The 262,104-nt window shown below is 40.5% G+C and overlaps 4 protein-coding genes and 1 pseudogene across 5 annotated transcripts; 3 read left to right on the forward strand and 2 right to left on the reverse strand.

The window, feature by feature from the left end:
* Positions 1-6,934: 6,934 nt before the first annotated feature.
* Positions 6,935-42,098, reverse strand: Jhbp16 (Juvenile hormone binding protein 16). The gene is made up of 6 exons (XM_067158051.2): positions 41,906-42,098; positions 28,651-28,743; positions 27,810-27,957; positions 19,301-19,434; positions 15,240-15,398; positions 6,935-7,209 (listed from the first exon to the last, which is right to left on the reverse strand). The coding sequence occupies exons 1-6, from the start codon at positions 41,976-41,978 to the stop codon at positions 7,058-7,060; spliced, it is 759 nt and encodes a 252-aa protein (XP_067014152.2). The 5' UTR covers positions 41,979-42,098; the 3' UTR covers positions 6,935-7,057.
* Positions 42,099-75,039: 32,941 nt separating this feature from the next.
* On the forward strand, positions 75,040-120,107 carry LOC136885745 (protein takeout). The gene is made up of 6 exons (XM_067158480.2): positions 75,040-75,221; positions 79,932-80,024; positions 87,612-87,759; positions 94,648-94,781; positions 98,381-98,530; positions 117,904-120,107. Exons 1-6 carry the CDS (start codon positions 75,068-75,070, stop codon positions 118,053-118,055), a joined length of 831 nt encoding a protein of 276 aa, XP_067014581.2. The 5' UTR covers positions 75,040-75,067; the 3' UTR covers positions 118,056-120,107.
* A 10,805-nt stretch (positions 120,108-130,912) lies between these two features.
* Positions 130,913-180,089, forward strand: LOC136885296 (protein takeout). The gene is made up of 7 exons (XM_067157806.2): positions 130,913-131,035; positions 141,046-141,141; positions 155,658-155,750; positions 156,025-156,172; positions 166,040-166,173; positions 175,194-175,343; positions 178,333-180,089. Exons 2-7 carry the CDS (start codon positions 141,060-141,062, stop codon positions 178,488-178,490), a joined length of 765 nt encoding a protein of 254 aa, XP_067013907.1. The 5' UTR covers positions 130,913-131,035; positions 141,046-141,059; the 3' UTR covers positions 178,491-180,089.
* A 6,111-nt stretch (positions 180,090-186,200) lies between these two features.
* On the forward strand, positions 186,201-229,743 carry LOC137503009 (uncharacterized). 2 transcript variants are annotated; one of them, XM_068230359.1, is made up of 7 exons: positions 186,201-186,224; positions 198,722-198,819; positions 203,536-203,584; positions 209,218-209,345; positions 219,138-219,236; positions 222,978-223,059; positions 229,545-229,743. In XM_068230359.1, the coding sequence occupies exons 3-7, from the start codon at positions 203,539-203,541 to the stop codon at positions 229,604-229,606; spliced, it is 417 nt and encodes a 138-aa protein (XP_068086460.1). In that variant the 5' UTR covers positions 186,201-186,224; positions 198,722-198,819; positions 203,536-203,538; the 3' UTR covers positions 229,607-229,743. The 2 variants fall into 2 exon arrangements, with proteins under 2 accessions (XP_068086460.1, XP_068086461.1); XM_068230360.1 differs by lacking the exon at positions 186,201-186,224 and adding an exon at positions 189,875-189,973.
* Positions 229,744-252,598: 22,855 nt separating this feature from the next.
* On the reverse strand, positions 252,599-254,957 carry LOC136885311 (uncharacterized; annotated as a pseudogene).
* Positions 254,958-262,104: the final 7,147 nt, after the last annotated feature.

Consider the following 262,104-nt stretch of genomic DNA (forward strand, 5'->3'; position numbering starts at 1 on the left):
GCCCTCTTCATGCCTACTCCAGAAGCCATAGCGAGCTGTTTCATCTTTCAGAAAGTGAGGGTAGAGTGACTGAAAACCTTGGACTAGGACATGAATTTGTTCTTATAATCACCATAATTATGAAAATCACTGAAAATGCCCTTAAATTTATGGGAAAATACAATTAAAAAAATAAATAATGACTTTAAAATATTTGACCAAACTGAATTCTGGTGACTGTGTAAGAATGGTTTTACAAGTAACCGATCGCTGTTCTATTTAATGCATATTTGTTGTTTTTAGAGAGATAACTATCTCCTAGTTTACATGGAGATGTATATAAATATGGACAGAATAATTTTCTGGAATGTGTGAACACTTGCTGTTTGTTCTTCACACTCGTTACAGCTTTCACATGCGCTTGTCATTTAATGTCCTGCTGAACAACAAACTTCTTTTCCACAGTCACTGTATAATTTCAAAAATGAAGCATGCCCATCTGTCATAAACAGGTCTTTTCCAAATTCATTTACTAACTAAATTAAAAACACACTTTGTGATGGTTTCACTTTTGTCATTTTTCTTGCACATAACTACCTTACACACTTCGAAGGATAATTCTGTACTCAAGTGGAAAGTTATATAACTGTTGTTTTCAATCCCTTCTCCTTTCCATAAAATGTTCTTGGCCTTGAGGTACGCGGCTGTGAATGATTGGTTGTAGAGGTGGATGTTAAGGTGGGTGTATTGCATCTACTTGAGACACGTTAAGAAATACTTCCTCCTAATTATCTGTATTGTGTTCCTGCATATATCTTGGAAACGCACAGCTCAAAGGTATAAATCTTTTCCTCACCCTTTCTTAGTCACCATCAACTGCTGGTCAGTTTGCTTGGTCATGAAAGATATTTAGCAAATTTAACCATGTGTAAGAAAAATGTAGGCCTATAATATTCTATGTTGTCTAACAATAAACAATACATGCCTAAATTAAACATCATTTTAAAATGATCTAAAACCTTCTTGAAAGTTGAAATAATGACTGACGATCCCAAGTCGGCAAAAACTGCAAAAAAATGCACAATAAAAACATGCTATTATCTTTAGTTATATTACAGAATAAAATTCTGTACTACTGAGCAACAATCTGATGCAAAGGGAAATAGAAGACAACAATATCTGCCCCCTACACCATAATGTAGCCAGATCAATGATAGCTAACGCACTGAGAGGACAAGATTATAATATTTATGAAGAAGTCCACGGTCTCTCCAACAGAGGAAGCAACCAATGCATTGACATTATTGCTTTTAAGCCATCCTGTCCTGAACAATTAGATCCAACAATTAGATTTGAGGCCAATGAAAACCAGCCAGAAGCGGTAGGTGCAGGAAAAAAATAAGAATTTATTAAGAAACGGTGGACTTCTATAAGCAAAAGTATAAGCTCTCATCCATCTCTGCAATTGGCTTCATGCTAGGTGCTTGAGGAAACATACCTAAATTTTTTGTCAATTTCTGCAATACATTTGGGCTGAATAGAAATTTCAACTATAACATCGCCATTACCACACTCAAGAAGTCCATCATGATCTTGAAGAACCATGCCTGTGGACCTTAGATAAATGTTTGACGTACTTCATTCTTTTGCCTACACTTAACCTCATATGATCTCATTATCTACTGTATCTGTATCCATTATTGTTCTTCACGTACTCTTTGTCCTTGAGCAACCTGCAGCCATTTCAGGAAGATTGTATAATAACAATAATAGCTGATAGAACACTTCCAAGATATCTGAAGAGCCATAACCGTTTCAATTCCAAGCTTCCAGAGTCTCAGCTTGACTGGTTCACTCCTTTCACTCATCATCTACGTAAAAGACGTGGCAGAAAAAATTCAGAAGATATTAAGAATATGACATCAAGATCAAGAATAAGCCATACAGAAAGTTAGTTTGTTATCTGCAACTTGTGAAATGCACCATAGAATTACAGGCTCCAGGAGTCTATCACTCTAAATTTAGCTGAAAAATCTGCTATATCAGGTAAAACAATCCACTAATTTCCACCAGACATAAAAGAATATATCTGTCACACCAATACATGCAAATTTCAGCTGCTGCAGCCAGGCACATTCCGCCAAAACAAACCATGAAATTTTATTTGATAAAACTAAGATTTTATCAGTATCTTGTGAGAAAAATCCAAGGGGCTCTGAAAATACAGAAACACCCAAACAACACGATTTCAGAGGAAAGCTACAAAATTAGATATTCTTGGATGCTTATTACTGGTATACCCAAATTACTTACATGCAAGACAGAGCAAAATACAAAAATCCTGTCAAATTGCAGAAGAGTAACAAGAATTTTTCAATTTAATGTCGTGTGAGAGAGGCATTCTTGACAGGAATGCCAATGTGTACAATAATTTGTGTGACTACTGGACAGAAGGTCTCAGTCCAGAAAAATATCCTTCATAAACGTTGCTCAACAAAGTAGGACACAACTTATGAATCTCATTTTTGTCCCATGCTGGCATCAACTAAGGTTGGGTTGAAGGAAGAATCCCACCTCCAGTAGTTTTTTTTACTGCTAGTCTATGTAGTTATAAAATATATTCCAGCTTAAAATCTAATTACATTATTCAAAAAAATTACATGTTTCATTCCCTGAACAGTGACTTGTTGAGTCTTTTGGCTCAACATGAAAGAACATTTTATCTCATCATTATTATCATCATCATCATCATCATCATCATAAGTGTTTTTATTTCATTTATGCCGATTTTTGTACCGGTTTTAAGCCGAAGATGTTCCACAATAAGAATTAAACATGTACTTTTTTGAACGATGTAACTAGATTTTAAGCTGCATTATGTTTTATAATTACATAGACAAGCAGTAAAAAAAAACAAATAAGTACTAACCTTAGTCAAGTACGACGCACATCCACCAGTATTGCTTTGTCTTTCCCCTCTGTACTGTAGTTCAATTTGGCTCATACAAAGCAGATGGCTGTAGCTTTGAATGATATTGATGATGCTTGTTGTTTAAAGGGGCCTAACATCTAGGTCATCATCCACAAGCTTTGAATGAAACCTGCAGAGTAGTTAAAGGATTCCTGAAAGTAACCTCCACTGAGAAAATTTACTGCCTGACTGGTATTCAAAGTGAAGTGGTAGCAAGATGAGAGGACAAAAGTGGTGAACAACAGGAGTCACCACCTATTTGAACTTCAATCTCCTCCTAAAATACTAAAATCCAGAAAGAGTCCTCACCATCTCTACCACTTTAAAAAAATCGCTAGAAACAGCATGCAGAGACCTGTGGTGAAGTAGAATACAACACTTCCTGGACAGCAGCTCAGCTGGGCTACTGGAGGTCACTAAATCATTGAGAATTGGTACTGGAAGATCTAGGGACAACCTCAAGACAGAACTTTGAGATTGCGGGGAAATACAACCTATGCCACACATGTATGACTTGTTCAAGGGACCAAAGAAGGAATTGCTGTAACTGATTATTGAATGGGTTCAGTGTGACCACACAAAATATATCTGTACCTTAATGTGCCATGTATATTGTAATAATGTAACATTTATGTTATGTATATTTATATTTGTACCGTTCATAATCTATCAATGCTCTCACATGAAATAAAAATGAACAATAATAATAAAAATTTGTCTGTCTGCTCATCAATTTCGATCTTCCGTTTTACTCTAGGCCTACTAAACGACAGAGTAAATTGAATCTCTCTTGGGCATCTACGGCGGAATTTTAATGAATTTTTTCAGGTGAACACCAAATGTTTGCCAGGTCCGTGGTGCAGAGGTAGCATGCCTGCCTCTTACCCAGAGAACCCGGGTTTGATTCCTGGCCAGCTCAGAGATTTTTACCTGGATCTGAGGGCTGGTTCGAGGTCCACTCAGCCTATATGATTAGAATTGAGGAGCGATCTGATGGTGAGACAGTGGCCCCAGTCTAGAAAGCCAAGAATAACGGCCAAGAGGATCTGTCGTGCTGACCATACAACACCTCGTAATCTGCAAGCCATCAGACTGAGCAACAGTCGCTTGGTAGGCCAAGGCCCTTCAGGCCTGTAGCACCATGCAGTTAAGTTAGGAACACCAAATGTTTCACCAGAGATCTTTTAAATGCTGACAACGTACGACATAGACTGTTGAAAGGACTTCTCTGCCCCTGAAAAGTTACACTACTTCTGCTGGGTTTGAACCAGCTATCTTGGGATTTTGAGGCCAACACATTACCACTAATCTACAACAAGGACAGGGCATATTGTAATTTTGAGATTGGTTCAATGCATGATTTTATATTGTATGATACTGGAAAAAGGTACAATAATTTTAAAAAATTATTGATAATATCATGCGTGTGTTCAAAATGTGATTTTCTCTCAGTGGTATACTTGATAATTATGATGATTTAGATGATATGAATGGAAATAAATGGAAGTGTAATTCTCTTCTGTAGCAGTCCATGTCAGAGGTAACGGTTCCTCCAGGGGCTGGAGGTGCTAGTTGAAGAGTCTCATGAGCCACATGTTGGGGAGAATTCCTCCTCCCAAGCAGGGGCATTTTATGGGTGGAGGTATGGCAGACCAGCCTCCTCTACTTGTATTTCAGAAACATTCAGATTTTCCTGTGAAACAAATGAGAACTTAGTTTATTTCCTATCAGAAATTCACAGCCATATTGCATACCCTTTAGATTGGATTTCCAAAATAAATTCACACAGGTACCATTTGGGCCTAGCTTCTTCCATAGCTCTCCTGAGTGAATGCCAATGTTATGATACTTCGGCTTCATTAACACCTTTGCTCCTGTGGAGGAGGAAAGTCCTTTAGCGCACATTCAGTATAGCATACTCCAAAACGCTTGTATTTTCAGAGACCAGAAGAGTTCCACCCAAAAGTTTCTTTTTTTATTTTTCCAGTAGATGACGCGAGTGTCCTTTTTTCTCGACACTGTACAACCCTCCCTTTGTGTTCTTTTTCTCATTGTTTACAAGCCAATTTTGGCTCTTCTCAGATTGACTGAAATTGTAAGTGATGGTGGTTGTGTAGTAGACAAAGCTTCAAATGAGTAAATTTTGTAGTAATAAGATTGATTCCGGAAAAAGAAATATGTGATATTTTTCAGAATAATGATAGGTGCTGATCTGATAGCTTTGGATAGTGAACGCAAGTGTGATTACATGCGCAGCTAAAATGCTGGAAGGGTGAATAGTAATCTGGACAGGAACAATGACCAAGTTTCCTTTCTGTCATCCATCAGCCCCAATATTTGACATACATACGAGTAAGGACATAAAATGCAGACAAGCACAAGCATGGAAGAGCCTTCTCAAAGTAAAGAAATTTGCTCACTTCAAACATTGATATAGAAATTAGAAAGATGTTTCTGAAGACTTTCATCTGGAGTGTGGCATTGTATGGAAGTGAAACATGGACGAAAACTAGTTCAGAAAGAAAGAAAATAGAAGCTTTTGAAATGTGGTGTTACAGAATAATGCTGAAGGTGAGATGGATAGATCGAATCATGAATGAAGAGATACTGAATCAAATTCGTGAAAGGAGATCGATTTGGCTAAATTTGATGAGAAGAAGGGGTAGAATGATAGGACACATCTAAAGACACTCAGGACTTGTTCAGTTGGCTTTTGAAGGAAGTGTAGGCTGTAAGGATGGTAGGGGTTGACCAAGGTATGAATATGATAAGCAAATTAAAGCAGATGTAGGATGTAGAAACAAAAAGGTTATCACAGGATAGTGTGGCGTGGAAGGCTGCATCAAACCAGCCTATGGACTGATGACTCAAACAACAACAGATGTATATAAAAATAGTAAGAGAAACAATGTTACCGTATATTTTTTGTAAATATTTTTGTCAATAATTATTTCTGCAATATGAACTAATGTAGGTGGCATAAAAAACATGGCTGGGCCACAGTGGTGGCAAGGTGCTCAGACAGCCAGTAGCGAAAGTGTTAAAAGTGCTTTCTTCTAAAAATGTACAATAATATTGATAAAAATCCATAATTATTAAAACTTTATACAATACTTTTGCACTCTGAATTTGGCAATCATGATTCCATATTATAACAATGCCCTCGGTGCTTACGTTGAGATTACGCTAGGGCAAGGTATAGTGACCACCTTCATGGTTGATTTTAGCTGTCCCTGGCAACTGATTACATTGCATCATGTAGGAGTACATCACTTGCGTTGATAAAGGATACTGCAATGTATCTGAAACCTCAGCAAGAGATGTATAAAATAACAACATATTCAAAGTAGGAGAAAGAACTTAATAGCAATTCTGCAGACAGTGGAAGCCTTATACTCACCTGAATGCCCAAACCTAACAAAATCAGGATTGATCGAGAAGCTGGAAGTAATGGAGAGAAAGATTCTAATGTCGATATCAGGATCTCAAAGACTTCAAAATGGATCGTATGGGAAGAAATGCAATCAAGAATTGATGTCAAGATGGAAAAGATCTCTGACACCATCCAGAAAAGAAGAGCCCTGTTCTTTGGACACATCTTCAGAATGAACCCACAAAAACTAACCAGGCAAAGAGTGAGGTTGTTTGAGACCAAGAGAACTAGAATACACTGACATTGGGAGGTGAAAAAAAAGGATCCAGGAAAGTAGGAATACAAGGTATGGAAATTAAGTCTAGAATCATGAACAACGAGAGTTTCCTAGATGCTGGACTAAAAAATCCCTGAGGGCCGATGACCTCCGATGTTAGGCCCCTTTAAACAACAAGCATCATCAAAAAAACCTGAATGGAAGAAAGGAGAAGAATGCAGAATGATCAAGTGAGGAAGTGCTGGACATGGAACAAACACCTCAAGTAGCTGAAATCGAATTAAAATGGTCCACAGTTGGCCTAAATGACAAGAAGAATATCATAAAAACTTCATCCCTTATAATATTGTTGTACTCATTCATGTTCCATCACTTATTTACACTGATATTGACTGGTTCCCTTTGGTCAATGACGTATACATTTGCACTTTACATTCTTCTTTGCTGAATAGTTCTATCAGTCTGGAAATATTTGCTCAAATGGGAAGCGTTTGAAGTACTTGTTGAAGATCTCTGTGAAGGCAGTGCTGACAAGGTCATTGACAGCAGGGGTGAAGAGAGGTAACGTAGGTCTCCATGCTGAGTTGATCATTCTATCCAGCATGCCCTCTGAAACATACAGGAAGAAAACGTGTTTTTAAGAGTTTGATTTAAAAACTGCATTTATTTCTATATTTGCACAAACACACTATTTGATCAAAAGTATCCACAAACTAACTTCAAACTGAAGTCAGAGTTTGCTGGTAACATATTCTCTAGTATCTTAGAAGTGTAGCTTGCACGATGTGTAGAGTTATTATTTTTCTCCTTCTGGGTTGAGTCGTGTTGTTACCTTCTGTACATTCCATACAGTTTGCGGATGTTTCGAATACATTGCAGTATTCTTTGTCAAGGCAACTGGAATACCCCTACTATCAAAGGGTAAAGAAGGGTCCACCTACTCAATACTATTAGCTTGTATGATGTCTTATATAATTGGGACTAGTTTCGACCCCATATACACTGGGTCATCTTTAGCCACGTTCCAAGTGGAAAAACATATGCTCACATACAGCACATAATAAATTAGACAAACTGGTATGTTTCAATTTACAAGTCAAATACAGTATAAAAATACTGATGGAGTCCAAACAACACATCCAAAATTGAAATCAAATGATACTACTGCTGTTGGTGCCAAAGTGTTGGTGTCCATACCAAATGCACACATTTTATGAACAACATAGAGACACAAACCAAATAAACAATAGATCTGGATGTTTCCCTTCAACAAACCATTGTCCATATTACTACTGTGCAAAACACTATCTATAAACCAAATGGCTCGTCTATGCAGATGGGGAATGCCTACTCGCAGATCAATTCAAGAACTTTTGGTTGCTATAGCAGTGATGACATAGTTCCACACCAACAGCACCAGTGTCATTTAATTTCAATTTTGGATGTGTTGTTTGGACTTCACCAGTATTTTTAAATTTGGATTGTAAATTGAAACATTCCAGTTTGTCTAATTTATTATGTGTTGCATGTGAGCGTATGTTTTTCCAATTGGATCATGGCCGAAGATGACCCAGTGTATATGGGGTCAAAACTAGTCCCAGTTATATAAGACATTCATCATCATTTCCCTTTATCCAGCTGTAGCCGGGTAGGGGCAAATATGGTTCCTCTCCACTTTCTTCGGTCTTTCCACCACTCCTCCTCCAACACTGTGTCCCAGTCCAGGTTTCTTTCTATAATGCTGCGTTGGATGGTATCCTTCCATCTCAATCGTGGTCGTCCACGGCCTCTCCTTCCTTGGATTTGCATTTCCATCACCTTTTTTGGCATTCTTTCATCGCTCATTCGCTTTATGTGCCCAAACCATCTTAGTCGGCTCTTCTCTATTCTATCATTCATTTTTTCCAGTCCAATTTCTTCATGGATTTTCTCATTCTTTATTTTGTCTCTTCTACTCTTCTGTATCATACTCCTCAAGAACTTCATTTCAGCTGCCTGTATTCGACTCTCATCCTTCTTTGTCATTGTCCAAGTTTCTGCTCCGTAAGTTGTTATGGGTACGTAATACATCTAGTACATAGTATCCTTTGCTTCTGTTGGCACATCTTTGTCCCATAACATGTTTCTTACACTATGATAGAAACAACTTCCAGCTTGAATCCTTTTACTAATCTCAGCATCCAGTCGAGCATTCTCCATTAATTCACTCCCCAGGTATTTAAACGTTTCCACTACTTCCAAGGGCTTGTCTGCAAGTCTAATCTGACCTTTCCCTTCTTTCTCCCCTCTAGTCATAACAAGAGTTTTACTTTTTTCTACACTTATTTTCAATCCACATTCTTCGATCTTCCCATTCACCACATTCAACTGTTCTTGAACCTTCTTGTCATCTTCTCCCCAAATCACAATATCATCTGCAAATAACATCATACAATAAATAACATTATACAAGCTAATAGTATTGAATAGGTGGACCCTTCTCTACCCTTCGATAGTGATCAACTGTCAACAAGGAACATAACGAAATTCATAACCTATGATAAAATAACCCTACTCGATCTGAGGTAATCAGTCTCCCACACAGCAATCACACTACGAGAGTAGTTACTGACCTTGGCTCTATATATCCTACCCTGTCTGGCTGACATAAGCCCACTGACTGTCTTGTGAGAATTCTGGAATGTCATATGTCACAGTCAGGTGGGGGGGACTTGCCCATGCTGTTATATAATTTGACGTTCGACCTGCATGTTTATGTTGTTGTCTGCATTTCTTAATCTATGTACGATAGACATCTAAGAATTGAAGTGCTGAGATCAAAAATAGGACATGGCACTGAATAGAGATTTTGAGATATATCAATTTTTATATATAATTCTATGTAATAATATTCCTACACCTTATAGTTAATTGCATATGCTCATTAGAAATATTAAAGACATATACCAAAACATGTTATCATATAATAAAGACACATACTAGGAAATTGATAAAATAATAATAAAGACGTATGGCCTCCGTAGAGGCCTGGTGCAGGTCTTTTTCTCGTAGACGGTCTATTAGGCGACCTGCATGTCTGTGAAGATGAGGGCCCTACCTAGGATGTTTTCTAATGTTGAATACGCCACACACACCCAGCCCCCGAGACATTGGAATTAACCAATTGAGGTTAAAATCCCCGACCCAGCCGGGAATCAAACCCAACCGAAGGCCAGTACGTTGACCATTCAGCCAACAAGTCGGACAGAAAATTGATATTAGAAAATGATTGACAAGTCCTGTTTTTGATTTAAACAATGCTCAATTTACCAAAAATAAAGTTTTTCTCAAAAATGTGTACAATTTTATAGCAATAATGTGTTTTTAATCATTTTAAGCACATTAATACGCATTCCAGATAAGTGTATAAACATGCAACATATAACAAGACATTCATATTAAAATGGATGCTGTCATGGAAAGACAAGTTAATAACCTATCACTATCTTGGCTTGTAACAAGGAAGGAATAATAAAAGAGGATTTTCTTACTAAACAACCCAGCTTATTTAGTCACACTACTATGTTCATATTTGATTTGGACACCATAGTTCATTCCTGATCACTGCCACAAACTTCACTTTAGCACATCAGAAAATTTAAACACTGATTTAGACAGAGAAACAGTTACTGAACATGTCTCATTTTAGTATCAACAGGTGAAAAATCTTATAAATATAAGAACCACAGTAATAACTCATTATCATCATCATCATCATCATCATCATTTCCCATTATCCACCTGTAGCCAGGTAGGGACAATATGGTTCCTCTCCACTTTCTTCGATCATTCTAACACTCCTCCTCCCATACTGTGTCCCAGTCCAGGTTTCTTTACCTAATACTGTGTTGGATTATGTTCTTCCAACTCAATCGTGGTCGTCTATGGCCTCTCCTTCCTTACATTTGCATTTCCATCACCTTTCTTGGCATTCTTTCATCGTTCATTCACTTCTTGTGCCAAAACCATCTTAGTCGGCCATTCTCTATTCTACCATTCATTTTTTCCACTCCAGTTTCTTCATTCCTTATTTTATATCTTCTACTCGTCAAGAAAGTAATAACTCATATACCACCAAAATGATTACTAGTCCTGTTTTTTTTATCTCAGCACCTCAATTGCTGATTTTATGTCCTTCTTCTAAATTCATATTGTTCAGGTGTTTCTTGATTTCAATAGCCTCATGGATTTTTTTTTTTTTTTGAGATTCCAAGGATAGCTGCTACGATCTTGGTCTTGTCAAATGATACTTTGTGTCTTGGTTCTTGCTCTGCTCAATATGTTCTTTAAAGCAGGTTGAGATCAGATGTTTCGTCTCACCAAAGTAACACGTTCCGCAGCTGCATTCAATGTGGTAAACTCCAGGCTTGTCTCAAGTTATTTAACAGCGCGGGCAAGTCCCACCACCTGGCTGTAACACATAACGTTCCAGAATTCTCTCAAGACAGCCAGGGGGCTTACATCAGCCAGAGAGGGTAGGATATGTAAGGCAAAGGTCAGAAACTACTCTCCTAGTGTGATTATTGCCTGGGAGACTAATTACCTCGGATCGAGTAGGGGTATTTCATTTGCCTTGACAAAGAATACTGCAATGTATTTGAAATGTTGGCAAACTGTACGGAATGTAGAGAAAACAACAACATGTTTCAACCCACAAGGGGAACAAAACATTCTCTAGTAGTCGCTATTAACATGATGTTGGCCCACCTTTTGCTTTTATCACAGTCCTCACTCTGTTTGGAAGATTTTCCACCATGTGTCAGAATGTTTCCTTGGGAACGGCGTGCCATTCTTCCCGAAGATCCCCTAGCCAGAGAAAGTGTAGATGTTTGATGGTGGGGTCTGGAACAAAGTTGCTGTTCTAACTCATCCCACACGTGTTCTATTGGGTTTTGATCAGATCTATGGGTGGGCCATTCCACTTGCATAATATTATCATCTTTAAACCATTGGCTTAGAGCCTCCATGGCTCAAGCGGCAGTGCACCAGCCTCTGACCGCTGGGTTCCGTGGTTCAAATCCCAGTCACTCCATGTGAGATTTTTGCTGGACAAAGCAGAGGCGGGACAGGTTTTCCTCTGGGTACTCCAGTTTTACCTGTCATATTTCATTCCAGCAACACTCTCCAATATCATTTAATTTCATCTGTCATTCATTAATCATTGCCCCAGAGGAATACGACAGGCTTCGGCAGCTGGCACAATTCCTATCCTCGCTGCACCATTGGCTTACAGAGCCCACTTTATGACTTGGAGTGTTATCATGTTGGTATAAACAATTGTCTTCACTGAACTGATTTTCCATGCTAGGCATTACAAAAGCTCTGCGTTTACAGTGATACAGTCCTGCTGGAGGGCCGAGTACATGCCATGAGAAACATCCCTGCACCATAATGCCACCTCCTCCAAACTGCAATCTTGGTACTAAACATTCAGGTAGATAGCATTCTCCAGACATTCTTCATACGCAAACCATTCCATCAGATTGCCACAATCTATGACATGACTCAACACTCCAAATTATCTGCTTCCACTGTTCCAGTGTCCATTAGGATCACTTTTCACACCACGCCAGGCAGGGCTTTCTAGTAAGATGGGAAATATTTGGCTTATAAGCAGTTATTTGATCGTGGAACCCTGTTCTTCTTAATGCTTGATGCATAGCCATAGTTAAATCTATTAAAGAGACTATTTAAAGTAGGTTATGTTGGGTCCACCTTGTCAATGACTGAAAATGATTTAATCAATATGCATTCCCTTAATCAGTGAAGTCAAATCCTGAAACATGTAAGATAGAATAAATCATTTTCAGTCATTGAAAAAAGTGTATTGACAAGGTGGACCCAACATAAACTATTTTGTAGTTTCTTTAATAGATTTAGACAAGTCAATACAGTATCAAATCAAATAACTATTATGGTTAAGTTTATGAACAGCATAGTCATAGGTCTGGCTGGTACCTGATAACACCTTGGAATTCCCTAGTGATTCTTCAGGCAAGTGACGATTTACTCATACCGGTATCACCCTCTGTAATGCTCATTGGCCCCTCAGTGTCAGTAAATATAGCCGACCAGATTGAGGTTGTGCGGTGGTTATACGTTCATTTGAATGATAGCAGACTGCCTAAACAACTTCTCTACGGTGAGACTGGTCGTGGCAAAAGGCCTCAAGGTGCTGCTTTGAAACATTATAAAGACCAGCTTAAGAAGACTCTGAATAGCACCAACATAAATGCTAACACCTGGGCAACAACTGCACAGAACCGTGTTCTTTAGCGCAAAGCTACTGCAGAAGATGTCTCACTGTGTGGTCAGATCCAACTGTGTCCTCCACCCACCTTTGGATGTGATCACATGTTTCATGTGAAGAGTGGTTTGATCAATCATGAGCAACGTCTCCATACAGCCAACAGACTTTAAGAAGAATTGCAGAGGAAAGGACGTATTCTTGGAAACGAGTAGCAGCTGGCAAATTCTGTTAAGTACACGTCTTCTGCACCTTGCAGGTCTAGGAAGACGTATGTTCTTTTATTGAAGAAAGATGGTAATCCAATTCAACATTTTGTAATATATAATTATAATTTCTTTCTTGTTATTAATTCATGTCTTTTTTCTTCTCACTTGAGAGTAGCTTTATTTTCTGTTTCTTCTTTCCCATGTGCTGCTCGACAAGGCATCAAGATGGATATGATAGGAATGGGAATGTTGAAATGAATGTGTGATGTGGCAAGGGAGTCCAAAATCAGAAATTACTACAGCAGAGGTACAGGCAAGATAGGACTCATTAGAAGAAGATTCAGAATCCTAAGCTGAGATGGTTTGTCTACGCAGAGAGGAGGGAAAGATAGTAGGGGTGATAACTGTCACTGAAAACAGGAAGAGAGGAAGAACCAAGCTGAAGATCTGAGGGGGGAAGAATGAACAAATGAGACGATAGGAAGACATGGAAGAAAAGACTGATCTCATATCAATATAGGGATTGTAGTACAGTGAAGAGGAATGAATTTGTCATGATTATATTCAAGTGAAGGATGAGCACAAGCCATAGATAATGAGGCAACTCAGGAGCTATTGAAGACAATGATGGCTAACTGTAAGAAGAATTTAATGTCAGTGCAGAAACAATTGCCAACTGAGCAAACTGGTCATTCATTTAAGGACACATAATTGTGTGCTTGCATTAGGAAGATAGTGAGTTCGAATCCCACCTTCGGCAGCCCTGAAAATGGTTTCCAGTAGTTTCCCATTTTTGCACCAGGCAAATGATGTGGCTGTACATTAATTAAGGCCACTACCGATACCTTCCAAATCCCACACCTTTCCTATCCCATCATTGCTGAAAACCTTTGTTGTGTTAGTATGACATTAAAAAAGTTCTCAACGTGCTTTCAGAAGGGCAACACCATCTAGCCTTTCCAACTGAATTGCACAACTACTATCCCATAGATAATTCCACCGACTCCAATGTATAATAAATGTCAAGTTAACTTTTACTAAAAGAACACGACATCCATCTTCACAAGCAAATTTGAAGATTAGTCAATCTGACTTTAAGACAGACCTGCCAACACATAAAGCAACACACCTCAGCACTATATTTGACAAGCCCACACCTCACTGGAATAAGTATCACACAAGATACAAAGTACTCATCTAGCAACACACCAGGACTTTTAAGTGCATCTTAACTATGAAGAAGACAGAACTACAACAGGAGTAACGAGCACTGTAAGGGACCTATAGACAAATTTTAAATTTTACTGATTTTAACTTGTCATCAACACTGTTCATCACTGTTTTTAACTTGTTATTAATGCTTTTTAATCACATTCTTAAACTAAGTGATGTCCAATAATTTGTACAGGTTGTTTTATCTCATGTTCTTAAAGCAGCTGAGGATGATCAATACAGATTAAAACTGGTACTGCAAATAGTGCATTTTTAAGTATAAATACATTGTACTTTTAATAAGCAGTATTGATTAGGTGGAATTATCCCCATTTTACGATCGTGAACATCATCAATACGGACATGAAAGCAATAAAAAACCAAACCAAACCAAAGCCCATGGAACTACAGCCCTTGAAAGGCCTTGGCCTACCAAGCAACCGCTGCTCAGCCCAAAGGCCTGCAGATTACCAGGTGTCGTGTGGTCAGTACGACGAATCCTCTCGGCCGTTATTCTTGGCCTTCGAGACCGGAGCCGCTATCTCACCGTCAGATAGCTCCTCAATTCTAATCACGTAGGCTGAATGGACCTCAAACCAGCCCTCAGGTCCAGGTAAAAATCCCTGACCTGGTAGGAAATCGAACCTGGTGCTTCCGGGTAGGAGGCAGGCACACTCCCCTACACCACGGGGCCGGCTGAAAGCAATAAACTATAATAAAATTAAACAAGTAGGAAAAAAAAAGTTTTGAAAATGAACTAGGTTGAATGGAGAAAGTGCTCAGTTATGTGAAGACAGTAGTGAAAGTGTCTCTACTATGACTTGATTCATTCCTTGTTTGTTCTTTTCTAATATTTAAATTTGTCTGTAGATATCCAGCTTTTTCTTCTCTTTTTTACAAATTATCTCAAAGGAAACGTAGTTAAAACTCACCCACTACGGGTCGCCCTCTGAGCAGGTTTGTGATGTGAAGAGACATGTTTCCTATGTGTGTCACTTTGACATTGACCTTCAGAGGTCCACTGTAGTCCAGTTTACCGTCAGGAAGTACAATGGAACGTCGACTGATTGTAGTTGTCTGGTTGTAATCATCTGGAACAAAAATACTTTTTGAAATATGTAAGTGCAGGGCATTATATGGGAGTATCTTAATAAATTATCTAACACAACAGTACTGTAGGCAGAGGGTGTCACCGGGGGGAAGCCCCCTCCATTCTTGTAGAAACATTTTCAAATATTAACAAGATTTAATACATGAAGAAGCAAGCCATCTCTGATGTTTCGAGCATGATGTCTCTACTGACAGCGTCTATTTACAATCCCTATGAGTATGTTATCTTAATCTGAAACTGAACTTACTGAAATTAAATCCATCTCACAAGTGGAATTATAAAACGTACATTATTTTTCTCCTAGGCCTGGTTCACTGAATGTATTACTTTGCTGTCAAGTGTAAGATTCTTCTTCTTTTTCTCCTTCTTCATGTGCTCTCTCTCCTCACAGCAATCCTGTTGTTAGATCTTGCAGTGCTGAATAGTTTGCTGCAACTACAATAAAACCAGCTAAGAACTTCGTCTTCTACCACAGCTACATTTTCCATCAGTCTTGAATGATTACTTGCAGAAGATCCTCTGATTATATGGCCCAAGTACTGTAGCTTATGTATTTTAATGGTGTTAACTATCTCCTTACATTTATCAATCTTATGAGTATTGTTAATTATAGACACAGCCTCCCAAATCAAAGGAGTTCTCAGCCGCCTCTTAAAATAGTATGTCGTAGTTGGCACGAACTAGCCAATACATCTACCATTAATAATGCTTACCAAGAGCTCAGTCAGCTGCAGGTTTTACTATGAATTTGATAATCTGATTTTTTGCAAAAAAAGAAAGAAAGCCATCACAAATTATCGAACAGTATGGTGACAGGAATCTGAGCTAGTTGTTTCTCCCACTATTTGTGATGTGAATTCTCAGATACTACCAATCCAACCTTTTACAGTATGACACAGACAATTTGCCTGTAAGTTAGGGGTAACCATTCACCCTCTCAGCTCCTGGCTACATCACTGTAATATGACCATGCATTGCAGAAATTCAGACAACTTCTATGTACACATGTAAGTGGTATAACTAAAACTGTATGGGGTCTGCTGTCCATACATTAATTCCTTTTGCAATATTTTGGGGATATTCATCTTTTTTAGGTTAACTCAAGATCATAAGATGTTCTATAATATTCCTGAATTTCTTCAAGTCCAAATCTGCTACAGGGACAAAATATGGGCCCCCTACCTTATGTACAGTTGCTGCAAAATTTTAATATTGTTTCTAATTATTCATTTTCAATTTTATCATTGAGTAAGTATTCAGGTAGTTAAAATAATGGAAAGGATATTAGAAAGAAGAATGAGAAGAAAGATTGAAGGAGAGGAACTATATGGCTTCAGGTGTGGAAGATCTACAGTGGACCCAATCTTTAGCACGAGACAGCTGATGGAAAAGAACTGGGAATATGCAAAGGATCTGGTCATGACTTTCATATTTAGAAAAGGCATATGATAGTGTCCCCAGAGAGAAGGTTTGGGAAAACATGGTTAAAAAGAGACTCGGAAAAGAAATGTTAGAAATGGTGCAAACAATGTACAACAACTGTGTTAGCAGAGTACTGACCCCAGTTGGGAAGACAGAATGGTTTAGGAATAAGACTGGACTAAGACAGGGGAGTGTGCTGTCACCTCTCTTGTTTATTATGGTCATGGAGGAAATTGTAAAGGAAACAAAGGAAGCATATGGAGATGAAGAGATGATACTGCTATTTTTTATATTTTTTTATTTTTTTGCTAGGGGCTTTACGTCACACCGACACAGATAGGTCTTACGGCGACGATGGGACAGGAAAGGCCTAGGAGTTGGAAGGAAGCGGCCGTGGCCTTAATTAAGGTACAGCCCCAGCATTTGCCTGGTGTGAAAATGGGAAACCACGGAAAACCATTTTCAGGGCTGCCGATAGTGGGATTCGAACCTACTATCTCCCGGATGCAAGCTCACAGCCGCGCACCTCTATGCGCACGGCCAACTCGCCCGGTGATACTGCTATTTGCAGATGATGTTGTGATCTGGGGAAAGAACAACAAAGAAGTGCAAGATGAACTAGATGTACTGAATGAAAAAATTGAGAAGTATGGCATGAAAATCAGTACAGAGAAAAGTAAGGCTGTGATGATGTCGAGAGGGGAAAGGCAAGGAAAGGGCATTGTGAAAATTGGAATTCAGAGTCTGGAAATTGTGGACAGCTTTAAGTACCTAGGAAGTGAACTAATGCAAAATGCTAGGGTGGACATGGAGATTAGCGGGAGGGTACAGCAGGGTAATGCATTCTACCAAAGGGTAAGAAAACTTGTTTGGAGCAAAGAAGTGCCAAGGAAAAGTAAAGAGATAATGTACAAAATGTACTACCTATGTACCTATACTGACCTATGCAGCTGAGACTTGGACTTTGACGACCAGGCGAGAGAGTGGAATTCAGCCAGCGAGATGAAATTCCTAAGAAGTATGATAGGAAAGACAGAGTGAGAAATGAAGATGTTAGGAAGGAAGTTGGGATAGGAAAGCTAAATGAGAGAGTTGAAAAGAATAAACTAAGGTGGTCTGGACATGTAAAGAGGATGGAGGAGAATTGAATTCCAAGGCAGATGCTGGAGGCAAAGTGCGAAGGCAAGAGAGCAAGAGGAAGACCAAGCACAAGGTGGATTGAATCAGTGAAGAGCGGCATAAGAAGATGAAATTTAGACTCGGACAAGATCGTGGGAGAGGAATGGTGGAAGGAAAGAGCAAGATGAGGAAGACCAAGCACAAGGTGGATTGAATCAGTGAAGAGCGGCATAAGAAGATGAAATTTAGACTCGGACAAGATCGTGGGAGAGGAATGGTGGAAGGAAAGAGCAAGATGGAGAAGTGCCATACACACCCCAACCCAGCAGGAGCTGGATAAGGGGAAATGATGATGATGATGATGATGATGATGATGATGATGATGTGTTCAGGATCTACTAATCAATATCTATAAATTTCCACAGTTTCTAAAATGTTGAATGTTATCCCTTCTTGGACGTGAGTGTAAAAGAGTGAGAGTATTTTGTTTATTTCTTACACAGCTTCAAACCCCCAAGAAACAAAATATACTCATCAGCTTCTCAGCCATTAACACAGTGGGTCAAATTCAACCACACTCAGTCAACACACCAAATAAATTCAAACAGACTGATCTAGTTAAAATCATTTGTAAAATATGTGAATGTTTATACATTGGACAAGCTGGAAAAATGATTTGACATCAGATTTTAAGAGCACCAGGCACTTCAGCTACATAAGCACAAAAATCAGCAGTTGCTGCACATCTATATGACACAGGACATGAAGCATCAAATATCAACATTTTATCACTGCTTTACACACACACACACACACACACACACACACACATCACAAAAGGGATAAAATTGAACATTTTAGAAACTATGTAGATAAAGAAAACCAAAATAATGATTGTTAATAGAGCCAAGAAATTAGCCAGCACAGACATCTTCAAAGAACTGGAGAATGTCTCAGAAATGCAATACCTTGGGTTAGGTTGCTATGCTCCTGAAATTAAGAGATGAACAGCTATGGCCAAAAATATAATGATGAATTTGTCCCATTTATGGATGTATCACTCATCTATAATGATGATAATATATAATATTGTTTGAAAACAATTGTGTATCAACTAGATCAACAAGCTCTGAGACACATTGTGGAATAAAAAATATTACAGTTTGTGACCGGTAACAGTATTAATTACTTCATAACATTTTCAATTCTGTAATTATGCAACTTTTGAGTTCACACTGCTGGCAATAACACGCTGATTTACTGACTTGCATAGAAGTGTTCAATACTCAGCACTGCCTGTGCACGTAAAGAGAAGTTTCTGATTACGACCTAACAACTTACATAGAGAGAGATTCCAGAATCCTTTGTTATGTACAGGATACTGAAGTACAAGCCCGTCCATCTCGTATTCACCATTCAAGTATTTCTCAGGGAAGTACTGGGAGTATATAATGCGATGATTTCCAAAATCACTCCTGGAAAAGAGCGAGAAGAGTTACTTTACTAACGAGGAAACATAACATACTATTTGATGCATAGTATTACAAACATTTCTGACATTATAACACAACAGAAAAAAAGCAGAAAATTACAAATGAATGTCAAAATGATTAATCAATTGTATTTAAAGATGTGCCCATGATGAAGTGCCTCCCGTGTTTGACATACCCCTGTGGGTTTAGTTTAGTTTAGTTTAGTAATGTTTTATTTTACCTGGCAAGATTAAGGCCTTCAGGCCTTCTGTAACATCTAACCAGGAACTGAAATATACATACATTACATTCTATTACTTTACAATAATTAGATTTAATACAAATTAAATTAATAGTAATACGAGAATGGTGAGATTACATTTGGATTAAATAAATTAAGATTAAATTAAGATGAAATAAATCAGATATGATAAAAGGATAAATTCTTAAAACTAATATCCTACATGTAAAAAAACAGGTAGTGCATAAAATTTGATTTTAAAAACAAATCAGATAAGAATGTTAGACTCTCTACCAGTACATCCATAACAATAGAATGGTTGTAAGTAGCAGCATCAAGTTTACAGGTGATCCTTACTGGTGCATAAAATGTCTCCAAAGTGCTTCCTTGAAAGTGCGAATAGTGCTTAACCCCCTGATACTTTCGGGAAGGAGGTTCCACTCACGGCAGGCAATTACTGTAAATGATTTATCGTAGATGGAAGTTTTATGGGTAGGTAAAGCAAGGGTGGAATTATTAGCAGATCTGGTGTTAAGACTATGATAAGAGGATAGGTATTTGAAATACGAAATAAGGTAAAATGACTGTGAAGAATGAAGGATTTTATGGAGATGGCATAGGGTATGCACAGTGCGACGGATTTCTAGTCGGGGCCAAGATAGGTGGTTATATGAAGGAGTTACGTGGTCATAGTACAGTAGGTTACAGACGTATCTCACACGTGCATTTTGACCACGTTGTAATCTGCTCAATAACTTGCCCCAAGCGTCTCTATAAATCCCGTCCCAATAGTCAAAATGAGGGAAAACCAGAGCTTCTACCAGCATTTTTTTTTAGTTTTTCAGGAAATAAGTATTTATACCCACACAGCATGTGCAATGCAGAGAATGTTTCCTGGGTGATGTTTGTAACATGCGTTTTCCATGACATGTCATCATCGAAAGTAACGCCTAGGACTTTCACTGATGACATGAATGGTATGCTAGTATTACACAACATTATAGATGGAATCTCTGGTCGATTGACCTTCGCGAGTAGTTTCGGGTATCCAAGGATGATGGCTTGCGTTTTTGCTGGGTTTAACCTAAGACCATATCTCAAAGACCAAAAAGAAAATGATGTTAGATCCTGATTGATTTTGTCTATGGCCGAAAGTATTAGATTTGGAGATGTATGGAGGTACATTTGTACATCATCAGCATAAATATGGTATTTGCAGTGCGTTAGGTTTTGGGAAGCATCATTAATGTAAATAGAAAAAAGAAGGGGTCCTAACACTGACCCTTGGGGCACACCACACTGCACAGACCGCCAAGTTGATATGTTTATTCTATCTGTAACACACTGCCGACGGCCATACAGGTAGGAATGCAACCAAAGGAGGGCGCTGTCCGAGAAATGGAGGGAATCAATTTCGAGAGCAAAATGTCAGTGTCAATGGAGTCAAAAGCTTTGCTCAAATCTAGGAGTATTAAAACTGTCACTTCCTTGTTGTCCATAGCTTCTCGGTTGTCTTCTGTGACCTTCAGTAGTGCCGTTGTAGTATTGTGTGCTTGACGAAAACCAGATTGTAGTGGGTCAAATAAGTTGTAAGTCGTCATGTAGTCTGTTATTTGTCTATGAGCAATGAACTCTAGCGCTTTGGATAAAGCAGAAAGTATGCAGATGGCTCTGTAGTCAGATGGTTCAGAAGGGGAAACTACTTTTTTTTTAGAGGACGTATAATGCCCGCTTTCCATATTTCGGGAAATGTGCTGTCTACAAGGGAAGAGTTAAATATGTTAATTAGTGCGGGTAATATCACATCCAGAATAATTTTTATCATCTCTATTCCTATACTGTCATTTCCTTTTGCCGTTGATGTTATCCGATTTATAGCAAACCTGACTTGTGAGTGGGTTGCTGGACGGAAGTAGGTGTTTTTTCTATCTGTTCGCGTCTTTGCATAATTCACGTCTAGAACTTCCTGTTTCAGGGCTGCATTTAATGTGCAGTTACATGAAAAATAATCGTTCAGTTTTTCCAAGGGTATATTTATTTCGTCGTCGTCTCGTCCTCTGGTAATTCCAAAGCTTTGGGCCACGGTATCCGCTGCCTGTCATAAAAGGTGAATAAAACAGGCCTCAGGGCTCTTAACTTGGGAGTGTGGGTTAGCGACCATGGGGCCCTTCGCTGAGTCCTGGCGTTTCTTCCACTCACTTGTACCAGGCTCCTCACTTTCAGATATTTCTTATTCTTTTCCAACCCCGATGGTATTAGGTTTACGAGTCCTAGGGAGCCTTTCATTTTCATGCCCTTCGTGCCTCTTGTCTTTCTTCGACCGATACCTTCATATACAAAGTGTCGAACCTCTTCCACTCTTTCCGTCTCATTAGTGGTTGCCTATTTGTACTTCCTCTTAAAACAAAAACCACCGCCACATCCTGCTTGACAAGTATCATTAAACCTTACTTGCATTTGGCTACGAGGTGAAGTGAGAGGGATCTTCACTGCGAGTTCTTACGACCGGATGCCTTTCCTGACGTCAGCCTCATCAGAGAAACTGTGATATGAAATGAATGACGTGATATAATTATGATAGTAGGAAGGCAGAGGGTGAAACACAGTGCTGTCACATAGCTGACTTCTTTTCAAGGCTTAATGTCTCCATCCGACGGACGAATCACCATCAACAGCGTCATATGCCCTCGCTCTGGAGACTGTGGAGAGGTTTGGAATTGAATCCACACATTTGCACGCAATCTAGTGATTAGTGTTTATAATAATACTGTTATTGGTTCACGTCCCACGGTTTTCAGAGACGCCGATGTGCCGGAATTTTGTCCTGCGGGAGTTCTTTTACGTGCCGGTAAAGCTACCGGACATGGTGCTGGCGTATTTGAGCACCCTCAAATACGACCGGACTGAGCCAGGATCGAACTTGCCATCTTGGACTCAGAAAGCCAGCGCCTTAATCGTCTGAGCCACTCAGCCCGGCTAAAAATTGTACATCACCACCTCTCCTACCCTGACGGCCAGCATTGTGTTAGTAATCTTTAACGTAGACTTGTGCTCCTGGACAACAGGTAAATGGAAAGAAAAGTTTTAAGACGCTTTTAGTGTTTGGATAGAACGCATATATCACCGAGAGTATTTAATTTACGAACGTGTTTAATGTCTCAATTAACAGATAAAAGAGAAGGCTACCTATTACAAATATTTTACAAAAATTTAAAAATCTCAAACGCAGTTTTCATAAAACAGCGCTTCGAAGTAAGGCGAAATTTGTGCTAAATATGTGACGTCACACACATACTCTGTTATAAGATGGCGCTGTATTGACTCGCGCGTTCTGTTGGATGTTGATTTTCTCAAACTTTAACTTGAATCTTGTGCCAAGGAACTATCCCAGCACATTGGGCAATTCATTTATTGATCTCACTTTTACTGGTAACATTACTCCCAAACTCGTAAATTATTATTTCTCATATCACAGACCCATACTACACCGAGTTATTACCCACATTCCAAGTGCACCATGTTCTTTTGAATAAAATTTACTATCCACATAATATCTGTCTTTTATTTCTAATAAGTAAGTCTACAAAACCCCTCAAAACCCTGCGGCAGTTAGGATAGTGATCGCCTCCCGCCAATTTCTTTTCATCCAACGGGACTCGAACCAGCTAACCACAGTGTCTGACTCGATGCCTTACCAATCATGGCCACCAGGCTGGCTCATAATTGCATTAAAATGTGTATGCTATATTTCAACAAATACACCAGTTCTTGCGAAAATCATATTAGATAGGCCTATTTTCCATATATGTAATTCAGCATATTTACCTCATTAGAAAATACAGCACGAGACCTGTACTTCAATCAATCAATCAATCAATCAATCAATCAATCAATCAATCAATCAATCAATACTGATCTGCATTTAGGGCAGTCGCCCAGGTGGCAGATTCCCTATCTGTTGCTTTCCTAGCCTTTTCCTAAATGATTTCAAACAAATTGGAAATTTATTGAACATCTCCCTTGGTAAGTTATTCCAATCCCTAACTCCCCTTCCTATAAATGAATATTTGCCCCAGTTTGTCCTCTTGAATTCCAACTTTATCTTCATATTGTGATCTTTCCTACTTTTATAAACGCCACTCAAACTTATTCGTCTACTAATGTCATTCCACGCCATCTCTCCGCTGACAGCTCGGAACATACCACTTAGTCGAGCAGCTCTTCTTCTTTCTCTCAATTCTTCCCAACCCAAACTTAGCAACATTTTTGTAACGCTACTCTTTTGTCGGAAATCACCCAGAACAAATCGAGCTGCTTTTCTTTGGATTTTTTCCAGTTCTTGAATCAGGTAATCCTGGTGAGGGTCCCATACACTGGAACCATACTCTAGATGGGGTCTTACCAGAGACTTATATGCACTCTCCTTTACATCCTTACTACAACCCCTAAACACCCTCATAACCATGTGCAGAGATCTATACCCTTTATTTACAATCCCATTTATGTGATTACCCCAATGAAGATCTTTCCTTATATTAACACCTAGATACTTACAATGATCCCCAAAAGGAACTTTCACCCCATCAACGCAGTAATTAAAACTGAGAGGACTTTTCCTATTTGTGAAACTCACTACTCACTACTTATTAATGTGTCCTGCTTTTTTCTTGGTAAACTTATAATAGGTTCACCCTTGTACTAAAAAACACATTTAACTTTTCACTTCACGACGTTTAGGTTAAGTCATATTTACAAAATGAATCTCCGAATCTCATTCTTGAACTCCTAGAATGCCGCTTTCTCTAGCGCGCTCACTCAACTGTGACTTCTTATAATGAAAGATACAGCGGAAGTTGAATACAATAGACGGTAATAGAGGCCATGCCTTTTAAGAGAACGTCGACTTATTTCCAACCTTCGAAACAAAAAATCAACCGCCGTTTACAACATTAGTTATGTGAGGACTTCGAACTACGTGTGATTGAGGAAGACGCAGATTTCCCACAACTCATTGTTGATGAATTATAAAATCCAACTATGTTGCTCATCATAGGAGTAATTGACATGAGTTTTGTCTCTCATTAAAGGGCAATACAACAAGATATCACACGGTAAGAAATAATAATAATAATAATAATAATAATAATAATAATAATAATAATAATAATAATAATAATAATAATAATAATAATAATAATTTCGTGTGGCTATTTCTAGCCGGGTACAGCCCTTGAAAGGCAGACCCTCCTACAAGTGTGGGTGATAACTGCCAAGTGTAGGAAAGTGCGTGTTATTGCAGTGGAGGGTAGTGTGTGTGTGGTGAGTGAGTTGTAGGGGTGTTTGGGACGGTACAAATACCTAGTCCCCGATCCCGGGGAATTAACTATTCAAAGTTAAAATCCCTGATCCGGCCGGAAATCGAACCCGAGGCCCTCTGAACCGAAGACGACTACGCTGACCATTCACCCAAAGAGACGGATAATAATAATAATAATAATAATAATAATAATAATAATAATAATAATAATAATAATAATAATAATTTGGAAGTTGCTGACGTTACTTCTCTCCTCCCCAGCAGCGAAGACGAACTTCTTGACATACTAATAAGACTGAAGAATGTCAGCACAGTGTGGTTGTGGTGGTGGGTGATTATTGTATCAACAGACAGTTGTTTTAACACACTAAATGCAAATTGTACCGGGCGGTACACCTCTACGGGACGCAAGTTCATATCTTGCGCCAATTGAAACTTCTCTACTGGAGAAACCCGGAACTTTAACCACCGAACTAACTCTACTAGTTATCAGAAGATGTCACTGAGTGTTTTTGATTTGCTTTTGTTTTTCATTGATCAAGAAGTGTTGACATTCTCTAACAGATGTCTCTACCAAAAACTATGGTAATACACTCTGGCGCAATGGAATGAACTCTCTTGAAGAAATTTTGTATTCATAAGTTTTGTCTTTACTAAATTTTGTTCTGTGGTTTGTGGGTTGGTAATATTAACTCTTTCTTTCAGCCTGTTTTGAATTTAACCAATCGGTAATTTCTGTCATTAATTTTCCTCAAATCATAGCTTTCTTCTTCAAATTTCCATGTGTAATTCATAGTCTATCAATAAAAATTGAGGGGGTGTGTCTACTCATTCTTGAAAGGTCTCAAATTTTCCACGAGGGTATAAAAACTGCTGATTTTCTTGTCTCGGGACCACCAGTATAACATCTAACTCAGTGTGTTAATATGTAGCAGGGGGCGGGAAGCGCCTCGTTCTTCTGACAGCAGATCTTCAACAAGGTAATGGCCTTTTAACATTTTTATTTCTTGCTAGCTCAGCAGTCTAACTCTAGGGGAGGGTTCGAAACCTTTAATATGTAACCCATCTCTTTAAAATATAAATTCCTTTTCAGTCTATGTAAAAACTACAAATCTCTTTTACCGTAAAGCGGGGATAGAGAGTGATTCACCCTCTCGAGCTCCCCTTCATTTGAAATTGAGGTGACTACGTTTTCATAACCGTTTCTTCTCTTCCTTAATGTATTAAAGTTTTTCATACGAGTCACCTCCCTAGCTTGGGATTAGCCCCTGTGTATCGGCCTAGAGCCACTTAGGTTTTAATATTGTGTATTTAGGAGTGCAAGTTCACGCCTCCAGTCCTTTCTGTACTTTGGGCCATTAACTTACCCTGATGTTTTGTTTTCTTCATGCGAAGGCCCTGTAGGTTGGGTATTAAATACCCCTGTATCTTTGTGTGCCTTGAGGGCAGTTAGTGTAAAGTCAGTTTATGGCCTCTTAAATAGGCTTGAAAGATCGAGAGCGGGTCAGCTCTTTATGGTGTTGTGGTAAAAGTGCCTTAGAGAGGCTTGAAATGTAAAGTTGGGAGCTAATGCTCCATGTAATTAAGGGTTTTCTGCCCTTTGGTGTTTTGTGATTGTGAGCTGAGAGCTCAAGGATTGATGAATTTGGGCCCGTAGCCCGGAATTTGTAAAGACCACTTAACTGGTGTTTTCTTGTAAAGCGGCACTGTACCTGATTTTCTTGTTATTTCCCCCTAGTGGAAACTGTTTAAATTTTTCTCTTGGTTATGTACCTGATTTAACTTGTTGCTATTTGTTGTACGCTCAAAAGTCTATGTCACCATTGTTCAGTTTTGAAAATATAACCTTGTTGAAATTTTAATTCATCTTTCGAACTTGTAGTTAGACCCATTCCAGCCCGCACCTTCTTTCACCTCTGACTTCCACGGATAACTCCGTAACACAAATAAAAATAATTAAAAACATAAATTGTATCTTCAACGAATGAATTTTGGAAACGAAAGGAAAATAATTTTAGAAAGAGAAAGGAAGTTCCCAGTCGAACAGAACACTTGAAAAGCCCACTCTCACACGTAAAGCTTTGATAATTATACTGTACTTGAAGTACATCAGGAGAAAAGCAACTAAAATCGTTGGTTGATGCAGAGTGGGTCTCGGCTGGTCCGTGGTCCGCCAGCTCTGCACTCTGACCGGCCAACCGAGCAGAGGAGGGGTGGCCACGGCTCTACCGTGGCTCTACGCCTCTGCATTCGGGAGACGGGACAGGGCTGGGCCTCACGGCTGGCCCCAACCGTCGGCTGTCCTGAGAATGGTTTTTCCGTGGTTTTCCATTTTCCTGTACTAAAGCGAATGCCGGGACAGTTCCTAGTATAGGCCACGGCCGCCAACCACCTCACCTTCTCCGAGCATCTCCTTCACCGTAACAAATATCCCGGCCTGTGAGACGGCGTAACCGTCTAAGAGGCCCGCCTCCCCCTTCAGGGGAGGAATGAAAACATTCTAGTAGTAGTAGTAGTAGTAGTAGTAGTAGTAGTAGTAGTAGTAGTAGTAGTAGTAGTAGTAGTAACAACTAATGTGCCTACAAGGAAATCCGATCTGACCAAGCAGCGTAAACTGAAAATTGGTCCCATTCGAAGCCAGGGAAGGTTGCTAGTAATAAAAACCCCCACGGCACAATAGACCCGAAGGACCTTGCCCTGCCAAGCGACCGCTGCTCAGCCCGAAGGCCTGTCGTATGGTCGACACGACGAATCCTCTCAGCCGTCATCCTTGGTTTTCCTGACCGGGTAGTAATAAACAAATAAATTGTTTTCTATTACCTGAAGTTATCAACGTAAGACTGCGACCAGTTATACTCGTAAACGTTCTTCAACTTCAGCTTGTAATTCAGATTCGGTCCTCCTCTCTTCTGGACCACTTCGGGGGCGAAGAATGGGTCAAATGATCCCACGCCATATTCTGGTAGTCCTGTAAAATAAATGTGATATACTTTACTGAATATTTGCATTCGTTGTGGAATCTCTGTAGGCAAGAAATATCATAATGTCAAGATAAAGTTGGAATTCTAGAGGACAAATTGGGTCAAATATTCGCTTGTAGGGAGAGGAATTAAGGACTGGAATAATACATCAAGGGAGATGTTCAATAAATTCCTAATTCCTCTGAAATAATTTAGGAAAAGACTAGGTAAAAACTTTTAGGAAATCTGCCACCTAGGAAACAGCACTAAATGCAGAGCAGTAGTGACTGGTTGTTATCGAATACTGAAAGGCACAGTATTCTACAGCAGATGATTGTTTAAAAGTCAGCAGAGTAAACCGAGTGAGCGGCTGCATGTTTGAGTCACGTAGCTGTCAGCTTGCACTCGGAGATAGTCAGTTCGAACATCACTGTCGGGAGGCCTGAACATCATTCCATGCCGCTTAGTCAAGCAGCTCATCTCCTAACTCCCAAGTCTTTCTAGCCCAAAGTTTCCACCATTTTCGTAACGCTAATATTTTGTCGGAAATTATTTCGTTTTATCAATTTATAAAAATAAAATTTTAACATTTTAGATTCTTATGGTCTCTTGTAGTTTCAGGCAGATATAAAAAATAAGAATAATACTTACAAGGACTCAAAGTTCAATAAGTTTTAAAGAATCTATATAAGATGACTTACCTTTCTTAAAATAGTGGCGCAGTGAATTCAGAGCCTTCTCCATGCACTTGTCAAATGAGCTGCTACCCTTCTTGCAGGACTTGAAGTGGTCGGCTGTTCCATGTAACATAAAGATAATGTTATCTGTATAAACAAAATTATACACCACCATAACAACACACAGTAATCCACTTCCTATGACAAGTTATAATTTTCATATTGGGATCCGTATTGAACTACGTGTAAGCTCATGAAAGAATTATATCGTAGAAGTCCACATTTTCAATACAATTCGTGATTTATTAGAAATCAAAACCGATGTTACATAATGAAATAACGGGACATGTTTCGTCTAAATATATTAGGCATCTTCAGCCGTGTTGTCTTAATACTGAAATTAAAATAGTTAACTAGTCCTTAGGCTATGCTTAAAACACTATACAAAATGGCTTGTGACATTGTTTTTCATTTGTTCCTTCATTATGTTTTTAACACAGTTTTAGCTTGTATTATGTACATAACTTTAACCCCCCTTATTTCACTGAAGATGGCTCAAACGAGTCGAAACATGTGTGAATTTTATTACTCCATCTAATGATGGAATTATGTATTGAATAGGAGGATACATTAAATTTTCCTTAGTAAATTAAACTGAAAGAACTATCACAAAACTACACAACATTTACATAAAATCATATCTAGCCACAGAAAGAACCTGCTCTCGAAGCCCCCTCTTTTACTCTGTCCACATGAGGCTGCTCCGTCTTCACGATGCATGTAAATAATGCCCAGGTATTATGACTTCACAATTTCGTATTTTAAAGTGCTACAATTACAAACATGATCAACAGTAGCATTTTCTATTCCAGCGAAGTTACACGTTTGTGAAATATAATTACAAGTGTACCTGGGTGTTTGTAAATATTAAGTGTCAAAGACGATCAACAAAACCGTTATTTTATCCAAATGATATTTTAAGACGTCCGCCTCTGTGGTGTAGTGGTTAGCGTGATTAGCTGCCACCCCCGGAGGCCCGGGTTCGATTCCCGGCTCTGCCACGAAATTTGAAAAGTGGTATAAGGGCTGGAACGGGGTCCACTCAGCCTCGGGAGGTCAACTGAGTAGAGGTGGGTTCGATTCCCACCTCAGCCATCCTGGAAGTGGTTTTCGTGGTTTCCCACTTCTCCTCCAGGCGAATGCCGGGATGGTACCTAACTTCAGGCCACGGCCGCTTCCTTCCCTCTTCCTTGCCTATCCCTTCCAATCTTCCCCATCCCTCCACAAGGCCCCTGTTCAGCATAGCAGGTGAGGCCGCCTGGGCGAGGTACTGGTCATTCTACCCAGTTGTATCCCCGACCGAGAGTCTGAAGCTCCGGGACACTGCCCTTGAGGCGGTAGAGCTGGGATCCCTCGCTGTGTCCGAGGGAAAAGCCGACCCTGGAGGGTAAACAGATGATGATGATGATGATGATGATATTTTAAGACAATAACAAATGCCAAGTGCGCCTAAGTGTTCATTTTATGTAACTATTGTGTATTTTTGTGATAGTTTTGTCAATGTCACAAGCCATTTTGTATAGTGTTTTAAGCATAGCTTAAGGACTAGTTATCCATTTCAATTTTAGTATTAAGACAACACGACTGAAGATGCCTAGTATATTTAGGCGAAACATGTTCCATTATTCCATTACATAACATCGGTTTTGATTTCTAATAAATCACAAATTGTCTGAAAAGGTGGATTTCTACGAGATAATTCTTTCAATATCGAGGGTGTCCCTGCAACACACACCGAACGAGTTGGCCGAGCGGTTAGCCAACTTATTTGAAACGCCTGGCGTCGCGTGTTTTAAATCTTTGGGTGTGCTCACAGAGCAGATCGCCACCACTTTGCCCTTCGGCGTCCACAGTCTCTCCTTGGTTCTCCGAGGGCAGTATTATTTTAATGGCCCGGAACAGCCAAAGTGTTCAGTACAGTCCTGTTCTCTTTCAGAAAATATCTGGGTGTGACAAGATCAATTCCAGAACCAGGTTTTACTTCTTCTTGAGCTACCATGTGTAATAAACTAATTCGAGAAAGTGTAGTGATGTTGTCGAACAGGAAGTGGCCGAGCTGGTACATTACATAACGCTTCAATAGTTCAAAGCAAGTAATTTATAAGGGAAGTCATCTCGGATGCACAGACAGTAGCGGCGTTGATGACCAAAACATTAATGATTATACAGCAGCGTTTTTGCTACATCGCCTGAGGTCTGGCAAATGTTACAACATATCTTCTCTACTGTCCCTAGAAGGGAGAATTCTTTGGAACAGTATAGAAACCAGACGGGATCAATAGCCTACCTCCTTGTACTCTTTCAGGGAAGAGCAATGAGGCTCCTTGTCATATTTAATAATAATAATAATAATAATAATAATAATAATAATAATAATCGGGATTAGACAATTTGGCTAATACAGAAAGGTCCTCAAGACTTCAGAGGGCATTTAGACTGACATGGGAACACTACAATAAAAGAGTAATGTCACGTAATGCTAATTTTAAACATTACAAAAACAGTTATTCTACCGGAAGCTCTACATGCATCAGAAACATTCACTTTAGGAGGTCATTCTAAAATTTCAGATGTTGAAAACAAAAAGAAAGAAAAATTCTTGGAAAAATCTTCGGCCTCCTACAAGAAAAAGGAATTGAGAAGAAAAGGTGAACTCATTGCAGACCTCTGTAGTTACACAGATAGTTTCATCAAAACTGTACGGAGGAGACGTTAGACATTTCTTGGACATTTTTAGGATGGATAATAATAGACTCATAAAAAGGTTATTCTATATAATAAATTCCCAAAACACGAGAAGAAATTGGCTGGAGGAAACAAGAGGGGACCTGAATGAAATGAATATCAGGGAAGACGACATGAAAAATCGCCAAGTCTTCAGGAGCTCAGTAAATAAACACATTGTCGTGAAAACTAGCAGCAGGACTGGTACAAAGTTGTCAGAAGAGGCAACGCAGGGAGTTCATTAAGAGATTTTGGAACAATAAGAAGACGAAAGTCATCAAGCCAATGAACAAGTTTAAACGCGATCTATGAAATATGTATAAAGCCAGACTCACAAAACAAATTTTAATAATATTTACACGAGGAATAATGACAATAGTCCGCATCTGTGGTGTTGTGGTTAGTGTGATTAGCTGCCAGCCCCAAAGGCCCGGGTTCGATACCCGGCTATGTCACCATATTTGAACAGGGGTTCGAGGGCTGGAACGGGGTCCTCTCAGCCTCGGGAGATCAACCGAGTAAACCGGGTTCGATTCCCTCCTCAGCCATTCTCGAATTGGTTTTCCAAGGTTTCCCAATTTCCTCCATGCAAATGCCAAGATGGTACCTAACTTAAGGCTAACGTCGTTTTCTTCTCTCTTCCTTGTCTATCCCTTCCAATCTTCCCATCCTCACACAAGGCCCCTGTTCAGCATAGCAGGTAAGGCCACCTGGCCGGGGTACTGGTCCTCCTTACTAGTTGTATCCCCTGACGCAAAGTCTCACGCTCCAGGACACTGCCCTTGAGGCGTTTGAGGTGGGATCCCTCGATGATTCCGAGGGAAAAACCAACCCTGGAGGAAAAACGGATTAAGAAAGAAAGAAGGCCGGGCCCACGGTGTAGAGGCAGCGTGCGTGCATCTTACGTGGAGGTGCCGGGTTCGATTCCTCGCCAGGTCAGGGATTTTTACCTAAATCTGAGGGTTTGTTCCAGGTTCATTAAGCCCACGTGATTAGAATTAAGGAGCTCTCTGACGCTGAAATAGCATCCACGAATTACGGCCGAGGGAATCCATCGTGTTGACCAAATGACACCTTATAATCTGCAGGCCTTCGGGCGGAGCAAGGCAGTTCGGGGCTGTTGCGCCATGGGGGTTAGGGGAGAGTATAGAGAGAGAGAGAGATGGCAGAGATGGGAATAACTCCAGATATAATGCAGGACAGGAAATTGACACAAAATTTCAAGCGTTTCCAGGAGAAAGAAAAGAAGGAACGGAATAACATCTGGACAGAAGAGGGAACAAAAGCCACAGTGAAATAATGAAGAAATATTGGAAAGCAAGAAAGGAAGGAGGAAACTAACGGAAATGAATGCAGTGGATTATTTTACGGGATCCTAAGATAGCCACAATGGAGAAAAGAAGACAAAGGATGGGAAAGATGGAAATGGCTTTCAGATTATGCCATGGGAGTCCATAAGCTTCCAAGCAAAATTAAAATATTATTGTATGGTAATCAGAGCACAGTGTGCATATGCCGCGGAAACCATGACGAGAGTAACGGACCCAGTCATTGAAGAAAAGGGAAAGGGGATTCCTTTAGGGAACCTTAGGACCAAAGAAGTCATTAGATTCACAAGCGATTGGGAGCGAATAGCGAACTTTATGAAAAAGTTGAGAAGATAACAACTACAATAAGGAAAAGAAGGCATTCATTTTATGGACACATTAAGAGGACGAATCCAAAGAGACTGATACACAGGATACTTAGTCGACAAGAAAAGTGGAAGGCACAACATAAGTTTATTGATAAAGAACATTACAGGCTTTCAGCCCAAATACATGTTCCCGTTACAAAGAAGGAAAATGCAAAAGAAAAAAGAAAAAACGAAGTAAATCTACCATGTGAATGCTCACATGGGCGAAAAACTGGGCCACATGCAAGCGCCACCCCTACAACTACCTTGTTCTTTTGAGTGCCAATAATCGAATTATTAGGAAAAGGGGATGAGCAAAAAATCGTAGGGTGGATTATCAAAGAATGGAAGGGGAGACAGGAGGAGATTAAATGGGTATTTATGTGCGGTAAGGAGAGTTTGTGAAATAAAGTTAAAAGTTGAAAGTTCATAGAAAGAAAGTTCAAAGAGCTAAGGGTATAAAAGGAGAATTAATTTAAGGTCTGTGTATGAGTGATAAACAACAAGTTTTAGATGTAAGGATTTGTACGTTTAGAGTTGACTAATGCGGTTAAGTAGGAAAAGTATGGTTACAAATGTATGTGAAGAGTGAGTGAAAGATAGTTAAAGACAAAAAGTTACTAGGTTCTGTGATATCTGATTGTAAAACGTGGAGTTACATGGTGAATGTGAAAGTTGTGTGAAGTGTAAAGAAGAGTAGGTAAGTGGCAAGATATTGTAATTTGGGAGATGCAAGTGATAAAGATAGGTCATGTTTTTAATTATGGCAAGACATGGTCACACATAATTGTATATAGTAGTTGTAAGGAAGAGCCTCCGTGGCTCAGACGGCAGCGCGTCGGCCTCTCACCGCTGGATACCGTGGTTCAAATCCCGGTCACTCCATGTGAGATTTGTGCTGGACAAAGCGGAGGCGGGACAGGTTTTTCTCCGGGTACTCCGGTTTTCCCTGTCATCTTTCATTCCAGCAACATTCTCCATTTTCATTTCATAGCATCTACCATTCATTAATAAATCACTTTGGGAGTGGCGATCCCATCGTACTAACAGCCTATATCTGCTTCATTCATTCCATCCCTGACCCGTCAATGACTGGAAAACAGGTTGTAGGTTTTCAGTTGTAAGGAAGTTAGATAAGGAAAATCATGACTCAACTGTTGACTCACAACCTTTATGACAAACACATATTGGTTACAATATTATATATAAGCAATTGTTTAGCAAAACGACTATTATAAAAGGTTTATTGCTTTTAAATTTCAGTGAATACACATAAAAAATAATTAGTATTGTTTCAATTCTGCAGTGACTTAAAAGCTTCTGCCCATCTAGCCATTGTTGTCGGCAATTAGAATGAACGATCAAAAGAAAAGAGGAACTCAAAACGATGATCAGCTCGTAGCTTTACCCACAACTTATGAACTTGACTAAATTGCGCCTGTTCGCACGTGGTAAGTTGCAAGTACAGTGCTCACCCACTACTCCGATGGGTGCGCGCGCAGCTGGTGAGAAGTCTACTTGAAAGGAAAAATAGAGTGGATTCTATTCCACTTGACTAAATTGTTACTTGATCGTTTACTTACTACTTACCACTAAAGTCACAGTTCACACGCTGCAAGTCACTTAAAATTAAGTTAAAAATTTAGTTACCACTAAATTACTGTCCGCGTGTAAACAGGCCATTACGGAGGTTCACAAGGAGTTGGAAGAAGTAGATATCCAAGAGGGAGATGTATAGGAAAGAAAAACCTTTAGGAAGCAAATTATGGGAATGGGGGATGCACCGGAGAAACTTGTCAAGTCACGCAACATCTCACTTGAAGAGCGAAATAGAAGAAGAAGATTGCCTTCCACCATTCGAGTTGCTCACCCTGGCTGTCAAGGTTGGCTTTTACGAATTAATTTGTTATAAATTCAACTTGAAATTAAATTTAAAACGTTCGTGAGTCACAGTTTATTGTTACCCATTACGATAAACTGGCAGAATGAACTTACATTTATACCAATACTCATTCCACGTATAGACTGACTTTCTGTCTGCCGATTGACGTATTATTGAGTTTGTCTGCACGGACAATGCTCCATTCAAAGGGACTGTGCTATCTTCCCATCCTGCGAGGCATGACTGACAGCACAAGTGTGTCAGCTTCCTAATGAGAGTTATCTAAGAGAGAGGATGACTACAGGTGATTACCGTAACATCACGTTAGACAAATGCACCGGTCTCAACGTGAAGCCGCTTAGGAAATGGATACTGGACATGTTATTTCGTTTAAAGGTCAGTCATTAATGGTGAGAGATTTTGCGAAAGAATAACTTAAACCCTCGAGGTGGCAAGTGCCTGATGTAGGCTTTTGCACCATTCGCCCAGACATACTCTTTATTTCATCACAATAAATTTGAACTGAGTTTTGAAAATTAAGATGGGTCATGCTATCGAGATAAAGTTGGAATTCAAGAGGACAAACTGGGGGAAATATTCTATTATAGGAAGAGGAATTAGGGATTTGATCGATTTGCATACCAAAGTGGATGTTTGGCAGAATTCCAATTTCTTAGAAATATTTTGCGAAAGATTGGGTAAATAATTATCTGCCAGTTAGGCGAGAGCCCTAAATGCAGATCAGTATTGATTGATTGATTGATTGATTGATTGATTGATCAAATTATTTTTTATCGAATATTGTACTAATTGCGTATGCCCGCCTGGTGGCCATGATCGTTAAGGCGTTGAAGTCTAAACAGTCTGACACCGTGGTTAGCCGGTTCGAGTCCTGTTGATCGAAAAACTTTCACTATCAGAATATTGACCGGCGGGGTAGGGGAGGTGGTGGTATATAATTTTTAATCACTAGATTGCGTGCCAAAAGCCTGGATTAAATTCCAAACCTCTCCGCAGTGCTCATATAGAGTGAGGGCATATGACGCTGTTGATGGTGATTCGTCCGTCGGACGGGGACGTTAAGCTTTGAGCAGAACCCCTGGTGCTATTCAACAGGAGTAGGCTATATGCCGGCACAGGGTTTCACCCTCTCCATTCCTACTATCATATATCATGTCATTCATTTCATCTCATTAACTCCTCTCATTAACTCCCGGTCATAAAAACCCGCCAGGACGGTTCTTCTCACATCATACCCGACCTGGTAGAGAAACGGGACAACGGTTGGACAAACAAACAAACAAACAAACAAACAAACAAACAAACAAACATTGTACTAATTGCGTATCAATCGAAAGAGATATGTTCTTTCATTTTCAAGAAAGTAATGTTCTTTCGAGATCATGCACTACCCTTCTTTGTTTACTCTTCATTATATATATAATGTTCTGTATTGTGATGGTGATGATGATTGTTGTTTTAACTAAAGTTGGCGTCTGACAGGTAAGGTTGGAGGGAGGAGCACTGCACGTGTCATTTCACGATGTTGCCACATTCCAGCATTCCTTTCTACATGCTCTTACCCCTCGCTTCCGGCTCACTTGTTCTCTCCTTCATTCTAACCGCTGTGATCTGTTGTAGACTACCTGCCAGGCGTGGTCGTCCCATTTGCGATCACTATTATACAAACAATCAGGTTGTTATCAGTGACAGTGACAGGTTTGGCAACTCCCAGCAAGACGAGCTGCCCTGAAGTTTTATCTCCATGGCAACCGCAGTCGCCCCACCCTCGTTTCCATGGCAACCACACAGCCACTCCCTTTATCCCGCCACGGCAGGCAGTAAACGGACCTCCCTCTAAGAAAGGTCAGGCGCCAACTCTTATTATTAGCAGTATAGGTAGTTAGTCCCTAGTCATGTGTCGTGTATGTCTATATCACTATGTCTCTCCTCTTTTTACGTGGATTTAGATACAACTTACGAAATAATAATAATAATTGCGGCAGATCACTAACTAAACCTTTAGAGAGAAAAAAAAGAAAGGAAAATCCTCAGGAAAATATTTGGCTCAGTATGCGTAGAAGGAGTGTGAATGAAAAGGAGATCTGAGCATTCTGAGAAAATATCAAACAGTATTAGAAAAAGACGACTGAAATTTTATGGCCATATTCAAAGAATGGACGGTGAAGATATTTAATTACGCCTCCTCACTAAAATTCAAGAATAATTGGATGACCGAAATTGAAAAAGACCTTCAACAAATCAGCATAACAGGTGAAATGATATGGGACAGACCTAGCTTTAGAACGTTGGTGAACAAACATCATTTTGCTGAAAACCCGAGATGGGAATCGCCACTGCATGGACGGAAGAAAAAACACAGCGACAGGATGAAAAGATTCTGTGAAGAGAAGAAAGTAAATTCATCTGCTAAAGTTCAATCGTGGTCCATAGTTGGGCACAACCTTGTGATGATAATAATAATAATAATAATAATAATAATAATAATAATAATAATAATAATAATAATAATAATAATAATAATAATAATATCCCCGTCCGCCTTTGTGGTGCAGTGGTTAGTGTCTGCCACCCGCGGAGGTCCGCGTTCGATTCCCGGCTCTGCCACGAAATTTGAAAAGTGATACGAGAGCTGGACTGGGTCCACTCAGCCTCGGGAGGTGGGTTCGATCCCCACATCAGCCAACCTCGAAGTGGTTTTCCGTGGTTTCCCACTTCTCCTCCAGGCAAATGCCGCGATGGCCTCTAACTTAAGGCCACGGCCGCTTCCTTCCCTCTTCCTTGTATAATCCTTCCAATCTTCCCATCCCCCCGCAAGGCCCCTGTTCAGCATAGCAGGTGCGACCGCCTGGGCGAGGTACTGGTCATCCTCCACAGTTGTGTCCCCCGACCCAGAGTCTGAAGCTCCAGGGCACTGCCCTTGAGGCGGTAGGGGTGGGATCCCTCGCTGAGTCCGAGGGAAAAACCGACCCTGGAGGGTAAACAATAAAGAAGAAGAAGAAGAACCTCCCCTATGAACTATGCGACCTTGCTGCGGTGGGAAGGCTTGTGCGTCCCAATGAAGCAGATAGCCGAGCCGTAGGTGCAACCATATCGGATGGGTATCTGTAGAGAGACCAGACAACGAATGGTTCATCGAAAGGAGGGAATGCAGCCTTTCATAAGTTGCTAGGCCGGCAGTCTGGAGGATTCACTGATATGGCCTTGTAATAATATCTTACATGGGTTAGCTGGGTTGATACTGCTACACGCCTGAAAGCAACGGGAAACTACAGACGTAACTAACTCCCAAGGACATACACCTCTCTCAGTATTAATGAATGATGTAGTGATGATGGCTTTCTCTCGGGTAAAATGTATTAATTACTCGCGCAAATTCTAGTGATACCTGGGCTCCCTAGTGCTGAATCGGTAGACCTCGGTTATCTTCGAGATTCGTACTGACAACCTTTAAAACATAAGCCATACTATAGAATTCATGCTAGGAACAAGATTCGCATCAAGAAATGTTATATAATGTGTGTGTGTGTGTGTGTGTGTGTGACACAGTTGTTGGCTTAAGATAATAAAGGTTTAGAAAATTCATATAGATCGATCATATTATCGATTCAATTCAGATTTCATTTCCATTCAGTTGCCAGTATTACCGGAACCGGGAGAGCTCCCTCCTCACTCCTCACCCCCGTAACACCTGGCATCACTAAAAGTTGCGCGAGTAATACTTGAAGTAAAATAGTCCCCCATTCGGATCTCCGGGTGGGGACTTCACACGGGAGGGTGCAATCATCAGGAAGATGAATACTGACATTCTGCGAGTCGGAGCGTGGAATGTTACGTGTTTCAATCGTTGTGGTATGTTAGAAAATCTGGAAAAGGAAATTGATGCAGTTGGTATAAGAGAAGTACGTTGGCAGGAAGATCAGGAATTTTGATCAGTCGACTACAGAATTAAAACACAAAATCGAGCATAGGAAATGCAGGAGTTGGTTCAATAATTAATAAGAAAATACGGCAGCGGGTAAGATACAACGAACACCATAGTGAAAGGATTATTGTTGTCAAGATAAACACCAAGCCAATGCCCACCACAAGAGTGCAGATCTATATGCTTACTAGTTCAGCAGATGACGAAGACATCGAAAGAAAATATGAAGAGACAGAAGATTCCATACAATGGGTATGTAAAAGGAGACGAGAATCTAATTGTGTTAGGAAAATGAAATCCAGTGGTAGGCCAAGGAAGGGAAGGTGATGTCGTAGAAGAATTCGGACTGGGACAAAAGAATGAAAGAGGAAGTCGGCTGGTTGAATTCTGCACTGATCGTAATTTAATTCTTGCAAGTTCTTAGTTCAAACACCACAAACGACGGCGATATACGTGGACGAGACGTGGAGACACTGGATGGTATCAAATGCACTTCAGTATGATTAGGCAGAGATTCAGAAACGAGGTGTTGGTTTGCAAGAAATTCCAAGACGTGCAATCACACCACAACTTGGTGGTCATGAAATGTCACCTGAAGTTGAAGAACTAGAAGAAAGGAAGGAATACAAGATGGAATCTAGATAAGTTGAAAGAAAAGAGTGTGAAGGATTGCATCAAGGAATATGTTGCACAAGGACTAAATGAAAAGGCTGAAGGAAACATAATAGGTAAATAGTGAGATCAGTGGGGCTGCTCAAGAAAGGTTAGGAAGAACGGTACGATCAAGCAAGCATCAGTGGATAATTCGGGATATATTAGACATGACTGATGAACAACGAAGATACAAGAATGCAGAAAATGAGGACAGAAAAGAATAAAGGCTGATTAAAGAATGAAGTGGATAGAAATTGCACGACATTAAGAAAGAATGGCTGACAGAAAAGTACTAGGATATTGAAGGTTGTATGGTTGTAGTAAAGGTAGATGCTGTATACACGAAAATCAGAGAAACCATTGGAGAAAGGAAAATTATGTATATGAATATTAAGAACTCACTTCTAGGGAAAGAAGACAAGGCAGAAGGATGACTGGAACATATTATCTAACAGTTGTATCAAGGGAAAGAATGAGATGATATTGTTCTGGAACAAGGAGAGGTTGTTGATATTGATGAAATGGGGGAACAAATTTTGAGGTCAGAATTGGACCGAGCTTTAAGAGACATAAATAGGATCAAGGCATCTCAAATTAATGACATACCGTCGGAATTACTGACTCCCTTAAGAGAAACCAACATGGCGAGGTTATTCCATTTAGTGTGTAAGATTATGACACAGGAGAAGTCCATCCGATTTTTTTACAAGTTGCTTTTCGTCGCACTGATACAGATAGGTCTTACAACGACGATGGGATAGGAAAGGGCTAGGAGTAGGAAGAAGCGGCCGTGGCCTTAGTTAAGGTACAGTCCCACCATTTGCCTGGTGTGAAACCACGGAAAACCATCTTCAGGGCTGCCGACAGTGAGGTAACTTAAGCTTGCAAACTTTTAACATGTAGGCTATTATTTACAGAAGAATGGGAAGACAGGTTGAAAATGTGTTGGGAGAAGATCGGTTTGGCTTCAGAAATAAGTGTAGAAACACATGAGCAATCGTGGATTTAAGTCTGATCTTACAGGACCACGTACATGGCATTCGTAGATCTAGAAAAGGTATTGTATAATTTTGATTGGGCCAAGCTATTTGAGAATCCGCAGGTGGTCGGAATCGGATACCTAGAAAGAAGAATTAGCTACAATCTGTACAAAAAAACACATTCTGCAGTGATAAGAATCGAAGGCTATGGAAAAGAAGCAGCAACCCATAAAGGAGTAAGGCAAGGCGGTAAAGGAATGTGGAAAAGGAATCACATTCCTAGGAGGGGAAATCAAAATCCTGAGATTTGCCCGTGTTACTGTTATTTTCTCCGAGACTGCAGAAGATCTGGAGTAATTGCTGAATGGCATGGGCAGTCGTGGGTAAGGAGTACAAGATTAAAATAAATAAGTCCAAAACAAAAGTAATGGATTACAATCGAACAAAGTCAGGTGATGCAGGAAATATTAGATAAAACTGAAGTATTAAAGGAAGCAGATTAATATTCGATAATTATCGCAGAAGTAAGGAGGACATAAAATGCAGACTAGCACAAGCCATTCTTAAGAAAAGACATTTGCTCACTTTGAACATTGATATAGGAGTTAGAAATATGTTTCTGAAGAGTTTCGTCTGGAATGTGTCATTATATGAAAGTGAAACGTAGACAATAACTCGCTCAGAAAGAAAGAGAATTGAAGCTTTTGAAATGTGGTGTTAAAGAAGAATGCTGAAAATGAGATGGATAGATCGAATCACAAATGAAGAGATACTGAATCGAATTGGTCAGAGGAGAAAGATTTGGCTAACTTTGACGAGAAGAAGACAGAATGATAGCACACATCTTAAGACACCCAGGACTTGTGCAGTTGGTTTTTGAGGGAAGTGCAGGCGGTAAGAACGGTAGGGGTAGACCAAGGTGTGAATATGGCAATCAGATTAGAGCAGATGCAGGATGTAATATTTATGGAGAAATGGAAAGGTTAGCACATGATAGGGTGGTATGGAGAGTTGCATCAAACCAGTCTATGGACTGATGATCCATACAACAAAAAAACATTAATAATAATGTCATCGGTTTCACTTCCCATTAATAAATTGTATGGTTTGGGAGGATGCCGAAATTTTATCCCGCAGGAGTCGGTAGCGCTGAAGGTGGTTTTTTTGTAGTTTCCCCATTTTCACAACAGGCAAATGCTGGAGGTGTACCTTAACTAAGGCCATGGTCCGTTCCTTCCTACTCCTAGCCCTTTCCTATCCCATCGTCGCCGTAAGATCTATCTGTGTCGTTGCGACGTAAAGTATTGTAATTTTTTTTAAAAGCCACCTAAAAATGTGCATTACTCTTAATTACTTACCTAGATCTTTTTCTTGGCACAAGATGACACCTACTCCTATAGTCACTAATAAAATCACGCGCACGATTCCCATGTTGTTGCTCTGTCACTATAAATGCCCGCTGGGAGCAGTGTATAATCCAGTAGCGCTTGACCAGTGTGCATGGCCCACTGTGACTCTTTAGCAGTGAGATCCACAGCCATACAGATAACTTTCTCTTTCGCTACGTAACGGCTTGTGGGGAAGTAAAGAATCAAGTACCACCACTACGAGAAATATGGCCATAACATTAGTTTGTTGAACAAGCTTGTTACACAAGCGATGTCAACTTAACCTAATTCCTAGTAAGTACTGCGTAAGGTGAAGAGGTTTCTACCAGCATCAAGGTCTAAGAAGGTGCTTGATGGTGTAGTCAGTCTAACATGTCCTAGAAGAACTGGAAGTGTAAAAGGATCAAAAAATGGATTTTTCTGTTTTTATTGCATTAAATTGTCCAAAGTTTTCCGAACAAAAGGGTATGCACTTTATTATATTTTTTGCATATTTAGTCCTTAAAAATACATTTAAAAGGGCTGCATGTCTCTCTAAGTTGAGCTATGCCACGCCTCATACCTACAAGCAGTAGCGGCGCTAAGAAGTCGCCCCCCCCCCCCCCACACACACTTCCCGGAATAATTGAAAATGGGCCCTAAATGCGGAAAACTGTAAAATATTTTCCAAAGATATTACATTACCCAAGAAAATGTCGGGCGATCGCACATTGAACACTGCAGCTGAACGAGAATTTCTCGGGAGGTCACGTTATGGGCAAGCGCGAGCAGCCCGAGAATGTCTCGGACGTTCCACTGAAGAGATTTATGAGTGATTCCGATTTGAATGTCAGAAATTACATAGCATGAAATAGTTGTGCTTTCTACTGATTTTTTGTGGATTGTGTTCAATAAATGTTCCATTTTCAGGCATAATCGTATGATTCATACTTTTTTTTTACAGCAATCGATTACTATCGGTAGTAGAAATCATAATATCGAAAAATATCGATGGCGATTACTATCGATAATTTGCCGCCTCTAATGGGTTCCTCGTTTCCTGATAAGGAAACGCACAAGCAAGACCGACTACAATATATCAGACCGTAATATCAAAACCAAGATGGTGGACGTCGTGGGCGCAGTAGCTGCCGACTGATGAAGGTTAGGGTAGCACGCAATAACTTCATTTCGACGATAAACCAACTCACGATTTTCGGAGATGTCGGAATTTCGTCCCAAATAAGTTCTTTTACCTGCCAGTAAATTTACCGACACGAGGCTGACGTATTTGAGCACTTTCAAATACTACCGGACTGAGCCGGGATCAAACACGCTAAGTTGGGGTCAGAAGGCCAGAGCTTCAACCTCCTGAGCCACTCAGCCCGGCGTCACATTAAATTACTTGTGTTGATACCACTGAAAGAGCTACACAATATCTGGTTCAATCCGCCAGAAACTAAGAAAAGATCGCGTACATATTTTGCAAACGGTGGTAAGTAATTTAACATGATAAATGTAACATCATAAGGAAAATCACTGTTGCACCTATGAAAACACTTCGCGAACAAGTACTCATCACATATGATCAACTAGAATCACGCATATTCTGCTAGAATATTTATAACATCATTTTGAATGTTTAAAAAGAATTTAAGGTGCGAAATTCCTCGATTTATTCACTCTCATAAGAACTATGAAACATAACGTGTTGTTTTAGTTTCGCAGTGGTGGACAATTTCTAATGTTCAGTACTCGATGAAAATGAAGAAAATGAAAATGATGAAAATGATGTACATCCGAAATGATTGTGCCAGCCCAATGAACAGCTCCGGTGATGTTAAGCCTTCCTTACTGGAAACTCTTGAGAGTAGCACTTCCAACTATGGTGGTAAACTTGGCAATGAAGCGTTCAGACACGAAATATATAATAGGATTTTCCCCATTGAAGAACATGAGTAAAACAACTCTGGACGAGCTACAATTTTGTGTAGACTGCTTGATAACAGATATCCACAGCATGAATCGGAAGGTATTGGTACAATAAAACACCTGAGTTACAAACAAAGCTAATCCCTGCAAATACCCCCTGTGAGTGGGGGCGGTAGAATAACACCCACGATATCCCCTGCCTGTCGTAAGAGGTGACTAAAAGGGGCCCCAGGGGCTCTGAACTCTGGAGCGACCACGGGCCCCTCAGCTGAGTCCTGTCATTGCTTCCACTTACTTGTGCCAGGCTCCTCACTTTCGTCTATCATATCCGGCATCCCTTGGTCAACACTTGTTCTTTTCTGACCCCGATGGTATTACGTATGGCTGCCTAGGGAGTCTTTCATTTCCATGCCCTTCGTGACCCTTGTCTTCCTTCGGCCGATACCTTCATTTTTCGAAGTGTCGGACCCCTTCCATTCTTTCTCTGTGATTAATGTTATATAGAGTATGGTTGCCTAGTTGTATTTCCTCTTAAAACAATAATCACCACCACCACCATCCCTGCAAGTCACTATTTCTTCTGTGTAACAGTGTTCAGATTGCCCCATCTATCACACTATAAGTTTTGTCATACACCAAGATCTAGCCAAATGTTCCCGCAGGCAAGCCCTGTTTCTTTCAAAATACAATTGCATCTAAATCACACGACACTTTGAAGCACATAGACACTGAAGGAACATCACCATATCAATTATCATTATCTAAATGAATTGTTTTTTCGAGGAATACGAATAGGTCAACCATTTAGAATTAGAAAAAAATAGTCTTTCCTAATCTCAGACTTACTCTCAGATGACATATGCATACTACTGTTTTGTAGAAATATTCACGATGTATGTTCCTAATCCACTTCTCTCTTAATGTTTTATTCCTTAGAGAACTTATGAATAGATGTATGAGAGGCATTGCCATAGTTCGATTTAAATCCGGTTCACAACACGATCGAAACTAATATATTCTCACATGACTGCGTATAATTCCTGATCCTAGTGACCAGTGACCCATATAAATACACTCACACACTTATATTCTACATACAAACTAATACTTATCGTCAACTTACATGAAATTACTCCGATTGAATGAGAAAACTAAAACGAATAGGCTCACCGTTATCGGTTGGAAAGAGATCTTCCCTAACCACAAATTTTGGTTACACACATAGCCTAGTACGATAGTTTGGTCTTTGACTTCCAAATTTTCCCGGTGAATATTCCTTATCCATTTCTCCTGTAGAGATCTATCTTCAGGGAATTTAAAAGCTTCAGCAACGGTATAATTAGATCTACAACCACGAACGCAGCAGGAACGACCCATTTTGTGCTATGTTACAGGACGACAATATAAACACTATTATACATCAAAAATACCATCATATAAATTTCTAACAAAACACCATAGTGATAAACCGTTATAGATTACTATTTTACCAAACATATACTTTATACTTCAATAACTCGATCAAAATAACACTCTTTAACAGAATGTAAACACAGATATGAACCAACCACATGTCTCAAACGCTCGCCCACGAAGTCGCCATTTTCCTCCTAATCGATAGTAACATTAAGGTCTGATATTATTGTAGTCGGTCTTGGCACAAGTTTATTTCGTAGTACAAGGTTGTATATTATTACAAAGAACAGAAACGACGAAAATAATAATAAGAAGAAGAAGAAGAAGAAGAAGAAGAAGAAGAAGATGAAGAAGAAGTTACACAATTCAATTTCCAAATCCGAAGAAATTAAAATAATACACGTATATGGTACGAACAAACACGCACACACAAGAAATGCATATTCCAATTATAGTCACCAGCATCAGATGACGTCACAATATTAAGAAATAATCTCGCTGCTAGGACCAAATAATTTACAACTAAACCGTCCATCGCAGGCCTCCTTAGCTACACAGACTGCCGAGAGTTATAAACAGGCTCGAAACTTAAGTATTTAGAGTTTAGATAAGGAGGATGTCTTTGTTATCGCATCTTCGCTGACTGCTGGGTTCCCATAACTGGCTTATTACTTCAAAAGCCTTGTTGATTGTTGTGAGTGGCAGCAAGGGATGATTATTATTAGAACAGGCTGGGAAACCCACATTATTTTAGAAATAACTACAGTACTGCTATTGACGATAGGAGCTCTGCACTGCGACGGCCTACTCCTGTGTAATACAAATAATACTGTGTTGTGTGCTGTAGCTTTATCAATATGTTGTCCGGCTCCATGGATAAATGGTTAGCGTGCTGGCCTTTGGTCACAGGTTCGATTCCCGGCAGGGTCAGGAATTGTAACCATCATTGGTTAATTTCGCTGGCACGGGGGCTGGGTCTATGTGTCGTCTTCATCATCATTTCATCCTCATCACGAAGCGCAGGTCGCCTACGGATGTCAAATAAAAAGACCTGCGGAGGGATGGGAAGATTGGAAAGAAGAAGGAAGGAATCGGCCGTGGCCTTAATTTAGGTACCATACCGACATTTGCCTGGAGGAGAAGTGGGAAACCATGGAAAACCCCTCCGAGGATGGCTGATTTGGGAATCAAACCACCCTCTAGTCAGTTAAACTCCCGAGGCTGAGTGGACCCCGTTTCAGCCCTCGAACCACATTTCAAATTTCATGGCAGAGCCGGGAATCGAAATCGGTCCACCGGGGTGGCAGCTAATCACGCTAAGCACTACACCACAGAGGCGGACATTGAACTTACTTACCAAGGTCAATTAACAGTGATGGAAAAACGTAAAATTCTCAAGTCCATATTTCGAAACACGTTCCCAGAAATTGTACGGTACCTAAAATGTCAAAGATTTTTTTGTTTTTTCAGTAAGTTAATGATTTGTTTACGTACAATTCATTTAGAGAGCGTACTTCAATGTGTACAGCTAGCCTCAGTCTGGGGATTCCTCACGCATATAATCAGAGTTCCTATTTTATATTCAGTCTCTCTTACATAATTCTTACTGCAACATTCCCTTCACTTTTTACAACACTTAGCCTCGTTAAATGTATTCCAGTAAGACAAGGCAGTGTTCTATTACTTGAAAGCGAATTACATTACTGGTTGTGATATAGTTGTAGGTGAAAAAATATTAGGCATTGTGTCTGTTGAAGTGGCTGGCGGAACTTGGCAAGTGTATTCGAATTTAAAGGATTATTGAAATTAAAGACAAACTAACAAATATTTTTCATGTAAAATTTAACTGGACATTTATTTTCCGTGCATATATATATATATATATATATATATATATATATATATATATATGTATAACTCGTGAATGACATGAATACATTCACAGCTATTTGAGTAGGAAGATAATTAATAGAACCAAAATTTCAATTTTTGAGACACAAGAATCGGTAGAAGTGCTCATGTATACTCTTTTACTTCTATACAACTTGGTCCTGCTGTGTTTCTTATTAATATCTGTTGAAATATGTAACTTGGTTGAAAGAAACCTAGAAATCTGTACGGTACCCCTGTTATATTATAAATACATGAAATATTGAACTTAAACTACTTAAAGACAGTTGTAGTAAATTACCTTCGTCATTTCCTTTATTAAGAAAGTAGTTACCAGCACTGCGTTTCTAAAAGGTTATTTCAGCATGTTGACAAACATTGAATGCCTCTTGAGCGCATTAAATTAATTTTGCTAACTCTTGTTATCCATTCAACTGGTGAATTCGTTTGGTTCTGAGGCAAAAATACTCTTCACGTATACAACAAGAGTGATGTTCTTATCTACTCTAACTAATTAATGGATAACTCATGCAGCTAAATAGTACAAAGTGTTGCTGGTGGTGATTACTTTTTTTTGCTTTACGTCGCACCGACACAGATAGGTCTTATGGCGACGATGGGACAGGAAAGTTCTAGGAATGGGAAGGAAGCAGTCGTGGCCTTAAGTAAGGTACAGCCCCAGCATTTGCCTGGTGTGAAAATGGGAAACCACGGAAAGATTATTGTTTTAAGGGGAAGTACAACTGGGCAACCATCCTCTATATAACACTAATCAGAGTGAACATTGAAGGGATGTGACTTCGAAATATGAAGATATCAGCAAAAAAAAAAAGGACAAAGGCCATGAAGTTCATGAAAATGAAAGACTCCCTAGGCTTCGACTGATCTAATACCGTCGGGGTCGGAAACGAACAAGAGTTGACCACGGGAGGTCGGATAGAATGGAAAAGTGAGGAGACAGGCAAGTAATTCGAAGCAATGCCAGGACTCAGCTAAGGGCTCCGTGGTCGCAACACACGGTTCCAAGATGCGAGTCCCTGGGCACCCTTTTAGTTAAATATTACGACAGGCAGGGGATACCGTGGATATATTCTACCGCCTCCACAAAATGTTACGAAGCCGCCTGTATTATGTTTTCAACATCATTTGAAAACTGGTGATCATAATTTGTAGGGCTATAGTCTACAGTTGGATTTTGATTCAATGTAATACTGTACTCATCATCATCATCATCACCATCATCAAGCAGATCGGGCGAGTTGGCCGTGTGGTTAGGGGCGCGCGGCTGTGAGCTTGCATCCGGGAGATAGTGGGTTCGAACCCCACTGTCGGCAGCCCTGAAGATGATTTTCCGTGGTTTCCCATTTTCACACCAGGCAAATGCTGGGGCACGGCCACATCCTTCCCAATCCTAAGTCTTTCTATCCCTTCGCCACTATAAGACCTACATGTATGTGTGTCCGTGCGACGTAAAGCCAATTCCAGCTAAGCTAAGCTAAGGTACTCACCTCCGCTGGTGGGTGTGCCTGAAAAGATCTGCATCACCTCGGGACGAGCATACGAATTTAATTTCATCAGAGAACCGTTCTTTACCGTTAACATCGATTACCTTCAAATTATTGCAAGACCGACTCCAATCCTCAGATCGTAATACTAGAAAAACATGGCGGCCGAAGTAGCCGGATTGCTGGTATTGCCTAACATGAAAATATCACGTACATATTGTATAAACGGCAGTAATTTAACATGATAAATGTAACATCATTAGGAAAGTCACTTTCACGTAAGAAAACGCTTAGCCAACAAGTACGCACCACATATAATCAACTAGAATCACATATATTCTATTAGAAAAGAGAACAACAAGCCGATTATTTAGACATTTCAATTAGTCGAATAACGTTTTCTCTTATATTTCACATCACTGTGTAGATGTAAAATGTAAACTCGTGTCCTCATCCCGAGGTGGCGCAGCTCTTTTCAGGCACACCCCCATTGGAGGTGAGCTGCATGTACCATTTCAACCACATACCAGCCCTCCTGCCAGTCGTAAATTGCTGACAGTACCGGGAATCGAACCCGGGCCCCCGAGGACGGCAGCTAATAACACTAACCGTTACGCTACGGAGGCGGACACGGTGTAGATGAAAATACATGATAAAACTGTTTAAATGATACTTATAACATCATTTTGAATGTTTCAAAATAAATTAAAGTGCGAAATTCCTCAATTTATTCGCTCTCGTGAGAACTATGAAACATAATTTGTTGCCTTCGTTTTGAAGTGGAGGACAATTCCATATCTTCAGCGCGCAATGAAAGGAAAGTACACCCGAAATAATAATATTATTGGCCTTACGTCCCACTAACTATTTTCTTACGGTTTTCGGAGACGCCCGAAGTGCCGGAATTTTGTCCCGCACGAGTTCTTTTACGTGCCAGTAAATCTACCGACACGAGGCTGACGTATTTGAGCACCTTCAAATACCACTGGACGGAGCCAGGATCGAACCTGCCAAGTTGGGGTTGGAAGACCAGCGCCTTAACCGTCTGAGCCAATCAGCCCAAGTACACCCGAAATGATTATGTTAACCCACTGAACGGCCCTGGAAATGCTAACATAATATTGACATATGGCATAGCAGCACTTCACACAATGATGGTAACCTTAGTAACGAAACGTTCAGACACTAACGATATAGCAGGTTTTTACCCATTAAATATATATAAACTTTATTGCGCACAAGTTGTGCAGTATTAGGATAATTAATCAATACAGAGGTCTATGATTGATTTCACACGATTTTTACACGACAGTACGTGATATCGGTCACAATGTTTACCACAGAGTTCACATATGCACATCGAGTTCGGGTCGTGGTATGTCTTCGACCTACAGATTTTGTGATGGTAGCCATGGAATTTACAAAATGTCTCAGCTCCTGGTTTGTGCCGGTCCATGCTCTGTTCATCATGGCCTCTGAAGAGTAGAACTCTGGCCATATCTCCTTCTTTTTCTTCTCCCTCTCTAACAGCAGTTTCTTCCAGTTGTCTGTACAGGGCAGATTGAATTTCCATCTCAGGTCCTCTGTTAGAAATGTTTCTCTCGTGAGTTCGTACCGTCTTGACTTGGTGTACTTTGAAATTCCGAGGGCTGCTTTCAAGAATCTGGCTTTCACTTTTTCCATTCGTATTAGGTCTTTATAGCTTAACTTTTCCCATGTTATCTCTATTCCGTATGTTAGAATAGGAACGATTTTGGCTTCAAAGAGGGCTAAAGCTGTTTCCAGGGAAAGTTTGCTTAATGACATGATGTCGTAGATGGCTTTGGTTGCGGCAGCTGCTCGTTGTGTTGTGTGAATTCTGAATGAGTGTGCTGTTGTCTGGACCGTTACGCCCAGATATTTGAAGCTGTTCGTAGTTTGTAGAGGTTTATGTTTGAGGTAAATTTTGTCCCTTGCAGATAGGCGTCCTCCTTTCCTGAAGACCATGTGTACTGTCTTTTCTGCGTTTATTTGCAATCCGTTGTATTCAGCCCATGTTCCTAGAGCATATATTCCTTTCTGAGTTCGTTAGTATCGTGAGAACCCATCAGCATGTCGTCTGCGTATATATAAATCTTGAGGGACGGAGCGGAAGTTCTTATCGCTTGGACCACGTCATGTGTGGCTACGTTGAACAGAAGGGAACTAAGGGGGTCTCCTTGTAACACTCCGTTTGTCTGTATAATTTCTTGCGAGGTTGTTACGTTGTCTGAAATTATGATGGTGTTTTTACTCAGGATGTTGTGTATCATGACGCTTAGTTCCTTGTTTTGTTCCACCATCTGTTCTAGTTTGACGCATGTTAAGGTCCTGTTGAGATTGTCGAACGCTTTTGTAAAATCGACAAATACTGCGTGGAATTTTCCTTTTGGGAATCTTATATCCTCCTCGATGTCGTCTATGAGGTTTTTGACTGCATGTAGGGTGCTTCGGCTTTTCCTGAATCCAAATTGTTCCTCTGGGATCTTGTTGTCGATTTCCTCCGTTAGTCTTATCTTCACAAGATTCGTCAGAATTTTGAGAAAGTTGTTCTCTAGCGCGGTACCCATTAAAGAACATGAGTACAAAAACTCTATTGAATCTAAAAATTTATATTTAACCACATGGACGAACTTCAGCATGAATCAGAATGTGTTGGTAGTGTACACCCTGCGTTGCAAACGCGGCTAATCCCTCCAAGTCACTATTTCTTCTGTCTAACAGTTTACATATTGCTCCATCTGTCACACTTGTAAATTTTGTTATACTCCGAGATCCAGCCAAACATTTCCAAAGGGAAGCACAGAGTATTGTAAAATGCACTTGCATCTAAATTACTCAAAATTTTGAAGACATAGACACTGACGGAATATCACAGTATCAATTATATCTAAATATTTTTCGAGGAACACGAAGAGGTTCACCGTTTGGAATTAGAGAAAAGACTTCCCTAACCTCAGACTTATTCTCAAAATGATGTATGCAGACTACAATTTTGTCATCGACTTCAAAATAATCACGATGTATACTCCTTATCAATTTCTCTCTTAATATTTTATTCCGTACAGAACTTAAGAACAGTTGTATGAGAGGCATTGACATAGTTAAACCCTGTTCACAACACGATCAAAACAAACACATACTCACATTACTGCATATAATTACAGATCCCAAGTGTCCACTGACTCACATAAATACTCTCTACAAAGAAACTAGCATTTATCGTCAACTTTCATGAAATTACACCGACTACATACGATAACAACAAACCAAAACAGACCCACATTTCTGACATGTCGGGCTACTCGATTCGCCATCTTTGAACGATTGAGAGTAGCATTAAGATTAATTTAGTCTCTAAATCATAAGTATTAGTCATGATTTTCCGGATCTTTTCGGGACTGATTTAATTTTCTTTGGCTGATAGGGCAAATGCTAGGATAGGCATCAGTTTTAACTTCGGAAGTTTGCGCGGCACTCGAATTAGGTCACTACCTTATATGGGTATATAATATCTTCCCTAACAATACATTTGATTTCAAAAATAATTAATGCACACAACATTATTAGGCCTAACATTCGGTTCGAAGTTTTCCTTACGAATGCTCTTAACCCAATTTTGCCTTAATACAAGGTCTTTTGGAAACGGGAGCATTGAAGCTTGTGCCCTACTTCTTACTTACATCCAACCACACAGCACATTAAACTATAAACATATTGCATTGGTAAATAAAAATAAAGAAAATACGTTCAGAGAAGAACACGAGAATCAACATTAACCAAATCACCACCGATACCTTTGGAATAAATAAGCTCTTTGAGAACAAACAGCTTCTTACGGCAATGAAAGAGGATCTATAATGTACGATTAATAATATGCAAATTTCCGTAAATATTTGGTAACAACACGGCTTACACAAATCAAAACAAACGCATGCTAGCACTCCAGCTGCCGCCATTATGGACAGTTTCGATAGGTCGGTTAAGGTCTGAGGTATTGTAGTTGGTCTTGATGAAGGTCTGAGGACTGGAGTCGGTCTTGATTATTCCAAGAAAAGGAAAAAGTCGATAGAGAGAATCGATATATCCACTGAAGGAAACGGAAAAACAGTACAGAATCCATCTATAAAAGAGAGCGTGACATAGTTCACAATCCCTACGAGAGATAGCAGCATAATGCAGAGGCAACACTTCCCGCATTTTATGTACTGATGAGTCGAGCTAGCTCTTTTGAGGGAACAGTCAGCGCCTCCTAGAGAACAAGGCCTGGCAATACGATTCGTGACGTCACGCGACTGGGCTCAGCGCGAGTGGATAGTAGATGAAGCTAATTCCTTACGATAATTGAAACATACGCTGGTTAAACTACATTCTACGAATATTCTTTATCGTAGGCGCGCATATCGGAAGCGAAATTAGTAATATACCGTAATAATTAGGAAGAACAATAATTAAAAATGCAAGAAAGAATTAAGTTCTTTTAAGAGTCTTAATACTGAACAACTTTAATAATATGCCTAGAGAGAGAGATTTATTAAAGAAATAAATCATCCGTCCTCCAATGAGGGTGACCATTTGGATAAGGAATACAGTTTCAATTTCAATGGTTTAAAAATATCAAAAGATGAACATTTAATCGTTAATGCTGTTATCTTCTTTTTTCCAGGGTTAGTTGGGGAGGAATGTAACTCACGTTCTCAGGTATAGGTGGAAATGAATGATTTGCAGCGAGTCCCTCAGTATCTGTATTACTATTTTTTCTAGCTCGCAGAATGGAACTTTCAAATTTTGTAGGAAGTTCGATGTCTGACTAGGGAGGGTGCCTCTTGCTCCGAAAAGCAGGCCTGTGACAATCCACCGATCAATAGGTATTTTATACTTAGATGAAAGGTAAGGCAAGCATGTCAAAATAATAATAATAATAATAATAATAATAATAATAATAATAATAATAATGGCGTATATGGCCTCCGGAGAGGCCTGGTGGCAGGTCTTTCTATAGTAGACGGCCTATTAAGTGACCTGCATGTCTGTGAAGATGAGGGCCCTAACTAGGATGATTTCTAATGTTGAATACGCCGCACACACCCAGTCCCCGAGCCATTGAAAGTAACCAATTAAGGTTAAAATCCCCGACCCGGTCGGGAATCGAACCCGGGACCCTCTGAACCTTAGGCCAGTACGCTGACCATTCAGCCAACGAGTCGGACAGAGTCAAAAATGATCAGTTCCTTTTACAAAACTCGCCATAAGACCTCTCTGTGTCGGTGCGACGTAAAGCCACTAGCAAAAAAAGAAAACTTTTACAAAACTGAACTTGCTGATAAAAGATCAAAAACAACATGTAAGAACAGCAAAAGCTATTAAATAAAAATAATAACGTATAAACTACCTTACCTACAGGATATTAGTAGCAGTCCAGGTACATACAAGCTGTAACGCTCAGTGTTGTCGCTCATGAAAACAGGTAAACTTTTTTTTTACAATAGAAGCCTAACATAAATTAAGGGGGTGAAGAACTCACAAAATTTGGCTGTTATGCAAAGAGAATGATTACAGTACATGCCAGCAATAGTTTGTTCATCAAGTCATCAAAATTATATTCGCATTCCCTAGTGTATATAAATGTACTCTTATGATTTTGGACCCTGATTCAAATAACCAGAACAGGGGAAAAATTGAAGTTAAACTGGAAATAAAACAACTTATTAAAATGTATGAACTTAAATTTGAAAAGTAGCATGCCAATTCTGATAACATTTGAAGTGACCTTCACCCAGACATTTTCTGAAATTGTTCTCAATTTGACTTCACCAGGTTGCTTAAAATTGAAATGGACATGAGGTGAACATGATATAAGAAAATATAAAAGGAAATCTCTTTGAACATTACTTGTTAAAATCCTAAGAAACCATATTAAGAACTTGCATGCCTGCCATTAAATTCATAAAAATGTAGCAGAACACACACTGAACTAGTCATTTCATGCTTTATGAACCAGCTGCATTGTATAGATATGACACACATGAGATCAATTAAGTAATCAATCCCCAATTTTTCACAGATGCATGTTACATTCATTACATGCAATAACAAAAGCTGGAAGGAGTACTTTCTCCAAGACAAAATTCATAACCAAAGTGTGAATAGGCATAATGCTGGAAGAGGAAATTCATAATTGAATTCACAATTACTCAAACAGGAATGTTTACTACTGAAGGAGCTTACAGTGATTAACCCTGAATTCAGAGTTTACACATTCCCTTTCAGTGGAATTCATATAGGTTCATCAAATGAGTAATTAATAATAGTAATGTACTCAAAAAATGAGAAAGCCTCAGCTTACCACAGACAAAAGAAAAGGAGGGTTTATAATTTTGTAGGATATGTGCCACCAAGGTAATGAATCATATTTGTTAAATGGCAAAATACCTGTTTAACATAAAAGGTGCCCTTTCAAATGTAACATCACTCCCTGAAAATTTGATACCTCGCAATAAACATGATAAAATAAAAGTGATCTTGTGTTATTACTGTGTTCTCTTCTAAAGAAATTACTATGGAAAACACAGCTACTAAATTTGGCAATGTGTTAAGAAGTACATACTGTAGATACAGAGATCTTGTTGCCCAGATAATAAAAGAATAGCTCAATAAACTTCTAAATATTGTCACTTTATCAACATAATAAATAATATGGCATGTACAAAATTAAAATACAACCCCCTCAGCTTACATTCACCTAGATAAAAATGCTCTCGTCTATTAATTCATGGCACAACTTACTTCATAGGACCATGTCATGTCTTAGATATACAGTATCTGGTTGATTTTAATATAAAATGAATAGTTTAAGGAATGTGCTACCTGGGTGACTGCCCTAAATGCAGATCAGTAGTGATTGATTTGATACATACTCAAGTATCAGTCAGTCACTACTGATCTGCATTTAGGGCAGTCACCCAGGTGGCAGATTCCCTATCAGTTGTTTTCCTAGCCCTTTCTTAAATGATTGCAAAGAAATTGGAAATTTATTATTCCACAATCATACCACAAGTTCAATAATACCACACCCATACCAGGTAGGAATTTCTGGAACCAACAAACCCACCCCAGCATAAGCAATTCTTGTATTGGATGACAATTGTTGCAGAACAAGTAGCACAATTACCACAGTTTTGAGTGATGGAGCACTTGTGTTGCCACAGGTACTCAAACACTTCTTACCAATTCAAACAAAAATATTGCTATTCTTAAATCAACAAAGGCAACCAACCATTGCATTGAGAGATTTAGTAGACAGTATTACTTGTTTATCATAAGTAGTAAAAGTACCCTATGAAGTAGGGCCTATATGAGATGAAGTTATAATCAATTTTATGTTGTAATATGCATTTAATAATATTTCATATTAACACAAGAAGTGAAAAATCTTGTAGGACCTAAATTGCCTACCATGAGAGACAAAGCTAGCAAATAACAACACACCAATATAAATGCAAGTGTTTCTAGTTTAGAAAATACTGTATTCACTACTATCAGTGTGGGATAGATGTGGCTCATTCTTGATTAAAACAAAGTAAACACACTGTTCCTTTTCAATGCAGTTCCAGTCTTCTTTTAGAGATATTGAACTTTTTTTTTTAATTCCTGAAGTTCTTGAAAGAAACAGTACTGACATGAGCTTTATAGGTCTCTAAACTTTGAACAAGAGTCTTGGTCAAACTTTCATTGTCTACTCGACAACGCCTATCATCTGGAGCTTCTCGGTGGGCAGATGTGGTATCAGACAAGTACTCTGGGCAGTTTGGAAACTGAGAAGGAACAGCTCCTAAAATCTTAGATATATCTGGTTGATTTTAATATAAAACGAATAGCACACAAGGAGACATAGAAAATCATTGAGTGAATGTAATTTACAATAATTATACAGAACCTAACATAAATGAAATAAACACAATAACATTGCTGTCTAGCCTGAACTAAAGATATTAACCCACACTAAGGTATAGTCCCTCATGCGATATAATAAATATAACTGCCTCACTTGCAGTTAAGGGTTCAGCTAAGAAGGAATACTTGAAAGCCAATACCTTATATGCCTTCATAATTTAGCCCCGATAATTTTTCCCAGAATATCACTATACCCACAACAGTAGTCCTATAAAGTAAGGTGAATACTCAGCACATCCCAAACTAAATGTAATAACTGGTAAATTCAATACAGCAAATGCTTAAATCAGTAAGATATAAATCACCCCGGAAAAGTCTACTATTTCATTTATAAATAGCAAAGATATAAGAGACCTATCCACAAACCTTTCACAAGCCTTGGATGAGATAAAGGTGCAGTCAATAATTTCCCATTTCTCTCATCATACATGCTGGTCGTCCATTCAACCTCATGAGTTTTGAAATGGAGCTCGCACACCTACAACACAGGGCTCCATTTCAAGGACCATCCCACAACTTAAGTCATTGAATGATTGAAATCAGATACGATATACTAATAACTAAGACTTACCTTTGCATTTTTGGAAGGAACGAAATCATCACGGCGAATAGCACTTAACCTCTTAGCTCTCTTCGAGTCGTCAGTTGAAAATGAGAAAACATTCTCTTTAGGGCCAGTGCGATAATTGCCCTTACAATTTGGAACACTGCATTTCTGAGGCATCGTTATTCAAAATTTGAAAAATCGCAATTCACAACAACACACCATTAAAAATAAGCTCAATTCTAACCTCACACCAAGCGGCAACAAGCTAACTGAGTTACGGGCGTGGGCCCAGTTCCACGTACGTCATCAGCTTCTCTCATTCGTATTGCCAGGCCTTGTTCTCTAGGAGGCGCTGGAACAGTTCATTCACTCCGGCTTCCACTGCCTTCGTAATCATTACGAAGGCAGTGCCGCTTCTAACTGAAAGTCGTTCACGAGCTGGGAGTTGTAAGGTTGGACCTAGCCGGGGTAGTCAGGCCGTTCACGTTCACGTTTTCCGAGCTCATTGGTAACTAATTAAATGGTACAGTTTTATAAACAGAAACGAAGAAACGTATGCACAAATATACAATAGTAAGTTATGTCATCTACTTCGCCTAAGTTCCATTCTCTTCCCTCTTAAAATGATGTCCTTCAAGACTGAATGCACCGTACGACACGTATGTTTGAAACATTGGCATTCCTTACACGTTAATAAATTATTTCAAAAAACACTGCGATATAATTTAGTGGCATGAGTTATTTATTTTTAAGCCCAAAGTAGTGTTATATTCCTTCTTTTCGACCTAAATCTACATAATTTTCTGAAGCGTAATATCGAATGATGATGTCAGATGGCATTATAATATGTTCATTTATAAATATGACCGCATTTAAGAAATAAATGATGAATTGTCAAAGTATTTCTTAATTATTTCAGATAGAATAAAAATGCGCCGTTTTCAACTTATCGGTGGTCAATTAAGTGTTCTGGATAGTGACTGTTGTTCGTGTACAGTTGTAGAAAATTAACCTCAACTTGGAGTCGTTATTTGCCCTTAATCTACTGGATATGCAGTACATCATTCATAATGGCGTATGGCTTTTAGTGCCGGGAGTGTCCGAAGACAAGTTCGGCTCGCCAGATGCAGGTCTTTCGATTTCACTCCCGTAGGCAACCTGCGTGTCATGATGAGGATGAAATGATGAAGAAGACGACATATACACCCAGTCCCGTGCCAGCGAAATTAACCAATTATGGTTAAAATTCCCGACCCTGCCGGGAATAGAACCCGGGACCCCTGTGACCAAAGGCCAGTACGCTAACCATTTAGCCAAGGAGCCGGACAATCATAGATTATAAGAGCATACAGGAAGTGAACTGGCAATTAATGCTCAATAACATGTTACTTGATTTAATTTTATTGTTTCGTTAGGTAGCACGCCGTCAAGGTCATGGCACTATAAATATGCATGACATGCCAGACCATGACCACTCCACTGACTGACTGACTGCGAGTGAGTCGCACCGACACGGATAGATCTTACGGCGACGATGGGACAGGAAAGATCTAGAAGAATCAAGGAAGCATCCGTGGCCTTAATTAAGGTACAGCCATAGCATTTCCCTGGTGTCAAAATGGGAAACCACGGAAAATCATCTTCAGGGCTGCCGACAGTGGGGTTCGAACCTACTATCACCCGAATACTGGATACTGACCGCACTTAAGCGATTGCAGCTATCGAGCTCGGGGACTACTACCACTAAATGTTTTCATGCCACCCCTGAGGGGTGAGGCGGGCCTCTTAGATGGTGACGCCGTCTCCCGGGTCGGGAGATTTGTATTGTAGAAGGTGAGAGGATTGTACTAGGAACTGTCCCAGCATTCACCTTAGTGCAGAAGAATAGATAACCATGATAGAGCCGTCGCCACCCCTCCTCTGCTCGATTGGTCGGTCGGAGGAGACTATAAAGCTCTGGGAGCACGAACCAGGCGTGGTCACTTGTGGGCCGGGACCCCACTCTGCATCCGTCAACCAGCGAGAACAGGCTAGACTGGATAGGCTATAAAAAGCGGCATATCTATGTCACGTGATTATCCGAAGGCTGCTATTGGCTAAAAATGAACGAGAGTCGATGTTTAAGAGCTAGCTCTTCTTGGAGCCGCAATTCATGAGACAGATCGTTCGTTCATAAAAGAATCGAACCGTATTTGAACGACCAGCTCTAAAGGAGAGAACTAGTTCCTAGCTAGCTCTTTGGAATGAATCGTTTAAGAGAGTCAGTTCGTTCATGAAGGACCCGTCACACCAAGCCTATAATGGCAATAATTAAGACACGAGTATGTCCATACGAGTGTCTTAATTACCATTATAGGCGAGTTGCATACGACTGTTTATGTTCGACGATAATTATAACTCTATTTTTTAAATATTCATTAATTTCTGTCGAAATGTCGCTTGACAGTTGAGTTTACTGAACAAAGCGCAGAGCGCATGCGTTGGGTTTTTGATTTTCCGTGAGTGGATCAGAGACCTTGACAATGCCATATGTTTTCAAAGCTTTGATAGAAGGTTATCATAACCTAGCTTTATTTCAAAAACAAATTCTTTATTGTAGAGTTGGTGAAGTGAATTTGTGGGAATGTGCCGTGTGGTTGTGGAATATTGGAAGTAGAAGGTGCTTTGATGTTAATATGTGTGTCCGACATATTTGATTTTGGAAACAAGTGCGAAGCTAGTGCGTTGAGCGCAGGTGCGATGTTATCCTTACCTAATTGGTCGAACAGTTGTATCATAATGAAAATCTGAACTCTGATTGGCGGAGAACCTGTATTATAATGAAAGTTGAACTATACTGAGCCTCATTAAGATTCAGTTTTCTGGCATAAAATATTTATATTTTGGCATCGTCGACCGTAAAATAACTTATGAAATGAGGTAATATATTTAAACACAACTTCTTCTTTTTCTACCGCTTTCCCCACACCTGGGGGATCGCGAGTGCGAACTATGTCGCACATGTGGATTTGGCCCTGTTTTACGACCGGATGCCCTTCCTGACGCCAACCCTATATGAAGGGATGTAAGCACTATTGCGTGTTTCTGTGATGGTTGGTAGTGTAGTGTTTTGTCTGAGTATGAAGAGGAAAGTATTGGTACAAACACAAACACCCAGTTCCCGGAGTAGAAGAATCGATCAGAGGCGATTAAAATCCCCGACCCGGCCGGGAATCGAACCCGAAGGCCTCAACGCTCACCATTCACCAAATGAGTTGGACGCTACATATTTAAACACCCTGTTCAGTAAAAATATAACGTGTACAGTACAGCATTTTAAATTTAATAAATACAAGGTTATTTAGTATACAAGATATTTATAATGCAATACAGTGTTAGGCCCTACAAAATACAGAATTACTAGTGCAGTACAGAATTAGAACATGGCAACCAAGGCACACCTTCATCGACCATACTCGGTACGCTTACCGGCTTCTCCTCCAGGCAAATGCCGGGATGGTACCTAACTTAAGGCCACGGCCGCTTCCTTCCCTCATCCTTGTTTATCCCTTCCAATCTTCCCATCCCTCACAAGGCCCCTGTTCAACATAGCAGGTGAGGCCACATGGACGATGTACTGATCCTCCTCCCCAGTTGTATCCTCGGAGACACTACCCTTGAGATGGTAGAGGTGGAATTCCTCATTGAGTCCAGGGTAGGATCCGAAACGTGGACGGTAAAATAAATAAATAAATAAATAAATAAATAAATAAATAAATAAATAAATAAATAAATAAATAAATAAATAAATAAATAAATAAATAAATAAATAAATAAATATTATTATAATTATTATATTATATATATTATATTATATTATATTATATATTATTATTATTATTATTATTATTATTATTATTATTATTATTATTATTATTATTATTATTATTATTATTATTGTTGTTGTTACGGAGATATCCGTGGTAGTTATGAGTGAAAGAAGGTGCGGGCGTGAACGGGTCTCAAACTACGGAATCAAAGTTAATGTAAAATTTAACAAGGTTATATTTTCTTTTCAAAAACAAAGAAATAACAAGCATGGCAGGTACAAAGTAGCAAATCAAAAGGGTAGTTACAATATTTACAGAATTTGGGCTTCGCGCCCTGACTTTACACTGCTTGGGCAATCAGCTCAGTTTTACCCCAAACACAAGTTTCCACAGAGGGGCAGAAAACCCCATTCATGCCTAGGAGCCCTTGCTCCAAATTGCACTGAAAAGCCTCCACGAGGCGTACAACACTCAATTTTCAAAAGAGCCACTCGCTCTCAAATTTAAGCCTCTCCCAGGCCACACCAAACTCCACCTTCAAGTTGTCCTCAACGGACATAAACACAGGGGTAAAATACCCAATCTACTGAGGTCTATTAAATGAAAAGCAGGTTAATTAAATGACCTCTAAAATAACAATTTGAGAGGAGGCGAACTTGCACTCCTAATACACTTTGATTAAGACCTACTTGGCACTAGGCCGTTAATACAAGGGCTAATCCCATACTAAAGAGGTGACTTAAGAAGAGAACAATTTGTTTTACGTTATCGAAGAATAGGTTGAGAAAAATAAGTTCACCTCAAAACAATATGAGTGGGAGCTCGAGAGGGTTAGCACTCTCTATCCCAGTACGTAGCTTTAAAAGAGAATAAATGAAAAGAGTAGTTACATTTAGGAAACGGTTACATGGTGGAAAGCTTAGAACCCGCCCCGAGAGTTAAACTGCTGAGCTAGCAAAGAAAGAAGTTATTAATCGGCCATTACCTTGTTGTTGACCGCTGCCGAGGAAAGAGGCGCTTCCCGCCTCCTGCTATGTACTTAATACACTGAAAGATGGAACAGAAGTGGCCCGGAGACCCTAAAATCAGCAGTTTATATCCTCTCGCAGAAGTTTCTAGGCATTAGGGGAATGAAAACACCCTCCCGCACATTCTTTATTGGCTAGGGTACAGAAACATATCCAAGTAGGGGGAAGATACATCGGATTGGTCGAGAAAAAACTCAAAGAAATTCGGGATTGGATAAATCTAAAACAAGGGGAAAAAGAGGGGTATACAGCCAACTTAAACAATAACAGAAGGAAATTTAGCAAAGAACAAACATTTGAAATAAAAATTTCTCCAACAAAATAGATCTTTGACTGCGCACTAGGTTGCACTATTGTTGATCTTCAGTAGTGTCCTCTAGAAGAGAAAGTTCACACTTCTTACTTCAAGCGAAACAAAAACACATAAAAAATGACACAGTTCAAAAACTCAAAGTTTTCCATGTGGTGACATCTTCAGAGAAAGTAGAGAATTAATAGCGTAGATAAAGTTCAGACTTCCTCCAACAGAGGAGTTTCAACTGGCGCACATTTTGAATTAGCGGTGTGGAGGTGTACCGCCCGGTACAGACCTCCCCCCCCAAAAAAAAAGTTCCTCCCGGGGTGACACATGAAATGGTTTGAAAACAAGGTCCAAGTTTTGATGTAGATATGGAGATTAATTGCCAAAAAAAATGTATAAGATTTTCTTAGTTTGGTTTGATTTAGTTTCAAAATTTTATTGTTGCAGATGAAGTATAGTTTTTAAGTTTGTAGAAGTAGAATTCTGAAGATAACCTTTTAATACTAAAAGTGATGAAAAATTTTGCAATGTCCACCAAATATTGTTGTTGAATTCCCAAGTGTAGTCATTGCTTATCGTAACTGTCCATGTAGTTGATGTTGATGAAGTTGGATGGCCAGACCGGCCGTTGCAGCTTGCGTCCAAAGGAGGCCGCTCGGACCCCTCAAGTACCCTGAGATACCGCTCACCCGCACTATGAGGGGAGCAGTGGTGTGGAAACACGCCGCGCCCGCGGTGAAGGAATACAGGCTGCGGGCAAGTAGCAGGTCGTGCGCCGCACATCAGCCTTGGCCGGGAGGAGAGCTCCGGCTCGCCGTGCACATGTCGTCCTCGCTGGGGCCGAGGGGGCCCGTCCTCGAACCCAGTCGCGGCACAGCGCCGCGCGGCTGCGGGGGCACTGAAACATTAAAGCTAGGCGGCAGAATATTGTTGGACCATCATCATTTTTTTGAGGGCACAGTCTTGGTGAAAAGGTTGAGGGGTCAGCGGCGTGCAGTTGTCCATGGCATTCAATGCAATCAAGCCACAGTGTATATTGGAGCAGGAGACGGGAGCGTGGTAATGGCCGAGGCAAGGACAGAATGGCAGTTTAACAAATCGGGGGAGGTTTCACACAAATGCTTACATATAAAACAAAATATTATAGAAGGGGCAGAAAGCCTTAAAAGTGAAACTCAAAAAAAAAATATAACCTTCATATTCCTTTCAAAATAATATGAAGCAAGTTAACACAGAAATTACACCGGTTTCACCTGGGACAGGTGAACTCTAAATATCCTCTCGGTGGCTGGATTACTTAACAATAAGGTAACCGGCGTAAGGAAATCCAGAATAATGCATGGCCCATGGAATCTGGGGGCAAGCTTGCCCGCGGGAACAAAGTTCTTGACCATCACCTGGTCACCTACCTTCAAAGTGGTGGGTCTCCGTCCACGATCATACCTTTCCCTAACCTTTTCATGAGATACCTTAAGATTGGCTTTAGCCTTCTTCCAAAGATCTTTAATGTTATCCGGATCTATTGTCTCGGGTAGAATGTCACTAAGAGACCAGAGGTTAGAGAGCGGCGAGTTGGGAACAAATTTGAACATTAAAGAGGCTGGAGTGAATTTATGTGATTCATGAACCGCCGAATTCAAAGCAAAAGCTAACCAATGCAGGGACGTGTCCCACCTGGAATGATCTTCATGATGATAGGCAATAAGTGCGGACCTGAGATTACGATTAACCCGTTCAGCCAGAGATGGTTGAGGGTAATAAGCGGAAGTAGTTACATGAGAGATGGATAAATCAAAACAGAATTTACGAAAAAGATTTGATGTAAACGCCTTAGCGTTATCAGACACAATATATTGGCACGGACCAAAAGAAGCAAAAATAGAATTTAGGCAAGTAATGGTGGACTGAGCGGTAGCCAGCTTAGTCGGAAATAACCAAGAAAATCTGGTAAAACCATCTACGCATACAAAGATGAACTTGTTAGCATTACCCTTTGACTGGGGGAAGTGTCCTACATAATCAATGTACAGGCGTTCCATGGGGCGCGACGCTTGATGGGAAGACAAAAGGCCTACCTTGGTGGACATGGTTGGTTTACTAATCAAACAGGATTTACAAGCCTTTACTAGTTCACGGATTTCACCGTCCATACCTTTCCAGATGAACCTTTCACGAATCTTTTCACGAGTTTTAAAGTTTCCAAGATGCCCCCCTAATGGTGTCTCATGATAGTACTTGAAGATCATAGGCACAAGAACAGCTGGAACGACAACCTTCATCATCTTGTCATGCCTCGAAGGGCAACATAAAACACCATTCCGCAGAACATAAGGGACAACATGTTCCCCAGAAGAAAGGGTTTCCATTATCGGAGCCAGCGTCGGATCTTCACGTTGGTATTTCTCGATATCCCTAAAGAGCATGGGGGCATCCGTTAAGATGGTATTAACATCAAATAGTGTGGACTCGGGAGGTGATGAACGGTCGACCGGTTCATGGATCTCAACGTCGTTTGAAAACATACGACTGAGTCCATCAGCAACAATATTTTCGGTACCTCTGATATGCCTGACATCGAATTGGAAGGCAGAAATACGGATGGCCCAACGGGCTATACGACCAGTACGACGCGGCCTACCTAAGACCCAGCTTAAGGCTTGATTATCTGTCTCCAGGTCGAATTTAACATGTTCCAGATAGAGACGGAACTTCTCTAAGGCGAATAAGACTGCCAAACCTTCTAGCTCATATATGGAATACTTGGCTTCTTGAGCCGACAAGGTCCTAGATGCATAGGCGATGGGTCGCCTCCCTAGTTCAGTCTCTTGAAGAAGGACTGCCGCTACTGCTGACGACGACGCGTCGGTTTGGACGATGAATTTCTTCGAGAAATCAGGCATAGCAAGTACAGGGGCATTACAAAGAGCTAATTTAAGGTCTTCAAAAGCGGCTTGTTGAGAAGGTCCCCACTCGAATTTGATGCCTTTCCTACGAAGAAGGTTTAAGGGTGCCGCTCTATTAGCGAAGTTAAGAATAAACTTCCTGAAGAAATTCACCATACCAATGAACCTGGCGATGCCTTTAACGTCCTTGGGAGGTTTAAAATCACGGATGGCCTGTGTTCTAGAATGATCGACAGCTACACCATCAGGTGACACAATATGCCCTAGGAAAGACATAGAGGGCTTAGCGAAGGCAACCTTGGACAACTTAACAGTTAACCCAGCCTTACGAAGGCGATCGAGAACTTCTCGCAGATGATCTAGATGCTCTTCAAAAGTCTCTGAAAATACGACGACATCATCCAAGTAGTGATATAAGTACTCAAATTTGATGTCGGAGAAGACCCTATCTAGTAGCCTAGTGAGTACAGCTGCTCCCGTGGGGAGCCCGAAAGGCACGCGGTTGTATTCATATAAATTCCAGTCCGTGGCAAACGCTGTAAGGTGTTTAGACTCTTCGGCAAGGGGAATTTGATTGTAGGCCTGATTCAAGTCCAAGATAGTAAAGAACTTGGCCTTACGAAACCATGAAAAACAAGAATGAAGGTCAGGAAGGGGCACAGATTGCAACAAAACCTTCCGATTGAGAGCCCTATAATCAATGACAGGCCTGAAGCCTCCTTGGGGCTTCGGAACTAGAAAAATAGGCGAAGAATACGCCGACTTAGAGGGCCTAATAATACCATCCTTCAACATCTGATCGATAATTTCTTTCAGAGCCTTCATTTTAGGTGGAGATAGCCTATACGGTGGAAAACGGACAGGAATCGAATCCGTGACCTCAATTTTGTATTCGATCAGGTCAGTAACACCAAGAGTATCAGAGAACACCTCGGGAAACGACTGACACAATTTGCGAATACTATCAGCCTGCTCCTCAGGTAGATGTCTAAGGTCTAACAACATCTCATCCTGGGTAGGCGAAATAGAAGAACATAATGCAGAATTACACTTTAATAAAGGGATGTTACAATTAGAGGCAAATTTGAAAGTGCAAGACCTACTCTGAAGATCGAGCACAAGACCAGTGTGAGAAATAAAGTCCGCTCCCAATATAATGGGGCAAGACAAGAGCTTGGCCACAAACAATTTAACTTTCCATGTGAATTTAAAAATACGAATTTTGATATATAAGGAACCGAGAATTTCTAATGGGGATGAATTAGCCGAAACATATTGAACAGGAGATGAGACATAGTCAGGTAGTTTACAAACAGATTTCAATTTAGAATACCATTCAGCCGAAATAATCGAACAAACACTGCCTGAATCTAAGAGAGCTGTTATAGGCTCGTTATTTAACTCGATCTTAAGAAAAGAAACCGGTGCGGGGGAATCCGCCGCAATCCTAAGACACTCTTTGGGACCTTCAAAAGATAAATTTGAAAATTGCTCGTTCCCTGAATTTACAACCTGTTTACCAGGGGCTGAGTCTCGGGAAGATGGATTAGTCGACTCAGCCGAAGCCACTAGTCACTTTTTATTATTGGCATAGGTAGAATTTGCACCAGAAGTTGAGCAGGAGGGGGTGCTATTCGAGTTTGGGCAATTCTTGGCGATATGTGAGAAAGCCCCACATTTAAAACAGCCTTGTGCTGAACCAGCTCCATTATTTGCCCTACTAGTTTTGACCAATGGACATTTATTGCGAAGATGGTCAGGCGACCTGCAAGCATAACATTTACGTGGTGTGACTGGTCGGCGAGGTGGAGGCCGAGTATTACTAAACGAAGGAGGGGGTTCTTTTGCCACACGCAAAGAATCAGCGTACCTAACTCCTTCCGCTGAGACGGCCAACGCTTCAAGTTCAGAGAAAGTTTGCGGGCACGCCGCGAAACACAAATATGACCTATAAGATGGTGAAATGCCTTCTACAATAGCCTGTACAATCTGGTCCTCAGGGAAGTGCAGAGCAAACACCCTAGTATAAAACTTAATGTCCTGTATGAAATCAGCCAAGTTCTCATCCAAGCGCTGTACACGATAATAGTACTTCTGAATAAGGGAGGACCTGGCCCTAGCCGGGATGAAGTTAGCTAGCAAGTGGGCATGGAAATCCTCAATAGATGATTGCTCGGCAATGGCTCTTACGATTTTATCTGAGAGAATACCAATAGCATACGGATAGATAATTTGCAAAATTTGACATGGAGAAAGAGAAAACACAAGTGCATGATCCTGAAATTCAACCAGAAATCTTAAAAATGAAATTACTTCACTGGTGGTATTAACCGAAAACTTAGAGATACCTCTGAGCAACATTGCCAATGGATGAGGCAAGCTGCTAAACCCGGGTGACATAGTAGGTAAAGGTTTCAAAGGCAAGGAAGTTAATTCCGAACGGATGTTACTCAACGATGCACGGCGTTCAGATTCGTTGTCCAATGGGGCAGAGATAGTTTGAGCAGCAACGGTTATCCTATTAACTTCTCCCTTATGAGGCTCTTCCTCGCTACCTACATTCACTGTGGTGGGTAGATCGCTTTTGGGAGGAACCTCCCCTGTTAACAATTGAGTGACCTTGCTAGATAATTCAGACATATTTTCAAGCAGCGTACTAGCTTCCTTCTTCTGAACGTCATTCAACTTTAGAGACAATAGATCGTTAACTCTATTTGAAAAATGAAACAGCCTAGCTTGCACACGCTTAATTTGATTAGGAGAAGGATCATTTTCATCAAAAAAAAAATAACTACAGAAGCTAGCCCAGTAATATTCTCCGTGATCGTGGAAAGAGAGTCGTCAATTTCTTTCTCTCCCAAATTGGGGATGGAAATGGGCAAATCTAGGGACTCTCTAAGCTTGTTTGTGTCTACTGCAACCGTGCCTCCAGATTGTACATTTCTAATAGTCAATTCATAGATCAACTCCTCCTTGCGCAAATAGTTAAGATGGAGAACATCGCGAGGGCCGGGCATGGTGACAGAACAATTTTGAAAAACTCAAAAAAATTCCAGCAACTGGGAAAATAGTTAGAGTTCGGAACAAACAATGTTTAGCCGTCAAAAGGGGCTAAATTGAGACCCATTCAACCACGCTCTGCTACCACTTGTTACGGAGATATCCGTGGTAGTTATGCGTGAAAGAAGGTGCGGGCGTGAACGGGTCTCAAACTACGGAATCAAAGTTAATGTAAAATTTAACAAGGTTATATTTTCTTTTCAAAAACAAAGAAATAACAAGCATGGCAGGTACAAAGTAGCAAATCAAAAGGGTAGTTACAATATTTACAGAATTTGGGCTTCGCGCCCTGACTTTACACTGCTTGGGCAATCAGCTCAGTTTTACCCCAAACACAAGTTTCCACAGAGGGGCAGAAAACCCCATTCATGCCTAGGAGCCCTTGCTCCAAATTGCACTGAAAAGCCTCCACGAGGCGTACAACACTCAATTTTCAAAAGAGCCACTCGCTCTCAAATTTAAGCCTCTCCCAGGCCACACCAAACTCCACCTTCAAGTTGTCCTCAACGGACATAAACACAGGGGTAAAATACCCAATCTACTGAGGTCTATTAAATGAAAAGCAGGTTAATTAAATGACCTCTAAAATAACAATTTGAGAGGAGGCGAACTTGCACTCCTAATACACTTTGATTAAGACCTACTTGGCACTAGGCCGTTAATACAAGGACTAATCCCATACTAAAGAGGTGACTTAAGAAGAGAACAATTTGTTTTACGTTATCGAAGAATAGGTTGAGAAAAATAAGTTCACCTCAAAACAATATGAGTGGGAGCTCGAGAGGGTTAGCACTCTCTATCCCAGTATGTAGCTTTAAAAGAGAATAAATGAAAAGAGTAGTTACATTTAGGAAACGGTTACATGGTGGAAAGCTTAGAACCCGCCCCGAGAGTTAAACTGCTGAGCTAGCAAAGAAAGAAGTTATTAATCGGCCATTACCTTGTTGTTGACCGCTGCCGAGGAAAGAGGCGCTTCCCGCCTCCTGCTATGTACTTAATACACTGAAAGATGGAACAGAAGTGGCCCGGAGACCCTAAAATCAGCAGTTTATATCCTCTCGCAGAAGTTTCTAGGCATTAGGGGAATGAAAACACCCTCCCGCACATTCTTTATTGGCTAGGGTACAGAAACATATCCAAGTAGGGGGAAGATACATCGGATTGGTCGAGAAAAAACTCAAAGAAATTCGGGATTGGATAAATTTAAAACAAGGGGAAAAAGAGGGGTATACAGCCAACTTAAACAATAACAGAAGGAAATTTAGCAAAGAACAAACATTTGAAATAAAAATTTCTCCAACAAAATAGTTCTTTGACTGCGCACTAGGTTGCACTATTGTTGATCTTCAGTAGTGTCCTCTAGAAGAGAAAGTTCACACTTCTTACTTCAAGCGAAACAAAAACACATAAAAAATGACACAGTTCAAAAACTCAAAGTTTTCCATGTGGTGACATCTTCAGAGAAAGTAGAGAATTAATAGCGTAGATAAAGTTCAGACTTCCTCCAACAGAGGAGTTTCAACTGGCGCACATTTTGAATTAGCGGTGTGGAGGTGTACCGCCCGGTACAATTATTATTATTATTATTATTATTATTATTATTATTATTATTATTATTAGAGCTCGGAAGTTAGGCAATATCCATTTTTAATCTCGATGTATATATGAAAATGTCACAAAGAGAAAAACATGTTTCCGTACGTTTGGGAACAGGAGGACTAGTTTTTATTTTGCCTTTGGCGGGCTGAGTGGCGCAGACGGTTCAGGCGCTGCCCTTCTGATCCCAACTGGGCAGGTTCGATCCTGGCCCAGTCCGGTGGTATTTAAAGGTGCTCAAATACGTCAGCCTCGTGTCGGTAGATTTACTGACACGTAAAAGAATTCCTGCGGGACAAAATTCCGGCACCTCGACGTCTCCGAAAACCTTTAAAAATGTAGTTGGTGGGATGTAAAGCCAAGAACATTATTATTTTGTCTTTTCTTGCCTATTTTAGCTTCCGTATTCTATTTGATAGTTTGATGCATTTTTTGCCTTTTTTAAGTTGTTGTGGATATTTTCTGCTGTTATTTATGCATTAAAATTAATCAATGAAAAGAAAAAATATAATTCCAATGTAGGCCTACTTTATTAATAATAAATAAAAAGGTTCAGTATAAGTTAATAGATAAAACAATGATACTTACATGAAAGGTATTTTCATATTGCACAAATCTCTACTGAAAACTCTACAAGTCAAATGGTCGAGAGGGTTGCTATGCAAAATTAAGTGCTGCCTGGCCGAGGCGGTAAGGGCGTGCTCGGTTCGCCCGGAAGAACGTGGATTCGAATCTCCGTCAGGAAGTCATAGAATTTAAGAAACGAGATTTCCACTTCCGGAGGTGCATATGGCCCTGAGGTTCACTCAGCCTACACCAAAAATGAGTACCAGGTTAATTCCTGGCGGGCAAAGGCGGCCGGGCGTAAAGCTAACCACTCTACCCCATCACGTGTCGCGGTTAACAATGGTGGAAGCCTTTACCTTCCACTCCTCCAAGGGCCTTCATGGCCTGTACGGAGGTGACTTTATCTTTTTGTTTGACATGCTTATCACTGTTGAACAAAAACTATCCAGAAATTTCGCTCTCCACTCCACAGCTGCTAAAAGAGAACTGTAAACTAAAATTCGAAACGTGTCGAAAGCTTCATTCTGTGAATGATCACAAGAACAAAATGAAATGGCATATGGCTTTTAGTGCCGGGAGATCCCAGGACGGGTTCGGCTCGCCAGGTGCAGGTCTTTTGATTTGACGTCCGTAGACGACCTGCGCGTCATGATGAGGATGAAATGATGATGAAGACAACACATACAGCCAGCCCCCGTGCCAGGGAAATTAACCAGTGATGGTTAAAATTCCCGACCGTGCCGGGAATCGAACCCGGGACCCCTGTGACCAAAGGCCAGCACGCTAACCATTTAACCATGGAGTCGGACATCACAAGAACATGTTACATGAGGTTAGAAGAATATATACTCCACATGGCTTTACTTCTAAATTGAGGTTTCGCAAAACAATTGAGCACATCACCTTACCTTTGTTACCAGCGCTCTACTGCCGCGAGAAAAGCTGATGCAATACGACCGCGGTAAACAGCCCTCGTAAAATGTGATACCGTACTCAGAAAACCTAACGAATCGGGATGGAAATCAAATTCACTTACTAACAATATCCGACACTAATAAGAGAATGTAATATCAAGAATAGAAGAGAATGAGGAAGTAACATCACTCACCACTAATGGCTTGCACATGAAGGAGGTTATGGCCTACAGAGCGAACACTCCACTGACCTCTAAGGCACTTTCTTGCCACTTACCTTTCCCGAACTGCACTGAGACATTCTAAACACGCACGAACTAACTACATTAACACACTAATTACTGAAGAAAAATGCAAAATATCGCGAACCGTATCGAATATCATACACGCTGAGCGAGGTAGATTTACCACGTGGTGAATGTAATTATTAGAGTTGGCAACTGCGTTTCGAGATCGCACTTTGCCGATTTATTTATTTATTTATTTCGTGTCAGAGTGTTGAAAAACTTAAAATATATATAAGGTATTATATACAAAAAATCAATGTACATTTTATGTCACAAAACGTGTTTCACACAATGTCTGTCCAGAAATGGGCAACAGAAATTCCCTCTTCAGTTGCTTGAATCAAGTCTTGAAGTGTACAACGAACAGGGCAGGGATGACAGTCATACAGGTGTTGGGTAGTTTGTTGCTCCTCACAATCGCAGAAGTCTGACTGATCTCTCAGATAACCCCATTTTTTAAGGTTATCCTTGGATTTACCTACTCCACTTCTCAAACGATTCAGTGCCTTCCAGGTTGTCCATTCCAAATGATGACCAGGGGGTGGAGATTCAGAAGGCAACATCCAATCAGAAAGATGCTCCATTTTTGCTCGCCACATATCACAACGTGCTGTTCTTGCTGGTTTATCCAGAGCCTTGGAGACATTGGGGAAACTTTTCCTGGACTTCAGGATGGAGGTCGATGTCCAAATAACGGGTGATTGCTTGTGAGACCAATCTTCGATCTCTCTTGCCTTGCAAACACTTCTCGCCGTATGTCTGGAGGAGAAATACCAGCCAGGCAGTAGAGTTTGTCAGTGGGAGTAGGTTTCAGACACCCAGTTACTATTCTACATGTTTCATTAAGGGTTGTATCCACCCGCTGACTGGGCTGACCTGAACCGTACAGGACATGCATATTCAGCTGCAGAGAAACTCAGAGCAAGAGCTGAGGTTCTTAATAAAGTTGGATGGGCTCCCCATTTGCTTGAGCCAAGTTTACGAAGGATGTTATTTCGGGCTGAGACTTTCTGTCCAGAGTTAACACAATGTTTCTTGTATGTTAAGGTCCGGTCTAAAGTGACACCCAGGTACCTTGGTGTAAAACAATGCTTCAGTTCCTTACCCTCCCACGTCACGCACAGCCTCTCGATTTCGAAGATGAAATGCACACACTTGAGTCTTAGTCGGGTTTTGCAGTAGCCGGTTCTTCTGATAGTACACTGAAAGTTCCTTAAGTGCATTTGAGAGCTGCATTTCAGTGGTTTGAAAGTCGTCACACTGGACAGCTAAAGCCAGGTCATCGGCATAAATGAAGCTTCTTGTAGAGGAAGTCCTTGGCTGGTCATTCGTGTAGATGTTAAAGAGGATTGGCGAGAGGACACTGCCCTGAGGAAGTCCATTCCGTTGATCCCTCCACCTACTGCACTTTCCTTGAAACTCAACAAAGAACCGGCGATTCTGCAGGAGAGTTTCAAAATCTTCGTGAGACCATAGTCTCTGGTGAAGTTATAGAGCTTGGTGATCAAAGTTCTATGATGCACTGTGTCGTACACTGCTGTAAGGTCCACGAATACCACTCCTGTGTTGTTACTTCTTTCAAACCCATCCTCTATGTGCTGAGCACCTGTGAAGTGCAGTTCCTTCCGGATCTAAAGCCCGCCTGTTCTGGAATAAGATGTTCATCTACTTTAGATGTGAGACGCTCAAGTAGGATCCTCTCAAATATCTTATATAGGTGACAAAATAATGATATTTGCCTGTAGCTCTTAGGATCTAATGGATCCTTACCTGGTTTCAAAATAGCCATCACTCGAGACTTCCTCCACACCTTCGGTATCTGTTTACTCTGCAGGCAATAGTTTAGAAAATCAACAACCCACTTCCTTGCTCTGGAACCAAAATGTTTTATTTGTTCCACTCTCACATCATCCAGACCTGTAGCCTTCCAGAAGTGTTGAAAGACTCTGCCGATATAAGTCGGCAAAAGCTTCCTGTCAGTGACTAGGAGGCCAGCGCTCCAGCGGCATTATGGTGAAACTTTCCAATTACAGCTTTATGCTAGGCCAAAGCCTACTAGATCCCTATGTAACATTCTCCATACCTCTAAATCGGCCAAAACGTCAATTTAGAAGGAAAACCGTGCGGAGTATAACACCCGCCGCTACAGCTTCGTCTAGATTGTTCTTATTCTTTTTACTGCGGGCATGTCAAAGTTAGCCCCTAGCTTGACATAAATATATTGAAACTTTTACTCCCTCAAAGGTTCACTGACCTTCAAAACAGTTACCAAGTCACTGTGAGGACTGAGACAGAATTAACTCCTGTGTCAGGATAAACGTAGAAAGCATGTAATACAATCATACTTTCATTTTCTCATATCATTAATTACTGCACGACAGTGGAACTCATATCTTATTATTTCTTTTTTTGCTAGTTGCTTTACATCGCACCGACACAGATAGGTCTTATGGCGACGATGGGATTGGAAAGGCACAGGAGTTGGAAGGTACATCCCCAGCATTTGCCTGGTGTGAAAATGGGAAATCACGCAAACCATCTTCAAGGCTGCCGACAGTGGGATTCGAACCCACTATCTCCCGGATGCATACTCCAGCCGCGTGCCCCTGACCGCACGGCGAACTCGCCAGGTCAGATATTAATTCGGTCTCATTAAATTAATTATCTAAAATATAAATATTACCTATATATTTCTAAACTCTTATGTCCGAAAATCTGGTGGGGCTAAGCCCTTTAGTCCTTAATGACGTATCGTGCCTGATACTTAGCCTCTGTATGTCAATAGCCTTAGAATAAAGAAAAGAATACTTTCAAGGCAGATTGACAGGGTTTATAACATACCCCTTGATGTCAAGTGCTGCCTGCTGTCATTTATTGATGGATACAGTACTTTTGCATCCATCTCTTGGCACAGGTCAGAGTAAAGTGTAGCTTCCACCGAAGTCCCAGTCAACACCCATGGCTGTGACAATATGGAAGCTGCTGGGGTATGGGTAGTGCTGAGTATTGACATTCAAAGCATGACTATTGCTTCTGAGTGTTATGAAAGGTGTTGCTCATAGGGTCAGTCGTGCTGCAATAGTACTTTCTGACCCAGTGGGGAAGGCAATGGCAAACTACCTCACTCCTCATCTTGCCTAGTACGCCTCTACCATTGCTACCATTGGTTTTTGGGGTTTCCTTATAACCGCATAACTCATGGTGCTATTTGAGGATCCAACCAGCCTCTGGGCTGATGACCTAACAGACAGACAGACAGACAGACAGACAGACAGATGTCAAGTGTCAAGGAGCTAGGTCAGCATTCACACAAAAGAACGGAGCGAATACAGGGAAGTGTGTATTGTGGTTCAAGTGTCTGTCTTGCAGAAGGAAGTAGTTAACCTTGAGACCGGGAAAGGAAAGTAGGTTTAATTAGTCGTTGGGGATGTGGTCAGGTCTGGCAGGCAGTTGCTCCACAGAACACACGGACTTACAGACTCCAAGCAACATGTTGGGACACAGCTCGGCAGCTACTACAGTGCTCTTAATAGTAATACCTACACTTCTTCTGCTTCAAGACACTTCAGCTCTTAAAGCTGGTAAGTACCGGAAAAAATAATTAAATACGTTAAATTCTTAATCCAGCTGTTCAAGTTCTCAGCTGCTGGCTCATATAATAATAATAATAATAATAATAATAATAATAATAATAATAATAATAATAATAATAATAATAATAATAATAATAATAATAATAATAACCAGTCCATAGAGAGGTTTGATGCAGCTTTCCATGTCACCCTATCCTACGCTAAACTTTTCATTTCTACGTCATTGTTGTAACCTACATCTGCCCTAATCTGCTTGTCATATTCATACCATGGTCTGCCGCTACCGTTCTTACCACCTACACATCCCTAATTTACCAACTGAACAAGTCATGGGTGTTTTAATACGGTAGGCCTATGTGTCATATCATTCTATCTCTTCTTCTCTTCAAATTTAGCCAAATCAATTTTCTCTCACCAATTCGATTCAGTATCTCTTCATTCGTGATTCGATATACCCGTCTCACCTCAGCATTCTTCTGTAACACCACATTTCAAAAGCTTCTATTATCTTTCTTTCTGAGCGAGTTATCGTCCATGTGTCACTTCCATACAATGCCATGCTCCAAACGAAAGTCTTCAGTAATATTTTGCTTTGCTAGTGGCTTTACGTCGCACCGACACAAATAGGTCTTACGGCGACGATGGGATAGGAAAGGCATAGGAGTTGGAAGGCAGCGGCCGTGGCCTTAATTAAGGTACAGCCCCAAGCATTTGCCTGGTGTGAAAATGAGAAAGCACGGAAAACCATCTTTAGGGACGCCGACAGTGGGATTCGAACCCACTATCTCCCGGATGCAAGCTCACGGCCGGGTGCCCCTAATCGCACGGCCAACTCACCCCGTAAATATTTTTCTAATTCCTACAGCATTGTTCGAAGTGAGCAATTTACTTTTCTTAAAGAAAGCTCTTCCTTGCTTGTGCTAGGCTGCGTTTTATGTGCTTATTTCTGCCAGCATTAGTTATTGTGCTACTCAAGTAACACTATCCATCTACTTCCTTTAAGACTTCATTTTGTAATCTAATATTACCTGCGTCACCCGACTTCGCACGACTGCACTCCACTACCTTTGTTTTGGATTTATTTACTTATTTATTTTTCTCTTGTACTCCTTACCCAATATTCCGTCCATACCATTCAGCAATTTCTCCAGATCTTCTGCAATCTCAGCTAAAATAACAATCCCATCGGCAAATCTCAGGGTTTTGATTTCCTCTCCTTGGATTGTGATTCCCTTTCCAAATTCTTCTTTGATTTCCTTTACTGCCTGTTCTATATAAATATTGAAAAGGGTAGGGGTGGGGGACAAATTGCAGCCTTGCCTCACTCCTTCCTGGATTGTGGCTTCTCTTTTCAAAACTTTCGATTCTTATCATTGCAATCTGATTTTTTTTTATAGATTGTAGATAATTCTTCGTTCTCGGTACCTGATCCTGAATAATAATAATAATAATAATAATAATAATAATAATAATAATAATAATAATAATACCGGGCGAGTTGACCGTGCGTTTAGGAGCGCGCAGCTGTGAGCTTACATCCGTGAGATAGTGAGTTCGAACCCCACTGTCTGCAGCCCTGAAGATGGTTTTCTGTGGTTTCCCACTTTCACACCAGGCAAATGCGGGGGCTGGACCTTAATTAAGGCCACGGCCGCTTCCTTCCCACTCCTAGCCCTTTCCTATCCCATCGCCGCCATAAGACCTATATGTGTCCGTGCGACGTAAAGCAACTAGCAAAAGAAGAAGAAGAAGAATTTCGAGAGGGTTTTTTATAGCTTGGTGTAGCCCTTGTAAGGCGGACCCCCTCGACGACGGTGGGCGGCATCTCCCAAGTGTAAGAAACTGCGTGTTACTGTAGTGGAGGTTAGTGTTGTGTGTTGTGTATGAAATGCCACCATTTAAGGTTATAATCTGGAACCCGGGACACTCTGAACCGAAGAGGACTACGGTCACCATTTAGGCAATAAGGCGGACATTCTAGATCAGGGTTGGTCAACTTAATACCCATCGAGGGCCAAATTTAATTTAAGAAATCTGTCAGGTGACAGATTTCCTATCAACTGTTTACCATGCCATTTCTTAAATATTTTGGAAACTGATCGAACATTTCCTTTGATAATTTATTCCAATAAATGAACATTTGCCTCAGTTTGTCCTCTAGAATTCCAACTTTATCTTCACATTATGATCTTTCGTACTTTAAAAACACAACTCATGCGTATTCGTTTACTAACGTCATTCCACGCCATCGCTCCAGCGGCAGCTTGTAATCATACCACTTACAAGGGGAGGTCGCTGTGTGGTTTCCTGGAAAAGTGTTCAAACCTTGAGGGTTTCTCCTTCATAAAACAAATATGTTACGTCTGTTCGAGCGTTTTTGCCAATGGGCCTTATTTTGTTCAAATTTTCATCATCATCATCTGTTTACCCTCCAGGGTCGGCTTTTCCCTCGGACTCAGCGAGGGATCCCACCTACCAATGATGCAATCGCCGCGTAAATTCAGCCACGCCCGACTAGAGCGAAGCATCAAGTCGGCAGTGATTCAGCTGAATGTATTAAATCTATGGCGCTAGAGCGCGCACTAAGTCTTCAAAACGCTCGCTGCACCGCCAGCTACACGACAGGCCGAGTCGGCAAATCTGCCGCCTGTCGGCGAGCACCGCTCTGTCTGTTTCATCCCATCTGATACAATAGAAACATGCGCCGACTCGGCTGCCTACTCGGCGAAAACCGCTCCGTGTGTCATCAGCCTTAAGTTAGGTACCATCCCGGCATTTGCCTGGAGGGGAAATGGGAAACCACGGAAAACCACTTCCAGGATGGCTGAGGTGGGAATCGAACCCATCTCTACTCAGTTGTCCTCCCGAGGCCCCGTTCCAGCCCTCATACCACATTTCAAATTTCGTGGCAGAGCCGGGAATCGAACCTGGGCCTCCGGGGGTGGCAGCTAATCACACTAACCACTAGACCACAGAGGCGGACTTGTTCAAACTTTAACGTTTAAAATCTACCTTCCAACTTTTGTAGTCAAAATCCAGCAGATATATCCGACTTGTCTCAGTGGCGTAGTCGCTAGTGCGTTGGCATTGGCAATTGAAGTTTCCGACTTCGAATCCAACCTTGATCTTTTTTTTATTTTTATTTTCCTTCCTTTTTCTTTCTGTATTATGTTTTTGATCTTTCCTTTTTCTTTCTTTCTTTCTTTCTTTCTTTCTTTCTTTCTTTCTTTCTTTATCTGTTTACCCCCCAGGGTTTCTTTTTGCTTCGGACTCACCGAGGGATCTCACTTCTATCGCCTTAAGGGCAGTGTCCTGGAGCGTGAGACGTTGGGTCGGGGGATACAACTTGGGAGGAGGATCAGTATATCACCCAGGCGGCCTGACCTGCTACGATGAACAGGGACGTTGTGCAGGAATGGGAAGATTGGAAGGGAGAGACAAGGAAGAGGGAAGGAAACGGCCGTGGCCTTAAGTTAGGTACCATCCCGGCATTTGCCACGAGGAGAAATGTGAAACCACGGAAAACCACTTCCAGGATGGCTGAAGTGGGAATCGAACCCCCTTCTACTCAGATCACCTTACGAGACTGAGAGGACCCCGCTCCAGCCCTGGTACCAACATTTAGTGGCAGAGCCGGAAATCGAACCCGAGGCTTCGGGAGAGGCAGCTAATCATTCTAACCACTACACCACCGAGGTGGTCCTAGTCTTACTTCCGGTTTAATATCGAACGTATCTAACATTTCTCCCATGCATTTAACTTTGGACTTCGTGTCTATTGTATGGTTACAAATGTTTTCATGTCTAAACCTTGTTATTTCTATATCTGGAATAGTAATTCAGGATAACTGTGCCCTAGGCGTTTTTGAAATCAACAAATACGCAGACTAAATTTTTGCTACAAATTCTCTGATTCTAAGGATTAGCTTTAGGTTCAAAATTTGTTCTGAACACGGTCGGCGTGGTCTGAATCGTGCCTGATAGTCGGCGATTTTTAGTTTTAGTTGTTGTTGTTGTTGTTGTTGTTGTTGTGCTTTCCCCGTGGTGTAGGGGTAGCGTTCCTGCCTCTTACCGGAGGCCCCTGGTTCGATTCCCGTCAAGGTCAGGGATTATTACCTGGACCTAAGGCCTGGTTCGAGATCCACTCAGCCTACGTGATTAGAATTGAGGAGCTATCTGACGGTGAGATAGCGGCCCCGGTCTAGAAAGCCAAGAATAACGGGCGCGAGGATTCGTCGTGCTGACCACACGACACCTCCTAATCTGCAGGCCTTCGGACTGAGCAGCGGTCGCTTGGTAGGCCAAGGCCCTTCAAGGGCTGTAGTGCCATGGGGTTTGTTTGTTTGTTGTGCTTTATAAAGAAGAATTTCGTATGAAACTGATGCTATACTGTATAGTGAGATTCCTCCGTAGTTGTTTACATCTGTTCTGTCTCCCTTCTCGTGTAGCGAGTAAATTAATGCATATTTCCAGCCTTAGCGGATTTGTTCTGTTTGCCGATTGTCTTGCACGATTTTTGTGATTGAATTTGTAGTGTTTGGAACCACTATTTTGAGGACTTTCGCTATGATTCCATCTTCATCCAATGCTTTATTGTTTTTGTGGTTTGGTCTATCTTGCGCTTTCTTCTTCGTCTGATGGTAATGAATTTGTATCGTTTCTTTGCTCTGTTTTATATCACATTATTTTTCATTTCCAGGTGATTTCTTCAAAGTATGTCGTCGCAGTGATCCCAAGCTGAACGATTGCATTAAGGACACTATTAATGCCTTGAGACCTGCGTTAAAGAAAGGTAAGAATATATATATATATATATATAAATAGGGTCAGGTTCTCAAAAACGGCCACCAAAGTAAATTCGTATATTTTATTCGAAGGTGAAAAGGAGTACAAAGACAAATTAAAGTGGAAATGAAAGGTACATAACTACTAAATGTTCAGTGTGCAGGAATTCAAAACAACTGTATTATAAATGAATTTACTTGCACTTATTTAGGATCATTGCAAAACGGCCGTATTAGAAGACAGTCTTGTAAGACGGCCGTCTATGGAAAATTCTGTTTATGAACACTTTTCACACACAAAATCTTTTACACTATGTGTATTTGCACATTTCTCATGACACCACATAGTGCACTTCACACAACAAACCCAGATTTGCCCGTCGTGGTCTTCGCTGAAAAGTCCATCATAATATCCACACCTGCTATCATCAATGTTTCGTGCGGATCCATTTTTAGCTTTCGGGTTAATTTTCGCCATTTTCTTTGCTCTTCGTTCTCTTATGTGTTATGAGAAAGTCAAAATTGTGGCTTTTTGACTTCTGCCTGTATTGTTCTTCCTTGGTACAGAAGGCGTAGGGCATAGTTGCTGCAGCTGCCAGGTTGCCGGCCGTGTTACAAGACCATACACTTCCAAATAATTCACGACCTATCTCACATATGGCAGCACTAATCTACCGTAACGAACTACGCTTCTCTTCACTGAAGGCCATGCTTTAACAGGCAATGTTCACTTTTTATAATTTATAACTCATACTGCTACAGTGAATTATATTTCAAGAACACGAAAAATAAAAATGACTTCGTCAGACTTAACCTTTAGAATGTGGATGTTAAATATTCACTCGTAGAAAAGCACAAAACAGACATGACAATAGCAGACAACTGAACGGAAGCCGAACAAGTATGGCAATGATTTTAACACACTCTGTCGGGTTCCTCTTCAGATAGGAAGGCGGTAGATTTGAAAGAACGAAGTGTGGCCGTTTTACAAGACTTGACCCTAGATAATTATGAACTATAGATGTATTTAACTAAATCGTTTTCTCTAAAATTTGTGGTTCTAACTCTACCGTCGGCTATTCTGAGAATGGTTTTCCGTGGTTTCCCATTTTCGCTTCCAGTCAAATGCTGGGACAGTTCCTGTTCATAGGGCACAACCGATTCCATCCACCTCCTTACCTAACTTCATTCGACTTTCTTTTCCTTCTTCTACTGCTTTCCCCACACTTGCGGGGTCGCGGGTGCGAACTGTATCGCACATGTAGATTTGGTCCTCTTTTACAGCTGGATGCCCTTCCTGACGCCAATCCTGTATGGTGGGATGGAATCAATCTGCGATATGATGCTCTTTTTTTTCTAGTTGCTTTACGTCGCACCGAGATAGATACGTCTTATGGCGACGATGGGACAGGAAAGGGCTAGGAGTGGGAAGGAAGCGGCCGTGACCTTAATTAAGGTACAGCCCCAGCATTTGCCTAGTGTGAAAATGGGAAACCACGGAAAAACATTTTCAGGGCTGCCGACAGTGGGGTTCGAACCTACTATCTCCCGAATACTGGATACTGGCCGCACTTAAGCGACTGCAGCTTTCGAGCTTGGTGATATGATGCTCATATATCACCATATTATAAGGAGCTGTCGTGGTTCCAACTTCAACAGCGCAGTGAACTTCTACAGAAAAGACTTTCCACTAACGCGGTTCAAATCCCGCTCGCTCCATGTGAGATTTGTCCTGGTAAAAGCGGAGGCGGGGCACGTTTTTCTTCGGGTACTCTGGTTTTCCCTGTACAGGCTCCGGTCGTAGGTTATTTCAGTCAGTGTGCGATACAGAGTTTGGTAAACTGTTCACCACAGAATTAGTCGGCCAAAGCACAAGATGACCTGCAATTTCAAGGGAGTTTAATTACTAGAAGAAGATCATCGCGTGATGCCTGGGGAAGTCAGAACACCAGAACCCATCTCGCTTTTTATTCAGCTGGACAGTCGTAATATTTACATAACACCGTTTCTTGTTGCTAACAAGAATTTCTATCGATGCGATAACAGTGTTTCGTTTTCAGCGACCTGCTTTCTCCCATCTTTTTTTTCTTTTTTTCTGATTCATGCAGGAACGCCAGATAACCTGATTCCATTTCTTAGGTTAATTCTTGTATAATAACTAGATATACGTGTACAGTTATCGCGAGTGACAGATTCATGAAAAATTGTTATATTGTTCATAAAACAAACAAATTCTGTTTTAAGCCTTCCTAAATCGAAAATTAAAATAATTTGACTCTCGCGAAATACTGTGTTCTATACGAAATTCAATATTTTAATGCAAAATTCTGATTTCTTCTACGAAATATTATTTTTCTCCATGATTTTAGAGCTTGTTACGTAACATTTAATACTGAAATACTGAAATCATTGTCTTTTTTTTTCTTTTACAATTAGCTTTACGTTGCACAGTCACAGATAGATTTTATGGCGACGATAGGAGAGGGACGGGCTAGGAGTGGGAGGGAAGCGGCCATGGCCTTAATTGAGGTACAGCGTTTGCCTGGTGTGAACATGGAAGCGACTGTAACCGCACGGCCAACTCCTTCGATGAAATCATATATTTTATTGCTACGAGTTGAAGAAGCCGGTTCCGCGGTGTAGGGGTTACGTAGCCGCCCTGAGGCCCCGAATTCGATTCCCGGCCAGGTTAGGTATTTTTACCTGGATCTGAGAGCTGGTTCGAGGTCCACTCGCCATATGTGATTACAACCCCTGAGAAGCTATCTGAGGGTGAGATAGCGGTTCCGGTCTAGAAAGCAGAGAATAACGACCGAGAGGATTCGTCGTGCTGACCACATGGCACCTCGTAATCTGCAGCGGTCGCTTGGTAAGCCATGGTCCTTCGGAGATGCTGTGCCATGGGGTTTGGTTTGGTTTTATGAGCTTAAGGACAAACTGACTGGGTCAGCCGGGATTGGTGGTGGTGATTATTAAAGGAAGTACAACTCGGTCCGCCTCTGTGATGTAGTGGTTGGTGTGATTAGCTGCCACCCCCGGAGGCCCGGATTCTATTCCCGACCCTGGCACGAAATTTCAAAAGTGGTAGGACTGGAACGGGGTCAACGGATTAGAGATGGTTCCATTCCCACCTCAGCCATCATCGAATTAATTTTCGGCGATTTCCTGCTTCCCCTCCAGGCAAATGCTGGAATGGTACCTAACGTAAGGCCACAGCCGCTTTCTTCCCTCTTCCTTGCCTATCCCTTCCAATCTACCCATCCCCCCCACAAAGCCCCTGTTCAGCATAGCAGGTGAGGCCGCCACACTCCAGGACACTGCCCTTGAGGTGGTGGGGATAGGATCCCTCGCTCACTGAGTCCGAGGGAAGAAAACAACCCTGATGGATAAACAGATGATGAAATGAAATAAAGTACAACTGGGCAACCATTTCTCTATGAACACTAATCAGAGGGAAAAAACGGAACGGATCCGACACTTCGAAAAATGAACGTATCGGCTAAAGAAAGAAAAGGGCCACGTAGGATGTGAAAATATCAGACTCCCTACGCCTCGAATGTTCTAATACCGTCAGGGTTGGAAAAGAACAAGAGTTGACCAAGGGAGGTCGGATAGAATTCATGAAAGTGGTACCTCTTAGTAGCCTATACTCGAGCTCCAAGCAGGTGGTGAATGTGTCATCCAGAGGAAATACTCCACTAGGAATTAATACATAATGTTCTTCCATTCATGGAATGAGACCCAGCAATTAAGCTTCAAGAAAGAATATTCACGGTCTGAAGGAAATATACTATTCCGGAGTTAAATAATTATAGTATTTAGAAGGTCTGGGGAAAGTCTGAATGGTATGTTCAGGAAATAACGTGTTGTGGTATTGCTATGTCTTTATTAGTATCCCTTTCACCTGTATAGTACGGCTGACAGTTCAGTGCATCCTGTGTTCTACATTGTGCAATAGAACTCTGTTACAGTTGGCAAGTAGCCATAAAGTACGTTTAACATATCTAGATGGTATAAGACCCTCTTCTTCTTCTTCTTCTACTTCCTGGATTTTAATATAAATATATCTTACGGCTGAGGGTCATATGAAATTAACGAAACAAAATGTGTGATGCGGTGTTGCCTAACGACCGTGCAGGCTGTGATGTGAAGTATTGATGGATGGCCATGACTGGGAAACATATTATCGAAGAGAAGCGTTAGGTACAGATGGTACATGTGATCTTGCAGGCTGTGATGTGAAGTATTTATGATGGCCATGTCTGAGAGACATATTATCAAAGAGGCGCGTTAGTGTACAGATGGTTGATGTGATCTTGCAGGCTGTGATGTGAAGTATTTATGATGGCCATGTCTGAGAGACATATTATCAAAGAGGCGCGTTAGAGTACAGATGGTTGATGTGATCTTGCAGGCTGTGATGTGAAGTATTGATGGATGGCCATGACATAGACATATTATCAAAGAGGGGCGTTGGAGTACAGATGGTTGATGTGATCTTGCAGGCTGTGATGTGAAGTATTTATGATGGCCATGTCTGAGAGACATATCAAAGAGGGGCGTTAGGTACAGATGGTCGATGTGATCTTGCAGGCTGTGATGCAAAGTATTTATAATGGCCATGCCTGAGAGACATATTATCAAAGAGGGGCGTTAGAGTGCAGATGGTCGATGTGATCTTGCAGGCTGTGCTGTGGAGTATTGATGGATGGCCATGACTGACAGACATACCGTATTTACGCGAATAATACCCGCACATTTTTTACAAAAATTTGAGGCACGAAATTGGGGTGCGGGTTTTATTTGCGTCAATGTTGGCTATTCTTTTTCAAAATCAGCCTTCCTAAAGTTAGGGTGCGGGTATTATTCGCGTAAATACGGTTACGCGAATAATACCCGCACTTTAAAACAAAAATTTAAGGCATGAAATTGGGGTGCGGGTTTTTTGCGTCAATGTTGGCATTTTTTTTTTCTTTTCCAAAATCAGCCTTCCTAAAGTTAGGGTGCGGGGATTATTCGGTGACGGGGATTATTCGCGTAAATATGGTATTATCAAATTGGGGCGTTAGAGTACAGATGGTCGATGAGATCTTGCAGGCTGTGATGTGAAGTATTGATGGACGGCCATGACTGAGTCAGACATAGGAGACTCCTTTTATCAAAGAGGCCTCAATTCATCACACTCTAGGGTGATGCTTATTTCATTCGAGATAGTTTCACAGGTCCTGAGTTAGTCTCCCTCTTTCAATGCACTGAATACTACACTTGTCGACTCCAAAATCCATACAGATAACTCCCTGTGGGTGGAGGCAGTAGAATAACACCCACGGAATCCCCTGTCTGTCGTAAGAGGCGACTAAAAGGGCTTCAGGGTTTCTTCACTTGAGACCGTGGGTTGGTGACTATGGGGACCTTAGCTGAGTCCTGGCATTGCATCCACCTACGTGTGGTAGGCTCCTCACTTTCATCTATACTGTCCGCCCTCCCTTGGTCAACTCTTGCTCTCTTCCGACCCCGAAGTTATTAGGTGACGAGGCGCAGAGAGTCTTTCATTTTTACGTCCTTTGTTGTCCTTGTCTTTCTTTCGGTACTTTCATTTTTTGAAGTGTCGGAGTCCTTCAAATGGATGGTTTCCTAGTTGTACTTGCTCTTGAAACAATAATCGCAACCATTTTTATGACAGTGATGGCATACCATGGATGTGTTCTGCCATGAGGTTGATGATGGTGATTAGTTCGTCGGGCGGAGACTTTAAGCTTCGAGCAGACCTCTTCATATTCTTCGACAGGAGTAGGCTAAGTACCGACACGGTATTGCAGCCCCTCCATGCCCCGTTATCATCTCACAACCAGACTCGCAGGTCGTCCATGGGCGTCAAATGGAGAGATCTTCACTAGGCGAGCCGAAAATGTCTACGGACACTCCCGACACCAAAAAGAAACCCATACGCTATATAAATATACTAGCAAGTTTACCCGTGTTTCGCTTCTACATTGTATAAGGATTTCTACCTAAATTACTACACACGTTGAAAGATTTTATTAAATTGAATGCCTCTTAGCGTTACTCGAGAAACACCGCGGTGAGGTCTCCATAGGGTGTTTCTCATGTATATTTTGGGTTGGGCAATTTTGATCATAATGGCAGGCCCACTTGTGTACTGCCAGTAACAATTGAGTTGGAGAATTTGCATTATAATAGCAGGCCCCCTTTCGTACTTCCAGTCACATTCCAGTTGTGGATTATTTATTATATTGGCAGGTCCCTTATCTACTTCCAGTGAAAATCGAGTTGTGGTATTTTCATTATAATGGCAGGCTTCCTTGCCTAATCCCAGACACCATCGACTTGGGCAGTTTTGATTATATTTGAAGGCCTCCCTTTGTCTGTAGCCAGTCACAGTGGAGTAGGAAAGTTTTCATTATAATGGCAAATCCCTTGCCTACTGCCATTCATAAAAGTGTTGAGAGTTTTGATATTAATGGCAGGCACCGTTGTCCACCGACTGTTACAATCGACTTGGGGATTTTTCATTATAATGGAAAGACCCCTTTCCTACCGCCAATCGCAATTGAAAAGGGGTGTCTTCATTATAACAGCAGGACCCCTTTCCTACTCTCACTCACAGTCGCCTTGAGGAATTCTCATTATAATGGCACGGCCCCTTTCCTACTGCCAGTCACAGTCGATTTGGGGAGTTCTCATTATATTGGCAGACCCCCTCTCCTACTGCCAGTCACGGTCGATTTAGGGAGTTCTCATTATAATGGCAGGGTCCCTTTCCTACTTTTTTGCTATTGGTTTTACGTCGCACCGACACAGATAGGTCTGGATAGGAAAGGGCTACGAGTGGAAAGGAAGAGACCGTGGACTTAATTAAGGTAGAGCCCTAGCATTTGCCTGGTGTGAAAATGGGAAACCAGGGAAAACCATCTTCAGGGCTGCCTACAGTGGGGCTCAAACCCACTATATCCCGGATGCAAGCTCGCAGCTGCACGCCCCTAACTGCACGGCCAACTCGCCTGGTCCCCTTTCCTGCTGTCAGTCACTGTCGACTTGGGGAGTTCTCATTATAATGACAGAGCATCTTTCCTAAAATGTTAAACATTTGATTGTTTTGGAATTTATTCCTTGGGTACAGTGTAAAAGCTATAACTTTGCCAAATGTCAATTTTCTACCTCGTCTGTCAGACTGTGTCCGCCATCTTGAACCCAAGGTTTGAAACTCCCTAGCCTGACCCTCTCGGAGAATTTTGGTAAATTTATATTTTTCTAGAGATCCTGAGATCATCAGCTTCTCTGGTAGAGAGTTTAAGTGTTTAACGTGCCGCAAGGTGCCTCATACATCATGTTTATTTTCATGTTTATACCTTTATAGATTGCTCCAAACCGACTTCCAGATATATAAATAATTATTGAACTTTTTTCTTAAAATTTATCATGATTGGTATGTGGAGTGTTACCGTGCCACTACTTCTGAATAACACTTCCACCCCGTTTCAAATTATCTTCCTGTTTCGTTATTCTATCAGTTATTGATGTGAAATATATTTAATTCATTTCTCGCTATTATCTCTGTTTTGTTTTCCTCACAGGTATCTCCGAACTGAAGATCTCCTCAGCAGAGCCCATGAAAGTACCTAAAGTGCAGGTCTTCCAGGGTACGGGTCCAGTCTCCATAGACTCTGTGTTTACTGACCTCACCATCCAAGGCATCACGCAGTACGAAGTGAAGTCTGCCAGGTATTGTAAGGTACAATGTACAAGTAGGCCTACGGCACTGCTCAGTGTGAAGGTGGGCGAAATATTACTGAGTGGCTAAATAGATGGTTGATTAACTCTTATCCCCATTCAAATGAAGCAAGAAAGCCTTTTACGTGATTGTGGATTTGTGGGCAGGGCCGAATCCTCACCTTCTTGGGTGTGAAGAGAAATGTCTGGTGGTATTTGGCATTCGCCGATCATTGGGGGTAAATGCTGTTTAAAACTGGAGCCAGAACACTTCTTTGGGGCACGTCGGAAACTGTTGAGTGTCTACCACGGTAACTAGAAATAGGTGTCACGAGACGAACACGCAGTAGACTGGCGTAATCGTGACGTCACTGGACTCTCCCTCCCATTACACTACGCATTGTTTTGCTCGTTTATGTCAGTCTATATACTCTTTGGCATCAGTGTTTTCATTCAAAGCAGTAAAGTTCCGTGCATTGCTGTTCGTTTGCGATCTGCACATTGTTTCTTTAATTATTTCATTACTTTCGAAGTCTGCGAATGTTTTAAAACTCGTGAATTCGTGTGTGGAGTTCGTAAGTGAATTCCAGTGCATATGTCGTGTTTGTGCTGTTAAAATGCCGTACTGTGCTGTACAAACCATCCTAATAACGCAAAGAAACGGTAAGTTGTCATTTTACAGTTCCCAAAAGACCCAACTCTGCACAAACAGTGGGCAGATTTTTGTAAAATAAAATATGTTTTCAAACTCTAAAGTCGCTTTCTTCCCCCTGATTTGGAAATGATTTATTTATTTTATGCCTTTGTACGTGGCGAATTTTGGGCTCACAGCGCTCTCTTACACTTAACTACAACATAAAGTGCATAGTCAAATAACTTGAAAAAATAACATTAACGGTCTCTAGGAACTACCTAAATTTATGGAGTAATATTAAAACAGATTATAATTGTTATTTTTAATGATTAATATTATCTGGCCTATCTACATCCCCTAACAATAGCTCTAAATCATACTTGCACTCATACAAACTAACATTCATACAAGCTGATCACGTATTTAAGAGGAAATCTCGACAAGACCGTGTAAATGAGACTGTTGAAGTGCTATTACGTATACTGACAGGGAGTGTGTTCCAAAGCCTTGCCCCAGGCACTAGGAAAGAGTGGCTGTATACAGATGAGTGATTAAATAAATGGAAATGTGTGAAGGGTAGAAGTCGACCTGGTATTATGTTCATGGATAGATGAGAGGAAGTTAAAATGTGATGATAGGTATTCAGTTGTAGATTCGTTCAGAAGTCGAAAAATTAGTATCGTAGTATGTAAATTTCTAACTTGATCGATTTTCAGCCACGATAGCTTCTCATAATAAGGGGAAATAAGTGTCCTAAAGTTCAAAGAAAATATAAATTGTATGCAAGAGTTCATAGTTTCATAGTTTGTTCTGCAGTTGCATCGGTTAATACGACATCACAGTAATGAATTATTGGAAAAATGAGAGTGTGGAAGAATGGATTGTTTCATTTTTAGGGAGGTGAAGAGATGCTTATACCTTTCTGCAGTTACTTGTTATATGGTCATTCCAGTTTAATGTGTCATTCATGACAACGCCTAGATTCTTTTTACAGACTTCTGAAAAGGTATAGCTTCACCACAGAGCATGAGATTAGGCTGTTGTGTGATAAAGTGTTACGCAAGTGCTGAAAAAAGGGACAGTTCCTTCCCGAAAGATTCCCACACTTTCTGTGTCAAAGGAAAATTCAGAGAGAAATACACGAGCATAGGGCACTAATATTAAATTCTTTCAAGTAACTGGGAGCTGTAAATATTAAAATATCCGGTATACTGGAACACTTGAATGGGTATTTAAACATATTAGCAAAAGGTTTCAGTAATCTGGCTTTCAAATTAGATCTGCAATACTTACAAAAACACACAAACAAAATAATAAATCCAATAGTTTTATGCAATATGTCAGTGGTTTTCATGTGACAACGTAAATGTCTTTGTGATAAGGAAGATAAACGGGAGTAAGCTACAGCGCCAGGCAGACTGGAGTCCACTGACGTCACATGCTCCAGGCCGGCTGCACGTGACACCTACCGTCTCTCGAGTTACCGTGGTGTCTACAGATAAGCCGAAAAATGTGTTCGCTTATTTCGACCGCTCCTTAACTGAGCGTAGTTTCTGGAAAATTGGGTTGTTACACTCGGCGGGTTCCCCTTGTAACCCACGTGCAGATTTAGAAACACTGTCTCGCAAAGCCCATTCGAATTCACCCGGGAAGCGATCTGATTGGCCCACTTCAGATGCTGATAAAATGTCAATGACGCGAGATTTTGAATTTTTTTTTTTTTCATATTTATTATCAGAATAACCAACTCTCTAGCTCTCTCCCGGTTTACGTTGAGCTGAACACCCTGTATTTACCTGAAACCTTCTTGAAAGTTGAAATAATGACTGATCATACCAAATCGGCAAAAAATACAAAATAATACAAAATAAAAAGGTTGTATTATTGTTTGTTACATCATGGAATGAATTTGTATACTAGTGAGCAACATCCTAATGCAAAGGGAGAAAAAGATGACTTTTCAACAACATACGCCCCGAAGTTATCAATATTTGAGTGTCATTTATTGAAAGTCATAGGCCTATTCATGGTCATCAGCTTTTGGCAAAAGTGTGTTTTTTGTTTGTTTGTTCTTTTTTGGCCACTAGTTCTTACACAGTATAGAAAAATTTGAATGGGACACCTTGAGGTGGCGTTACCATAGTTACGGCTGGCCATTAGCGTCCAAATGCGGGGACTTTGCTTTTTTTTTTTTTTGAAAATATCTCGGGAACGGTTAAAATTTTGTTTTCGTACTACAACTTGAGTATTTTCACTTTTTGCCTTATTAAAACATGGAGTTAAAATTTGAATTTGATAATATAACTACCTCTGCGATCCGTCCGATTGCTTCATGCGCCTTGATGTAAATGTTGGTACTGATCAGTGGAGGCGTGTAGATTTGTTTAACGAACAAACTTCATTTTGCTTTCATAGACCACGGTATAATAGGTTTAACAATTAACAGCTGTGAATATCACCGTTATTTTTTTCCGCAACTTCGTGCCCAACTAAGGAGCGTGATTAAACTTATTTACCTCATGAATTTGTCTCCTTTTCTTCCCAGAACTTCTTCATATCTCCAATGTTCTTATTATTCATAAGGTAAGAGTATTGAATACAACTTCTACAATTAAACATTTTCAGTAATGACGGTTACATTTGATGTTTTCTGTTTTGATTCCGTTTATATTGTCATATCACTGTATTCGAATCAAATAATACACAGTGGATTCTGTTTGTCTAGCCGTTTTCCTGTGAGGTTAAAATAAAAAATGAACTGATTTATTTTTAACTTTTGTGTACCTAATTCCAAATACATACGATGTTTGATGCCAAAATTTGAAGTCACGGACAAAATTCTAGTTATATAGGGTGTTTCAAAAGTAGGGGGCATAATTTCAGGTATGTATTGGTTACATGTAGACAATCAAAATAGTGCATAACAACATGTGTCCGGAAATGCTTCATTTCCGAGTTATGGAGTTCACAAAACTGAACTTTACCGGAACGTTTCTCTTCCACAAGTCATTGTCATTACAGAAGAAGTTCAAAATGTCCACCTCCTGCTTGAATAGAGACCTCACATCGATGTCTCATTGACCTGCGAACACGATTCCAAACTCCAGGAGTATTGCGTATGTCCTCACACGATGCCACAATTCGATTCCGATGGGTTTCCACATCAGGATCCACATCCATCGATCAGGAAATATTCGATCTATGTCAATGAGGCATCGATGTGAGGTCTGTATTCAATCAGGAGGTGGACATTTTGAACATCTGTAATGACAATGACCTGCGGAAGAAAAATGTTCCGGTAAAGTTCAGTGTTGTGAAGGCCATAACTCGGAAATGAAGCATTTTCGGACACATGTTGTAATGAACTATTTTGATTGTCTACACATAACAAATACATACCTGAAATTATGCTCCCCCCCCCCTTATTTTTGAAATACCCTGTATAAAGTACTCATCATATTTAGGGCCAGCCTTCCATTTCTTTCAATTTAACCAGTCAGTTTTCATGCTCTGGCTTATCTGCTGTGTATTGTTCGGCAGATGACTTCCTTTACATCTTCCTTCCTTGAGAGCTTACTCTACCAAACACCCATTTCTGCATGTGATTCCGCCGTGTATTGCCAGATTGCTCTAGTTCTTCTCTGTTCTGTGAATGTATCTGGTGTATCCAATGGTTCGGACAAAGTTTTTCGTATTTTATCAATATAATTGGTCAGACTCGTTGAATGTATCTGTCCGTAGAAAAGGGGAATTTCGAAAAGAAGTCACAATACAAGGAGAGGAAATCAAAACACTGAGACTTACCGATGTTAATTTTATTTTATCTGTGTCTGCACAAGATCTGGAGAAATTGCTAAATGGTTATGGACACAGTCTTGGGGAAGGAGAACAAGATGAAAATAAACAAATAAAAATATAACGGAATGCATTCGAATGAAGTCAGATGATGTACGGCGTATTGGATTTGCAGTCGCTTAAGTGCGGCCAGTATCCAGTATTTGCGAGATAATGGGTTTGAACCCCACTGTCGGTAATCCTGAAGATGGTTTTCCGTCATTTCCCATTTTCACACCAAGCAAATGATGAGACTATACCTTAATTAAGGCCACTTCCGCTTCTTTCCCACTACTAGCCTTTTCCTATCCCATCGTCGCCATAACATCTATCTGAGTCGGTGCGACGTAAAGTAACTAGTGAAAAAAAGAAAAGAAAAATCGTTTCCTAATCTAACACAGATAGGTATTATGGCGACGATGGGATAGAAGAGGATAGGAGTGGGACGGAAGCGGCCGTGGCCTTAATTAAGGTACAGCCTGGTGTTAAAATGGGAAACCACGGAAAACCATCTTCAGGGCTGCCGGCAGTGGGGTTCGAACCCACTAGAGCGCGAATACTGGATACTGGCCGCACTTAAGCGACTGCAGCTATCGAGTTCGGTATTAGGAAATGAGATCTTAAAAAGAGCTAAATGAATATTGTTACTAACTAACGATGGTAGAAGTAAGGAGGACATAAAATGCAGACTAACACAAGCAAGGACGAGCTTTCTTAAAAAAAGAAATTTGCTCACTTCGAACATTGATATAGGGATTAGAAAGATGTTTTTGAAGACTTTTGTCTGGAGCGTGGCATTGTATGGAAGTGAAACATGGACAATAACTAGCTCATAAAGAAAGAGAGTAGAAGCTTTTGAAATGTGGTGTTACAGAGAATTCTGAAGGTGAGATGGGTAGATCGAAATGCGAGTGAAAAGGTATCGAATGGAATTGGCGAAATTTCACGGAAAGGAGAGATAGAATAGTAGGACACATCTTAAGACACCCAGAACTTGTTCATTTTATTTTTGAACGAAGTGTAGGAGCTAACAATGGTAGGGGTAGACCAAGGTAGGAATATGACAAGCAGATTAGAGCAGATGTAAGATGCAGTAGTTATGTAGAAATGAAAAGGTTACCACAAGATAGGGTGAAATGGAGATGACCCTAAAAAATAATAAACAGCAGATGTTTTACCAGAGATCTTTTACATGCCAAAAGTATCTTTATCTCATCCCTTCAAAATTCCAATTATCTCTGCGGTGTTTGAACACGCTATCTTGGAATCCGGAGGCCGACACTCTATCACTGATCCACAGAGGGAACTTTATGATACCTCAATGAATCAGAAAGAGAAAATACACTAGAGTATCGTTAATCCGAAAGTCCGGTTAATCCGAACTAAAATATTTATTTTTTTAAAAAAAATTCCATATTGAAATGAAGAAACTTATTATAGAATGAAGATTTACTTGCATTTTATTAGTCATATTTTATTAGAATAACTTAATGTTATGTAAGGAGACAAGTTGTAACCTAGTTTTAGTCGTTTTCTCCTCTATGGGTTCTTAACTACCGTACTGTAATTTTGTACAGTGTTTTATTAACGTAACTGCTAAAGAATGGACATTTAAAATTGCAGTATGTACTATATTGTAGAAACTATTTTCCTCACATGGTTGAGACGCTGGCTTTCTGACCCCAACTTGGCAGGTTCGATCCTGGCTCAGTCCGATGGTATTTGAAGGTGCTCAAATACGTCAGTCTCGTGCAATAGATTTACTGTCACGTAAAAGAAATCTTGCGGGAGAAAATCCCGGCACTTAGGCGTCTCCGGAAACCATGAAAGTAGTTAGGGGGACGTAAAAACAATAACATTATTATTAGAAGATATTCTCCGGTTAATCCGAAAAAATTAGTAATCCGAACACACTCCGGTCCCAATTAGTTCGGATTAACGAGACTCTACTGTATTATCTTCCTACAATACTTTAGCTCAGGGCCTCTCAAACGCCGAAAATCTCACGCGTGCAGATAGAGGCGCAAGAGCTCCGTGCACTGTGCATCGCTGCCGCTCGGCATGCCTCGGATCAACGCTTCGTCTCTGGGCTACTCGGCTAAGCTCGGCTCAACTCGCCTATGCTCGGCTCAAGTCAGCTTGGATTTGGAGCGCTACGGCGCAAGTGGGGCAGAGGGAGACAGGCGGAGCGAGCGAGACAGGCGCGAGGAAAGAGAGAGACAGCGCTATTGCTCCAAATCGAGGAGTGGGGGGGGTCTGCACTCTGGTCAACCAAGCCAAGTCGTCTCTTGCACCGTGCACAGTGCATGCACCACGCGCATGCACCCTGAGGGGCCCTGCTTTAGCTCAAAGAAACACATTAACACTGTAATGGTAATGAAATGGTTTCTAAATATTTCCTAATGTAGCCTACATGTTTTATCATGTTTCAGTGCTGATGTTGATAAGTACCGCGTGGACTTCGAAGTGGCGTTACCTTGGATGTACATTACTGGTAACTACAATATCAGCGGCCAGATCCTTGTACTACCCATCAGGGGAGACGGCGACAGCTGGAGCAACTACAGTGAGTACAGAATTAACTTGATAAGCCGTTCTCCGGTATTGGAGACTTAATAAACAGTTGAATATATTTCAGTCATCAACCCCTCATTTAAAAGCAATCAGTTATGAGGGTATTTAAGGGTTGTAGAAAAGATGTCAAGGAGAGGGCATATAAGTCTCTGGTAAGACCACAATTACAGTATGGTTCCAGTGTATGGGATCCTTACCAGAACTACTTGATACGAGAACTGGAAAATATCCAACGGAAAGCAGCACAATTTGTTCTGGGGGATTCCCGACAAGTTTTACAAATTTTCGGCTGGGAAGACTTGGCAGTAAGGAGACGAGATGCTCGACTATGTGGTATGTTCCGAGATAGCAGTGGAGAGATGGCATGGAATGTCATTAATAGACGAATAATCTTGAGCGGAGCTTTTAAATGAAGGAAAAATCATAATATGAAGATAAAGTTATTATTCAAGAGGATAAATAGGGGCAAATATTCATTTATAGGACGAGGTGTGTGGGATTGGAATTAATTATTAATTTTCCAGTCAGTGACGGGGTTAGGGATGGAATGAATGAAGCCCCATCTAGTGGCGAGGATAGGAATTGTGCCGGCTGCCGAAGCCTGTCGCACTCCTCTGGGGCAATGAATTAATGAGTGACAGATGAAATGAAATTATATTGGAGAGTGTTGCTGGAATGAAATACGACAGGAAAAACCGGAGTACCCGAAAAAAAAAACTGTCCCTCCTCCGCTTAGTCCAGCACAAATCTCACATGGAGTGACCGGGATTTGAACTAGGGAACCCAGCGGTGAGAGGCCGACGCGCTGCCGCCTGAGCCACGGAGGCTTAATTATCAAGGGGAAAATGATCGATAAATCGAAAAATTTTCAAGTTATTTGAAAACTTTTAAGAAAAAGCTAGGTAAACAATTGATAGGGGATCTGCCACCTGGCTGACAGGCATAAATGATGATGAACATCTCCATCCGACGGACGAATCACCATCAACCGCGTCATTTTCCCTTCACACTATACGGACACTGCGGGGAGGTCTGGAATTTAATTCAGGCTTTTAGGACGCAATCCTGCGTTTAGAAATTGTATAGCACCTCGTCTACCAATATTCTCCAAGAACGGGACTCGAACCGGGTAACCACGGTGTCAGACAATATATCAAGATCCCGGAGAAAAAACAGACAAGTCAATTTTTTTATTTTTTTTATTTTTACATAAACCTACTAAGGTCAATGCTCTCTATCCTTTGACACTTTTCGTCGTAAAATTGAAGAAATAGCCTCATTTTACTTCCAGATTATTCAAGAATACTAAACAGTCCACGGTAAGAACCAGATAAGTTGAGTTATCTTGTTAATATTCTGAATATTTTTTAATAAAATCAGCTGCAAACAGATCAGTCAGCTTGTCGTAAGTGTAATATATTTTGTCTGGTTACTGTGGACGTGGCTCAGGTGGCAGCACGCCGGCCTCTCAGCGCTGAGTTCCCTAGTTCAAATCCCGGTCACTCCATGTGAGATTTATGCTGGACAAAGCGGAGGCGGGACAAGTTATTCTCCGGGTACTCCAGTTTTCTCTGTTGTATTTCATTCCAGTAACACTCCCCAATATCATTTCATTTCATCTGTCATTGCCCCACAGGAGTGCGACAGGCTTCGGCAGTCGGCACAATTCATATCCTCGCCGCTAGATGGGGCTTCATTCATTCCATTCCTGACCCGGTCTAATGACTGAAAAGAGACTGTCGATTTTCACTGTGGACGTAGACATTGTCTTGTAAATGAATTATTGGCAGTGAATTTACACAGCTATTTCCCTAAAGAAGGCGGTACAGGCATGCTCGGTTCGCCCGGAAGGACGTGGGTTCGAATCCCCATCAGGAAGTCGTAAAATTTAAGAAACGAGATTTCCACTTCCGGAGGTGCATATGGCCTTGAGGTTCACTCAGCCTACACCAACAATGAGTACCAGGTTAATTCCTGGGGCCAAAGGCGGCCGGGCGTGGAGCTAACTCTACCCCATCACGTGCACCGGTTAATAATGGTGGAAGGCTTTACCTTCCTCTCCTTCAAGGGCCTTCATGGCCTGTACGGAGGTGTCTTTGTCTTTTTTTTATTTCCCTAAAGAGAACTATTTAATATTACTAGTTAACAGTACACAGATGTGACTTACATGTTTTCATTTTTAAAGTCAACATACAGTGGCGGCGGTAAGGACGCCGCAGACCCTGCAGGGCGGTGAGCCTCTTGGTTTGTGAACGGCCCATGGCTGTCTCTTACTTCACTAGCTGAAGAGTGATTTTACATGTCGATAAAGCTACAGCACACAACACAGTATTATTTGTATTGCAGAGGGTTATTACAAACTTCCGTCGTAGTGCAGAGCTTCTTTCATGAATAGCAGTACGGTAGTTATTTCTGAAAGAATGTGGGTTTCCCGTCCTGTTCCAATAATAACCATCCCTTGCTGCCACTCACAACAATCAACAAGTAATTAGCCAGTTCTGAGACCCCAGCTGTCAGCGAAGATGCGGTAACAAAAACATCCTCCTTAACTAAACTCTAAATACTGAAGATTCGAGCCTGTTTATAACTCTCGGCAGTCAGCGTAGCTAAGTAGGCCTACGATGGTCGGCTGAGTTGTAAATTATGTGGTCCTAGCAGCGAGATTATTTCTTAATAATGTGAGGGTCAGCGTGTTTTGGTTACTGTAATTGCAATATGCATTTCTTGTGTGTGCATTCGTAACATATAAGTGTTTTGTTTTAATTCCTTCGGATTCAAAAACTAAACTGTGTAACTCATTATTATTATTATTATTATTATTATTATTATTATTATGTTATTTGCTTTACGTCCCACTGATTACTTTTACGATTTTCGGAGACGTCGAGGTGCCGGAATTTAGTCCCACAGGAGTTCTTTTACGTGCAAGTAAATCTACCGACACGAGGCTGACGTATTTGAGCACCTTCAAAGACGACCGGACTGAGCCAGGATCGAACCTGCCAAGTTGGGGTCAGTAGGCCAGCGCCTCAGCCGTCTAAGCCACTCAGCCCGGCGTTATTATTATTATTATTATTCTTATTATTAGAATCGTCGTTCCTTATCAGAAAATGATGGCTTCCTAGCGCCGCTACTGTTCTCATAAGGAAATAATGCCTCATTAATGTAGGACAAATCACTTTCATTCAAGTTGCAAAGCAAGTACCTATTTCATTCAGGTTTTGAATTAAACAAAATCAAACAACAACCATTATTTAAAAAGCAGCTTCAGGTAATACAGAATGGTTTGACAACATTAAGTGAATCTGTGATTTTGTATTGTTTAAGAACAGAAAAATGCTTCCCGTGAGAACTTTAGTATTTTGACTTATCTAATTATTCTCTGGGATGAGGGATATAAACCTGACGCTTGAACGATCATGACTACCAGACGGGCTTTGTTTCAAATGTGTAACTGTCATTAATCTGTCATGTTCAATGCATGAGAGTACCGCTATATATTTTTATTCCAAAACTTAACTGAGGACTATTTGCGTTATGGGCTTGTATGAGATGCCTGACTTAAAGAAACTGCATGCTGTCGTGTTTCAGCTGGAGTGACTGGTAAGGCTTCTCTCAACGGTCATCCAGAAACGAGAAATGGAAAGGTCTACATGGAGCTGGATGAGTTCAAGTTTGAAATCAAGGTGGACCATGCTACAATAATGATGAACAACCTGTTCAACGGCAACAAGGAACTAGGTATGTACTGTGTCCTGTTATTTATAGTGCCTCACCGGGCATGTGCATTCTTCTGATCTCCCAACAGTACTTGTCACGTAGGGCTGTACACTAAAAGGCAAATATCGCCGCCCTATTCCATGGTTCATCATTAGGGCCTGGATGTTATGAGCTAAACACATACCTGCCAAGTATTCCGATTTTTCCTTAAAATGTGCGGATTTTGAATATCCGCGTTTGGTTTCGCTTACTGCGCTCAAATCGGATTTGTTTGACTTTCGATAGTAGCTGGTAATACGAGATGCAGTGTTTGAAATTCGACCGGTAAATGTATCGATAATCACATTATCACCGTGCTTTTGTCACCTGTTCGACCTCAACTGCTACTTCATTCACTGAGATATTCCCAGACAAGTAGCAGGCTGTGATTTTCAAGAAAAGAAATCCGTGAAAAGTAGCAGGTTGTGAATTTAACAACTTTAGTAACTTTAGTAACAACTTTAGTAGAAAAGGCATGCGATAATGTCGATTGGACCAAGCTATTTATGATTCTGAAGATGATAGGGATCAGACACCGAGAACGAAGAATTATCTACAACCTGTATAAAAATCAGTCTGCAATTATAAGAATCGAGGGCTTTGAAAAAGAAGCAGCAATCCAGAAAGGAGTGAGGCAAGGCTGCAGTTTGTCCCCTCACCTTTTCAATGTTTACATAGAACAGGCAGTAAAGGAAATCAAAGAAAAATTTGGAAAGGGAATCACAGTCCACGGAGAGGAAATCAAAACCTTGAGATTTGCCGAAGATATTGTTATTTTATCTGAGACTGCAGAAGATCTCGAGAAGCTGCTGAATGGTATGGATGAAGTCTTGGGTAAGGAGCACAAGATGAAAATAAATAAGTCCAAAACAAAAGTAATGGAGTGCAGTCGAACGAAGGCAGGTGATGTAGGAAATATTAGATTAGGAAATGAAGTCTTAAAGGAAGTAGATGAATATTGTTACTTGGGTAGTAAAATAACTAACGATGGCAGAAATAAGGAGGACTTAAAATGCAGACTACCACAAGCAAGGAGGAGCTTACTTAAGAAAATAAATTTGCTCACTTCAAACGTTGATATCGGAATTAGAAAGATGTTTTTGAAGACTTTCGTGTGGAGCGTGGCATTGTATGGAAGTGAAACATGGACGATAACTCGCTCAGAAAAAAAGAGGATAGAAGCTTTTTAAATGTGGTGTTACAGAAGAATGCTGAAGGTGAGATGGATAGATCGAATCACGAATGAAGAGATACTGAATCGAATTAGTGAGAGGAGATCGATTTGGCTAAATTTGACGAGAAGAAGAGATAGAATGATAGGACACATGTTGAGACACCCAGGACTTGTTCAGTTGGTTTTTGAATGAAGTGTAAGTGGTAAGAACGGTAGGGGTAGACCAAGGTGTGAATATGACAAGCAGATTAGAGCAGATGTAATGCAGTAGTTACGTAGAAACGAAAAGGTTAGCACAGGATAGGGTGGCATGGAGGGCTGCATCAAACCAGTCTATGGACTGATGACTCAAACAAGAACAGTAACTGCGTCGTGCTTCGTAGCAGCTGTGAAAGGCTCTGTTTGTGTGTGGTGGATGTGAGTTACATTGGCGGTAGTTCTGAAACTGGTGGATTGTGTGACGAATTTGTAAGCGATTTAGTATTTTTAGTGGTTTTCGTAACGAGTTCAAATAAGAAACGATATTATCAGTCTTTTAAGGAGGCATATTCTGCTAAATTTCCTTGCTTTATACGATCAGTTTCCCAGTGTTAAGTGGAAACAGATGAGCGCTCATCAACATGTAACTTTGCGTAAGTATTTAATTTCAGGGGTGATCCTAACATGTATTTGACTTGTATTCATATTGTTTATAATCTCCCTCCTTGCCGTCATTTGTCATCATGTCCCAAGACTTTGCGACGCATGCGCGTGTTGTTAAAAAATTCCGCTTTAGGATCTTCCGGATTTCTATTTTTGAAAGTTGGCAGGTATGTAAAAACATTTCAGAAATATGCAAGCATTTATAACCTAAAAAGTATTAAAATATGACTTAAAATATTTTGTTATATTTTCTAAATCTTCAAAATCTTGCCGCTGTTTAAATTCACATTATATTGAAAATACATTTTCAAAATCTAGCACATTCAATAATAACAAATACGCAATAATATTAATTTTAATTATTACATTTTTAATTTATTTAATTGCTCGATCCAGAGGTAACTCTCGTCCCTACAAAGAAAGAATTAAACCTCACGTTTTGATGGGCGATAAAAAAGAATTACAATAGAAAATTACATACATTTTAAAGTTTTCAAAATAGGAACGATCTTCTATTTTCACGCAACATTGACTTGCAACAAATACAGTAGAGACAATACGCGACACTTACGGATTTAGCCTTGATAAAATGGGAGACAATTCAACAGTGGCGCTCCTAGTGACTTGACCTGAAAAGTCGCGCTAAATTCAAATATCAATGGAAGTGCATATACGAAAATGGATAAATAAATTACGTCTAGAAAGAAAGTGTTATTGAGATATTAACTTCGAAGTTGCTAAAGCAATTCCGGATAAATGAAGGAAAAATTATTTAAAAGCTTATTATTTAAAGACTGAAATTAGACATATAAACAAGATGTGAAATGGACTGCTGTGAAATAGGTTGATCTTTCATTAATGCATTACTTTTTTTTTTTTGCTTTAGCATTCCTGCCTGAACTTTTACGGTTAGATTTGTCTTTTTTCTAATTTAAGAAACATTGTATCATCACATTAAGACACTTGTCAATAAAAATATCGGCACATTACTTACACACATGATGCAATGAATTAACGTTTAAAAGCTGGACAATTTTCCTCTTAACATGAAGCCTACTAACAGAAAGAAAATCTTTTTTTTTTTGCTAGGGGCTTTACGTCGCACCGACACAGATAGGCCTTATGGCGACGATGGGATAGGAAAGGCCTAGGAGTTGGAAGGAATCGGCCGTGGCCTTAATTAAGGTACAGCCCCAGCATTTGCCTGGTGTGAAAATGGGAAACCACGGAAAACCATCTTCAGGGCTGGTGATAGTGGGATTCGAACCTACTATCTCCCGGATGCAAGCTCACAGCCGCGCGCCTCTACGCGCACGGCCAACTCGCCCGGTGAAAGAAAATCTATAAAATCCCGACTTTAATCTGAGAAGAGGGATAAAAGAAAGAAAAGTATGAAAATGTTGTCGATAGTGATGCTTTGCGGAATATTTACGTACAATTAGAGTAAAAATGTTAACATACCCTTGGCTGTATAGTCCAGGATTTTTAAAGCCGCTGGCCTGAAATGATCTGAACAGATGTTATAATATTTTTATAAAAGCGTAACGTCCCTTCTTTCTCGTACACCTTATCCAAATCACTTCTGTGACATTTCAAAATCCACAGATCACACCTACAACAACACATTGGTATTGGAGGTTAACTGCTGCACTATACAATAAAATATGTGTATTATATATTAAGCCAGTTAAAATATGGGTCGAGCAGGTCAGAAGATTATGAAGTACTATAAAAATCTCTTTGTTACTGGAAGAATATATATGCAAACACAATATTACTTACATTTTCTTGTCACGAGGGTAGCGAAAGAAAGACCGCGCATTCTTCTCTACTTCATAGTTACTGCAGCCAAACACAGCACATACCTTTCCCCTTATGTTGAGAGGAGATATCAAGGAATGGCACACGCTACTATTTAATTATATCAACTCACTGAAAACGCATAAATAACACCAAAAACTTCACACAAAAATACACGTGCTCTTTTGACAGAATCAGTAGTTCTCAGGTCTACTCGCTAGAGAGAGCTCTAATAGCTGTCCCTCGATATCTCGCTCAGTGTCGCGTATTTTCTCTATTGTATTTGCTTGTAACGAGGAAAAAGACCGCTCAACATCGCAGGATGTTACTGGCTCATATTTGAAATAGGCCCTCCGCCAAATCATTAGAGTTCAATTACTGGGGGTCACCTTTCTGTCTCTTTCTGTACAAAATCAGGTAATGGAGATTCGTGTTGGAATTAATCAATATAGGAGAGGTGACATTATATATTTCTAAGAAAGATTATTGTAAGATAATTTTATGAGATGTGCAAAATCCGTCTTTGGGACAACTGCAAGCTGATATGCAAAAAATGGAGTAAAAAAATATAAAACATGACATAAGTACGAAAACTGAAGTGAAAATATGACCATGATATGAAAAATCGCCGAAATATGACAAAAACGTTTAAAAAAGCCAAAATATGACTTTGTATGGCCCGTGAAAATTGTATAATTTTAGTCACCGTGGATATAATCATGTTTAACTTGTTTTTTCCATGGAAATGATATAAAGAAAAAATATGACGTCATAAACATTCGGCCCTACTCATCACTGCTTCCAACTTGACTACTATCTGCGCACTTTTTAGCGATAGATTTGTGTACGGGTTTGAGGAGTAAGGAGGGAGAACTTCCGGTTCCGTTAGTACTGCCAACTGAATGGAAATGAAATCGGCATTGAATCGATAATATGATCGATCGATATGAATTTTTAAAACCTTTGTTATTTTAAGCCAACAACTGTTGTCACATACACATTATATAACATTTCTCGATGCGAATCTTATTCCTAGAGTGAATTCTATACTTAGGCTTTACTGTGTAAATAACAACAGTACTAGTACGTAAAGTGTACGCCAGACGTCGCACAGCGATGCATAAGTTAAGCGATTCATAGTTTGTGTATCAAAGATTGCCAGTACGAATCTCGAAGATTGCCGAGGTCGACCGCTTCAGCACTAGGGTGTAAATCTATCGCTAAAAAGTGCGCAGATAGTAGTTACATATAGAAATCACGAGACATAACCATTACCAAAGTAAACTAAATGTATCAATAATGAAGGTTCCCTTACCCGAGTAAATTATAATAAGTTAAATGTTCAAGTGAAATGTCCATAATTAAGTCGGCTCAAAGTTTAATGAGTAATCAAGGAAATACACACTCACTCCCACCCTCATTCATTGAATATTATATATGTCTGCCTTTATTCTGATATACGCATTACTGTAACTGTGTTATTCACTGTTTGCGTGGTGTGAATAATTCAATTCCTTCTTGAAATTTGTTATTTTTTGTCGGACTGAAGAGAAACCACGCTGTAATAATACACAAAACCAAATATATTACATGTACAAATGCCGTAAGTCAATAAGAATACACAAAAGCTAAGTCTGCAAACCTTACCGAAGTCGTAAACAATCAATCAATCAATCAATCAATCAATCAATCAATCAATCAATCAATCAATCAATCAATCAATCAATCAATCAATCAATCAATCAATCAATCACTACTGATCTGCATTTAGGGCAGTCGCCCAGGTGGCAGATTCCCTATCTGTTGTTTTCCTAGCCTTTTGCTAAACGATTTCAAAGAAATTGGAAATTTATTGAACATCTCCCTTGGTAAGTTATTCCAATCCCTAACTCCTCTTCCTATAAATGAATATTTGCCCCAATTTGTCCTCTTGAATTCCAACTTTATCTTCATATTGTGATCTTTCCTACTTTTAAAGACACCTTCCAAACTTATTCCTCTACTGATGTCCTCCCACGCCATCTCTCCACCGACAGCTCGGAACATAGCACTTAGTCGAGCAGCTCGTCTCCTTTCTCCCAAGTCTTCCCAGCCCAAACTTTGCAACATTTTTGTAACGCTACTCTTTTGTCGGAAATCGCCCAGAACAAATCGAGCTTTTTTTTTTTTTTTTTTTTTTTTTTTTCAGTTCCTGAATCAAGTAATCCTGGTAAGGGTCCCATACACTGGAACCATACTCAAGTTGAGGTCTCACCAGAGACTTATATGCACTCTCCTTTACATCCTTACTACAACCCCTAAATACTCTCATAACCATGTGCAGAGATCTGTACCCTTTATTTACAATCATATTTATGTGATTACCCCAATGAAGATCTTTCCTTATATTTATACCTAGGTATTTACAATGATCCCCAAAGGGAACTTTCACCCCATCAACGCAGGAATTAAAACTGAGAGGACTTTTCCTATTTGTGAAACTCACAACCTGACTTTTATCCCCGTTTATCATCATACCATTGCCTACTGTCCATCTCACAACATTATCGGGGTCATTTTGCACTTGCTCACAATCATGTAACTTATTTATTACTCTGTACAGAATAACATCATCTACAAACAGCCTTATCTCTGCTTCCACTTCTTTACACATATCATTGATATATATAAGAAAATATAAAGGTCCAATAATACTGCCTTAGGAATTTCCCTCTTAATTTTTACATGGACAGATAAAGCTTTGCCTACTCTAATTCTCTGAGTTCTGTTTTCTAGCAATATAGCCACCCATTCAGTCACTCTTTTGTCAAGTCCAATTGCACTCATTTTTGCCAGTAGTCTCCCATTTTAACTGATCTAATCTTTATAGAGGAGGTAATGTTGTTTTCATTCACGGAGGAGTTCTTGCAGACTTTTCTTGCTTCTTAGACATCCTAACCGAATTCTCTAAGCAAGTAATGGACGAAATAAGACCGTAATTAATAAAATGGCGCGTTGGTCATTTAACACCAACTACGTTATTCAATGCATTATTCAAACATGAAACAATTCTGCTTATTAATACATGGTCTTATCCAAACAGATTTACAACCCCACAGAAAAAGGAAATTCGCTTTAATTATACCCGCAAATGTTACACTAGTGATTTTAACACACTGCCTGCTCGATCTGCATCCAATGGCTGCTTATACTGCGTGTTCAACACAACATTTTAACATGGCACTAAATTAAACCGTGTGTTTACAAATACCGACGGTAGGCGGCAGCACCATTCTGTCGGAATGAAATAGCGGAAAATAGGTTAGTACTGCGCTTCTTTTCAATGTAAATGGTGAATTATATAGCAGTGTATGTGTTGGCGGATTGCTTCTCCGAAATATTATGAGTATGGGCAGAGATGAAAATTAATATAGTAACTTTCACGTAGTACATTAGATAAGTATCCGGTAGCGATGAAGTTTGGAGCAGGCTGCCTGGCCGAGGGGTAAAAGCGTACTCGGTTCTCCCGGAAGGACGTGGGTTCGACTCCCCGTCAGAAAGTCGTCAAATTTAAGAAACGAGATTTCCACTTCCGGAGGTGCATATAGCCCTGAGGTTCACTCAGCCTACACCAAAAATGAGTACCAGGTTAATTCCTGGGGGCAAAAGCGGCCGGGCGTAGAGCTAACCACTCTACCCCATCATGTGCCGCGGTTAACAATGGTGGAAGCCTTTACCCTCCACTCCTCCAAGGGCCTTCATGACCTGTATGGAGGTGATCTGAAGAATGTTTGCTCTCTTATTTGCGATGAAATGACAATTAAAGAGCCAGCTGCTCTGTAATGAGGAAGAGGACAGATTCTATGGAATTGTCGAACCAGAGGGAGTCTATAAAAAAAAAAATTGGAATAAACTACCACCTAATTGCTGTGATTTGTAATTCATGGATTGACGAAAATTTACGATTCCGCCTGCCTACTTTATGGTGAAGGCATTACAAGGAAATGAATTTTCCTCCTGGTTCAGTAGGTTTTGAAGGCTGGATTCTATATTATTCGTCTTGTGACGGACAAGCATAGAACAAATACTCCCATGTTTCAAAAATTTGGTGACGGAGAATTAAGTCATGTGTGATTCATCCATGCAACTCCGTGTGACGCTTTCTGCCAAAATGTTGAAGAGATACAAGAAGCTCCAAAGACCCCAATAAAAAAAGACTTGCCAAAGAAATACATTAAGCTTTCCGACTCCTTGGCTGAATGGTCGGCGTTGAGGTCTTTGGTTCAGAAGATCCCGGGTCGATTGCCGACGGGGTCGGAGATTTTAATCGCGTCTGATTAATTCTCCTGGCTCAGGGAATGGGTGTTTGTGTCTGTCCCAACACTCTGCTCTTCAAATACAGACAAAACAACCATGACATAAACACGCAATAGTAATTAAGTCTCTCCACATAAGATTGGCGTCAGGAATGGCACCCGGCCGTAAAACAGGAGACAATCCGCATATGAGTGATACAGTTCGTACCCGCAAACCCATAGGTGTGGGAAAAGTGGCAGAAGAAGATTATCTACTTCCTCTTTCACTGTTCATCTTCTACAGAATGAATTTTTTGTGTGCTGAAACAGACCTTTCAGGAGATCCATTTGAAGCCATGTTGGAGGAGGGAGTAGTAACATGACTGCCTCACGGGCTGCTCAGGATTCCATAAAAGAGAATTCTGTAATCAGCTATTTTAAAGTCCATCGATGCACAAGCAAATTTCACAATTTTCTGCCTCAATATCTTCTTCCAGATTTGACTAGACAGACTCAGTGGTATTTGACTTACTGGAAGATGTTCGTGAGCCCTCTGCCACTTAGATAACAGCTTCGCAGGCACTAATGTGTGTGGTTATTTGGTGCGTGTAATCCAAGAAGAAATGCATGCAGTTCGAGCTTGAATAATGTTTACACGTCAGTTGATGATCTTGATCAGTCACTCGGATACGCCTGCGGTATCTCCAGCCGCGATTTATGGGGCTATATGAATTTGTTGAGGGTGCTCTACCGTACTGCAAGAACTCTTCGAGTCATTTAAAGTGTGTTAGTAACAATAATCACCAGGAATTTGCGTCTCAAACTGTGATGGCCAAAATTGCGAAACCTTCGCTCAGCAATGTAAGAAAGTATAATACAGACGATTTTCCAGGTTTTTTTTTTTTTTGTCCGTCGGAACCTCCTTCTCGAGAAGACCTGAAGCTATAAATCTCTATAAATCTATTTATAACTAAAACTATTTCCTTCTCCTACCTTATTTTCAGAGTTTGAACTTCGCTTGATGATGCTTGTTGTTTTAAGGGGCGTAACATCTAGGTAATCGGCCCCTGATGGTACGAAATGAGACGAAATGCAATGAAAAAATAAAATCCAAAATCTTCCACTGACCAGAATTCAAAGCGTGAGGACGGAAAATGAACAGATGGATATGAATTTAAAACAATCAGTGGAGCCGACCTGCAATGCCTCAGTCTCAGAAACTGACGGAAAACAATAGTAATACTGACCAAGGGACTGCTTCTGTAGCTCAGTACTGAATCGGTGATGCTTGCAAGCTAAAGGGGTCCAAAATATAGGTTATCGGCCTCTCATAATGGTACTTATCGCTTGGAAAATAGAACCATGGTATTTGTCATGGTGCGGTACTAATCCAAAGTAGCGTAGACTCACGGTATTCCACACATTATGGTACTACTCACAGGTAATGAAATTCGCACATGTAATACAGACCTATGGTGTTCCGTACATAGCGGCGCCATTTACAGGCAACGCAAACCTGTGGTTTTCATCACATAAGTGTACTAACCACAAGGACTCGTACTATCCCGTGGTGTTCCTTATATAGTGGGTACTAATCATAAGAAAGCCAGAACCCTGATGTCGCTCATATAGTCCTACTAATCACAAGTAGCGTAAAAACCTGACCGCGCCATGCTCCTGCGTGCTACTAATCACAAACCTATTTGGTACCTAACATAGTGGTACTACGCGCAAGTAATAGCGACCCATGGTGTTCCCCGCGTGGTAGTACTAATCACAAGTAGTTTCATGGTTCTAATCCAATCATCCCTTGGCCGCCCCATTTAGTCGCCTCTTACGACAGGCTGAGGATACCGTGGGTGTATTCTTCGTCTGCGCCCCCCACCCACAGGGGGTTGTGTGTTTGGTCCGCGAGAGGTATTTTATTTCCCTCAAGTCCGCCGGCAAGCCGGTTAGGAACCCCCTATTCGCCACCTGGGACGCGCCACGTGGGAGTATCACCTCTTCCCCTGCTACGCCAGCGTAGTAGGTTCGTGGGAACTTCGCTTATGTGCTTGTCTACTTGTATTCCCCCGATAACTAGGGCCGTTTGGTGCTGCCATCTAGCGGCGGATTCTTCGCAAGTCGTGTTAAACGTTTGAGTATGGAATGAACAGGCAGTATAGGCAGCCACCGGCTACATATCGAGCAGGCAGTGTTTTAACAACACGGCAGTGGCAATACCTAATTCTCGCAATTCACGAAATAAACCATGACTGTATCGGCTAATACGGTCCCTAAAGTGTATGGTTAGCGACACTCAGTCGAACATAACAGTCAGAAAATAACTACCTTTAGTATTAATAGAGGAGAAAGAGCAAGCTTTTACCCTTAATGTACAGTATACGCTTACATGCCAGGGAGTGTACCATTGGTCTATACACGGCCGACTTGATGTGTCATGGTGGTGGTGGTGGTGGTGATTTTTGTTTTAACAAGAAGTACAACGAGGTAATCATCCTCACTTGATGCGTCACTCTGGAGCGCAGCGAGGGATCCAGTCGGCCGTGGTCCATAGTAAGTGGTACTCCTGTTCATCACCAGATGGCTCACTTCAGAGTGGGTGGTGACGACACCATCTTAGCTCCAATTAAGATGTTCTTTGTCCCATCGTATGTTCGAAAACAGCTAGATCATCAGACGAATGAGAGACGAAAGTGGTAGAAGAAATGAACAAAAAATAAAATACTTGGTTAACGCGCAACCGTACTCGCTGCCAGTAACTGCCTCCGGTAACCAGTATTGAGTCGTTAACGCGGTCGGCGGATGCACAGTAGGTCTCGACCCACAAGTTGCCACGGCTGTTCGTGGTCCAACAGGTCTGCACTCCTACGGATCAGAGGAGGCTCTACCGTGGCTCTACGCCTCTGTATTCGAGAGACGGAGAGGGGCTGGTCTCCACTGCCGGCTGTCCTGAGAATGGTTTTCCGTGGTTTTCCATTCTCCTGCAATAAGGCGAATGCCGGAACAGTTCTTGTTTAAGCCACGGCAACCAACTCTCTCACGTTCTCCGCACATCTCCTTTTGTGATACAAATCTCCCGGCCTGAGAGACGGCGTCACCGTCTAGGAGGCCCGCCTTCCCCCTTCAGGGGAGGAATGAAAACATTTAGTAGTAATAGTAGCAGCAGTAGTAATACTAATCGATCACTCGTGACGAACTTCATTTTGTGCTTATTTCCGCTAAGAATGTTGGTAATATTGAAATAAATTAAATTAAGGAATTAGCTGACAAATTGCTTTTAAAAAATTATTCCTATAATTTACAGTTTCAGGTGACTAGGGTGGATTAAAAATGTAATGTTTTCTCTACAAAGTATGTGACGGTGGTGGTAGGGGGACGACTGACCCCCCTTCGTCCCTCTAATAGCTACTACTAGGAAAGTAGGGGAGCTTATCTGATTAGGATTATTATTACGGATGCCAGTTGTTCGATACAGTATTTGTGGCCCTGGGAATGGATATGTGTTAGGATGGGCGAAAAGGTATAGAGGGGTTGAAAATTGGCTGACGGGAAACCGGAAGAAGTTGTTCTGAAGGATTTAGAAAGTGCATTCGCAATTAGTATAAACGTATCGAAGATAGAAATAAACAATCTATCTAAAATTTTCTACAACAGTGAAATGGGATTCCGTCTACTTGATTCCATCGCTATCATAATATGTACTCACTTATCGTCCAACGAACCTTCTGTGTGAGTCCAACTCTATTATCGGAATAAACAAACTTTTACATTCAACATTATAGACTATAATATCAGGGCCTCTCGAACGCCCAAAATCTCACGCGTGCAAATTGCGGCGCAGAGATCCTCTGCACAGTGCATCGGTTCCACTCGGCTCCGCTCAGACCAACGCTTCGTCTTTGGGCTACTCGGCTAGGCTCGGCTCAACTCAGCTCGGATTTGGAGCGCTACGGAGCAAGTGAGGAAGAGGGAGACAGGCGTGGGGAAAGAGAGAGAGAGAGAGAGAGAGAGAGAGAGAGAGAGAGAGAGAGAGAGAGAGCTATTGCTCCAAATCGAGGAGTGGGGGTCTGCACTCTAGTCAACAAAGCGAAGTCGTCTATTGCACCGTGCACAGTGCATACACCAGGCGCATGCACCCTGAGAGGCCCTGGACTACATTATGAAGATAGCAAAAAGAAAGAGATCCATAAGAATGCCAACTATCACCTGCTGGGTGCGAAATCGCGGGGGGAGGGAACGAAGGCATTTCCCCCCACTAAAATTGCCCGGTGGTGATTCTTTCATTATAAAATAATGAGGAACATGTAGAGCACATATAATTTGTTACTGAAATTAATGCTTTTTATTGTGCATATTTTCATAAAACCATCAGAAATGATTCAAGTTACTGGCAGACCTTGAGCAATAAAACAACGCAGTAATTACTCCGTACCTGCAGTCTATGTTCATGTTTCACTCTGACAAGTCCATCTGGAACCCGGGCGAAAATATTATTTATTTATTTATTTGTTATTTATTTATTTATTGCTATTTTGTTTTACATCGCACCGACACAGATATGTCTTATGGCGACGATGGGAGAGGAAAGGCCTAGGAAGTGGAAGGAAGCGGCCGTGGCCTTAAATAAGGTACAGCCCCGACTATAAATTATTTGAGGCTCTCCTCCCTTGTCATCGCTCTAAGTAGCTCGAGCGTACATCATTCCTCTACTTCTTGGAGACAGTGTGTTTCCGATACGTAGCCAATAGGACACTATTCACTTAAGGAGTGTACAAACTGACAAGTTTGTTCAGTCAAAACTTAGCCCTGGTAGAGGAAGTTTCCACTCATAAGGCAATAAACCAGGACGAATCGCGTCTCGTCTGGCCTTTCTAAAGAAAGGGACAGTCTCTCATAAACTTCTTGGCTGTTTGTAATAACTTTCTAATGTTGTTATAACAATAAAATTCAAGCAAAAAGATCTAAAATTTATATTTTTCTGGGAGTGAGGGTAATTTATTTACAGGGGAATTTTATACCCCCACTCCCGCCGGGTACTGCCTGAAATAAATACTAGTACCCTAGTACTTAAGCACTATGTTCCTTCCCCCGCCCATTTCGTTCTGATTTCGCACCCAGATTCACCTGTACCATATTTATATAAGAATAATATAATATATATTTACGTTCCAAGAAGATCTGAAATAAATACCAACAATAAGCAATTCAATGATCGTCTAATATGGCACTCTTCAAAGCGTCTCTACACTTTATTGCAAAGTGCTGCCATCTAACATGTATTTTTGTATACAACATGTTTGATGCGGTAGACGCTAGATGTCACCCAAGTTTATTGCTTGGGAAGGTATATCTCTTAACTTCTCAGCTGTTGTAGTCGACCAGCATAGCTGTTTCGTCTGTAACAATTCAGAGCGGGTAGATTTGAATAGTCAGCCATCACAGGATATTTAAATGTCTAGTATCGTATCCCACCTCTATGGTGTAGTGGTTAGTGTGATTAGCTGCCACTCCCGGAGGCCCGGGTTTGATTCCCGGCTCTGCCACGAAATTTGAATAGTGGTACGAGGGCTGGAACGGGGTCCGCGCAGCCTCGGGAGGTCAACTGAGTAGATGGGGTTTCGATTCCCACGTCATCCATCCTCTAAGTAATTTTCCGTGGTTTCCCCTCTTCTCCTCCAGGCAAATGTCGGGATGGTACCTAATTTAAGGCCACGGCCGTTCCCTTTCCTCTTCCTTGTCTATCCCTTCCAATTTTCCGATCCCTTCACAAGGCCCCTGTTCAGCGTAGTAGGTGAGACTGTCTGGGCGAGGTACTGGTCCTCCTCTCCATTTGTAACCCACCGACCCAAAAAGTCTCATGACCCAAGACACTGCCCTTGAGGTGGTAGAGGTGGGATCTCTCACTGAGTCCAAGGGAAAAACCAACCCAGGAGAGTGAACGGATAAAAAAGAAAGAAGAAAGACATAGATCGCAAATATGTTGAAAGAAAGCACATTAACAATCTTTTCCCCGTGTGAATTATGCTTTATTGCTTATTTCGTTTTAACAATAAATCCCACTCCTAGTCCAAGAAACAAAACTCCTGCTTGCCTCTATCAAACCTTGGCAGATCTCTTCGAATTTTGTCAGACTTTCAACAATGCTGAATAATTTTTGACACGATTTGATAGAAGTAATGGAGTGGAAGAAAAAAATTGATGTTGTAGAGCAGGCATAAGCAGACACTGATCCAGCAGCTGATCAGTAACTAGAGCAATATTCGCTGCTCCCGACTCATCTTACGAATTACGCAAGCTGTTGCACATCAGCCAGTATTCCAATTCGCCACAAGTGATAATACCGCGGAGACACTTAGTTCACTACGCTTCCTCCTTGTTCCTTACATCATAGGTCACTCAGCCGCTCACGTAACACAGGGTGTCACAACATTTACAGTCCTTAAGAAGATAACGTAAGCTACTTAACTGTACTTACTGTGTATCACGGTAGTAGATAGGCTGTGGGCTACGTGTAGCCTCATTACCGCCAGCAAGTCCCGTAACAATCAAAGGAGTCCAACCAATAGTTCCTGAATTTCACTTTCTGTCCCCTGCTTCAACCACTTGTGCGCAGAAATCCCGGATGTTTAAGGTTCATTATTAGCATTGTTTTACGTCAATTGTAAAATCGAAAGACCTTACAACTCGTCAATATATAACAGGCCCCGGGCTTTAGGCAACCCGTTCTTCCATAATGTAGCAAAAGTAAAGTAGGATTTCTAATAGAGCGTACCCCTAATGTTTATGCAAATCTCACAGCATAACCGTTGTACAGAGTAGACTATACTTGTTATGCGCTTCCATAAGTCAGCATTCTACTATTATTGCCTAAAATTCCGTAACGTAGGTAAGCACGTGATCAAATAGACTGGTCACGCGTGTTAAAGCGCTATGGCTATGAAGCCAAGCTCTCCATTTGTTAGACGAGTGGGTTCGAACCCTACTTTCAGCTATCTTGAGAATGGTTTTCTGAGGTTTCCCCTTTTCACTTCCAGGCAAATGCTGGGATAGGACACTTTTGCCTCCTTACCCAATTTCATTCACCTTTTCATCTTCGTTAGCTTTTCAACTGAAGCTGGTGACAAGGAAGGGCATCCGTTCGTAAAAACATTGCGTGTAATAGTACTATGGTGTAGACCCATAAATGAACATTAATAATAATTACGGACATATTCTCAGAACGAGTAATCAGATATTGACCAAAATAATTCTGAAACTGAAAGTGAAAATGAAAGTGAAAAAACAGTTTGCTCCTCGAAGTTGAGAAAGGTCTTCAAGAAATAGGCATCACAGATAGCATTGTATTATACAGATCTAAGTTCAGAAATTAAGTTGAGAATCGCCGCTTTACAGGCTATCCAAGCAGGTGTACTACCACCAACAAAACCTGGTCAGAAGATCGCAGGAGAAGCCACAGTGAGAAGATAAGAGAATATGGAGAAGAAAAAAGCAACGATACCAGCTAAATAATTTCAATCATGCTCGCTAGTCGGGCATAACGAAGAAATAATAATAATAATAATAATAATAATAATAATAATAATAATAATAATAATAATAATAATAATAATAATAATGATAATAGACAAGGCTGTAATCTTTCACCTTTGCTGTTCGTAGTTTACATGGATCATCTGCTGAAAGGTATAAAATGGCAGGGAGGGATTCAGTTAGGTGGAAATGTAGTAAGCAGTCTGGCCTATGCTGACGACTTGGTCTTAATGGCAGATATCTTGGAACTTGAGTATGGTATGAAAATTAGCCTTTCGAAGACTAAACTGATGTCAGTAGGTAAGAAATTCAACACAACTGAATGTCAGATTGGTGATACAAAGCTGGGACAGGTAGATAATTTTAAATATTTAGGTTGTGGTGTTCTCCCAGGATGATAATATAGTAAGTGAGATAGAATCAAAGTGCAGTAAAGCTAATGCAATGAGCTCGCAGTTGCGATCAACAGAATTCTGCAAGAAGGAAGTCAGCTCCCGAACGAAACTATCTTTACATCGGTCTGTTTTCAGACCAACTCTGCTTTACGGGAGCGAAAGCTGGGTGGACTCAGGATATCTTATTCATAACTAGCGAGAATGATTGCTGATACAAACACGTGGAAACAATGACAGGAGAGTACTCGGAATGAGAAGATAAAGGCTAAGTTAGAAATGAACTCGATGGATGAATCTGTACGCATTAACCGGATTTGGTGATGGGGTCATGTAAGGGGGATGGAGGAGGAGGATAGGTTACCTAGGAGAATAATGGACTATTTCATGGAGGGTAAGAGAAGTAGAGGGATACCAAGGCGACGATGGTTATACTCAGTTTCAAACGATTTAAAGATAAGGGGTATAGAATTAAATGAGGCTACAGCACTAGTTGCAAATGGAGAATTGTGGCGACGTTTAGTAAATTCACAGAGGCTTGAAGATTGAACGCTTAAAGGTATAACGATATATAATAATAAAACTAATAATAATAATAATAATAATTTTTCTAAGAAGCCGAATAAGATTTTGAACCACTCAACATTTAAAAAAATCATATAGGGAATAATTTAAGAAAGCAATATTTGACGGTAAATTTCCAGAGAAAACGAAAAAGAAATCAGGCAGTAAGTGGCCGGAAGGACGAAAACAAGAAAAGCAAAAAAAGGAAGAAGTTTTGGGAAGTCAAGAAGAGCAAAACTGTTACTTGTGGTTTCTAAGATGGCCTCATCAAATGAATGAACAATGGAAGCATGTATCTTGAGTATTCAGCCCGAAGATTCGTTTGACCCTCAAGAGGTCGATCATCAGCTGTCATAGATGGTCAAGGCATCACTGAAGAAGTATGCTACGGAAATGAGGAGTGAAATAGTTTCCCTTTGCTTTCCTTACCGAGCCAGAAGTTGCTATTGCATGTCAGTCTGCTAATCCCACTGAAATGCATGCACCAACAGACATTTTCATATCATTCATAACAGAGATATGCTGCGTAAAGAATGGCGTTACTCGCATCGCTCATACCTCAGTTACTTTCATATTGTCAAAGCCAAGGATAAGACTGAGACAGGTCAATGTCCTGGGCCATAACAGGAAATATAGTTCACTGTAAATACTAGATCTCCCCCAAAAAAGACATACGGTATTAAAATAATGGTAATAATAGTACCTCCGTAGATTTGTGACTGATAAAACACAGTGTACCTGGCGAGTTGGCCATGTAATAAGGGCGCGCAGCTGTGGGCTTGCATCCGGAAAATAGTGGGTTCGAACCCCACTGTCGGCAGCACTGAAGATTTTTTTTTTTTTCGTGGTTCACATTTTCATACCAGGCAAATGTTGGGGCTGTACCATTAATGAAGGCCACGGCCACTTCCTTCCTACTGCTACGGCTTTCCTATCCATAAGACATATCTGTGTCAGTGCGACGCAAAGCAAATTGTAAATAAAAAAACAACGTCCGGCGCATCTTTCGGATGTGTTACTTTCGCTACAGTTCTGCTATGAGATTTGTATAAACATGAATAGTATAGCCTATTAGAACCCCTGCAAAGTATGTTACTTTCGCTACAGTTCTGCCATGAGATTTGTATAAACATTAGGAGTATGGCCTATTAGAACTCCTAGTAATCATGTTACTCTCGCTACAGTTCTGCTGTGAGATTTGTATAAACATGAGGAGTATAGCCTATTAGAACTCCTAGTAATTATGTTACTCTCGCTACAGTTCTGCTATGAGATTTGTATAAACATGAGGAGTATAGCCTATTAGAACTCCTAGTAATTATGTTACTTTCGCTACAGGTCTGCTATGAGATTTGTATAAACATGAGGAGTATAGCCTATTAGAACCCCTACAAAGTATGTTACCTTCGCTACAGTTCTGCCATGAGATTTGTATAAACGTTACGAGTATGGCCTATTAGAACTCCTAGTAATTATGTTATTCTCGCTACAGTTCTGCTGTGAGATTTGCATAAATATTAGGGGTATAGCCTATTAGCACCCCTACAAAGTATGCTACATTCGCTGCAGTTCTGCTATGAGATTTGTATACACATCAGGAGTATACAATCCAGCATTGTCAAAATTAAGAGAAAACTCAATCTTCGCGTTGCCTGTTGTTAGAATACACGTGGCACCGATTTGAATCTCGTAAATATACCCTGTTGAGTTTTACCTCTTCATTATATTTAATTGTTAAGACGTTGTTCTGTTTACGAGCGACTGCAATACAGTAGATGTTTGTACAACCCAGTACGGTCCGTTGATTCCGAAAAGAAAGGGCTGTGAATACCTTACGGAATTCCTAATTTAGTTGGTGACATTCCAAGAGCAGTAAGACGACGTACAAGTCCCTTTTTGCACTTTCATGAACGCCAGTTTGACCTTGCTTTGGGGGTAAACTGAATGTACTGTACTCTACGTTGTTAGTGTTGGATTTGTGATCCCTTTGTTTAGTTGAACATTTGAGGAATTGTTTGTTTGTTTGTTTGTTTGTTTGTTTGTTTGTTTGTTTGTTTGTTTGTTTGTTTGTTTGTGTTGCAGTGAGTGGATTTTACTCGGGGTAAAATGCATGTACTGTAAGTTTACACTGCATTCAGTACCTTGGTTGAATTTGTGATCCTTAAATTAATAAACCCTGAGAGGAATATATATTTTGTTTGGGTTGCAGAACTCTGAAAGAAAGCAATTTAATAAAAACATATACAGTATATAACATTTTAGTGTTATTTTGCCTCTACATTACACGTACAATGTTTTTGTAGTGGCTTACGAATCACCCCGTAACCTACATTCTGTACCATAAGAAAACAGTGGTTAGAGCCTAGATGTTTATTCATTAACAGGTTAGACTGCAAACTTGCTGCAACACTTTTTCTATGAGATTTGCATAAACATTAAAGGTATAGCCTATTAAAATCCCTACAAATTATGTTACTCTCACTACAGTTTTGTTGTGAAATTTGCATAAATATTACGGATATAGCCAATTAGAACCCTTACAATGTATGTTACTTTCGCTACAGTTCTGCTATGAGATTTGTATAAACATTAGGGGTTAGCCTATTAGAACCCCTATAAAGTATGTCACTTTCAATACAGTTCTGCTAGGAGATTTGTATAAACAATAGGAGTATAGTCTATTAGAACCCCTAGAAATTATGTTACTTTCGCTACAGTTCTGCTATGAGATCTGTATAAACATTAGGAGTGTAGGCTATTAGAAGTCCTAGAAATTATGTTACTCTCGCTACAGTTCTGCTGTGAGATTGCGGAAAAATGAGGGGTATAGTCTATTAAAACCCCTAGAAATTATGTTACTCTTGCTACATTACGGAAGTGGGGACTAGTTGACACTTTCTACTAAACAAATTAGTTTGCATTTTAACTATTGCTGTATAAACATTCTGGCTCTAATGATGATTTTTCTTGTTGCAGGAGATGCCATGAACAAGTTTATGAGCGACAACTGGGAGGCCGTGTTCGCTGAACTGAAACCTGTCGTAGATCAGGCTATCAGCGCAATACTCAAGGATGTCGCGCAGAAAGTCTTCAAGAAATTCCCCTACGAGGAGTTATTTCCGAAATAAGATGATCTGCAAGTTTTATAATGACATGCTGAAGTCTTGTGGGTTAATGCTGACATCTCGCTTTCTGTGGGAAATTTGCCTCTGAACTTAACTAATTTCCTTATACCTGCACAACGTTTGATGATGCTATTTAAACCCCCAAACTGAATACTTAATACATAAATATAATTCAACTTTTATAATAGTCATACAAGCTTTACAGCGGAATTTTGCTCAAACGTAACAGGTTATGGAGAGGATGCTTCCAGAACTCTACTAAGGATCTAAATCACACTGTTATCTTGTCAGAATACCTAAATAGGTCCCAATATGACTTCATAATACCATGTTCCAAATCCTCTTGTAAGCACATCAAAACTTTTACCAGGTGTAACAAAATACAGTGCTCAAACGTCTGGAAATTATAGAAGACATCAAAACAAATAAGTTTTATTAAACAACTGTTGGTCCGAAATGGATAACTGAGGTACATTTTGATGTGATTGAGAGTGAACCTTTTACATTTCAATTTAATATTAATCCTTTGTAAAAACTAGTCTGCAGTACAACATCTACAATGGTGCCATTGCCTGTCATACACGTTTAATCAATCATTCACTACTAATCTCTATTTAAGGTGGTCGCTCAAGTGGAAACATTTTTCGTAACACTTCTCGTTTGTCGAAAATCACCCAGAACAAATCGAGCTGCTTTTCTTTGGATATTCTCCAGTTTTTGCATCAAGTAGTCCTAGTATAGAAACCATACTCTAGTTGGGGTCTTACCAGAGACTTATATGCCCTCTCCCTTACATCCTTACTACAACCCCTAAATACCCTCATAATCATATGCAGAGAACTGTACACTTTATTTACAATCATATGTGATTACCCCAATGAAGGTCTTTCCTTATATTAACATCTAGGTGCCGTACGTACATTCATCTCCACTAGGTACAAGCATTCCATCAACACCGTAATTGAAACTGACAGGAATTATCCTTTTGTTGAAACTTACAACGTGATATGTCATACCATTTGTCGTCATACCATTGTGCGCTGTACGTCTCACGTTCGTGTGCTGTGGGGAGAAACAGCCGCAAGTACCCAAGTGGCGAGCCCTTCCTCTGAAGTCACATACAGCAGGCTCTTGAAATGCCCTACATTCACGTGGCTATCAGCTTGTACTCGGGAGCAAGTTGGTTCGAACCCCACTGGGGGCAGCCTGAAGATGGTTTCACATTTTTACACAAGGCAAATGATGGGATTGTACCTTAATTAAAGCTATGGTCGCTTCCTTCCCTTTATCATCATCGCCATAAGAACTATCTTTATGGATGCAACGTAAAAGGAAATTCTAAAAATATTTATAAAGCCTCTGCACAAGGAAGTCTAGTAGGGTGAGGTCCGGAGAATGAGTAGGCCATGTAATAGATCTACCGTATTTTTGTACAGTTTTAATGATCGCTTAATATTAAATCGAAACGGAATACAGTAGCTTCATTCTCAGTCACTTAACAATTATTTCGATTATCAATTTCTGACCTATGCATATATAAGGAAACATATTCTTTTTGTGGACTTCTATTATCCTCCGAAGGTTGAGGTTTTTTTTTTCAGTATAAGGTTCCGATCTTTGTTAGAACTTATTTACTTCCCAGTCATACCATTCTTGAGGTTCCCAGTGACAGCTTGAGACCTTTAATTTACCATTTTCGTACACTGGCAAAAAAAAACCACGACTTCATAATGTGTGTAGTATACTGCGTCTTGTGTGTGTCATAATTAGAGATGGATTTATAGGCAAGGATATGTTAGAATGCAAACGTATCAGAACAAAGCGCTCTACACGTATTCGGGCGAGTTGCATACAGTTTAGGGGTTCTGATAGTTCACATCGCTAATGTTTATGCAATTCTTACTGCAGAACTGGTGTGCGGGTAGAAAACACTTGCGCCTTGGTTAAATACGTTTGCATTCTAACCTCTTCGAGCCTATAATTCCCACCTCTAGTCACAATGAAGTGCTGTATATATTATTATGTTTCATAATAATAAAGATAAATTAATAACGACCTGTACTTATAACTAGCAGTACCCACTCCTGAATTAGAAACTAGACTTGAACTTTGTTGGTAGCAATAGAATCGCTTATTTCTAAAAATAGGGTAAGACCCAGTTTACGCAATTTTCAGAAAAGGGAACAACAAAAACTGTTTGTGTTAAGGAAGGTGGTGGGGGTGGGGGTGGTGGTGGTGGTGGGGGGGATAATGACAGAAATCAGTAAGTTGTAAAATTCACAACTTAAGAAAACCAAATTTGAAATACAAGCACAAACGAATAAGACATAGCTCCACACAAACTTTGGAGTTGATAAGTTAACTGGTTGCAAAGATATTGACAAATAATTGCTATTTCTACATTATGTTGAATGGAAACTGCTCCGTGAGGCACAGTTTTAATTTTTTTAGGCTGTAATTTGGCAGACGTGTCAAGAATACTCATGTATTTTACGATAACTCCTGGTTTGTCAGTCAGGTATAAACTATTAGAGAGATATTTTTTTAACTTTTTCATTATGCATTCAATAGACAAAAATCTACGTTTCGTGCTAGTTCAGGAGTAAAAATATGAAGGTCAAATTTAACTGATAATAAACTTCAGAACTACACTTTCAATTCCTGAAGATATTCAAATATTCTCTGAAATTTTCAGGTGAATCCGATGAGAACGTTGTCGCAAAGAGCGTTTTATGCATGGAAACAGCAGAAAAATATTTGAGGGTAGAAAAACGCAATGGGAAGTTTTAATAAACATACTTGCTTTAAAACTGCCCAGGACTGTGAATTATTCCCTCAGACTTCTTTCTCCTCTTACGCACAGCGTAGCCTTACTACAGGGTAGAAGTATTCTAGTGGGATTATTCAAATGGTGGTCGGAAATAACTTTGAAGCTAATTTTGTCTGACAACGTGAGAAAAAGGGGCGCCAAACCACTACCCTTTAAATGGGCATTAAAAATGCCGTTAGGAAAATATGATAATGGGATTTGAAAAAGGAAGAATTGGGAGATATTTTAATGTTGAAACTGAAAATTCGATTTTTTTGTGTAAAATATCGCAATCCTTCAATCTTAACTTGATGTGTGTGGATGTGTGCGAAAACATTAAGTGGCTGCTCAAACGAAAACAGCTCTTATGCAGAACAGAAATTTACTATGTACCAGTAAAATTATTCTTCCTCTCCCAAATAGAATGTTGCGTGGCAGTTGTACTTTAAACCTGTAAAACGTGGAAATTAAATAAAAATGAAAAGAACTGTCTTGCAGCCTTTGAGCTGTGGTGATACCGTAAGATGAGATGCCAAACATCAGAGTTCTAGAGATTTCATGGTAAATCACACATTGCGCCATTCCATTTTAAAGATAACTGAGGCAGAAGTCCTCATTGAAGGAAAACACACACAGGGAAGACCGAGAAATACCTTCCTTAAAGAGATTCGAGTTGACATCCAGGCACAGAATTATGTTTCATGAAGGAGACGGCAAATGAGAGCGAAATGGAAATCCACAGCCTGCGTTCAGTCATTCTATCAGGTCAGGAATGGAATTAGTGCAGCTCCCATCTACCGGCTACAATAGGAATTGTTCCGGCTGCCGAAGCCTGTCGCACTCCTCTGGGGTAATGAATTAAATAATATTGGAGAGTGTTGCTGGAATGAAATATAACAGGGAAGTCCGGAGTTCTCGGAAAAAACCTTCTCCCGCCTCCGCTTTGTCCAGCACAAATCTCACATATAGTGACCGGGATTTGAACCACGGAACCCAGCGTTAAGTGGCCGGCAAATGACAGCACATTCTTGAAATTCTTTATGGCAACTGATCAGTCCTAGAGCTATAAACTATGCTGTTGTGTTCTTTCCTTGTACTCTCGCAGTGAAGATGAACAGTAAAACAATATGTCGCTTCCACCGCCATGAGTCGGGCTCTATGGCTAAATGTTTAACGTGCTGGCCATTCGTCCAGAGGGTCCCGGGTTAGATTCCTGGCCGCGTCGTCATTTTTACATTCATTGGTTAATTCCAATGACTCGGGGGCTGGGTGTGTATGCCGTATTCAGCGTTAGAATTCATCATAGGTAGGACCCCATCCTCAAAGACGCGCAGGTCGCCCATATGGAGTCAACTCGAAAGACCTGCATCAGGTTTCTTCGGAGGCCACACGCCATTATTATTATCACAAAGTGATCACGGAGCAGTTTGGCCATGCGGCTGTCCGCAACCCTCAATATGGTTTTCCGTGGTTACCCATTTTCACACCAGGCAAATGCTGAGGCTGTGCCTTAATTAACGCCACCACCACTTGTTTCTAACTCTTAGCCCTTTCCTATCCCATCGTCGTGGTAAGAACTATCTCTGTCGTTGCGACGCAAAGCAACAAGCAACTTGCAAAATATTCCAGAGTTCTAGCCCTTCGGGCAAACAACTCAAAATGTTGAAAATATCCTAGGGATATGAGCTACGAATTTTAGGTAAATAAAATATAAAAAAGTATGAGAACATATTCTTTATGTATTCCTAAAAATTACAATCCTTTTCTTAATTATCGTCATGTCTGTCTGTCTGTCTGTCTGTTAGGTCGTCAGCCCAGAGGCTGGTTGGATCCTCAAATAGCACCACCAAAGGCTATGCAGTTATAGGGAAACTGCAAAACCAATGGCAGAGCCCAAATGAGGCGTACTAGGCAAGATGAGGAGTGAGGTAGTTTGCCATTGTTTTCCTCACTGCAGCACGACTGATCCTATGAGCAACACCTTTCATAACACTCGACACTAGTTGTGTTCCAAATGTCATTACTCAGCACCACCCATACCCCAGCAGCTTTCATACTGCCACAGCCATGAATGAGACTGGGACTTCGGTGGAAGCTACACCTTGCTCTGGCCTGTGCCAAGAGACGGATACAAAAATACTGCATCCATCAAGAAATGGCAACAGGCGGTAATTATCGTCATAGGGTCGCTTAAATTAACAGTATGCTTTTTCTACAACTACGAGCGCTAATGTGAGTCAATGCAGAGTTTCACTTAAGCACCATTGCGAGCGCTAATGTGCGTCTACACAGAGTTTCACTTAAGCACCACTACGAGCGCTAATGTGAGTCAATGCAGAGTTCCACTTAAGCACCACTACGAGCGCTAATGTGAGTCAATGCAGAGTTCCACTTAAGCACCACTACGAGCGCTAATGTGAGTCAATGCAGAGTTCCACTTAAGCACCACTACGAGCGGTAATGTGAGTCAATGCAGAGGTTCACTTAAGCACCACTACGAGCGCTAATGTGAGTCAATGCAGAGTTACACTTAAGCCATTATAAATATATTCGGTGTGGACATTTTTCAAAAAATCAAAGTCTCCTAAGGGTAGTGAACCAAGGAACACATTGCAGAAAGAATTATATAAATAAGTTAATTTAATTAGGATTTTAACCAAAAAATAAACGAGTAAAGAAAAAATCGGTTTTAGCCTGATTTTCCGGAACTGCATTCAGGCCGTGACTGATTTTCGGAATTTGTTTTTGTTAGTTTGATAGAAGTATCCAAGACTCACAGTTTGAAACCTTTCCGGGCTCTTTAGCCCTTCAACTTTCAGCAATTTCGCCTATGGCGACCCCTACTTTGTCTGTTAAGAAGTGTGTTCAACATTTAAACGCGATCAAGAAGTAACTCATGTCTGTGAAAAGTTTCACCAGTGTTTTAAAAACTAATTTCACTGCATACTGCAAAATTTAAAATGAGAAAAATCGCCATCCCCTTCCACTTCCCTACGATGACTAGACTTAAACTCGATCCTAAAGCTGGAACTATTTTTAGCTGTTAGTTAATTATCGTGGAGCTAGCCTCAGATCGCATTCTTCCACTCACAGCTTAATATACTCATCATCGCTCGAAAAAGAAGGACTTCCCAAGTGGCTGTCAAGTAGAGAGCTGCACTCACGACTAATACTCCTCATCCGGCTTGACCCTGATCGTGCGTCCTCGGTTGAACAAGAAGACATGACTTAAGGTAAATATAAAGCCACGTGGGCAGGCTCTGCAGAAGCAATAAAACACTGTAAAACCACAAATCTTTAGTGAAGTTGTCTGTTATTTTAAGGATGCAGGTAGGAATCGAACGTCGCAGATGCAACGCACTGCATTTCTTATGCCGTTAATATTTTAATAATTCATTCATATTGAATATGACGCGAAACAACTCAATGTTAATAATAATAATAATGCTATTTGTTTTACGTCCCACTAACTACTTTTTACGGTTTTCGGAGACGCCGAGGTGCCGGAATTTAGTCCCGCAGGAGTTCTTTTACGTGCCATTAAATCCATCGACACGAGGCTGACGTATTTGAGCACCTTCAAATACCACCGGACTGAGCCAGGATCGAACCTGCCACGTTGGGGTCAGAAGGCCAGCGCCTTCACGTCTGAGCCACTCAGCCCGGCCCAACCCAATGTTGTCAGTCAAGAAGCAGCAAAGGTAGGGCTATACATTTCACTTGAGGAAACACAATACATCACAAACATCAGTGAATCTCCTTGTACACTGCATCTGGAGCAGGGGACGATCAAGGAAACCAGCACTTTAAAGTACCTGGAAGAATGGCTGGAACCTAATCTCTCCGAAGGAGTATCGTTATCCACTCGAGTTAACAAGCTAGAACTGGCATACCAACACCTACAATAAAAATTGTCTGTCCGGAAACACTACATTGAAGGTCTACCAGACAGTCATCCGCCCGGAAGCCTTATATACCTCAGAATGTCTAATATTCAACAGGAAGGGATTGACGGACAAGCTCGAAATCCAGGAGAGAAAAATATTGAGGAAGATATTAGGAGCAGTTAAGGAAGGGAATGACTACAAAACGCGACCCAACCAAGGACTCTACAAATACTGTGAAAAATTCACGGACGTGAACTGGAACAGGCGTCTAGCATTTTACGGACACGTTAACAGGATGCATCATGCCATATTGACCAACCAGCTTCTCGAAAGAGGAAGACCAAGCCAGCATGGTTGATGGAAGTAAACAAAGATCTGCAGCAACTGGGAGGAACAGAAAGAGACTTAAAAAGCAGAACATCTTTCAGGAGGATGCTTAAACAAAAGTGGTTCCATGACAAACCACCCAGAAGGAAGACAGGTCCTCTCTGAGCAAAGGAGATGAAAGAAAAACACAGTCAGAGGATGCAGATGTACTGGGCAAACATTAAAACCACACCCCAAACGTAATAGTTCAATAACGTGGTCCTTAGTCGGCCTGCGGCTCGGCTATCTGCTTCATTGGGCTACGCAAGCCTCCCCACCACGGCAAGGTCACATGGTTCGCAGGGCAAGAGTTTGCCCCCTCCCCCTCCCCCAACCACCGCCACCACCACCACCACCACCACCACCACCACCACCTTTTCAATGTTTACACTGAACTGGCGGTAAAGGAAATCAAATAGGAGCTTGGGAAGGGGATCACAATCCAAAGATACGATATTGTTATTTTATCTGAGACTACAAGAAGATCTGTATAAATTTCTGAAAGCTATGGACAGAGTCTTGGGTAAGGAGTACAAAATTAAAATAAATAAGTCCAGAACAAAAGTAATGGAGTGCAGTCGAACAAAGTCGTGTGATGTAGAAGATATTAGATTAGGAAATGAAGTCTTAAAGGAAGTAGATGAATATTGTTACTTGGGTAGTAAAATAACTAGCGATGGTAGAAGTAAGGAGGACATAAGATGAATACTAGCACAAGCAAGGAAGAGATAGATTTTGAGCTTGTCCGTGACTCCCTTTCTGTTGAATATTAGACATTCTGAAGTAAATAAGGCTTCCGGGCGGATGACTATCTGCTAGTGCTTCATTTCAGTGTTACTGGAGACACTTTTTACTGTAGATGTTTGTATGCCAGTTCTAGTTTATTAACTCGAGTGGATAATGCTACTCCTTCGGAGAGGAAAGAAATTTGCTCGCTTCGAACATTGATATAGGAATTAGAAATAAGTTTTTGAAGACTTTCGTCTGGAGCTTGGCACTGAATGCAAGTGAAACATGGATGATAACTAGCTCAGAAAGAAGGAGGATATAAGCTTTTGAAACGTGGTGTTACAGAAGAAAGCTGAAGGTGAGATGGATAGATCGAATGACGAATGAAGAGATATTGAATCGAATTGGTGAGAAGAGAAGGATTTGGCTAATTTTAACGATAAGAAGAGATAGAATGACAGGACACAACTCAAGACAGCCAGGACTTGTTCAGTTAGTTTTTGAGTTAAGTGTAGGTGGTGCGAACGATAGGGGTAGGCCATGGTATGAATATGCCAAGTAGATCAGAGCAGACGTAGGATGCAGCAGTTATGTATAAATGAAAAGGTTAGCACAGGGCAGGGTGACGTGGAGAGCTGCATCAAACCAGTCTATGGACTGATGACTCAAACAACAACATAGTTGGCCTATACGAACCAAGAATAAGATGGCGTGAAAGCTGCCCTGAAGATGGTTTTCCATTTTCACAGCATACAAATGCTGGGGCTGCACCTTAACTAAGGCCACAGCCACTTCCTTCCCTTTCCTAGCCCTTCCCTATCCCATCATAAACATAATACCTATCTGTGTTGGTGCGACGTAAGGAACCTTGTAGAAAAATATTGGCGGTAGGGTCCCATAGACTTACTTATTAAAAATAAAAGACAAATATTATGTGGATAATAAATCGTACTCAACAGAACGTGGTACACTTGGAGTGTGGGTAATAACTCCGTGTAGTATGGGGCTGCTATATGAGATATAACAGACATAATTTAAGAGTAGGGAAGTAATATTACGAGTAAAGGTAACTCTGACCACGATGTATTCATAACGACAGTTAACCTCCAGCCGAGCACGTGAGTCAACACAGCGCCATCTTGTAACAGAGTATACGTGTGACGTCACATATTTAGCAACATGAAAAGTACGTTTCAGAAATTTTCTTTTTCTTTTTTGAAACAGGTAGCCGCTTCTTTTATTTGTCAATTGAGACATTAAGCATAATCGTAAATTAAATACTTTCGGCGATATATGCATTCTACCCGAACACTAACTTAAATTATTCTCGCCATGTAGCCGTTGTTAAAAAAAAAATCTTTTATACTTTGTATAATTGAAGGTTTTATTTCCAAGGTGACGCATCTCCAGGAATTGTTCTCAGCGAATGCCAATTTTTAATTAATGGATTGCTATGTAGCCACATCAGTGGTAGAGAGTCGGCATCTAGATCCCAAGGTAGTAGGTTCAAACCCGGCATTGGTAGTCGGACTGTAGAAGGGCGGAAGAAAGTCCATTCCAAACACCATGTCGTACGATGTCGGCAAATAAAAGATCTCTGGTGACACATTTGCTGTTTGCCCGACAAAATTCATTAAATCTCAGCCACAGACGCCCAAGAGAGTTTCGGTTTACTCGGTCTGCCATCTAGTGGGCCTAGAGTAAAACGGAACGGCGAAATTGACGACTAGACAGCCAGATGGCATCAAATCGAAATGTCTGCACAGAACTCGGATTATTATTATTATTATTATTATTATTATTATTATTATTATTATTATTATTATTATTATTATTATTATTCCTTTGTTTCGGCCAGCGATGGAGCACGCTATTTCAACCATTTTCTGTCTTGAACTTTAACACTCGCCCAGTACTCCCGTATTCTTCTTCGGTGAGCTTCCTCCCGTTCTTCAACCCACGTCTTGCTTGTCCTAATTTTAGGTTTTGTTCGAGAACTCTGTAGAACTTCAAGTTTCTTCTTTAAGGGGTCTTGTTGCAAGATGTCATCGCGTAAGATCCCCAATTCCTGAAAATCCTTTTCCACCTCGGTGAGCCAGAACCCTTTAGTTTTCTTATTCAGAAAGTTGGTAAAGATTCGAGTGGACCATATTTTAGGTCTCATCCGTGTTAAGTGACCACAGAATAATACGTACATACATCATCATTATAGACTGTTATGCCTTTCAGCGTTCAGTCTGCAAGCCTCTGAGAATTTACTAAACGTCGCCACAATCCTCGATTTGCAACTAGTGTTGTGGCCTCATTTAGTTCTATACCTCTTATCTTTAAATCGTTAGAAACCGAGTCTAACCATCGTCGTCTTGGTCTCCCTCTACTTCTCTTACCCTCCATAACAGAGTCCATTATTCTCCTAGGTAACCTATCCTCCTCCATTCGCCTCACATGACCCCACCACCGAAGCCGGTTTATGCGTACAGCTTAATCCATCGAGTTCATTCCTAAATTAGCCTTTATCTCCTCATTCCGAGTTCCCTCCTGCCATTGTTCCCACCTGTTTGTACCAGCAATCATTCTTGCTACTTTCATGTCTGTTACTTCTAACTTATGAATAAGATATCCTGAGTCCACACAGCTTTCGCTCCCGTAAAGCAAAGTTGGTCTGAAAACAGTTGATGTAAAGATAGTTTCGTCTGGGAGCTGACTTCCTTCTTACAGAATACTGCTGATCGCAACTGCGAGCTCACTGCATTAGCTTTACTACACCTTGATTCAATCTCACATACTATATTACCATCCTGGGAGAACACACAACCTAAATACTTGAAATTTTCGACCTGTTCTAGCTTTGTATCACCTAACTGACATTCAATTCTGTTGAATTTCTTACCTACTGACATCAATTTAGTCTTTGAGAGGCTAATTTTCATACCATACTCACTGCACCTATTTTCAAGTTCCAAGATATTAGCCTGCAAGGTTTTCGGCACAGTCTGCCATTAAGACCAAGTCGTCAGCATAGGCCAAACTGCTTACTACATTTCCACCTAACTGAATAATAATTATTAGTAGTAGTATTTATTATTATTCGAAGTAGAGGTACTACTACGGTAATACTGGTTGATGAATCAACTGGCTGATTGGCATTGGGCCACATCCCGTTCAGCTGAAAGTTGTTACTGAGGCAGAGAAGAAAGCCTAAGAAACTGATCCATGTAACCTGTTCTTCGATCACCAACCTGTTGGAAGGATGTGTATGGCATGTTTAGCGGAAACTTCATAGTTTCCACCGTCCGAATAAATTGAGTAAAGCCAAAAAAATATATATTTTACTAGTAACACTCTAAAAAAAACGTCAAGTTCCCAATCAATTCGAACGCAATATGACGCTGCTCTCTCAACAGGCTCTGCTAAGTCTGCCAATGCACTAGAGAGTGAGAGAGATTCAGTATTTGTATGTGGAATAATAATAATAATAATAATAATAATAATAATAATAATAATAATAATAATAATAATAATAATAATAATAATAATAATCGATTGCTTGGCTGAATGGTCAGCGTTGAGGTCTACGGTTCAGAGAGTCCCGGGTTCTATTCCCCGCAGGTTCGGCGATTTTAATCGCAACTTATTAATTCTCCTGGCTTACTCGGGGACCGGTTTTTTGTTATTTTCCCAACACTGTGCTCTTCATATTCGGACAACACACCACACTACCAATCACCCCTTAAATAGTGATTAAATCCCTCCACATAGGGTTGGCGGCAGGAAGGGTATTCGACCGTAAAACATACCGAAATCCGCATGCGCTACATAATTCGCCCCTGCGACCCCACAGGTGTGGGAAAAGCAGCAGAAGAAGACGGAGATTATTATTATTATTATTATTATTATTATTATTATTATTATTATTATTGAATTATTCGAATCTTGGAATTCCTTAAGCAAATAACTCAATTAATTCTTCTGTGAGTTCTTCTTGTTGTTACATCATTATTTCCGAAAAGGTTTGTTTGCGTTCTTCCGACCACTTTGCTCCGTACTGCTTTTGTTATGGTTGCTCTGATGTAGCTTCCCAACTGTTTACTTCATGTCTAAAGATGTCACTTTCTAGAATGTCCGTTGAACTTGTGCTTGCGTTTCCGAGGTCCCTTCAAAATTCGTTAAGCCAGGGTGTTGATTTGTTAAGTGAGGTTACATAATCTCTTATCCGTTTCGTCAATCGATTTTTTGGTAATCTAGTGAGATGTCCGAAGAATTTCATTGGTATTTTCCTAATGCCAATTTCGATGTATGAGAACTTTACTGTTGTTTTGGTTGATTGTAACCTATAACTGTTTTTTCCTAATGATCTTCTTTTTTCTGATTTCTTCAAGTTATTGTTTTCTCTTGAGTAAAGGTCTGTTGGTTTTATGACTGTGTTCTAATGCCGAATTTTTATATATCTTGGCATGGACTTTTTGTTGTAGATGTTTTGGTCTGACCCTAGTGCTCTTTTAACCTGTAATTTTCATGTCCATTTTTTAATTTGAATATATTGTTCCCATCCCTAAGGAAGTGGGAAAGAGCCAGAAAGAATGAGATGCGAAGACCAACACTGTACAACAGGGAGCTTTGAAGGGGGGGGGGGGGGGGCAGTTTCGATGTCATTCAGCTAACACGTCCCCTATGTCCACGTTATGAAATTTTTGAGTAATCTTATCTCAGTTTTTCAAACATATCAATGCATTAATTCCGTTACTAAAATCATCAATTTCAGTGCATAATTTCAATTTCGACGTAACGAATGATTTGAAGTCTAGGCTGAATTGAGTAGACTCTCTCTTTTATTTCACTTGCATCTTTAAAAAAAGGAAGGTGAGAGAGAGAGAGGAGAATAGAAAATATTCCACAATGGGGCAGCCTTTTACCGTGACCCCTTCTCATATAAAACACTAGCGGCTAACGAAATCTCTCTTGAGCCCTTTGCTGTGGCCTGATTGGTCGGTCTTCACTCTCACTCTTTCAAGACTTTCCCTCTCGTCTCGTCCAACCTCACGGGGCGATCTGGCTTCATTCAGTCGTGAGCACCATCCTGCACCATACACACACATACAGAGGTCGTACTCCCTCTACGAGACTGTAACTGTCCGACCGAATCTCCAAGGAAACACATTGCGTGCTTCAATACTAGATCTCATCCTTCACACGTGAGTATTGCTTCAAGTTCTCTTATCATGGCCCCCTGCATTCAATTACCTGTCGTTTTAACGCTTGTCTCGGTATTGCCTAGCAACTCGTTAAGATCTTCAGATTAATGAAATTAAAAAATAAACTTAATTCGATAGAATAATAATAATAATAATAATAATAATAATAATAATAATAATAATAATAATAATAATTTATTCATGTCAGAAGCATTTACAATGATTGAAATTAATATGACAATAATGCACAATATGTACGTGATACATGTACAATATAACATGGAATTGACAGTTCGTTTACACTGTTGTCGCCGGTAAGTTAGCAATATTGATTGCATTTGGTGTAGCACAAATCAGGTCTTCCAGAGTACATGCTGTTGGACACTGACTACATTGGAGGAGGTGGGACGACGTGTGCACTTCGCCACATTCACATAGCGGCGACTCCGTACGAAAACCCCATTTCATTAAATGATTCTTCTATTTAGTAACACATGAACGTAATCAATTGAGCGATCTCCATGCGGTCCATTTCTCTGTGTATCCCGCGGGAAGTTTCTCACAGGGCTTAAGCCATTCCCCAGGGCATTAATAATAATAATAATAATAATAATAATAATAATAATAATAATAATAATAATGTACTTTCTTTTATTTATAACTTATCTACAATATATTTGCACATGTTTAGTAAGATAATATACATTATACTTGCAATTATTTACGCCTGCAAAGCACTTAATGTACTTGACAATACACAACCTATTATTATTATTATTATTATTATTATTATTATTATTATTATTATTATTATTATTAATGTCATAGATTTTCCGTCCCACTACCTACCTTTGTGGTTTTATCAACGTCGAGGTTCCGGAATTTTAATCCGCAAGAGTTCTTTTATGAGCCACTAAATTTACCGACACGAGGCTGACGTATTTGAACAGGTTCAAATACCACCCGACTGAGCCACGTTGCGCTCCGAAGGCTAGCGCTTTACCGTCGGAACTATTCAGCCCGACATTATCATTATTATTATTATTATTATTATTATTATTATTGTCTGTCTGTTAGGTCATCAGCCCAGAGGCTGGTTGGATCCTCAAATAGCACTACCAAAGGTTATGCGGTTATAAGGAAACCCCAAAAACCAATGGCAGCACCAAAATGAGGCGTACTAGGCAAGATGAGGAGTGAGGTAGTTTGCCATTGCTTTCCTCACTGGGTCAGAAAGTACTATTGCAGCACGACTGACCCTATGAGCAGCACCTTTCATAACACTCAGATGCACTAGTCATGCTCATGTCATTACTCAGCACTACCCATACCCCAGCAACTTCCATAATGTCACAGCCATGGATGTTGACTGGGACTTCGGTGGAAGCTACACTTTACTCTGGCCTGTGCCAAGAGATGGATGCAAAAGTACTGCATCCATCAAGAAATGACAGCAGGCAGATTATTATTATTATTATTATTATTATTATTATTATTATTATTATTATTATTATTATTATTATTATTTCATTCGTTAAGGTAATTTATAGACCACGTTTACACAATCCATCAGATTTTCTCTCTCTCTCTCTCTCTCTCTCCCAAACTAAGTCCCTTTCCTTTTCACTCCTGTTCTTACGTCTTCGACTCAACCGAGATGTTGCGTCACTTGACGAGTTTCCCCGGTGCATCCCTCATTCTCCCCGTTTTCTTCCTAAAGGTTGTTCTTTTCTGTATATCTCCCTCCTCGATCTCTACATCTTCCAAGTCTCTGTGAAGCTTCTTCAGCCATAAAGGTCGTGCCTTTCTATTTTCTTGTAGACTAAGTATCCTGAATAATAATAATAATAATAATAATAATAATAATAATAATAATAATAATAATAATAATAATAGTAATAACAGCTTACTCCCGCTTATAATCTCGGGAGTGTCCGAGGACATGTTCGGTTCGCCTGGCGGTGGTCTTCCTTTTTGACTCCCATGGGTGACCTACGCGTCTGGTTGTAGAATGACGATGGCGAAGTACGGAAAGGGTGAAAACCTACTCCTGTCGAATAACACCAAGGTGTCCGCTCAAGGATTAACGTCCCCATCCGACGGACGAATCACCATCAACAGCGTCGTATGCCCTCACTCCATATAAGAGGTTTGGAACTGAATCCAGACTTTTGGCACGCAAACTCGTGATTATAAATTGTATACCACCACCTCTCCTAAGCTGCCGGCCAACATTCTGATGGTGTAGTTTTTTTAAACCAACGGGATTCGAACCGGCTAACCCATTATCATCATTTCCAGAAATGAAGTGATAAGAAAGCCAATTAATTGTATTGTAGGAACTAGCTGGTGTGCCCGCGCTTCAATACGGATCTCTACATTGTGTAGGCTACAGAATTCTAGACGAAGTCGTGTACACATTATGAATAAGGTGTTATTAAATTGCATAATAACCTAGGCATTTAAAAATTAAATTTTAAACGCCTTCCCCTAAACCACAATTTCCTCCAGCGTGACTAAATTTATTAATAGCTCAGACTGTAGTGTTTTATTCCCCGACTTTACATACTGATTTTCATTAAATTTTCTTCTTCCATGCTTTCGCGATTCGCATACATAATTAATTTCATACATACATAGATGACGGAAATTTTAGAAAAATACATTTCCTTGTTACTGTGGACACGACCGGTACAGGAATACCATTCATTTTTATTTCAGAGAAATATACAGACACAACTCTGGAACAAGTGGACTATTTTAAGCCCTTAGAATGGGTATTCTCGTAGTTGATACAAGAGTGAATTAGGAAAGAAGTGTAGCAACGCTAATACAGCCAGTTTACAGTTGTGATGAACGGTACTTTTATAATAAGAAAGTTCGCTCGCGGACGAAAGTACTGTATCCATCCACTGCTCGATTTCTAGTCCTGACTTAGCACGATAGCACACGACGTCGCTCTTACCAACGCGGCAACGGTTCAAATACGAGCCAATGCTGTAATAATTACAAAATTAAAAGTAATTTCTCCAGTGGTTCGAAAAACTTCTAAAAGTATACAGCCTGGATGTTTAGACTGTAATTGGTTAGAATGTAGTTATACTAAAGAAAATAACAAGTATACTCTATCTGAACAATAGTTCTACTTTGAAGTTTGCATAAATATTAGGGTTCCGGCCTAGTAGAACTCCTGCAACTTACGTTACTCTCGCTACATTACGGAAGAGCGTGTAGACTAAAGTTCTTACCAGGTAAATTGCTTTGCATTCTGGCCAATTACCGCCTAAACATCCAAGATCACCATAGTAACAGCCGCGTAAAACTGCAAGCAAATTAACTTTTTGTTTGTTGTTTTGAGATAAACTTAGGAGTACGAGGCTATAAGTGGGGTGCGTTAATGTGTTATTGGCATATGAGACTATAATAATAAATAATAAACCCAACTGCAATTATGCTTTGAGATTTGCATAAACATCAGAGTCCTGCTCTATCAGAAGCCATAGAAGTTATATTACTCCCTCTAAACTACGGAAGATCGAACTAGATGACACTTCCTACTTTATTAATGCCTAGGCTTTTATTGGTTACAATACCTTTGGGAGAAAAATCAACAATAACCTGGAATCAAGAGGTGAAGAAAGATTTGGAACTAAATCACATAAGAGGAGAAGAAGAAATCAATGATAGAAGTGTGGTTTAGAAATAAATGGTTCAGGGGACAAGTGCACGAAATCCTTCAAAACTACGACTTTTTGCTGAAATTGCTAGCTTATTATGCAGGGAATCTACTCCCAACCGGATTTAGTTGAATTCAATATATAAGTGCACTAAATACCTGTCATATGCACGTCAGGTGACACGCCCCCTTTTTCACCTTCGCTGACCTCTTTAGGTCTGTTTTATCCGGCAATCAACAGTGTCAAAATTTGTTTTGATTTGAGAGATACAGTGTGAGGTTGCATGTTGTGAAATTCAATCGTCGTTTGTTAGACTTCCTTTTCTCATGACAAAGGTACATTTTTCTCTTGAATTACTGAAGATATCAATCTGAAACTCGATAGACAAGCGGGCTTAACCCTTTCACACACTTTCCTGCAAGGAAATTACAAAATACAATATTTTATGGACGTTAGAGTACTGAAAATTTCATTTATTTTTAAAAAACCGAATTAAGCATGAAATTAAAAACACCTGCAGGCATTAAATCATCAAGTTCCTAGAAACCGCTAAAACAAATTACAAGATCCAGGACCTTGTCGTTGTTGAGATAAAGGTACATCAATACGACGAAAATCCAAATTTGAAAAAATCTATACAATTCTTAGATCTAAATTAACGATAAATATTTATGAATTTTCGTGCTCATCTCCCTTTAAATATGGGAGGATTTCAAGGCAAAGGGAAAAAGAAAACTGGTACAAAGGAGAGAAAGAAGAAACACAGCGAACGGATGAAAGAGTAATGGAAAGAGAGGAAAATGTAATATTAAAGTTTGAGGAACTGAAATTGGCACGTGGTACTTAACAAGGCATAACGGGAAAAGAAGAGGACAAAATTAAAATTAGACCTGAATATTCTAGAATATTATACCCGAACAGATAGGGAGGTATATTAGTAAATTTTAACTTTTTATTAGAGATTTGCATAAACATTAACGATCTGAACCTCAGAACCACTAAAATGTATGCATCACAACATACATAATTGTAGAGCGGCTACATGACACTTGTGCCTTGTCCAAATGCGTTTGCATCCTAATCTAATAATGCCTATAATTCCCATCTCTACTTATTATGTGTGATAGGATATTTGAAACCCCTTTAAGACTATCTTCAGTCAATAGTACACGCGTGTGTCTTACGACAGGCGGTCGGCGGGCCACAAGGTCCTTTTAACTCTCTCCAGCCTTGGACGTGATGGGTCCTAGTACCCTCAATTGTCTCTCGTAAGCACCAATACAAAGCACTCTTCAGCATGCATAATGCATACGTGACAGAGTTAAGATGACTTAACACAGTGAAGAGGTAAGCCCATTGAGACGACGCTTTGTTGATGGACAAACAAAGCTTCAGCTACAAGTCCGATCCAAGGGCTGGCCAACATTAATGTCCTTAGATCAGCGTTTATTTTATAAGGTAGTCGTGTCGTCTTCGAGTTGTTCAATATTGAAACAAAGACTGGTGCATACGAATTTACATATTAGACAACATACACTGTATCAACGTTTAGGATTTTATAGGTTAAAATAAAAACTTACTGAAGCGAATAACAAGTTTAATAATCTCGGACAGAAGTTCTCCTTTGAGATTTGTATAAATATAATAACCCCTAGAAGTTATTCTACTCTTGTTACACTATGGAAGTTCGGGCTGAATGACATTTCCTACAACCCAAATTAGTTTACATTCTATCACCATCATCATCATAAAAAGTTTTCATTCCACACCCTGAGGGATTGGCACGGGCCACCTAGAGGGTTACGCCCTCTCTCTGGACAATTAAATTCTAACATATTACTGCCTAAATACCCGGACTCTACTACTGACTGTTTGAGAGAGCCTACATATGAAACCCCCACTTGCCATCGTTCAGGCACTTGTTCCAATACTCAATAAGTTTCTATGTATCCCCTACAATTAAGTACGCCGGTTACTGCTTGACCCACTCTTCCATAGCATCAGAAAAAAACTTGGTCGATGGAGAAACGCTTACTCTGGTTCGAGATTGACTCACTCTGCGTGAAAACAATTGAGGAGATTGGCAGTGAGATAGTGGACCCGGACAAGGAAACTGAGACTTACGACCGAGACTATGCATCACCTTGTTTTGAGAGGAAGTACAACTAGGCAAACAATACTCTATATAACACTAATCAGAGAGTAAAAATGAAAGGGATCCGACGATTCGAAAAATGAAGGTATCGGCTAAAGAAAGACTAGGACCACGAATGGCATGAAAATGAAAGACACCGTCCGGGTCGGAAAAGAACACGAGTTGACCAAGGGAGGTCGGATAGGATAGACGGTAGTGAGGAGTCTGACATAAGTAAGTGGAAGCAATGCCAGGACTCAGCTAAGGGCCCCGTGGTTGTCAACCTACGTTACAATATTCAGAGCCCCTGGGGTTCCTTTTAGTACGACAGGCAGGGGATACCGTGGGTGTTATTCTACTGCCCCCACCCATAGGGGGACAGTGTCAGAGAGGTTTTATTAAAACTTTAATCCCGAAGTTTCTATGTTCGATTCCTGGTTCTGTCAGAGGATATACTCAGCTTCATGAGAACTATTAGACAGAAGTGAGTTGAATCTCAATCCTCAGCTATTCTCCAGTCAGTATTCTGTGGTTACACTTGCAACAAAATAAATTTGATCACTTAGAAAGATACTCTTGAATACTTTCGTCTGGAGCGTGCCATTGCGTGGAAAATAACTAGCTCTCAAAGAAAGAGACTAGAAACGTTTGAAATGTGGTGTTACGGAAGAATGCTGAAGGTGGGATGGATAGATCGAATCACGAATGAAGAGATACTGAACCGACTTGATGAGAGACGAACGATTTGGCGAAATCTGACCAGAAGAAGAGATAGAATGAAAGGACGTATTTTAAGAGAGCCAGGACTTTTCAGTTTTTGAGGAAAGTGTATCCGGTAAGGGAAGACCAAGACCATGAATATAACATACTGATTAAAGTAGTTATGTAGAAATAAAAAGTGAGTTATACAGGTTAGGGTGGCATGGACTGCTGCATCAAACCAGACTGTAGAATGATGACTCAATCATCAGCCCTGCCAAATGTCGAGATCGTTCTGCTTGACTGATCCCAAATCCTCGACTGCAGTTTATCAATTATTATTTCTCGTCAAGAGCCTCCGTGCCTCAGGCGGCAACTAGCCGGTCTCTCACCGCTGGATTCCGTGGTTCCAATCCCGATCGCATGTGAGATTTGTGCTGAAAAAAGCGGAGGCGGGACAGGTTTTCCTCCGGTTACTCCGGTTTTCCCTGTCACCTTTCATTCCAGCAAAACTCTCCAATATAATTCAATATGGCATTAATTAATCATTGCCCCAGAGGAGTGCGACAGGCTTCGGCAGCCGGCACAATTCCTATCCTCGCCGCTAGATGGGGGATGGATTTATTTCATTCCCGACCCGGTCAAATAACTGGAAACAGGCCGTGGATTTTTATTTCACGTCTCGTAAAACTGAAACTCGCCATACTGATGTGTGGAAACGTTTGCATAACTAGAATGGGTTCGACCTTCGAGAGTGTCTGAAGCAACTGAAAGTTATTCAGTCCATTGCCTGAAGATGTTTTCATGGACAGTCATTTCAAAGTTCAAAGAACGGAATGTGATTTTCTCGGATGTCATTCGTCTCAGCGGAAAACAGTTAACACATCCGTTTAGGTCCAAAGGATTGTCATATTTTAAGGGGAGGTTGTACACCTATCTTCACAATGTTAAATTTTCCAGGTTTCCAGGTTGTTTAAGTTTAGGGATAAATTGAAACAAAGGTGAAGAATATCTCGGTGCATTTTTGGCCCATGTTCTGGACCATCTGGATCGATTTCTGCAACTTCACATGATCTCTTTACCTTCTTCTGTTATTGATGAAAATCTCAGCTTGCAGGTCTGATTTTCTGATTCTCAACGTATCAACTTCATTACAAATTTCTAGCATGTTTTGACCTGGTTCAATGGCTAATGCCCTCAGCACCCTCATGCGGTCTCTACACCTCTCATGGTACATCATTATCAACACTATTTGCACTTTCACTATCGGCCTGCTGATCACTAACACTAACAAATACTTTAGTAGTACGAGGCAGTCTGAATGAATGTCTGATCCACTATCAAAACAAACGCCATCAAACACACGTGCTTTTGATAAACAACACCAAACAAACAAGTGAAGAGCCGAAACTGTTGCTGCGTTGTGCAGCGACAGCAATTTGCCAACAGACCACACTGCTAGACCATGAAGTTTGAAATCAGAAGTGAGAACTGTGTCTCGGACAAACTTATGGCCGCTGAGGGCACTAAAATCACTGATTAGGTAGGTTATTCAGTGGACCTCTTTCACTCACCGCCGTCTACAATTGAATCACTCATTTCAGAAAGGACACATGTCCGAATTGTCGATTTTTTAAATTATTGCAGATTAACATTCTTCTCGTCTTGGTCCACAATTTCATAAAAGAAACGGCATTTATACAGCCAGTAACATGCTGATATTTAAAGCCCGGATTTTCATGCGGTAATAGGTTAGATTGCAAACTAATTCGGTTAGTAGGAATTGTCGGTCACCCGCTCTTCCATGATGTAGAAAGAGTAACATAAATTATAGGGGTTCTGATGGGCCGCACCCCTAATGCTGCAAACCCCATAGCATAGTCTTTGTGAAGGTAGACTATACTTGCTTTTCGCTTCAGTAAGTGTGCATTCTAACCTATTAATGCATAAAATTCCGGGCTCTACTGATATTTAAGTTGTGGTTTGCAAGTCATTTAACATAGGGCACAGGTCACCATTCACCATTACTTTCCTATGCAAGGGCACTCATTCAATGCCTGTGATAGAGATGTCCCCCCTTTCATTGAAATGAAATGGCGTATGGTTTTTAGTGCCGGGAGTGTCCGAGGATTTGTTCGGATCGCCGGGTGCAGGTCTTTTGATTTTATGCCCGTAGGCGTCCTGCACGTCATGATGAGGATTAAGACGACGCATATCACCCAGCTCCCGTGCCAGCGAAATTAACCAATGATGGTTAAAATTCCCGACCCTGCCGGGAATCGAACCCGGGACCCCTGTAGGCAATGGCCAGCACGCTAACCATTTAGCCACGGAGCCGGACGTCCGTTTCATTAAAATACCTGATAGAATTTATTACGTAAAGCAATCATCGTAAAGGCACCTAAACGTCACGACAAGTTCACTATCATTCTGGTAGGGACTAATGGCATTCTGAACCTTACTGCATGGTATGAGAATTGAGGACTCTCAGATGAATCTCGAGTAAGGGGAGTGGCCAGTTCCTATTCACGGGAACAAGAAGAATGACCTAAAGTGTCTAGAAGTGACATTCCAGGGAACTACAAAGACCTTTTTCAGTGGAAACTGACAGACGATGATTTCGATTGCCTGTCACCATTCAAATGATTTTATTATTGTAGAACGACACAGTGTGTCCAATTTATCTGAGTAAACAATGTGCTACAAAACACTGATTTTAATTCAGCCATCATTATAGAAAGCGTACATGTCCATTTTTCATCTGCTAAATCCTGCATCTGTACTCCAAAGTAACCTAGACACAACTAAAGCCTCCGTTGCTCAGGCGGCAGCGCGTTGGCCTCTCACCGCTGTGTTCCGTGATTCAAATCCCGGTCACTCAACGTGAGATTTGTACTGGCCAAAGCGGAGGCGGGACAGGTTTTTCTCCGGGTACTCCGGTTTTCCCTGTCATCTATGATTCCAGCAACACTCTCCAATATCATTTCATTTCATCTGTCATTCATTAATCATTGCTCCAGTGGAGTACGACAGGCCTCGGCAGCCGGCACAATTCCTATCCTCGCCGCTAGGTGGGACATCATTCATTCCATTCCATTCCGGACCCGGTAAAATGACTGTAAACAGTCTGTGAATTTTCATTACTTCTTATTTGAATGACATGGTCATTTTTCATTGTGACTGATTACCATGATATTTAAAATTAGTGCACCAAAATTCTAAAATAGTATATGTGGTTAAGTGTACGAGAGAGCTAAGACCCTAACTTCTCCCCCTTATAAATAAATAATAAATAAATAAATAAATAAATAAATAAATAAATAAATAAATAAATAAATAAATAAATAAATAAATAAATAAATAAATAAATACATGTATGGACTCCTCCACAACATGATTCTTGCTCTGCATCTCAATATATCCATGGGTGATGACATAAAGTATTCAATAAATTTTTATGTGAAGTACTTAAATGCATTTCTTATTCTTCTTCTCCTCAGCTTAACTCCTAGAAATGGCGCACCATCTTTTAAGGATATCATCGCTCCTGTTCGTAGGATGCCTGCACACAGTCCTAGCGAAAGATACACAGATACGTAAGTATATGTCAAGGAATTATAACTTTAAAACGTTTTCATTTTGAGTGTGTAATGTTGACTGAATTTTGAGGAAAGAATTAACACTTTGCTATACGGTTACATCGATTTTGAAAGTACTAGAGAAAGTGATAATCAATTTATTTACGAATACTGTTATTAATAAAAACTGATTTTTAGGCAGTAATACCTTAGAATACTAATTAATTTGGTTAGTAGCAAGTGTCGTCCAGCCCACTCCTTCCATGAAGTAATGGGAGTAACATATACTCCAGGGATGCTGATGGGCCTTACCCCTACTATTTATGCAAAACTCATAACATCATATTTGTGCTGGCAAGCCCGCTCTTTCATAATGAAACGATAGTAGCATACATTCTCGGGGTTTTGATGGGTCGTACCCCTACTGTTTATGCAAAGCTCATAACATAATCGTTGTGCAAGCAAGCCCGCTCTTTCATAATGTACCGATAGTAGTATACATTCTCGGGATTATGATGGGTCGTACCCCTACTGTTTATGCAAAGCTCATAACATAATCGTTCTGCTGGCAAGCCCACTCTTTCATAATGTACCGATAGTAGCATACATTCTCGGGGTTATGATGGGCCGTACCCCTACTATTTATGCAAAGCTCATAACGTAATCGTTGTGCAAGCAAGCCCGCTCTTTCATAATGTACCGATAGTAGCATACATTCACGGGGTTTTGATGGGCCGTACCCCTACTGTTTATGCAAAGCTCATAACATAATCGTTGTGCTGGCAAGCCCACTCTTTCATAATGTACCGATAGTAGCATACATTCTCGGGGTTATGATGGGCCGTACCCCTACTGTTTATGCAAAGCTCATAACGTAATCGTTGTGCAAGCAAGCCCGCTCTTTCATAATGTACCGATAGTAGCATACATTTACGGGGTTTTGATGGGCCGTATCCCTACTGTTTATGCACACTTGAGTATACTTGTTACTCGCTACAGTAAATTTGAATTCTAACCTCTTACTGCCTAAAAACCCGCACTCAAATCATCAAGCACGATGTGCATACTTGAATACATAAAATATATGGTATAAGTTATAATAGAAATGCTTTCGCCAGCCTTCAGCAAATTTTCTAAGTGGTTGCGTTCTGTTGACATAATTAGATGGTATCGTGAGCAATGTGGAGTGTGAAATCCGCTGGTTAGGCCAAACTTCTCGTGGAACCCCTGCATGCCAAAGAGAGTGTATGGGATCCACACCAGAACTACTTGATTCAAGAACTGGAAAAAATCCAAAGGAAAACAGCTCGATTTGTTCTGGGTGATTTCCGGCAAGGGGGTAGTGTTACAATGTTGCAAACTTTGGGCTAGGAAGACGTGTGAGTAAGGAGACGAGCTGCTCGACTAAGTGGTATGTTTCGAGCTGTCAGTGGAGAGATGGCGTGGAATGACATAAGTAGACGAATACGCTTGAGTGGAGTTTTTAAAAGTAGGAAAGATAAAGTTGAAAATCAACAAATAAGAAACTGGAATAATGTATCAAGTGAAATGTTCGATAAATTTCCAAGTTAATGAAAACTTTTAAGGAAAGGCTACGTAAACAACGGATAGTGAATCTGAAACCTGGGTGACAGCCCTAAATGCATATCATTGATTGGTTCATATGTGACGTAATTTGTTCAGTAGTTAATCCCTCTCCAGAAATCGATCTTCACTGCTTCCGTGTTGAAGAACTCTTCTAGAATTTGCTGAGGTTTCTAGTAAATAAATAAATGAATCTTCATTGTAACTTGTTTTGCCTTTCACCATTCAGTCTGCAAGCCTCTGTGAATTCACTAAACATATCTATAATCCTCCATTTGTAACGAGCGTTTAGTTCTATACCTTTTATCTTTAAATAATTAGAAAATGTGTCTAACAATCGTCGTCTTCGTCTCCCTCTACTTCTCTTACCCTCGATTACAGAGTCCATTATCCTCCTCCGTTCACCTCACATGACCCCACCACCGAAGCCAGTTTATGCGTACAGCTTCATCCATCGAGTTCATTCCTAACTTAGCCTTTATCTCCTCATTCCGAGTACCACCCTGCCATTGTTCCCACCTGTTTCTACCACTCATCATTCTCGCTACTTTCATTTCTGTTATTTCTAAGTTATGAAGAAGATATCCAAAGTCCATCCAGTTTTCGCTTCACTACAGCAAATCTAGTCTGATGTAAAGATATTTTCGTCCGGGAGCTGACTTCTTTCTTCCGTTGACTTGCAACTGCGGGCTCACATCATTAGCTTTGCTGCACCAACCTGGGAGTCCGGCTCAGTGGCTAAATGGTTAGTGTGTTGACCTTTGGTCTCACAGGGGTTCGATTCACGGCAGGGTCAGATATTTTAACTATCATTGGTTAATTTCGCAGGCACGGGCGCTGGGTGTATGTGTTTTCTTCATCATCATTCCATCCTACGACGCGCCTATGGGACTCTCCCATCACTAAAAGCCATACACCATTTCATTTCACCAACCTGGGAGAACACACATGCTAAATACTTGAAATGATCTCCCTGTTCCAGCTCTGTGTTCCCAACCTGACATTCAATTCTCGAAGGTTTCATCCCTACTAATATCACAATAGTCTTGGACATGCTAATTTTCATATCATAATCGGTGGACCCACCTTCAAGTTCTAAGATATCAGACTGCAGACTTTCATTCAGCACAGACTACTAGAGAACCGGGAAGTGTGAGATGATAGCAAAATGTAACTCCACATGTTTAGTTACATATCTCAGAAACTGAAAGAGGTATTTCCTTGAATGTTCTTTTGCTATATTGAGAATACATTAATCGTTATTTGGGTAGAATATGAATATGTTTCATATATTGTAAGAATGAACCTTACTTTAAAAATTATTGTTAAATATTCCGTCAACTGATGTACCCTTTTCTGAGAAAGTACTCAAACCAGATCGAAAAAACTTTGCATGCATAATATTTAAACCTTGTTTGAGCGGATGAAGTAAAATTATTATCTTATTGTGAGAAATTGTTTTTTATTTTAATATTCTGGTTGAAAACGGAATTTTTCTGTAAAATTTTCGGTGTTCTTCAAACAGGCCTCCATGAACTAATCAAGATATCTGATTAAATTTACTTCCACAAGCAGATCTGTATAGTATATAAGAGACTACAAAGTTTCAAATACATTGATCTGATAATTTCTGAGAAAAAGTTCCATAACATTTCAAAAACTATCACTTACAAAAAAATTCCAAAAACAATGTTTGACTGGTAGCTGGCATCTAATGACATTCAGCGTGCAGAATTATGTTTAAAGTCCGCCTCTGTGGTGTAGTGGTTAGTGTGATTAGCTGCCACCCCCGGAGGCCCGGGTTCGATTTCCGGCTCTGCCACGAAATTTGAAAAGTGGTACAAGGACTGGAACGGGGTCCATTCAGCCTCGGGAGATCAGTTGAGTAGAGGTGGGTTCGATTCCCACCTCAGCCATCCTGGAAGTGGTTTTCCGTGGTTTCCCACTTCTCCTCCAGGCAAATGCCGGGATGGTATCTAACTTACGGCACGGCCGCTCCCTTCCCTCTTCCTTGTCTATCCCTTCCAATCTTCCCATCCCCCGAAAGGCCCCTGTTCAACATAGCAGGTGAGGCCGCCTGGGCGAGGCACTGGTCATCCTCCCCAGTTGTATTCCCCGGCCCAAAGTCTGAAGCTCCAGGACACTGCCGTTGAGGCGGTAGAGGTCGGATCCCTCACTGAGTCCGAGGGAAAAGCCAACCCTGGAGGGTAAACAGATTAAGAAAGAAAGAAAGAAAGAAAGAAAGAAAGAAAGAAAGAAAGAAAGAAAGAAAGAAAGAATTATGTTTAAATCTAATTTTATTGCCTCAAATATAACTGCAGCACAATAATTGACACACCAATTTCTTCAGGAAAAATTGGAGATTTTTTAAAGCTCAAAAATGAAAATTGATATTTTTGAGCTTATCACACTACCACGTTCCCTTAAGTTCAAACTGCTTACTACATTTACACCTAATGGAACCCCTCCCTGCCACTTTATATCTTTCAGTAGATGATAAACTATGAGAAACAAGGCTGAAATATTACAGCGTTTTCTATTCCCTGTAACCACTTTGAACCAATAACTAGTTCTACTATCAATTCTGAAACAGGCCCAATTGTCGCCTGCATGCAAGCGGACTAACTAAACTAATGAACAAATTGATTCATTAATGAGCGAGTAAATTAATTATATGAAGGTGTAATTTTAATGCTACACGCTTGCCAATGATGACACAAGTACAATTTCACGCAGAATGAGTGTCGCAAAACTAAGCGTGTTCGCTTTTTGCACTGAGCCTTTCACCGCTGACTGATCTATTGCGAGTTTCACCGGGTTCAGTGAACCCACTACAACACACAGAAAACAAGAAAAAATGCTCGTACTTTCTCGCAAGATTGTAGTGAAAGTGTGTGTGAGTTCTAATACTGCACTTTAGGCAGGTATTCTTAGGAAACACTTCATCACGGCACACATGAGTGCAAAGGTCAATAGTACTGTATTAGCAGATAATTCTGCATTGCAGGTTACACAATCCTGGCGGGTAAACACTTTGGAAGTGTGCCATGTTGACACTGGTATTGCATGCTAATACTCGGTTCGATTCCAATAAGGTCAGTTTTGCATTGCATTTTAATGCCTCTTTTCGTCTGCTTTTTAGCAAACTCGTTAAACTGATTGTGGCCAACAAGAAGTTCGTAAGATCTGTTCTTAAAGCCTGTGCAGCTCTCCTCTCTGTCATCATCATCATCATCATCATCATCTGTTTACCCTCCCGGTTCGGTTTTTCCCTCGGACTCAGCGAGGGATCCCACCTCTACCGCCTCAAGGGCAGTGTCCTGGAGCTTCAGACTCTTGGTCGGGGGATACAACTGGGGAGAGTGACCAGTACCTCGCCCAGGCGGCCTCACCTGCTATGCTGAACAGGGGCCTTGTGGAGGGATGGGAAGATTGGAAGGGATAGGCAAGGAAGAGGGAAGGAAGCGGCCGTGGCTTTAAGTTAGGTACAATCCCGGCATTCGCCTGGAGGAGAAGTGGGAAACCACGGAAAACCACTTCCAGGATGGCTGAGGTGGGAATCGAACCCACCTCTACTCAGTTGACCTCCCGAGGCTGAGTGGACCCCGTTCCAGCCCTCGTACCACTTTTCAAATTTCGTGGCAAAGAATCGAACCCGGACTTCCAGGGGTGGCAGCTAATCACGCTAACCACTACACCACAGAGGCGGACTCTCCCCTCTGTACCGAATAAATTCTTAGTTTTCTTCAATCGTTCTTCTGCTATTTGCTGTTATTTCTGGCTGTTGTTTGAGCCATATAATGACTCAGTTTTGTGTTTTGACCAGAGATTTAAGACGGCGTTCCATCTTAATTTCTCTGATTAAAGCTCAACCTTTGAATAAACTGGGATTCGAATATCGGCCCACTTAATCGAATACAAGCATCTAAAGTAATCGTCTGCATCAATAATAATAATAATAATAATAATAATAATAATAATAATAATAATAATAATAATAATAATAATAATAATAATAATAATCATAATAATAATAATAATATCTGCGTCTCTGTGGAGTAGTGGTTAGCTTGATTAGCTGCCACCCCCGGAGGCCCGGGTTCGATTCCCGGCTCTGCCACGAAATTTAAAAAGTGGTACGAGGGCTGGAACGGGGTCCACTCAGCCTCGGGAGGTCAACTGAGTAGATAAGGTTCGATTCCGACCTCAGCCACCCTCGAAATGGTTTTCCATAATTTCCCACTTCTTCTCCTGGCAAATGTTGGGATGGTCTCACTTAAGGCAACGGCTGCTTCCTTCCCTCTTCCTTCCGATATTCCCATGCGCCACAAGGTCGCTGTTCCGCATAGCAGGTGAGGCCGCCTGGGCGAGGCACTGGTCATTCTCCCCAGTTGTATTCCCCGACCAAGAGTCTGAAGCTCCAGGACACTGCCCTTGAGGCGGTAGCGGTGGGATCGCTCACTGAGTCCGGGGGGAAAACCTATCCTGGACGGTAAACGCATTACGATTGCAGGAAATAATAATAATAATAATAATAATAATAATAATAATAATAATAATAATAATAATAATAATAATAATAATAATAATAATAATAATAATACAATGAATAAAAAGGTTGAACTTTAAGATCTCGAAAAATAGGAGAGGAGAATCTTAAGGAAAATTTTAGGACCACAGAAAAATGCTGATGGGGAGTGGAGGAATAGAAAAAAATGATGACCTCTATAAATACACCGGAAAAATCACTGTCACCATGCGAAAGCGAAGGCTAAAATTCTATGGGCATCTATAAAGAATGGATGAGAAATGGCTAACTAAGAAAATATTCAGGTTCATCACTGGACTAAGAGCTTCGACAAAGTGGGTGGAAGAGGTAAAAAGAGATGCAATAGAAAGTGGACTTACAGTGGATATGGTTCACAACAGAAAAGAATTTAGAAGTCGAGTGGACAGCATCAAAACATTCCAGGAGAAACCACCAAAATGTAGACCCAAACTGGTCATATCTGAGAAAGAAAGGAAGATCAGAAGTGAAAGAATGAAGAGGTTCTGGGAGAAGAAGAAGAAGAAGAAGAAGAAGAAGAAGAGAAAGCCTTAAGTTCAATGCGGTCCATAGGCGGCCAAATTCGGAAACAAGAATAATAATAATAATAATAATAATTTGAAGAAGATTATATCAATCAATCAATCAATCAATCTGCATTTAGGGCAATTGCCCAGGTGTCAGATTCCCTCGTAAATTTATTATTATTATTATTATTATTATTATTATTATTATTATTATTATTATTATTATCCACCCTATGGCGTTGAGGTAGCAGGTCTGTGTCTTATTCCAAGGCCCTGGGTTCGTTTTCTGGCCAGTTCAAGGAAGATTTTAATTCTGGACTGATGTAGAAGGGGGTTCACTTGATAATTCTCAGAAAGAAAGCGCACAGTGGTTACCATGGTTACAGCGGTTTCAGGAAACTGATGTGCTTAATTCCAGAAAGACCCACACAGCCCGGCTCGGTAATCCTAGACGGCGGGATTGACCAATAATTATTTAACGTATGGGCAGTATACAAGGCGAAGAGTTGTTCTGGTAGTGACGTACACTATTCCAGAGCTGCGGTTAGAACTCTTGTTTCTCAATATCTAGAGCTAGTGTGTACACCACGCACTGTTGCTCAATTATATTAGCGATTGCCTAATGAATCAGACCTACGGCAAGAAGAACGTCGTGTACACAATCAGGTGAATGACCTACAGGTGAAAGGACTCGAAGATGAAAGGGAGTAATTAGTTCGATAAAAGTGTAGCCTATTGCGAGTAAATTCCTTTCATGCCTACTTATCTTTTTCTTGGAATAGGTGCTCTTCTTGCTTCATATAAATGCGTGGTACTTTCTGCACTTCTGTTTGCTTTCATGCACACATGAGTGAAACGCGAACCGTATTTGTAATAATAATAATAATAATAATAATAATAATAATAATAATAATAATAATAATAATAATAATAATAACAATAATAATAATAATAATAATAATAATAATAATAATAATAATAATAATAATAATAATGGAGAGATATTACAGAACCAGTCATAACAAGATTCAGTCCTTAACCCTTTTACTCTGAGGTATTTTCGGGGTGGTATGCTTGAACACAGTAAGCCATTTTCTTATGAATTTCTTTCCTCCTTTCTTTCTTTCTTTCTTTCTTTCTTTCTTTTATTTCTTAATCTGTTTACCGTCTAGGGTTGGTTTTTCCCTCGGACTCAGCGAGGAATTTCACCTCTACCGCCTCAAGAGCAGTCTCCCGGAGTATGAGACTTTGGGGCTGGCATACAAAAGGGGAGGAGGACCAGTACCTCGCCCAAGTGGGAGGGGAATTGAAGATCCGAATAGATAGACAACGAACAGGAATAGAAGTGACCGTGGCCTTAAGTTAGGTACCATTCCGGCATTTCCTTGAAGGAGTGGAAACCCACGGAAAATCACTTCGAGGACCGTCGAGGTGGCAATCGAACAACCTCTACTCAGTTGACATTCCGAGGCTGAGTGGACCCCGTTCCGTTTCGTGGCAGAGCCGGGAATCGAACCAGGTCCTCCCGGGGTGGCAGCTAATCACACTACTACACTTACACTATTACACTATTTTTCAAAATTAGTAACATCTACACATTCACAGATCAGAACGTGAAAAATCACAGAAATATTTCTGCTAAACACAGGCTCACTGAGATGGCCATCCATCAATACTTCACATCACAGCCAGCAAGATCACATCGACCTTCTGTACTCTAACGCCCCTCTTTGATAATATGTCTCTCACAAGGAAGCACTACAGACGTGTCATCTGGGATTCAGTTAATTTTTGGTAGAGTCATAGAGCATGGTAGAAAGAGTTACCAAACCAGACCAAAATTAACTCCAGGGCGCAACAGTCCCGAAGGCCCTTGGCCAACCAATCCACCGCTGCTCATCCCGAAGTCCTGCAGATTACGAGGTGTCGTGTGGTCAGCATCTTACCGCCATCTCATCGTCAGATGGCTCCTCAATTTTAATCACATAGGCTGAATGGACCTCGAACCAACCCCCATGTCTAGGGAAGAAAACCTAAGCTGATCAGGAACAGAGCCAGGGGGCCTCCCGCTAAGAGTCAGACACGCTACCCCTACACCGCGAAGCCGCGTTAAAATAGTTACGAGTCAAAATATTAAGACGCACACCCCCGCCATTTTCGAGAAATATCGATGTAATAATTTGGCTTTAGTTTATATGCACTAAAACACGCATAATACTGTTTGTGTTAGAATATGGACGGTTGTTAGTAATTTATTCGGTTCGCCCGGAAGGACGTGGGTTCGAATCCCCGTCAGGAAGTCGAAAAATTTAAGAAACGAGATTTCCACTCCCGGACGTGCATATGGCCCTGAGGTTTACTCAGCCTAGACCAAAAATGAGTACCAGATTACTTCCTGGGGGCAAAGGCGGTCGGGCGTAGAGCTAACCACTCTACCCCATCAAGTGCCGGGGTTACGAATGGTGGAGGCCTTTACCTTTCACCCCTCCAAGGGCCTTCATGACCTGTACGGAGATGATTTTGCTTTGCTTTTTAATTTATTGCATGAACGCCATGTTAAAAACAAACTCAATGACATTCGTACGTGCGTTAACATGAAAATTGCAAATAACTTACTGCTACATGAAAAGAATAAAGTACAAAATACAAATGTCACGGAGAAAGAAAGGAAGTCAATGATGGAACTTGAACCCAGGTCGCTGGAATGGGAGACAGAAGCACTCGTACAAGCACTAAGCATTCTCTAACACATATGTGTAACTTTCAGTCTATTTCAATGAGAGTGAAATATTTAAATCGATATTTCTCAAAAATGGCGTGGGGGAGCGGTTTGTGTTTAGTATTTTGACCTGTAACTCTTCTGACTATGCTTTACCTTCTTTTTCTACCGCTTTTCATACGCCTGTGGGGTCGCGGGTGCGAACGGTGTAACATATTGATTTGGCCTTGTTTTACGGCCAAATGGCCTTCCTGACGCCAACCCTATATGGAAGGATGTAATCACTATTGCGTGCTCTGTGGTGGTTGCTAGTGTAGTGTGTTTTGTGAATATGAAGAGGAAAGTATTGGGATAAACACAAACAACCAGTCTCCAAGCCAGAAGAATTGATCCCGGCCGGGAATCGAACCCGGGACCCTCTGAACCAAATGCCTCAACGCTGACCATTCAGCCAATCAGTCGGACTCTGACTATGTTTTACAACCCCATCAAAACAGAACCGAATAGTAAGAGGCACGTGCATACTGTTTCCTTGTCGGTCATGGCCATCCATCAGTACTTCACACCACAGCCTGCACGGTTGCTAAGTACCATGGCGTCACGATTTTTATATAGTTAATGTCCTTGCGGAAATTTTTTAGTGACCAGCAGCCATAAGACATGAACATGAACATCCACAGCCTGTTTCTAAATTAAATCGGGTCAGGAATGGAATGAATGAAGCCACCATCTAGCGGCGAGGGATAGGAACTGTGCCGGCTGCCGAAACCTGTGGCACTCCTCTGGAGAAAGTAATTATTAACTGACAAATGAAATTAAATAATAGACAGTACCCGGAAGAAACCTGTCCCGCCTCCGCGTTGTCAAGCACAAATCTGAGTGACCGGGATTTGAACCACGGAACTCAGACGTGAGAGGCCGGCGTGCTGCCGCCAGAGCCATGGAGGCTCTCTATAAGAAATAAGTATGTGAAAGAAGACTTTGATTAACTGGATTCCAATCTCGGGTCCTGTTTGTCTCAGGAGACAGGGGCACCCTGTATTGGCAAGCCGGTCAATCAACTCTGCTCACACAACAGTGGATTGTGTATTCAGGTCGTCTGACCGGCTGGTTACATCATTCTCCATTCACGTGACCTGCCGCTTTCGTTGCAACCGAGCTCTATGAAAAACTTCTTTACGATCAACATTACGAACTTTCGGTTAAGGGAAGCACGTAGGCTCAAATATGTCAATTTTTGTTTTTGAGTTCAAAACAAGCCGCCTCTGTGGTGTAGTGGTTAGCGTGATTAGCTGCCACCCCCGGAGGTCCGGGTTCGATTCCCGGCTCTGCCACGAAATTTGAAAAGTGGTACGAGGGCTGGAACGGGGTCCACTCAGCCTCGGGAGGTCAACTGAGTAGAGGCGAGTTCGATTCCCACCTCAGCCATCCTCGAACTGGTTTTCCGTGGTTTCCCACTTCACCTCTAGGCAAATACCGGGATGGTACCTATCTTAAGACCACGGCCACTTCCTTCCCTCATCCTTGCCTCTCCCTTCCAATCTTCCCATCCCCCTACCAGGCCCCTGTTCATTATAGCACCACCTGGGCGAGGTACTGGTCATACTCCCCAGTTGTATCCCCCGACCAAGAGTCTGAAGCTCCAGGACACTGCCCTTGAGGCGGTAGAGGTGGGATCCCTCGCTCAGTCCGAGGGAAAAGCCGAACCTGGAGGGTAAACAGATGATGATGATGATGATGAGTTCAAAACAATCTCCAGTCTTTCCTGAAGAATTTCGTGTATCCATTATTGCATTAAAGTTATATTTCAGGCAATAAAGGTAGGTTTAAACATAACTCTGCACTATTTATATCATTAAATGCCGGCTCCCAATCAAACATTTTTTCTGTGAAATATATTTGAAAATTTGTGACCCGTTTTCTCAGAAACTATCACATCAATGTGTTCAAAACTTCCTAGTCCCTTATACACTATATAGATCTGCTTGTATAAGGAAATTTAATCAGATATCTTGATTAGTTCAAGGAGGCCAGCTTGAAGAGCACTGAAAATTTTACAGGAAATTTCAGTTTTCAACTACGATAAAAAATTATTTCTCAACTCCTGTAAACAATAGGACAATATTTTTACTTCACCAACTCAAAAAAGGTTTAAATATTATGCATGCAAAGATTCTTGGGTCTCGTTTGAGAATTTTCTCAGGAAAAGGTACATCAGTTGAGGGAATTTTTAATAATATTTTCAACAATATTATTTTTATAATGTTCTTTCCGACAGGGGCTGCCTGGCCGAGGCGGTAAAGGCGTGCTCGGTTCGCCTGGAAGGACGTGGGTTCGAATCCCCGTCAGGAAGTCGTAAAATTTAAGAAACAAGGTTTCCACTTTCGGAGGTTCACTCAGCCTACACCCAAAATGAGAACCAGGTTAATTCCTGGGGGCAAAGGCGGCCCGGAGTAGAGCTAACCACTCTACACCATCACGCGCCGCGGTTAACAATAGTGGAAGCCTTTACCTTCCACTCCTCCAAGGACCTTCATGGCCTGTACGGAGGTGACTTTGTCTTTGTCTTTCCGACACAAAATATTAAACATAGAAGCTTCATACTCTACCCAAATAATGAAGAATGTATTGTGAATATATTTTAAGGAAATAACACGTTTAGTTTCTGAGACACGTAACTAAACATCGGAAGTTACATTTTTCGATCGTTTTACAACTCCCAAAAACCGGCCCCGTGGTATAGGGGTAGCGTGCCTGCCTCTTACCCGGAGGCCCCGGGTTCGATTCCCGGCCAGGTCAGGGATTTTTACCTGGACCTGAGGGCTGGTTCGAGGTCCACTCAGCCTACGTGATTAGAATTGAGGAGCTGTCTGACGGTGAGATGGCGGCCCTGGTCTAGAAAGCCAAGAATAACGGGAGAGAGGATTCGTCGTGCTGACCACACGACACCTCGTAACCTGCAGGCCTTCGGGCTGAGCAGCGGTCGCTTGGTAGGCCAAGGCTCTTCAAGGGCTGTAGTGCCATGGGGTTTGGGGTTTGGTTTGGTTTTACAACTCCCGGTTCCCTTAAGAGATGCAAGAGTCTGTTATAGTCAGTGTTGCAAAGTTGTTCACCATTCACTATAAAATACAGTGTCAGAAACGTGGCATTCCTAAACAAAATTAGCTATATTATTAGGATCTTATAAATGACCATTAATATTTCGTAAATACTTCTGTAGAACTACCCTCTTAACTGAACGTACACTGAGCTCGGTGGTACAGTCAGTTAATCTTAGTTCTCGAGTTTGTCAAGGAAGCGCATTCGATTCTGGCTGAGGTCGGTTACATTTGAGAGTGTTTGAATGGTTCAGTGCCTTCCAGTACATTGAAAAGCTCCTGCGAAATGAAAGTTTAGACCACCTCTGTGGTGTAGTGGTCAGTGTGATTAGCTGTCACCGCCCCCCCCCCCCCCCTGGAGGCCCACGTTCGATTGCCGGCTCTGCCACGAAATTTGAAAAGTGGTATGAGGGCTGGAACGGGGCCACTCAGCCTCGCGAAGTCAACTGAGTAGAATCCTCGATATGGTTTTCCGTGGTTTCCTACTTCTCCTTCAGGCAAATGCTGGGATGGTGCCTAACTTCAGGCCACGGTCGCTTCCTTCCCTCTTCCTTGTCTATCCCTTCCAATCTTTCCACCCGCTCACAGGCTCCTGTTAAACCTAGCAGGTGAGCCCACTTGGGTGAGGTACTGGTCTTTCTTCCCAGTTGTGTCCCCGACCCAATGTCCCACGCTCGAGGACACTGCCTTTGAGGTGAAAAAATAGGGTCCCTCGCTCAATCCGAGGGTAAAACCAACCCTGTAGGGTAAGCGGATTAGGGAAGAAAGTTTAACAAGTGATATTGTTGTTATTAATATTTATTTAAGACTGCACAAAGTGTTCAGAGGCGTGTGATTGCCTTTTTGTGACCATATTTTCCCATGCTTTATCTGTGGACTTCTTTTCCCTCTTTGGAAAAGTTGTTGTGGTCGTTTACTTAGAATTTTCCTCTTAGTCAAAATGACACTTGAGAACTTTGAACCTAATGATTTCCCTGTTTTTGATGTCTTAGTGTGTGTGATTCGTACAATTTAGGGACCATTTCTATTTCTATTCCCAAATGTGTGTTTTTGTAATAATATTGTTTTCGTAGCATACAGGTATTTATTTATAAAGTGTGTTATTGCTTTGATGTGTTCGTAACATTTTTAATTCGCGTTTTCTAATGTCATTTTCAATGTCAGTATATTGTTTGTTTCTTAGTTTGTGTTCTTCGCCTGTGAATTTTGAGTCTACAATTTTTCTTACAAGTTCGCGTTTTATTTTCTCTCTCAATGTTCCCTATTCTAATTTAGTATTCCCCAAGCCATAGTGATATTCTGGTTTGATTACTGTATTGTAATGTTTTAAATTTATTTGTTTAGCGTTTTTGTGGGAGGTTAGGTATTTTGCTTCAATCGAGTATGCTATTTCCACTTTTTGTCATCTAATTTTGCTTTCCTTTCTTTTGTTCTCCTTTTTTCTGAATTGTTTCATCGAGGTATTTAAATTGTATTAATTTTTATTTTCATGTTTTGATTCCAAGAGTGCTGTATCCATCCCTTGGCACAGGCCAAGTAAAGTGTAGCTTTCACCGAAGTCCCTGTCTCATCCATGGCTGTGACAATATGGAAGCTGCTAGGGTATGGGTGGTCCTGACTAATGACATTCAGAACACGACTAGTGCATCTGAGTGTTATGAAAGGTGTTGCTCATAGGGTCAGTCGTGCTGCAATACCACTTTCTGACCCAGTGAGGAAAGCAATGGCAAACTACCTCACTCCTCGTCTTGCCTAGTACGCCTAATTTTAGTGCTGCCATTGGTTTTTGCGGTTTCCTTATAACCACATAACCTTTGGTGGTGCTATTTGAGGATCCAACCAGCCTCTGGGCTGATGACCTAACAGATAGACAAATTTTCCTCTGCCTAATATGATTCATTGCTTAATTTTTGAGGATTAATATTACTTTGTGCCATTCTTATATTACTTTTCGAGAACACAGTTGATGAATAATGAAGAGAGGGTCAGGCTCCTATTATTATATTATTATTATTATTATTATTATTATTATTATTATTATTATTATTATTATGTTTCAGCCCCGTACGTTAAGCAATGCAGAATGGGAGATCCCAAGGTCATAGACTGTTTTATTGGAGCGCTACACCATGTAAGGCCGTACCTGGCTAAAGGTATGTATTAGCGCAGTGATTTTGAACCTTTTTGAGTTCATGGCTTGCCTGACCAATATTCTCTCCGTGGACTGATGGGCCGTACCCCTAATGCTTATGCAATTCTCATAGCTTAACCGTAGTGCAGGATAGAGTATACTTGCTTCTAGCCTCAGTAACATTGCATTATAACCTACTATTACCAATATATCATAATATTCGATAATAATCTTTACATGATACACATTAAACAATGTTTTCAGAAATGTGCTTATTTACTGCTGATTTGTTTCAGGTATCCCTGAGATTGAAATGCCCTCCGTAGAACCATTCCGTATGGATGAGCTGTCACTGTCCCTAACAACTGGACCTAACGGCTATAAGGTCACTCTTAGGGACCTTGACATATATGGTGCCAGTAACTTCACCGTCACAAAACTCAAGTAAGCTTAAAGTCCTGTATGTAATTAAAACTTGACAAAGTGGTGTGTTGTATCCATGTGTTTCTATACCGGGAAAATGATCGAGCAAATTTTAAATTTCACTGTTAGAATCATCTAGTCTGACACAATCTGATCGATGAAAATTGGGAAGAAAAGGGAAATCTGGACAGAGGGAAGAAGGAGGAAACGTAGTTAAAAAATTGTGGGCTGATGTTCAGGCTAATTATCTATATCTATATAATAGTGAATGTTGGTATATTTTAGAGCAATAGACTCAAAAACTATTGGACCGATTTCGCTGAAAATTTCACAATTTATTCTTATTACTTCTGATAGTGTTTAGGAAGTGGTTTGAACGAAATCGGATAAGTAGTTTTATTATGATGAGTATTTTTATGTAGGCCTAATTAATTTAATTACAAAGCTGGACCAAGATTGGATGGAACTTGATGGAAGGATTGTCGCTGGGCGACAACGAGTTACTCTGTTTCATAATAGTACGGTAAGAATTGCTGTATATAAGGCGATGGGAAGAGTTCGCCATGTTTTATGAGCAAAATTTGGCACAAATATGACTTGCTACGTTGAATAAATAGTGTGGGGGCAACACACCCCTACCATCCCTAGGGTAGGGAGTGAAAACCTAATTAATTAATTAATTAATTAATTAATTAATGTTATTTGCTTTACGTCCCACTAACTACTTGTACGGTCTTCGGAGACGCCGAGGTGCCGGAATTTAGTCCCGCAGGAGTTCTTTTACGTACCAGTGAATCTAGCGACACGAGGCAGTCGTATTTGAGCACCTTCAAATACCACCGGACTGAGCCACGATCGAAGCTGCCAAGTTGGGGTTAGAAGGCCAGCGCCTTAACCGTCTGAGCCACTCAGCCCAGCAAGGTGAAATCTAAAATTAATCGAAAACGACTTACATCAGTGTCGAATCCACAGTTTTCGGGGTCACTGAGATGAACTATTACACTGAACATGACGTTTAAGTTCATCCCGAATAGCATTCCTAGGTGTGGGGGTTGAAAGGGGGTGAAATATAAAAAAATATATAAAGTGACCAATATTAATGTAGAATCCATAGTTTTCGGGGTCGCTGAGATGAATAAGTGCACTCTAGATGTCGTTTTAAGTCCAAGTTCAGCGCCACTGGCATGGGGGTGAGAGATGGTGGTGGTGATGGTGATTATTGTAAATGTATATAGTTGATCAGAAAAATGGTATCTGATCAGTATAAGCTATCTTTCATTTTTCCACATTTTTCTTCAAAGAATTCTAGATTACATATAGATTAACCGTTTTTATATACGGAGAGGTAAATGAATAAACACAGTCTAGTGTATTGTTGATGTTTCCGTTACATAGATACGCTTCTGGGCTTAGGAAATAAGAAAGGAGTTCATATCCACAATTGTACTGCACGGGTGCGAATCGCGAGAGTCTCTAATATAATATAAACTTCAATATAACTAAATAATGGCAGGGAAGACAAGATATGAGGCCTGAGTCAACTCTGCCACAAATTGATTCGTCGCTGCCACTTGGAAATGAGCTTCCTCGTAAAACCTGCTGTACTCTTAACAGGATATGATTGGGCCATGGTAACTGCGCAGATTTCCACTAAAAATGGAAAATAATTTCTGAACGTAACTGCGATTGTGGTGTCTCTAAGCAGACCATCACAGACAGTACAGTGGTGACAACAGTGATTTTGCTTGTGTGTTTCCACAGACAATAAACAACCTGGGTGTAAAGACAAGAGTTTGCTTTCCAAAATCTGTATGTATGTATTGAACCCGTAAAATGAAATAAAAATAAGAGTACGCGAGTGTATACTAGACTTAACTAAAGTTGGCGTCTGACAGGTAAGGTTGGAGGGAGGAGCACTGCACGTGTCATTTCACCATGTTGCCACATTCCAGCATTCCTTTCTACAAGCTCTTACCCCTCGCTGCCGGCTCACTTGTTCCCTCCTTCATTCTGACCGCTGTGATCTGTTGCAGACTACCTGGCCAGGCGGTGTCGTCCCATTTGCGATCACTCTTATACAAACAATCAGGTTCTTATCAGTGGCAGTGACAGGTTTGGCAACTCCCAGCAAGACGAGCTGCCCTGAAGTGTTATCTCCATGGCAACCGCAGTCGCCCCACCCTCGTTTCCATGGCAACCACACAGCCACTCCCTTTATCCCGCCTCGGCAGGCAGTAAACGGACCTCCCTCTAAGAAATGCCAGACGCAACTCTTATTATTAGCAGTATAGAGGTTTAATTATGTGGCTGTGGTTTTCTTGTCACGCAACTATCAGCTTACATCGGGGAGACAGTGGGTTCGAACCTCACAGTCGGCAGCCCTGAAGATAATGGTTTCCCCATTTTCACACCAGACAAATGCTGGAGTTTTACCTTAATCAAGACTACGGTCGCTGTCTTCCCACTCAGCTCTTCCCTACCCCGTCGTCGCCATAAACTATAAGTTATCTATGTCAGTGCGACGTAAAACAAATTTGAGAAAAACACATTTCGCGATGAAATAAAATACAATACTGACAGATTCATGCACAGATATTTATGGCTGAGAACGAAAGTGTTACCATTCAAAATGCATTTTTCAGATACCATCAATTTACAACTTATTTCGACCTCCACAACTTCCACGAGCGTTACAACACCAAATCAATATATTCATGCCAAGAAGCACTTCTAACAGTTTTCAATGTTCTGTCAGTGGTTTTTCTGGGTGGGTCAGATGGTTGAGGCGCTGGCCTCCTGACCCCAACTTGGCAGATTCATTCCTTCTTTCTTTCTTACTCCGTTTACCAACCTGGGTCGGCCTTCCCACGGACTCAGCGAGGGATCCCACCTCTACCGTCTCAAGGGCATTGTCCTGGAGAGTGAGACTTCGGGTCGGTGAATACAGCTGGAAACGAGGACCAGTACCTCGCCCAGGCGGCCTCACCTGTTATACTGACCATGGGGGATAGGATGACAGGAATAGATAGACAAGGAAGAGGGAAGGAAGCGATCGTGGCCTTAAGTTACTGTAGGTACAAATCCCAGCATTGGCATGGAGAAGTGGAATTCTAAAAATCTTTCTGTTCATAATTTCTTCTTTTTTATAGTATTTCTTTCTAAATCTTTCTTTACTTCTTCAACCCAGCTAGCTGTTTCCTTTTCGTCCCAAAGGTACTTGAAAATCCTTTTTGTTTATCTGGAATCATCCATTCTGTAAATATGTCCAAAAAATTGCAATCTCCTTTTTCTTATTGTTTCTGTTATGTTTTCTATGTTCCTGTACATTTCACCATTAGATCTTAATTTCCATACTTGTGTTGTTTTCACAGGGCCTAAGATTTTTCTCATGATTCTCCTTTCTAGTACCTCAAGTTGATCTAATCTATAGTTTAGTACCAGGCATTCACTTGCATATAGGCATTCCGGTTTCACCACTGTAGTGTAGTGCCTTATTCTAAGATTTTTGGATAGACACTTTTTGTTATAAAAATTATCTGTGACACAATATTTTCTTTCCATCTTGTGTACACTTTCTTCTACTGCAGATTTGTCTAAACCATTTTCTTGAATTATATCTCCCAGATATTTGAATTTCGTTACTCTTTCCACTGGCCCATTATCTGTTGCCAAAAATTTTGGAATGTTCTTGATGTTTGTAATAAATTCTGTTTTTTTCTGCGGAGATTCTCAAACATGTCTTTTTGGCTATTTCTTCCAAGAGGTACATAGCTGGGATCTTTGTAATTCGACGTTATGCTGTTGCTGATCCTGAATAAACAAATAAAAAAATTAAAAAGATTGATTTGTTTTGTTGCACTCGTTAGGTTTTCTGATAATATAGCAAAATCGTCTGCAAATGCTAGGCAATTTATTTCATTGCCTTTGTTTTTTCTCCCCAAAGTTACCGGCAAAATGTTATGTTCTTTAAGCTTTACATTCCAAATTCCTACAGTTTTTTCTAGAACACAGTTGAATAGAAGGGGTGATAAACCGTCACCTTGCAGTACCTCTGTATTGATCTTAATAGGTTTTGATATCGCACCCATAAATTTTACCTTTGAAATCGAGTCAGTAAGTGTTTCACGTGTTAGGTTTGCGAATTTAGTTTTCACTCCCAATTCACGAATGGTTTCATCTATAGTTTCTCTATCAACCGAGTCAAAGGCCTTTTTAAAATCTACAAAAGTCACAACAATATCCTTTTCGAATTCAATATCCTATGGAGAATTATGGTCGCTAACATTTATTAATGGATATGCTAAGAATAAGAATTCACGAACCTGTAATGTCGGAAGGAATATTGCCTCAGAGTATTATGGAGCTGATAATGCTATGCGCGTATGTTTACATTATGAATCATCAAAGTCTACTTCTGATCCGTTATGTGCTATTAGGAACTTTCCACATAGGAGCCAACATTACAAGAACAGGAGAAAGGAGAAGTTCTTGATTCTTTTTACACTTTCACCTCCGAGTGAAAATGTGGTCGAATAGAGAACTACTCTTGGACTGCCAAGAAATAAATATCGAGTAATGACGGGCATTCGGTGTCGTATAATAGATCACTACCAACTTGTAACATATTGATGATAATAATAAATAAAAATATATAAATAAAATTACTCAAAAAAATAAAATTAATAAGCATGATTAACCGAAATGTCCGTAGTATGGGCGCCAGAGTTCACCAGAATGGATCCCTCGAATTTAGATAAGAGCATGATAAACTTTATATCCCATGGCGTGTACATAATGCTGCGTACTGGTACATCTGCTGCAGGCCTTACCTAACCTCCTGAAAACGACTAATTAGGTAGGAACTGCACCTAGGTTCATCAATAACACTGATTCTAAAATAGCTAACTATATTCTGAACAAATTCCGTGCATGAGCACCTCATCAACATACAACATTATACATATAATACACACATAAAATATTGCTGGAAGATTCCATATTTACAACAACAACAATAATGAAAACCGTGGGAAAACGAAAGTGAGAACTAAGCTACCATTTGTAGATGGTCCGATGAACAATGTACATGTATGAAGATAAACACCCTTCACTGTCTCTATATCAGTTCGACTTACCGATTCTCATAATCGGCAGTTATCACATCACACAGATACTGTACCTTGTACTACTGTGTTCACATATTTTAACACTTGTTGAAAAGATATATACACACGTCTGTCGATCCTCAACATATAAATTTATGAAAAGTCTGAGATAGCTTTCACCAACATATAATGCTAGGCCGCCACAAGTGCTACAATACTTAATGCGCAAGCACTCTCCACAATCAGCCATTTTCCACAAACATAACAAGACTACCCTTCATGAACGTTTGAAGTCCAGTCCATTGCAGCCGTGTCACTCCAGTATCGTGTATCAGCACCACTTCCTTCCCGTACAGTGCGTCAGTTGTAGTTGTAATTGTAGCGACAAGCAGACACCGGAGTGGTATTACCATGGTTGCCAACCTGTAAACGTATAATTATGTTCCTGGGTAACACATAAGAGAGAGCGGTGATCTTCTAAGTTACAGCGTCCAATCCCAACGCTGTGCGGTGGTATTTCAAGGTGTTCGAGTCGGCAAATTTCGTACCAAATAAAGGAATTCGTGCTGGGAAATATTCCGGCACTTCATAGTTTCGTTTCCTCAAACGGGACCAAGGGTGCCTATAATAATAATAAGAAGAAGAATGTCTGCCTCTGTGGTGTAGTGGTTAGTGTGATTAGCTGTCACCTCCGGAGGCACGAGTTAGATTTCCGGCTCTGCCACGAAATTTGAAAAATGGTACGAGTGCAGGGAGGGGTACTACTCATCCTCGAAGTACGTAGCTTTCCGTGGTTTCCCATTTTCGCACCAGGCAAATGCTGGGGCTGTACCTTAATTAAGGCCACGGCCGCTTCCTTCCCACTTCCTTGACTATCCCTTCCAATCTTCCCATACGTCCACAAGGCCCCTGTTCAGCATAGAATGTAACGCCGCCTGGGCGAGGTAATGGTCCTCCTCCCCAGTTGTATCCTCCGACGCAAAGTATCATGCACCAGGACAATGCCCTTGAGGCGGTAGAGGTGGAATCTCGCTCTGTCCGAGGGAAAAGCCAATATTGGTAGGTAAATGGATTAAGAAAGAAAGAATGAATGAAAGAAAGAAAGAAAGAAAGAAAGAAAGAATACTGTAATAATAATAATAATAATAATAATAATAATAATAATAATAATAATAATAATAATCATCATAATAGTAACAGTGTCCGTACTGTACGCCTCTGAGTGCCTTTTTTTTTTTTGCTAGGGGCTTTACGTCGCACCGACACAGATAGGTCTTATGGCGACGATGGGATAGGAAAGGCCTAGGAGTTGGAAGGAAGCGGCCGTGGCCTTAATTAAGGTACAGCCCCAGCATTTGCCTGGTGCGAAAATGGGAAACCACGGAAAACCATTTTCAGGGCTGCCGATAGTGGGATTCGAACCTACTATCTCCCGGATGCAAGCTCACAGCCGCGCGCCTCTACGCGCACGGCCAACTCGCCCGGTTGAGTGCCTTCTGATGAACAGAAAAAATCCACTGAGGAAGCTAGAGCTCAAGGAACGAAAAATACTAAGGAGGATTTTAGGACCAATAAGAGAAGGGGATGGTACTTACAGGATAAGGCAAAATAATGCGATCTATGACCATCAAGAAGACATAGTTACATCCATGAGGAAGAGGCGATTGACTTTCTATGGACATTTGACTCGTATGAGTACTTACAGACTTACTAGCAAGATCTTTACCACTACAGGCAGAGGGAAAGCGTCCAAAAATAAATGGATCACCACAGTGAAGTCCGACTTAGAACAGCTGGGGATTCCAGAACAAACCATACAGGATCGCGTATTATTCCGGCAGTTGACCTTTCAAGGTGTCTTTCCAGAGTCTCTCACCAGCAGACAGAGTACAGGCACCACCCGACCGCAGGGGACGGAGGAAAGGAAACAAGCACACAGCCAGAAGATGAAAGCTTTCTGGGCGAAAAAAAAAAACAACAGAATTTCCATACAAGGAGTCGAAACGAGCCCCGTGGTCCTCAGTGGGCCCAAACGACAAGAAGAAGAATGATGATGATAATGCCAGGAGGGTATTCGTAATGCAGATACAACGGCTACCTTAAGAATGAATTCGAATGATGAAGCTGTAAGCGTAAACAGGCTTCGGTTGTGGGGTCATGTGAGGTGAATGGAGGAAGTCATGGTGGCGGTGGTGATAATTGTTTTGAGAGGAAGTACAACTGAGCGATCGTCCTTTAGTAACACTAATCAGACAGAAAATATGGAAGGGATCCAGCACTTCGAAAAATGAAAATATCCGCCAAAGAAAGAGAAGGACCGCGAAGGGCATGAAAAGGAACGACTCCCTAGCCTTCGGAAGCTAATACAGTCGGAGTCGGAAAAGGACAAGAGTCGACCAAAGAAGGTCGGTTAAGATAGATGAAAGTGAGTAGCCTGGAACAAGTTAGTGGAAGCAGTGCCAGGATTCAGCTAAGGGCCCCATGGTCACCAACCCACTCTCCCAAGTTAAGAGACATTGGGGCCCCTTTTAGTGGCCTCTTATGAGAGCCAGGGAATACCGTTTGTGTTATTTTACCGTCCTCCACCCGCAGGGGAAGATAAGTTACCTATGAGGATAATTGACTCAGTTATTGAGGGGAAGGCACTTTGGGAGTGCGACCCCATCGTACTAACAGCCTATACATGATTCATTCATTAGGCTACATCCCTGACCCGGTCAATGACTGGAAAACAGGTTCTAGGTTTTCATTTTCATTGAGGGTAAGAAAGGTAGAGGGAGTTTCTAACGATTTGAAGATAGGTGGTGTAAAACTAAATAAGGCCGCAACACTAGTTGCAAAGAGAGGATTGTGGTGGCGTTTAGTAAATTCACAGAGGCTTGCAGACTGAATCCTGAAAGGCATAACGGTCTATAATAATGATGGATGTATATTATTATTATTATTATTATTATTATTATTATTATTATTATTATTATTATTATTATTACTATATCACGGACAAAGTGCGCAAACGCAGAGCTCGCTTCTACGGTCACATACGAAGAATGACGACTCTCGATGGACTGACTGCATTTTGAACAATTTTGTACCAAAACAAACAAAAATTTCCTGGTAAATTAGTGTCAAGGAAGACCTCGAAGAAATGGCCCTACGGTCAGATGACGCGCACTAATGAGACCTTTTCCAAATAAACATCTTCACTTTTGGGACTTTCCGAGATGAGAAATGGACAGGTGGTGCAACCTAGATCTAGGAAAAGTTTTCATTCCACTCCCGGAAGGGGAGGGGCGGGCCAACTAGCAGATGACGCCTTCTGTCTGGCCAGGAGATTCGGCGTGTTTGGTGATTTGCAGAGGTAAGGAGATGGGTTAGTGCGGTTTGACATGGTGAATGAGATGGAGGTAGGTGTAAGTGCTTTATTGATATTCAAATTTTACAGTAGTGGGGTGCAAAGTGGTCGGATGAACGCCATGCTCATTACAGCGAGCTAATGAATAGCTTTTTTTTGCTAGGGGCTTTACGTCGCTCCGACACAGATAGGTCTTATGGCGACGACGGGACAGGAAAGGCCTAGGAGTTGGAAGGAAGCAGCCGAAGCCTTAATTAAGATACAGCCCCAGCATTTGCCTGATATGAAAATGGGAAACCACGGAAAACCATCTTCAGGGCTGCCGATAGTGGGATTCCAACCTACTATCTCCCGGATGCAAGCTCACAGCCGCGCGCCTCAACGCGCACGGCCAACTCGCCCGGTAATGAATAGCTACTGGGACAAAGAAATATTGAATAAATGCCAGAAAGTGTAAAGAAACTTATCGTCGCCCGTTGGTGGCCAATTAGCGAATACATAACGATGATAATGATGATAATAATAATAATAATAATAATCATCATCATCATCATCTGTTTACCCTCCAGGTTCAGTTTTTCCCTCGGACTTAGCGAGGGATCCCACCTCTACCGCTTCAAGGGCAGTGTCCTGGAGCTTCAGACTCTTGCTCGGGGATACAACTGGGGAGTATGACCAGTACCTCGCCCAGGCGGCCTCACCTGCTATGCTGAACAGGGGCCTTGTGGAGGGATGGGAAGATTGGAAGGGATAGGCAAGGAAGAGGGAAGGAAGCGGCCGTGGCCTTAAGTTAGGTACCATCCCGGCATTCGCCTGAAGGAGAAGTGGGAAACCACGGAAACCACTTCCAGGATGGCTGAGGTGGGAATCGAACCCACCTCTACTCAGTTGACCTCCCGAGGCTGAGTGGACCTTGTTCCAGCCCTCGTACCACATTTCAAATTTCGTTGCAGAGCCGGGAATCGAACCCGGACCTCCGGGGGGTGGCAGCTAATCACGCTAACCACTATACCACAGAGGCGGACAATAATAATGATAATAATTTAACTACTCACGTGCCCAGTACCCGCAAGGGATTGTTTTATGAAATGAGGTACCATCTACCGAGACTTATCGGAACTAACAGCTGCTGCGAGCTTCAGAACTCGCGAGTGAAGCTACAGGCAGCACCAAATTCCTTCAGAAGACGAGCTGCAAAATGCCTTGGGAAAAGAGTACCATTCAGCGTCAAGTTCTTTTCTCCTTCGCACAGACTGAACGGAAATTTACCATGTTAATTTATCCACACCTGATTGACGTACTTGTGAGTAAAGAAAGTCAGTAATTTCTTGATTTAACTTGTGCTATACAGAAGTGACATTATAGCTCCTTCGTCATTATTTTTATTTCTGCTTCTTCTTATTTTTAAAAGAAATAATTCCCTTTCCACAGGTTATCTGAGAATGGAGCCCCATTCGAAGGACGAATTAGGATCCCCGAGCTGAAGATTAACGCCCGTTATACGAGCAGCGGTGTTCTCATTATTCTGCCAGCCAGTGGTAACGGCACCTTCCACGCGACACTGGGTCAGTATTGTATTCATATCCTAATATATATTATTATACATATATAAAGCTCTGTACCTATCGAACAGAACATTCACGCACATGAATTTGTATATGAAATGTGTCCACAATAACTTAAAAATGGGTCGATACAAGTTTCTATAAATACTCGTTTCCAATATATATTTTTTTGTCTCGATACTCCGGTGAATGAAATAGTAAGATACAAATCTCAATTTTCCAACTCGTGGGACTCACGTCCATTTACATACAGCAGGAATATTCAGCCTGCGAAGGCTACAACCCACTCCACAGCATTGTAACACAGGTGTCCTTGCACTGGAATGGCTAGGAGTTAAGCCGGCAACCTCTTCGTCCACAGCCGCTTGCAGGCGTTCTGAATAGCAATATGAACGGCTCTTTTCCCTGTCATATATATAAAATTTCAATTTTACACAGAACAGACGGTAAAGGAAATCAAAGAGGAATCTGGAAAGGGAATCAAAGTCTAAACAGAGGAAATCAAAACTTTGAGATTTGCCGATGATATTTTATCTGACTCTGCAAAAGATCTGGAGAAATTGCTGAATGGTACAGATAGAATCTTGGAGAAGAAATACAAGATGAAAATAAATAACTAATGATGGTAGAATTAAGAAGGAAATAAAATGCAGACCAGCACATGGAAGGAAGGTCTTTCTTTTAAAAAAAACTGCTTGCTTCGAACTTTGGTATAGGAATTAGAAAAATATTTTTGAACAGTTACGTCTGGAGCGTAGCATTGTATGGAAGTGAAACATGGACGATAACCGGTTCAAAAAGAAAGAGAGTAGAATCTTCTGAAATGTGGTGTTACAGAATAATGCTGAAGGGGAGATGGTAGATAGAATGACGTATGAAGAGGTACTGAATCGAAATGGTGCTAAATTTGACCAAAAGAAGAGATAGAATGATAGGACACATTTTAAGACACCCAGCTGGTTTTTCAGGGAAGTGTAGATGGTAAGAACGGTAGGTTTAGACAAAGTTACGAATATGACAAGCACATTAGAGCGGATGTAACATGTAGTAGGTACGTATTAATGAAAAGGTTAACACAGGATAGGCTGTTATGGCGGGCTGTATCAAACCAGTCTCTGGACTGATGACTCAATCAACAACAATAAATATAATATTATTTATTAAATAGACAATTTTACTTTAACACTTCAGTACTTGCATTATTGTATATCCAATTATCAAAAAATAAGTTCCCACAAGGAAACCATAATTTAATTTCATCGATTGCGAAAGTCAAAATAATTCAAATTCTTTAGATTTTTCAATCGTGAGATTATTGGCGTTCCGCCCCAGTGTGGCAGTGGGCTCATCAGTTGGATTGCGACACATTTCCAAGACGCTGGCGGTTAGCGCGCAGTTGAAACACCACTACCAGCCTCCTATGTAGGACAATGCAGTGACGGTGCACTAGGGGAAGCACGTGCCTCCACTTGTATAAATGCCTGCCAGCGTCTTGGAAAGGTGTGGCAATGCAACTGACGAGCCCACTGCCACGGTACGGCGAAACGTTGGTAATTTCACGATTGAAAAATCCCAAAGGACTTGAAAGTTCTTTAAGGTTTGCAATCAAAGTTAAATCACGATTACCTTATAAGAACGTGTTTTGTTTATATAAAACCCAGAAGCAGCCATCAATATGTTTTCGTTGCGATGTACCAAGGAAGTAAGATTTACTGGAAGGGTGAGATTGACAGATACGAATACAACAGTTCCTTTCTTCTATTGAAATCTTTCTAGGATATGAAGACCTGAAATCCATCCTGTAAAGTTCATCACTAATCAGGCGGTGTTGGGGTAGATACAGATGTTTCCGTGCACCTCTGAGAATCTTTGTGTATTTTGAGGAATGTTTGAAACTTCCTAATAAGTTTCTACATAACGCATTGAGTTCTCAATATTCTATGAACTGCTACGACGAATTTGCTTACATCAACAGCAATCGAGGCTAACCTAAATATCACCGGTCAGTTTGTCGACCAGAACTACAAACTTTAGCAGGTAATACAATTTGATTGAAGTGAGATACAGAAAATATTGCGAATTTCTTGAAGAAGACATTAGAAACTAAAAATACCTAATTTCAGAATAAGTTACACACGACGAATGAGAAAATTTTCTCAAAGTCACGGCATTTACTACAGTACGGCCGTTTTTATGAATCCCAAACACAATATTAACATTTTAGTATTGTATTGGCATAGTATCGAAGAATTATGTAACTCATTTATAGTAGTATTAGTATCGTTCGATATCGATAACGCTTCAGTATCGAGGGCATAGAGGTATTGAAATTATCGAGAAACCATCTCTAGCCATAGAACTGGCAATGTTAAATCTTGTGGTGGCATGTATATTTGGCAGCTTTTACTTTGTCTAAATAAAATACATAATATTCGCAACTTATGAAATAAATCTACGAAGTTCTATATATCTGCGTAAAGATAATACACTGAGAAATGTTGTGGCGACACGAAATTGCAGACATGTTTTAACTAGAAACATGCACAGTCTGTTAAAAAAGTGTAGTTCCTAAATTCAAAAAAATAATAATATTAATAACATTTTCTATCATATGAATACAGAACGCGAACATGTGCCGGAGGTACGCAGATTGTCAACAATGTACCTGTCTTCTTGCTTCCGAATTTGGCCAACTGTGGACCGCGTGAAACTTAATGCTTTCTGGCCAGCCTTCTTCTTTTCTCTCCCCAGAACTTCTTCATTCGTTCACTCGTTATTTTTCTCTGCTCCTCAGATATTACAAATTTGCGCCTGTTCTTCCGCTACTCTTCATGGAATTTGTGGTCATCTACTCGAGTTCTGAACTTCTTTCTGTTGAGGATCAATTCTGATGTTATTTTAATTTCTTCTGCGTCCTTCTTAACCTCCTCCACCCATTTCGTTGTCCTCCTCAATCAAATTATATATTTAAATATCCTTTTAGTCAGGCGGTTGTCATTCATTCTGACGAGATGTCCGTAAAATTTCAGTCTTCGTTTTCACATTGTGTCCGTGATCTTTTCGGAATACTTGTAGAGATCCTCATTTCTCATTTTCCTCCACGTACCATCCGTCGTTTTCTGAGGTCCAAGAATTTTCCTCAGAATTTTTCTTTCCTTCTTCTCAATTTCTTTATGTTCCCCTTTTTAATTTAATATAAGGCGTTCTGAACCGTACAGCCCCTCTGGTTTTACAACAACGTTGTAGTGTTTAATTTTGGCTTTGTAGGATATTGCCCGTTTATTGTACCTGTTCTGTGTCAGTCTGTAGGCCAGTTCTAATTTTCTAGCTCTTTCCTTGTTTGCCTCCTTATCTAGTCCACTGGGTTGGATCAGTTCTCCCAAATACTTAAACTTTTCTACTCTTCTAACAATGTACCTGTAATGCACTAGAAAAATCTTTATCACTCTGAGAGGTATATTCTTGAAAATATTGGGGAAAATGTATTACCATGCAATGATTGGGAGGCGTTACCTAAGACCACGTTATCATAGGTTACATTTTGAGAGGTTCGTAATTCCTTTCACTTTCCGATATTTTATGTGAAGAAATGGCTGAAATATGGCTCTGAATCTGTCGGTTCATTCTCAATAACCTCAAAGTCAGATCCGCCACTTTCATCTCCCAACAAATTTCGCACTACTTCATTATTAATTTTCCGTGAAGATGCAATATTTAGACACACGCTATACCAAAAATGTATTCAATCAAATTACAAGATATATACATAAGTAAAAAAATTCGCATCGAATACAGTGAAATAGACTAGCAAAGCAGAGCCAGTTTTACAACACTACAGAAATGGCGTTCAAACAGATCGTCGGAGAACTGTACTCATTTATTTCGGTGAAATCGTACCCAATGAGGTTGTAAATATGAATGAAACTTAAGTCACGGCTGCTGTGGACATCGAGAACAAAGTATACTGTCATGACATCTGTTGAAAAAATGAAGATATTACGAGAAGAAATACGAACATGTCGAATATTAGACAGTGCTACCACAGTAGGGACTTAAGTATCGAATATTTGCCAGTTGCCAGTTCTAAGGCTAGTCAAAATATCTGGTGGGACAAAAGTCCGTTCGTGACGCCTGGAAGGTATGCATAGCCACTTAACATTGTAGACGGACAAGTTGCCGTCTTAACTCCTAGTCATTCCAGTGCAGGGACACCTGTTTTGTACAGCGGGTTGTGTCTAGCCTAGCCTAGAGTAGGTTATGTTCAATTCCCTCCCCTGATGGGGGGGGGGGCGGGCCATCAGCTCAACAAAGGGGCTCTTCAGCCATCGAAGTAAAAGAAGTCAAGAGAACAAAAAGGTAGAAAGGCATGTCTTGTACATGCCCGAAAAGAGAGACAATGATTGAAAGTGGCGCAAAGGTACCTACACAACAAGTCGGGCCCCGGGGGGAGACCCGCAAAGCCGCCCGCACAGACCAACCCGCGGGTTGTGTCCTCCTCAGGCTGAATATGTTTGGAATACAATGCGAACGGACTTAATGTCCACACAAGATATAAGGTGAATAATTAAGAATAAGGGGTGAATTGAAATTGTATGTTGTAATTATTTTTAATCTTTTGACATTTGAAGACTGGACATCAATAACGGGCTAAGTGCCAAAAAATTGAAAAATTGTTTAGACCCAAAAAAGCGAGCTCTGTGCCAATGCCAAAAACCTATAAAGAGGGCTAACTGCCATGACCATGATTGTAGTGCATACAAGTCCTGAAAGATGGCATAAGAGGTATGTGCCGGGCCGCTAGTGAAGCTATTACGGGCTATGTGCCACCGAGATTTTACTGTTGCGAGAGCAAGAGAAGTAATGAAACAAGATACTATATCATCTCAGCTTCCTACGAGTGACGAATGTACGTGTTCGATGGATCTTCAACAAGTTCTATCACTGCCTTCTCTAACCCATGGTCAGATGTTTTATTCCCGTCAGCTTTCATGCTACAACCTGTGTGTCCATGTTGGTGACAACAACAAGGGGTTCATGTATTTCTGGCACGAGGGTATGAGTGGCCGAGGTGGTAATGAAGTTGCTTCATGTCTGTTTAAAGCACTCAGTAGTCCTGAATTCGTGAGAAAACGAAAACTTAATGTCTGGTCGGATAACTGTATTGGCCAGAACAAGAACAAAATGATGATGTTTCCTTGGATTTACTTGACGATTACTGGCAAGTATGATGAGATAAACCATAACTGTTTGGTCTCTGGTCATTCATTTTTATCTTGCGACAGAGATTTTGCAAAGATCGAGAAACGTAAAAGGGTTGAAAAGTGTTAAGTTCCTAAGGACCTGGTCAAACTTATGGTGAATGCAACACCGAACAATCCTTTTACGGTTACTATGCTTTAACCTGATGACTTCTTTGATTTCAAAAAAGCAGCTGATTCATACATCAATACGACAAAACTAAATATTTCGAAATGCAGTTGGATTAGAGTTCAGAAAGTCGCACCCGGAGTCGTCAAGACGAGAAAAATGTTTAATGAATTTGAAGCATGGAGCACTTGCAAGGTTCTCAAGAAAGGGATTACCACTAATACAATCAAGAACTTGGTTTTACCACTACAGCCGTGTCAAAACAACTTGTCAGCTGAGAAGAAGAGAGATTTGCAACAGATGCTGCCGTATTTGAAGGAAGAGAATCGAGCATTCTTCGAAGAATTAATCAATTAAAATTGTTTTGTATTCTTAGAAAAACTATACTAGGACGTTCTAACAAGACGTAAAGTAAAAAAAAAAAAGAAGGTATACTGTAATTAAATGCATGTACTAGGACTGAAATAAACAGTTAAAATTAATAAAAACTTGAGATTTTTCATTGGCACATAACTCGTTTTTGCTGAATAAAATGTTATTTTCCATTCATAAGAGAAAGGAAATGAAGAAAAATACGCAATAGGAATATGGATCTTACCCTACATAATAAATTAAAAAATTGGTTAAGGTTTTTTATCAAAAGATCTTTGACAAAAACAAAAAAATTGAATAACTCAAAATCAACTTTTTGGCACTTAGCCCTTTATTGATGTCCAGTCTTCATTTGTTCAAAATCGTACTAACCCAAATAGGATTTCAGCGACGAAAAGGTAGTAAAGGACAGTCGGTCGGTATCTGCCTAGTGGAAAAACAGGAAAACTCGGAAGACTATCTTCAAGACTGCCGATAGCAGAGATCTGTCCCGCCATCTCCCGAATGCAATCTTCAAGCTATATGTACTGTGCAGGCGACTACCTGGGTGTGTTTCAAACATTTCCCCAACTTTTATACCCTTGGTTAGGCAATAACTGAAAAGTCGATGTATTTCCAAGTCAGAAGTTATCCCCTGAAGGGACTGGAAATTTATATTTTAATTTTAAAATTTCCAACTGCAATTTTCACTCCCAGGGTGGTTCACGTTTTAGTTATAATTATTTTTTTCCTATATTTTGAATAAATTACATCCCTGAAACAATACTGGACATCCTTCATCGTCATCATCATCTGTTTACCCTCCAGGTTCGGTTTTTCCCTCGGACTTAGCGAGGGATCCCACCTCTACCGCCTCAAGGGCAGTGTCCTGGAGCTTCAGACTCTTGGTCGGGGATACAACTGGGGAGTATGACCAGTACCTCGCCCAGGCGGCCTCACCTGCTGTGCTGAACAGGGACCTTATGGAGGGATGGGAAGATTGGAAGGGATAGGCAAGGAAGACGGAAGGAAGCGGCCGTGGCCTTAAGTTAGGTACCATCCCGGCATTCGCCTGGAGGAGAAGTGGGAAACCACGAAAAACCACTTCCAGGATGGCTGAGATGGGAATCGAACCCACCTCTACTCAGTTGACCTCCCGAGGCTGAGTGGACCCCGTTCCAGCCCTCGTACCACTTTTCAAATTTCGTAGCAGAGCCGGGAATCGAACCCGGGCCTCCGGGGGTGGCGGCTAATCTCGCTAACCACTACACCACAGAGGCGGACCTGGACATCCCTTATATATTTAATTGAAGAATAAAGTCCGCTTCTCTTCATTCACACACAGACGACCATCATTTCTTTCAGTCTCTACCAAAAACACAAGAGCCGTCCGACTCGTTGGCTGAACGGTCAGCGTACTGGCCTTCGGTTCAGAGGGTCCCAGGTTCGATTCCCGGCCGGGTCGGGGATTTTAACCTTAATTGGTTAATTCCAATGGCACGGGGGCTGGGTGTATGTGTTGTCTTCATCATCATTCCATCCTCATCACGACGCGCAGGTCGCCTACGGGAGTCAAATAGAAAGACCTGCACCTGGCGAGCCGAACCCGTCCTGGGATATCCCGGCACTAAAAGCCATACGACATTTCATTTCAATTTACAGAACAGTAGCGACATTTTCTTCCTGTGCATGTATCCCTCTATACATATGGTGAATACACGAGCTCGTGCCTCACAAGACGAAATGCTAACCGCACGGGGGCTACATAGCTAATGAATGACATCCAGAACATATCCTTCCAGCTCTGCTATATTACGTGTCCTATGCCTGACTGCCCCTTCTCACTACAGAGTCTAAATCACATCATGCAATCAAGATTTATGCATATCTGACCTGTTGTAGTTTGGGTCATCTGTCCATCTGATGCAGCTCTCCATGCCAACATCTCTTCAAATCTAGAATAACTATTACATCCTACATTGCTCTGGCATCCTAGAGATAGTGGGTTCGAACCCTACTGTCGGCAGCCCTGAAGATCTTTTTCCTTGGTTTCCCATTTTCACACCAGACAAATTCTGGGGCTGTACCTGAATTAAGGCGACGGCCGCTTCTTTCCCACTCCTATCCCTTTCCTATCTAATCGTTGCCATAAAACCTATATGGGTCGGTGCGACGTAAAGCAAATAGTAAAAAAAAAAGAAAACATCATCTGCTCTAATTTGTTTGTCATATTCATAACTTAGTCCACCTCTGCCGTTCTTACCATCTACACCTCCTTCCAAAACTAACTGGACAAGTCCTTGAGATGTGTCCTATCATGTTATCTCTTCTTCTCGTCAAATTTAGCAAAATCGATCTCCTCTCACCAAATCGATTCAGTATCTCTTAATTCGTAATTTGATCTATCCATCTAACCTTCAGCATTCCTCTGTAACACTACATTTTCAAAGCTTCTATTCTCTTTCTTTCTGAGCTAGTTATCGTCCATGTTTCACTTCCATACAATGCCACACTCCAGACAAATTCTTAAAAAATTCTCTCTATTTTCTATATCAATGTTCGAAGGGAGAATATTTTAAAAATACTCGTAAATGCCTACCTTGCTTGTGCTAGTCTGCAGTTTTGTTCTCCTAACTTCTGCCATTGTTAGTTATTTTACATTCACTTAGTTACTCGAAGAGTTCGTGTTCTAATCTAATATTTCCTGCATCAACTAACTGCACTCCATTGCTATTGTTTTGGACTTATTTATGTTTATCTTGTACTCCTTCTCCAAGACTGTATCCATACTATTTAGCAGATCTTCTGCAGACTCTGATAAAATAACAACATTATCCGCAAATCTCAGAGTTTTCATTTCTTCTCCTTAGATTGTGATTCGTTTTCCAAATTACTCTTTGGATTCCTTTATCACCTGTTCCATGTAAACATTGAAAAACAAAGGGGACAAATTGCGGCCTTTCCTCGCTCATTTCTGGATTGCTGCTTCTTTTTCTTATGACTAGACTGATTTTTGTACACATTGTAGATTAAAAAAATTATCTGTACTTGATCTCACGTAAGATAACATATTTGAGAAATGAAGTTTGTGAAAATTCTCCTACCGTCTGTCATGTAGGTCATTATCCATGCTTTTCATTCTAATGAAAATCAGGATGGTAACCTAATGTGCAGCTGACTACTTCCTCAACTGTCTTCTCTATAAAATATGTGTTATTGTTTCGTTGCCATTCAAACGTGTCGTGTATGACAATAAGGAAGTGATGTACCACACTTGATGTCTTCCTCTGTGTGTGTTACAGGCGATATCTTGGCCATCGTAACGGGTAAAGTGAGCAATCCAGTGAGAGAGGGAAAGCAGTATCTACATATAGACACACTTAACATGGAGTTGGCTATCAAGTCCGTCCGCATGCACGTCAAGAAGATATTCAACAACAACAGGATACTCAGTAAGTATCACGAACCACAGCGAAACTGGAAAAATAAGATACAACTTTTATCGTAGAACTTCAGGAATTGACCCAGTAAGAGAAACACATTCATTATCTTATGTTTTATTATTTTAGATCGTATTACAATAATTGTAAGCTGGCACGTCATAATAGTAATAAACTAATCAATGGCGATTGTCACATTAAAAAATAATCACCCCTGACCTGCATTTAAGACAGCCGCCTAGGTGGCAGATTCCGTATCAGTAGTTTAAATGATTATCTTAAAATGATTTTGAAGGAGATTTACGAATCTTCTCCCTTGGCAAATTATTCCCTAACTCCTCTTTTTATAAACAAATGTTTGCCCAAATTTATTCTATTTAATTAAAACGTGTTACTATATCTTACCTACTTTTAAAAATTCCACTTTGAGAAAACAAGCTATGGTATTAAAATGGAAGAAAATAAAGGTCAAGAAAGATCCAGATTATGGTGGATAGACTTGATTATGTTCAGCATAAGACAACATAGTAAAAATACTGAATGATAAATACGTTGAAGACAACAATGGAAGATAAACATGAACTATTTAGTTTATTGCAGTTTTCTAATATTTCATGAATGATTTTATGTGTAAAACCTTTCCCCATAGAAATGGCAGATGATGTATCAAAATTGATGTGATGGTCTTTCCGTGTGGGATGCTCTCCCAAAGCAGACTTCTCTGGCGATAGAAAATGTTGGTAATAATAATAATAATAATAATAATAATAATAATAATAATAATAATAATAATAATAATAATAATCGTATGGCCTCAGCTACCGTGTGCAGACATTTCAATTTGACGCCATCTGGCTGTCTGCTCGTCAATTTCGACGTTCCGTTTTACTCTAGGCCCCCACTAGATGGCAGACCGAGTAAACCGAAACTCTCTTGGGCGTCTATGGCTGAGATTTAATTAATTTTGTCGGGTAAACACCAAATGTGTCACCAGAGATCTTTTACATGCCGACATTGTACGACATGGAGTGTCGAATGGACTTTTTTCCGCCCTTCAAAAATCCGACTACCTCTGCCGGGTTTGAACCCATCTTGGGATCCGGAGGCCGACACCCTACCGCTGATCCACAGAGGCAGCTAATGTTGGTGAACACTCCCAATATTTTGAACACAAGGGAATGGCTATATACTGAGTAGATCATGCAGCCCTCTATAGTTCAACATCTTTCCCCTCGACTCTGGAGGACCTGGAATGAACAAAATTTCTAATAGGGTATCTCTGCCTCGAACCTAGTTATCTGATTGAGACGTTAGTCTGTTCACATCGTAATCTATACAGCAAGAATATTAAGCCTGAAGAGGCTACAACCCCTTCTACAGCAGCGATAACACAGAATGATATCCTTGCACTGGAATGACTAGGACTTAAGCTGGCAACTTGTCCGTCCACGCCGTTGAGTGGGTATATATACCTTCCAGGCGTTTTAAATGGCGACATGAACAGACTGTTGTCCCCAACAGATACTATGGAGTGGCAATTGCCATTGACTGGTTTAATTTTTATTGCTCTGAAGACGATCTTATTAGCAAGATTGAAACGTGTCAGCCAACGATAATTGTAACACAACCTAATATCCCAAAAATACTACAATTTCATTTAGTGGTCGTGAAAGTCTACGTTTTAAGAGATAAATTCAACGTACCGATCATTAGTCGTTGTACCCTTAGGGGGAGTCGGAAAGTCCTATCTTGATAATGTTAATTTGACAGGTTATCTCTGGAAGTATTACGTTTAGAGCTTTGATATTTTTACTACTTATATTTTCACTCTTTCCATAAGTACTGGACCAGGATGGAATGATTGGAGCAAACGATTGTAAAGTTATGAATTTGTTTAATAACTCCCAAATCTTTTACAAAAAATTTCATTAAAATATATGTAAATCAGAAACTATACATATGAAATGCTTTTATCTGGTTCAGTAGCTGTATCATGGCACAGGACGACTCTCTGCAAACAATGAACTTGCCTATCCAGTGTAGTTTCCTAGATAATTGGTCAAACATGTGACAAAAAGTCATTTTTCAGAATATGATTTCAAAGTAAAACGGAATGCACACTCACAGATTTACTCACAACAGTGCCTAAAATGCAAATCTATTTAATCGAAACTATTGAAATGTTTGTTATGGCAGTGCCGGAAACCTCTGCGCATAACATTCAGGAATAGAACAGTGAAAACCACAGCCTTCTAGATTAAAGGATTCCAGATATTTATATTTTCAAAAAGAAACATGTCTAAGTTGCCCAGTTTGACACTTATTCATTGATTTTTTTAAAACATTTTTTTAAAATGCTTCCATGTGTCGTATTAAAATAAATTATACACCATTTTAATCAACAGAGTCCAAATTATTGAATGAAGCAACATTTGGAAAAAGTCATTTTTTAAATTTGTTTGGTTTCCAACTCCCCTAAAATACGATTAATAGCGGGATCATTGTGGTCTGTGCCCCTATTGCTATGCAATTCTCCGTACAGAACAGCAGAGTGGGTTATATAACCCTAGGAAATTTGGAACCTGAGACACCTTGCTCTTAATTAATGCAATTTTTCTTTCTGCAAGGGGATTAACGTCGCACAAACACACAGAAAATTTTCGGCATCGAAAGGATGGGAAGGTAGTGGCCATACCCTTAATTAAGGTATAAAAATGTTTAACCACGGAAAGTTACTAAAGGCTGCCGACGACAGGATTCTACTCAGCATCTCCTATATATAGCCTCATATCCTAGAGGCCTGTACCTCTTATCCAGCTCTCTCCTGAAGGACCATTTGATGACTTGCCAATCTCTCAGAACTCCTTGTAGAGGCTGTAATCTAATTGAAGTGTTGAATACAATAAATTTTCAAATATTCCATCCTATTCTTATCTTAGCGTCTATTGAAAATAATCCATAATCAATATGTTACTTATATAACTGATACGTCTTGTTTCAGCTGAAGCCACCAATTTGTTCCTGAGAGAGAATGGTCACGAAGTGGTGAAGGCGATGATGCCCCAGCTGAAGGGGAAGTTATCAGGAGTATTCATGAAGATCGCCAACCAGCTCCTCACACACATACCGACTGAGATGTTCCTGCTACCTGAAGCATAGTGACTGCTATTCTTACAGAAGAAGATCAAAGACTAGAATTGTAAACGCCAATAATTGTGACTGAATTTCGTGACAAAATATTCAGACCGCAAAAGTGTATGATACATTCAAACAGGGGATGAAAAGAGTTCGTCGAAGGTATTTTTATTCGTTAGAGAAACACTTTTTCCTCGATATTGAGTCATTCTATGTTCTGAGGGGTTTTCGTGAATTCGAGTGCTGCAATGTGTAAGACTACACAGAAGGCCATGAATTTTGATATCAGTATAGCTGAATGTAATTACACTTAGAAGGCCATGGATCTAGAGCGAGGTATCCTTGTATCTTTACTGAACAACTACTGCAGTCAATAAGTTCGTGTAATGGCGCCTACAGTGTAGGCAACACGGCGTACACTCACGTACTACAGACAATAACTTCTGCGACTGGCGCCTATAGTGTAGGCAACATAGTGTACACCTACGTACGCACTACAGTCAATATGTTCGTGGACTGGCGCTAACAGTTCAAGGATCACATAGTCTTTTCGCGTCTTTTTCCCGTCGTGGTGTTCCGAGTGAATTCGACTAGACAATCTTAAACGTTTCGCTAGCGGATTTGCCTAATTTTTGGCAGAATTGAAATTTTCCTGTTGCTCAAACTAAGACATTCTGAAGTTCCGCCGCTGATATTCAACCGCCCTTCACAACAGAGATCGTAGTTTTGCTCATTCTGTCTGCACGCAACTGTTTCTAGTTGAGACTAGCGAAAAACTGTCATGGCAACAGCCTGACGTGCAAACTCTCCACTGTAGTGCACCACAGCGACACTAGATGGCCACTTGACGAACATAAAGACCCTAAAACGTATTTTAATGTCCGCTTGGTGAATTGTTGGAAATTCTCTACTCATGTTTCGAACTATGACAGAAGAAACAGAGTGGAGCAAACGTTTAAATTACCTGTCAGTGCAAAACGAGGTTTGGTGGGTTTACCTTTACTTCTAAAGCCGGGAAGGGTCGCTCTGTCTAACGTCGCGCGATCATTTACTAGTGCAGATTTCAAACGGATTTTTCTAACAATGAATTAAGGCAATTTTCGTTTTTATTTATAATTTATGCCTTCTTCAAAATATCTTCCTTACAAACAAATATATACACACTTGACAAAGGAACATTAAACTGAACATATCCTATTAATGAACTCCTCAAAGTAGCTCCTTGTCCAACTGGTCAGCGGATGTTCAAGAATTGTTTATGAATAATGTCACCACAATGGAGTTCACAATGACTAACAGCTGTGCAACTTACCTTCGAAAACGACCAGCTGTTCGGTCCCAAGTGAACAAGCTTCCACCGGTCTGGCTGTTCGTTGTTTGTTGAGTTATTTGTTCTTCGCAGGCGATATATCGCAAACTATTCATTCTTAATATTTGCCATGGAAAACTTCATCGTAATTAAATTTACTCGTGTTACGGATACGTTTATATTTCATGAAGCATCTCAGAATTTTGCAATAACCATGCAAACATTTTACTGTTCCATAGAGGGTTAAGATGGAATTCATAAATATGAAGATGTGTTATCAGTATGTGTAGATAAAATTGTGATCATTAAATAATTAACTTTATTATCTCTCTGCAATTTCTCGTCAATGCCAGAACTATTAAGAAACAAGGTGAACCGTTTCTTGCCGACCTGCTCTGCATTTCTATACTGCATCGCCTCAATTCAGTTATATGCATAATATATAGCCTGGTATTTAAGTTATGAATTCTCCTAAGCATTCAGCAAATATCATTGAAATATCTCCAGCCATTTCCGAGTTATAGCGCAACAAACACACAGAAAAATATCGTTCCTGATTTCATTTTCAATAATGTATAAATTGGTGGTCATTTAACTTGAAGAAATGATGCATTATACCACAAAATTTACTGCAATTCACTAACCGTTTCTTCCACCATACAAACTGACTTTCACAGAATGGCATTCATTACGGAGAAAACGTGCGTAAAGCGAGACATGTAATTATTTCCGAAGCCTTCTAGGAACTCTAAACAGCGTGTCAGACAGGTAGTTACAGCCGACTAAGTTTCTCGTTAACAACCTGTTACACTAGAGAGAGAGAGAGAGAGAAAGAATTGGTTTTAAACGTTCCACAGTAGCAGACGATTATTTAATGTCAGAATTTTAAAAAAAAATCAGAACGGCAGCAAGAATTTCTTCTCATCGTACAGGGAAGTGTTAAAAATGAAATGAATAGAAGGGACTGATTGTCAATATTTATAACTTTATTACTATTATTGTTATTATTATTATCTTGCATTTAACCCGTCCTTAGCAAGTAAGTATTTTAGTTATACACTGTTGTTTGTGATAAATAAAAATTCTTGTAATTGTAAAATTGTTCGAAATACAGTATATACGAGATATGTGTCGAAATTTTCTCCTCCTTGGCTAGCTAAAGGTGGAACCTACTAAATCATTGATCCCATCATTGACTATCATCTATATATATATTAAGAGTTTACTAAAAACAGCTGATTCTTAATGAGGCTCCAGTTTTACTGGGTCGATATGCTTCACTTTTGTTTTATTCTCTCCGGAGTTACCTGCCGGTGAATCTTGAGACATTGATATGTCTCTAAGTTCAGTCGATTTTGAGTATTATAAAATAAAATAATTAAATGATCACTCCAGTCATTTCAGGCGTAGGCTTAGCCTAATCCGCAATACATTCTGTACTTAGCAAGTTGCTAAGCAACTAACACCTTCATTAATATTGTAATATACGATTTTCATTTTTAATAATGTCATTGCATGCGGGCATGTTTGATTACTATCTGTCAAGCCAGAGAGTAAACAATTCATCTGATCACAGAACAATACTATTCCCTGCTAAATACTCTTTGATTCTCTAACCTTTTCAAGTTTCCAAATATATTCAACAGATGGCAGGGCGTTTCTAATTACTACGGCCCGGATGTTTATGCAGTAATAGGTTAGAATGCAAACTTACTGAAACAAGTAATATGTAGAGTCCATCCGCACGACGGTAGTGCTATGAAGTTTGCATAAACATTAGGGGTTCGGCATATTGAAACCCCTAGAATTTATGTTATTCCTACTACATTACGTTAGAGCGGGCTAGTCCACATTTCCTACTAAGTAATTTAGTAACTAAATATTTTTTTAAGTAGGAAATGTCGACTAGCCCGTTCTAACGTAATGTAGTGTGAGTAACATAAATTCTAGGGTTTCTAATGGGCCGAACCCCTAATGTATATCCAAACCACATAGAATTACCGTCGTGCGAATAGACTCTACTTATTACTCGCTTCAGTAAGTTTGCATTCTACCCTATTACTGCATAAACATCCGGGCTCTATTAATAACTTACATGCTGTTCAGAGAAAAAAGTCTACGTACAAACAGACCCCATCATGACATACACCTTAGACATTATCTGCGAACACCTATCGAAGGATAACTTAGCTACACTAAAAGGAGTGAAGGCTATGTTTTCTTTAAAACATTCTCTGCCTGGCAAAAAGAATGCTCCTTCGAGACAAACCTATGAGCTCACAAGAAAAGCGTTCTATATACAATAACTCCCATTAAAAATACCATTGCCTTCTACAACAGAATGCCAAGCTTTACATCAAGAACTGCACGATAAAAGAGCGAATATATGGATAGATTTTTCCCAAACATAGGCCTGATGAATGGATGAATTCTGAATACGAACTGCAGGCATACCATCACGCACTTCTTATCAAATACCATTAAAACAACATGACTACAGCAGGTATGTCAAAATAAATGATCTGACCTGTTTATAAGAAATGCTGCAGAGCTGTATGGGTCCTCTAGTTATTAATATTATTAAATTTGTAATGTTGTTACCATTTTTTTATACGCTAGTTCTTAAAATTATTTCCTAGTAACTTGGGTAGCTGTTAACATTAGTTTATAGTAAAGGAAGGCTTTATAGCCTTCACTACACCAAGCAAAATAATAAATAATAAGTAATTATCAAATATTAATTTACCAGAAGGAAACCATGATTTAACTTCATCGAACTGCTAAATGTTAAAATCATTTGAGCTCATTAGGCTTTTCAATCGTGAAATTACCAGCGTTTTGCCCCAGAGTAGCAGTGGGATCATCAACTGAATTGCTACAAAGGCCTAAACAGCTTAAATGCTTTTATGCTCGACGATGCCGAAATATAAATATTATATGCCAGAAAACTGAATCTTAATGAGGCTTATTATAGTTCAAGTTTTACAATGATACAGGTTCTCCACCAATCAGAGTTGAGATTTTCATTATGATACAACTGTTTGACCAATTACGTAAGGGCAGCATCACACCTGCGCTTAACGCACTAGCTTCACACTTGTTTCCAAAACCAAACATGTCGGACACACATAATCAATCAATCACTACTGATCTGCATTTAGGACAGTCGCCCAGGTAGCAGATTCCCATCATTAACATCAACGCAGCTTCTACTTCCAATATTCCACAAGCACACGACACATTCCCGCAAATTCACTTCATCAACTGTACGATAAACAATTTGTATTTGAGGTTATGTAGATCAAAGGTATCGACGAAATGTCACTGTAATATTTGTCCCAAATGGAACATAATAATTGCTTTTACACCAATAAAGTGAAAAATCTGCGGTAAATTAAGAAATACCGTCTTTACTAGAGAAATATGTATACGCACTTACGGACCGTAGACAGGACTCCTTTATGTTGTATTCCGCTGCTCGTGCCATCTTTTGTTTCTTTCTTGAGGTCCAGGGCTTGCACCGACGAATGGGAATGCTATGTGTGTGAATTGTCATTATCTTTGTCCATATGACTAGCGCGGTCAGTTCAAACAGCAAATAAATATATATCATTTAAAGAATGAGTTAGGGCACAAAACGAATGAGCAACATGAAGAAAACGATACCTAATTAATTCAAACAACTTCAGTGAGCAAAGACACCACACACGAAAGTGTCAGACAAACAAAACACATACTCCAGAGTCGGTTTTTCCTTCGAACTCAGACTCTGGGTCGGGGATACAACTGGGGAGGATGCTCAGTATCTCAGCATGCGACCACACCTGCTATGCTGAACAGGAGCCTTGCGGGGGGATGGGAAGATTGGAAGGGATAGACAAAGAAGAGGGAAGGAAGCGGCCGTGGCCTTAAGTTAGGTAACATCCGGGCATTTGCCTGGAGGAGAATTGGGAAACCACGGAAAAACACGTCCAGGATGGCTGAGTGGGGGTGGGGAATCGAACCCACCTCTACTCAGTTAACCTCCCGAGGCTGAGTGGACCACGTTCCAGCCCTCGTACCACTTTTCAAATTTCGTGGCAGAGCCAGGAATCGAACCCAGGCCTCCGGGGGTGGAAGCTAATCACACTAACCACTACACTACAGAGGCGGACGGAAACTGAATTTCAACCGATCAAAATCTGTTATTCATAGTGTAACAAATAATGAGGCAGCATTTGAATGACAAACGTAGAAAACTCATGCACCTGTGGACTTAGTACTGAAACCTACATTGTAATTCCACCCAAGATCATCGTTACTACATTGCCCACATTAAAGCATTTGAATTTTCCGCCAGTGAATTCAATCGGAGGATTACCGGAGGTCTCCAGAGGAAGAGCGAAAACAATTACTCTGCTCCGCTTCTACCGTTCTCAACTCTAGCCAGTCTGTTTTCGTCTTAGCTATGTCATGTTCCACAGTTTCATCTGAGATTACATCGGTTCGTCATTGGACGTAGAGCTGGGAAACGGAGCAGTTGCTCCTATGATTGCAATCGGTAGTGCGAGTGCCGCGCTCCCTCCGGTATTCTCTGGTAGTAAACTGTTGCTTGGAAACCAATCGAGCGGAGGACGGAGCAACAGTACTGAATGTGTGCTAGCTTGCAGTTCCAGTAGTGGAGTGGAACGGATGTGGTAGCGACGTAGTAAATACTGCTTTGTTAGTGTGAAGAAGTCGAATATATGAAATATATACATTCTCATTTATCGTTAGTGTTTCATTTGTCGATTACTTTTGTAACAATTTGCTTTACGTCATGCCGTCTTATGGCGACGATGTGATGAGAACGGCTAAGGAGAGCAATTTCTAGGCGTGAAAATGGAAAATGACGTAAAACCATCTTCAGGGCTGCCGACAGTGGGGTTCGAACCCATTTTCATCCGGGAGATAGTGCTTTCGAATCCCACTGTCGGCAGCACTGAACCTGGTTTTCCGTGGTTTCCCATTTTCACACCAGGTAAATGCTGGGGCTGTACCTTAATTAAGGCCACGGCCGCTTCCTTCCCACTCCCAGGCCTTCCCTATCCCATCGTCGCCATAAGACCTATCTGTGCTGGTGCGACGTAAAACAAAACAAAAAACGTATCCCCGACCCAATGTCTCCCAAAAGTCATACACTCTCCTTGAGGCGGTATAAGTGGGATCCCTCTCTGCGTCCGAGGGAACACCCAACCCTTGAGGGTAAATTGATAAAAAGATTATTGTTATTATTATTATTATTATTATTATTATTATTATTATCATTATCATTATTGTACTCCTATAACCACTTCTGTGGTTTTGTGTGACGCTAAGATGCCGGCATTTTGTCCCACTGGAGTTCTTTCATGTGCCGGTACACCTGCCGACATGAGATTCTCGTATGTGACCACCTTCAAGTACCGCCGAGCAAAGTGGGAATTGAAACGGCAAGCTGAGTTCAGAAGGCTCTACCGTCGGAACTACTCAGCCCGGTACAGGATATAACCAGTTCCAAACAGTTCGTACTCTTCAGTAAAAATTGAAATGGCGTATGCCTTTTAGTGCCGGGAGTGTCCGAGGACAAGTTCGGCTCACCAGATGCAGGTCTTTTGATTTGATTCCCGTAGGCGACCTGCGCGTTGTTATGAGGATGAAATGGTGAAGACGACACATACACCCAGCTCCAGTGCCAGTGAAATTAACCAATTAAGGTTAAAATTCACGACCCTGCCGGGAATCGAACCCGGAACCCCTGTGACCAAAGGCCAGCACGCTAACCATGTAGTCATGGAGCCGGACGTACTCTTCCGTAATAAATGAGCTACGAGTATAATCAAAGTAAGAGCATCGTATATAATACATGTTTACATGCAATGGAATATAATTATTACTTAAACTTCTTTACTATTAATAATATTGTAAATGCATTTGCAACGGTATAACATATGCCAATATTCAATCTACAGTATTCTATCCACCTGTACCTATTGCGAACTGAATGTCAGCTTTCATTCATAGCGAAATAAATAATGCGGCGATCTTGAAACGACTACAGCATTTGAATGACAAACGTAGGGGAAGACATGCATCTGTGCAATTAGTAATGAAATCTAAATTGTAATTCCTCCTAAGATCACCGTTACAACATTGCCCACATTAAAGCATTTGAATTTTCCGCCAGTGAATTCAATCGGAGGACTACCGGAGGTCTCCGGAGGACGAGCGAAAACAACTGCTCCGCTCCGCTCCTACCGTTCCCAGCTCTAGTTCCCAGCTCTACTTGTTGTAAAGTCTACGTCGTCAACTAATCAGACTGTCAAACGAAATATGACGTTATACCAATCAGATTGTCGAACACAATGTGACGTTTGCGTTACAGACTTACGACTTTGCCTGCGAGCTAGCGTAGCAGTAGTTGACGCCTGGCTGTTAATCAGTCCAATACTGTAAGTAACAGTTTTACTCAATAATACATATTATAATCTGCAGTTTCTATCTAGTATCAGTATTGGACTATCAGTTAAACGGGAGGAAGCGTCTACGGCAATCGACATTGGTATTTTTTCTAATGTGGTTTTCAAATATCGCTAATATAAACGTATAATGTCTGTGAAATTAAGTCACATTTTTAATAAGCACACAACTTGTTTCGTAGCATACCTGTATTCCGTTACATTGTAAATAGGTATAGTATTTTTTTTCGAAATGAACCGTGGGTAGTTACTTGTTTTCAAATAACCATGCAACTCGAAGTTGCATTAAAGAATATTTCACCACAACAATTGGTTTATATTCTGGGTTATTCAACTAAGATGTCTACCTCAAATAACTCTTGAACTGTTCAAGATATCGACATTGTGTTTGCACTTTCAGAAATGGTATGAAGCGGCTCATAATCGGACTTACAGTACTTTTACATTGCGTCAATATCCTCTGAGTTAATGTTACTAACTTTTTGGTAAATGGAACTACACTGTTTTCTACACATACCTACAAACATTACAAATTCAGTACCTTGAATATTTCGAAAAATAAGTAGGGCTACATCTCGAGGAATGTAATGTATTCAAACGTGCTTCATTTGCTAGCTGGGAACTGCCCTGTTCGATTCACGCTACGAATGAATCGTGGCCTAGCTGTTGACGTACAGAGTTGCTTCACCCTCTCCTGATAACGTATTCTGTGCTCGTAAATACACTATGATAAAATGATTTATACTATCGTCAATATCACCGTAGGTAACGGGTAAATGGAAAACTGTATGCGACGGATTCTATTAAGACAGGATCCTGACATGACATTCAGCTGACGAGTGAAATAACAATCGGAGAGCTGCAAAGAGTGGTTTTGTTGGAACAGATGAAAGTGTTAGATTTACAAGCGAAAAAGATTGAAAAGCGACAGTGTGTTCTCGAAAAAACAGAACTCATTTCAGTGCAAAAACAGGTTTTGCAACTGCAAATGGAAAATCTTTTACATGAAAGGGAGAAAAGAGCAGAGCAAACAAGTACAACTCGCACCCCAGCTTGGGAACGACTGATTTAAGGTTTCTTTTCTTGTAAGTTTCCTTCAAGATATTGTGTAAGAAGTTACATTGTATTTATCATCATATTTAGGATCCACATTCAAATGCTTAATTTTCTGCGGTCATTGAAAGTCACTCAAACACTTTTTAAATACGCTTCGTACTTAATTCCTTTCTTGATGGATGCAGTATTTTTGTATCCGTCTCTCGGCACAGGCCAGAGTAAAGTGTAGCTTCCACCTAAGTCCCAGTCTCGTCCATGGCTGTGACAATATGGAAGCTGCTGGGGTATGGGTGGTGCTGAGTAATGACATTTGGGGCACAACTAGTGTCTGAGTGTTATGAAAGGTGTTGCTCATAGGGTCAGTCGTGCTGCAGTAGCACCTTCTGGTCCAGTGAGGAAAGCAATGGCAAACTACCTCACTCCTCATCTTGCCTAGTACGCCTCATTTGGGCTCTGCCATTGGTTTTTGCAGTTTCCCTATAACTGCATAGCCTTTGGTGGTGCTATTTGAGGATCCAACCAGCCTCTGGGCTGATGACCTAACAGACAGACACTTCATTATTCAAGAATATGAAGAGTTTATTGATCATGCCTGTGCATAGCTAGGGGTGTTTCTGCATATAATGCACTTTTTCTACAATTTGTTTTACGTCGCACCGACACAGATAGGTCTTACGGCGACGAAGGGATAGGTTTAGGAGTGGGATAGAAGCGATCGTGGCATTTGCCTGGTGTGAAAACGATATTCAGGGTTGCCGACAGTGGAGCTTGAACCCACTACCTCCCGGATGTAAGGTCACAGCCGCGCGCTCCTAACCGCACGGCCAACTCACCCGGTATGTAATATACAACCAATACCTATAAACTGTTGCATAAACTGTCTAAATTTCAAACTTTGAAAACATAGAAATAATACAAAATTCTATCCATATTCATAAACGAATATAACTAACGAGGAAGTTGTTTGATTTGGACCGGACAAATTGCAATGGAACTTAGTAACATGAGCTAAGACATCCGGAACTCAATGGTGGAATAATATTCTCGTACCTGTATTTATTGACAGTAAATTTTTGCTCCGGTTTTAAACGGAACGTGGTGTGTAGATGGCAGCGATTTCAATTAAACATGGTAGGATGATCAATTGAGACATCAGAACATCGCTGCATGATTGACGTTGTTATATAGGTTACCCGCAGTGTGACAAAATGAATGACTCTCAACAAGAATCCGAAAGTTTAAGGCTATTTATATACAAATGACGAGGATTTTACATTACATATTTTAGCTTCAATTGTAAACGACAAAGAAGTATTAAAACCCTAATATTTTGAAATATTCATATACAGTGCATGTTAGTAACATGGGTTTGACGAGCAAGACATTCTGTTCATGTTGTCAAAATCTAATTTTCACGCTAAATAGCACTGTTTAATGTAACTTTAAAATAGAACTATCAGTGCATTTCTACAGTGCATACGCGAGGTCAATACAGCTGCAAACCATCCAGCTGTTCTTTAGCAATTAATTATAACAATGTCGTTGATTTTATGACAAAGTGAATATCGGCAATAAATTTGATACAGGTGGATGGACAATTCATCGAAGTTTCATCGAAATCTGTCTGATCCAAACCAAATGCTTCCCTTGTAGTATTGGGCGCGAGAAAGAGCAGCCCTCATAGAAGCAGCAAATCATTGGCCGAATAATGTCATTATGCGAATCTGTTAAATGTTGTGAAACCAGTTACAGCATATTTTTCTCAAGGGCACGAGCCGCCGGTCGAAACTTTTAAATAAACTTAGGAACAGTGCAATCGAAAAAGGCATGGGCAGGGAATTTTACGGCACTTAAAGTAAACATAAATGGGATAGCTTACACCAGGACCAAAGATACTCACACATTCGTTCAATACCATTTGGCCAACATGTGATAGAGAGCGATAATCTTCAGACTTGAAAAAATATCCTTCCAGCCTGGTACAGCCCTTGTAAGGCAGTAACTCAGACGAGAATGAGTGTCATCTGCCGTATTATTGTAGTGGAGGATAGTGTTGTGTGTGAGATGCAGGAATGTTGAGGATTTAAGGTTAAAATCTCTGACCCGACCGCGAATCGAACCAGAGGGGGGGGGTGCCCTAAACCGAAGAGTACTACGCTGACCATTCAGCTAAGGAGCAGGACAAAGTGAATAATGAAAGCCTTGAATAATTGTAAGTCATATCTTAAACATAGCTATGTTTTGTTTCGGCCTTTTCCGTGATTGTGAATTAATTTTATTTATAAAATGTTAGTCGTATTTTGTAAATAGAAAAAATGTCAACGTACAGAAAAAAAATCACAAATATGGAATAGATTAAGAATAATTAAATTAATTTAATAATTTTCAGAATTGTATGTTGCACGGTTTTGCATATTTCTGGTTTGGTTTTGAACATTTTAAGACTTTATGATGCATATAAATCCTATCGCTAATGGCTATCATCATCATCTTTATCATTATTCACGTTTTCAGCCTGATTCTATCGGCTTGAGTCACCTTCTGGGCTGCCTCAAGAAATTCTGAGATCAGTCTCCATTCAGATAGACTAAGCTCCAGTTTATTCATATACATTTGGAGATGTCTCCGGGAGAATCCGGTAACGAGCTGTGTCTCAAGGAGCAAAGGTCAGTGCTGAGACATCGCTTTTTTATTCATATACATTTGAGACATGTCTTAATATTTGAGACAAGAGATACGTCTCCGGTTTATTCATATAACCATTAAACCACACGGGACCGAATGAGCTAACTGCGCGTGTGGGGGAGCTTAGCTGTTATCTTGCGTTCGGAAGATAGTAGGTTCGAACCACACCAACAGCCGTCCTGAAGATGGTTTTCCGTTGTTTGCTATTTTCATTTTTCCATGTTCACTTTAATTAAGGTCATGATTGCTGCCTTCCAACTCCTAGCTGTTACCTATCCCATCGTCGCCGAAAACCCACCTGAGTTAATGCTAACTCAAAAAAAACTTTTAAAAAATATACATGATTGACTGCAAGATACATAGGCGTAATTCGGGGGTGGCAATGGGTGACAGTTGGCATCCAAATATAAAATGATTCTAATATTACAGACTTGGTCCACCTCTGTGGTGCAGTGGTTAGTATGTTTTACTGCCAACCCCTGAGGTCCGTGTTCGATTCCCGGCTCTGACACGAAAAGAACGGAGTCCCCTGAGTCTCGGGAGGTCAACTGAGTAGAAGGGGTTTCGATTCCTTCTTCAGCCATCCTCTAAGTGGTTTTCTGTGGTTTCCCACTTATCCTCCAGGCAAATGCCAGGATTTTACCTAACTAATGGTCACAGCCGTTTCATTCCCTCTTCATTGTCTATCCCTTAAAGTCTTTCCATTTCCCCACAAGGCCCCTGTTCAGCATAGCAGGCGAGACCACCTGGGTGAAGTACTGGTCCTCCTTCCCAGTTGTATCCCATCAGTCAGTCTCATGCTCCAGGACAATGGCCTTGAGGCGGTAGAGGTGGGATCACTCGCTGAGTCCGAGGGGGAAGACTAACCCTCGAGAGTAAACGGATTAAGAAAGAAACAGACTTGAAAATACATACTTCGTTACTCGGACTAACAAGTCTTAATTATATAAAGTTCACCACCACTGGAGCACCATTTACAGAATGGGAACAGGTGACTGTTGACTTGAACTTGTCATTTGGATCTTATGTGCAGATTACAACTCTGATAGCACCAGCGATTCCACCAAGAGGTGATTCATGCGGCATAGAAAGACTATACTGCTAATAATGAGAGTTGGTGTCTGACAGGTAAAGTTGGAGGGAGGAGCACTGCACGTGCCATTTCACGATGTTGCCACATTCCAGCATTCCTTTCTACATGCTCTTACCCCTCGCTTCCGGCTCACTTGTTCCCCCCTCCATTCTGACCGCTGTGATCTGTTGCAGACTACCTGGCCAGGCGGTGTCGTCCCATTTGCAATCACTCTTATACAAACAATCAGATTCTTATCAGTGACAGTGACAGGTTTGGCAACTCCCAGCAAGACGAGCTGCCCTGAAGTGTTATCTCCATGGCAACCGCAGTCGCCCCACCCTCGTTTCCATGGCAACCACACAGCCACTCCCTTTATCCCACCACGGCAGGCAGTAAACGGACCTCCCTCTAAGCAATGTCAGACACCAATTCTTATTATTAGCAGTTATAGTGTGCCGGTGTCAGAAGTTAAGCACTGCCTTCGTGATGCAGAGGCCATACTGTAGCTCCGGTGAAGTCACGCGAAGTTCCTTCCGATCCAAGCAATGCAAGCACATGATACACATACATCTGCGTCTTATAATTACGTAATGTTCCCAAATGTTGTTTTAATACTTAACAGGTGAGATCAGTACATGTAATTGTTTGATATCTCGTAAATTAGCTCTATATAATTTTAGAACTAGACTTGAAATGTGAGCAAAGTCGTCAAATCATAACGAATGTTTTATTTTACCGGGAGACTTCATTTTAGGTTTAGACAGACTAAGCCAAGGAAGTATTAGCGTAGGGTAGTTTTCTTAAAATTGCTTCCCAGAAATCGTTAACGCTCGGCTATTTTTGTTTTAATTACAGTTCGATATAATACCAGCTTTTACCCGCAGCTAAATCACGGTCTGTCATATTTTGCGAATCCAAACGACTGGCCAAGGCGATATAAAAACTTTCATTGTAAAGATACGTAGGACTATTAGTACGTGTTCTCCAAATTTTACGTAGGCTACAACTTTTTGTATTGCACTTTTAACAGTTTAGACAGTGTTAGATCGAGCCTCAGGAGTGCTCTTCTTGTATCTAGCGCTATATTATAGTGAACGACCTATTCGTAGAACATTAATTTTTTTATGCTCAACAATTCGTATACATACCGGTGAATTTTGTGCGATCAGTCGTTGAGAGAAAGTTGGATGAAAACCAGTGTGGTTTCAGACCACAGAGAGGCTGTCAGGATCAGATTTTCAGTATGCGCCTGGTAATTGAAAAATGCTACGAGAGGAATAGGCAGTTGTTTATGTTTCGTGATCTAGAGAAAGCATATGACAGGGTACCGAGGGAAAAGATGTTCGCCATAATGGGGGAATATGGAATTAAAGGTAGATTATTAAAAGCAATCAAAGGCATTCATGTTGACAATTGGGCTTCAGTGAGAATTGATGGTAGAATGAGTTCTTGGTTCAGGGTACTTATAGGGGTTAGACAAGGCTGTAATCTTTAACCTTTGCTGTTCGTAGTTTACATCTGCTGAGTTAGGTGGAAATGTAGTAAGCAGTCTGGCCTATGCTGACGACTTGGTCTTAATGGCGGATTGTGCCGAAAGCCTGCAGTCTAATATCTTGGAACTTGAAAATAGGTGCAATGAATACGGTATGAAAATTAGCCTCTCGAAGACTAAATTGACGTCAGTAGGTAAGAAATTCAACAGAATTGAATGTCAGATTGGTGATACAAAGCTAGAACAGGTGGATAATTTCAAGTATTTAGGTTGTGTGTTCTCCCAGGATGGTAATATAGTAAGTGAGATTGAATCAAGGTGTCGTAAACCTAATGCAGTGAGCTCGCAGTTGCGATCAACAGTATTCTGTAAGAAGGAAGTGAGCTCCCAGACGAAACTATCTTTACATCGGTCTGTTTTCAGACCAACTTTGCTTTACGGGAGCGAAAGCTGGGTGGACTCAGGATATCTTATTCATAAGTTAGAAGTAACAGACATGAAAGTAGCAAGAATGATTGCTGGTACAAACAGGTGGGAACAATGGCAGGAGGGTACTCGAAATGAGGAGATAAAGGCTAATTTAGGAATGAACTCGATGGATGAAGCTGTACGCATAAACCGGCTTCGATGGTGGGGTCATGTGAGGCGAATGCAGGAGGATAGGTTACCTAGAACAATAATGGACTCTGCTATGGAGGGTAAGAGAAGTAGAGGAAGACCAAGACGGTGGTTAGTCTCGGTTTCTAACGATTTAAAGATAAGAGGTATAGAACTGAGGCCACAACACTAGGTGCAAATCGAGGATTGTGGCGACGTTTAGTAAACTCTGAGGTTTGCAGACAGAACGCTGAAAGGCATAACAGTCTATAATGATAATGTAATGTATGTAATTGTAATGTTTGTATGTACTGATTTAGGTAGCATAAGCCGAGAAACTGTTAGATCTTTAATGGTTTACGCAGGATAAGCTGAAAAGTCAGTTTTCTCGAGGCGGTTTTCCAGAAATTCTTACAGCTTGGCTTTCAGTTATCACAGTCCAGTATTTAATACATGGAAATTTTACACGTTAGATCCTCTGGACCAATCAAAACTTTGCACTCGTTCCTTTTTTCTCCTAGGTTAGGTAAGGGTATATTCTACCGGAATGCAGGTCCGAACCTCCGCTCAGGTGTGCTTGAGCCGGAGTTTACGTACGGTAGGATGGCCAGTTATTTTCCGCTTCTCCATGCCCTTACCCCCCCCTCCCCCAAAAAACGGGGCGTCGCAACCCATCCAAATCTTGACCACGCCCAATGTTGCTCAACTTCGGAGATCACCTACACAAAGCATAAAATCATGGATATGATTCTTTGGTTGTTCCCGCCTTAGCAGCCTCTTACGTCATGCAGGGGGTACCGGTAATGAATCCTTTGACTCCACCCACAGGGGTGATAAAGATTTCTAATAAATCAAAAGAAAAATACGTGTTTCTTCAGATGAATGGTTAGGCTCATGAATAATTGAGAAAGAAACATTCTAAACCTCATGTTGTTAGTCATCAGTCCATAGACGGATTTGATGCCACCCTATCCTGTGCTAACCTTTTCATTTCTACGTAACTATTGCATCCTACATCTGCTCTAATCTGCTTGTCATATTCATATCTTGGTCCACCCCTACCGTTCTTACCACCTACACTTCCTTCAAAAACCAACTGGACAAGTCCTGGGTGTCTTAAGATGTGTCCTATCATTCTATCTTTTCTCGTCAAATTTAGCCAGATCGATCTCCTCTCACCAATTCGATTCAGTATCTCTTCATTCGTGATTCGATCTATCCATCTCACCTTCAGCATTCTTCTGTAACTTCACATTTCAAAAGCTTCTATTCTTTCTTTCTGAGCTAGTTATCATCCATGTTTCACATCCATATAATGCCACGCTCCACACGAAAGTCTTCAAAAACATCTTTGTAATTCCTATATCAGTGTTTGAAGTGAGCAAATTTTTCTTAAGAAAGCTCTTCCTTGCTTGTGCTAGTCTGCATCTTATGTCCTTACTTCTGTCATCGTTAGTTATTTTACTACCCAAGTAACAATATTCAACCACTTCCTTTAAGACTTCATTTCCTAATCTAATATTTCCTGCATCACCTGCCTTCGTTCGACTGCACTCTATTACTTTTGTTTTGACTTATTTATTTTCATCTTGTGCTCCTTACCCAAGACTTCGTCCATACCATTCAGCAGCTTCTCGAGATCCTCTGCAGTCTCAGATAAAATAACAATATCATCGGCAAATATCAAGGTTTTGATTTCCTCTCCTTGGATTATGATTCTTTCCAAATTCCTCTCGGATTTCCTTTACTGCCTGTTCTATGTAAACATTGAAAAGAAGGGGGACAAACTTCAGCCTTGCCTCACTCCTTTCTGGATTGCTGCTTCTTTTTCAACTCCCTCGATTCTTATCACTGCAGACTGATTTCTATAAAGATTGTAGATAATTCTTCGTTCTCGATATCTGATCCCAATCACCTTCAGAATCTTAAATAGCTTGGTCCAATCAACATTATCGAATGCCTTTTCTACTGTAGATCTACGAATGCCATGTACGTGGGCTTGTCCTTGATTCGATCCTCTAAGATCAGACGTAAACTCAGGATTGCTTCACGTGTTCCTACATTTCTTCTGAAGCCAAATGGATCTACTTCCAACTCAGCTTCAACTTGTTTTTCCATTCTTCTGTAAATAATACGTGTTAAAATTTTTCAGGCATGAGATACTAAACTAACGGTGCGGTAGTTTTCACACCTGTCAGCACCGGCTTTCTTGGGAATAGGTATAACAACCAAACCAAACCCCATGGCACTACAGCCTTTGAAGGGCCTTGGCCTACCAAGCGACCGCTGCTCAGCCCGAAGACCTGCAGATTACGAGGTGCCGTGTGGTCAGCACGACGAACCCTCTCGGCCGTTATTCTTGGCTTTCTAGACCTGGGCCGCCATCTCGTCAGATAGCTCCTCAATTCTAATCACGTAGGCTGAGTGGACCTCGAACCAGCCCTCAGGTCCAGGTAAAAATCCCTGTCCTGCCCGGGAATCGTACTCGGGGCCTCCGGGTAAGAGGCAAGCACGCTACCCCTACACCACGGGGCCGGCAGGTATAACAACATTCTGCCAAAAATCGGATGGGACTTCTCCTGTCTCGTACATCTTACACACTAAATGGAATAACCTTGTCATGCTGGTTTCTCCTAAGGCAGGCAGTAATTCAGTGGAAATGTCTTTAAATTCCAGGTGCCTTGTTCCTATTTACGTCGCTCACAGCTCTGTCAAACTCTGATCTCAAAATTGGGTCTCCCATTTCAACAGCATCAACAGACTCTTCTTGTTCCAGAACCAAATTATCTACATCTTTACCTTGATACAACTGTTGGATATGTTCCTGCCATCTTTCTGCTTTGTCTTCTTTCCCTAGAAGTGGCTTTCCATCTGAGCTCTTAATATTCATACACCTAGATTTCCTTTCTCCAAAGGTTTCCTTGATTTTCCTGTATGCAGCATCTACCTTTCCCAGAACCATACAACCTTAGACATCCTTGCACTTCTCCTTCAGCCATTCTTCCTTAGCTACCTTGCACTTTCTATCCACTTGATTCTTTAATAACCGAGCTCGATAGCTGCAGTCGCTTAAGTGCGGCCAGTATCCAGTAATCAGGAGATAGTGGGTTCGAGCCCCACTGTCGGGAGCCCTGAAGATGGTTTTCCGTGGTTTCCCATTTTCACACCAGGCAAATGCCAGTTCCTAGGCCTTTCCTATCCCATCGTCGCCATAAGACATATCTGCGTCGGTGCGACTAAAGCAAATAGCAAAAAAAAAAAAAAAGATTCTTTAATCGCCTGTATTCTTTTCTGCCCTCTTCATTTCTAGCATTCTTGTATTTTCGTCGTTCATCAATCGGGTCTAGTATCTCCTGAGTTATCCACTGATTCTTTGTTGATCTTTTCTTCCTTCCTAACATTTCTTCAGCAGCGCTGCTGACTTCATTCTTCATGACTATCCACTCTTCCTCTTTTGTGTTTCCTTCAGCCTTTTCATTTAGTCCTTTTGCAACATATTCCTTGAAACAATCCCTCACACTCTTTTCTTTCAACTTGTCTAGATCCCATCTTTTTGCATTCTTTTCTTTCTTCAATTTCTTCAGCTTCAGGTGGCATTTCATGACCAACAAGTTATGGTCAGAGTCCACGTCTGCTCCTGGGAAAGTTTTTCACTCCCAGCACCTGGTTTCTGAATCTCTGCCTAATCAAAATGAAATCTATTTGATACCTTCCAGTGTCTCCAGGTCTCGTCCACGTATAAAGCCGTCGTTTGTGGTGTCTGAACCAAGTATTGGCAAGGACTGAACTATGATCAGTGCAGAATTCAACCAGCCAACTTCCTCTTTTGTTCCTTTGACCAATCCGAATTATCTTACTGTTACCTTCTCTTCCTTGGCCTACCACTGCATTCCAGTCTCCCATCACAATTAGATTCTCGTCACCTTGTACATATTGTATTAAATCTTCTATCTCTTCATATGTTCTTTCGATTTCCTCATCATCCGCTGAGCTAGTAGGCATATAGACCTACACTAGGCATTGCTTTGGTGTCTATCTTGACGACTATAATTCTTTCACTATGCTGGTCGTAGTAGCTCTTGACACCAACATCAAGCTCTGAGCGATCAACTGATGCAGGGCAAAACAAGGCGATATTCCATAAGAAGAGCACTGCTGAACGTTTTTAAATCCCGATTTAAGCGTGCTGCTTATGATTAATTGATTTAAACTATTGAAGATGGCGATAAATGCAATTCCCTACGAATATTTCCGTTCCTTTTTGTATGAAAAGTGTTAAAGTATAATTTTATATGTGTGATATTCTGATGTGTTTATGTATAAGTTAAGCGATATGATGACATGAATAGGTCTCACGTTGTTAACCTATTTTAGTTACTTGTCTCCTAATTTCACAAGTTAAATTTTTCTCCGTAATATTCATCTGAAGTAGTTATTTTTAAATATTTTCAGTGCTGCAATAATAAACTCAACAAAACATACCCAGTAACCTGCATTTCTAATAATTCCGATTTTATGCTGGTTAAGCCTTATAATTCAAGAAACGTGACCGATGATAACGCAGTCGTCCCCACTGCACCTATAAAGTTATCGCCAAAGAAACTTTCAAATTACCAATACTTAACGCAGGTGATAGCCTCAAGGTTCTGTCGTTACAAAGAAATACAGCAAACACCATCATCACACTTATTCACAGACCTTCACATTTAGTTTACGGATGTACATTTAGGCATGATAATTATTGTTTTACAGGGCCTAACATCTAGGTTATCAGTCACTATCATGCATGAACGCACATAGAACCATAGAATCAGCTACTATCAGATATGAATAATCGAACACACACACGGCCATTGTTATTCCCCTTCCCCAAACATTTATATCTTACATTAAATAAATGATGTTGTTACTTCATTTAACAGTAGTGGTAGCAAACCATAACTCAAAAGATACTGGGTCTTCGTGACCAATGTTTATAAGACCTTGGTATGTTGCGTGCCTCCTACTCTTTCAATACTGGAACTTTTTTTCAAGGACACATTGTATAAATGAAACAAGACACTTTAAAAAAATCCATGAGCTTTTGGTGTTAATATATTTTTGTATTTTTTTACATTAGGCTCAACACCAATGTCCTTCAGTTGTTGTATAATGTAAATGTTCATTAATGAAGATAATGTTTAGTTAAGTTTAATGGCGTCGTTTTGTTAAAGTTGTAACTGTAGAAGTCAGTCATGTTCTTGATTGCACTGTGACTTAAGAGTGTATGTATTTAACAAAGTTGAAAGTTGGCCAGAACTGGCCCAGTAGATGTTTGTAAGCAGTTGTCAATATGGATCAATTATTGTATGTTGTCCAAAAACGATGTCTGGAGAAAGAAAGAGGAAAAAAAGAGAATCAAACTGTTTGGTTGAAGAAAAGCAAAATGAAAAGATGTGTGTTGTAAGAGACTAACCCTCTCACAAACAGCTGCACGTTCCCCATTCTATTTTTGTTACTTCAGAACCTTCTTTATCTTTATTTTTTACTTTAAAATACTGGCATATAAATTTTTATGTTTTGTAGGACATCAACGAAGGGGCCAAAATCATCTCTTATAATCTCCGCAGGCGGAAGAACGAAAAAAATTATATCCATCTTTGGGTGCAAGCTGGTTGCAGGACGTAAGTTGATCTGATTGTCTCATTAAAACTCTTCTTTATGCTGATTGTTTCTTTAAGACAGATTTCAATATTCAAGGGTTTACTTGAAAAAGAAAACGAACCTGGCATTTTAAAAATAGTTTATTTAAATTAGTCATATCTTTCTTTCCTTTGAAAATGTCTTATGTTTACTAAAATGGATTATACTGGTATTTAACACATACACATCAGCCAATACATGGAAAACGAGTCATATCCTCAGTACTTAATATATGGGATTTTAAAATAGTCTTCTAGTGATGCAGTCCTTGTGCTACATTCAGTATAACATAACATATAGAGTTTAATATGTTATACATTTCTAGAATAGCAACTCAACTGAAGAGAAGTAATCTGAGTTGGGTGAAACAGTGTAGCCTACCATACAGTACAAGGTAGATGCTGATTATAGGAAGAATGTGCAACATTGTGGATGTTAAAATTAATCTGTCAGACTTTTGTAGCTCCTGGGTAGCATCCATAATTTAAGAACGATAAATTTCCACATAGACAAATGCAGATATTTTCTTATGATCAAGTCTGACATAAAGGGGCACGAGTCATGCAACTGTTGCACTTGCCTCCTATGTAAAAAAAAAACCAACAAAACAAACAAACGAACAAATACTGCAGTGCCAACAGGTTTCCGTTCATTTTACACCGGAGTATGGCCAAAAATGATGGTTATCTTTACAACCACCGGATGTTCAAAAATATTAAGTTTGACTTCACTCCTGTAAAATGTAGTTCTCTTGATTTATGGAAGGTCAGGTTGGTTCAAAACTAATAGTGGAATCCAGCAAGGAAGTTGTTGTTCACCACTCCTCTATAAAGGATGAAATTTTAAAAGCATTTAAATGAAAGGGTCCATCAACTAATGCCTTGGGTTTTACTGATGATGTAATGGCATGGGATGAGAGAGAAGCAGAAGTACTGGTACAAGCTAGACTTCATCTTTGGCATGAAGTTTCTATGACCTTAAGTCTTCATCAGCAAAACCAAGACAGTTGGCTTAGTGATTAATTACAATTCTCAGACTGTTTAAGAATTGAAGATGAGGAGATGGATACTGTAGACAACTTCCAGGACTAGGGTAATGTTCTGTCCTCAGACAATACCATACATCAAGAGATTAGCAACAGAATACAGAAAGCTTCCACTATCCAAGTGCTTGGGAAACTGAACCTCAAGACTCTTTCTGCTCGGAGGAAAGTAGCCGACCTAAAGCTGCTATACAAAGCAGTTAATGGTCTGTTTAGGTCTCCAGATTTAGCTTCCTTATTTCCCCTCCACGTCCCATCCCGTAATACCAGAATGAAGACCCTATTCCATACTCCTTACTCCCGGCTTTCTCTCACACAAAGGTCACTTTCTGTACGTATTCCAGCAATGTTTAATACATTATCTATCAACAACAACCTAGATCTCTTCGTAACGTTTCCTTCCTTCTGTCATGATATTTATCATATAACTTAATTTTCCTTCTTGTTCTTTCCCGTTCTGCTCCTGTATTTACTGTAAATGAATTTTTCTTTGTTAATAACGTTGTTTATGTAAATATGTATTATATATGATTGTACAGTTTTTATTGTGTATATTCGTGTCCTTTGTAAGTATTTATATATCTTTCATTTTAGATTCATATCTATTGTACATAGCTCAGATCGTTGTAATTCGGCGTTATGCTGTTGCTGATCCTGAATAAATAAATAAATAAATAAATAAATAAATAAATAAACATTCTGTCACACTGGATGACAAATAGTGCAGGATAAAATATTTCTGTTAATTTCCAAGATCAGCTTATACAAAATATATCTGGTACCTATATTGACGTATGGTCTGGAAGCAGCATCTCTTACTGTATCAACAGAGAGTAGTCTTCAGACAACAGAAATGAAGTTTCTCTGTTCTTGTCTATAAAAAACTAAAATGGATAAAGTAAGGAATGTGGATATCTGACAACAGCTTCTATGGGAAAGAAACTTGCTGGAGAGCCTCGAAGTGAAGAGACTGAAATGGTATGGTCACATGAAAAGAAAGGAATCCCATAGGACTCGTCGAGCATACTTTGACTGCAGTGTTCCTGGAAAGAGACCAAGAGAAAGGCCTCATAATGTTTATGAGAAGCTGATTTTCAAGGACCTTGAAATCGGAGAAGGAAACTGGACAGGACGAACTAGAGGAGACTCGCACACAACCGCACCCGGCTTGCTGGAGCGAAGAAATGATGACTTATGCCCTTTTCTTGACTGTTCCCTTGAGTTGCATATTACACTGACAACACTTTCATGTGCAGAAAGTCCGATTTAGCTGTATGACTTGTAGGTTTTCTTGCTCTATAAATTGGTGCGACACCCATTCTGACAGATTGTCATTTTAGATGTGCTCTGATCAAGCAGTATCCAAACCCCATCGAAGAATCAGTCTCTACGATGTGGAGTTTTTCTGTACCCTGTTCACAGCCGGTCAACATTCTGATCCATACAGCATGAACTACTACTGCATTTGTAAGGCAGATCCTCCGATGAGGTTCAGAATCATCTGCCGAACATGAAAAACTGCATTTTAGTGTGGTGGAGGGTAGTTGCAGGAATGTTGGGACAGTCAACATTAAAAACTTCATATCTAGTCCGTATCGAAAGGAGATAACATACAATAGAGGGAAATTTTGATTGATCCACCTTTTTCAATACATAATATAATCGCAATCCTTGCCACTCTTCACGCGTACATCAGGCCGTTTGAGGTTCCGAATTGGATCGAGAACTTTCTGGCCATATATCTACTTTCTCTCCGCCTGCAATATGATCCACTTCTTTGAGTACCTCATAAACAATGGCTTCTTTTTCTTTTGAGTTGATGTTACAAAGCCACCATCAAACTTATGTTACTTTATTATCAATACTCTGTAGAAGGACTGCCTCCTACGTCAGTTTTTGGATGTCCATGTTTTATTTTCACACAGTGTTTAGCAGTGCTACACTTCCAAGACTTTTTAACCATTCCAAAGTGATCAAGTCTTTAAAATTTTGTTAATATCTTCACTTTCATTTTATACTTTGGCCAACAAACACATAAGTTGTTTATATTATTTTAAGCATTGTATTTTTACTTCATCCTATTGTCACTTATTATTAATGGTATATATGTACTACATACTTGTATATCTTTGTTCTTACGACCTATTTCAGCTGATGATAGTGTTCATAGACACCGAAACTGGTATTGAATAAAAAAATATATGTTGTGATTATATTAACAACATATTATGTATTGAAAAAGGTGGACCAATCAAAATTTCCCTATGTTGGGACAGCACAATGACATAGTCCCCGAGCCAAGAGAATTATGTTCTTATGATTGTGAGATGAAGTTCCTCAGCTCCATAGTTCAAAAAAACAGAACTAGAAGTTAAAGAATGACATGGTTAAAAAGGAAGCTGGAACTTGAGACTTCATTGTTACATTGGGTCAGGTGGTTCAGGCATATAATGGGGATGGAGCCAACAAGGACAGCTTATGTTAACTTAGGCATGTGACAGGAAAATGGACAGTGGCAAGGCAAAGAACCCACAGGATGGACATTACAGATGGATGGACACTGGAGGATGTCATTAATAACAGAACATATCTCAATAAGACAGAATGGAAGCACTTCCACAGTACCCGAGAAACAGGAACTGTAAAATCATTAAATTCCGATGACCCTGCTGGGAATGGCTCGGGACCCAGTCATCCGAAGGCATAAATTTTCTCTACTCAGCAATAAAGCTGCATGTACCTCAGTGTCAAATGTTTAAGATTGATTGGCATGTGGTGGTCATTCTTCTTTCTTCATTATGCCCAGTTAAAGAGTGCATTTGAACTTCTAAGCTTGGGCAGTACTCTTCTCCCTAGGATAAATTCTTATATGCTTGTGTAATTTACGCAAATTCATTTTCAAGCGTATTTATTTGATGCTTTATTTGGCAAGAGTATAGCCCATCCACCTTCGTGTATCGTGATTCCCTCTCACTATAGCAGTGGGTTTGCCTTGCAGCTGGAATTTCAGGACGGCAATCGTCCTACAAGTGAGAGAGGCCACAGACTCTGTTACTTAATCAGGGCAAAAGAATGAGTTTGTTATTTTGTGGTTTACACTGTTTAACATCGTTCTGTGCGTAGTTTCGTTGGAGGTGTAGGCCATGAGTTTTTTTCTTGCGGTTCTGTGCTTTTCCCCACTGTCAGTCATAACATATACTGATCTGCTTTGTATGTGATAGTTTCGCGTATTTCAGTGCATTAATGATATGTTATTGGCTTGAATGTATTTCAGGGAGTTGTGTCAGTGACATTTTCTGGTATTTTCTCTTCACGTTATGGCCACAAAACGTGAACATTCAATTTCCGTTCATTTCACATTCTAATAAAGGAAACTATTATGCATTTTATTCTGCATGTCGGTGTGATATAAATATTGAGGCCTATTATTCGTACGTGTCATATATGAGAATGGTCTGTACAATTTGTTGTAACCATTTCTATGTTTCCTTAGTTTAAGATTTTAAATTTAATGGTCAAGTCGTATTGTAACTGTAAATATGTATGCCTTTTATCTTGCCTGTTTTTCATCGAGACTTCCTATTTTTGGTTTCTAAAAGTTGGCAGGTATGACAGTGAGAGCGGCCACTTCTAAGATGTCTTTCTTTGTTTCTAGGACATGAATAGGAAAAACACTGATTGGCATGATACAACATTCGTCATAGGTGAGTACAACTATCAGTGAATTATCCTACTGCAACAATCTATTTTCAATTCCCCTGACAATTGATGTTTGTTGTTCAAAGCGGTGTACCAGCTAGGTCATTGGCCTCTATTGCTGAAAATTAAGTTGATCATTAGTCTGATCTGAAAATAATTTCTGTTGCTCAGACACAATTACTTTTAAAATAAGAATTTTCTCTAACACAGTACAGTCCATAGGTCTATACATTCTACTTTTCTGTAGTTCTCTATCTTCTGAATCTACTTCACTTGGGGAAGATGTAAAATCCTGTCTCACCGATATGTGCTTCTGTGTCTGCATGTACAATATAAATGTTCAGTCTTCTCACCCCCTGTGGGTGGGGGATGCAGACGAATACACCCATGGTATCCCCTGCATATCGTACAAGGCAACTAAAAGGGGTGACCAAGAGATGATGGATCTTGACCTGAGATTACCTGTGATTAGTACAATTTCACAAGGAACATCATGGGTTTGCATTGCCTGGGATCAGTACCACTATGTGAGAACACTATGAGCCTACGTTATTTGAGATTAGTACTGCTACATGGGGAACACCATGGTTCTACTTAATACCATTATGAAGTGCTCTTGACCTGTTTAGACAACCCAGCATCATTGATTTAGGATTTTGCTTTGGAAGCAGTCCCTTGTTCAGTTTGTACCATTGTTTTTTAAGTTATTTCATGGGAAGGAGGGGAACAGTGGGTCAGATCCACGGATTGTTGTAAGTTCATAATCATTGTTCATCGCAGTCTTTTTGAGTTGTCAGTGGATGGATTTTAGTTGAATCTGCTGATTATTTAAAACTTGTATCCATTCATTCTTTCTTTCATCATGTTTTGAATTCTGGACAGTGGATGAATTTTGGAGTTTTACTTATTACATTTTGTCTCATCTTGTAACAATAGGGGTCATTGACCTAGATGTTAAGTCCCTTTAAACAACAAGCATTATCCAGTTTTCTCATGAAATGTTGGGTATCGAGATCTGATATTTTTAATGGATGCAGATTCATTCTGCCTAAATAAATGAACTCTCAGTCACTTTGAAATATTCATTAAGAAAAAAGTGTAATTTTTATGGATTATTTCCATTACTTAAAAGATATTTCATTTTATTAAAAATAATCATAAAATTGATCTACAGGTCTCCTGCATTGGAATATTGTCCTTCAGGTTATGGCTAGTACATAGATCGATCAGATATAAACAGGAATTTTGTTCCTGAACATCAACAGTTGGTAGGACTGTCTCTGCTCATGCCAACACACTTTGTCAGGAAGGGTATCTGGCCGTAAAACAGTGCCAGGTCCATTATGAGACTCGTTTCAACAGTGACACCAGCATGTGTGTGTGGGGGGGGGGGTAGCGGAAGGACCTTGACAAATGCTATGTCTAGTTAGTTTTACTTGAACTTGTTCTCTTTAAATATTGTATTTGTTTGGAGAGTTTGTGTTCTCCCACTTTATATTTGTCAGAGACTGAATAGACATTTCAACTTGGGACTTATAAAAGTAGTAAGATTCTCAATTGGTCACCTGTTCAACTCTTCTTTTACAGGCTGTGATCCCCATTTATTGTTTCACACTGTATCTCTGTTGATTAATAAAACTGTTATAAACCCTTGTGTAGAGAGATAGAAACATGAGAAGGATTCAAGATAGAAGAGGAGGCAGAGGCAAACATAAAACATTGAAGGACTTTCTCCACATCTTAGTGCAATGATGATGAGGTTCATATGAAAGTATCACTAAATGTTGATCGTGATCCAGTATGAAGCAGTCACGATAGCTTTATCACAGACTGTAATAATGTTTTCAAGTTGGGTTTCTCCCCCGGGCAGTGTAGACAGTGAAATAGATGCTACAGATCTTGCAACACAGTCGTAGTCAGCATTCTGTGCATAACCCCATCTTTCGAATGTAGCCTTGGTTCTAGGCATTACAGTTCAACTCCTGTGAATGGGGAATGCAGGCAAAGAATGCACCCACTGTATCCCGCCCATAGCGTAGTAAAGCGTACTTGTACTCAGGGTTGCCAACTCCTAGATACTCATTATTACCAGGTATGGATTTGAAAAACACCAGAAATCACCAGATCTGGATTTGAAAACTCTTATCAATTCTCCAGATTTAGTAAGATAAGGCATTAGGCTAAAATTGCACTTACCTTACTTCAGTTGTGCTGTTCTGCCTCTGAAGTTTAGTAACTCTAATGGTGTCCTCTTGTGAAGATAGGTCTAACCTATATTATACCCATATGATCAATTGAATACAAGTTACACTATAACACTAGCACTATTATAATTGTTACGGAGTTTCGTGGACTCGCAGAGGTGAAAGAAGGTGCGGGGGTGAACAGGTCTCAGGCTACGAAATTAAAATTAATTTAAAATTTAACAAGGTTATATTTTCTTTGCAAAATCAGGAAATAACAAGCATGGCAGGTACAGAGTAGCAAGGCAACAAAGTACAATTACAGTATTTACAGGATTTGAGCTTCGAGCCCCGAACTCACAATTCTTGGGCAATTAGCCCAACTTTACTCCAAAATAAGTTTTAACAGAGGGGCAGAAAACCCCATTCATGCCCAGGAGCACTTGCTCCAAAATTACACAGTAAAGCCTCCTCGAGGCATACAACACTCAATTTTCAAGAAAGAGCCACTCGCTCTCAAACCTTAAGCCTATCAAAGGCCACACCAAACTCCACTTTCAAGTTGTCCTCCACGGACACGAAAACAGGGGTAAAATACCCAACCTACTGAGGCCTATTAAGAGAGAAAAGGTTAATTACATGGCCTCAAAAATACCAATTTGAGAGGAGGCAATCAGCACTCCTAATACATTTGTTTAAAACCTAAAGTGGCTCTAGGCCGCTAATGCAAGGGGTAATCCCATACTAAAGAGGTGACTTTAGAAAGAAACAATTTACATTACGTTAAGGAAGAATCGGTTGTGAAAAATAAGTTCACCTCAAAACAATATGCGTGGGAGTTCAAGAGGGTTAAGCACTCTCTATCCCAAATTGTAGCTTTAACAGAGAATAGATGTTAAGAGTCTTTACATTTTAGGGAAAGGTTACATGGTGGAAACGCTTCGGACCCGCCCCGAGAGTTAAACTGCTGAGCTAGCAAGAAAAGAAGTTATTAAACGGCCATTACCTTGTTGTTGAACTGCTGCCCGAAGAAAGAGGCGCTTCCCGCCCCCTGCTATGTACTTTACACTTTGAAAGTTGGTACAGAAGTGGCCCGGAGACCCTAAAATCAGCAGTTTATATACTCTCGCGGAAAGTTCGAGGCGTTTGAGGAATGAGAACACCCTCCCACAAAAACTTTATTGGCTAGGGTTAAGCAATATATCCCCTCTGGGGAAGATACACCTGATTGGTTATAAATTAATTAAAGAAATTCGGGATTGGCTAAATTCAAAACAAGGGGAAAGAAAGGGTTATACAGCCAACTTAAACAATAACAGAAAGAAATTTAACAAGAAACAAACTTTTGAGATAAAAATTTCTCCAAAAAACAGTTCTTTCACTTCGCACTAGGGTGCACTATTGTAGTTCTTCAGTAGTGTCCTCTAGAAGAGAAAGTTCACACTTCTTACTACAGGTAAAACAAAAATACGTCGAAAAAGACCCAGTTCAGAAACTTCAAAATTTCCAAGTAGTGACAGCTTCTGAGAAACTTGAAAATTAATACAGTAGATACAGTTCAGACTTCCTCCAGCAGAGGAATTTCAACAGGCGCAAAGTTTGAATTAGCGGCGTGGAGGTGTACCGCCCGGTACAATAATAATACAGTGTTCACTGCTTTTTATCAATTATCGTAATCCTAACATAAATCTATTTAATTGCGAACTATATACACAAATTAAAAATTGTACTATATTTGTTTATTTATGGCGGACATTGGCACTGGCAGCTGGGCTCTTCGCATGAATCATTCTAACTTTTCTAGTTACAAGTAAGAATGATGTCGACCGCGCTATTATTCACCTTAATAATAAGGTCAATAATGCTTGGAAATACATCATTCATGCTGCTAAAAATCCCGCGCTCTTGCTCACGCGTGACAATGGCGCTGGTTTTATTGTCAAGCGAGTCGCTTACGTAAATATGTTAATATATTTTATATGATATATAATTTCATAATATATTACTAAGTTATACGTCTTATGACCGTATTTCTTTTTAAAAATGACATTTTATTATAAAATCACCAAATATGTCACCAGATTTTAAAGAAAAACACCATATTTTCGACATGTTGCAAAATTCAAATTTTGTCACCATACGACTTTCTGAAAACACCAGATCTGGTGACAAAATCACCAGATTGGCAACCCTGCTTATACTTCTAGTCGCATATATGAGCCATCTATCGGCCGATAGACAAATATAACTTACTATTACTAGCATGTGCACTTCCTAGAGACCAAAGATATTAGTTTTCTTCTTTTAAAACCTTAGCAGGCTTATTAGAACACGAAATATGGAAGGCAGTGACATATTGTAAACAAACATGTTGACTCTTAATTCGCGTGAAAATAGTTTATGCGATAACGACATTGAATATTTGGTGAAAGATAATTCTGACTGAAACTGTTAGTAGTGGCTTAAGAGAACTCAGTGAAGTGGAAAATGAAAAATGAAAGTGAAAGTGACTATATTTCAGGAAATGATCACGTACACATGCGTGATGACATATAGTAGATTGTAGGCCTAACTTTCAGTGGACAAATACTATACGCGAACCTTTTCTTGAGCCCTGAGCTCCCTAGTGCTGAATCGGTAGACCTCGGCTATCTTCGACATCCATCTTGGCAACCTTTGAAACACAAACTATGCAACGCTGTGCGACATCTGGGGTACACTTCAAGAACTAGTACTGATGTTGTTTACACAGCAAACTCGAACTATATAATTCATGTTAGGTATAAGATTCGCATCGAGAAATGTTATATAATGTTAAATAATGTCTGTGTGATAGAGTTGTTGGCGTAAGATAATAAATGTTTAGACAATTCATATCGATCGATCATATTATCGACTCAATTGAGATTTTATTTCCATCCAGTTGGCAGTATAACCGGAACCGTCAGAACTCCCTCCTTACCCCTCACCCCGTAAAAATCGGGCTCAAGAAAAAGTTCGCGTATAGTACATTGTCTTACGTCGAACCGGCGGACTTTACTGAAGAGGTAGGACCTTGCCATTCTCTTCATGTAGGTAGTACAGCATATTTCTATGTTCATTAGTTTTTGTACAATATACATTTTTAAAAATGTCTGCATTATCATAATGATGGCTGAAAAGAATGGCATTAATCCTGGGGAAAACATGCATTTTAATATGGGCGGGAGTGTCAAGTTTATTCTCGGGTAATGAGTACCGTAAATTGAACTTGTCGATTTCTTCGTCTACAAAGTGTTTCGGTGTGCAATGGAAGTTAAGATATCTAATCACTGTATTAGTTCTCATTTTTGATCATTGTCCCAGAGATATGGAATACAGAGATACCTGTTAAAAATGCATATTTCCTTATAATAATTTACATTAAATTCCTACCACTATACATAACTGCTTCTCTGGGTGAATTTGTTTCACAGATTCTGAAGATGTGGCTAGACCAAGGACAAGAAGGTACCCCAAGTCGTACGAGTTAACAGATAATGGACACGACATGGAATCTATTGAATGTCCTTCAGTTTGGGACGGTCCTTGGATCATGGAAGAGGTATGAAGTCAAATAGTAATGTTTATGTGCATTAGATACTACTTGCTTAGAGGTGAGGCCCATTATGGGGGTGTGAGAGATTCTAAAAGTATAATGCGGGTGGCGGCGGGAGAATAACTCCCACAGTATCCCCTGCCTGTCTTAAGAGGCGATTAAAAGGAGCCCCAGGGGCGCTGAACTTTGGAGCGTGGCTTGTGACCAAGGGGTCCTTAGCCGCATCCTGATATTGCTTCCAAGCTCCTCACTTTTATCTACCTTATCCGACCTCCCTTGGTCAACTCTTCTTTTCTGAACCCCGATGGTATTAGAGCACTTCAGGCCTAAGGAGTCTTTCATTTTCATGCCCTTCGTGGCCCTTGTCTTTCTTTGGCTGCTACCTTCATTTTTTAAAGTGTCGGATCCCTTCCATTTTTTCTGTGATTAGTGTTATATAGAGGATGGTTACCTAGTTGTACTTCCTCTTAAAACAATCGCCACCACATGAGGACCAGTATGGGTTTGTGTTGCCTTAAAGCTGTGCCATTATGAAAGGAACATAGGTTTGCATTACCTGTGATTAGTACCACTACCTAAGGAACACTATGGTTCTACTTCACTAGTGAATTGTACCATTATGAAGGGCCGGTGACATGGATTTTGGACCCCTTTAGACAACAAGCATCATAGATTTAGGATTTTGCTTTGGAAGCAGTCCTTTGTTCAGTTTATACCATTGTTTTAATTTATTTTATGGGAAGCAGCGGTGTACTGTTTTGGTTCCACTGCTTGTTTGAAGTTCATAATCATTGTTCGTCATCTTTTAGAATTCTAGTCAGTGGATTGATTTTGGAATAATTTTTTTAAAATATTGAGTTGGATTCGCTGATTATTTTGGATTCATATTCATCCATTCATTCCTCAAGTTTTGAATTCTGGTCAGTAGATGGATTTTGGAATTCCAAATTGTCATTACATTTCGCCTGATCTTGTACCAGTAAGGGTCAATGACGTAGATGTTAAGCCCCTTTAAACAAGCATCATCATCATAGTTTCTTTCCTGCCGTACAGTGGTGGTGATTATTGTTTTAAGAGGAAGTACAACTGGGAGCTAAAATTGGTGGGATACATATAAATAACCTTAGATATGCTGATGACACCACCCTGTTGGCAGAAAGTGAAGAACAACTTAAGTATCTACTAATGAAGGTGAAAGAAGAAAGTGCAAAAGCTGGACTAAGGTTGAATGTCAAGAAAACAAAGATCATGGCAACTAAACCTATCACCTCCTGGCATATAAATGGTGAAACAATGGAGGTTGTTCCTAGTTTCATCTACTTGGGCTCCAAAATAACTACTGACGGCGATTGCAGCCATGAAATTATGAGACGCTTGCTCCTTGGGAGGAAGGCAATGGCCAACCTTGATAACGTTTTCAAGAGTAGAGACGCAACTTTAAGAACGAAGATTCGTATAGTGAAGGCTATGGTCTTCCCAGTAGCAATGTACGGAAGCGATACCTGGACAGTAAGAAAGGCTGAGCGCCGAAGAATAGATGCATTTGAACTATGGTGTTGAAGAAAACTCCTTAGAGTTCCGTGGACTGCGAAGAGATCTAATAAGTCCATATTACAGGAAATCAAACCAGGCTGTTCACTGGAAGGTCAAATACTCAGGCAAAAACTAAAGTACTTCGGTCATATCATGAGAAAACATGATTCACTGGAAAAGACCTTAATGCTGGGGAAGACTGATGGTAACAGGAGAAGAGGGCGACAACGGATGAGGTGGATTGATGACATCAAGGACGCCACGGCTCTCAATTTAGAAAGACTTCGGAAAATAGTATAAGACAGGAAGAAATGGCGCACTTTGGTCTATGGGGTCACGGAGAGTCGAAAGCGACTAAACGACCAACAACACAACTGGGCAACCATCCTCTATATAACACTCATCAGAGGGAAAATATGGAAGGGGTCCGACACTTAGAAAAATGAAGATATCGGCCAAAGGAAGACAAGGGCCACGAAGGGCGTGAAAATGAAAGACTCCCTAGGCCTTGCAAACCTAATAGCGTCGGGGTCGGAAAAGAGCAAGAGTTGACCAAGAGAGGTCGGATAGGATAGATGGTGAGGAGCCTGGCACAACTGGAAGCAATGCCAGGACTCAGCTGAGGGCCCCTTTTAGTCGCCTCTTACGACAGGCAGGGGATACCGTGGGTGTTATTCTACCGCCCCCACCCACAGGGGGATCCTGCCGTATATCTCTTGACGACATGCTTGCAGAGTTGCTGCAGGTTGTCATCTGTACTCGGGGAAACAACCCAAATTTTTAGGAAGCTGTATAAAACTATATTACAGAACCATCTTCACACAAGTTTGAAACTGGCTCATTATCTAAGTTTACTGGTCTGAAGCATCAGAATCATAGTGTTCACTTGGTGTGTTATTGTTTTCCTCGTCCTAAAATATCAGAACCAGGGATTTCCATAAGAATATCCAGTTTTAGATGTTCAATGGGGTAAGAGTGGGTCCACCTATTCAGTACCTTTAAAAATTGACTATATTCTCACTGAAACATTAATGGGACTAGTTCAGACTTCATTTTGAGGTATTCCTCAGCCATTACAAACTCTCCTCCATATAGGCCATGAAGACCCTTGGAGGGGTTGAAAGTGAAGGCTTCCACTACTCATAACCTAGGCACTCGATGGGATAGTGTGGTTAGTTCTACACCCAGCCATCTTTGTCCCCAAGAATTAACCTTGTGTAGGCTGAGTGAACTCAAGACCAAATGCACCTCCAGAAAAGGAAATCTTGTTTCTTAAATTTTTTTACTTCCTGGCAGGGAATCAAACCCATGTTCCTCCAGGTGAAACAAGTACACCTTTACAGTCTCGACCAGGCCGACACCCTTAGCCATTACATAATCCAAATTTGGCACAATTTAAAATAAAAACGCTGAACATCTTACAAAACCAGGGTGCCTTTTATAAAGGTTCATATATTCACAGTGGAGCCAGCACAAATCAAACAAAGGAAAAAAATGCCCTATAAATATTGGTCGCAAATATCTTTGGAGTGATGGTTATGATCCGCGAACACTGCCATGTCTTTGATCTACTCTTCACAACATGCGCCATCCATTGTAATGCAGCTTTCTGCCCTACGTCGCATGGAACACGCGTTCTCGTAATGTGTCCTAGTCAGTCATGTAAACTGCATACACCTTGGTCTTCATATGTCCCAAAGCTAAAAATCTAAAGCATTATGGTCAGACGAACGGGCAGACCAAGATATTGGATGATCCATCGTTCTTGGAAGACCAGTGTTAGGTGTCGCCTAACCCAATGATGAACATGGGCTGATGCCCCGTCGAAATAAGACCATAACACAACAGGCTAGTAGGTTGAGTAAATATGACTAATCACCTTATCAATATACAGTACGATCTACAAAGATTTATCTAACAAACGTGGAAATGTTTTGGCTCTGGAACCATTATCTGCACACACACTTACTGTAAATAAGATTACCGTATTTACTCGTGTATTAGACCCACCCCTGGCTTTTCGAGACGAAGGAAATGAAAAAATAAATCTTGCTTTTAAGACCCTCCAACGTAATTCGTCAGAACGATGACTATTCCGCTTCGAAGCGGGTACAAGTCTTATTGCAGCTCTGATGACATCGCACAAATTTGTGAATAGTTTCGTCCGTATGACCTACGCAATGGAAAACGCGTCGAATCCATGCGGTACATCTGTGTTTCGTAGTTAAGAAATGTCCTCTGCAGCTCTGATGTCCCACAAATAGATGAATAAGCCTAGCTTCGTGTCCAAACCGCGCATTGCAAGCATGCATCGTTCATGCTATGTGTCTGTGTTTTGTATGAGGGCTTTTTTTTTTCAAGGTCCGATTGGTCACGAAATGAAACAGCAGTACAAATTTGACACTTTTCTATTAGTAACACTTACTGATACATCACAGCTATTTTTCAACATAGTCGCCTCGCAGATTGAGACATTTGTCGTAGCGTGGTACCAACTTGTCAATGCCCTCTTGATAGAACGTCGCCGCCTGCGCCTGTAACCATCTTTGTACGCCGGTCTGCAGCGCCTCGTCGGTGTCAAAACGCTGTCCTCCTAGCCAGCGTTTCATGTGAACAAAGAGGTCCAGGTCCGGACTGTATGCTGGGTGATCGAAAACGTCCCACTGGAAACGCTGCAGGAGGTTCGTGGTGACAGCTGCAGTGTGCGGCCGAGCATTGTCATGGAGGAGGACAATGCCTGATGACAACATCCCTCTCCGCTTATTCTGAATTGCCCGTCGTAGACGTTGAATAGTCGCACAGTATGCGGCTGCAGTGATGGTAGAACCACGTTCCATGAATTCCACCAACAGAACTCCTTTCCGGCCCCAGAACACAGTAGCCATACACTTTCTGTTGGAGAATGTTCGCTTGAATTTCTTTGGCTTACTCGGGGAGTGCGAATGCATCCACTGTTTGGATTGCTCTTTTGTTTCTTCCGTTTCAAAATGAACCCATGTCTCGTCCCCTGTGACAATTTTGTTCAAAAAATCCGGTCCTTCATCATGGTAGCGCTGGAGAAACGCTAAAGCGGCGCCCATTCGCTGTGTTTTGTGACGGTCAGACAGCATCTTCGGAACCCATCTCGCACAAAGTTTGCGGTACTGAAGTTTCTCACTCACAATTGTGTAGAGAGCTGACTTGGAAATTTCAGGAAACGAAGCACTCAACACAGAAATTGTGAACCGACGATTTTCTCGAATTGCCTGATCCACACGCTGAACAAGATCACCGGTTGACACACGCTTCCTTCCCTGGCCGCCTGCATCATGGACGTCTGTACGCCCTGCTGTAAAGTTCCTGCACCATTGTCGCACTTTGCTGTCGCTCATGCACATTTCACCATACACACGACTTATTCGGCTGCATTGCACCCCTCAGCCTGAAGAAATCGAATTACACCGCGCACTTCACACTTGGTGGGCGAAGCGATCGTTGTAGCCATGTTTACGAGCGCGCTGCACGTTCACTACTGACGGTTTTTTTTTTTTTTTTTTTTTTTCGGGGGGCCCCCGAAGCCCGCTCCCCCCGCGTGACCAACGACTCAATCTACATGGCCTCCGACATGCTATTATTTCTAAGAAGAAGAAAGAGATAGCAGGGAAGAGTGGGAAGTGATACAAGAAGTATCTGCCTGTTTCCATGTCAGACACGCTACCAGGCGAGATTGTATTAGGTATATGGTGTTGAAGTATGGTATTGAAGGGTCAGGGAAAAACCACATAGGCAGAAAGAAGAAAGAGCCTACATGTAAAACCTGACATCTTGTGATAGCACATGCAAGGATGTGGGCTGGAAAAAGACCAGAGGTTGTGTTAGTTAGGAACAGGTAACATGCACAATACATAAACCAATTCCTTGCCATTCCATCACCTGGGGATCAGTCCGTCTGGGCACTGCTGTGACTAGCACGGTCCTTGCCGGCTGCGGAGCCATGCGTCGAGTACCACTAGGGCCTGTCGCACGACTCCACCTCCTTGGGGTACCTCGTACCCAGTCTCCGATCCCGGAGAATGAGACCAAGCCCGCCGAGGCGGGGGCCTCCTGGAAGGGGGTGGGTCATGGCGCCGGGCCTCCTTCCTCTCTGCCCGCGCCATGGCCCGGTAGACTGGGCAACTGCGATGGGAGGCCGGGTGGCCCCCCGCGCAGTTGGCGCACACCGGCGCGTCTCTAAGTGTTGCGCAGGCCGTGTAGTAGTGATCACCACCACAGCGGTTGCACATCACCTCGAGCCCACACCTGACCTGACGGTGGCCCCACCTCAGACAGCGGAAACACTGCAAGAGCTGCTGAGGGGGACGTTTCACTCTCACCTGACTGCCGCTACCCGCTGAGGTCCTCTCCTGATTGGCTCCTCGGTTGACTGCACTCCTGGGAGCAGTCCTGGGTTGCGGCTTGGCGGTCCTCTCCTGGTGAGCCAGCGTCGCCTTCTGTTTCCTGGTGCGGCGTCGTCTTCTTCCCGGGGGTTGCTTCTCGGCGGGGGAAGAGGCCTCGTCCTGGTGGCCCTCCTCCCGGCCTGGTGACCCCAGGGTAGCTGATGGCTCCGCTGCGTCGCCATCTTCTTCTTTCCCCTGGCTGGCGGCGGCGGTGGCGTCGGTCGGTCCCAAGGGTTGCTTCTCGGCTGGGGAAGAGGCCTCGCCCTGGTGGCCCTCCTCCCGGCCTGGTGACCCCGGGGTAGCTGCCGGCTCCTCTGCGTCGCCATCTTCTTCTTTCTCCTGGCTGGCGGCGGCGGTGGCGTCGGTCGGTGATAACACTCGACTGCGTTCCCAGTCCTGGGGGGCGCACATCGAGGTCTGCAACTCGACAGACGTGCAGGCAGGCTGGACCTGGGCAGCAGTCTCAGTACGCCAGGGTGCGTCCTTCTCGACCGCTGTGCTGCTTTCCACCATCACGGGCGCGTTCCTGGGACGCGCGCTCCTCGTAGACCCTGAAGCTGGCTGCGTCGTTAGGGCGGATGATGATCGCCCAGGAAGCAACCATAATGCCGATGATCGGCAGGAGTGGCTCTCCGATGAACTCCGCAGTCGCATTCAGGTGGTCGAAGACGCGCAGCGTCCCCTGGTAGTCGCTTTCCCCCGGCCGGTTGAACACCACCAGTCCCGGGCGTTCATAGCTGGGGAAATCCGCCGTGTCGAGCGCGTCCAGCAGCTTCTCGACGGCTCGCTGGTAGTCGTAGTCGACCAGTCTCACTGGTAGGGTCGGCTTCTCCATCTTGGTCCTCCTGTAAAAATAACCTGAAACAGAAGAAAGAGCGAGCACTGAGAAGTGCTACAGCTCAGACAATGCTCCTTCGAATATGTACTAATAAGTACAAGTGCCTGGCTGATACTTGAAAAGTACAGAGCGCCTGGCAAGGAGAGAGAGAGCGCAGCGAGAGGCACGTATGTCCTTTCACTACGGCAGTCAGCTCTGAGGTGAGGCGCATAACGGTCATTTCAGAGACGTTGCGCAACACATCTGCGCAGCGGTTCATCATATATTCGCGGGCGTTTGACTGTCGCGACCGATCGGACCTTGAAAAAAAAAGCCCTCGTAGTTAATAATGTCCACCAGCGTAATGGTTAGCAGAATTAGTTGCTGTTTTCGGGAGGTCTGAATTTGATTCCCGGTACCGTACTGCCAGATATTTACGAATGGCAGGAAGGTTGATATGCGGTAAAAGCGGTACATGTAATTCCCCTCCACTGAGGGTGTGTCTAAAAAGAGCTGTACCAACTGGGGATGAGGAAACGAGTTTACTTTAGTTCAGAAATGTTGGTGGTTGCTATTTATACAGCAGGCGAGATCATTAACAGAGTGGTTGTTTAATATCTCGTAACTAGGGCCAATTTAGGTACGGTATATATTTGGAGAGAAGTTTAAAACGTGATAAAAGCTATCTAATTAAAACGATAGTTTTACTCGTGTACGTACCTAAAATAATAATAATAATAATAATAATAATAATAATAATAATAATAATAATAAATATTTTATGTCCCCACGTACTTTAAACTATTTTCTGAGACGCCAAACAAAACATACAAGCGTATGCGTTAATAAAAAGACAACGAACGTACAAAATTAAACATTATGATAATAGAACGCATTACTGCCACACCTGTAGATACCCATAGATGCGGTATATTTTCCTGTTATTTTAATTTTTTTCCATCGAACTTTTGGCACTGTCAGGGCGATAATGTACCTAACATAAACAATGTGGTCTGTCTTATCTCATGGACAGTTGTTCACGAAAATCCTGATGTGATAAATATAGAGAACAAGCATGAAATATACTTAAATATAAGGGTCTGTGTTTCAACAGCCGCAGTTATCTAAATAATGTTTCCAGTTACTATGTATTACATTCGGAAGTACAACTCGTAACATACGCTAGTTATCAGCTGATGGTTTAGCATGCCTTCTACAGCACGGCTACATTCTAAAGGAGTGGCTTCTGCTACATATACACCAACTGGGAATAGATTTACACTGTTTAGACTCTATAGTCGGGAACGAAATTATTTATAAAAGGTTCAAAAAGACGGGACCTCGTATGCTCTTGATTGCAGTGCATATTTCAAAGAGAATGAAGCATGGCTGAGGTGACTGACGAGAGATAGCAGTGAAGATGACGTCACTTAAAATGCAGACACGCCAGTAGCAAGGCAGGGAAGTTAGCGGCGCATGGCGATAATTCAAATGAAATCAGTGATCAGGTTTACTGCTGAACTGACAGACAAATGACTGGCCATTAAGTTCTTTTGTATCAATATTTAATTATATGATAACACGATACCCTTATCCCTTTCTTCTACGCGATGTAGTATGAAGTGAGACGAATCTTCGTAGCGAGTTTTTACGGCCGTATGCCCTTCCTGACGTCAACCACACCAGAGGAGTTAATGAGATGTAACGAATGACGTGATATGAGTAACTAAAACAGACTTTTATATGTACCATAGGCCTAGAAGTCGCGTTCATCATTTTGTCTTTACGTTTAGAAATACTGCCTTCCTACGAAAATAGCCAGTATAACTTAAATACATTCTAAGTCTGTTAAATAATAGTATGGAATGTTTACACGTACAATTTATAGATCTTTATAACCTAGAAATCATGTCTTCGCTGCACAAAATTTTGACGTTATAGCAAATTGGACCCCCCTTCATTATTTTTGGCTGTAAGAGTGAAAACAAAGGGGGGTCTAATACGCGAGTAAATACGGTAATAGCATACACATTTTTCAAAGGAAATCATGAATGTAGTGTAGTAATGACATATATCTTGATGATTGAGACAATTCAAAAACAAAATATTTAAGTGTTTCTATGCTGATGATGATTTCAAGAGCTGAAACATGTGCACATTTGTTAGATTAATACTCTTTTTAGTTTATATTGTGTATTGATCAGGTGATTTCTCTAAGTGTGCGTGTGTATTTAGCCAATACTGACCAATATGAGCACGATTACTTGTAACGCTAGTAGGTTTTCGACCAATGTTTATGTAGGAACGTTCTTCAGTATTTTATTGCATATGACCCTCCGTAAATTATTGATCATTGATAGTAGTGGTAGCAAACCATAACTCAAGATACTGGGTCTTCGTGACCAATGTTTATAGGACCTTGGTATGTTGCGTGCCTCCTACTCTTTCAATATTGGAACCTTTTTTTTTCAAGGACACTCTATAAATGAAACAAGACACTTTAAAAAATCCATGAGCTTTTGGTGTTAATATATTTTTGTATTTTTTAACATTAGGCTCAACACCAATGTCCTTCAGTTGTTGCATAATGTAAATGTTCATTAATGAAGATAATGTTTAGTTAAGTTTAATGGCGTCATTTTGTTAAAGTTGTAACTGTAGAAGTCGGTCATGATCTTGATTGCACTGTGACTAAAGAGTGTATGTATTTAACAAACTTGAAAGTTGGCCAAGGAAGGGGGATATCTTCAAAACCAGAACTTTGAAACCCAATGGCCCAGTAGATGTTTGTAGGCAGTTGTCAATATGGATCAATTATTGTATGTTGTCCAAAAAAAGATGTCTGGAGAAAGAAAGAGGGGAAAAAGAGAATCAAACTGTTTGGTTGAATAAAAGCAAAATTGAAAGATGTGTATTGTAAGAGACTAACCCCCTCACAAACAGCTGCATGCTCCCCATTCTATTTTTGTTACTTCAGAACCTTTCTTTTTTTTTTACTTGAAAATATTGGCATAAATAATTTTTGTTTTGTAGGACATCAACGAAGGGGCCAAAAACAACCCTTATAATCTCCGCAGGCGGAAGAATGAAAAAATATTAGATCCATCTTTGGGTGCAAGCTGGTTGCAGGATGTAAGTTGATCATCTGATTGTCCCAATAAAACTCTTCTTTATGCTGATTTTCTCTTTCTAATTAAAGAACTTGTTTCTTTAAGACAGATTTCAATATTCAAGGGTTTACTTGAAAAAGAAAACGAACCTGGCATTTTAAAAATAGTTGATTTAAATTATGTAGTCATTTCTTCCTTTTCTTTGAAAATGTCTTATCTTTCCTAAAATGGATTATACTGGTATTTCTAACACATACACACGGTGACCCTTTTAAGTCTTGGTGCACTTGGTTCCCCATTATTTTGAGAAATCCTTAAAAATATCATTCTGTCATGTTCGTTGATATCTCTTCAGCTACCTGTGACCTGGTGGAATATGAGTTTAATCTGTAGGAACATTATTAGGCTCTAGAATTCCCCTAAAATTCTACCTTTCTCTTTTCTTTATCTACCTTACCACACACAACTGGGAGGCTTGTGCTTCCCAATGAAGCAGGCACATGAGCCGTAAGTGCAACCATATCAGATGGTCTGTAGAGATACCAGAATACCAGATACGAAAAGGAAGAGGAAACAAGACTCTATCCCTTCTTAAACTAAAATTTGACTTGGTTCGTAATCCCTATGACAGGTGGTTGCATAATGCGAAGGTTGCAAGTTGCATACTAGTAAGGTGCTCCACATCTGTCCATACATGGTGCATACTGTATCTAGCATAGCACTCCACAGTGTCGGATTAAACAGAGTATGTTCTGTGAAGAAGAACGAATTTAAAAATGCTCTTTTTTTGACCCGTAGATATTAAGCTGGCTCCTTAGCTGAATGGTCAGCATCAAGGCCTTTAGTTCAGGGAGACTCGGATTTGATTACGTGCCAGGTTGTAGATCAGAATTGCCTCTGGTTAATTTCTTGACTCGGACTCTCTATTTGTGCTCATGCCAACACACTTTGTCAGGAAGGGCATCTGCCCATAAAACAGTGCCAGGTCCATTATGAGACTCGTTTCAACAGTGACACCAGCATGTGTAGGGGGGGGGGGAGCAGAAGGAGAACCACCACCACCCCCTCACTTAAAACCAGCTGTCCTTGTCTGTTCAGAATAGATTTTAATTTTTTATAGAAATCTCATTCAACTGGTAATGAAGATGATTTTTTGAATGTTTGTTTTTTATACCTTAAATTGCATTCCAGACCATTCACTAACACTCCCTAACTTAAACGGTGAGTTTCTCTCATTGGTTGGCCAGCAGGCGCACCCAGCTTATCTGCCACCCGTTGACTCATCACTTCCCGTTACACAGCGCAATGCCCGCACTTCGCAGTTCATGTCCGTGCTTAGAAAGTGTTGACCTGTTGCTCCAACTTCTCTGCAGTGGTGAAGTGTTACTTCGGGGTATAATTCTCATGATGCGTCCACATCTGTACACGTTGGAGGAAAGGGTATTTATGTATAATAAATTATGTGAAAATAGTCTTGCTGGGAACACAATTACCAGGTGTATGCGCTCCTCATAGTGACCATATGGAACTCATAAACAAATTGAGAGGAACTGAGTCTTTAAGGAGCGAAGTGTTAAAAATATGTATACTTAATGAGAGAAAAGTAAATGAAATCACAGGAAGATTAGAACATTTACTAGAAAATCCCTAAGACAAGTTGGACAAGAAGCTGGGGTTTCAAAGAGCTCAGCATGGTGGGCTACAAAAATGTAAAAATTGAAACGATACTGTTTGGTGACTTGTATTTATGGGGGGAGCTTAAAAAATAGTCTACACAAGAAAACCTCACACAATGGACTAACTTGAACATATCTGGAGAGAAATAGCCTCAATTACGGAAAACAAACTTGTGTGTGAATTGGAGTTTCCTGAGACACTGCCAGAAATGTGTGGATGCAGGAGGAGAACATCTCCTGTCATGTTACAAGCTTATTTTCTTAATTATAATTGTTATACCGGGCGAGTTGGCCGTGCGCGTAGAGGCGCGTGGCTGTGAGCTTGCATCCGGGAGATAGTAGGTTCGAATCCCACTATCGGCAGCCCTGAAGATGGTTTTCCGTGGTTTCCCATTTTCACACCAGGCAAATGCTGGGGCTGTACCTTAAGGCCACGGCCGCTTCCTTCCAACTCCTAGGTCTTTCCTATCCCATCGTCGCCATAAGACCTATGTGTCGGTGTGACGTAAAGCCCCTAGCAAAAAAAAAATTGTTATCTCATGTCATATGAACTTAAAACAAGAATAATAGTTAACACCACCTTTCCAATACTTATCTTTCCTATATTTAGGAAATAAACATTACAACAGGCGTTGTAAGATGGGGCATGTTTCGCTTAACAGTCGTAAGCATCATCAGCCAAAAATAAATCTTAGCCTAAAGTTAGGTCAAGGCCCTGAACCTAGTGTCCTTAACATATATGGCACCCTAAGAATCAACATTTATATTTATAAAATGAAAATAGGCTTAAAACTAGTTATGGCTGATGATGCTTACGACTGTTAAGCGAAAAATGTCCCATCTTACAACGCCTGTTGTAATGTTTATTTCCTAAATATAGGAAAGATAAGTATTGGAAAGGTGGTGTTAACTATTATTCTTGTTTTAATGTTCATATCTGATGTCCAATACGGTCTACAATGAGATTTATTACTTGTAATATCTCATGTCATGCACGGATAAGGAGAGCGAAGTGCTGTGTCTTTTGCTCTGCCACTGAGCGGGTAATGATGAGTCAATGGGAGGCAGATAAGCTGGGTGCGTCTGCTGGCCAACCAGTCAGAGAAACACTCTGTATATTACCTTATATTACTTTGATGTTGTGTTTAGTCCTCAGCCCGAAGGCTGGTTTGATCCTCTACAGCTCCGCCAACAGCTGTCATAGATAGCCTAGGCATCACTGAAGAGGCTTACTAGGGAAATGAGGAGTGAGGTAGTTTCCCCGTTCTTTCCTGACCAAGCCAGAAGTTGCTATTACATATCAGTCTCCCAAGCCCACTGAAATGCATGCACCAACCGACCCTATGAGCAACATTTTCATACCATTCATAGCAGGGACTGGCTGCATAAGGAATGGCATTACTAGCATCACTCATACCTCAGCCACTTTCATTTTGTCAAAGTCAAGGTGAGACAGATCTATGAAAGTAACAACATTGCTCTAGCCCATTCCAAAAGACATAGTGCACTGTAAAGGCACACTTTGATGTTAGCCATTTTAAATGTCTTATGAATTAAGATATGTTAAGATACAGAGTAACAACTGAGCATTCTTTTGCTGTGTGTTTTTTTTTTTTTGCTATGGGCTTTACGTCGCACCGACACAGATAGGTCTTATGGCGACGATGGGATAGGAAAGGCCTAGGATTTGGAAGGAAGCGGCCGTGGCCTTAATTAAGGTACAGCCCCAGCATTTGCCTGGTGTGAAAATGGGAAACCACGGAAAACCATTTCCAGGGCTGCCGATAGTGGGATTCGAACCTACTATCTCCCGGATGCAAGCTCACAGTCGCGCGCCTCTACGCGCACGGCCAACTCGCCCGGTGCTGTATGTTTTCCAGCCTGTTAAAAGTAATGTAAAATTGAATATTATGAAATACCTTAAAAAAAAAAACATTTAATTCATAATTTTTCAAGTGTTTTCTAGTATTCATTAATCTTAAATTTGTTTCAATAGACTGGAAATCTTGAAGGTTATATAATTATTAACCAAATCAAAAGTGAAAAGAAAATAGCTTCCACTTTTAGGAATCTTCTTTTTCTTTCAGAGTAAATTTCACAATGAAACTGTTGAGGGTCCCGGTGATACGACATTTGTCATCGTAGAGAAGAGAGAAAAAAAGATAAAAGGTAACTTTAGTCGAATTAACTGCTGTTGTTACTCATAAATTACCATGCTGGTATTGAAAATAGTTTGTGTATCTTAAATAGTATTAGGCCCTACTGCCTTTAAAGTAGGAGATACCAATTCAAGAGATCACATTTGGAAACTATCCAGGAAGTCATTTTCTTGCTATATGTTCCTAATGGACTGTGATTAAGCTAAAATATCCACCACTATCTTGAAATCTTCACGCCTTCAACTGTGTTTTTTAGTTTTGATAATATAAGTTTCAGGGTGCAATTCATTATTTTATTTAGCGTATGTTGCTTCATCGTTTGAAATGTATTTTACATATAAGTGTTAGTAGAAAAATATAAACATATTTAAATACATGGATATAGAGTATTTACAGACTAACTAGGAGGCACACACATAACTGCAGGTTCTGGGATTTCATCACAAGCTGATGTCAAGTCCTTCCAGCCAAGTGAGTGCCGTAAGGGTTACTTGATGTAGCTCCTCCATAGGCCTAGTGAATGCTCGTAGAGGACATTCTTTCTCGATGTGGCTGATGGTTTGCACTTCAGCACCACAGTTGCAGGAAAGAGACTCCAACCACCCCCATTCGTGTAGTGCAGAAGCAGTTCTTCCAATGCCGTAGCGTATTCTGTTTAATGTAGTCCAGTCCAGTCTTCTTCTTATACTTCTTCTTCTTCTTATTATTATACTTCTTCTCTTTTCTTTTATATTATAATAATAATTAAGGTCTATTGTAATAATAGCCTATATATGGTTTATTCATTACATCCCTGACTCGGTCAAAGACTGGAAAACAGGTTGTAGGTTTTCATTCATCGGGTCTAGTTTAACCCTATTGTATGAGGTCCACTTCAGCCTTAATTTCATAAATAGAAAAGACATTAAATGTAAATTACAATCACCGATAACATAATATTGTACAATTGGTATGTCTTGACTTGATCAAAACGTTTCCGTTTGAGAGCGTTGCTGCAACAGACATGCAACGTAGTGACCTCTGATGCGGGTCTGTAAGCACGGACATTTAGGCAAAGTGATTAGTGTTTTGTCTCCATTGTTATTCAACCTTTACTCGGATAAAATTTTCAAAACAGCTTTAGAAAATCAACAATATGGAATAAAAGTAAATGGCGGCATAATTAACAACATAAGATATGCGGATGATACAGTCATCCTGTGTGACAATTTTGAAGGTCTCCAGCTCCTGCTCAATAATATCAGTGCAGTAAGTGAGGACATGGGACTAAAAATAAATGTAAACAAGACCAAGTTCATGATCTTCAGCAGACGTGCCAATGCTGAGGCAATCTTACAACTAAACAACCGACAGATTGAGAGAGTAACCACTTTTAAATATCTGGGTGCCATTGTCACTGAACAACTTGATCCCGAGAAAGAAGTGAAACAGAGGATAGCAATAGCACGAAAAATATTTACAAAAATGAAATCTTTCTTTTGCAATGACTACTTAAATTTAAAACTTAGACAGAGGATGGTCAAGTGCTATAAATGGTCAGCCTTGCTATATGGTGTGGAAACATGAACTCTCAAGAACATATCAGTGAAACGCTTGGAAGCCTTTGAGATGTGGATCCACCATAGGATGCTCAGGATTTCGTGGGTTGCACGACTAACGAACCAAGAAGTATTCAGAAGGGCAAGAGCAAGTCGGGAACTCGTTCAAACAATAAAACTCCGGAAGATCTCTTACCTTGGCCACATCCTTAGAAATGACCGTTACCTCATCTTACAGCGGATTGTACAAGGCAAAATACAGGGTCGAAGAGGTGTCGGGAGGAGGCGAACATCATGGCTTGGAAACATCAAAGAATGGACTGGAATTCACAGTGTTGAAAGACTTTTCCACCTAGCTAGAGATCGTTCTGCATTCGCCACAGTGATCGCCAACGTCAGGGGGACCTGATACGGTACTATGAAGAAGAAGATTAGTGTGGGAGTCATGTCGTGGCGAGGTGCATGTGTTAAATGCAGCCACGTAACCTATGGCGATGTTATTACCAAATGCGCCCAAACAAGACCAATGTGCTGTTATTCTGTTATTGGCTGCCAAAGAACAAACAGCGATGCACATCCATCAGAGAATGAAGACTGTGTATGGGCCACCATGTCTGTGGTAAACCACTGTTGTGGAATATTGCACCAATTTCCGTGCAGGTCGCGTTTCACACAAGATGCCAGACAATCTCCTAGGCTAGCCTCATCTATTACGGGCAACAAATGGGTGGTGGGAGAGGCGATTAGGGTAAACCGGCGTGTAACCATTCAATCCCCTCAAATAGGCTTTGAAGGTCGACACTTCCTGTCGGACAAGGACATGGAGCAGGTGGTTAGACTTCTTCACGCAGCAGGACATGGTGTTTTACCACACAGGGATCTTTAACCTGGTGCGTTGGTGGGATGAGTACCTCAATGCTTAGGTAGATTTTTTGCCCGATTGGTATCGTGATTCAGGACTGTACGGCTATGGAACAGAAACTTTTTGATCACCCCTTATATTTTTATAGTAACGTAAGTCTATTCCAACTGATGCTTGCACATGCATCTAAAATTTGAGGTCACTTGTCCTTGTAAGAAAATATGTGATCTTAATGTAAAACAGTACGTAATAATGTTAAAACAAGGGAGGTTAAAATAATATTCCCTGATATACTATACATAATTGTTCCCATGTCACTTGATGTGGTTCTAATCTTGCGTTCTCGTTGGTGTTTAACCCATTCCAGTCTAGGCCTTAATATTCTTAACAAACGTACTAGGCTGGGCATTTTTAAAAATATTTAAAACATTATATCTCTGTACCTGTAGGATAAATTTGCACGATTCTTTTTCTTTGTGCTTGTTTTTGAGCATCTAGTTTTGAAAAACGCTATTTGTATTGTCAACTATCACTTTGAGATTTTAAAATTGTTTACGTTTACCATTTTTTGCGAATGGAAAAAATGTCTGACTGATAACTAAGCAAACACAGTTCCCTGAAATACCATTATATTTACCCTAATTTGCTAATATAAAATGTGCATTGCAATTACAAAACAATGAGTACGATATAAAAATAATTTTTCAATAATAATAGTAATAATTTCAATAATGAAAATGGGAGCTCTTATGAAATGTTATTTTAATTGATAAATTTGACAAAAGTTACTCGGATATAAAAATATTGTTCTATTTACCACAAGAGACTTCTGAGAAAGAGAAAATAGTTTTCTAAACAGACAACTTTACTAATGTGAAGACAATCTTACGTATTCACGCAAATTTGAAATACGTGGGAACATAAGCTAGGCCGTAAAACGAACACCCATCGTAATGAAATGTAAGTTCTTTCGAATTCATATGTCAATAATGTTAATTTGCGCATAAACTTATATCATAAAATATCGAAAATATCACTTTCGTCAAGTACAAGTTTGCCGCGAGAAGCCATGTCTTAGAGCTCACTGAGTGACAACATCTACTGATGCATGTTGATCGAAAATATTGTAAATTCTCTTAGACATATAATACTGCCATCTGCTTAAATACTCTCGTAACTAATACATGAAGAAACACGATGTAACCACCAGAATGTGTGCATAGCTCGCTCTAGATTTTTAGTGAATTGTCAAACCTTAGTACGGGCCATGCCCGCTGCACGGCCTGCGCGTAATTTCGTCCGCTCCAGACCGGAAAGAGTTAAAATCTGATCTATATATGAAGACACCATGGTCCTAAAGTTATATTACTTTTTTAATACAACTTCCCCCATGAGGAGGGTGCCACAAGGACAAAGTATGTCGACTACAGTATTTTGTCTTCTAATTTACTGGTGAGTTTGCTGGTGTGCCAGACAGAAATAACCATCACAGGACTCTGTAATAAATTTGGAATGTGGCATGATGTACAGCTCGTCAAACGTTATATACAGTAGATGATTATGGAGTATGGATATTGAACCTCGTATTGGTGCGATAGCGATGTCGTGAAGTCCCGTCTGGTTGAGACCAAGAGAATCCCATAGCTGTACAAGAAATTCAGGGATTGTGCCTCGAGCTCTGATCACGAGTCCATGGACTGAAATATTGTCTAGGTGATATCTGTATTTATAGCAGTTCATGGTTGGCTGGTAAAGACTTCTCGGCGTCCACCTCTTCGGCCTGGCCAATGTGCGACTCGAAGCGTATTGTGGGATCTAAGATTAGTCCTTGCTAGCTACCTGGTTGAAAGGCTATCATGTCAATATGCCTGTTACTCCCACCGGTAGCTAGACCAGAAACCTCTTCGTGCACCGTGAAACAGTGATCCCTCGGTGAGATCGCCGTTCATGTGTCTTATTGAACGGTGGTGGGAATTTACCTCCCCTTGAGGAGAGGCACTTAGGACATGGGCAAGAGTTTCGTGGTCTGTGGCAACGCCTACAAAGGGTGTTGTCCTGAGACCTTCCAGGCACGGAGTGGACGGCGCAGACATTCGCTGTCATCTTGATAACCTCCCTCCATTCCGCATAGGATAAGCCTTGGTAATGTCTTCTCCATTTGTTCCCTGGCGTGTATTACTGGAAGAGCCCAACACCCTTTCCTTTGTGCAGGAGCTTCGTCCATGACTGAACTTCTCTGTCTCGTATTATCTGTTGGACCTTCCTTACATTGGGAAGATGGCTTTTTTTGGACATAACTTGGATCATTCATTTCTGTGCCTAGATTTTGCAAACAGATTATACAATCTTGCTCCAAGTCTCTAGTTGCATTAATGTAGCAAGCGTTAATTTATTACAGATGTTAATATGCTGCAGTTTGGCTTCTCAAGTGACTTGAAACAAACCCGAGGCCTTTATTCTTCCTTTCGGTATACACCATGTGATCCAGAACATCTGCCGGTAGTTGTAATAGTTCTTTAGTTCCACTCTTTAATATTTTATCTGCATCTGATAGAAAAGTTTGAGGGATCTTGTTTAGGGGAGTAAATTGAAGTGGGTAAATAAGAGTAGGTAGTATTGAACTATTTCAAATTGAAAATTTCTGGTCTGATTGCAGCAATCGGGGCGTAAATCTTGTTTTGCATCTTGTCAAGTATGGTTTCATTAATGAAGTTCACACCTAAATAGCAAATTGCACTGTGATTTAATTTCGCAGTTGTCATTTATGATGATATTCTCCTCCATTAGCTGACCTTTCTTCATAGAAAGACAAGCTGATGTCCAGGCAGAGTTCCTTAAATCATTCCACGAGGATCCTAGCTAGTTCGGCGGCAGATTCGGTGTTTTTTTTCCAAATATTACCACATCGTTGGCAAATCACAGTGAGGTTAGGCTGCTCGTTTGCAATAGTAACCATAATTACCTGCTAAAGAATCTTCAGATAGTTCTCCCACAATATGATTGGTAGAGATATTAAATAATGCCGGTGACAAAGGGGAGACTTGAAGCACATCACAATTAATTTTGATGGGTTTTGTTCCCTGTTTTTGGGTCTGTATCTGTTAACGTTTCAGTCTTGTAGAGTAGTAGTACCTCGTCAGTTTTTCAGGCACTCCGATCAACCCCAATGTGCTTTGGAGTTGCACATGGCCGACGTTATCAAAAGCTTTTCGAACGTCCAAAAAAATAATGCATGCATAGTCATTTTTTTGCCTAGTGTGCTGTAAAACTGCTTCCAAAATTGAGGTATGTATGTAAGTACCGGGTGTATTGGTCAAAACCCCTTTGATTGTCATGAAACACCATGTAGTTCCGAAGCTTGATGGCACGTCTAATAACTGAGCATATAATAATTGGGTGCCAGTTACAAACTTATACTACAATTTGATGTCTTACATAATATCATGTTATTGGAGATTGTAATTTGCATGCAATGTCTTTTCTACTTATGAAATTAAGGCTGAAAATCACCCCAGAAACTAGTCCAGATATGTGCTGCTGCTGCTGCTGCTGCTGCTGCTGCTGCTCCTGAATAGGTGGACCTTGCCATCCTTGTTGATAACACACTGACCTGCCATTGTGTTAATTCTATTTTTTATTACTTTTCTCTTCCTCTTTTCTATGTGTCTACACTGTATGGAATAAACTATTATACAAAAGAACAATTAAAGTGATAAGTTCACCTTATTTTGAAATTATATCATCTTGGGGCCAATAACCTAGATGTTAGGCCCCTTTAAACATCATCAACCCACTGTCGGCAGCCCTGAAAATGGTTTTCCGTGGTTTCCCATTTTTACACCAGGCAAATGCTGGGGCTGTACCTTAGTTAAGGCCACGGCCGCTTCCTTCCTACTCCTAGCCCTTTCCTATCCCATCGTCGCCATGAGACCTATCTGTGTCGGGGCGACGTAAAGCAACTAGCAAAATAAAAACATCTTACTCATAAGGATAAACATTACTTCCTTAGCTGTTGCATTAATAGCTGTTCTCTGTGGGAGATAAATCTTCTCTCTGACATGAAATTAATCCTAATATGCCTTTATTATATTCCAGGAGGAATGAAAAACCATCAAAACCAAACATCTGGCACCAAGAGGAAAGCACAGAAAAATTGAAGTGAAACTAAACATCTGGCACCAAAAAAAGAGAGAGAAAAATGGAACATGCAAAATCTCAAGAGCATTAATTTTTAAATTGATTTTAATTTATTTATGAAGCATTTTAAATGTGTTTTTTACATTTTGTATTTTATATGAGCAAAAATTAAAAAAAAAAATTTAATAATTATCGTCTCAAGAACCTTGAAATTGAGTCCTGCTGTGTCAAGCACACCATATCACTTTATGGTACATTTGCCTGTTCTGAAGACGTCGCGTTCCTAGCGATGTCCTATATCAATTGTGAACTGTTACTCTCTCCCTTACCGAGCTCGATAGCTGTAGTCGCTGAAGTGCGATCAGTATCCAGTATTCAGGAGAAGATAGGTTCGAACCCCACTGTCGGCAGCCCTGAAGATGGTTTTCCGTGGTTTCCCATTTTCACACCAGGCAAATGCTGGGGCTGTACCTTAATTAAGGCCACGGCCGCTTCCTTCCCACTCCTAGCCCTTCCCTATCCCATCGTTGCCATAAGACCTATCCATGTCGGTGCGACGTAAAGCAAATAGCAAAAAAAACTCTCTCCCATCATGTGTTGTTACTACTACGTAAACTTTTCCAAATTCCAGTAGATGGTACCTCGTGCGTCAGCATATGTAAAAGCATTTTTCTGCCCCATCTTGTTGGGTTAACTTGCTGGTTGGTTGGGTGGAGAGTTTTTGATGTGAGAATATGGAAGTGATGGATTTCCAAGTCACCTTTGTGGCATATAAAGGATATTTTAACAGATTCAAGATGTCATTGTATGATATTTGGCCTTTCAAGATTGTTAATTTGCCTATATATCTGAGGTATTTTTCTTTCATCTTCTCTTGGTCTGATAATTGCTTCATCCTATGCTCGCCATGGTTGGGTTGGAAAGGCTCCTCTCATTACATGTGTTTCTAATTTATTTGTGTGTTAACTTTGCTTTTACACGCTTCTTTCGTTATTTTCCTCTACCGATCCGCTATGTTTTGGAAAAAGAGTGACACGGATTCATGTATGTGTATGGGATCATTTGCTGTGTGCTGTCCGAGACCTTTCACTCGTGTCACTTCTTTAACATACCGCTTGAGCCCATGTTCTATTATTTGATCACTTGTTCTGTATATTTCTTTGTCCACCACATATTGCTTTCTGTATGTATTGGATGGAGACCACCCAGTCTCCCAATGATGTACCACTTGTTGGTCCTATAGTCTGAGCTCGAAAGCGGTTGTTTTTTTTAAGTGCTGTGTGGCTGATGTTCCTATGCATCTGGCCTGTGTGTGTGTGTCCCCTTATCGGTAACCTAAACATGATGGTCTCCGTGTAGGCAAGGGTGGTTCTGGTCTTGTGTCTAATTTACTTATTATGCATTACGCATTGCGTTCATTGGCTTTCACCTATTTTCTTGTTGATTACTGTATGTTCTATTCTTAACGGAAGGCCTTTCTATTTTATATTTGTTTATATGGTGTGCGATCATGGAAACCTCCCCTTTTTCTTTGCTTTAATTTTGAGGTCTGTGCATCCTTCCCTCCTCTTCTAATTTAAGATCTTTTACTCAACAATCTTATTCTCGGCGATATGGTTTTTATTTATTCTGGTGTTACTGTTAGGGGCATTATGTCTTAACGTTTGGACTGGAACGGAGAATGTTATGGTAGAGTTCTGTTTCTCCTTTAACTTATGGTTGCTTGGTCCTGATATGCATAAAAGAAATACTTTGAACTCACCTGAATTTATGTTTCTCATTTAATTGAGGTAGATGCCATTCCATTATACCAGAGTTTTCATCTTGGCTTACATTAAGGTGAGAGAGAGAGAGAGAGAGAGAGAGAGAGAGAGAGAGGTGATAAACCATGAATCCTATATAGTTTAAGAGCCAATTACGCTAACAAACAATTAGATTGACCTCCTTGTTTTGCTTGTCAGTCTCTGACCTTTTGATTTTTTTCTCTCCTTAATTAACTTATCTTTATGCCTTTATTCCTGTTCTTCTTTAATTTCTTTGTGTCTCTTACACGTGTATTATCTAAGAGGCCAAGTTACAGTTCCTTGCAGTCTTTGCCAGTTTTGACCAAATCCTCTTTATTGGGTCTTTGTTGTGTTCATAGTGGTAGTCCACATCGGAGTCAGAGGCAAGATTCTTTTTGCAAGACTTATGCAACGGACTCTGAATCAAGACACGTTATCCACATGGTTGCACTCATAGGGTAATGTGAACAATATGTATTCATGAAATTTAATTATAATTTTTGTCCTAAGTGGAAAATAATTGCTTTTACACAAATCAAGAGTAAAATTAGCACTAAATTAATAAATAGCATGATTACTAGAGAAATACATACATTTATATGGGATATGAATTCTCGAGTAAGGACTGTAAGAGATGGATATGAAAGTATCCTAGGAGCATATGGATGGTGTCCACGAAACCCAGAAGGAACTAGACTCCTTGATCTCTGTCTGAGGAACACCTTGTAGGGAACTCATGGTTTCAAAAACAAAAAAACTGTAAGTTCACAAGATATGGATGGGATGGAAAAAGTGAATCTCTTATTGTAGTTGTTTGTAATATAGATAAGAAAAGGTTCCACCTTATCAATACCAATTTTATTTAAGATTAACTTACAGGACCGGTTTCGACTTTTTGATCAGTCATCAGCTGTACATTGGTACCTTTACATAGGTCAAATATTGGTTGAATTGCCTTTCCAAATGGAGAAGTTGTGGGGAAGCACTATGTCCATGTATTCAAATTGGGCATGTTTAAGAGTGAAAATTGGTTATATGGTACAAACTAGATAGTTAAAAGTTTTTTTAAGGCCTAAAATTTGTGTAAATTAGCTAATTTTAACAAGTACAGGTATATTAAACACTATAAAATGCATAACACACATTAAAATCACTCTTAAACATGTCCAATTTGAATACATGGACATAGTGCTTCCCCACAACTTCTCCATTCTGAAAGGCAATTCAACCAATATTTGACTTACGTAAAGGTACCAATGTACAGCTGATGATGACTGATCAAAAAGTCGAAACCGGTCCTGTAAGTTAATCTTATATAAATAAAATTGGTATCGATAACGTGGAACCTTTTCTTATCTATATTACATGTTAACTATCAATACGGAAAATGAAACTAATTAATCAAGATTGTAGTTGTTTCTCGATCAAAAATAGTCTATATGTTGCCATTGATGCTTTCACGACCCGTACTTAGACATGATACAGGCTTTAGGGTTTATGCTGTGTCAGAAAGGTAAGGTGAAATTCTTTACGTTTGGCAGAAAACTCTCCTCTGCGTCATCGGAAGAAAATCTCGACTGTCCACGAGAAAGGCTTCTAAAACAATGATGTTTGAATTTAGATGTTACCCAACAGAAGTGGAATTGGTACGTTCATTCGTCAACAGATGACGCGGTACAGAAGGACACAAGGACAGAAGGTCCTGTGAAACTTCATCTGTTTCTAAACCACAATCAGCAACATCCAATTAAATTCACTTACTTACTTGATCTGTTTACCCTTCAGGGTTGGTTTTTCCATCGAACTCAGAGGAATCCCACCTCTACCGCCTCAAGGGCAGTGTTATTATGTCGCATTTAACCCGTCCTTAGCAAGTAAGTATTTTAGTTACACTGTTTGTGATAAATAAAAATTCTTGTAATTGTAAAATTGTTCGAAATACAGTATATATGAGATACGTGTCAATTTTCCCCTCTTTGGCTAGCTTAAGGTGGAACCTACTAAATCATTGATCCCATCATTGACTATCATCTATATATATTAAGAGTTTACTAAAAACAGCTGACTCTTAATGATGCTCCAGTTTTTCTGGGTCGATATGCTTCACTTTTGTTCTATTCTCTCCGGAATTACCTGCCGGTGAGTCTTGAGACATTGATATGCCTCTAAGTTTAGTCGATTTTTAGCATTATAAAATAAAATCATTAAATGATCACTCCAATAATTGCAGGCGTAGGCTTACCCTAATCCGAAATACATTCTGTAGTTAACAGGTTGTTAAGCAACTTTCAGTAATATTCTGATATGTCTCATTGCATGCAGCCATGTTTGATTACTACCTGTCAAGCGAGAGAGTATACCCTTCCTCTGATCATGAAAGAATACTATTACCTGCTAAATACTCTTTGATTCTATAACCTTTCCAAGCTTCCAAATATATTCAACAGAATGCAGAGCGTTCCTAATAACTTACATGCTGTTACGAGAAAAATGTCTACGTACAAACAGACCCCATCATGACATACGCCTTAGACATTATCTGGGAACACCTATCGAAGGATAACCTAGATACACGGCAAAGAGTGACGGCCATGTTATCTTTAGGAAAACTCTCTGCCTGGCAAGAAATGCTCTTTCAAGACTAACTTATGAGCTCACAAGAGAACAGTTCTATATACAAGAAATCCCATTAAAAATACCATTGCCTTCTACGACAGAATGCCAGATTTACATCAAGAATTGCACGATAAAAGAGCGAATATATGGATAGATTTTTACCAAACAGTGGCATTAGGAATGGATGAATTCTGACTACGAACTGTGGGCATACCATTACGCGCTTATTAAATACCATTAAAACAACATGACTACAGCAGGTGTGTCAAAATGAGTTATCTGACCTGTTTATAAGGAATGATGCAGATCTGCACGAGTCCTCTAGTTATTAATATTATTATTAAATTTGTAATATTGTTACCATTATTTTATACGTTAGTTCTTAAAATTATTTCCTAGTAACTTGGGTAGCTGTTAACGTTAGTTCATAGTAAAGGAAGGCTTTATAGCCTTAACTACACCAAACAAAATAATAAGTAATTATCAAATATTAAGTTACCAGAAGGAAACCATGACTTAATCTCATCGAATTACAAAATGTTAAAACAATTTAAGCTCATTAGGCTCATCAATCGTGAAATTACCAGCGTTTTGCCCCAGTGTAGCGGGGGGAGTCATCAGTTGGATTGCTACTAAGGCCTAAACAGCTTAAATGTTTTTTATACTCGACGATGCCGAAATATGAATATTATATGCCAGAAAACTGAATCTTAATGAGGCTCAGTATAGTTCAAGTTTCGTTATGATACAGGTTCTCCACCAATCAGAGTTCAGATTTTCATTATAATACAACTGCTTGACCAATTAGGTAAGGCTAGCATCACATTTGCACTCAACGCACCAGCTTCGCACTTGTTTCCAAAACCAAAGATATCGGACACACATATTAACATCAATGTACCTTCTACTTCCAATCTTCCAAAACCACACGGCACATTCCCGCAAATTCACTTCACCAACTGTACAACAAGCAATTTGTATTTGAAATAAAGCTTTGAAAACATGACATTGTCAAGGTCTCTGATCCACTCACGGAAAATCAATAACCCAGCGCATGCGCTTTGTTCAGTAAACTCAACTGTCAAGCGATATCTCGACAGAAATTTATGAATATTTAAAAAATAGAGTTATAATTATCGTCGAGCATGAACAGTCGTATGCATCTCGCCTATAATGGTAATTAAGATACTCGTATGGAAATTGTAAAACTCTGCTTCGCTCGATTTATAAACTTACTTGTGTCTTAATTATTGCCATTATAGGCTTGTTGAATAATGTACTATTACCATTTTGCCATCAATGAAATTAAATTATGGTTTCCTTCTGGTAACTAAATTTTTTATATAAAGGCCAAATGCAGGCATTTCTACAAGTAGAAGCACATTCTTCCCCTAGTGCACCGTCACTGCATTGTCCTGCATAGAAGCGCACTAGTGGCCAATGTTTTGGGAAGTTGTAGCAATCCAACTGATGAGCCCACATCTAGACTGGGGCGAAACGCTGGTAATTTCACTATTGAAAAGCATAAAGAGCTTAAATGTTTCTAATAATTAATTCTCAGTATTAGAGGTGCGACAAACTGTTATTTTTGTGTAACTGTTATATCTTCACTGCTACAAGAAAATAACTGTGAAGAGGAACGGTTAAAAGTAACGTCCAACGTAACTCACATTTTACTGGTCACGGCTTCAAGCTTGCCTCATTACAGCTGTGTTGCGAAGTCCCATTCATTCACTCGCACATGCGCGCACGCATCACTACACTGTTGAAAGTCAGTCAATCAATCAATACTGATCTGCATTTAGGGCAGTCGCCCAGGTGGCAGATTCCCTATCTGTTGCTTTCCTAGCCTTTTCCTAAATGATTTCAAAGAAATTGGAAATTTATTGAACGTCTCCCTTGGTAAGTTATTCCAATCCCTAACTCCCCTTCCTATTGTACCCTATAGGGCATAAACAACACTGCAAGGTCGATCTTACCTTCTTACCTGTTATTTGATGAATGCGCCAGCCCAACTGCAGTCGGCAGGAAAGGTCGTTTGCAGGGTTCTTGTGAACGAGAGTAGGGAGATAAAAAAAATAACTGTTCTATACGTATGCTTACGAAATGAGGAACACAAACGCATTTACTGACATTTTGAGCCAAAGTTGTGTATTCTTAAACCAACATTTTCCTTTCTTTTATATTACAATCGATTGCACTAACAGTGCTAAAATGGATGCCCAAAGGCTCACATCATGAATCCAAAGATAAACATCAAACAAATATACACTAGCTGGTTAATGTCGTGCGGAGAATCGATAAGTGAACCAAATAAACAGATGTGTCCTCAACATGGAACAGCATCGCTGTACCTAGAAATAAAGTATATGATGCCAGGGTGAGAAATTGTCCTGCAGAAATAAAGCCACTAAAAGGTCCCCACACATATTTGGGGAAATGCACACAACAAAAATAGTAAGTTTAAACCTACAACTACAGGCATATCCTTTCTAATCTCGCATGAATTATATATTTTATGGATATGAACCAAGGTCCGTTAAAACAAACGTTATATTTACAAAATGTACTGATTAAGCTAGTTTCTTAGTGCCCAGTTTCTACCTAACGCATCGCCATTTACAACAAAATAAATAAAGTAAGAGAGAAAGAAGGATGAATGAATGAAGCCACCATCGCATGCCTGTCTCGCCTGCGAGAAGGAATTCCTCCCCACCTCTTGTCTATTTAAAAATGGCCGCGAGGCTCCCTGCTGTGCAGGCAGGGGAAACGACCTCCAAGGCTTGGGGCGTGAAACGCACCCTCGCAACAAAACAAAAATAAAAACATAACCTAGTTTCCAAGCATGCTGAACTCTGCTCTTGCCTCGACCTTGTCTCTACACATGACGAAAATCGCCACATAATGAGTGAGGAACCACCTACATTTCTGTAACTGTCCGATGCCCGTGACAGACCGCCCAGGGTCTCAATTATAACATATGAAGTATAACATCCCGTTAATTCACATCAACCTCGTCGTCAACCCTATGCGACGTGTTCTTATTAACCCTCAAGTCTAGGGTTCAATCCCTTGCTTAGCAGAGTATGAAGGGTCGCAAATATACGTGACATAGCCTACGGTGTAGTTTCATTACACTCACAGTCAAATCAAACTCAAATACAAACACGAAGTAAACAGTTAAATCCAGGCAGCACGCGTGCTCTACATTATGCAGACAGATTCCCTTCCCAACTTAAGGGTACTCTATCATTAATAACCCATAATTACAAGCAGATATCGTCTGATGCCGGGCACTAACAAACATTTATTTAAGCTCGTACATAAGCTTCCCTACGACTATGTGTACAGCAACACTATCATTTAAACTACCTTAATCCTTGCTTTCTATAAAAAATAAAATAAAAATGTATATGCCTTACCCTAAAATATATAAAGAAAATACCTTAATAAACGGCCTAATGGGCCGTAATCCTATTCCCTACTATATTTACAAATTAATCACCGTATTTCTGCATAACAACCCCCCAACCCTACACATATATATTAATTATTGTTCACTTATCTATCATCTTGGAGACCTCTTCCTCACCGTCCGGGTTGACTGCGGATGCTTAAGCAGTCATGGCGGCAGCGTTGTTCCAGATCGATCCCTTAGGTCCCGTCTTCCAGTGTACCACGTTCATGATGTCTTCTTCTGCCTGGGTAGCCCGTTGGTCGTCTTCTTGGGGTCGTGGACGGCAGTTCGTAACACCAGTCTCCTGCACACCTCACCGCTCTTCACTAAAATGAAATACTTAGTTTATTCACAGCACAGCACCTCCAGATCCATTTATTCCCTTTGACATGGGAATCAGTACTGGATATCTGGAATCTCGAAACTGCCTTTACTATTCCGGCTCCACTAATCTAGTCTTCTACCTCTGACCGGAATAACACCAACTATCCTAGCTTATTGTCGGTCTCACCGCACATGTCTACATATTGTCCTTTACATAAATTGCTACCGGGAACTTTACAAATCTCGGAGCTACTGAATCAAATTATCGCCACAACACTTATTAGTCACAATCTTTGTCTTAGACAAAGGTCTCTGGCGCGAGTATCAGCAGCAACGCGACGTGCACGGACAGCGGTCTTATCATGGACTGAATACCTCCTTCCACCTTTCTCTGCTCTTATAGAATCCAGGAACCCACGCGACTCGCTGGGAAGTCCCGGGAAACAACTTGAGATTGGCATGTGGCCTCGAAACATTTTCTCACGGCAGTCGGCCTCCCACGTAGTTATTTATTCAATTATATATTAATAGACTTTGAGGTATCTATGGCTTCGGAAAATTTTGGCACCGATTTCCATCCTATTACTTTCCTGTAAATCCTTCAAACATAGGAATTACGACTCAATTTCCATAGCGTGGTGAGCCTGTCTGTTCCCGCTGAAAATCTCTGTTAAGATGGCAGGTCTCTCCCCCAGACAAAATCCCATCTCTCTTTCTTTCTTCCTCACATATTCTTTCTTCGTCACACATGACCACGCCTTGCCTCGGGAATCCCCTTCAGTTCCCGCGCTTGGTATAGCATCACGCCTTTACAGTTAGCGTCCTGTTGCGCATTATTTTATCAGCGTTAAATATTCATTCTTATAATTAACAGAATGGTACACTATAAATGAATAGTTGCCCCAGTTTGTCCTCTTGAATTCCAACTTTATCTTCATATTGTGATCTTTCCTACTTTTATAAACGCCATTCAAACTTATTCGTCTACTAATGTCATTCCACGCCATCTCTCCGCTGACAGCTCGGAACATACCACTTAGTCGAGCAGCTCTTCTTCTTTCTCTCAATTCTTCCCAACCCAAACTTTGCAACATTTTTGTAACGCTACTCTTTTGTCGGAAATCACCCAGAACAAATCGAGCTGCTTTTCTTTGGATTTTTTCCAGTTCTTGAATCAGGTAATCCTGGTGAGGGTCCCATACACTGGAACCATACTCTAGTTGGGGTCTTACCAGAGACTTATATGCCCTCTCCTTTACATCCTTACTACAACCCCTGAACACCCTCATAACCATGTGCAGAGATCTGTACCCTTTATTTACAATCATATTTATGTGATTATCGCAATGAAGTTCTTTCCTTATATTAACACCTAGATACTTACAATGATCCCCAAAAGGAACTTTCACCCCATAAACGCAGTAATTAAAACTGAGAGGACTTTTCCTATTTGTGAAACTCACAACCTGACTTTTAACCCCGTTTATCAACATACCATTGCCTGCTGTCCATCTCACAACGTTTTCGAGGTCACGTTGCAGTTGCTCACAATCTTGTAACTTATTTATCACTCTATAGAGAATAACATCATCCGCAAAAAGCCTTACCTCCGATTCCACTCCTTTACTCATATCATTTATATACATAACACAGCAAGACACGCATTCCTATTTGCTATAAAGTTAACGAGAGGCAGACAACGGATGAAATGAGAAGACAACATGGCGTCTTTTCTGAATTCTAGAGGAGTGAGTTTGACAATCCCCCGATCAAGGATAGAAGACAAGAAAACATGATGATCTGTCTGCCAAACCTCAACACAGACCGGTACAAGAGGACCGGTTAAGTAAAATGAAATTATGTTATGTTATCTACAATATCAACTAGCAGTTTCCCGCTGGCTCCGCCCGCAATGTACAAAGTATGGTGTAGTTCGTTACTATCCTCACGGACGTATTTGCAAAGTTTTGAATTAATGAAATAAAGCACATAATCTGCTGTGGCAATAGAATGTAATATTATGTCAATAAAACACTTGAAAATACATCACACAAAGTAATTGAATTAAACGTTTCTTGGAACTACACTAGGTGCCGAACTGTTAGAAAGTCCTTCAAAGATCGTCATGGAGACAAATGTACTCATAACTTTTCTCAGAATCTACCAACTTAAGTAGTTATTACCGCAAAAGAAAGCGCTTGATCCACTGAGTTTTTTAGACGAAAAACGAACCGCGTATCTCAATTAGAACGAAAGATATGATTGCTTCAATTAGAAAAAATGTCAAAGAAATGAGACGTCAAATTGAATGTGCACTCATAACTTTCCTCAGAATCAACCAATTTGAATAGGTAAGAGCTGAAATGAAAGAGTTTGATCCACTGAGTGTTCTTAGACCAAAACGAACTCCGTACCTCAATTAGAACCAAAGATATGCTTGCTTCAAAGAGACAAAAATTGAAAAATAAATAATTTGAGGAAGGCGGAAGTTAAGTGATTTATAGTACCTGATGACAAATCTGTGCATGAATACCTTGCAGTTTGAAACAGAATGAAGGAAATCGACCGGATAGAATGGCCGGACTGACTGACTTTAGTTTTCATAAAAAAAATTAATATATAGAAGACATGGAAAGTTAGGATAGTAAATTATACGGTTAAAACTTATAATATTATAATGTAGGCAGCCCTGCGCGATGTCTGACTCAACGATTACCCCTGAGCAGTTGAATATGTCATAACAGTTTACACTTTAGTTACCAGATGACAGCAGCAACTTAAAGAAATACACTATAGAGTATATTATACACTACAGTGTACTTTGACTTAAAGCAATCTCCTACGAAAGCGCTCTCACTTGGATAACTATCTGAACTGTGAAGGTCACATTCTGTGTCTGTAAGCTGCTACTAGTGACAGTTCCCGGTTACTGTTTTCACTGTTGTCGTTACTTGGTAACCTGTTATTTTTTGTCCTCGTTACATTTGTAACAGCGACATGCATGTAACTGTGACAAAGTAACTGCTACGTTATTTTTCGGCCATCTCTACTCAATATATTCCTGATTTATAGGATTGTTTGTCAATTTCTTCCTAGTCATCTTCTAAAATATTCCTTTTTTTACGATTTGCTTTACGTCATACCGACACAGATATGTCTTATGGTGACGATAGGATAGGAAAGGGTTAGGAGTATGAAGGAAGCGACCGCGGCCTTAGTAAAGGTACATCCCCAGCATTTGTCTGGTTTGAAAATGCGAAACCATGGAAAACCATCCTCAGGGCTGCAGACAATGGGGTTCGAACCCACCATATCCCGGATTCATGCTTACAGCTGCGTGCCCCTAACCGCACGGCCAACTCGCCCGGTAAAATATTCCTTTTTCGTTCTTCTTTTCTGAACTGTTGTTGCAAAATATTTCACATTCCTTTCTCTTCTTTTTGTCCCTCTTGCCTTTCAAAAATTCCTACCCTTGTACAGTGTTCACTCGAGGTGAAATCCTAGTGTCCTCAATAATTCCCACCTCACTACAGCACTCTTTGTTGGCTATCACCAAAATGAAAAAGTGTAATGTCTTTATTCTTACAAATAGTATTTTATGAATCGCAGACCAAATTAATTTGTTAAGCATTATAAATTTGTAGATGTAGACATGTCTGTGTCTGTTCTGGTTGGCACCTACACAGTTTTGCCCCAAGAGTCTTCATCTCACCAGCATAACCCATGTAGATTTCTTTCACTGGAAGTGGCGCCCGACTCGTTGGCTGAATGGTCAGCGTACTAGCCTTCGGTTCAGAGGGTCCCGGGTTCGATTCCCGGCCGGGTCGGAGATTTTAACCTTCATTGGTTGATTCCAATGGCCCGGGGGCTAGGTGTTTGTGCTGTCCCCAACATTCCTGCAACTCACACACCACACATAACACTATCCTCCACCACAATAACACGCAGTTACCTATACACGGCAGATGCCGCCCACCCTCATCGGAGGGTCTGCTTTACAAGGGCTGCACTCGGCTAGAAATAGCCACACGAAATTATATATACTGGAAGTGGCAGTATGAAGAAACTATGCTCACACCGCTTGCCTCAGTGCGGTGCTTGATGTCATGGAATAGCCGTCACATCTCTGTAAGCGTTCAATCACCTCACTACTTTCTCTGCACAGTAACTCTTCAATTAGGGCAAGTACAATGATGAATCAAATTTTGCGTTTAAGAAGAAGGTTCAAATTAAGTTTTGGTTCAGAACCAGGAAATCTATATCTGTTTTGGTTCTGATCACTCCTGGCTCCCCTTAAATGTTACCAAACTAAAACGTTGTTGAAGTGAGTTTAAAAGTAAGATAGGTTTGAAAGTTAATAATAATAATAATAATAATAATAATAATAATAATAATGTTATTTGCTTTACGTCCCACTAACTACTTTTACGGTTTTTTGAGACGCCGAGGTGCCGGAAGTTTGTCCCACAGGAGTTCTTTTACGTGCCAGGCTTTTTGCGGATGATGTTATTCTCTATTGAGTGATAAATAAGTTACAAGATTGTGAGCAACTGCAACGTGACCTCGATAATGTTGTGAGATGGGCAGCAGGCAATGGTATGTTGATAAACGGGGTTAAAAGTCAGGTTGTGAGTTTTACAAATAGGAAAAGTCCTCTCAGCTTTAGATTACTGCGTTGATGGGGTGAAAGTTCCTTTTGGGGAACATTGTAAGTATCTAGGTGTTGATATAAGGAAAGACCTTTGTTGGGGTAATCACATAAATGGGATTGTAAATAAAGGGTACAGATCTCTGCACATGGTTATGACGGTGTTTAGGGGTTGTAGTAAGGATGTAAAGGAGAGGGCATATAAGTCTCTGGTAAGACCAAAACTAGAGTATGGTTCCAGTGTATGAGACCCTCACCAGGATTACCTGATTCAAGAACTGGAAAAAATCCAAAGAAAAGCAGCTCGATTTGTTCTGGGTGATTTCCGACAAAAGAATAGCGTTACAAAAATGTTGCAAAGTTTGGGTTGGGAAGAATTGAGAGAAAGAAGAAAAGCTGCTCGACTAAGTGGTATGTTCCGAGCTGTCAGCGGAGAGATGGCGTGGAATGACATTAGTAGACGAATAAGTTTGAGTGGCGTTTATAAAAGTAGGAAAGATCACAATATGAAGATTAAGTTGGAATTCTCGAGGACAAACTGGGGCAAATATTCATTTATAGGAAGGGGAGTTAGGGATTGAAATAACTTACCAAGGGAGACGTTCAATAAATTTCCAATTTCTTTGAAATCATTTAGGAAAAGGCTAGGAAAGCAACAGATAGGGAATCTGCCACCTGGGCGACTGCCCTAAATGCAGATCAATATTGATTGATTGATTGATTGATTGATTGATTGATTGATTGATTGATTGATTGATTGATTGATTGATTGATTGATTGATTGATTGATTGATTGATCTACTGGAACAAGGCTGACGTATTTCAGCACCTTCAAATGCCACCGGAATGAGGACATATATTAGAATTATTGAGCTATCTTCACTGGTTAAGTTTGAAAAAGTATTGTAAAATAAAATTTTATGAAAAAATTGACTACTTGAAAATAACTTCATGAAAAAATGATTTACACTCGATGGACTTCACTGATTCTAGTACATGTTGTAGCTATAACATTACTAATCATAACAAAAAGAATCATACAAAAATATTCATGCGTTCGGAAATTATGAGGGAAAGGATAAAATAATGGCCATGATACACCGCCATTTTGAATAATGAATTGTATGTAATGGCATAGGTTTATATGATTTCTGGATAAGTAGGCATATTATTAAGTAATAATGTGTTTGTTACACTAAGTTTCCTTTTAGTATTCATTTCTATTGCTGCGGAAAAAAGTTAAACCGACCCCCTTTTTCTATGTTCAAAGGTGTAGGTACATCCCCCTTTACCTACATTAAATGTGTGAATACAATTTCGTTAGTGTGCCTGGAGTATTACAAAAGCTGTGACAATTCCAAAATTTTGCAATTATGCAGTCATCTTTTGCCCAGTAAACTACTTCTCATATGATAATGTGTCTGCTATGAAGTTCGATTCCCTGTCATATGATGGTGTGTCAGTTATGAAGTTGGATTTGCCCGGGTTAGTTCAGATTACTGACTCTTCGGTCAAGAGTTTTCGTCACTGCTCATGTCAAGATATCTTCTGATCACATCCACTAAATTTACACGTGTGGTAATGAGGCAGTGTCTGGAGGTCATATCGCGGTGTACCTGCCACTCCACACGCAGTCAAACCCTCCCCTAGGACGTGAAGATACTGCAAGGCTACCCAGTGACGTCAGGGGGAGACATTAAGGGCCATATGTATGGGAGCACACACTAAGAAGGCAATTTATAAGCTGCCCCTCTAGTGCATGTATAGTATAGTCTGTACATATGCAAAGATTGTCACCTGGAGGCAGAGAGCTGAATAACTAATTATGGCCAGTTCTTACTGCAACTTCTCCTTGTTTAAGTGCCATATCCAGCTTCGTAGACATTGGCGATCACTCTAGAGAAAGTACCCCTTTCGTTGGCTATTCCGAAGAGTGGTTTTGTTTTGTTAATGTCACTCCTTTCTTTGATGTTTTGGAGATATGACATCGGTGGTCTACCGGCTGCTCGCTTGCCTTCAGTCTTGCTCAGGTGTAGTAGCCTGTATTTTCTTCCTCGTAGAATATGGCCTGTTACTCATTGAGTTATTCTATAGACATGTTTGATGCAGCCCTCCATGCCACCCTATCATGAGCTTTTTATTTCTACGCAACTACTACATCCTACACCTACTGTTATCAACTTGTCATATTCGTACCTTGCTCTATCCCTACCGTTCTTCCAGCTTTACAAGTCCTGAGTGTCTTAAGATGTGCCTTATCATTCTATCCCCTTTTCTCGTCACCTTTAGCCAAATCGATCTCTAAACAAATCGATCCAGTATTTCTTCACTCGTGATTCCACCTACCCATCTCACTTTCAGCATTCTTCTGTAACACCACATTTCAAAAGCTTCTATTCTCATTCTTTCTGAGCGAGTCGTCGTCCATGTTTCACTTCCATACAATGCCACGCTCCAGACGAAAGTCTTCAAAAATATCTTCCAAATTCCTGAATCAATGTTCGACGTGAGCAAAGTTCTTTTCTTAAGAAAGCTCTTCCTTGCTTGTGCTAGTCTGCATTTTATGTCCTTCTTACTTCCGCCAGGATTCCCTGTCATATGATGGTGTGTCAGTTATGAAGTTGGATTCCCTGTCATATGATGGTGTGTCTGTTATGAAGTTCGATTCCCTGTCATATGATGGTGTGTCAGTTATGAAATTGGATTTGCCCGGGTTAGTTCAGATATTTTACTGCCCAAGTAACAATACTCATCTACTTCCTTTAAGATTTCATTTCCTAATCTAATATTACCTGCATCACCTAATTTCGTTCGAACGTACTCCACTACTTTTGTTTTGGATTTATTTATTTTCATCTTATACTCCTTCTGCAAGATTGTGTCCATACCATTAACCAATTTCTCCCAATCATCAGCTGCCTCTGTGGATCCGTGGTAGAGTGTCGGCCTCCGGATCCCAAGGTAGCGGGTTCAAACCCGGCAGAGGTAGTCGGATTTTTGAAGGGCGGAAAAAAGTCCATTCGACACTCCATGTCGTACGATGTCGGCACGTAAAAGATCTCTGGTGATACATTTGGTATTTACCCGACAAAATTAATTAAATCTCAGCCATAGACGCCCAAGAGAGATCCGGTTTACTCTGTCTGCCATCTAACGGACCTAGAGTAAAACGGAACGTCGAAATTGACGAGCAGACAGCCAGATGGCGTCAAATCGAAATGTCTTCACACGGTAGCTGAGGCCATACGATTATTATTCCCAATTATCTGCAATCTCAGATAAAATAACGACATCATCGGCTAATCTCAGGGTTTCGATTTCCTCCTCTTGAAATGTGATTCCTTTATCAAATTTCTCTTTGATTTCCCTTACCACCTGTTCTATATGAAAACTTCCTCGTACGTCTTCTTAAGACAATGGTCATCACTTTTATACTAAGATTTGTTACTACTTCGATTAATCTATGAAATACCAGCTGTGTGCATAAGTCTTTTTCGGTTTCACTAAGAGATGGCGCCAGCGAACAGTACGCAGCGTATGAATTTGACACATACGTCTGATGTTAACCTACCAACACACACAAGTTGAGTCCGCCAAACACTAGCGTCTGTGTTGTATCGTTCAGTGATCATGTCGACGTTTGTGCCCGAAAGAGAACATTTGCGGCACGCATTGCTTTTCGTATTTAATCAAAAGAAAAAAGTCATCGTTTGCTGGTAGAAACATATGGTAATAATAATTTCGTGTGGCTATTTCTAGCCGAGTGCAGCCCTTGTAAGGCAGACCCTCCGATGAGGGTGGGCGGCATCTGCCATTTGTAGGGAACTGCGTGTTATTGTGGAGGAGGATAGTGTTATGTGTGGTGTGTGAGTTGCAGGGATGTTGGGGACAGCACAAACACCCAGCCCCCGGGCCATTGGAATTAACCAATTAAGGTTAAAATCCCCGACCCGGCCGGGAATAGAACCGGGGACCCTCTGGACCGAAGGCCAGTAGAAACATATGATGAACACGCTCCATTGATTAGAACATGTGAGACAATTAAAACATTATGATTTCAATGTGAAAGACAGTGCGCGCTCTGGTACCGGTATTGTGTATTATGAACTCTTGAAGCCCGGCGAAACCGTGAATGCACAACGGTATCGCCAAAAAAAAAAAAAAAAAAGATTAATTTAAATCACGCATTGATCGAAAGACGACCGGAATGGGCCAGAAGACATGGCAAACTGATTTTGTTACACGACAATGTGCCGTGTCGCACAGCAAAACCAGTAAAAGACACCTTGAATTCGCTTGGATGGGACATCCCTCCGCACCCGCCGTACTGCCCCGACCTGGCGCCATCTGACTACCCACATCTTCGCATCAATGCGGCACGCGCTCGCAAAACAGCAATTTCGAGGAACTTGGAAAATAGTTCGACGAATGGTTTGCCGCAAAAGAGAAGCGGTTTGTCTGACATGGTATTCATAACTTACCTGAAAGTGTGTAGAAGCCGATGGCCAATATTTTGAATAAATAAAAAATTAATTTATCTTGAAAACTGCGTGTTTTCTTTAGCATAACAGCCGGCTAAAACTTATGCATACACCTGCTACACCACCTTGTTCCTACCACATCAGTCACAACTTGAAAAAAGGAGTTCCTTCAGCGAGGTTAGCACTGAGCTTCTCTCGAAGGATAAGAAGAAAAAAAATCCATCTTGTCCTCGTATAGGAAGACAAAGGCGTCATGTTTACACGTAAGTTCCCCTTTGTTCGCATAACTTTCCAAGAGCTGTTACTGTGAAAATGAGGATTTTTATGCTACATGTCTCTCTAGGTCACTTTCATGTTAGAATCAGCGACGACTTAAGTAGGGAAAAGAATGGGAGCGTTGGAGGTATCATTACACCTTTGTGTGCCTCCCTTTTGTTAACCTGTATATTAAGGTCAAGGTAAAGGGATTAAGAGAAATGATACAGGATGTCACGCAACTCATAACACTGGCCGATTCCGTTGCTTCTTCTATGTTGTCGAAGTAATCATCCCGTTACTAATAATAATAATAATAATAATAATAATAATAATAATAATAATAATAATAATAACTCGGACATATTACTTTAAATACCTGGGAGAATGGATAACAAACAACACAAAAGGAAAGGTAGCTACTGACATAAGAGTAAACAAAATGGAAAGGTTGTTTCATATGACAAAAATATATACTGTACAATAAGAAATCTCTGTCCTGGAACTTGAAATTAAGGCATTATCAAAGAGTGGCCCGGCCAGAAATTTTATATGCAGTAGAAACTCTTAAACTTACAAGAATTGGGGATCTTGAAAAATTATAAAAAGCTGAAACAAGAATTTTGAGAAAAATTCTGCGATCTATGAGAAACAACAATGCCGACTTTAGACTACGATCAAGCAGAGAGCTATATTTAAAAGTTAAAAAAACGGACAACTGTAATGAGAACACTCCAGTTTTTGGACACATTTATAGAATGAATAACAACAGACTAACTAAACGAATCTTCAACTTATTGAACAGTCACAAATCCAAGCCAACGTGGTTCATTGAAATTGAAAAGGATATGAAAAACGCTGGAAATAAAATAGATACGTTAGAAAACAGAACACGTTCCAGAGAAGTAACACGAAATGCAGGATTTCAGGGGAGAAATAAACTAACAACTGGAAGAAATTAAACTCAAGAGGAAAAGGAACAACATTCTTAGAAAATGAAGGAAATTTGGAAACGAAGCAAGTTAAATGCAAAGAAAATAAACCAAAGTTGATTTATCGTACCCTCAAAAGGGTTAATCGAATTATAAAAATAATAATAAAAGAAGGAATAAAGAACTGCACAAAAAGATTAATGGCTAAAAGGATATGACAATACACCAGGAAATGCAAGAGCACCACAACCTGGACGAAAGAAATTACCAAAGATCTAAGTGAACTAAATCTACTAAACAGTGAAAGCATGTTGAATAGAAACAAATTCCGCACAATAGTTGACAGACACAGGGAATTTCAGAAACAAGAGAGGCAACAACGAACTTTGACAGACCGACAGAGACTACAAGTCAAAATATGAAGAGGTTTTGCGAGCAGAAGAGACAGGAAGACGAGAAGCAGAAGCATAAGTTAAGCGTGGTCCATAGGAGCCCAGAACGAATGTAAAATAATAATAATAATAATAATAATAATAATAATAATAATAATAATAATAATAATAATAATAATAATAATTTTTCTAGTTGCTTTAAGTCGCATCGACACAAATAGGTCTTACGGCGACGATGGGGAAGAAAAGGGGTAGGAGTGGGAATCTAATGGCCGTGACCTTAATTAAAGTACAGCCCCAGCATTTGAATAGTGTGATGATGGGAAACCACGGGAATCCATATTCAGGGGTGCAGACAGTGCGGCTGGAACCCACTATCTTTTGAATGCAAGCTCACAACACCACGCCCCTAACTTCAAGACCATCTTGCTCGATAATACCGGTAATAATAACAATAATTAGAAGAAGAAGAAGAATGTAGTTTTCACGTCCCACTAACTACATTTTTACTGCGTTTGGAGACGCCGAGTTTCCGGAATTTTTCCCCACAGGAGTTCTTTCACGTGCCAGAAAATATATCGACACAAGGCTGACGTATTTGAGCACCTTCAAATACCAACGGACTCAGCTATGATCGAATCTGTCACATTGGGGCCAGAAGGCCACTCAGCCCGGCTGCTAATAAATAAATAAATAAATAAATAAATAAATAAATAAATAAATAAATAAATAAATAAATAAATAAATAAATAAATAGTCCGCCTCTGTGGTGTAGTGGTTAGCGTGATTAGCTGCCACCCCCGGAGGTCCGGGTTCGATTCCCGGCTCTGCCACGAAATTTGAAAAGTGGTACGAGGGCTGGAACGGGGTCCACTCAGCCTCGGGAGGTCAACTGAGTAGAGGTGGGTTCGATTCCCACCTCAGCCATCCTGGAAGTGGTTTTCCGTGGTTTCCCACTTCTCCTCCAGGCGAATGCCGGGATGGTACCTAACTTAAGGCCACGGCCGCTTCCTTCCCTCTTCCTTGCCTATCCCTTCCAATCTTCCCATCCCTCCACAAGGCCCCTGTTCAGCATAGCAGGTGAGGCCGCCTGGGCGAGGTACTGGTCATACTCCCCAGTTGTATCCCCCGACCAAGAGTCTGAAGCTCCAGGACACTGCCCCTGAGGCGGTAGAGGTGGGATCCCTCACTAAGTCCGAGGGAAAAACCGAACCTGGAGGGTAAACAGATGATGATGATGATGATGATAAATAAATAAATAAATAAATAAATAAATAAATAAATAAATAAATAAATAAATATTCATTATAGTCCGTTATGTCTTTCAGCGTTCAGTCTGGAAGCCTCTGTGAATTTACTAAGCGCAGCCACAATCCTCTATTTTTGTTCTGCGGCCTTGTTTGGTTCTGTACCTCTTATCTTTAAATCGTTAGAAACTGAATACAATCTTCTTCGTCTTGGTCTTCCTCTACAACTCTTACCCTCCATAACAGAGTCCATTACTCTCCTAGGCAACCTTAATCCTGCATTCGCCCCACATGATCCCACCACCGAAGCCGGGTTATACGCACAGGTTCATCCATGGAGTTCATTCGTAACTTATCCTTTATCTCTTCATTCTGAGTTCCCATCTGCCTGTACCAGCAATAATTCTCGATACTTTCGTGTCTGTTACTTACAGCTTATGAATAAGATATCCTGAGTCCACTCAGCATTCGCTCCCGGAAAGCAAAGTGGCTCTGAAAACCGAGCAATGTAAAGATAGTTTCGTCAGGGAGCTGACTTCCTTCTTACAGAACACTGTTGATCGCAACTGTGAGCTCACTGCAATAGCTTTATTGGACCTTGAATCAATGCCACTTACTATATTACCATCCTGGGAGAACACACATCCTAAATACTTGAAAGTTGTATCACCAAACTGACACTCAATTCTCTTGGATTTCTTACGTACTGACATGAATTTACTCTTGGAAAGGCTAATCTATATACCAGCCTCATTGCACCTATTTTCAAGTTCCAAGATATTAGACTGCAGGCTTTCGGCACAATCTGCCACTATGAACACGTCGTCAGCTTAGGCCAGACTGCTTACTACAGTTTCACTTAACTGAATCCCTCCCTGCTACTTTATGCCTGTCAGCAGATGATCCATGTAAACTAATAAACAGCGAAGGTGAAAGATTACAGCCTTGTCTAAACCCAGTAAGTACTCTACCTTGAACCTAGAACTCATTCTAAAATAAATAAAGAAATGTATAAATCAATTAATAAATAAGAATAAATAAATAAGGACGTGAGTTCGAGAAACGAGTTTTCCACTTTCGGAGGTGTATGTGGTCCTTAGGTTCACTCATCCTACACCGAAAATGAGTGACATATTAATTCCTGGGGGGCAAAACTAACTACTCTACCCCACCTAGTGTCGAAGTTACGGATAGTAAAGCCTTTACCTTCCGCCCCTCCAAGGGCTTTCATGGCCTATACGGAGATGACTTTGCTTTGCTTGTGATATGATGGTCGAATTGCGTCACGATAATCTGTAGTGTATACCTATTAAGACGTGCGACTCATTTATGGATGTTAAGGCCATGAACGACGCGCGTTAACCTCTGAATGTCCGTTCAGAGAACGAGCAAGAATTTGACGCTTTCTCCACGATTCATCTTGACAAGTTATTACTTTCGTCTACCTAATTCACCCTAGAGATTATTCGTGAGTTCGTGGTAAAACATAACTTTCTTTCCGTCACCGAGAAGTCATCATGACTCTCCATATTCCTGAAATACACCTTTTGACAGGTTGCTTTATGTCGCGCCGACACAGATAGTTCTTATGCCGACGATAGGATAGGAAAGGGCTAGGAGTGCGAAGGAAGCTGCCGTGGCTTTAATTAAGGAACAGCACAGCATTTTCCTGGTGTGAAAATGGGGAACCATGGAAAATCATCTTCAGGACTGCCGACAGTGGGGTTCGATCCCACTATCTCCCGAATTCACGGTCAACTTACTCGGTGAAATACTGCGCTTAAGGTTCTTCAGCTAGACAGATTCATTAATACAAAGAACATTATAATTACATAGCAACTGTCCCGACATTTCCTTTGAAGTCAAAATGAGAAAACCACATAAAACCTCTCTCAGAACAGTCGACCGTTAGGTTCGAACCCACGCATTTCCCGAATGCAGAGCTGGCAACTCCATTCGGTGTGTAAAAGAAATATACCTTTCGTTAAAATGCAGACGTGTGCAAATTATATAAACATTTGTAGTGTTACAGTTAAATATAAAATATAATGACCTTACTACCCTAACTCTCCTACCTTTTCAGTTTTCCATAGCCTATTTTCAATCATTCTACCAGGTCAGGAATGGAATGAATGAAGACCCAATCTAGCGGCGAGGACAGGACCAGTGCCGGCTGGCGAAGCCTGTTGCACACCTCTGGGGCAATGATTAATGAATGACAAATGATATGACATGATATTGAAGAGTGTTGCTGGAATGAATTATGAAAGGGAAAACCGTAGTACCCGGAGATATACCTGTCCAGTACAAATCTTACGTGGAGTGACCGGGATTTGAACCACGGAACTCAGCGGTGAGAGCCCGGCACGCTGCCGCCTGAGCCACGGAGGCTCCACAGACATATACCATTATATAAAAATTCTTAAAACGAATTTAAAATATATTTTCTAAATGTTCAATATCAAAGAAAGTTACCCTTAAATTAAATGGATCTGTGGCCATGTTTCGACCTGTGTTAAGGTCATCTTCAGCTCGATGTACAAGAAATAAGACATATAGGGTGACCCAAAAGTTCCTTAACATTTGATGAGACAGTACTACACGGAATATTGGAGCTATAGAGGTAATAATTGACACACATACTTGACATGACATGGGGTTTTATTGACACCAACAACGAGTGCACAACCAGGCCAACAGATGGCGCTGGACAGCAACACATCAGTGTTGCCGCATGAGACCCGTGATAGTATAAAAAGAGCTGTCGTGAGAGAAGGCGTCAGATGCGCCTGCAATCGCTACATGTTGAGGTTATCAGAAAAGGCACTGTTCGTGAAGCTTTATTTACTTTATTTTGATGTCAGTAAAACCCCATGTCAAGCATGTGTGTCAATGATTACCTCTTTACCTCCAATATTATGTGAAATATTGCCTCGTCGAATGTTAACGGAATTTTCGGCCATTCTGTACATATAAAACAGCAGTACATGAGAATAAATCTAGGATAAGAGAAAAAAAGCATTATACGATAAAAACTTAATTTTGTTTAAATTATTTACCATTCTTCTGTCTTACTGAGATTAAAATTAGTGCTGATTTGACTAAGTAAGTCTAGAGTTGAACAAAAAATTGTTGGCTGGAGGAGTATCGTTGAAATCAGGTGAAGTGTTTTCAATATTTCGACCGTCGAAACAGATTGAAATGTACGCTCCGTATTTCATCAATGGTCCACGTCTGTAGTGTAGTGGTTAGTGTGATTAACGCCATCCCCCGAGGCCTAGGTTCGATTCCCGGTTCTGCTACGAACTTTAGAAAGTAGTACGAGGGCTGGAACGGGGTCTACTTAGCCTCGGTAGGTCAACTGAGTACACGAGGGTTCGATTCTCTCCTCAGCCATCCCTGAAGTGTTTTTCCAGGAAAATCCGAGATGGTACCTAACTTAAGGCCATGGCCGCTTCTTTCCCTCTTCCTTGTCTATCTCTTTCAATCTTCCGATCCCCCTACGAGGCCCCTGTTCAGCATAGCAGGTGTGGCCGACCCAAAGTCTCACGCTCCAGGACACTGCTCTTGAGACGGTAGAGGTAGGATCCCTCGCTGAGTCCGAGGGAGTAACCAACCCTGGATGGCAAACGGATTACGAAAAACAGAAAAATCTCTTCAATGAAGAATAAAAATGTCGACCAGTTATGTAAAGGGAAATCAAAAATACCAAGTGCGAGAAGGATACAATTTTGAAGAAACAGTTCTTAAGTGAAGTGCCGAAAGCATGTTCTCACTTTCTCTTTCCTCCAGCCCCATATACATACTAAAGAAAAAAAAACATGTGATGATATAAAAACCCGGACTCTAGAATGACCATTTGACCTTACCGCCTTCACCTGTCGTTACTTCCACGTGCCGCTCTGGGGTGGAGTTCGAACACGGACTATCTGCGTGACGAGCTCACTAAGTTTCTGACTGAACTTTTTCCGTGTTCTGAATTGCGATGTAAGTTGTTTGATTTACCGTAATGGGGCTCATCATAGGTGCATTGTCGGTAGAGTCGCGCCTTAGAATGTAATCCTCCGGCAAGTGTGCAAGGTAAAGGTTAGCTCTTTACTTGCCCGCAACTGATATGAGTTGAACGAATTTCATTATATATGTCCTTATATACAGTATACATGTCTTGTACGGAGTACCGCACGTGTGATGTACACCGCTTGAGGCTTGCACTATCTGATAAGTTTCTGGGCTAGCGCTCGTATCAGCTGTTTCTCATGCACGCTGAACTGTTAGTCAACTCGTAACCTTGACATGCCTGCATTAAAGGTAAATCCTATCAGAACTCCTAGAATTTATGTTACTCTTGCTACATTACGGAAGAACGGGCTGCATGGCACTTCCTACTAACCAAATTAGTTCGCATTCTAACCTATTACCGCCTCAAAATCCAAGGTCTACGCATAACATCTACATTAAAAGGATCTTAACATTATTATTATTATTATTATTATTATTATTATTATTATTATTATTATTATTATTATTGGAGCCATCAGTCATAGACATGCTTGATGCAGCTCTCCTTGCCACGCTATCCCGAGCTAAACTTTCCATTTCTAAGTAACTGCTGCATTCTACATCCGCTCTGATCGGTTTGTCATATTCATACCTTGGTCAACCCCTAGCGTTCTTACCGCCTTCACTTCTCTCAAAAACCAACCGAACAAATCCTGTGTGTCTTATGATGTGTCCTATCATTCTATCTCTTCTTCTCGTCATATTCAAACAAATCTATCTCCCCTCAGAAATTCGGTTCAGTACCTAGTTATTGGTGAAGTGATCTACTCATATCACCTACTGCATTCTTCTGTAAAACCACATTTCAAAGCCTTCTATTCTCTTCCTTTCTGAGTATGTTATCGTCCATATTTCACTTCCATACAATGCCACGCTCCACACGAAAGTCTTCAAAAACATCTTTCTAATTCCTATCTCAGTGTTCGAAGTGAGCAAATTTCTTTTCTTAAGAAAGGCCTGCCTTGCTTGTGATAGTCTGCATTTTATGTCCTCCTTACTTCAGCCACCATTAGTTATTTTACTACCCACGTAACAATATTCATCTACTGTCTTCAAGACTCCATTTCCTAATCTAATATTTCCTGCATCAGTTGACTTCGTTCGACTGCACTCCATTACTTTTGTTTTGGACTTATTTATTGTCATCCTGTACTCCTTAGCCAGGACTCTGTCCATACCATTCAACAATTTTTCCGCATCTTCTGCAGTAACAATATCATCGGAAAATCTCAGGGATTTGATTTCCTCTCCTTGGATTGTGATTTCATTTCCAAATTCCTCTTTGCTCTTGTTTACTGCATGTTCTGTATAAAGATTTAAATCGAGGGGGACAAACTGCAACCTTGGCTCACTCCTTTCTGGACGGCTACTTCTTTTTTTAAAGCCTTAGATTTCTATCAGTGCAGACTGATTTTTATACAGATTATAGATAATTCTTAGTAATCAGTATCTGGTCCCGATCACCTTTAGAATCCCAAATAGTTTGGTCCGAACAACATTATCGAATGCCTTTTCAAGATCTACGAAAGCCATGTACGTGGGCTTGTATTTCTTAATGCGATCCTCTAAGATCAGATGTAAAGTCAGGATTGCTTCACGTGTTCCTACATTTCTTCTGAAGCCAAACTGATCTTCTCCCAACTCGGTTTCAACTTGTCTTTCCATTCTTGTGCAAATAGTTCGTGTTGACATTTTGCATGCGTGGGATATTAAACTAATGATGCGGTAGTTTTCACGAACTAAAATGTTCAAAAATTAACATTCGGGTGATAGTAGGTTCGAACCCCACTGTCGGCAGCCCTGAAAAGTTTTCCCGTGGTTTCCCATTTACACACCAGGCAAATGCTGGGGCTGTACCTTAATTAAGGCCACGGCCGGTTCCTTCCTACTCCCAGCTCCTGTCCCATCGTCACCATAAGAGCAATGTTTGTCGGCGCGACGTAAAGCAACTAGCAAAAAAAAGTTGTCTTCATCACTTTTGGAGTTGCATATGGCCTTGAGGTTCACTCAGCCTATACCAAAAATGAGTACCACGTTAATTCCTGGGGGCAAAAGCGGCCTGGCGTAGAGCTAACCACTCTACTCCATCAAGTGCCGAGGTTACGGATAGTGGAAGCCTTTACCTCCCACCCCTCCAAGGGTTTTCATCGCCTGTACGGAGATGGCTTTTTTTTGCTTTTTAATTTCTTTGTATCAAAACAGAAGATTCCCCAAAACTGTTCAGTGTCTGCAGTGACTGTATCAACCACGAACTCCTGTGGTGTTCAGTTCTATGTTTGATCTCATGAAAGGTGACTCTGTGTCTTATGTTTCGTGGCAGAACATGAAATGGTACTAGCTGAAGCACGGACAATCTATTCTACTAATGACCTGTCGCAGCAATAGCTGCTAACAAAGGCTAAAAATGAAAATGATGATAAACGAAGTGTGAGAAAAGTAACTGAAAATATACTGAACTCCGGACGACCTTTCATTTTGCCTTTAAACTTACACTCCCGTTTCGACTATAAATATGGAATTTTTGACCGTGGCAATTTATAGAATTTTCACAATGAATTATATTCGCAAGACTTGAATCTATCAAATAAAGCTCGGCAATTTTCATTGGCCAACAAATTTGAAATGTACGTATGAATCATCCCCTGAATCTTAAAACAATAAGGACCTAACCCTGGATTGTTGCTACGGTTAGCAGAGAAGGATACAAAAGACATTGTACTTTTATTCTACCTTACATGGTTTATGAAATTATTATCATTTAGCATCATGCCTTTACGTACTTCGTTTACTTTAGGTTCTGGAAAATAAACCAAACCATTTTGGCAACACGATTTAAAATGCCCATTTACCACACCGCAGGGAAATGTCGTCTTTGGCAGTGCATACAGATTGCATTTAATAATCCTACACTGAATAATTCAATGTAAGTTTCATAATAAAGGACTTTTTTTCTTTCTGTTTCTAGCATATTAGAACCATCATGGAACAACTAGTAAAATTCTGGAATTCTGGTGATAACTTAATTTCACAGAGCCATCTATCAAACTAACATAGAAAGGCCTGCATAGACACTTTCAACGTATTGTTCGAATAAATTGCCATTTCACGCAAATAAAGGACTTTATGATATAAATAATATTTTTCTAGTAATCCTGAGATGCTTTCTACCGAACTCGATAGCAGCAGTCGCTTAAGTGCGGCCAGTATCCAGTAATCAGGAGATAGTGGGTTCGAACCCCACTGTCGGCAGCCCTGAAGATGGTTTTCCGTGGTTTCTCATTTTCACACGAGGCAAATGCTGGGAATGTACCTTAATTAAGGTCACGGCCGCTTTCTTCCCATTCCTAGGCCTTTCCTATCCCGTCGTCACCATAAGACCCATCTGTGTCGGTGCGACGTAAAGCCAGTAGCAAAAAAAAAAAAAAAATAGCGAGATGCTTTCTTTTAATGTATAACACACAAGATTTAGTATTGCGATTTTCTCACACTATCGTATAGATTTATCCTGCATTTTATGAGGAAAGCAAAGGGAAACTCTCTTACTCCTCATTTCCCTAGTACGTCTCTTCAGTGATGGTTAGGCCATCTATGACAGCTGTTGGCATAGCTGTGGAGGATCAAACCAGCCTTCGGGCTGAATACCCAACATACATGCATTTTATTGTGAACACTGCGTTAGCACATTTGCAACGCAGCAGTAAATTCTCCATTTGCGGCTGTTGGCAAAACTCCTCATAAAATGAAGACGTCATCTTAATTTCGAAGCTCCTGTAACTCACCCACTTCATAAATTTTACTTGCACTCTCTCTAGCGAGACAATTAAATATTGTTGGGATGGTATCCAGATCTCGGTACCATATTTCAACCCTGACCTAATGTAGAAAACGTTTCGAGGGTTCGAACAGAAACTAAATCCCTACAATTTCTCTTAAGAAACCCCCAAAACTTAAGAGATTTTAAATATGTGCCATTGAAAGAATAATACTCGAAAGGTTATTTGTTACAAGTGAAGCTGATTGCATTGCACTTCGAAAAATTTACTATTATTATTATTATTATTATTATTATTATTATTATTATTATTCATCAGTAAATATGGAGTACTACACTATTACCATGTCATCATTAAGAAATGTACACTTTCCTGTAATGAAAAACAATTTATTTCACCAAAATACATGTACTACAGAAAACTTATAAAACATAAAGCTATATAATGATATTCGTTATTATTTTCTTTTCAAGATGACTGGAACACACGTCACCCTCGGGAATAATTGCAGTCGATGATGACATTTCTTCCTCGCCCATAAATGGTCGTCTGTTGCTTGATAGTTACTGAAAAGAAATATATTTTCACAAATTATTGCTATTTAAGACGGTAAGGTAAACTTCACATGAAACTGTGTTGTCAACTCACATCACAACGTAACAAAACAACCAGATTTCCGAATGGTTACGAAGGGTCGTACTCTAAGAGAATTGTACCATCTTGGGAATGAAGGACCAGATGCACTCAAAGGTTCTTTAGGGTAAAAAGCTTTTTATTTATGCTGGGGAGGCCCCACCCGCCTCCCCACCGGGGGAGGCTCCAGCCTCGCCTCCCCCTCCGTGGCGACCATCCAATAACATCTGTCGCCCCCGTTTTAAAAAGTCTTGTTAGTCCTTCATCAAAGTTAATTTTTTCTTATGTTGGGGAGGCCCCACCCGCCTCCCCACTGGGGGAGGCCCCAGCCTCGCCTCCCCCTCCGTGGCGATCATCCAATAACATCTATCGCCCCCGTTTTAAAAAGTCTTGTTAGTTCTTCATCCAAAGTTAATTTTTAATTATGCTGGGGAGGCCCCACCCGCCTCCCCACTGGGGGAGGCCCCAGCCTCGCCTCCCCCTCCGTGGCGATCATCCAGTAACATCTATCGCCTCCGTTTTTAAAATTCTTATCAGTATCAGCACAGCATTCTTAACTCAATTATGGCTCTGTTTCTTCTGGAGACTTCGCAATCCATAGACGCAGTATTGGTAGTATGGTCGGTGATCGAAGACACTGTAGTTTCTCGTCTTGTATAGGATCTGTACTAGAGGGCAGCGTCAGATTCAGAAGTATGTACTGAAGACCAGTGGAACAGAAGTCTTGAATCATTTGGTCGGTGACTCAGCCTTACGAAGACCGAATACCTGCAGTGTGGTTCCCAAACGGACAGCTTGTTCATGGTCAATATCACTTCACTGTTGCATGTAAGCTGTTGGCGAGATATTTTCATACGTCCTTAAATGCTTCTTGATTGAAGTGGTATCAGATCACAGGCATCCTGTACGTCCAGAAGACACGTGTACTTGGAATCCAATAAGGTCGTCCGCCCAGTAGAACAGTATTAATGAGAATGCTGGCCTACAACAAAACAGAATTAACAGGTGCTCACATAATAAATATAGGAATGGTATGTTGGTCTCTGAGAGTCACTCGGTGAAAGACATCCAGGACACAGCCAACGTCGTCCCCGGCGAAGCTGTGAAGACAAGGGCAAGATGTGAGAGCAGAGACGGAGTCCATCCTCCAGTCTTCGCTTCGTTGTACACCACATAGCTAGTCACTACATATAATTAGTACATGTTAATTTATATTATTGAATGTAAGGTTCCTGAAGATATTTCATCCTGGAAGCTTACATTTTACAGTCTTTCGTAGCTGTAATGATTAGTCTGCTCTTATTACATATTTAGCAGTTGTTGCACTACAGACTTCAGAAACACTCCGAAGACGTAAGTGCACTCAACCACCCAAATAGCCGAGCACATTAACTCATGCTTAACGATAGGATTGGGAATGAGCAATGTTCAGAGATTCTGGTCCCAAGGCTTACATCTGACAGCAGCTTGTTTGTGTGTTTCCCCCACTGACTCCAGCAAGTTAATACATTAATGAATCCAAGGTCTATTCACTTAGCCTTAGACCCAAATGACTGCAGTTACGAGAACTATCACAGACAATACAATAAGAGGACAATGACGCATACTTCATAAAATAGCTAATAATAACGCATACAGATGTCAGTTAAAAAGAATTTCAAAGTATTTAAGCACAGATTCACAAGCACAGAACGATGTATCTTCAGGATTGATGCATTCTTGATTATTCTGGAAAATAAAGCGTTGATTATTCTGTTGTGCAGCGTTCTGCAGAATTTCACTGTGAGAACCATGATTAACGACCTGTGCAGGAATTCCGATGTGAGGTATTACTTCTTCCCGTAAGACTGCTGGTGCTGGACAAGAACTTCAAACTCCTTATATGGTGCCTGAAGCGATAGGAGCCGGGCTTGTCTCTGGTACAGTCCGGTGCTGTTTAAGGTGCAACTATCCACCAGCCTCGTGTCGGTAGATTTACCATCACATAAAAGAATTCCTTCGGGAAAAGATTCCAAAACCTCGACTTCTCCGCAATTCGTAAAAATATCTTGTGGGATGTAAAACCATTAATATTACATAAACCTCAAGCTGTACAAAATATTTCATTACATATTATACTTATTGATTAATATATTATAATAGGTATATACAAGCACTATAATGCCTCTGAGTGGACCAAGAAAGGCCCTCTCAGAAAACTAGAACTGAAAGAGAGGAAGATCCTGAGGAGAACAGTGGGATCCGTAAGAGAAGTGGGAGGCACCTTCAGAATTCGGCACAACAAGAACTGTACGAACAACAGAAAGACATCGTTACTTGTATAAGAAAAAGGCGCCTGGTCTTCTATGGATACTTACGGCGCATGAATGCCTGCAGACATACCAACAGGATCTCCGCTGTGGCAGGTAGAGGGAAGGCACCCAGGAACAAGTGGATCTCTTCCGTCAAGTCGGATCTGGAACAACTGGGGATCCCGCATGAATCCATACATGACCGGACACAGTTTTGGCAAGCCATCCAGCGTCTCTTACAAGTGGGAAGAACACAGAAACCAGGAGACCAATGTGGGTGGAGGAAAGAAAGATGTCTCACAGCCAGAAAATGAATACTCGAAAAGAAGAGAACAGAAGGCCAAAGTGGCGAGGAGAAGTCGTTTGGTCCTCAGTAGGTCCAAACAACAAAGAAGAAGGTACATAAAGGGTGCAACAATAGTTATGACCAAACATTCAGGACACATACTTCACACGTAGAAGAAGAATATATGTTATATGGACGTGGGTCCGGAAATACTTTATTTCCGTGTAAGAACTCATTTTCTACAACTCTACACAGCACATTAATCATGGAAAATAAACCGCAACAGAACCTACAACAAGAAGAATATCTCAAGGAAAACAAAAGTCAAACACAACACAGCAATCAAACCAGAGAACCTGTACGCCACAAAATGCACGTTCTCTATGAAAACCGGTGAAATAGAAAAGGTAGAGAAAAAGGAAAGGAAAATGTTAAAGAAAATCCTGAACCATTGAAAACGGAGGAAGGTGAGCATAGACATTTAAGGAATAAATATGTATACAAGGACGAAGAATATGAAAGGATATCAAAGATCGCAAAAAAATCAAGGGTTTCCAGGAGAAGGATAAGAGAAAAGGGTAATAACACCAGGACACAAGAGAAAAACGGCCAAGTGGGAGGATGAAGAAAATATTGGAAGTTAAAAAGAAGGGTTCTGTTCATATGAGTTTCCCATGATTAATGTACTGTACTATGTAGAGTTGTAGGAAAAGTTCTAACATGGAAATAAAGTGTTTCCACAACCACGTCCATAGAACATACTTTTTACGTGTGAGTAATATTTGCTGAAAATTTGGCCAGTACTAACTGTTACAGCCTATATATCATTTGCAATTATAATTTTAAAATCACAGCAGTGCAACTTACAGGGTTTTTATCACAAGAAAAAACATTCACAAGTTCACAAATATAACTTTGCTTTGAAGAGAGTAGTCCACCTCGAAAAGTAGACCTACTTCACACTTTAACAAACCTGTCTCTTATTTGAAAATTAACAATAGGCAGTAACCTCCCTCATTTTTGAAGGACAATTATGTACAGTTACTTCAAAATAAAAGAATGGGCACATGGTATCGTAAGTTCCTCGCACTTAATACCCTCTTTAACTACTGTTTTAACGTCTCACGAACACTTCGAAGATTTGTGGTGGCGCAAAGAAGGGAAAAGAGTAGGATTGTGAAGGAAGCGGCTTTAATTAAGGTAGAATCCTAGCATTACCTGATGTTGAAATGGTAAACCACGGAAAGCCATCTCCAGGACTGTCGACGGCGGAATTCCATCACCCCATCTCCCGAATGCAAGTTGACAGCTAGGCGAACCTAACAGCATGGCCAACTCGC

The sequence above is a fragment of the Anabrus simplex genome, chromosome 14, assembly GCF_040414725.1.
Source record: "Anabrus simplex isolate iqAnaSimp1 chromosome 14, ASM4041472v1, whole genome shotgun sequence".
Taxonomy (NCBI): Eukaryota; Metazoa; Arthropoda; class Insecta; order Orthoptera; family Tettigoniidae; genus Anabrus; species Anabrus simplex.

Excerpts from the sequence above, each read along its gene's own strand:
- LOC137503009 (XM_068230359.1), top strand. The coding sequence starts at position 203,539 with ATGAATAGGAAAAACACTGATTGGCATGATACAACATTCGTCATAG. Across the intron at positions 203,585-209,217 it reads TGATACAACATTCGTCATAG|ATTCTGAAGATGTGGCTAGA; the intron begins GTGAGTACAACT and ends TTTGTTTCACAG. Across the intron at positions 219,237-222,977 it reads GTGCAAGCTGGTTGCAGGAT|AGTAAATTTCACAATGAAAC; the intron begins GTAAGTTGATCA and ends TTTTTCTTTCAG.
- LOC136885745 (XM_067158480.2), top strand. The coding sequence starts at position 75,068 with ATGTGGTCAGGTCTGGCAGGCAGTTGCTCCACAGAACACACGGACTTA. Across the intron at positions 87,760-94,647 it reads TACGAAGTGAAGTCTGCCAG|TGCTGATGTTGATAAGTACC; the intron begins GTATTGTAAGGT and ends ATCATGTTTCAG. Across the intron at positions 98,531-117,903 it reads CAACGGCAACAAGGAACTAG|GAGATGCCATGAACAAGTTT; the intron begins GTATGTACTGTG and ends TTCTTGTTGCAG.
- LOC136885296 (XM_067157806.2), top strand. The coding sequence starts at position 141,060 with ATGGCGCACCATCTTTTAAGGATATCATCGCTCCTGTTCGTAGGATGC. Across the intron at positions 155,751-156,024 it reads AAGGCCGTACCTGGCTAAAG|GTATCCCTGAGATTGAAATG; the intron begins GTATGTATTAGC and ends GATTTGTTTCAG. Across the intron at positions 166,174-175,193 it reads CACCTTCCACGCGACACTGG|GCGATATCTTGGCCATCGTA; the intron begins GTCAGTATTGTA and ends TGTGTGTTACAG.
- Jhbp16 (XM_067158051.2), bottom strand. The coding sequence starts at position 41,978 with ATGGGAATCGTGCGCGTGATTTTATTAGTGACTATAGGAGTAGGTGTC. Across the intron at positions 27,958-28,650 it reads GCGCCACTATTTTAAGAAAG|GACTACCAGAATATGGCGTG; the intron begins GTAAGTCATCTT and ends TTTATTTTACAG. Across the intron at positions 15,399-19,300 it reads ATTCTGGAATCTCTCTCTAT|ATGATTACAACCAGACAACT; the intron begins GTAAGTTGTTAG and ends TTTTTGTTCCAG.